The following is a 288358-nucleotide window of genomic DNA, read 5'->3' on the forward strand; positions in this document are numbered from 1 at the left end:
CTATGGATGATGTGCTGGACGAAACACAAGCCATTTCTACTCTGGGCTTACCATATTTACTCAGAATGAATGGGGAATATTTTTAACTAGTTGACAAAGAGTACTGCTTGGCAGTGTCAAAAACTTTGGTTGAGAGTGAAAATTAATAATAATGATGATGATGATGCCAGAAAACACAGTAATGTAGTTTTCTCCAGAAAGATTCAGTAGTGCAGAAGCAAAGATCATTTGACTTGGAGATTGACATGTTTAGTGTGTTTTGGGATCACAAGTAGAAGGCATCTGAGGGTACTAAAAAGTGTGAAAAAAATTCCTTAGCATTAGCTTCGGGGTGAGAGGCAAGGAAGTGAAGCCAGGAGAATAAAGAAAATAAGAAAATCATTCACGAATGGAGAGTATGTTGAAGCATAAGGCAATAATTAGAAGGAGGAACAAGATTTGAAAAGAAACGAGATCGGCTTTCAGATAACATTTCTGAGATGGCTGCATCAATATACTTCCAATTCCACATGCTGTTTTTACACAGCTGCCTGGACATTCCTCCATCAGGAGGTGGGCGTCTGTGTTTTCTCTCCTGGAAACGAAGCAGAACTTTGTAACTGCCTGGACCAATAGGATGCAGAGGGAGTGAGGCTGCATGATTTCAGAGGCAAACTCATGAAAGGCCATCACGGCTTCCATCTGACTCTCTCAGGACACGTGCAGCGGGAACCCGGAACTGGCATGTAAGAAGCCTGGCTATCCTGAAGTTACTCTTCTCAAGAGACCACGTGGAGAAACTACATAGGGACAAAATCTATGTTCAAGAAATCCCAGCTGTTCAAGGCTTCCCAATTCAGACTCCAGACAAGTGACAAAGAGGCTTCGAGAGCATCCCTTTGAAATGACAGTCTGACTGCAACCTCAAAGGAGTCCTGAGCCAGAACCACCCAGCCAAGCTATTCCCAACTCTTGAGCCACAGGAACAGTGAGAGACAGTAAATAATTATTGCTGTTTTAAGACACTAAGTTTTGGAGTGGTTTTTACATACCAATAGAAGAAATAATGAATTGGAAACATGAAGAAAAATGCCAGGTTATGAGAAAATGGGGGAAAATAAAAGGAGAGGAAACTAATACTCTGCAGAAAAAGAAAGTGCAGTGGCCTAAAGAGGAAAGTTTGCTCTGAGCATCTCAATGAACAAAGGACCACATGACATGGAAGCTTCGGGTTCAAATACCATTAATCCCAGGCTCTATTTGTAGTAATTCAACTATAGGGAAATATGAACTGGAAATGAATTTTGTATCAATGGAGAAGTTGCATTTATTTAGAAATCTATAATAGGAGGGGGAAAAAGCTGTTGGAAAACTTTTTTATGATGACTTCATTAATTAGACAAAGTCCTTTTCAGGAAGGAATTAAAGGAAAGTGAAGATAAGGTGATCTGGTTAAAATGATATATTAACAGTTCCAGTAAAAGCAACAGACAGATGTAGAATATGGAAGAGAAAGAAAAACTAGGAGTAATACCACAACATGGGAAGAGAAAGCTAGCTTCAGTAGGGTGCTTCTAATTTAGAGACAGTAGGGCTGTAAGAAACAGCCCCTTATATTATAGATGTGACCCAAAAAGTTATTTGATTTTTATTTGCAGTTAGGAAAAGTGCTTTAGGGTAGAAAAAAGATAATCTATTATCTCCAATATCTCCCCTTTGACCTCACATCCTTCTCCAGATACTGTCCCAATTCTCTGCTTCATTTTATAGTAAATTTCCTTGAAAGAGGAAATACCTATTACCAAATATTATTCTGCTTTCATTTTACCCTGAATCTATTCCATCTAGATTTTTGCCCCCAAAATACTCCTCTTATTATCATCACTTATGACCTTCACATTGCTAAATCAGTACTCTGTCCTCGTTTTACCTGAGTTATTGGTAGATGATTAAATACATATCTCAGAGATACTCTAGACTAATGGTCCCCAAACTTTTAGGCACCAGGGACCGGTTTCGTGGAAGACAATTTTTCCACGGACCAGGGCTGGGGGAGGGATGGTTCAGGCAGTAATGGGAGTGATGGGGAGTGGCAGATGAAGTGTCGCTGGCTCATCTGCCACTCACCTCCTGCTGTGCAGCCTGGTTCCTAACAGGCCGCGCACTGGTACCGCTCCACAGCCCAGGGGTTGGGGACCCCTGCCCTGGACCACAGCAACAAAGCAAATATCACAATAAAGCAAGTCACAAAATTTTTCTGGTTTTCCAGTGCATATAAAAGTTATGTTTACACTATATTGTAGTCTATGTGTGCAATAGCATTATGTTTAAATTGTACTCCAATAAAGATGTTAAAAAAAACTAATGTGCATACCTTAATTAAAAAATACTTTATTGCTTCAAAAAATGGTGTCCTAGGGAATAAGGAGATCCAGAGAGAGGCATGGTATATAAGGTGTATATGTATGTATGTAAAAAAACCTAAGAAATATAACCAAATATTTACGTGTTACCCATATGTAGTAGGATCATTGTGACTTTTTTTCTTGACATTTACAGTCAGAAAAAAATGACAGATACTATTAACATTTAAATTAAAAAAGTGTATACAAATATGATAGCAATGATGCTTTAAAGGTAATAAATAAAGTCAAACATTTAAAGAAAATATACCAAGAGATAAAATAGTGGTTATCTCTGTGTGATTTAAATAAAGATATTTTTATTTGTTGTTTTTCAAATGCTGTACACAAGTATCAAATCTTATAAAATGAAAAAAAATGTACCTTGCAAAGGAAAAGAAGGAAATTTAAACAGTATAAAAATGTCTCCACTGGCCTCAACAACTATTAAAAATAGTAGACCCTTGTATGTTATTGCCAGCCTTCTCTTTCATGGGGTGTCCAGAGCCTTTCTTCCATACTTCCCTGGGGGATTTGACCTTACAAAATCATCCAGTCTAATTCAGCAGAAAACATCTTCTATACTCAAGCATTCATCTCTGTAGAGGGCGATCTCTGCACAGCAGATGACCACATTTCAAAAACTAATAAGTCCTATCATAAAGGAAGAAAATATTAAATTTAAACATAAACATATGTTGAAGTCATCTGATAACAAGTGGTCCCTTCTTCATTTCATAATAAATTTACTGAACCAGCAGGCACATGACATTTTTCCCAGAATGATTAGAATGTGCAATAGGCTCTATTATTGATATGAAATGTGAAGCAGAGAGCAGATATGAAGTTAGGAAAAGGAAATTTGAAGAAATTAAGGATATTTGTCAACGGTTAGTCTTTATAGTTTTTAGAGGTGCCACAAATTCCTGAAAAATCAGACTCAACTAATAGAAGTTCCAGAACAGTTCGGAGTCAGATATAGAACTGCTGTCTTCAGATAGGAATATTAGCTGCTTTATAGATAAAACCTTGCATGGAATACATTTTTGTAGGAAAGGATGTGATTTGACCCTTATATTAGCTCAATTCTAAAAGATGTTCTACTATAAAAATGTATAAATTATCTGTGTCAAAGAAGAGGATATTATTAGAACATTATATAACTATAATGTTGTTTCCCAAGAGCTTGGAAGAAAGATTATTCTCCCAAAACTTAAAATAAAATGTCAACAAGATACAATGCTGGAGAGATGTTCAGTTTTGTTTCGAAGAGGTAGCACTGTGAGCCAGCTAGGATGCTTATGACTGAGGAGGTTAATTTACCCAAAAATAGCAAGAATGTGACATATACCTCATTATCATTAACAGTGATACACGGGGACTTTTCTAACTTGATGCCATTAAATATTAAGTCTATATAGATTTAATTATAGATCTAATACCCTTTAATCAAAATCTCTTTTCATCTGTTGGCTTTCCCCTGTTGACATGCTACACAAAGGAAATACAATGGCCAGAAGTTAGATTTCTTTTTATAAATAAAGCAATTGACAATATGATGAATATTTCCATTTCTCAGATCTTTTTTATTGTTAGTGAAGTCCTAAAGGATGGATCTAGTCTTGATCCCTTTAGACAAAGAGCCAGAACTTGTTCAACAATATCTCCCAAGGTGATGCTATCTGGTGGAGCTGTTTTGATCCTGTTGGGGACAGCCAGCCTGTCTTCCCTAATAACACGTGCGCATAGCTCATAGGAACTGTTGTTTCATTCTTTTTAAATTTAATTTTTATTTTATATTGGAGTATAATTGATTTACAATGTTGTGTTAGTTTCAGGTGTACAGCAAAGTGATTCAGTTATTCATATACATATATCAATTATTTTTCAGATTCTTTTCCCATATAGGTTATTACAGAATATTGAGTAGAGTTCCCTGTGCTATACAGTAGGCCCCTGTTGACTATTTTATATATAGTACTGTTGTTTCATGCTAATGTTTAACCTCTTCAATGGATAAAATTCTACCAATGGACACAATTATATTGTATTTAGAGCATTGAATTGTGAGTCAAGTGCCTGGGTACATGTTAACAACCAACACCAAGACACACAAACCAGAAGCATGGACTCCTCCTTGGTTCCTCCTTCCCATCCCTTCTGCATCTCAAATGGTCCCCACATCCTATAAGTTCCAAATCCTTAAATATTTTGGATCTACTGTATCCTCTCCATTGCCATTACTTTTTAGTTCAGGCCTTACCCACGTCTCTCCTAATCTACTGAAATAACCTCATAACCGGTAATTATCCTGTTTCCAAACCATCTTACATAGTATTGCTGAGGCAATGTTTCAAAATAGTAACCTGGTTGCTTCCTTTTTAAAACTCACTAGTGGCTTCCCTTTACCCTGTGAATAAATTCTGGTTTCCTTGGCAAGGCATAAAGGCTGCCTATCATTTGGTCATTTGTCTATTTCCCCACCCACCATGAGTTTCAGTGAAATTAGTTCACCTGAGTTCCCCCTGAGTATACCTCACAGGCCCATTTTTATGCTGTGTCTCAGCTTCTCCCCATCCTGTCCCCCGAGTCATGGCCACTTCCTACCAGTCTGTAAGTGAGGAGACCAGTTCACTGTGAGGAGATTAAGTACATCAGCAAGTTGACCTATTTTTTTCTTTTTTCTTTTCTCCTGAGACCCTCCAGGATCAGGCAAAGAGACTCTCTGATTTTTTCCCCCCAAATACTGGATAATGTCTTTCTTTATTACCAAGTGTCTTAGAGCGCTGTTTCCAGGCTTTATAGTTAAGGAACTCATCACTCTGTGTATGTGTGTGTTATATTACATATATTCTATATTCTACATATAGCCTCTTTCCAGAGCTCTCAATTTCAGGTTGACTCTAAATCTGAGACTGTTCAGATTTTTTTCTTTCCTCCAGATGTAAGCATCTTACAAAATTTTAAGTAGACAAATACAAATGCAAGGGTGTTTTTATTCCGGGGCAGGGTGGGAGGAGTCAAATGTCATTAAACACAAAGTAGTTGTCTTATGCTCCAAAAAGAAATGTCTTCTAATATATTGATTATTCGCTCATTTACTATGTTTTTATTTTGTTAACAAATTTTTCTTTCTTTCTTTATATGTAGTTTCTTCTGCACCCTGGTTTATCTGATCCATGAAACTAGGGACCATGCCTCAGTTTTATTTTTTCATAGAGCTCTATGTAGGCTTTTAGTAAGTGTTGGTTGGATAGAAATCATAGTGTTTTCTGCCCAGTGATGAGGCTCGAGGTCTAATGTATTTCATTTAACTGTCATGAGAATGGATTCTTTATGTGACAAAAAATTTGCAAACAGGTAAATGAGATAGGTGATTTTTGAACAGGCCTTCTGGAGTCTTTGGATGCCTCAATGACAGCTGTGGATGGCAATGCAAAGCCCCCTGACCAGAGCTTGAGGCTTGCCACCCAAATTTCAACCGGAGCAACTCTATTTTTTTCCTGATTCATTTACTTGAGAGCATTTATTCAAAACAGAATACATGTTAAAATCACATACCCATTATCACTGGAAACTACTGAAACTGATCTTTTTGTAATTTTCTCTCACCTCTAAAATATTCTGATTCAATTGCCAGTTTCCACTTCAGTAAATAATTGAGCTGAAGGTACTGTTTATTAATCTGGTGTGCCTATACATTTGCTTGGGGCAAAATTGTATTCTATTTTTACTAAACTCTAATTTAAAATTCAGTACTTCTTGTGCTGTATTGTCACAAAGAGAAATTATAGATATTTTTACATAATAGTGCATTAATGGAAAATATCTCAAATTAGTATCTATGGTCATCACTAAACTGAAATTACAGTCTTATTAGACCTGCCTGGATCTTGATATTTGCTCTCTTAATAAAGAAGCATATGTATCACTTTGTCCCAAGTGTGTTTAAAAATATTTTGATGAATATATTTCATAGGAGTAATTTTCTTTGTAATACCTTTTTTTACAAGCTTCATGCTTTTTTTTTTTTCATTTAGACTCATCAGTTGTTAATGTTTTGGGTTTTTTTGTTGTTGTTGCTTCTTTATTTTTTTATTTTATTTTTTTTTACATCTTTATTGGAGTATAATAGCTTTACAATGGTGTGTTAGTTTCTGCTTTATAACAAAGTGAATGTTATACATATACATATGTTCCCATATCTCTTCCCTCTTGCATCTCTCTCCCTCCCACCCTCCCTATCCCACCCCTCCAGGCGGTCACAAGGCACCGAGCTGATCGCCCTGTGCTATGCGGCTGCTTCCCACTAGCTATCTACCTTATGTTTGGTAGCGTATATATGTCCATGCCCCTCTCTCGCTTTGTCACATCTTACCCTTCCCACTCCCCATATCCTCAAGTCCATTCTCTAGTAGGTCTGTGTCTTTATTCCTGTCTTACCCCTAGATTTTCATGACATTTTTTTTTTCTTAGATTCCATATATATGTGTTAGCATACGGTATTTGTCTTTCTCTTTCTGACTTACTTCACTCTTTATGACAGACTCTAGGTCTATCCACCTCATTACAAATAGCTCAATTTCATTTCTTTTTATGGCTGAGTAATATTCCATTGTATATATGTGCCACATCTTCTTTATCCATTCATCCAATGATGGACACCCAGGTTGTTTCCATCTCCTGGCTATTGTAAATAGAGCTGCAATGAACATTTTGGTACATGACTCTTTTGGAATTATGGTTTTCTCAGGGCCTATGCCCAGTAGTGGGATTGTTGGGTCATATGGTAGTTCTATTTGTAGTTTTTTTAAGGAACCTCCATACTGTTCTCCATAGTGGCTGTACCAATTCACATTCCCACCAGCAGTGCAAGAGTGTTCCCTTTTCTCCACACCCTCTCCAACATTTATTGTTTCTAGATTTTTTGATGATGGCCATTCTGACTGGTGTGAGATGATATCTCATCGTAGTTTTGATTTGCATTTCTCTGAGCATTCTTTCATGTGTTTGTTGGCAGTCTGTATATCTTCTTTGGAGAAATGTCTCTTTAGGCCTTCTGCCCATTTTTGGATTGGGTTGTTTGTTTTTTTGTTATTGAGCTGCATGAGCTGCTTATAAATTTTGGAGATTAATCCTTTGTCAGTTGCTTCATTTGCAAATATTTTCTCCCATTCTGAGGGTTGTCTTTTGGTCTTGTTTAAGGTTTCCTTTGCGGTGCAAAAGCTTTTAAGTTTCATTAGGTCCCACTTGTTTATTTTTGTTTTTATTTCCATTTCTCTAGGAGGTGGGTCAAAAAGGATCTTGCTGTGATTTATGTCATAGAGTGTCCTGCCTATGTTTTCCTCTAAGAGTTTGATAGTTTCTGGCCTTACATTTAGGTCTTTAATCCATTTTGAGCTTATTTTTTGTATGGTGTTAGGGAGTGATCTAATCTTCATGCTTTTTTAAATTGTTTTTAATTTCATATTGGAGTATAGTTGATTTACAATGTTGTGTTAGTTTCAGGTGTACAGCAAAGTGATTCAATTATACATATATCTATACTTTTTCAGATTATTTTCCCATATTGGTTATTACAGAGTATTGAGTAGAATTCCATGTGCTATACAGCAGGTCCTTGTTGAAGTAATACCTTTTTTTAAAAAACAACTACCTTTAAAAATATTCTAAGGAGGGGCGGTCTATGGAGAAAGGAGATTGATGGCATAATAAAATGCTAAAAATCCCTGCTTTAGATGGTGACACAGCTGACAATTATTATTTTGAATTAAGCAGGAATATGACCACAGATGCTTTCTATACCTGTAAGCAATAGACCTCAGCAGCTGTACCTGTTTGGGAAAGATTAGAGCCATTCACCCTATGCCCTGCATTCAGTTCTGCATAGCACCACTCTCCAGAAAGTTATAACTAACCTTCCTTGAACAGGAAATAGTATTTTGGTATTCTTTTCTTTTGTTTCATCAGTTTATTTTACTTGTGGTAGCCCCACATAAATTCAACATTTATATGCTTTACTGAAAATGTTTTTGTTTTATTTTTTCCTACCCAGGATTCCTTCACATGTGGCTCCTAACACCACAATTTTCCTTGGTAATGCATCCCTCTCCCACCATCAGTTCTTGTGGGTTCAGTGGGGCCGCTTCCAAATGCCTCTATGATGCTGGGCACCAAGTGGGACCAGTTCCACTTGGCAAGATTGATGGGCATGGGGCCCATCTAGAACTGATGTGAACTCAATTCTGGAATACTAATGGGAAGAGCCCCACTTCCCACTCTGGCTTCTAAGAGAGAAGGATGCAGGCTGAGAGCTTGACATCATCTTCCATCAAGAGGAAAGAAGCTGCCTGTGAATGGAGCCGACAGTAGAAAGCAACTCAGATGCAGGATGGCAAGCCCTTCAGACCTCGAAGGTTTAAAACATGCAGGAAATCAGCTCTACCACTGGACTCTTCAACTAACAGAACCTCTTGGAGGAGGTCATCCAGGGGGTGTTACTGCAGTTTGATCTATGAGCTGGACCCAGGCAATTGGAAGATCCTTCCTGCCTCCTCTGTCCTCCGAATGTACGTTCTGTCCACTGTTCCCACAGTGGGGCTGTTCTGAAGGACTCAGCCTTGAGAGAGCTCTGTGTGGTTGAGACCATCTGGATGGAGCACATGACTGAACCCAGTTAAGGCCTCTCTATAAAATTTTAAGATTCTGGTGGGTGGTTGCGAATATCTAATTGTCTGTTGTTCACCCCAAACAAGTTCCTTGTATGTAAGTTCCTTTGCTTATTAAATCTGATACCTACCTATCCGGAGTGATCTGCCCCTTTGTTCAGACTCTCCTTGCCCTTTGTGTAAGGGACCAGTTTGCAAACCAACAGAGCCACCAAATCTTTCTTGAGCTTAAGCCATTTTTAGTCATCTTATATCAAAAAGAATAACTATCTCAACAAAATTTATAATATAAGCTTAGTGACTCAGTGCCTTTTAAAAGGAAATGATTAATTTTATGACATTATAATTATTGGTTAAATAATAACTAAGCCAGTGGGTACAATATAACTGCCGTTTGTTTATCTCTTGTAATATAAACCTCATATACATATTTAACATTTATAGCAACCATGGATACAGTCAGCCCATTTTACAGAGTAAATATAAATAACTTCTGATTGAAAGTCATTTACATACACCTACAGAGAAAAATAGTGTTATAATTTCAGTTTGTTGGACTCCAGAGTCTGTAATTTTCCATCATGCATTCTGAAAACAAAATACGCTATAACTTATTTTCTAGTGTAAATTAAATATGGACAAATGCAATCAACAACCCTCTCATTGTGTAACTTCGTACACACAAATGCTCCTCCCCCATCTCAAGATAGTTATCCGTGCCTGTCTTTTCCTAATTTCCTGTTATGCAGCATTTTTTTACTTCCTAAGCGTTCATTACAAAAATGTCTCAGGCTATTTTAAAAGTCGAAGCCTCAGGCTGTACCCAGGTGGATGATGTGTTCTAGATTCTGGTGAGGAAGAACACAGTCTAAGTAAGAGGAGATAAATACTGCTTGTCTAGTCCACTAAGGTTGTTATAACAATATACTGCAGACTGGGTAGCTTACAAATAACAGAAATTTATTTCTCACAGTTCCAGAGACTGGAAGTCCAAGATCAAGCTGCGAGCACAGTCACGGTCTCACGAGGACCCTCTTCCTAATTCATGGCTGACAACTTCTCACTGTGTCCTCACAAGGTGGAAGGAGCAAGGGACTTTCTGGAGTTTCTTTTTTTAAAACATTAATCCCACTCATGAGGGTTGTGCCTCGTGATTTAAGTAACCCCCAAATGCTCTACCTAATGCCATCTCCTCTGGGGTTTAGGATTTCAACATATGAATTTGGGGGGACACAGATCTTCAGATCATAGCAATGCCTCTCATTGAAGCTCAGAAAAATCGTGTCAAGTGGCAAATGTCGAGGAGTCATTTCGTACACATTGCCCTGTTTGAAGTGTTAGAGGAACTGTGGCTAGAGCAGCACAAGTTTTAGGCACACTGGGGCACCTGTAAAGAACATTTCTTGTTTGGAAAGATGAAGTACACTGTTTTGATCCTAGTGGAACTTGAATTCCCCATACATTTTCCTGGGCTTTGCTTATGCCTTTTCTCCTTTTTCCTATCCTCAAAGATATAAAATTGCCTGAATTATGCTAATTAATGAAGTAGAAACTGAGCATTCTCAAGTGTCTAGGAAAATTTTGAGTTATAGTTGGGAAGCTTGTACACAGTTTAACATTCTATTTGAATGGGGGAAAAACCCACCTTTTTCCTGATTGCACAGAGAATGTATCACTTCTTAGTATCTGGCTCTTGGGCTTTCCTGGAAGCATAATATCGGAGATCAGTACACTCAGAAGAGAATAATTGAATTTGGACCTATTTAGGAAAGTTCACAGCTCAGGAAAGATTGGTGAGGAAGTGGTGACAGGAAGCCGACTTGAATCAGTGATGTTTTTAGGAAGCAGGAGTACAAGCTGAAACCTTGTTGTGGATAGTTGCTGTTAAGAAGGTGGTTGGAAAAAGATATCTGCTTTTCTTCCAGGTGAACAGCCCCAAGTTGGCTACCATGATAGTTTTCATTTTCTTCGGTAAGTGAATTATGCTTCCGGTTTATCTGAATTCATAACACCAATTCTCAGTGAAACAAATGCTGTCTCCTGTCACTTAACTGTCAAGCTAACAAATGTTTATAATATAAAGTATTAATTGCAAATTTATACTTTAACATAGCTTCTTAATTTTGCAAAAATGTACACTTACTTTTACTCATTTATAGCTCTATAGAAAATGCACAATGTGAGAATTGCATTAACAGCTCAGGTTGTTTCTTTTTTATATATAGAATAATCTTTTTTATATATAGAATAATCCAATCACTTTAAGTAATTGATCAGTAATTGACATCTGTACTAGAGCCTTTTAGAAATGAAACCTTCCAGTACCTATTTACAAGTTATAAGATGACAAATTTTGAATTATTATCTATTTTTTTGGTATTAAATTGAAATTAGATTAATTTAAACCATTCAATTTCCCTGATTTTACGTGTTAATATTTAATAAGAAGGAGGCAGTTAGTAGAGTAACACAACATGACATCAAATGCTTCTTCACATTTCAGTCAATTTTTGTAACCTAGAGATAAAGTGTGAACTTATCTCTCTTGTCTTGGGTAGTGTGAATGCATTGTAAGATGTTAGTAAAAAATAATGTATACTTAAAGGTAGACTCTATGAAGACCTACTTGCTATATGTGTTATTGGAGAAGCTATTTATATTTTCATCAGCATGCAATAGAATCTACAAATTGCATTCAGAAAAAGGGATAGTTATAATTGTAGCTGAATATTAATAATTTACTCATTAAAACAAAGCCAGTGTATTTTCTGCTTACTCTCTGCCAATAGATATTGATGAATAAAGGCACACTTGAGGGCAAGAAAACAAAGAAGCTTATTTCAAATTATGTTGGAAGTCAAAATAAATCTAGTCAAAGAAAATAAAGGCAAGAAAGAAAAAATCATTTATATATTTTCAGGTTTGGGGGGGTTTAAGTAATTCTTATTCAAAATTTTGTTCCTTGCATTTATTGCTAATAATGTTTCCTTATTTCTATCATTTATAATAAGGAGAAATCTAGGAAACTTTAATTTTTGTAGATCAGGCAGCAATATAATGAAACACATAAAATAAATTACAACCTCATTATGGCCCCCATTGAAAAGGTAGTGATGGCCTCTTGTTTTCAACTTTCACTTCTAAATTAACCTAGACACTAGGTTGCATGAATAAGGGAAATCATACCTAACACTCTTAGGGTCAAAATTGTGCTATCTGATAGGTTTAATCAATATTTCCCATAGTGTGTGCTTCAGAATATTTGTTCAACATCATTTAAATAGGCTTTGCAATGCGGGAAAGTTCTGCAGCCAAAGAAATGTGAGACATAGTGAATTTTTAAAACAAAGCATTTAATAGCCTAATGAGTCTTATACATCTTTAAAGGGTGATAAAATGTGCAATATTCTCCATCTTATTTATTTTAAAATAGAACCTGTTTCTCACTTAGCATTTCAAGATGCTCCTTGAAAACTCCTGGCTTAAATACATGGCCAGAAATCATAGTCAGGAATGGATAAAATTCTGGAAAGCTGAAGTTATTTTGATTTTTCTGGGCCAAACCATTGAAGTGGTTTTCCTACTTGATTCAGTATTTCTTCCGAGTGGAAGGCATGGAAAATCACGTAAAACAATCAAGATGATTATTCAACCTAAAATTTTAAATATGAAAGAAAATAAAACACATTTGGGAAAGATAATATGTAGAATTCATTAATGATTATTGCACTGAGATACAAGTGAGGTTTGATGATATACCCAGGAGACCATCACCTATAAAAGCTTCCTGAGAGAAGTATTCACAAGATAATAGTGATCAATGAAAAATGAAACTCTAGTTGCTTATAAATTGACTTTCTGACATGAAATCCCTACTTCAGGATCTTTGGCAAGCTGGATTGAAGTAAGTAACCTTGGGCCAGAATAGAAGTGGCTCTTTCTCTTTCTCTAGGCTTGCTAACCTAGAACAGGAGCTTGGCTAGGTGAGGTTATCCGTGAACACATGAAAACACGGAAAGCTGATATGTCAATTTCCACTCTAGCCCTCAACAAGAAAAATGTGACCAAGTCACACGCATGGGCTTAATCTCCAAATACAGTGACTCAGCCAGTAATACATATGATCCAATCAGTTTTCATGGATTCTCCTTAGGAGAAGAGGTTTGGAAAGAGGTAAGTTTTTTTAAAAGAAGATGTTGTGGCTTTACTTGAAGCCTATAACTCTATGTTGTGACAAGTCGTTCATAATAGCATCATCTTTTTAAAAATTCAAATAAGTTGGCTCTGATTAAGACGTAGCTTGAGGTCTCTTGACTATAGTTAATACACTGTCTCTAGAACTCAATTGTAATTCCCATATTTTTCTATGGATTGATTAAGCAAGTGTCAGTTTGTATGCTTGCAGAATTAGTTTGAATAATTGGTACAATATACTAAATTAACATTGCTACTTCCTTGATATTTTAAAAAACTTGCTGGAATCTTTTCTCTTCTACCCAAAATAACTTGTAAATATCTGGAAGGTGTTATATTTATTGAATATTAAGAGTTATTTATATATAACTCATCCATAAAGAATGATTCAAGTTGGTTAAGTCAACATGCATTAACTGAATATGTATGATCCATCATTATGTTGATGATAGGGATGCGATCATGAATTAATGCCTGCTGAGTAAAACCCCAGAACCCAGTGGTAAAGACAAAAATAAATATACACTTTCATTATGGAGCAATAAATACTATAGTTGGGAAATTCCCAAGATTATAGTGAAACAGATGAGGGGTGTTGAATTCAATTTGAATGTAGGAAAACAGGTATTGAATTCAGGGAAATTTTCCCTTAAAATAGGTAGTTATTGTGTCGAGTCTTAAATGACAAAAAAAGGTTATTCCAGAGTAAAAAGAAAAGGGGTGACATACAGTAAATGCTCAGAGGTACAAGGCAGCATGAAGCATCTGAGAAACTATAAATGCTCGAGGACCTCCAGATTGCACATGATGAAGAATAGGAGAGTCATGCTAAGAGGAACCATCCAAAGGATGAAGCAGAGAAACAGCAGGACTAGAATGATACATGAGGCAGATTAGGGAGTGTAAAGAACCTACCTGAATAAGATAGAACTGGAGGCAGACTGACTAACTGGTGAGTTGGTCAAATATTCAAAATGAGAATCAATGAACTATACAAGAGTGGATATGGGAGAGTAAAACTGAGCACAGAAAAGGAGCCTATCATGAACCCAAGGTTCCCAGTGTGGGTGCCATGGTGAATGGTGAAATTGCTGATGAAGTAGGGTGGTCCAGCAGGGAGTGGTGATGAGCAGGACACTACTGATGATAATATTGTCTGGAAGTGTGTCTGGAACATTTAGGTGGAGAGAACATCATCTGTAACAGGAATACTGGAAAATAACAGGATTGAATTAGATATTTGAGAATCATCAGTCTAGATATTTTAGTTAAAACCATAAATATATGGAATTGTCCACAGAAAGGGTGTAAAATGAGAATAAGAAAAGTCTGAGGACAGAACCTAAGCTTCAAATATACTTTAATAGAAAAGTAAGAGGATCCTGGGAAGAATTCTAACTGTGGTCAGAAAATATTAAACGAATAAGTATCAAGAGAATTAGAAGAGAGGGTTGCCAAAAGAAAAGAGTTTCAAGAACAAAATGACAATGAAATGCCCAATGATAAAAGTAAGCAAGATGAAGTCTTAAAACTATTAAATTTGATGTTATGGAGACGATTGGAGCATTTTTTAAAGTAGTTTCAATGGAGCAATAGAAATAACAATAAATTATACATTGAGAAATGAATAGGCAGTAAGAAAGAAAGAGGGCAAATACAGACTTTTTATTTAAGAATCTTACATAAGAGAAACAGAGATCTGTAGCTAGAGGGGAGGTTAAGATCCATTCCAGATTTGTAATAATTTTATCACATTTCAGTTTTCATAATTCTGGTCTTGATCATTAATCACTTAGTTTTGAGGTAAATAACTGCCATACTGCTGTTGTTTTTGTTGTTCTTTTATTGTTGTTATTCAAGCTGTGGGGCTATGCTTGGTCAATGAGTCCACTTCCCAAACCATTGATTGCACATATTTAAGAGAACTCTGCCTAAGTGATGCAGATGGATGTAAACAAGCCTGGAGAATAATGGAAGGTGCCTGCAATGTGTCAGGTAAAACACGCTCTATACTAACATAAAAAGTTTAAAACACACTCAAATAATTTCTTTTTACAGAGATAAAAATAGAATTTGTTCTTTTCTTTCACTATCCTAGGAACTAAGTTTTTTCTCTAAATACCTTACTTAAACTTGGTATTCAAGTGATTTGCCTACAATTACTTATTAGTGAAATTAGATACAAAAGACTGTTCTTAAATTACTCAAGGGCCCTAATGCATTGACACTGCAGGCAACTTTATGCAGGATTTCAGATTATTATTTTACTTATCTCACTAATGTTACAATTATACACATGCCTCTCAGAAGCATGGCAACAATTTTTCAAATAAAATGTTCTTTTGCTTATATGTTACTATGTCAGGATAACATAGGAAGATAACATTGGTCATAATCAAACACATTATTTATTTGCATATACATAACGTGAGTTTTATATTTTTGCAACCTATACACTATTTTCCATTCCAACTGTGTCAAGAACAAGTTAAAACATATTTTTGCTTTTAACTAGTCCTACATTCCAAACATTTGAGAGGAGGCCCAATGAGTAGAGAATATGAAGATTGGAAAGTCACTGTCATTTGTTTAACAGAAAAAAAAAGTACTGACTATATCAAGTAACTGAATATATATTGAATGAGAGCATTATAGTAAGACTCCATTCACTAAAAATGATAAATGTATTATTTAAGGGGACATTGCCCTAATATTATTATGACATAACTTTTCAAAACACCTTATACTAACATAAAAAGTTTTATCAACTTGTATAATGAATATGATAAAATCGTAAAAACCCAATAAACTTTCTGGCATATTCAGTAAGAGAACTCCAAAGTGAAAAAATAAAAATATATTCTTTCATGACTCACTTTGCTACTCCAACCATTTCATGAAGAATAAATTCTGTACTGCTCACAACCCTTTCCTATCTGCCTGAGCTTCCTCTACCTCCCAAAAATGTAAGGTAGAGTGTGTTGGGTTAAGAGGCAACCACCCATAGTTCTAACAATGTCAACATTCACAATCTCCAACATCAGAGCTCCTGTCCAGCCACAAGATTTCAAGGAATTACATAGGATGTAGACAAGGAGCAAGATTTCCTTTTCTTCCCTGCCCTTGAAAGGAGTACATGCAATGTTCATATGCCAAAGAAAGTTATAGGTCTCTAATCCAACATTCTCATTACAGTTCAGGAAAATAATTTCAATTGCAAGTTTTCTCAAATAACATAATAATATTAAGATGAGAATAAAGGACAATGACAAAAAAAAGTCTGTTATTTGTTTTGATGATGAATCTCCTTGTTATATTTTATAAGGCAATTTAAAATATCACATTCAGCGTGTCATGAATTATAACATATTTATTGATTTCACTATACAAATAGCAAGTCATTTGCAGTGAATGGTAAATTTGCATAATTATACCATACATGAAGTTGAAATAGAAATATTCTCAAATACACAAATGAAATGTACTCAAGTAGTTTTATTCAGAAAACTGAGTAAAAGAAAATTGTTGGGTAGATGAATATGGCCTTTTAAATTAAAGCAGAACATGAAATATTGGTAATTATGAAAGATGCACTATTCAATAATATTAAGTGCTTTCTAAGAGTCAGGACCACATTTTTTCCCATGATAAATTTAGAGCCACTTGCTTGTCTCTTATTATTATCTTGGAATGACATGTAAATAAAATGAGATTAAGACCAAACAGCTAATACAATTGCTAAACTGACAAAATAGCTAAGATTACAGAGCATTCTGGTCACCTCGTGTAAGGGCAGCCTTGATTATTATTAAAGAGAAAAAGTTGGCATTCTAAGTGGGGACAAATCTCCTTTAAAATACAGAAAGTTTTATTCTATTTTAGAAAGTAAATATTGGTGGGGAAAACAGTAGGAATAGTTTTTGCTTGAAAAGTCAATTATATGGACATGCTGTAGCAACCTCAGATAATTTCACTCTAATAATGGATTACTAAAATTAATACGTTAAAAGCTTTGGGTAGGGGGAGGCTCTTTAAAGCTTTAATGTACCTTGGATAGGAGGCCTCAAAAATTATATTCAGATTAATATCTAGAGTGTTACATGTTTGACTGTGAAATCCAGGCAACCCCTGCCAGATGAAGGATTCATCCACCCGTAATTTAAGTATCTGGTCTTTAGCAGAAAGCAATTTCCAATTTAAAAATTGTCTCTGCTCTGATGACCTCTACTGTACCATTAAGAAATTGCTTGGAAAAAAATGCATCAACAAATCAGGTAATACATCGTTATATGAAACATTTACTGTCATTGAAAAGTACAATGTCAAAATGAACCACATCTATGTAATTTGATGAACTCTTGTTTTTTCTGGTTACTTGATTAATTCTTCATGTAATTAGGTTCTGTGAGCTGTAGATCTCAGTAAGTGCATGACATATTTCTGTAATTGCTAACCACAATTTTCAAGTTTCTTTCTATTATAATTCATTAGTATTATAGATTCACTCATTCAATACATATATTTGTGAGGCTCACTATGGCTTTGCACAAGACTTAAATGATAAAAGATAAATAAGATACCATTTCTGTTGGTAAAGAATACAGGGTCTCCTGAGGAAGACCAAAGTATAACCACTTACCCAGACTTATGCTTGCCTTTGGATAGGAGAACTTGATTATTTAATATGCGTTTATTTATTGTCTACTCAAAGTGCCAGCCTGATGGTGAAGTAGTGGTAATCAAGCTTGTTGACATGTGTCCTGAGCTTACAGAAAGATTTTCCAAGAGATACGTGGGATCCAATAGCCCTAATGTAATCAATTTCCATATCCTCAGTGTCCCTATGTATGTTCTCCGAAAAGTGGTCATCTTGGGAATGCACCTGTTTTCACAGAGTTCTCACCGCTTCTTTCAGAATCCTCCTTCCCCCACTTTATAAGAGAAAGGTTTACCTCTCATCCATCTTGAATGGTTTCATTGTCCAACCCCTCCAATAATTACTGGACAGTTTTCTGTTCCATAATTTTGCCTTTACCAGAATTGTATATAAATGGAATTATATAACATGTAGCCTTTTGAGCCAGTGTTCTTTTATTTAAAATAATATATTTGCGATTCATCAAAAAATTGTTCTCTTTTTTGATGAGTAGTATTCCATTGTATGGTTATTCCATAAATTGTTTATCCATTCACCACTGAAAGTCATTTACATTGTTTCCAGATTTTTAGAGATTATAAAGCTGTTATAAATAGTCACATATAAGATTTGTATGAATATAAGTTATTTCTCTTTGGTAAAAAAGTATTGGGTCATATAGTAAAGTGTATGTTTAACTTTATAAGGAGCTTTAATACTGTATTTCAGATATGAAGTCACCATAAATGTATGAAAGTTCCAGTTGCTCCACATTCTCAGAAGCACTCATGTTTTTTTTTTGCCATTCCAAAACATATTTAATGGTATCACACTGTAGTTTTAATTTGCACTTAAATAATAATAATGTTGATCATATTTTCATGTGCTTATGTGTCACCTCTATATATTATTTGGTAAAGTCTCTCTCCAAAAGTATGTAGTTTAGGTTCTATATTTAGGTCTATGATGCATTCTGAGTTAATTTTTTATATGGTGCAAGCTATGGGTCAGATGTATTCTTTTGCCATATGGATATCTAATTGTCCCACCACATTTGCTGAAGATATTTTCAACTTCACTTTTCTCAAAAGATCACTAGGTTGTATATTGCTAGCTCTACTTCCAGATTTTCTTTTCCATACCAATTACCTATATTTCTATACTTTTGCTAATATTCCACAGTCTTATTTATTGTAATTTCATGGGATATCTTGAAATAAAGTAGTGTAATTCCTTTAATTTTTTTCCTTTTAAGTAGTTGATTCAGCTAGTCTCCTTCTTTGTTATCCCATATAAATTTTACAATCAGCTTGTCAATGTCTACAGAAAAATCCTGCTGGTATTTTGATTTGGCTTACCTCAAAACTATAGATCAATTTGGATAGCACTGACATATTTACTATGTGAGTTTTCAAATCCATGAACGTGGTATATCTCTCCATGTATTTAGGACTTCTTTGATTTCTTTTATCAATATTTTGTACTTCTGAATATAACAGTTCTTACATTTTGTTAAGATTTACAGATATGCTTCATTTTTTTGATGCTGTTGTAAAGGGCACTTTATTTTACATTTTAATTTTCAATTGATCATAGCTAGTATACAGAAATACAATTGACATTTTATATGGACATTTTATAGTTCTAGGGGTTTTTGTTTGTTTTGTTTTTTGTAGAATCTATAGGATTTTCTACATAGATAGCCTTGTTATCTACGAATAGGGAATAAAGAGAGTTTTATTTTTCACTTTCCAATCTGTAAACCTTTATTTCTTATTCTTGCTCTATTGTTCTGAGTAGAACTTCCAGTATAATATTAAATAGGATTGTTTGGTGTGGCCATTTTTTGCCTTTTTACCTATCTTAGGAGGGATGCGTTCGGCTTTGCACAATAAAGAATGGCTTTTGCAGTAGGCTCTTTGCAGGTTCCCTTTATCAGGCTGAGGAAATTCCTTTCTATTTCTAGTTTGCTTAGATAATTTTTATCACGAATGGATAAGTAGATGTTAAATTTTGCAAATGCTTTTTCTGCCTCTATTGAAATGATCATATGTTTACTTCTTTAGTGGTATTTGGTAAATTTTATTGTTGATTTTTGAATGTTGGATACAGCCCTTCATTCTGAGGCTACATCCTGCTCAGTCATGATGTATTATTGTATTATTCTTTTTATATATTGTTGGATTAAATTTTCTAATATTTTGTTGAGGGTCTTAAATCTATGTTCATGATGCATATTGGCATGTTATTCTCTCTTCTTAGAAAGTATTTGTCTGATTTTGTTGTCTGGGTAATACTGTCTTCAAAATGAGTTAGGAAGTATTTTCTTCTCCTCTAAATTCTAGAATAATATAAAAAGAATTGGCGTTATTTTTTCCTTAAGTGTTTAATTCAATTTACCAATGAAGATATCTGTGCTGTTCTTCACTGGAAGGTTTTTAAATGTTCAGTGTGTTTGTTTCAAGGCTGTTCTATTTCTTCTTTTGTAGTTTGTCTTTCAATGAATTTGAAAGACATTTGTTGGATTTATGTTGAATTTTTACTTTTAGAGTTTCCATTTTACCCTTTCTTTTAGTTTCTATCACTCTGCTAAGTTGTTCCTAATATTCCCAAGTTGTCCTTTAAAAGTCTGACGAAGTTCAGGTGATGTCCTCAGTTTTGTTCAAGTACTGGATATTTGTGCCCTTCTTTCTCTCTCTTTCTGTGTCTCTGTATTTATCTCTCTGTCTCTGTCTTTTTTCTTTCAGTCTTTCTCTCTCAATTTTGCTCGACATTATTTCTTTTGCATTTGATTTGACTTGAAATTGATCCTCACGTTTTAGTTTCTTAAGATGAAATCTTATCAGCGATGTAAGCATCTCATTACATGAATTTCCTTCCAAGTGCTATTTTAGTCACATCTACTAATTTTAATATCTTGTGTTTTCATTTTTATTTATTTCAAAATATTTTCTTATTTCCCTTCTATTTTTTTTTTTTTTTTGCTGTACGCGGGTCTCTCACTGTTGTGGCCTCTTCCGTTGCAGAACACAGGCTCCGGACGCACAGGCTCAAAGGCCATGGCTCACGGGCCCAGCCGCTCCGTGGCATGTGGGATCTTCCCAGACCGGGGCACGAACCCATGTCCCCTGCATCGGCAGGCAGACTCTCAACCACAGTGCCACCAGGGAAGCCCCTGACTTTCTTTCTGATTCAAAGTTTATTCAGAATACTATTGTTTAATTTCCAAATATTTGAGGATTTCTTAGATATCTTTGTTAATCATCTAATTCCAATAACATTAGAGAACATATTTTGTATCGTCTCAATTCTTAATGAAAATGATAACTGCTAAATATCACCTATACAATGTGATACACGTGAGGTGATACACGTGAGATTATACACACACAATTACACACTTAAAGTTATACAAGAAGAAATAATGGAGACTTAGAAGACTTCATAGAAGAAATAACAGACTTGGGCTTTTTAGGGTGAACTGAACTCAATAGGGAGATGAAATAAAATGGATGTTCTAGACAGAGGAAGTAGAATGAAGCAGAAGACATTGGAGAGCAACACGTTCTTGGTAAAGCTGGACTATAGAACAGAGGAGTCTTAGGAGATACTGGAAAGAAACCAGATGTTAATAAGAAGGAGGAACTTATTAAACTTACATATCTTTCTAAGGAGATTAGACTTCAAACTGTTGTTTTGAGGAACTACTAATGCATTTTAAACAGAAGACTACAGAATCAGTATTTTGAAGGATATCGTTTGTTGGCAGTGGTGTAAAGGAGGGAATGGAGGCAGGGAAGGATGCAGGCCAGGGATATCAGTTAAAAAGCCATCAAAAGAGTTTGGGAGAGAGATGACTCATGCCTAAACTACCACACTGGTGCTGAGGACTGTAAGGATAAGAGATATTTAAGAAATATTTATAAATTACAATCAATAGTAATTGGTTTCCGTTGGATATGAGGAGTATGGAATGTTGTTAAATGTGTGGTAGAAGCTTCTGGCTTGGGACAAGGGTATTGCTGTACACGGAGACAGGACTGGGGACAGAAGTGGTGAGTTATATTTGGAGAGTTTGCATTGGGAGGGCACACTATGGCACATTCATGTTAGAAATGTTAATATTTTGTTTTACATTTCACATGATGAGTATATAGTTTAAAAAAAGCAATGATGGAGTGGACCTCATCTGGCTGGCATTTGGAAACATGGGTCTCACACTGAGGAGAGTATCCTAAAATGGACATATAGATTTGGGAGTCAATGGTTTGTAAGAAACAGGTACAAGAATGCAGGAGGATAAGACTGGCCAGGAAAAGATATGACGTGAGAATATAAGTATTTTGATAACAACGTTTTCAATCTAGTTGATGAAACCACAAGGAAGTTTTTAAAGACAGGGAAAGCAAAAACTGCAGGAAGAATTTTGAAGCCAGTGAACGAGAGAAAGACACAGAGGAAATAATCGACAATTATAAATGCAGAGAAGTCAAATAGGATAGAGACTAAAATGACATTAATTAGCTAATGAGTAGGTCTTTACTAGTTTTAGGTTGAAGTAGGCTGAAACAAAAGTGTATAGAAATACTAAAAATATTTATTGACTTTTGTTTCAAGATAGTAGGGCTAGTTCATTTATATCTCAATGGCCATTTCTATCAGACCAAGATGCTGGCAAAATATAGTTACCAGCCACAGGTACATACAAATTTAGAGCAGTTAAACTGAAATCAGTTCACATTTAAACCATTTTTTTCCATAATAAATACTTGTTAAATGCTATTCTGTTGTAATGTTGATAAGCCAGGAATATAGAAACCCTGTACAGAGGACCTGAATGATCTCACAAATGCACTTCATGATGGACCTGGCCTGATCATGGTGTTTACCCAGAGCATCAGCTGCTTGCTTATAATCTAGCTCAGAGTGGAAAAGGAAATGATAATTGAAATCTTATTATTTCATCCTATTCCAACTGTAGCATCCTCCACCAGCTCTTTGGTCATCACTCCAACAAGATACAATGCCTCTCTCCCTCTCTCTCTCTCTCTCTCTCTCTCTCCCTTGCATTCCCAAAACATTTCTCAACATATAACAGACGTGCACTTTTCTATTCTTTATTATAGATTGTAAACTTCTTGAGCAAATCAGCTTTGACATTTCTTCCTTTTTTTTCTTAATATGATAAATTTTCAACATACTGCCTGACACCTAGTAACTGATCAATAAATATATCATTTATTTTTAATCTTAAACACATTTTGAGCATCTAAATTATATACTCATTCATAAGATATTTATTATTCAGTTAATATGTGTAGATATCATATAAATGCTGGAGGATGGAAATAAAGATAGGTTAAGACAGTCCCTGCTCTTGGTTAGCTAAAAACATAGCAGAGTAAAACTGACATTTAGCCAGATTATTTCATTTAGCTTCGATTATTAAATATAAATATATATATAAATACTCATACATATATATGTACTGTAAAAGAGATTGACATTTAGACAGATTTACAGATTATTTGAAAATATATAATTACCAATATAATAGAACTAATTATATGAGGATGGCATTAATTCACATACATCCCATCCACACAAGCCTTGCATATGCTGGCCAAAAGGGGTAGGAGAGATGTTCTCTGTTCCAGTAGAGAAGCCTGATTTAAATAATTATAGCAATCCATGTGAGCTGTTGTTTGATAAATGTGCAAACCTTTATCACAGTGTGTGTCTCCAAACCCATGCAGTACAGAGGCTATACTCTGAACAGTGCTTCTAAGAATGCCCTGGCAGTTTTTAAGTAAACATTTTCATATCATGAAATAGATTATACTATCTTTATCTTGCATGAGGCATTTGTAAAAACTAAGGTATAAGAAAGTTCATTTAATAAACAAAAGAGAACAACCCTTTTTTTTTTTTTAAGAGAAGAATACCCCAGGGGAAAAAGTTACTTTGGGAAGAATGGTAGGGTCAAGGAAGTTTTCATTGTGGAGATCCACATGAAGGACCTCAGAGGAAGATGAGACATTTTAGAATTAGACAGTATACTTCTGAAAGCTTAGGTTAAGCAAGTAAGGATTCTTATATTGAGGTTGTTTTCCTTATCTTTTTTCTATAAAGTTTATATAATTATGTGCTTATTGGAACTCTCTAGTAGAACATGCATTCTCTATGAGGATATAACCCCCAAGGGGTGAAAATTGGTTCTTAGGGATGAGCAAAAAACCTCTCACTTATATATAAAGCATAGATATACATACAGTCCCTAAACAGATGCACGATATATCCGTGGAATTAAAATTTCACGAGGGGGTAAGGGAATTAGGAAAAAACTGTCTAAAAATGCTTCTTAAAGGGGAAATAATGAAAAACTGTGGAGAAACACTTTAGTATAGGTAAATTTCTAGGATAAAATGGAAATTCACAAAATTTTATAGAAGATAAATAATGGATTATAAGTATTTTAAGTTACACATGATTTCTACCAATCATTATCAAAATGTAATGAAAAGACGAAATAAATGAGGATAAAATATTAAATGAAATTGAGTATTATCATTATGTTTAGTTACATAAACTATAAATAATCAATACTTTTCTTTCAATTTTTTTAAGAAAATCAAGATCATTTGTAATGGCTCTCTTGCAATATATTTTTTCAATGGCTTTTGAAAGACAATAGATATTGGTATATTTATAAAAGATATGTCTATACACTTTTTAGAAAACATTAAAAGGTCATAATATTTAATTTTTAGTCATTTTTTATTTATAGAAGAATCAGCACTGTCCTCATATTTGGCTGCACAATCCAACATCACACAATGGCTCCATCAGAAAGATACGTCATTAATGACTGACAAAAAGAGCTACTGCGTCGTGGCAGCACGTATCTGCCAGGAATCTGAACATTGTGCTCTTTTGTATGAAAATTTTAAGAAAGCCTGTGGGAGGGAATCAGAGCAATGCAAAACCCTTGATGGAAGCTACCTGTGTGCAGCATTAAGAGAAAGTCTGAAAGAAACAATCTTGTGGAATTGTCAATGCAATGACCCTTCAGAAGCAAAATGCATTGAAATTTGGAAAAGCTTGTTTGAGGACATTTGTATACAGGATGCTCAGATGAATCCAGTTCCAGCCTTCAGTAAAGACAATGAAGATGAATTCAACCTAGACATTGTTTCAGGTCAGTATTCAAGGGAGGAATTTGGGAACCTTAAGTATAATCACAAATATGAGTTGACTAAAGACTTTGCTCTGCCATTTCTGCCTGTGTTTCTCTTAGACAATGAAAATTTAAAAACGTAATACTATGACTATGTCTAAAAGGGATTATGAAGAAAGACATAAATGCTAAAAGGTTTTAGAATAATGTGGATTTTATTCATTCATTGAACAAATACTTATGAGACATTGATAATGTGCTAAGTCTTAAGTCTGGTGCAGCAGGATCAAAACAACGACAACAAAACTGTCCTTCATTTAAGAAGCTTCCTATTTTTTAGGGGATTTAAAAAATTAAAGAAATAGATAATGTAGTAAGGTATGATGATTTATTTACTTAATAGATATTTCTTTGAGTGCCTACCATGTACTAGGCCATGTTCTAAGACCTGAGGAAAAAGCAGTAAGAAAAGCGAACAAAAATCACAAAAAATATTGCTCTCTAGGGCTTTACATTCTCAGTTGAGGAGTGTCTTGGTGAGTTTCCCTGGAAACAGACTCTGAGACAGAGGTTTGCATACAGAGTAGTACTGGACTGAGGGCTCAGGAACAAAATCTAGAAGTGAGAAAAACAGGATTAGGTGGAGGAAGAAATTGAAAGGCAAGACAATGACCACAACAAACAGTTGATTCCACAAGATGTTTGGCTCTGTAATGGCCTTTTAGAGATGTCGCCCATTGAGACACGGGAGCTGCTCCTTTGAGCCCCTCTCATGGACTAGCCCTTAGATAGGAGCTGTCCCCTAGAAAAGTCTGCCCCCTTCGATGTGGCAACTCCCTTTGGATGAGGCAATGCTGGAAAAGGACCAGCAGATGGGGAAATGAATACTGGGATCACCAAAAGGGGGGTCTTAGTAGTAGGCTGTAACATCCATTAAGAAGAAATTAATAGGATAAAAGATTTGAAGATGTATATTTTAAACAATATGAGTGCTACCAAAGGGGAAACATGGGAGGTGGGGAGCAATAAATTAGGATCTTGGGATTAACATACACACAGTACTATATATAAAATAGATAACCAACAAGGACCTATTGTATAGCACCTGGAATTCTACTCAATATTCTGTAATGGCCTATATGGGAAAAGAACCTGGAAAAGAATGAGTATATGTATATGTATAACTGAGTCACTTTGCTGTGCAGCAGAAACTAACACAACATTTTAAATCAACTATACTCCAATAGAATTTAAAAAAATAAAATTAAAAAAAAAACAGTATGAGTGCTAAGCAGAAAAATAATACAGGTAGGGGAAAAAAGAAGTCTGAGTTGTTGGTTTGTAATTTTAATAGGATGGCCAGAAAGTTGATCTGAAGAAATTAATGTTTGAGTAAAGATGGAAAGAGGCAAGGGAATGAGTCATGTGGGTATTTAGGGAAAGAACACTTCAGGCAGCAGAAACACAAGCTCAAGGTGAGCTGGGGATAGTCTGGAAGGTTGAGGAAAAGCAAAGAAGACACTAGAGGTAGAGTCGAGAGGGCAGGGGGAGAGATGCAGGAGATGAGGTCAGAAATAAAACAGGGGCAGGATCATGAAAGGCTTTGTAGGTCATTTCAAAACTTTTGGCTCATATTCTGAGTGTTACAGGAAACCACTGAAGGATTTGAGCCAAGGAAGTGTCATGGTCTGATCTACATCTTTAACAGGATAATTCTGTTTTTTGTGTTGACAACTAACTGAAGAGAAATAAGGCCCAAGTAGAAAGACCAGTTAGGAAACTTTTGTAATGATGGGTGATGGACCAGTGTGGACAGCTGTCAGATTCTCGATATGTTTTGGTGTGAATGGATCATATGGGGATGCAAGGGGAAAAAAGGAATCAACATTGACTCCAAGGTTTTTTGTCCTGAGTAGTTAGAAGGATGTGGTTGCCATTATTTTCATTGACTAACATGGGAACAACTACAGAAGATGAGGCTTTGGTGTGGACAGAGGAGAGGTCAGGAGTCAGTTTGGGACATGGTAAGTGAGAAATATTTGTTAGATATCCAAGTGAAGAAATCAAGTAGACAGTTCTAGGTATGGAATTGATATCTAAATTCATTGCATGACACATAGAAGTGAGATCTGTACTGTAGGTATAAAGTGGGGGTCATTCACTGATGGATCGCAAATGAGACCATGTCACTAAATGAGGTCAACAGAGAAATGCATGGTGTCTTGGACGAGAGTGGTAGCAGGGTGAAAAGATATCAGAGTCTGCATATATTTTGATATTAATGGATCAAGAAGCGGGAACAGTGTACGTTTTGTAATGTGTATGATCTTATAACGCAGATGGAGGTCTGGTGGGTGCATGTTTCTCTGTGTTCCCGTGACATACTGCCCTTTAGCTCCTTTTCAGCAATTAAGCTACTGTTTAAAATATTCTCCGGAAAATGTGTATATACCTATGTATGCACCATATATTAGGATTTAATGTGGATTAGGATTTAATGTGGATTAGGATTTAATGTGAATTAGGATTTAATGTGCAGAGAATTTATTATAATGTATTACTCATATTATATAAAATAGCATGGGTCCATAATAGAATTTGTTTCCCCATGGTAAAAGAATTGTTTTTTTGTTTTTGTAATAATTAGTCATATTGTGAGTGTATTAGTCTGCTTAGGCTGCCCTAGTTAAATACCAGAGGTTGGGTGACTTGAACAACAAAAATTAATTTTCTCATCATTCTGGAGGATGGAAGTTCCAGATCAAAGTCCAGCAGTGTGATTTTCTGGTGAGAGCTGTCTTCCTGGCTTCTAGATTTCCTGGCTCCTTGCCATGTACTCACAGGACATTTCCATGGGGTGTGTGTATGTGAAGAGGAAAGAGTGAAGAAACACACTAAGGTCTCTTCTTAAGAGGACACAAATCCTACCAGATCAGGGCCCCACTCTTAGGACCTCATTTAATCTTAATTACTTCCCTAGAGACACCATCTCCCAATACAGCCACACCAGGAGTTAGGGCTTCAACATATAAATTTTGGAAGGAGACAAAATTTAGTTCATAACAGTAAGTGAACTCAGTTTCTTGAATATGTTTTAGTCAGTGGCACAGCCATACCCAACAGTTCCAAAGCAGAGCTATTAACCTATCATAGAAGATCTAACCTAGACTTTTGTATGTTACAAAAGCTGTAGAACTCTCTGAAATTTGCTTATTGGGATTTCATTCAATATGGAATAGTAGCACAGAAGAAGGAACATCCCAGAAACACAGGAGAGTGTGTTTCAGAAGAGACAGTGATTCTTGAGCTGAGAATTAACCAGTAGAAAAATGAAAAACCATGTACAATGAGAACAGATGGAACAAGGAGTCTGGAAAGGCTGTGACACACCGGGAGGTAAAAAGAATTTTCTTATGATTGTACCATCATATATGTGCAGTAGATGGGCAGGCAGGGAGTTTGGACAGACAGCTCAAGTCAGGACAAATTGAAACATGAAGAGACACTTATGCCATAACAGAAGTCAGTATCTTAATAGCCAATGGCAAAAATTGAATTTTTGTTTTAAAATGTAATAATTCTATTCTATCACTTTATGCATATGTCTACTAGTGCTCCATCTATTTTATTTTGATTTTGTTTGTGTGTCTCTATTTCCTAATAGGTTTGACAATAGGGACTGCCGATTTGTCTTCAGTATGGCACCTGGTATATAGTAGGGACTCAACCAATGCTTCTTTTCTTTTTTTATAAAGTTGATCTTTGAAAGAAAGAACAATTAAATGAGATTTTTAAACGTCATTATTTTAATTGAAGTATAGCCAATCTCTGCTGTACAGCAAAGTGATTCAGTTACACACATATATACATTCTTTTTTAAAAATATTCTTTCCCAATATGGTTTATCACAGGATACTGAATATAGTTCCCTGTGCTATACAGTAGGAACTTGTTGCTTATCCATTCTAAATGTAACAGTTTGCATCTACCAACCACAAACTCCCGCTCCATCCCTCTCCCTCCCCTCTGGTGATCTAGTGGTTAGGATTCAGCTCTCTCAACCAATGCTTCTCAAATGAAATGTTTTAGCATTAGATGGTCACCAAGTTCACTTCCATCAATGAGAGTCTTCAATTCTGTACTTACAATTCCTAAAAACTCTGGGAGGCTAAGATAGAGGTGGAAATAGTCTTTAATTTGCTTTTCAATCTAATTAAGACTTTACTGGGAAGAGTTTTTTGGTTCAGACAATATTCCTTCTGTTCTTTCTCTCCAGACAGACTCTTTGTTTACTTCTGAGCACATGGCCTAGTCATTAGCATTTGTTTAAATCTTCCAGTAACTGGATACTCAGAGCAGGGCTGTTTAACTGACTTGAATGATATTTCAGGGGTTTATTTTTCTTCATCTGTACCTCACTAATTTTGTGTATCAAGGGTTAAATAAGGGTTACATGAGCTTATATGTACTTTTGCTTGATTATTCACTCATAAAGGTAGTCCACATTCTCCTATTAAATTTAGAACATTGTTCACTAACAAAATAGTCTCTTTGTTTTCCTTCTAGATAACATGAAAGAGGACAATAAATTCAAGTGGAATCTAACTACTCTTTCCTATCATGGTAATGTTTATAAATTGTTATTTTGATCTGCATTGTAAATACTGGACAATATAATTTAAAATGTAGTTACTAGGTTTCTTAAAGATATGTCATTACAAAATAAATTGTGTGGATATTTTTATCATTCTAATACTATGAAGTGCAACAAAATCAAATCAACTATACTCCAGTAAAATTTTAAATAAATAAATATAATTTAAAAAAAACAAAAAAAAGGCAACAAAATCATTGCATTTCTTCCACTCATGTGACATCTGTTTTGCCTATCCATCGTTTATTCATAGTTACGCTGAAGAATACTTTACAGTTAAAACCAAAGACTAGGTCTTAATTAAATTTCATAGATATTTTGATCACGTAAATTAAATTGAGGTCTTTTTGTGTATATGGATGTGTTGAGGGCGGGGCATTCACACATACCTGTGTTTTCCAGAATGTGAACATTTTTGTATGTTGGAATAGCTACAGCCTTTAGTCAAGATTTCCCCCACAAAAAAAAAGTGCAACAGAACAAGAACATTTTGATTCGGGCCACTGAACGCACCATTAGCTATATAGCTGAAATGCAATTTCTGAAGATTTACTGTTTACATTTGAGAAACCTGGGCTCAAGACTTTTTTTCTGCAGCTCAGTTTTGGCCCTACACACTTCCCATCACTTCTGGATCACAACACGTAGCCAGTGTAGATGAAAGACGATGCAAATAGTCCACTATTCAGGTCCCAGTAAGTTCATACTAACTCTAAGGGGGAAAAAAAGGAATGTTTGCCAAAAATAACACATGGGTACATCATTGTATTTTGCTCATGGACTTCTCACAGTGTTTTGCAGATTCTGCATGTACAGCTTTTTGTTTACTTTTCCACGACCTGGGCATATCATTGCTTTTAGGAATCAGAGGGATCAGGTCCTGTTTGGAAGTGGCGGAGGAGTGTGTGGCGGATGTGCTCTGTAACACACAGTTGGCCCTTTACCTGAAAGCTTGCTCAGCAAATGGAAACCTGTGTGATGTGAAACACTGCCAAGCAGCCATCCAGTTCTTCTACCAAAATATGCCTTTTAACACTGCCCAGATGTTGGCTTTTTGTGACTGTGCTCCTTCTGATGTACCTTGTCAGCAGTCCAGAGAAGCTCTTCACAGCAAGCCATGTGCAGTGAACAGAGTTCCAGCCCCAACTTGCCTCGATATAATTCACAGCTGCCAAAATGATGAATTATGCAGGTGAGTAAAAACACACATACCTTACTTTCTGATTTTGGCACCTTATTTGTTACAGTCTAGTCCCAACACTTGATCTCATTACATTAGCTGGAGTTCCCACCATCATTCAACATGATGTAAATAAAGCCAGACAATTCATAGTTTTGAATCCATAGTACATGTGTAGTATCCTTTTTGAAATTCAAATGCAGAATATGTTTTTGGAATAAAAGAAATTCAGTTTGTCAGGATTGGGTAGTCATGAAATAGCATTATTAAAATTTCATATTCAAGTGAGACTCATGAATTGCTTAATAGACCTGTCTTGTATGTCAATTTTATTATTGTTTTTTTGGGGTGTGATTATATAAGGCTGTTAAATGTCATAGAATTTTGACGAGGTGACTCTTTAAACTTCAAAATAAATATTTTGTGTCTTAGGCTGGAGATGAGGAAAGAGCTAGAGTTTGGATTTCCCCAACACACGTGTGCCATGGTGTCAGGAATGCACCCTTTTTCTCTTCCCAACCTCTCACCCTTAATTCTCTAGGCGATGATGTTAGTCATGTATTTGTTTATTCAAAAAATAATAACCAGGGGCTTCCCTGGTGGCGCAGTGGTTGAGAGTCCGCCTGCCGATGCAGGGGACATGGGTTCGTGCCCCGGTCCAGGAAGATCCCACATGCCGCAGAGCAGCTGGGCCCGTGAGCCATGGCCACTGGGCCTGCGCATCGGGAGCCTGTGCTCCGCAACGGGAGGGGCCACAACGGTGAGAGGCCCGCATATTGCAAAAAAAAAAAAAAAAATTACCAGGCACTTACTGCTATTTTAGGCATCAGGGTACAAGATACAAAAATTCCTGCCCTGTGGAGCACACACACACACACACACACACACACACACACACACACACGTGCAATAAGGGGAAATGTGAATGGGCAGAAAGAGTGAAAGAATTGCAATACAAATGGGGTGGCCCCAGTAGAGACATTTTATCAGAGTCGAATAAGTGAGAAAATGAGCTTGTCTCAGTAAATATCGGAAAGAAGAGATACCAAAAAAAGGACGAGCCAGTGCTGAGGAAGAAATGTGTGTGGCATGATCTCAGGCAAGGAGGGTAGAGTGCACAAGGGGAAGAGGAATAGAGAATGGATTTACTCAGAGAAATGAGAGCGGTACTGGGAGATTTTGAGCAGAGGTGTGAATGTTAAAATATCCACTCTGGCTGCTAGTTGAGACTAGACTTTACCTTTGCAGGTAACTCCTCCTGGAAACCATAAATTGAAACCAACAACTTGGTTTTCTCTACTCCTCACTGTGGTCTTCGTTAACACATTTCCTTATATATTCAAGGTGAATTGATCTTTTGTGTGGTAAGAAAGCCACAGTTAAGTGAGCCTCTTTGGACATGAGTCAGAAGATGGAGGAAAGAAAGAGGATACTGAATAAACTTGATGAATCAAAACTACCTGTAACATTGATATTATCACATTAAAGGAGCTTTATTTAACAACTAGCATTAATTGGGATGAAGCTTCTGCTTCTTCTTGGGATAATTATCCCAAGAAATTCATATTAATTTCTTTGCCCAGTACCTTCTATTAGGGACTATTTTATTTAATTGTATTTAAATGAATAAAACTCCATATATAGCAAATTCCTTTAAAGGTCAAAATAAACATTTAGTGTGGAGAAGTGGCTAGGTGTGATAGCTCAGGGCAAGATTTGTCACATTTGTCACCTTGCTTGAACCACTGGCAAATGAGATTTAATGACATCACCTCCTGAACGGGCTGATTCTTGGTGAACTGCTTTCCTTCCGCCTTTTAACTATCCTCACACCTTTACTGTCAGGCATTCCAACTTGCAAAGTAGCTGCAGATCTTGTAAACATTTGTCAAAAAAAGAGAACTGCTTCCCTATAGCACACATTCTGTAAGATAAAGGGTAAAGATCTCAGCAGAGTGCTAAACCATTTACTATTTTTTTTTTGCTTCAACTTATATAGAATGTCAAAGTTCTTAAGAAAGTTTTATTTGCGGATCTTTTCCTGCAAATGTTTATCAGTTATTTTAAGTTTTACTAATTATTTCTCTTGAATGAATAATAAAATTAATAATAAAAATATTTTTTACAATGAAATTAAAACTTTTCAAACTCATTTATATCTCAAAAATCCTTATTCAGTGTATTATTGTATTTCATTGATTCAAAGATGCAAAATTTTTGCACATTTTAATATCCCTAACATGTTTGGAATGCGTCTTAAGCTCAGTGACCAAAAACAAAAAGTATTAAATTAAAACAATAACAACTGCCAACAAGTGATTTTAGTTGTAATAAAATAATGGTATCTCCTGTAATCAATGAAATGTGGTAAAAACATTTGATTGTATTATTTTTCTCATATCACAAATAAAATATTACTGTCTATCATCTATCTTCACTAGCAGTGAAACCAAATAACATTTTACTCAGCCAGAGGACACTTTTTTTTTTAAGTAATCCCTGTAAAAATGCCAGATGTCGCCATGGACGGTACCAAGCTTTACCTGATTCCAGTGCCAGGGCCCTGGATATTCTACATCATTATCTTTGAGTTATTTGTATTCAATTTTCTCAGGATGATATATCTGAGTTTCCCTATCAAATACCATATTTTAATGTCGAGTGATGGGATCCGCTGCTACAATCCTTGAGAAGCCCTGTGATGGATTCTGAAGCACAAACTCTTGCATGAACCTCACTTTGGCATCAACACATCCTCAGACTGACTGATAGAGTTGGTGATTTTCCTCCACAAGGACACATGGGTTTCACAACCTCTCCAAAGTGCTTGGTGCAGGGTCTGGAACATGATATACTCTCAAAAGACTTCATCTCATTTACCTCTACTTTTGAATATCTGTACTTACTTAATTTTTATAATGTTTTAATATACAGATACATGTCTCTTCTTATGTAATTCCTGTTTTTTATATATTAGTTCAGGGAGTAAGGATTGTGTGTCTTTTTCTTTTCACCATGTGCAAATAGTCTCTGAATGAACACTTTATAGAGGTGATGGAAATATTATACAATATTAGTTGTCAAGATGAAAAGACAAATTCTATCATTTTCTCAAGCAGATTTTGCCTTAGGGAGATTTCCAGTATTTATATTAAATTATCCTTAATGTAATTCAGATGGAAAAAAAAATCGCCAAAGAAAAACAACTTCTTCAGTGAGAATGTTAAGACTTTATCATGGATCTTTCCTGCAGAAGCCCTTATACACGGGGCAAAGCAGAGCAATTGGATTTGAAAATACAACTTCTGTCCCTGTGCCCACTTACTCTTTTCATGATTGGTCTTGAAACTCCTCTGTTTATTTGAAAAGGCCAAAGAAGATGACATAAAGAACTAGTTTTTCAATTAATTTGCCCAATACAGATACACACTGGGAGGTGAGATTATATTTTGCCAATTACAAATGTTTAGGAATTTACAGGAAATTACAATACATTGTTTTTCCATATGTATGAACTCCAGAAAGTAGTGAAAAAAAGTAATTGCTTACAAGAAATTTTACCTACATTTTAAAAGCAAAACTCCACAATAGACATATTTAAGTGCCAAGGAATATTCACAAAGTATGACTATATATTAGGTCACAAAGGCAAATGTAATACATTCTGTGTGTAGAAATTACACAGACCATATTCTCTTACATTTTACAATATAACCAGAAACTTATAGCAAAACTAAAAACAAAATAATCAACTCTATTTTAAACCTTACTCTTTTAAATACTTAATGGTTCAAGTAATAAACCAGAATAAGAAATTTCAGTATATTGAGAAAATAAGGATAATGAAACAGCTACACAGCAAAACATTTCAAACATAAAACAAAATTTCTATATTTTGCCGCATTTAATTTTTTCAAATAATTTAGATAGTAAGTATACCAAAGTATTTTTAATAATATTTTAATTTTTAATTAAATATCCATCAGTTCATCATTTTTGCAAAATTTCACAACTACTTTTTTGAATGAAATAACTTTTATGAGGAGATAAATCATGCAACTTAAACTTTGTAAAACATATATTTAAGAAAGACTAAATGGCACCTGTCAACCTCATAGATGACAACAAATACTGCCAATGCTTACATCTAGATGACATCTTATATATAAAACCCTTAATTACATTAAAGGAACATATTTGTTCTTCTGGATTCAGAATTATATGCTCAAAAACTTTGTAGTATTTTATTAAATATAAATTTTAATATATTAATTATTTTTTACCACTGTATTTAAAAGCTGATTCCTTTAAGATGACTTAAAATACGAGATTATTGAAAATAATGTGATTTATGGATTTAAGCAGAGTAACATCATGAAAGCAAATAAGAGCAGGACAAATGACATGTACTCAGAGGGTTTTCATGCATGTTTGATGGTGACATATTCAAGACAGGGAAAAAAATAATTATACATGATAAATAGGAAGATTAATATTCTTGGTTCCACTAAGTAGATATTTTCTTACTGTGAAAGTTCCAAATATGAAATTATTGTACACTATCCAGATTTTATTCAATGCTAATACAGCAAGAATGATATATGTAGTCAGAAAAGTTATGAATGGATATGATTCTAATGGATTATCTCGACCATTAAATAAACTCATGTTTTGCTTTAAATTAGCTCATGCTGCCAGAGAACCTCAGAGCATTTTGTTAACTCTAATTAGTCTGACTAGAAATATTGAGAAAGAATACAGTACCTCCCATCCTGTGGGAAAACTCTCTGGAAAAGTCAAGAGACTTTTCTGAAATCACTTGGTGGGAGTCAATGGCCAAATGCTAGTCTCAAAACCACATTCTGCTTCAGAAATTATTGCTAATAAATCTCACAAGGAGTTCTTACTACAAATCATCGCCCAGTGAAATAAAATTAGTAATGAAGGAAGAGTCATCCAGGGAATCCGAAACTTAACCTCTGTCTTTCAACACAAAAGGAAAATAATTCACAAGTTTTCTTCTGCACTCTCTGTTGGGATGTTTAAATGTACAAACTTAGTTTTCAACTATGGTTATAAGCACCTAGAAGGCATTTTGCTTTATGTCAGTCTTTTGTTAGGTGAGGCAACACTACATGTTAGTGTGAAATAATATCATTCAGAGACTAATTCCATTTCCTGACTCTTTCTAGGAGGCGCTATAGAACATTCCAGGCAAAGTGCTGGCAGCATGTGATAAGAAAGTGCCATGAGGATGAGACCTGCATCAGTACCTTAAGCAAGCAAGACCTCACTTGCTCTGGAAGTAATGACTGCAAAGCAGCTTACATTGGTACCCTTGGAACAGTCCTTCAAATGCAGTGCACCTGTAGGACCATTACCCAAAGTGAAGAATCCTTGTGCAAGATTTTCCAGCATATGCTTCATAGAAAATCATGTTTCAGTAAGTTACCCAATTATGTATATATACATATATATACACACACACACATATATAATATATTTCTTGTTTTTGTCTATACAGCACAAAGTAGTAATCCAGCACAGAAAATTTGGTCACAAAGTCAACTCTATGTTTCTAATTTTAAAATTTATTTTCTGATTATGCTTTGCACATTTGCTATTTTACTCTTTTATCTGCAAGTGATACATGTTGTTAATTTATATGATTGATCACTCCTAGGTGTCACATTGATTTCAATATCAAGAGCCTAAAAGGCTTATCCTACCAGATAACAGAATGTAACAGGTATCTATTGCAAGTAACAAACCAACCCAAATCTTGGTGGCTTGAACTAATTATTTATTTCTTCACAATTCTTCTCACTGGGCTTGGCTCAGTTGGGTGGTTCTTCTGATGGTCTTGTTTGGGGTCTCTCATGAAGGTACAATCGTCTGGTGGTGAGACCAAGGCCAGTCTGTTCAGGTGTTGTTTAACAAGGACTGTTGGCTGGGATGGCGTGGTTCTCTTCCACATGACCTCTGCAGCAGTAGACCCTGGATCTTTCGTGGTGATGGCAGCATCCCTAGCAGCTAATCCCCAGTGAACAAGTACTTGTCAAGCATCTGCTTCTGCTATATTTGCTAGTGCCCCACTGGACAAAGCAAGTCACATGGCCAAGCTCATGGTCACGGTGAGAAGGATGTGCATATCCAAAGCTGGATTCATCAGGGGGTAGTTAACAATCTACTATAAGGCTGTCCCAACCTAAGTAAAACGTATTTACCCTTGGATTTAGTTATCTCCCCTTGGTCTTTAATATGTCTGCTAATCTACCTGTATGAGGGAATGGAAAACACATTTTCTAAAGTTATTATGTACAGTATTTTAGGGATAAGAAAACAGATTTAGGAATTTAAATAATTTATCTACAGTCTCAAAGGGAACAAGTGGTTGAGAGGGATTTGGCTATAAGTCTTCTAGGAAAAAGCCTAACAATGTGATCACACACTAATTCAAGACCTCTCCATCATCTACCTTCAAGGTTAATCCATGCAACTATGTGAGTCCCAAAACATCCCCGGCTCATAAGACCCTAGGTGTAACCAAACCACAAGCACCATTTCCAGGAAGGAATAACAGACATATACCATTTCATTGCAAAAAATCTTTATATTTATACAAATTTTGATAGATACATATCTGTATATATCTTTATATATATCTATCTAACTATAAGCAGATACACACATTTTTAAATTTTTGTTCTATTTTTCTTTAAAGATACTAAAGTGATACACATTAGCCAATATGATCAAAATTGTGATTTGTTATGTATTAGGTAATAAACATACGACTCAGAGTGTATGGTTTGATTCCAACAGGGCTCTCTGTGGAATTTCTATAATTAGCACTACAGACATATTTCAATTGAAATCATGATACAAAGAGGAAAATCGTATGATATTTGTTGAGTCATATTTTCTACATAATCTTCCTCTTTGATTAATACTAAGTGGCTAATTCTGTTGGAACTAAAGGTATTTGTAATGAATGGCTCATAACATTACAAAAGGAAATACCAAATAAAGTAACTTAAACCAACAACAATATATACAATTACACTATCATGATTATTTATAAGTGGTTTTTCCATATTAAGTGGTGTCCGGGAAAAAAAATGTAGCTTCTGCAAGTTAGTGGTAACCAATTCCTTGGGCATAAATTCCCTAAGAATGCCAGCGCAAGCAACCTAATTCTACTTCCAAACCGAGTTTTCTCCCATGTGTTTTCAATAATTCTTATGTTTTGCTTTCATTGTATTTGACTACCTATATAGAGCAAAAATACATATATATTCATGAAGAAACAGTAGAAATGGACACAAAACTCCATAAACATTGACATACTCTATAATGTTTCAGAAAAATAAAAATTCAAAATGATTCACTTTTCTTCACTCACTTTGGAAGACTAAACATGATGAGGTTTTCTCCTCAAACATTACTTACTAAAAGTAGGAATTTTAAGTGATGCGTTTATAGAATTAAAGGAACCTTAAAGGCCTTCTGTCAGGGTTCTGAGTACTTGAATTAATAGGAAAAGTTTCAGACAAAAACACAAATTAAATCCTTAGCCTGGCTAGTTCTAACAAACCCTCATCCCCTGCCCCATATACTTGGGAAGTGGTAGAACATGGAGATTTTTGAATGAACTCTAACCACTGCCTCTGACTTTTCACATCAGCCCAGCATGCTCACGCTTTATCAAAATGCACCTGTGTCTAACACATCATTGTTAATCAACTATACTCTAATATAAAATAAAAATTAAAAAATATTAGTGCATTTTATCAACCTCTCAAAAAAAAAACAGCTCTCATTACAGCTGGTTTCCAAAGCCCTTCACCTTCTGCTCATTTTACCTGAAAGGGGCAGAACTGAATAGAACAGAGAGGACAGTTGGAGAAAATTTTCCATTTGTCACTTTTGTTTGGCTTCAAGTCATTGCTTTTCAAACTCACTTGACCTCAGACCACAGTAAGCAATGCATTTGACATTAGATTTTTACATGCTGTGTCTTCTGTTTTTTAAAAATTATTATTCTATTCCATTATATTTTTTCAATGCTGACTACCTACTAAATTGACTTCATGACTCACTAATGTGCTGCTCTTGGAAGTTTGAAGAACACTTCCTTGAAACAAATCTGAAAGTCATCTACCTTGATGTATCCAAGTCAGAGTCTTATAATAATTATAAAAAATGAGAGAGTTGCTAGAAGGAGTGCTTATCTGGGGTCACATTCCTCATCTAACCTTAATCATTCCATGAGCTGGACAATATTATTTCTGCAGCTTTTCACATGGGAGATAAAGGCAGCTGAGAGGTGAGCTGGGTCACTTGGCTTCCATGTCCAGGATGCAGTGGATGCAGGATCCCAGCCCTGGCTGGTTGACTGCAGCCCACGGTGTTCTCCTGCCTGTAACACCATGAGGGCAACAAGCTTGTGTTGGTTCAGGATGCTCCACAGCCCTCTCAGGCAGAACCTCTTTGTTCTCATCTCAGATCTGAGCTTTGAAAACATATTGAAGAGCATGCCTCGGTTCCAGTCTGCAGGACCACATTTGGGCACTGAGCATCCTGAAGGTGCTGGGTATTTGGCCACCAACTTGCACTCACCTGCACAACTCTGCATCCACAGACTCACTTCTCTCTGGCATCTGGCAGCCCAGAGCAAATTGTTGGCAGTTAGAGCTGAGAGAGGCATGAGAGAAACGGAAGAGAAAAAAATTGGTTAAGACAGAGAGGACCACAGAAATGGAAAGAATTAAGAGATTGGTGTTGCCTTTCCCTGCTACACTGAAAAATTCAATCTATAGATGTGTGTGTACCACATGCTGACAGGAATATTCTCTTTTCTCCTGGTGCAAAGTTGTCTTTTTATGCCAACTGTAGACAAATCTCTTAAAGAGGTTTGGAAATAAACCCATTCTGCCCCTGAAGGCTCAGCTTCTTTTTGAAGAATTATTTTTAAAAAGAATAAATACATAAAAAGAGACTACCTATTTCTATTAAATCCTATAAGGAGCAGAAAACATTATAATTGGGATACAAGCTTAAACAAAATTTAAAGAATATAGAAACAAAAATAAGTTAAATTCTTCCCCCAATCTCATTCTCTAGAGAGAGCCAACGTTTACAAGATTGGTGTACCTTCTTTCTAACACTTTTTTTTTTTGCCTTGTAAGTATACGTACCTTATACGTTTTGTACACACTCAAACAGTGCCTCCCTCTCCCTTACACACACACACAGATATTTTTTAATGGAATCAAACTATACATCCTGCTCTACAGCTTCCTTTTTAATTTAAAAATATATGATGGACCCATTTGCAAGTTTGTACACATATGATGGCTTTATTCTTTTTAAAGGCTGCATAGTAACCTATATTTAGAGGACCAGCCTCTTCCCAATGTGTGTCTCTTTCTCATGATGGACTTCAAAGCCCTCTCCACTCAGCTGGAAAGAGGGTAAGACAGAATGCAGAAAGCAACATAGTCACAGAGGAGTATTTCATGGTTTGGTAGTGGAAGCCGTGTACGTCACCTACACCCACGTCCTGCTGACCATGACTCAACCACATGGTCACAGCTGTCTGCAGGAAAGGTGGGAAACTGTAGTACAGTTTTGAACCAGAAGAAAAGGCAACTGTGGTTATTAGTTGACAAGTAAGACTCTGCCACAATTCACCCAATGTCTATTTCACTCTTCTGTCTACAAAGAGAATGTACTTACCCTTTCCCCAAGGGAGATGTCCCAGTGTTTCCCAAATGTTCATCCAGCGACAGTCACTAGCTCAAAGACCTGGATCTTGGGTGATGTGCAATCCAGATGATGTAGCACCATGGAGTGGACAGGCAGCCCACGAACTAGAAAGAGCAGTTATTCCCTACCATCCCTCCAACACAAATAACACACACACAGACACACACACGCATGCATGCATGTTATAGGTATATTAACAGGGACAGCATAACATCAATAAAGACGCCCATTCAAAATAAGGTAAAAAGGGAGAGTTATAGCACCCAGTAATGAAATCCTGCCTGGTAGTCATTTGAAGCCTCTCTGACAGATACCTGGGAAGAACCACACTTAAGGCTCCCATTTTGCCCTCTGGAAGCTTTTTCCTTATCCACCATCCTCCACAGCTATATCTGCAGTAGGCTGGGGGAGAGGATGCCCTCCTTCTGGAACAGGAGCTCTCCTAGACCATATCCTGCTCACGAGTTTTGAGAAACTGTGAGTTGCTTTAACATTTAACAGTCACAGACTCTTTGCAAGCCAACCGGTGGCTTCCTTGGCAACATAATCTCTTAAAAATGTGTTAGGTTTCTAATATATTTGCTTTCAGTCAGTTCCATGTGCCAGTATCCACAATAAAAAAAGTGTTTTCTTGACTAGTTCCCAAGTCTGCCTTGTTGCCTGGCTTCTTCACCCCCATACCTCTCTCTCTAATGCAATGATTTAAGCTAATCTAAACAATGGACTTGAGTGAAAATGTATTCCCCTTAATCTGATTTTTGCTGCATAGCTGAGCCAATTTGTTTAACTCAGAAATACTGGGACTCTTATGACTGGACAATCTTGTTCAGTCGTATCTCTTACTATTTGGGACCTAAGACAGTCAGCTTTCATGTCATAGGGTCCTCATTTTAACCTCTCTGATCTCTGCTTGAAAACCAGCAAGTTTCTACCTGAGCTCATATCTTTATTGTAAAACTCTGTACAATGCAGTCAAGAGGAATCAACTCACACTATCGCTCCATCTCTTTCAAGTGTTCCTGTTCCTTTTGGGACCTTCCAAGGTGCTTTGAGAAATGCATCTCAGAACTGTCTTCATGGCAGAAGGACAGGAAAGACATCCTTTGGATTCTGTGTCCCATTTCTCAGGGGTGGCCCCATGAACCTTGATTCCCTGGAAATTGTGTATAGTACATACATAAATGCTGAGTGGAGCCTAATGTCCATCTCATGCTGCAGGGACAGAAAAGCACTGAGGAGGGAAGAAGGAGGTGTCCAGGGCCAGATCCAAGGGGAAGCACTGTCAGGTTGCATCTGCACAAAGATGGACTAGGCATTGGAGGAAGTATTTGATGGTAAGGAGCAAAGGCAAATCCATACCCAGAATACGTATAAATTCCAGCAGGAATGCATCACTGCCTTCTTCAGGGTGGAAGGGTTATGGTATCATCAGTCTGCCACCCACCTGCCAAACTGTGGGCTACATACAGGTTTCTGCTGTTGCTGGGCTGTTTGGCATTCAGCACTGGCAGAACTTTGATGGGCCGGCCTGAGGGAGAGGGAGTCCAACCTGTGGGGCCATGCACGGCTGCCATCCTTGCCACCACACGCTCAGTGCACAGGCATTGCGTGGCTGAAGAGGGCATGGTTGGCCTCCTCTGGGCAGGTCACCAGTTGACCTGGTTGTTGAAGGCCTACTCCATGGTGCATACTATCCGATCTGCCCACTTTGTGCTACTACCACAGGACCTTCCATATGCCTCTTCCCCTCATTCCCTTGTCTACAGTCTCTCAAGGACGCTCTTTCCATCTCTCTGATCAAGCAATCTACCACTGCCCACCAGTCTTAACTTCTATCCATGTCTGTCTCTGCAAAGTGGGCAATCAAGAGCACTGCTTATGCTCTCCCTTGGAGAGGATGTCCCCTCACCACTGGTCTCTCAGGCCACATCTAGGTGGGTCTGTGGTGTGACAGCTGTCCATTTAGTTAGCAATGATATCCTGTACTCACCTTTCTGGGAACCTTAATGAATTTCTTCATACCCAGCAGCATGTTAGGAGCTATATTTTAAATGGCAAATGGGCTCCTCCTACAGATGGTGGAGGCTTGCTCTAGAATCCAAGGGGTCTGTGCTGTACCTCTATTAGGGCTTGCCAGAGATGCCATATGCATCCAGAGAGCTTGAATGAGATTAAGTGTATAAACTGCCTGTTACATAGCAGATATTCTATACATTTTAATCACCGTGACTTTAAATACCATTGTTGTTTGGCACTGGATTCAGGACTGGACTATGAGGTTTCTTTATCTGATGTTTAACAAAGGCTATACCCATGTTTAGGCGTTTCTATATGAATGTTTCGCTAAAGACAGCTGGTTCCCCAACTCTGTTAGGATCAATCTTTTCATTATTAATAAAGAGCCTGATGATCACAAAGACAACCCACAAAGTACTGAGAAGATGGACGTGGAATTCTTGGCCCTCAAACCTGTTCATCCTTCAGAAATATCTAAAGGTTTGTTTAAAATATAGATATTTGACCCTAACCTCAATTATTCTAATTCAGTAGGCCTGAGGCAGAGCTCAGAAATCTGTATTAAAAAAAAAAAATCACCCAGGTGTTTCTGATTTTCAACCAAGTTTGGGAACCACTGCTTTAATCCACATGTGGGAAAAACCCAGGCACTGGCCGGAGAACCCAGAACCTCTTTTAGCTCACACCTCTCAGGGAATGAGAAACTCCTATGCACAGAAAGGCAAGACTGATACCATGCAGCTCTTAAGTTGGCCTGCTTCACCCCAGTGCCTAAAAACACAGTTGGCACACATTAGCTACTCAATAAACAGTGAGTGGATGGATGGATGGATGAATGAATCAACTCTATCTCTATGGCAGCACTGCCTTCTGAATACCGTTGTTCTTTTCCCTCCTTATTAGACCTCTCGTCATAATATAGCTTTCCTATTAAGAGCCTCACTCATTTGTGTTTCCACTTAGGCTGGAATTTTCAATTCAAATATTTGAGCAAAAGAATCAGGAATTAATAAGACTGGGCTGCTACTGCCCACTTTAATAAAAACATTTCGGGCTCCTTATATTTTCCAATACTTTTCCTCTTCACAGTTCTACTTTCGAAAAGTCTGAATAGTGGGAAACTCTTTTACAGTTGATTCTTGTGTGGTGTCAACACTGAAACAGGCAATTGGTTCTAACACATTTTTGCTCTTAAATGTGTGTTATCCCCTTAATGAACTCTAGGATACAGGAAGCCCTGTCTGTTAGTAACAAGGCTGAAAAAAGACAGTCTCCAATAGATTTACAAAACTACCTGGCTTCTGTGAAATATTCATATAAAAACTCCTAAACATGTGTATAGCCTTGTGAGAAACTTGGGAAAAGAGCCCTCAGATTAGTAAGTATTTCTACAACTTTATTTCTTCCTGTAGCCATACTTCTCACCCATCTGTCTACTGAGGTCTCGTCTTAGATATCAACATTGCCAATAAGACTGTCTTACTTATTTGTCTCCATTCAATGGATAGATTATTTATTTCACTGTTTCATCTTGGCTTACAATATTTCATCTGTCTATTCCCAGTGAAGGTCTTGATCTAAAAGTAACATTCCATTAATGAGCATTCTTATAGAAAGTCCTTTAAACACACCCGTTTAGGTATAGAAGTGCTTAATACATAGTTTTGTATATTTTTCCTAAACTGTATAACATTTTACCCTTACTTTCAGGAAAATAATTTAAAGACTGTGCAAAGTGGATTAATAGAGGCTCAAACTCACTTTTGTCAATTCTTGTTTTAATTTTTATTGTCATCTTGTCAGTGGCTGTTTGAGAAAGTAAGGTTATAGACTATAAATAAAACAGTGAGCGAAGTGAATTGTGAAAGACATTTCCATTGCAAAAATCTCTCTCTCTCTCTCTCTCCCCCTCATATGCTCACACATATGCACACAGACACACAACACACACACACACACACACACACATACCACCTTCTCTTATAGCCAATTCATATAGGTTGGTATTCCAGGAGCTTTATGTTAAGTTTTGGCTTTAAATAAATCACTTCATCTAGCCAAAACCACTGACTTTTTCTTGGTTCCCACACAAAACTCTAATTCAAGTCCAGTTTCCTTCAAATTCAGTCCAGGTGCTAAAAAAATCTCTTGGTTTTCCAAGGAACATTCAACGTAATTTCTCTACTCTGTATTCATATTTATAACATAGCCTCTAAATTGTCCAGTATTTTGTGTTTTCGGGATTAAAGTGGCTCCATGGTGAATTTGTAGTACATCCAATTCGTAGACACTCACTTATAAATGTATGTTTTCCTCTTAAAAATTATTCCTTTAGGAACCTGTTTTTCATTATTTGCAAACTCTTTAGAACTCTTTAGCGAACAGGCATGTGTGTTATAAGTTAGTAACATAAAGAATAATAAAAACAAATTAACCATTTCTTTAGAATGACTTAAGTTACCACCCAATGTAAAAAAAATCAGATCCATGGTAAACTCTGTAACTCTAGGCTTTTATGCTACTTAGAATTCTGGATATTTCTTTGGCTCTGGGCCTCAGAGGTAAATCAGTGCATTAAACCTTTATTAACTTTCAAACCTAAAATACACACAGAGCATTTTTCACTTCCCTTCTTCCTTGGCCCCAGCCTTGATTTTTTGGTTAAAAACCATGATCAACAACAATGCCTCTAATAGTCAGATCTCATGTTTGGAAGTGTTAATAGACCTTATTCTAGAGCCTAGTCTTAGAGAGGCAAAATGGCACCAGCATGCTGGGTTTGGATTATTTCTCCATCATTTACAGGATAAGTAACTGTGAACAAGTTACTCACTTTTGGCCTCAATTCCTTGTCTGTGAAATGGAAAATCAATGTTAACCCAGAATGTTGGTGCAAAGATTATATCAGTTAATTCATGTAAAGAAATATTCGTAACAATAGTAAAATTCAGCAAATATAAACTCTTACTATAGACTTTCAGGGATTTGGAAAATCACACAAATCAATAATTTTTGCATAACCATTATGATGTCACACAGATGGTGTGGGAAACAGACTAATTTCCAGAAGTTCTAAGGTGTCATATTTTCTCAGAATAAGTGACTTCTTAAATATATGTTTGAATGATTTTAGGTCAGATGATGAAGTTGGACATTTGATCTTAAACTTTAATGTGTATAAAAATTACATAGTTTCTAGTTAAAATGCAGATTCTGATTCAGTTGTTCTGGGTGAAGGCCTGAGATTGGCATTTCTAACAAGCTCCCAGGTGATGTTAATGCTGCTGGTCCAGGGATCACACTCTGAGTAGCATGGATCTAGACAATCTCTCAAAGACCTTTAAGGAAAAAAAAAAGTATAATTTAATAAATATCAAATAACTTACATATCTCGTAACCTGTCTGCTACTAAGAAACAGATCAACCTAATCAGCCTGGTATATTGTGTCAATCTAGTAATCAGTAGGCATCATAGTGTCATGAAAGATTCCAAGCAGATGTCCTTATCATTCCTAAAACTTTTATTGAGATAGTGGCTTAGAGCAGTGTTTCTCAAACTTTAACTGCAAGAGAATCACCTACGGTGCTTGTTAAACACATTGTTGGGTTCCAGCCCCAGAGTTTCTGATTAAGTAGTTCTGAGATGAAATTAGGGCATCAGATGTTGCAGATACAGCTTGTCTGGGTACCATACATCAAGAATGTCAACCAAGAAATGCTGAACGCTGCAAGTAACAAAAAGAGTTTGTTTGCAGTCTTAAGCATTGCAGTCTTGGAGGCACTGATTCGTGTAGCAACTCAAATGTGCTCTGAGGGAAATAGAAAATGGTCATGTTCATAAAGGCAACAGACAAAGATATCCCAGAGAAGTTACATAGGTTATTTTTACAGAACTATGGGTCGACATCGGCAGGCATTCAGCCACTCGCTGGTAGTAGATTGGCTGCTAAACTGTCATCTCTAGGGAGTAAAGAAGACAGGTTCCAGGTGGTCTCATGATGCCTGGGTCAAAGGTATGTTGCATTCAGGGCTGGATGTGTGTTTCACTTCCTTAATGGCCTTCCATCTCCACTTTAGGTCCCTTTGACGTAAGTGACTACATTTTGCTGTTCATGGTCCACAAGAACACTGGCTTGGAGTACTTATTGCATTGATTCTTTTCTGAAGTCAGCCAAAGTCTACCAATGTTTTCTTCCATGAGTCATCTATATAAGCATACACTATGTGCATTGGAGGAGCTTCAACACTGGTTGTTTTGAGATACTGTGACATTGTGATTTAGAATAAGCAATACATATAGCTGTCCCTCAGTATCTACAGGGGATTGGTTCCATCTAAAATCCATGGATGTTTGAGTTCCCTGCCTAAAATGGTGTATCAATAGTATTTGCATGTAACCTACACACATCCTCCCATATACTTTAAATCATCTCTAGATTATACTGTTCTGAAACAAATAGACTCAGATATTTCTTCCACAAAGATGGGTTTATTAGGGATCAGCAGAAAATTGAAACTTGGGGTCTACAATCACGGCAAGCCACATGCAAGTTCCCAAATGGGAAGGGAAGGAGAAGGTTTTTACAGAAGGGGAAAAGGAAGTCAGGAGGGCTGGAGTAAATAGATTCCATGGCTTTTCATTGTCTGAGTCCTTGCCAGGAAAGAAGGGGGGTCTTTCTTCTTGTGTGCCTCTGCTATTGTAATAGCGTGTTAGAACTCCCCATTCTGCTCTCCCAACTCTATTTAATTGAGTTTTTTGGTTTTTATTTTTTTTATTTTTTTACAATTACTTATAATACCTAACAATGTAAATGCTTTTGTAAGTAATTGTAAATACAATGGAAATGCTATGTAAAAAAATAGTACCAGCATGCATCAAATTCAAGTTTTGTTTTTTGGAATTTTCTGGAATGTTTCTCCAAATATTTTCAATCCTCAGATGTAGGACCCAAGATACAAGAGTTTGGTCTCTACTGTATTTGGTCTTCAAACTGGACTCTGCTCCTGGCACAGAACTCCTAAAACCCTACGATAAGAGCAATAAAGGTGTCCTTTGTTATGTTAATGAGGAGACTTTGGGAAAGCCCTTAGGTAATCTGAATAAGGGGCTGGTGGCCAGGGAGCCAACCAAGGGATTAGAGGGTTGGAACTTCCAGCACCACCCCCACAATCTCCAGGGAGGGGAGAGGGGCTGGAGGTTGAAATCACACCCATGATTTAACCAGTCAATGATTTAACCAGTCACGCTTATGCAGTGAGGCCTCCATAAAAACCCAAAAGGACAGAGTTTCTATAGTTTCCAGGTTGGTGAGCACATGGACGTGATGGAAAGCGATGCCTGGAGAGGGCTTGCAAGCTCCGAGCCCTTTCCCCACACTTTCCCCTATGCATCTCTTCCATCTGGCTGTTCCTGAATTATATCCTTTCATAATAATCCGGCAATCTAGTAACTAAAATGTGTCTCTGAGTTCTGTGAGGCACTCAGCAAATTAATTGAGCCCGAGGAAGAAGTCCCAGGAACCTCTCATTTATGGCTAGTGGGACAGAAGTACAAGTAACAATGTGGACTTGTGTGGGGCGGAGTCTTGTAGGACTTTTGGAATCTGACGCCATCTCTGGGTAGATGGTATCAGAATTGAGTTGAATACTATAACACCTCTCTGGTGACCCAAGAATTGCTTGTAGATGTGCAGATCGCCTGCCCATTGGAATTGGTTTCAGAACCAAAAAAAAAGAAAAGAAAAAAAATGCCATCCCTAGAATCATGATTCCTAAGTGTGTTTTAGTTTGCTTACCAAGCCAGTGGAACAAAAGATCTCATCACTTCCCATTTATCCCCATGCGATAAGATATCCCCAGAGTCAACAGCAAGAGGTGCTGGTTTTGATTAAAGAATGGTGAGGTGATGCCTGTTTCTTATTATGAATAAATTATTAATATACCCCAGATGTATTAGGACCAAGATTGTCATGTTATAAATATGAAAAAGCAAACATGGATCCCTGGAGGAAGTCTTGTTGGTCCCACAATTTCACTGTCCACAGTCATAACCACTGATGTGATGGATAAAAGTCATAAGTCAGAAAACCTCAGAACAGTGTCATCACTTGAGTTACTGCACACTACAGCCAATATTCAGAAAATAGTGCAGAATAGTGAGTGAAATTGTGCTTGGAGGTGAAGAGTAACCACGGGGAAGGGGGGGGATCAGCTGGATAAGGTTACTTGTTTGAAACTCCAAAATGAAACCTGAATGTATTTGAATAAGTCATATTTCCCACACTAACCTCTACACAGAAACATCTCAGGTTCCCTAAGCTCATTATCGAAAATTAGTCCTTGCCCCCGATGCCGAATGAGAGTAACAAGGACTAGGTTTTGAGGACAAAGGAAAGATAAATTTATTGATTCACCAGCAAATGAGGAGGGTAACAGACTAGTGTCTTGAAAACTACCTTCCTGCCTTCTGGGGAGAAAGCAGGAGTCTTAAAGGAAATTCTTGGGTTTCTATGGTTAAGATGAGAGAAACAAGCAAAACCAGCAAGAATGCCCACCCTTGTTAATCAGTAACAAAGAATGTAAGTTTTTGTTCCCAGCAACGGAGGGAGGGACGGGCAAAACAGTTTCATTTAGAAATCATCCATCAGTTTCATCCTTGTGACCTGTTACAAGTTCGCCCTAGATTTGCTCACCCTCCCAAGGAGAGCAGTGATTAAGTAAGACTCAGTTTCCAGGTTTGACTACGTGGGATGCTCGAACCTCTCTGATGGTGGCCTTGGGGCTGCCCTGGAAGGCACCATCTTTAGAATAGGGATGTGGAGTCTATAGATGAGGTTTTCCTGTGCATTTGGCTCTATTGACATCACTTGTTACAGAAAGCAATGGCTATCAGGTGTTGGTGCTCTCCAAGCACATTATCACCTGCCTCAAAGAAACTGCAGAAAGAATGACTGATGGCCAGAAGCAGATTCCTACAACAGGGTGTTAATATTGTCAGGATCTGGACCAATGCTTGAAAATAATCCTCCCATTTGACAAACTACAAAGAACATTTTAGTGGATATGTTTGCCAATTCACCTCAACAATGTGAAATAATAACATGGAGAAAACTGAAGTAATATAAGATACAATATCCTTAAGATGAAGGTTTAGGGAGAGGAATAGATTGAGAGTTTGGGATTGACATGTACACACTGCTATATTTAAATAGATAACCAACAAGAACCTACTGTATAGCACAGGGAACTCTTTTCAATATACTGTAATAACCTAAATGGGAAAAGAATTTGAAAAAGATTAGATATATGTATATGTATAACTGAATCACTTAGGCTGTACCTCTGAAACTAACACAACATTGTTAATCAACTATACTCCAATATAAAATAAAAATTTTAAAATAATTTAAAAGAAAGATGAAGGTTTAATAAACACCTAAAAATACTGCTTGCCAGTTTAAAGCTGTCCCCTGGCTATGGACACTAGTTTACTTATCTTTTATTTCCTTTGAGCCTTATGACCTTATTGAGGGCTTACTGTGTGTTCAACACTAGTCTGTTCATTTGATGTCTTGTTTAATTAATTTGTATAAGCAACAGATGAAGGAGATGCTTGCTCTTTCACCAAAGAAAAAGTTGGGGCACCCAGAAGTTAGTAACTTGCCCAAGGTTCCACAGAAGACAACAGAGGCAGAATTTAAACAAGGCAGTTTGGGGTACCAGAAATTGTGATTTTTAAACAACCATAATGTACTTCTCTCATGTAATGATGTGAAATTTATAATTGTCATTGATTATAAATGTTACATTTCCCAGGGAACATGTGTATAGAACAAAAGCATCCTTGAAAGTGTGTTTGCTGGAAAGGGAGTATGTTGTAATGTAAAGAACAAGAGCTTAGGAAACAAGTTTGATCCCTAATACCCTAAGTGGTATGGAGGAAATCAGTTATACTCACCCTAGACCTCAGGTTTCTCACAAATTAAATTTTGGTAACAGTTTAACAGAAATAGATGATCTTTGATATTAGATGTGCCCTGATATTCTTGGATTAGGTGACATGATATTTGAGGCCAGTACCTTTTTGGCAAACCTCCCTGCTGCCTATGTATAGGAACAGCTCTGGAGAGATTTTTTTTTTTAATGCCAAAAAGATGAGTAGTCTGCCAAGAATTTTCCTTCCTATGATTATACTAAAATCTTATGAAAGCATGTATCCTTTCTTGGAAAAAATGCTCATTCTTTCAGAGATCTAAGTTGAGATTTGGAGTAAAAGGGTTTTCCTCTAGTGTTGAATTACCTTTTATTGCTTTGTTTTCCAAATTCTAAATAGCTTTATAAATAATGTATCCCAGGCTTAGTAAAAAATCATCATACTATGTGTTTCTTTGTTTCTATTCCTTATATGTTTAAATCTATAAAATTGCATATTTTCAGTGAGGAAGGTGGTAATTTTCACTTAAGACACAGTCAAAATAGGATGTGAAACTTTTGCTATATACAAATCCAATAAGTTAGTCATTATTTGCCACTCTGACCAGGCACGTGTGTGTGTGAGTTTAAGTGAATGTGTGTGTGTTGGCTTTTGTGTTTGGAAGTACTTGTGTGGAGGGAATCATTAGCTGGTTTAATTGGGGTAATTTAAAATCAGGTTTCAGAGAGACACACAACTTCTCATCTCTGAAGATCTGACTAAGAGAGACATCAGACCTGTTTGTACCTTCCATTTTCATTGGCTAATGTTCCGATCAGATACTCTATGGAGTAACCTGGCAGATTTCTTTTAGGAACTTTCAAAATTCAAAACTCCCTTAAGGGAAGCGACATGGGGTAGGGGGGTTTTCCCTAAAGATGTAGCCCATTCCAGTGGAGACAAATGTTGGCTTGAGTTTCACCACTAGGTTTACTTGCATGCAAAAGTTCCCAATAAAATCCAGCTGGTTTAAATTTTGTCTGCAGACCTGAAAACCAGCAAATTTGGCTTGGCTTTTTATTTTGCAAAAAATGCTTCACACAGCTATAATCTGGAAATACTGAAGTGTCCAAACCCTCCACAGAAACAACAGAACAGCTGTCCCCTACCTTCACTTTTTCCCAGCTCTATCCTTAAAGGCTTAGGTGTTAAGGGAGGGGGAAAACTCTGCCACTGAGCATGATTCTATGAATCATCCATGACTACCTTTGTCGTTTGCTCTAAACCAAAAAGGAAAGATTAAAGAGTTGCCATTGATGAGTGAGACAACTCACATTTTGGCAGCACTAGAGAAGGAAGGAGCATTTAAGATCATGGAGGGAAATGAAACAACAAAACAATACTGTTACAATTTGAACAATCACAGACTCCAGTATGTGAAAGCACAGTGTTATCTTTTCCATTTTCCACCCTTATGTTTTCATTGGCTTCATATAATCCCCTTGTTGCCCATAATTGGGGATGGAGTTAGTGCCAGAGCTACATAAAACAAGCAGTCTTTCCTTTATACTTTCTGTGTATCATGATTGTGTATGTGAAGTCATAAAAATCATTTATTATGAGCATGTGTATTCCTGGCTTAAAGAGCCAAGTATTCTTGTGACAACAATATAATAGCATCAAATGTATTCCCATAAAACACCACATGTGGACACTTAATAGTTATTGCCCTGGCACCTACATGCTGGGATATCATCTTAAAGGAGGACTTCTTCAAAAAAACAAACGTTTGGTACTTACACAGATAAAATCCCCTAAGTGAGACAGGTTAGTAAGTGGTAAAGATTTAAGAATCCATTGATAATGACAATCTTTCATCTTCTGTTAGTGTCAGATTGTCTCAAACCATCTTCTCAAGTTCTTCTCATGGGTTCAAGAAGACCCTTTACAGAATTGCAAACATCAGTAAATATTCTTTCAATCTCAAAGTTGCAAGAATGCCCTAACACTACATTGGTATCTAGTACACATAATTCTTATTCTTCTCACCCATTACTCTTTGGAGAGCATTTACTGGGGGTTTGTGGTACAAATCACAGTAAACAAATTGGTTTTCAAACTAGGTAAAAGAGTGTGGAATGGATAAAAGCTGATTTGTTGGGCAGTGTGAGTGTTTGGTGATGTTTTTAAAGTGTGTGTCTGTGACAGAGATTATTCCCACTGTCTCTTGCATTTCTGCTGGCTTCCAGCTTAGGGTGGAATGGCTTCCTTTGGTTGCCACTGACACTGAACACTGGGTGTTCCCAATTTGCAATACACTCAGAGTTTGCTAGAACTCTGGGACTGATGTTTTACTCTTGCATTAGTACCTGGGTCAGCTGTTCAGACACTGTAGGCATATGGTAGGGACTTTCAAAGCAACTCAACTTCAGAAAGAGGCCAGAGCCCACTAGTCCCTGATGGTACATCTACTTCAAGTGGGAATCAAGGCAATCTGAAAGGAGGGAAGCCACATAAATCAGACTGCAGAGCTTTCTTTAAAGGGCACCTTATCTTAGGGATACACTGCTGTGTGTCCCTGAGGTCTATGTAAGAAGATGCTGTGGGTAATGTTTAAGTTTCCAGACCAGCCATTATTCCATACCTGCATCTCAAGTCTCTCACTCTTCCTAGTGTAGCAGACAGCCTGAAATGTACAATGGTATTTTGTTTGAAGTCCATATGGTAGTTATTACATTAAGAATGTACACTAAGCATATGTCTACAATCCTAATAGCTCATTCCAACACTTCTACATGGCTGCATCAACCCAGTTGATTTTTCTCACTGTTCTTTGGCCCAAACTTCCATTCCAACACCCCTCCTCTACAATGGAAATATTGTTGGTTTTAATTGTTTTTGTTCTTTTAATGCTGCCAGGTAGCTGAAAGGGAACTTGTGAGGTGGTAAGGTCTCTTACTGATCCAAATATAGTTATCTTCCATTGGTAAAACTGGCTTGGCAGTGACTATCCCTGTATCTGGCCATGCCCACCCATTCCTGATTTTTTTCAAAGCTGTGATCTATTAAAAAACATAATTCTCCAACCTCTTCCTCTCTTCCTCTCTAACAACTTCTATTCCACTAGCTCACAATAGTGTGATTTACAATATTATCTGTTTCTTTCACCTCCAAAACCGTGTGTTTTCTACTCTCTACCAACGGTTCTCTATCCTGACCATAACACTGAAAGCATCTAGAGAGATTTTGAAATTAAGAATGTCTAGTACTTTAATTCTCTCTTCTCTCTTGACCTATTAAATCAAAACCTATAGTGATAAGGCCAAGGAATCTAATTTTAAATGCTCCATAGTTAATACTTATATGCAACCACAATCAAAACATACTTTTCAAATTTAAAAAAATTGTAGGTTCTATGTGGACCCTCTGCAATATACTTTATATGTCTTGTCTCACTTAATCCTCACAACAAGTCAATAAATGTTATTATCCTCATCAAATAGAATAGGAAAGTGGGTACAGAAGGGTTTTTTTGTTTAAGTACCTCCAGTCACACATTTAACAAATTTTAGAGCAAGGACTTGAGTCTGTGGCTTGAAGCCAAAGGCTGGCCTCTTTCCACAATGCCATACTGCTCCTCACTATATTGTCTGTATTTACTGGTAGCCTCTCTTTATTTTCAATTCTCATTATGTCTTTGTGGGATTATTTAATGTGAAGAAACAGCTGGAAAATCCATATTAACAAAGTCCTACTATCTTGTGTTGTAATGCAAGTCAAAGGAGTTTAGGAATAAAAGTAATGGGGCCCTATTTAATTTGAGTATAATTTAATCCCAGTAGAGATAATGACATTGCATCTCATACTTATTTTTTAAGAATAAGGTGAACATGACATTAGTATTGGTACATGAAAGATAAGGAGAGACTGCATGACTATACATCCCATGGCCCCATATTTCCCCCCAAACAGAGAAAAGCATTCTCATCCCCAAAATGAAGACCATTCTTCAATGGTCTCACCACCTTTCTCCAAGTGCCCTCTCCTCCTTTCTCACCTTTCTTTAACCTTTTTTTCCCTTTTTTTTCTCCCTCTACCTACTATTCAATTGAGAGCTATAAGAGAGGAGAGAAGAAAAAGAGGTAATATTAATTAAGAAGCTACCATTTGTCAACAATTTTCATTTGTGGTACATTATTACCCCTGAATTAGTCAACTTTTGCAGGGTTAGGCAGTTACATACAATCTCCAAGCTTCAGTGATTTACAGACCCAAAGACTGATTTCTAGGTTATGCCACATGTAGGAAGCTCTGGGCTGACAGCTGAGGCTCTGCTCCCCATTTCTAGACTTAGGCTAAAGGCATGGCCACTCTTTGGAACATGACATTTTTGTGGTAGAAACAAAAACTAAGTGACGGAATCACTCAGACTTCTGCTTGAACATAACATACATCATTGCTGCTCACATATTTTTTTTTATAAATGTATTTATTTTTTATTTATTTATTTTTGGCTGCATTGGGTCTTTGTTGCTGTGCATGGGCTTTCTCTAGTTGCGGCGAGCGGGGGCTACTCTTCATTGCGGTGCGTGTGCTTCCCATTGTGGTGGCTTCTCGGGTTGCAGAGCACAGACTCTAGGCTCATGGGCTTCAGTAGCTGTGGCAAGCAGGCTCAGTAGTTGTGGCTCATGGGCTTTAGAGCACAGGCTCAGTAGTTGTGGCACACAGGCTTAGTTGCTCCACAGTATGTAGGATCTTCCCGGACCAGGGATCGAACCTGTGTCCCCTGCATTGGCAGGTGGATTCTCAAGGACTGTGCCACAAGGGAAGTCTCAACTGCTCACATTTTTGACTAACTCAAGTCAAGGTCAAGCCCAACGGCAGGGGGCAGTAAAACAGACTCTTCTCACGGAAGGTGGTTCTCTAAGCCACATGGCATTGGGTGGTAGGAGTTTAATTCATTACAGTGAAAGAGGAGTGGATCCTCCTAGAAAATAATACAATCTGGGGGGACGGATAAATTAAGAGTTTGGCATTAACAGATACACACTACTATATATAAAATGGAAAAACAACAAAACCCTACTGTATAGCAAAGGGAACTATATTCAGTATCTTGTAATAACCTATACTGGAAAAAATCTGGAAAAGAATATATACATATATGTATATATATATATATGACTGAATCACTTTGCTGTACACCTGAAACTAACACAACTTTGTAAATCAACTATACTTCAATCTTAAAAATAAATAAATGATACAATCTATCTCAACTCCCTTTCTACACGTGAGCAGCATGAGGCTCAGAGGTTAAACTAACTTGTCCAAGGCTACTGCAGCCAGTGGATGACTCAACTAAGATTGCGATGGAGTTCTGGTTCCAAAGCCAGGGTTCTTTGCTATGAACAGTCAAGTTGAAAAGTAGAGAGGTAAACGTGGCAGTTCTCCCCTCTATGACTCTTTCATCTTTCAAGCCAAATCTATTCTGATACATCGTGTTGTCTCAAGAACCTAAGGGTCATCTTTGATTTAACTTTGCATTTTTAATATCAAATAAAACTCTAAATTATATAATATTTTAAAATGATGTAATTTATTGAGCACTTATTTTGTACCAAGCACAGTTCCAAACTCTCTTTATATATTGTCACATTTAATTTTTAATTAAATTTTGTGGTTGGCATTATCCGATTTTAAATCTAAGGGAACAGAGGACCAGTAAGTTGCCTAAAATGACAGCTCGGTGGGGAGGCAGAATCCAGATCTGATTCTGATGCTTCTGCTACTCTGCTTTCTGATCATTCTGCTTTCCAACAGAAAGCTCTTTGTTTTAAATATGCCCTTACACTTCCTCTCTTCTCCACTCCAACTTCTCCCACCTATTTTTATTTTTCATCTTCCCATGCCTAAACTGCTGCTGTATCTTACTTATTAGACCTCCCCATCACGGATAGACTAATTCTCGAACTTTGACTTGATCTTGTTATTTCTGTGTGCTCTCCACTGCCCCTGCTTTCATCTCTCCCACATCTGAACGCCTTCATCCAATTTTCAAGGACACCCAAAATGTAAATCAACCTTATTTCCCACCATTCATCAAATGCGTACCTTTTCCCTAGGTGTCCCTTATCAATTCCCACTGCGCTTGAATCACATTATTCACCTTATGCAAAATTCCATTGAGAACTTCATGAGAACAGGGTCATGTACCATCCCACGAATGTATCCCATGTTGATCGTCATGGTGCTAGCTTTGAAGTAGGAAATAATTACTCAACTGGAAAATCTTTACTTGGGTCCACATATGCTGGTTTCTGTCCTATGGTCCTGTGGACATTTATAGGTGATTAGGTATAAATGATCCATGAACTCTTAGCTCTGCTGGAATGGCTCTCCAAAGTAGAGGGCAGATTCTAAATTCTCCATATCCCATGAGGACACGTTGAGAAATTGAAGAATAGTAGATTAACTATCAGCAAACCTGGAATTAATGTTGCATCACGCAAACCACTCCAAGAGGCAATAAGAGTAGTGTTTGGGAGGTCAGACATCTCTCAAACCACAGGGTGAAAATTTTTCTTGACTCCCAGGAGTAGAGAACAAGAGAAATTATGGTGTCAGGTGCTTGTGAATATGTGTGCTTAATAGAGGGAAGGATTATAAATTAGAGCCTACATTGATGGGCACAAAATATTGTTCGTATGGTGTTCTCTGAATTTCCATTGACTAAGTACAAATAAGAATCCTTAATAAATATTTATGCCCACCCAAATACATAAATATTTGCATCTAAGTCACATATGCCCCTGTTTTGCAAGATTTTTAAATGAATTCCCAGATATAACCCATGGAGAAAATAAATGTAGGTAAAGTATGTCCCCCTAGTATAGTATATACTTGCAGCAAAAAAGCACATAGTTTATTTTGTCTTACCTAGAATTTTACAAAGTTGTCTACTTATGGGCTCTTTGATTTTTCTAACACATAAAAGTATTCTGCAGAACTAGTGTTTCATGGAACAGCTTAGAAAACTCTGCCTCTTCTAACAAACCTGGACTTTACTATGTCTACCTGGAATCAGGTTTCTGAAATAGAAAATGACAGGTTTTACTTCAGCCATTTGGCCTCAGGAGATCTTTCTAAGGAAAGGGGACAAGGGAGAAAGGAAGGAAGGGAAAAGGGAAGGAGATAAAGAACCATAAAAGGAATCCCTTCTCTTATCCCTGTTTCCCTTCCCTTCACCCCCACCTATGCGTATTTCTTCTCATGGAAGTTCCCAAGAGCTCTGTTATTTTAATATTAATTTTAATATTATTTTTCACTCTCAAAAGTCTTGCAAACATAGGTATTACTAGTCTCATTGTACAAATGAGAAAACTGAAGCTCAGAGAAATTCTCAAAATTCTCCTCATCCGATGACCAAGATGCTTACTCTTCGCCCATCAATGAACAAACTTGACTGCTAGAATTAATCACCAGGTGAAATAGTTTCTTAACAGATTTTTTTTGATTGAGCAACAATATGCATGGCAGTTGGGACACTGAATTTACATTTTAAGAAGTGGTGATAATATGTGAAAAATATGTGATTAATGTGAAGACCCTTGGCTAATGTCAGTTAAAGATGAGAAAGAACTAAACATGATATAGTTATATATTTCAAAATGTATGTCACTGCACAGGGACAGATGTGTTATTTCAGACATGAAACTTGCTCATACACACTTTTTGGCCATCAGATAATTGCATGGGCATGGCATTGTGTCATCCATGTTATACTATAAATTAGATGGATATGATGTCTATTCTCAAGAAGGTTGCTGTCTAAGAAGAATTAACAGTATATCTCATACTTTGATATTCAACTTTTTGCTGAAGATTCGCAAATGTATGTGCATTGAAAAAATACTACAATTGTATACCTTTTTTCTCATTTTAAAACTCAGTAACTTACAACATTTTCTGAATCACCTCATCATTCCAAGTGACTATGAAGACTCTCCAAAAATGTATCTCTACCCTTTATTTTTTTCCCTAACTCTCTTTTTCTTGGTGTTTTCCATCAGTGTATGAAACAATTGTGTACACCTGCCAGGTAAATTCTTGTACGTTTCCAAAAGGGTAGACACTAGTGAATCATTCAGTTCCAAAGACATCAGAAAACTATCTGGACAATTAATGGTATTGTCACGTATACTTTTTCATTAAAAAAATTCTGTACGTTAAAAACCTCCAGACATGAAAACATAAACTTTTAAAATTAATAAAATATAGTGTAGATTATTCCCATTCTTAGCTTACATTTTTCTTATTACAAGACTTCCTATATAATTCAAGGTAAAAATTCAAGATCTCCTAGAATGTAATTCACAGTAAAAATTACTGTTCAATTTTGGGAACACATTTTTGTCTATTGAACTCATTCCAGATATAAGCAGATTTAAACCATGGGATTACTTCATATTTTTCATCTGAGACTCAGGTTATATTGATGTAGACATACATTACAGCAACAACAAAAAATAGTTACACTGCTGTTTTGTGTATTATTCTTTGTATGCCCTTTGCCTGGTGAATACTCTGGAAAGCTTTACATACGGCCCTAACTCTACGTCTGTAAAAACGGAAAATACTCATATTGATATCATAGTCTAAGATATCACCTTGAAAATTGCGGCATTCATTTTTTAAAATATTTCTGTTAAATATCAAAGTTAAAGTGGTTGATTTATTTGATCTGAAATTGAAAATGATGAACATATTTCAGAGGTGTGTGCAAGTTGAAAAATCCTACAGGTATACGTGAGGCATTTCAGATGCTTTAGTTATTAGATTTTATGTCTTCTATTGTGATTTTCATCAACAGAAAATTATATATATGTATATTATATATATAATCATGGAGATTTGTGATCAGATAATACTACTAAATGCTTCTTATTGTACAACACTATCAAATTCAACTGGTCCCTATTATTTTTCAAATCTATTTCCTAATCCATATGGCTGCCACATTAGAAAAACCTGAAAATGCTTTACATGCTTTTGTGGTCTCCACGACATTTTTAAAAATATATATTTGGTAGAAAATTTTGCTCCAAATTACATCTTCACTATTTATCAACTCTGTGATCTTGGACAAGACAGCTATTCTGAGTCTGAGTTTCTTTAAGTTGAGCTAATAATTCCTATGTGGCTAGTTGTTATAAAATTTAAACAGCGTTTGTCAAAGTGCCTTGTAAAGTATTAAGCACCATATACATGGAAGTAAAGCATTTTGTATGTTACATGAGTACATACATGCATCTCTCTCTGCCATTCTGTGTACATATATATGAATACATATATTCTGCCAGCATCATCATCATCACCTAGGAAGCTTTAAGAGATTCAGAATCTCTGCATTATCCCAGACCTACTGAATCAAAATTGGCATTTTAAGATAAACAGAAGATTCATATTAATGTTTGGAAAGCATTGCTCTGTGTGGTCTAGTGAGAGTGAGACCTCTCTCTCTCTCTCTCTCTATCTCTCTCCCCACAAACACACATATACATGTAGCAGCCAGAGAGCTAGGCAGTGATACCAACAAAGGAAAGTAGATTTATCATCTTGAGTGGATAAAAGAACAGCCTAGAATGCTACTTCCTATTTTAATTCGAACTGACCTTCAATAGTAATAGAAGGGCAAAAAGTATTAAACGGCTCATTCCTGGAATGGTGATGACAGTCCAGAATGAGGCAGAATGGAACACTGCACTGAAATTTTGACTAAAATAATCTAAGAAGTCCCATCCAATTTTGTAATTCTACCCTACATACACACTCGCGTATTTACAGATATATACCCTAACCACAAATATTCTATTCCTATTTTTGATCTATATCTTTAGATCTATTTTGTATGAGCCCAAAACTACAGATGACAGATTTTTCTCTTACTTTCAAGCTTCAAAACATGGCCTTCTAACACAATAATACTATATTGATAAAATCTAGTGTTAGTTTTCAGAAACAGTATAATTTGCATTCCAATTGCCATCTCAGTGACTATTTCATTATTTGCAGAAACTATTAAGAAAAACATAGAACATTTGAAATATTTTAGTAGTGCAGTTGAAACTCACCATAATCACCAAGCAAATCCATTAGACATGTGAACACCACTGTCATTCAACCACAGATAAAAGAGTGGTTACCAGGCTTGTCAACGCAGTCATTTACTAACACTGAGCTTTTGGCTCATGACAAAAGATCTAGGCAAATATTCTTGAAGGTATACTTATTCATTTACATGCTTTTTGGTTTTGTTTTGTTTTTGTTTTTGATATACAGAAAGCTGTACATATTTAATGCATGCAGCTTGATGAGTTTGAAGATAAGTATACACCGTGAAACCATCACCACAATCTATACCATAAGCATATCCATCACCTCCAAAGATTCCCTGCCATCCTCTATTATTATTTTGTGTGATAATGTAAATGATCAGGACCCTATGGGGCTTTCCTGGGACAGACCCCTCCCCCATACCCTCTGTTTTAGCTCCTAGCATCTGATGCACATTTCCTGAGTTTTTCAGATGCTTAAACCACGACCAAATGGAAGAAATTAACTACTTGATGATCATGAGCATGTAGCCTGAAACTTCTGATGCCTAAGGGTTGATAATGTTAACTTCCCAGTTACCTCAGTATCAACCAATCAGAGAATTGTGCATGAGCTGATCACATACCCTGCAACCCCTCCCCTCCCCTGGCCTTTAAAATGCTTTTCTGGAGCCCTGCAGGGAGTTCAGGGTAATTTGAGTATGAGCCACCCGTTTTCCTTGCTGGGCCCTGCAATAAAACTTTCTCTGCTCCAAACTCTGTTGTTTCAGTTTGTTTGGGCTCACTGTGTGTTGGGCACACAAACTTGCGTTTAGTAATAATTTGAGCACTTAACCTAAGATCTACCTTCTCAGAAAAATTGTAAGCGTATAATTCAGTATTGCTAATGATAGGCACTATGGTGTACAGTAGATTCCTAGACTCATTCGTCTTGCATCACTGAAACTTTATACCTGTTGACTAATAACTCCTAAGTGTCCGCTTCCCCCCAGCCCCTGGCAACCACAGTGTGTTTAGCCACAGTGGAAGAAAATAAACCTAAGACATGCTTTTATCTTCTTTGAAGTTTGTGAACTAAATAAAAGAATATGCCTCATTGATGCATACTATGACTGTTTAGGGAAAGCATATCATTTAGTTGGTTTAGTTTTTACTACATACATTTTAGTAAAAATGATGTTATATCCATGTTAGTTGTCTACACCTTGATTTATCGTATTACTAAAGTATTGGTTTTTCAAACTTGTAGATGCTGATATGTTTTCCCTTCTTCCCAGAAGCAATGCTCCTTAGATCCACTTCAGCAGGACGTTTTCATACACTGATGATCAAAAGAGTCCATGATACATGAAATCTCAATGCTGATCATTAGGTGAAACAATTCAAAACTCACCTCTAATTTACATACCTTCAGATGAGACATTATTGACAAAATTATGAATAAAACCGACCCTGGGATACCCAAGAAGATCATCCTTGAATTTTCATTCTCACTAAGATGTTGCCATGGTATTGATGCTCTTTTATTTAAACTTAGAAAGAAGACAATAGAATTTTAACTATGCCATGAGATGCATTAACGGGGGTAAATCAGGATTTTGGAATTAACATATACACACTATTATATATAAAATAGATAACCAACAAGGACCTACTGTATAGCACAGGGAACTATATTTAATATCTTTTAATAACCTATAATGGAAAAGAATCTGAAAAAGAATATATATATATAAAAAACTGAATCACTTTGCTGTACACTTGAAACTAACACAACATTGTAAATCAATTATACTTCCATTAAAAAAAGACAGCTACAAGAATATATTTTAAAAACTGTTCTATGAAAATGTTCATTTTCATCAAATTTTTCCTCCAATGAGACTCTTCTAGATTATGCTTTATTTAAATTTTAATTGAAGGTTTACAGATTTGCAGTTTGTGCTAAGTTTAATTTCTGTTTCACGAATTCTGACACTTATTTTTAAATCATTACTTTGTGTCTGATTTACCACATTTTTTGCAATGCATTTACCACTTCATATAAATTATACAAAGTAGAGGTTTGGTCTGCATCAGCTCTCAGCCACTGCTGTACAAGGCTTTTGGAAGGAAAAAGGAGAAATGATCCCATCTCTGAAGCTCATTTGGGGAGAATACTATATAAATTTGTTCTTACTGTAAGGTTGAAATTAATCTTGATTTCCTGTCAAATGTACAGGGATTTTACGATATAGTTCATAATAATGTTTAATTCCTCTAGGGTAGGAGTTAAGATAAACAAGTCACTGACAGTGTTTATCTATAAATATAGCAGATGGTGTGGGACTGAGGTTGATTATTAACTCTGCCGACTTTAATTTCATGGTTATAAAACACAGTAAATCTCACTGTTTATAAAAGGTGGGAAAGAATCTCCAATGGGCTTCAGTAGCCAAGAAACCTTCTGTAACATTAATCTCTCTAACTGATATTTGGTATCCTCCTAGGGTGCAATATTTAAGATTGTGGAGTGACTGCTAGTCACATTAAAATTTTCACTGGGATCATTAGCTAGCATTTCTGTCATTGATCTATTATAACTTTGTTAATGAGTTCCATGTGAGTGAAATTTAGTGAATGAGACAATTCTTTCTATGCCTTGCTAGGTGAATGTTTAACAATTACTTTAGGCAGTTATATATCTAAAAGATAGCCTAATTAATCAAAATCATACCTTTTTTCTTACACAAAGATGAATTGTAATACCTAACTAGGCAAGATGTACTGAATAATCAGCCAGTGTACATTATATACATTTACATTTAGGTAATGAATCTGCCTAAAATATCACAAAATGCCATAAAATTTAAAAAGAAACAAAATAATTTATTCTTAATATTCCAATTTATTTAAATGTAAGATTTGATTATGATCACTTACTTCACTAAAAATCTGTATGCTTAATTTGATTGAAATTAATTCTTCCCCCAAAAAGGACCACTGTTATAAAAATGGTATTATTTGAAATAGCTCGATTTTTCCATTCCAACTTTCTGGTGAATAACAGAATTATTTCATAACCACAAAAGTGAAAAAAAAATCATGACCTCTACCTCTATTGTTTTTACATTCAGAAGAGGTTGATTTTTCACTTCCCAAGAAGGTCAGACTTTTATAAATATAGGATAATCTGATATATGAGTTGGGGATTAAAACAATCTTGAACTAAAAATGTCTTAACTGTGTTGGAGGTCAGACTCCTTGAGAATAAGTTTTCAGTGACAAAATCCTCAGTTACTTTTCTAGCTCTTGTATTGGGCTGCTTCTCCTGGACCCACCCTGAGAGTTTTATTACTGATCTGAAACAGTCTGGCTCCTGTGCTTTCTACCAATTAGTCTCAGCACAGATCTCAAACCTTGACTTCCAAGGAGCTGGCTTCTGACAACATCAGCCCTGGGTGGAGAGAGGCTGAATGGAGCTGTTGGTAATATACCTTCTCATCTCCTTTCCTGTTCAGAGCCTCCTGTCACTCTTGTCATTGGATGCAATACCCTGCTATTTGATACACTCACTTCCACAAAAAACTATCCACTCAGACTTAGACTTCCAGGTCTCAAAATGCATGAAACATCTATAAAAGACAGCAAAGGCTCTCTCAAGTGGAGGCTTTGTCTGTTCCCCACCCCCTTTTTTTAAGTCTCAAAGCCCACCTGAACCAATTATCATCAAAGAAATTGATTATTGTGTTATTGGTATGTTTGGCATTCATATATGTATTGACTTGAATCAAAACTAGGGATGATTTCACTTCAAAGTTATCAATAAAGTCAACTAAAATAGTTCTATCAGTTAAGTCTACGGATTACATCTTCTTGTCTTATGAGTTGTGATGTGAGGGTGGAAATGTGTTTAGAAAAACATGGTCGAGAAGACAAGGGCCACAGAATGGAGGATCCCTTCGGTAAGGCAAAAATAGGTAAAAGCAATAGAAAGTGAAGGGGCTAAAAAAGGGAGACAGAATAGGGGAAATAACAAAACCGGATATTGAAGTGTCTAGGTAGAGAGGCAAACAGTGTGATTTGTTTAGGGAGTCTCCCTTACGTACTTTAAGAATTCATAAATACTGTGGGTCTTAGGGAAATGAGATATTGTTAAAAGCACATTCAAACAATCACTCTTGTAAAGAAGGACTCTTTTTCTGTATCACAATGGGTAGCCTTAAATTACTGTGCTTTTTTTTTTTCCTAGTCTATGTATAAGGTACAATGAGCTGTCTTATAAAATGTAATCATTTTCCTAGTCATGGTTTGGGGGAAAAAAAAAAGAAGAAAAACAACCACACAACTTCTATTATGAAATTATTTGATTAAAGGGTGAAAAAAAAGCTGTTAAAATTGAATAAAAGTACTCCCCGTTTCACACAAATCTATCATATCTTATTAAGATAATATCATAGAAATAAAAATTGTTGCCTTATAATACAAAGCAAATTACAACCCACAGGATAAAGATAATGCATGACTTTTAAATACTTTTATCTCATTTTCATTATTTTCTTTCAGATTATCTGACACTGCATAATGTCAAAGGCATTGCATTGCATAAAGGAAAACATGCAAAGGAAATAACTCTCAGCGGATTTCATTCCCCCTTCAATGGTCAGTGAAAAATCCATCCTCTAAAATATTTTTAGTATTTATTCTCTCTAAAAATCTAGTAATTAAAAAAAATCTTTTGTTTCTAGAAGTCATCTATGCTGTCATGTGCATGGCAGTCACCTGTGGAATTCTCCTCTTGGTGATGGTCAAACTGAGGTAACTGGATGCAAGCCAGAAGGGAAGGGCTAGAAAGGGGCCAGCCCTGTGAAAGCAATTTCACTATGGCAGAGCTTACCAGGGCCGAGAAGGAAAGCTTCTCCATTAAGACTTAGGAAACCATTCTTAATGTGGGATGGGCACATGAAAACGTTACTCTGTCTTCATACGTAAGGTAAATGTGATCACAGGGATTCTTTCATGTTGCATTTTATAAGCACATATGCATTGTTCTCCCAATGAAATGGCTCCCAATCATTCCCCTGGTTTTCCTATAAAATCCAGATTGAACTTTGCTGCATTCCTTAATCAGATCACTTACAGGATTAATCAGCTCATATAATGGACCTGCTGTGTACTTCATACACTTTATACTTAACTGAAAATTTACTCTTCACTCTAATTTCTTATATGCTAATGAGCTTTATTCATATTTTACCATGTAGTTATTAAATGAGACATGTAATGAGGCCTCACTGGGTATCCTTAGAAAGACGTATTACTATTGCTTGATGTTAATTCACTCTTTCCAAATCTTCTGTTTCCTTGGCTGCCTTCATTGTGAATGTGAGACCTCAGGTTAGAGAAACATCAACTTCTAGATTCCTACATGTCTAGGGTTTAAAATATTTCTACTTATATAACACTTACAAATAGATATAAAGTGGTGTTCAGTTGCTTAGTTTTAATTTTTAAAAAACCCTCATATTTAAATATCAATGCTGTTCATTTGCTTATTCATGATACAAATGTATACAAAATGGAATACAAATATTCCATCAAAGAGGTATAATTTGAGTATCATAAATGTTAATGAAGAAATATATATATTAAGTGTATATATACATATATATTATATACATACACATAAAATATACTTATCAGTAAGATTAGGCCTGAGGGCAGCAGAGGTGGTGGACATTTCTCTGATCTCATGACTCTCAGAGAAGAAGAGTCAGTAAACTTGATGATGCTTCTACACATATGGTTCCTCAGACTCCAAGGCTTTGATGACCAGACAGATCAAGTGCAAGATTTAGTGGGGAAGGTGTATGGTGGTACCAAGGAGTTGGGCACGTGATGAGTGTGTGCCCTGTCTACAGACATTCAAACTTACTTATTTTTAAAAGTAATCCCAGCTAAACATATTCCCTTGTTGGACCCAGCTCCTCTAACTGTTTAATTTAATGCTGACCAATATCAATACCAAACACACTGCTTCTCTCCAAGGCCTTAAAATTGTATTTGTATGAAAAGATATTCTTTGAGTTCCAAGATATAGTTTAAAGGCCAACAAATAAGAGTCAGTTTCAAGGGGGAAAAAGAGCATTTGGAATTTATTAAACGTTCCTTTATTTGGTTTAAAATATTTGCGAGCATGGTTCAGTTACTGGGCCTGCCTAGATATTCCATCACAGAGGTATTGTTTGAGAGAAGCACCAAAAACTTTCTAGCTTAGCAAAAATCTTAAAGGTTTTCAATCTTTATTTTTTAGTCACTCACTTAATGTATAAAGTTCACATCTGCCACCTTGGTTTTTTTACAGATTACTGTTGTGCCCCAGGTAGATGAGGCCTATATGGCTACTCAAAATTTCCTATATATCAGCTGTTATTTAACCTCCTTTCTTGCCCGCAGAGAAAGATATATTTCTTTACTGGATGACAATAGGAGTGTTATAGGCAAAAATCTTGAATTGACTCTAATATGTATTTAAAAGTAAATCATTCATATTATATATTATAATATTTTTATTAGTTATAATATCATATTGTAATGTATTATAATTATATTATACCATTATTATTATATTACATTTAGTTATCAATTATTTTCCACGCAATTTGAATTTGATCCTTACATGTAATCTGAAAGATCCAGACCCAGGGTTAAGAAATGACAAAAGTAAAAGCCATCATGGAAAGAAGGAACAAAACAAAACAGAAGCATCAGTAACAACAAAACCTGTGTTACTTCACATTGGAGATCAATAATACCTTCTTCATAAAGCAGGCTGCTTTCCACTCACCTGGTGGGCAAGTCTAATCCATGTGAATACCTTCTGCAGTAAAGATGAAGGATTTTGCATTTGCTCCATGTTATGCTACATTAAAACAGCCCTAAATCTTCAAAGAAATTTGCAGCAAAACCAATGATTAAAGTTTAAATATTTGAGAAAAAAGACTATTTTTCTTTTTGAAAATGGTTACTTGGAGATCATAGTTAAGTGCATGATAGTTAGAAAGACCATAGAATATTCTACTTTTGAAACTTTACATTCAAAAACTTAATTATCTTCCCCTCCAGGCATAGAATCCAACCAAAAAATAAGCACAGACACATTTTTTAAATCCTTAGAATAGCATACTGTTAACTTTTACTTTTACTTTTATATAGAACCTACAGAATATCAAGTCAAAACAAGAGACCCTTCACCAATCCAAATACCTGGAGGACTCATGATTCATTGAGAGTCACGAATAATTAACAATCACTTTCTTTAAAGCAAGTCTTTGTAGCCAGTCAGCGGAATATCCTATCCATTGTCAACAAAGAAAATGTTAGGATGGATTTAATGATACTGGATCATTAAGTATGTTCATGTAAGGTATAATAATTGGAATGATGTTAGATTTGTTTTTTCTTAGGAAAAATTCAAGTATAAATTTACAGTGGTATCTTTGGACACTAGTATAGAATTACAGAATTACCCTTGAAGGCAAAAAATAGTGTTATTCTAAGCTACACTCTGCGTGGTTTGTTTCATAGTAAATTTGAGTCCATATAAGAATAATTTGTTGTATCAAAATATAGCATTTTATAGTTAGCAGAGTATTTTCTGATCAGTTTTATAAATACCTATTAACTTGCCAAAAGGAAACTGCTAATAAAAATAACCAGTATATGTGTCATTTGTATATCCATTTCCAAATCATCAACTACATAATTAGCATTAACTTTAAGTTTCTAAATATATTTGATTAGATGATTAGTCTTAAAAATCGGAAGTGATATCTTTGGATTTTTGTAATTTGAATACTATTGAACTGTACTTTGTTAACTTGATGTTTTTATGTCATGTTCATAAAGATGTAAAGCAACTACACTGGCCAAAAAATCCATGTGCATTTCAATGATATATTTCATTTGTAAATTTAATTTTTTCCTATGCTAATTATTATGAACTTCTGCAATAATAAAGTAACATGATAATTGTTATTTTATATATTGTTACTATAATGTTACTTTTGGCCTGATTTGACATCAGAATATAAGTGTGAATAGAAAATTGTGGAAAAGATGTTTGTTAAGTTGTTGATACATATGTGCTTTTTAACTCTCTGCAATCACATTATACCCATTTCTAAGAACACACATGAGTTAGTTTTATCTGTAGTGACACAGAGACTCAAATATTCAAGAACAGGAACATATATTTAGTGACATATTTACAATTAAAGGTCAAACATTTTCTACCTGTTGGTATCAGATCTATTGCTCTTCACTATACTTCAGATCAAATTGTCTACATTAAATCAAATTTAAAGTTAACATATGGCTATGTTTACTTGGAGTAATGGAAAAGCCATCCTTTATCTTTTCAAACAGGGAAGAATAACTTGGTGAATCACAAAGCTCCCTCAAGGAGCTCTCCATATTCCAGTGGCTGCTAATTCTCTTAGTTATGTGAAGAGAATGTAGGTCTTTCCATTTCCAAGTCACTGCCATTTATTGCAGACATGCTAATGCCTAGGAAAAGAACTGTTCCCTAGAAAACAGAGGAACAAAGTCAAGTTGCTTTTAGAAATATGTTTGTGTTGAGCAGAAAAGGGGGGGATGGAGTGTGAAGTAATAACTAATAGTTAAAGAGATTAAGCAATTTCTCAAAGTCTCACACTAGTCAATATAAAAATTAGTAATTGAACACAGATATAGCAGATTTTAGAATCTTTTATCTTAATTCCTAAACTCTACTGCCAATCACTTATCCCAGCTGTAATTGTGTCATTTTTGTACACAAACAACCAGGAAATACCTGTTTTAAATATTCCTCTCTGTTGTACCATCTGTATCAACCTAGATAACATGTCTAGTAATTAGATGCTTTTACCTGTACTAAAATGTCTTAACTGAAAAGGAATACATAATATTTCGTATATCAAGAGGTCCAAAGCAGAACATCTCAAGGGTCGGTTGACTTAGCAGTTCAGTGATACCTCCCAGGACTCAAATTTTTCTTTTCCACCCTTTCATAGTCAATGAATGACTGGCACAAGTCAGACTTTATAAGAAGACATGGAAATATAGGAATTCAAATTGCCATAATTGATAGTCTAGTCCCTGAATCACCTGAAGAAAGGGTGAATTTCCAAGTAAAATCAGAGTTCTACTTAGCAAGGATAAACAGGAGAGGAATCTTGGGTAGATAGTCAACAGTTTCTGCTACAAAAGTCTAGACTATCTCCTTTGTAAATTAAATGATGTCTCTCATGACCTCAAACAAATAAACTGAACAGTTTGGGCTTAAGTTCTATTTTTCATTGGGCTCTTTGGAACTAAAGAGCCCAAACCTAAAACAGTGTTTCTCAGGTTGTCAAGGAGCTCAAGTTCTACCAATTCAGGATTCTTTTTCTATTCATTAACGAACACAATTCGTCTGGTAGAAAACAATATTGGTTGCTTTGTGTAGGCAAGAACATTTCATCTTCCAGTGAATCTTTTTCCAGAAACATGGAGATCATCCATTCGTTGGCAGGGGAAACACTTGAAGGCTGTACTACTGACCGTCAAGTTACAGGATCCAGTGAGTGATGAGGTAAACACTACTGCCTGGGTTTTTTGTGGGGACTGCCATCCAAGCAGAGGTGCACTTCAGAGGACTCATCTGTGTTGGGAACCTCTGCCTCAGTAGCACTAGAAAGTTTAAATAAATGTTTCCCAGATTAGTATTAGTAGACAATGTATTAGTAGACAATGTTTCCAGATATTAATAAAATAAAACATCAGGGGTCCCTGATGCCAAATAAGTGTACCATCAGGACAGAAGGGTCATGCTTAGAAGGTAAAGGTGAGATACAAGCTATGAAGAAAAACGTTGGGAAACAGAATTTCCACAAAGAGGAAATTCAGAAGTTATAGATGTTCTGCTAAGAGCAAGCTTCAGAGACACCTATTCTTTTGGGGTCATGCCATCAAAATTATTCTCTGCGAACAATAAGCAACTGGACTAAAACAGTAGAATTTAAAGGTATTCAATAGGAAAACAAAATTTGTTAATGCCCCTGATACCTCAATAGTAGAAGTCTTCCAATGTTTGAAGATCAGTTTTGAGGTATTTGGAAGAGCGAAAAGGTTGATGGGAATATGTTGTCTAGCATTTCATGTTTGTATTGAAACTTGTTAGAACTGGGGGCGGGCAAAGGGGGGTGTAGGAGTGAGGATGAGGAGTGAGCAGAAGGGGGAGTGCTCAGCATTATTGGCGGAAGTATTGAAATTCACGAGGATGGTTCATTGTACAAATTATAAGGTGTATTCCACCCATGATGGTAGTTCTTATTTCAAGTGTACAACTAGGTAATAAAGAAAACAAAACATCATTTTACACATTCATCTGGCTGTCTTACAAATACTGTAAATTTTTCATCACGGGTATTAATCATTTTCCATATTTTCTCCCTCCACTCCTGCCATCTTTCTTTCCTCTAATTTTTTCAAGTTTCATAAAGGACAGGAGGGAAACAACCTCAGGAAAGGAGAAATCAGTTAGCTGCAGAATACTGTAAAATAGCTAACAAAGAGGCACCGCCCATAAGAACATTTAGATCCACGCTTTTAGTCATTTCACATCCCATTCTCTTTCACAAATGCATTTCAAGTGAAATAACTTATAAAGTAACATAAGTACATTCCTTATCTCATAAGCCATCAGCCTGAAGACAATTAGACATCGAAGGTGATACCACCTCACACTTCTGAGAATGGCCATCATCAAAAAGAACAGAGGTGAGTGTTGGTGAGAGTGTGGAGAAAAGGGAACCCTCCTGCACTGTTGGTGGGAATGTAAATTGGTACAGCCTCTATGGAGAACAGTATGGAGGTTCCTAAAAAATTAAAAATAGATCTACCATATGATTCAGCAGTCCCACTCCTGGGTATATACCCAAATGATATGAAACCAGAATCATGAAGACATATCCACACTCCCATGTTCATTACAGCATTATTCACAGTAACCAAGATATGGAAACAGCCTAAGTGTCCGTCTATGGATGAATGGATAAAGAAGATACACACACACACACACACACACACACACACACACACACACACAGGAATATTATTAAGCCATAAGAAAAGGAGAATCCTGTCATTGGCAACAACACGGAGGGAACTTGAGGGCATTATGCTAAGTGAAATAAGTCAGACAGAGAAAGACAAACTCTGCATGATCTCACTGATATGTGGAATCAAAAAAAAGCTGAACTCATAGAAACAGAGGGTAGTGTGGTGGTTCCCAGGGGCTGGAGTCTGGACAAAATGGAGGGATGGTGGTCAAAGGGTACAAACTTCCAGCTATAAGATGAATAAGTTCTAGGCATATAATGTACAGCATGGTGACTGTAGTTAACAATTCTATATTTTATACTTGAAAGTTGTTAGGAGAGTAGATCAGAAGAAATGGTAATTATGTGAGGCGATGAAGGTGTTAATTAACCCTGGTGTGGCAATCATTTCTCAATATATAATTGAATCAAATCATCACATTGTACTTCTTAAATTTACCCAATGTTTCATGTCAATTATATCTCAATAAAGCTAGGGGAAAAAAAGAATTAATCTTGATTTCCAATCATGTCCAAAAATACATGTTTGAGTCTTTGAATCATTCAGTAGGAAAAAAGAGAAAGTAGAGAGAACTATTAGCAAATAACTTATATTTTTATATAAATATTCAGAAAATTGGTAAGAATAGCCAGATTTTGGTTATGGGACTACCAAACCTATGGACTAAGCATGAAGGGAACATTGTTAGTGTGGGTGTCTGATGTAATGCATGCAACCCATGTTTGGACAGGCAACACCTAGAGAAGTTGGCTTCTGCCAGTTGCATTTCAGCTTATTCATCTTCTTTGAGTGACTGGGAGGCAAAAGTATACAAAGAATAAAAATTATAAACTAAATATTTTAGGGGTTGAAGAAGACAAATAGTCCCTCTTATCTGTCAGGATACCATTTTATAAGGCCACATTCTCATCCTCTGCTGTTCAGAGTATATTGCTTGGGGATATCCTTTGTTATTAAGACTCTAAATTTACGATAGTGGCAGCTCTAATATTTTAATTGGTAACTGCCCTCACATAGGAACATATGAAAGAGGTCTGAGTAACCAAAGCAACTTTAAAAACAGGAAAGGATCCAAACATTATACTATTGCCTTACAACGTATTATAGCATGTATGTAACGGTAATGGATATTTACGTTTATTTATTCATGGTCTGGTCTCAGAAGCCTCTATTCCCCTGATGATGAGAAACATATCTTAAAGTTGCCAAGAAAGGTAACCAAAATGCTTATTCACCTGAACTCGGCCCTCTTGGAAAATGAATCAGCTATTTTAACTTTGAATTCCCAGTTCGAGGACATCTCACCTTTTTCTCTCCTCTCCCTCTCCAAGAGGGTATATTTATGAACGTAGCGTATGCTTAGGTATATGCGTGCTGCCTCCTGTATCTTTGCTGGTGTCTGCTGTGAGTGACTGTCCTGTCTGGTCTCTGGTCACACTGCAGCAGAGTCTGCTGAGGATGGCTGGTCCACCCTGCTACTTTGGGTACCGTGGTTCCTTGTCAAGGCTTTCAGTTTTGAGCCTCCCATATATGGCAGCTTTCTTCCTCTTAGGTTGGGCCTCTTCTGGCTCCCTAGAGAGGGTCTCTGCATTCTTGCATTCCTCTGAGGAGCAAAAGGGCCATCTACTTTCTTTGCACATGGCTATATTATGCACTATTTTGTTGAAGCTAATTTCAAATCTTTCCTTCAGTCATGGCTCCTGTCCTACTAGAGTTCCAGTGCCACGCAGATTTGGCAATATAATTAACGTACAACTTTGCTGAGAGGAAAGAAGTAAGGCCTCTTATGCTGGGATTTTCCCCAAACTTATATGGGTGTAAACATTGTTCCTCATTTCTACCCTGGTCCCTAACACCCAGTGAGATCCCCCATGGGTGGGATGGGATGGTGACGGGGTAAGGGGGGGAGTGGTGGTTAGGAAGGAGTTGGGGCAGGATCCCAAAGCTTAATCTCTCACCTATGCCTTTCTCTCTCCTCCATCTCTCCAAGGTCACCATCTAAAGTGGCCTTTTCTTGCCCTATGTCCTCCATATTTTTTATGCTATATCTTTTAGTGCAACTTTACGACTCAAGTTTACCAGAGGTGGATCATGATATATACAAGGACAGTTTTATCAATAGAACTTAGAAAATGCTACTCTCTTCACAAAGCCTGGCTTTCAATGCCATTGTTCCTTTAAGTACTTGAAAAGGCTAGATTTTAAGCTCCAACTGAACAATGACTCCTTTGTTCTAAGACTGTACACAGTCTTTTTCAGGAGTAATGGATACTTGTTGCTTTACTGGTTTTGGAGCTGTAGAGAATCATGATTCAAGGAAAATGAAAAAAAAATGTGATGGCTTAAGATTTTCCATTATGTTTCTATCACAGACATACAATGTTTCAACTAAAAACGAAAGTTATTAGAGAGGAAATAAAGACAAGGGAAATGAGAGGAAAAGAAATGAGGTGATGTGAGGAAATGAGAAGAGAAAAAGGGAAAAAAAGAGAACAAGGTGCCAGACGATTTGACAAATTGGTCCTGTTTCCCTCTTTTTCCATTTTCTGAATTATCTCTGCTCTGTTGCAGGCAGAAGACAAGAGGGTGCCTATTACAGGGGAGAACCCCGAATATAAAACCACCTATGAGATAATGCTTGCAGGTCTATTCAGATTAGGCCTTTGGAGGTTATAGTTTTGTAGATCACTGGAATTATCATCACCACAGGTCAATCAGAGAAGCCCCCAAATCAATTTCCCCACATTGGATTTAATTTGCTGGTCAAATGTAAAATATTTTTGTTAAAGTCCACAGGGCATAGTTGAGATTTCTGAACTAGAAGTAGTTTGATTCCCCTTAGGAACTGATTTACGTTTAAAGTACCCCTGGTTATACAAACTTTTATGATATTTTTATTTTCTAATATATATTTGAATTTGCCTTCATTATCTACTTTATTTATGATAATACTCCTAGTAATAAGTGTAGTAAACAGGATAGGCTGGGTTATCCTACAGTAACAAGCAATCATGAAATGTCAATGGATTACAATAACAAAGCTCAATACAGGGAAGCTCTGATGCCATAATGGGGAGGTCCAGGCTGACAAAGCAGTTTTTCTCCAGACTATTACCAGAGGTAAATTAGAGATTGTAACAAAGTACATGTTGGGTCTTAAACGTTCCATCAAGGATAATACCTGACATTTCCACTCACATTTCATTGGCCAAAACAAGTCATATGGCTGCCTGAGTCAGTGAAGTATAATCTTCCTCCAGAGAGGCCCAGGGAATATTTGGCGATAACAATACAGTCTATCAAAATAGGTAGCATTTATTTAAATAATTCTTTGGAACCTGGCATTTTTCTAAGACAGGCATTCTTCTAACCCTAACCCTAAACTTAACTTTAGACACTATTTTATACCAGTTCTTGTGGTGGACCTGGACGTGACAGCCAAGGGCTGAAAGTCAAGTAGGGGTGACTTAGACTAAATAATAATTAATATCAATTGAGGCAGCATTAAACATTTTGGCAACACATCCCTTTGCACTCTCATTACTTGGTATCCTGAATTTGACAGGAAAGCAACATGCAGATGTATTCATTTCAAGTTTACTATCAACAGAATGGTTGACTCTCAACGGAATGGTTGTATCTCCCCCAAACACATATACTGGAATCCTAAACTCCAGTGTGATGGTATTTGGAGGTGGAGCCTTTGGGAGGTCATTTAGGTCATGAGGGTGGAGTCCTCATGAGTGGGTTTAGTGCCCTTATAAAAGAGACCCCGAGAGATCCCTAGCTTTCTTTCCCCCATGGGAAGACAAGGCAAGAAGCCAGCAGATTGCAACCTGGAAGAGGGTTCTTACCAGAATCCAAACATGCCAGGACTCACATCTCACAATCCCAACCTCCAGAGCTGTGAGAAACAAATTTTTATTCTTTATACGTCAGCCAGTCTATGGTACTTTGTTGCAGCAGCCCAAACTGACTAAGATATATTATGATTAATTTATACTATATAATAGAAGGCAGGCATTTGGAGTCTTGTAGATAACTATTCATGACCAGGCAGGGATATGGAAATATTTTTTTATCAGAATTGAAAACTTATATCTTGAAGCTGACCATTTTTGAAGGCTTACAATTTTTTTTTTTAATTTCCTCATGAAATTTAAAAAGAGTTCTATTTAGTACTTAATAGATTACACAACAACATTCAAAAATAATTTCTCAGGTACTTATGAGTAAACATTAATGTAGAAAATATCTTTGTTAAAATTTCTTCCATTTCTTCTTATGAGAACTGAAATTATGTTATAATAGACTTCTTTTAAAGTCTATGAAAATAAGAAGTACTATAAATTTAACTTTACTATAATAAAAAGCCTTACATTTTCTGGTTTCCAGAATCTATAACCATACATTATGTTCATCCTTGAATATCCTGAAGCATACATACTAGGAAGTTTAGCATGAAAGAAACAGGTACTCAAGCTGGTGGATAACATAATTTTCATTTTCCTAATGTATACCAGAGTCTAAATTGCATCTTGCCTTCATTTGAAACCCAACCATTCAGTTTATGGTAAACTGACTTGATGGGAAGTTTATCTTAAGACTTATGTAATCTTTGCCCCTTGTGTATCATGATATTTGGGGGAATATATTTTCTGGGGATAACATATGGTGGAGAAATCTTTCAGGTTACCTCTTGTGACCCTGAGTTTGCCTTATGGGGGAAAAATATGCTTCCAATTAAAATTGTCCTATAGGGACACTATTCTTTATGAATTCAGAGTGAAGAATAGCTAAGGACTCCAGTCCGTGTTTGACAGCTGGTGCAAAGCACTTGAATCAATAAAACTGTTATTAATTCCATCCTAAGTACTTGCTATTGGTTCACCTTGACATGATTCTACAAAGAACTGCAGATTTGAAAACCTCTAATACAGGTTATTGTCCAGAATAAGGCCAGTGTTCCTGAAAAAGGCCAACATACAGACAAAAATATTATAACATCATATAAATAAAGAACTTCACAACAGCAGTTTGTGGTCACTGTTTAAGGTACTTTGAGGGTCACAAAGAAATTTAAAGACATATTTTATTTCCCTAAATGATACTTTTAGAAAACAAGACATAGAACTTTAACTTAAAGCTATGTAGACCAGGGCTTATAGAAGTTCTTATCAAATACATAAATTCACTTTGTGTCAAATGACAACCATTCTTTAATGGTCTCCTAGGTTGAACCCTGCATAATGCTAAGTCTACTAAACATTCTTCAAGTCAAGTAAAATCTAATTACGGGATAATTTATCCTTTTTTTTTCCTTACTGTTCCCATAGCATAGTCTTTCAAGTTCTTCCATATTTAGTTTATCATCCACAAAGCAGGACAACATAAAGCCTTGTTAATTATTCATCATTTCTCCTTCATGACACATCTCTAGTGTGTTACTATACCCTATTTGTTTTCTGGAACATATTTTACAATTTTACCCTCTGATTCATGACTGAGTATACAGATCCAAAGAGAAAATAATTTTCTCTTATGTTACTAGAGCCCCACATCTCCAGGAAAAAATCAACTTGACAGGCAATAATGGGGAAGGAGTTGATCATTCATTCCCTTCCTCCCATTACAAGAATATCAAGGTAATTTAAAAAATTTTTAAAGATATGGTTCTCACTCCAAGTGTTCCTTAACAGACAGTCAATAGGAGGAAAGATGCATCCGTCTCTTTTTTATATTTATTTAGACCTAAGGAATTGAGCATGGTTTGAGAAACATTTACTGGAATAATGAATGACATATCACATGGCAAAATTAATTCCTCTTAAGTAATTTAGCCCTTTTTAAATGTCTGTCTTCTTTTACCAAAAATATACATAGATGCAAAGAGTGATTGCTATGTCTTATCCATGAGCACCTGGGTGTGGAAGAAGTTTGAGGCTCTAAACATAACTCCCAAGTATCTGTCCATCTGAATTCCTGCATATTATAATTTCTGAGCTCTTTATCAACCAGCTGCGTCCACACACCCACATTCCCCCATTTTCCCCTGTGCTTCTGCCACACTGACATTCTTTGAGTTTCCCAGATGCATCCTTCCTTCCAAAGGGTCTTTACACATAATGTTCCCTCATGTTCTTTACACATAATGTTCCCTCAAAAGACATGAAATGGTCTTTTCCCTCCTCTTCTACTATTTAACAACTTAATTCTTTTTTCAGGTCTCATCTCTTGAATCATGTCCTACAGATGGAAATACTTGACAAGGTCATACCTCTACCATGCACGTTTAAAGATTAGTTTCTCGTTCATGGCACTTATTCCACATGTAATTGACACTTGATGATACTTTCTATGATCCCCACCATCAGACAGTTCCATAAGGGACCACTGGTCATTTTGCTCATTATTATATCCCAGGATCCTCTTTGGCCTGACTGATATAGTCAGTTGATTTCCCGGGATCCAGTCTCATGCATATCCATACAGAGAATTATGATTTTGTTTGGGGTGGAAATATACTCAAGTAAAATGCTTTAATTCCCTGACTTTAGCAGCTAAGCACAGTGATGTGACACAGTTCTGGCCAATGTCAATGAGTAAGTTAAAATTTTCCTGAGAAAAAGAGACAGATGCACCAAGTCTTTTATTGTCCATCCTTCTGGCCTTGAATGTGAATATAAAGACTGGAGCTACAGAAGCCATATTGGGACCATGAGGAAACCAGCATAAAATTGAAAAATAACCTGCTTTCATTGTGGTGAAGCAGGAGGATAGCATTACAGGGTGTAATGCTATATACTCACATAGATGGGATGGGCCTCCACCAAAACGAGTTCGGATGTGGAGACTAATGATGCCAAACACACCAAGAGGGTATGAAGAGATGTATTTCTCACATAGGGATTCTTTCTGAGAAGATCAGGGAAGATATTCAAGCAGGTCTGAAAATGGCTTGTGGAAGGAAGGGGTGAATGGCCCTGAGCTTTACTGTGCTGGGGAGTAGAGCCAAGGGGCGGGGTGGTTCCTGCACAGTTTGAAATTCCCTGCTGGTGATGGCATGGTTTGAACTTCCCCTCCAGCACCAATGGACAGAGCACCAGGGCTTTCTTAAGAGCTTGCCCAGATCTGGCACAGAAGGATAATGGGGTATGGGGGTACTTAAATGCTATCAGTGGTCACGCGTCAAAAATGGAGTCAGACATTTTATTATTTAAGGCGTTAGAAAAATAACTGCAACCATGTACCTCTGTATTCTCATTAGTCACAGAAACATACAAACCTAATTATACAGTAGGTGCTCAATAAATACTTATTATTTTTTTATTGAGGTATAATTGACATTTTAGTTTCAGTTGTACAACACAATGATTTAATATTTGTGTATATTACAAAATAGTTATCACAATAAATCTAGCTAATATCCATCACTATACATAATTACAATTTTTTTTCTTGTGATAAGGACTTTTAAGATCTAGTCTCAACAATTTTCAAATATGCAATACAGTATTATTAACTACTGTCACCATTCTGTACATTACATCCCTATGACTTACTTATTTTATAACTGGAAGTTTGTGACTTTTGACCCCCCTTTACCCATTCTGCCCACTCCCCATTCCCTGTCTCTGGCAACCACCAACTTGTTCTGTGTACTTATGAGCTTAATAATACTATATTATATACGTCAAAGTTGCTAAGAGAGTGGACTGTAAATGTTTTCATCACAAAAAAGTAATGGTAATTATGTGACATGGTGGAGGTATTAATTAACACCATGGTGGTGATCATTTTGTAATATATCAGTGCATCAGGTTACCTCATTGTACATCTTAAACTTACACTATGTTACATGTCAATTATATCTCAATAAAGTTGGGGGGGAAAGAAAGCAAGCTACCAAAGATAGGTGACTAGAAACAGAAATGCACCCAGGGCTAAACTTACAAAACCATGACTGAGGTTTTAAGTCCCATCCACCAATTTCATAGAAAAGGTTTTATTGAAATTCACTAGGTGGCTGCCATGTATATGTCAGTTATTCTTACAAAGTTACCAGAAGAAATTGGACTTTTATATTTTAAGCAAATGAATTTTAAAAAGAAAACTCCTGGGGTTCTTGTTGTAAGGTTTTTAGACAAAGTGAAGGAGTCATTTTCCAATGTTGTCTTATAGTGAGAAGATAGGAAGTTTTTATGGGGGGGGCGTACATTGTTTTTAGCAAAAATAAATCTGAAAATGGAAATATTTCCAAATAAACTATTTTCGGAAGGAAGGAAGGAAGGAACAAAGAAACAAAGAAAAAAGAAAGAGCCAGACACTGGTATTCCAATTTAATTGATTCCCCTCTACTTTGGAACATACACACATTCAGAATATGAATTTTATCAGCTGACTCCCAGATGATCCAGTTACATCTAGATGAAGCTCTTGGGGGAAAAAAGAAAAGCAGGTGGTGCTTCTCAGAAAGCTTCCGGAATATCTGCCCAACGATCCAATATATTAGCATCCATGTACAGATAGAGAGGGGCCACCGTGAAACTATCTGAGAGGCAGCTCTTCAGGATTCAGATGACTCAGGATAATGGTGTGGTTAGCCGTGACATGTTGTTGGTCTACTTTACCAATGATCTTAAAGAACTAGCTGTAGAAAGGAAAGTTCAGATGAAACAGTTACCAGAAGTTGTGAGATATTACCATTTGATTCCTAGAAGGGTATAAGCCCTTCCCTAAGCCACATAAGCTTGATACTGTGGCTCAGGTCAGAGGATGGATGGCTCCCATGGAACCAAAGAATAGTCTTTTTCAGCAAAGCTCACGACTTCATGATCGAAGCATATAGAATGATATTTTGTAGAACAAGGAGAAAAGAGAAGCCTGCCTAACTTGATAGCCCACCAAGGAAACACTGGCAGCTCCAAGGTGGCAATAGATACCAATCCAATCATGCAATCAAAAGAGTAGGAATAAATTCCTAAAGTTTGTGATATTTCTGTCTTTAGGTGATTCAGGATAAAGTTTGTGATATTTCTGTCTTTAGGTGATTCAGGATATGGAGACTAAGGCTGTTAAGATGTTCTTTAGACAGGGTTACTCAGCATAAGTCTCATAGTAAGTTCCTACAGTAACTACAGTCCCATGAAATACAGAAAAGTCAGCTCAGAAGGCATAGTTCAATGACGCAGTGTAAGAAGTGAAGCATGGAAATTTGGTGCCAATTTAAGATTACATGGTTCTGGGGTTTAATGGTGAGCTGTCTCTTTTGGGATCATGGCAGGCCTTTTAAGACAATGCACCCTTTTCATGGAACAGAATACAGGATGATCTTTTATGAGATCTTTTATGAGCCTCCATGAGGGTTAAACCACTCATAAGGGAGGAGGAGTTCCACTCCAGGGCAGTGCCCTAGAAAGGGGCAATAAAAATGATGATAGTTAACATTTATTGACCACTTATGGGCACTTTGCCAAACACTTGTAAGCATTATTTCATGAAATCCTTCCAACAGCTGTGTAAATAAGTGCCATTATTATCCAAGTTTTATATGTAAAGGAAGTGAGTTTTGAAGTGAGGTTTAAAGGGATTGGTAAATCGACTGAGGTTGCACAGCGGTTAAGTAATAGATCAGATGATGCCAAAGACAACTCAGGACAGATGGACGGGCAGTAAGTCCAGTACACCTCCTCTCTTTTGGGGTTGAGCATTTGGGTCAGTGTCTCCTTCTCACAATTGATGTGTATATTTTAATTTGCTGTTATAATAAGCTTGAGGGATACCACGTATAGAAAATTGGTGAAATCTGTCTCCGATCCAAGCATCCTGGAGAAATCCTGATGACAAGCCTGTTCAATTGGATCTTGCCAGGAAACAGAGTCAAGGGGAGGAAGGTGGCAGGGGATGTGACATTTGTGTCACATACTCCCCTTCTTCTTGTTTGAAATTAACTCATTTCTATTTGTATTTTTCCACCTAATCACCATGTAATAGATAGTTATTACTCCAGGCCCTAAGGAAGTAAGAATGTTAAACACAGCAAAGACCCTGCCCTCTTAGAGCGTGTATTTTCTTGGGGAAAGAAAGAAAATAAACAACTAAATAAACAAGTAGAGAGTTAAATAAACAAGTACAGAGTTAAATGAAACAAGTTGATGTGAGAGAAAGTAACTAAAGCCTTACTTTAGTTGGAGTTGTCTGGGAAGACTCACTAAGGAGGTGATATTTATGCTGTCAGGACCTGAGTGACCAGAAATCACAGCCAGGGAAGGAGCGTGACCCATGACTGGAAGAGAGAATAACCAGGTAAAGGACCTGCAATGGGTCCCAGGCTGACTTGTTCCAGGAGCAGAGAAAAGACAACAGGCTAGGACACAGCACACAAGGGGAAGTGCCACAAGGTACTTGGAATACATGGAGCTTCCAATACCTGTTAGATACCCGAGAGGAGGTGTCAAACTGGCAAGTGCTTCTCAAACTTTAATAAACATATGAGTCCTGCAAGGATCTTGTTAAAAATGCAGATGGTGATGCAGTCAGTCTGGAGTGGAGCCCCAGATTCTGCTTTTCCCAAAAGCTCCCAGGTGATGACAAACCTGCTGGCCACGGAACACATTTGGATGAGGGGGCGGGGTGTAAGCAATTTTGCACTTGTGAGTCTCTAGTTAAACACAATAGAGAGAAGAAGGAGACCAAACAATGAAAGAGATGGTAGGACCTGGGACCAAGGATGTAGTAGGACCCAGGGGAGAGCAGGGCCACAGAAATCAAGAAGTGCTTCAAGAGGGGAGAATGTGTGGAACACAGGTGTAAAGGTCGCATGAGGACCAGGAAGTGGACTTAGATTTAGCACATAACAGCCCCTGGAAAACTGTTACTGAGTAAGTTAACTTCCTTCTTTTTAAATTGAAGTATAGTTGATTTACAATATTGTTAGTTTCTGGTGTACAGCAAAGTGATTCAGTCATACGTATATATGTATATATCCATATTCTTTTTTTTCTATTCTTTCCCATTATAGGTTATTGTAAGACATTGAATATAGTTCCCTGTGCTATACAGTAAATCTTTGTTGCTTATTTATTTTACATATGGTAGTGTACATCTGTTAATCCCAAACTCCTAATTTATCCCCCCACACACACCTTTCCCCTTTGGTAACCATAAGTTTGTTTTCTATGTCTGTGAGTCTGTTTCTGTTTTTGTAAATAAGTTCATCTGTACTATTTTTTAGAGTACGTTAACCTCTAATACTGCTCTGGGTGGGTTTCACACATTACCATTCTTCTCAAGCCCTCACTCCACCCCCAGTTGTAATGCTCGCAGATCTCACTTCCTACCTTCCTGAAAAATATAGAGACCAATTAGCAAGATGGACTACTTTCCCCTTAAAACCTACACCTCTCACGTTTGAAACTTTTTCTATTTCCATCCATTCCTCCAGTTTCAGAGAACTTGGATACATCTCCTTCCTGAGAGGTGTGAGCTCTTCTGCCTTCAATTCTCCCACCCTGTCTCACCAGGATACGTGCTCCTACAGGGTTCTCTTTCCCCACCACCGCACGGATCCACTCAAGGTCACCCATAACCTTGGCTTGTGTATCCTAATGGTCTTTTCCGCACCTAAGTGGTTAAGGGAGGGGCACATGATGATGTTCTGCCCAGTGAAACAGGAGAGGAAGTTTGGGATGGGGTGGGGGAAACGCTCTTCATTGATTAAAAACAGGCATTCCAGAAGAAAAAGCCTTCAGCAGAGGCTGAGCCCTGTGGGAAGGGTGAAGCCCAGAAGTGCTACAACCATCTTGCAACTCCCAGGTGCAGGAGCCCGAAGGTGCCAACAGGGAAATGGGCAGAAACTCTTATCTTGTAACATAATTGAGTCACGAAGCTAAATGATGGTGGAAAAGCAATATTTCTGAGAAAACTGTTGCTGCTTAAGCCCATGGAGTTGAGGTTTTCTATTGCCTGCAGTTTAAAGCAGCCTAACTGGTGCTTCTACCAGAGCAGGAGATGCCTTCCACTGGAGCTGCTCACAGGCAGGACGTAAATACAGTTTCTCAACGCTCTCTTTCTCTCCCTCCCTCTCTCCCCACCGTCTCCTCCTCCTTCCATCCTGCATCCCTCCTCCCTGCCTTCCTCCCTAGCCCCCCCTTTCCTCCCGAGCTCTATACCTCCAAAACTATTCCGTTTTAACTTTTAGACCTGCCCCACACAAGCATAAAACTTCTATCTTCTAGTCCACAAAAGCACTTTGCAAACGATTATGGGTATTCACAGCAATTCTTCACATGCCTATTTAATACAGATTTCTGGAGGGTTCCCAGGCCTTATTTTATCTCTCCTTTACTGCTGTGATAGGGATATTGGTGGCTTACGTATTCAATGCTAAGTAATCTGTCACTTGCGTGTCTGGAGTTCATGCACATAAATAGAAATGAATAGCCATATAAGTGTAGCTAAAAGGGTATTTATTAAATGTTATAGTGATCAGAATAAATAACATAAAAGGGCATTCTGAATTTTCTCAGCAAGTCATAGGTAATTTCCATTTCTTTGCTTTATGAATTTCATGAATCCAGAATTTAGAAAATTTCTACGTTTTACAGTAGCCTTAAACGGCAGATGTCCTAAAAGTTTACTTCTATATGTATTTCATAATTGCTTTGCCATTCCTAAGCTTTCACCCAGGGCAAACCCTGGTGTGGGTTTATGTGTGGGTGGGTTGTTTGGGTAGGTCCTACAACAATTCCAAAGTTTCCCAGTTAGTGGAAACATAGCTTTGAGGGGATTCTGCCTATGGACTTCAGGCAGCTTTATTGATAATGTGATTTTTTTCCCCCAAAACCAGAAAAGAAACTCTCTTTAAGTTAGCAGAAGGGTTTAGACGGTTTGGGTGGAGAAAGGATAACAGAAACCTAAAACACAAACTTTTCCTGTGATGCGTGTGATTAGGAATCTTCCAGGTGTTCTGGGATATGAACTGGTAGACTGATGTGTGTGCCATGTAAGTGTGTGCTAGGCTGCACCTGGGGTTCTCACGACTTGCTCTGCCTTTTGGAGAGTCCGTGGTTTTTATTTCTAAACAACAAAGTCTTGCCTTTCACTGTTTCTATAAGAAGTTTGCATCAACTGATGCTTTGCCGAACATCTCAAAACTAAGAATTCCACAGTTGCATAAGAGAGAGGAAAAGTCAGTCTCCTCAGAAGATGGGTAGGTATCCTGCTGTGCACACTAGGGCACGTGTCCCACTCCTGCCCCCGGGTGCAGTGTCATGTTCTTCCTGAAAAGAGACGATGTAAGAGATCCACAAAGAGCTGCAATTTTGCTTGCTCTCTGCACTGACCCTGCCCCAGCACTAACCCAAATGCAAGGAGTCATTCAGTTCTGATGACAAGCTCCTGCTCTGTCACCCATCATGACCTGAGCGTTAGCCTTATCCGTAGGAACTTAGTTTTTGTCAATTTCCAATATGCTTCCCTTGTGATCCTTTTCTTATGATTGTGTATCTTTAAAGTTAATGTAGGTATAATCAGGACTTCTCTTATTTTCTTGAATTTATTTCTGTGGTTTTGATGAATATTTAACAGAAAGCTCACAATGCTCACTTTCATATTTCAAATTCTATTCAAATTTATTCAAAGATAAGATCACCCAGTATCGTTGGAGAAGTCTACATAAATAATAAAACTGACGATTCAGATCCACATGGAATAATACTGTCCCCATATGATCTGCATAGGTTACAGAAATGTTTCTTTCTTAACATAGCCGTCCTGTGCCTCTTCTCAACTTTGATATATTAATTTTTGCTATTTCTGGCAATGCTATTACAAAAGATAAAATTTCAGCCACTTCAACATTAAAAATAACCATAAAAAGTCAACCCCAAACAGATGTGATTTAATCAAAGTGAATCAATGGAAAGGTTGGTTTTTTTCATGAATTTTAATAACTGCCTTAATATTCTTAGGATCACAGTGACATTTCTTGGACAATTTGGAAGTGAGCTGAAAATGATAAAAGTACATGTATCACTCTATTCTCATCACTGCAACTTAGACATTGGGATGAAAGTTGTACCCCTTATTTCTCAATAGCCGAGTAACACGCTCCTGGTTTTCACTACAGCTGATGAGAGGGAAAGCAAGGTAAACTGGATGCATGTGACAAACATGGAAGGTAATATGTTTCCAGGGTGTGGCAACTTGTCACTGACCACAGCCTCTTGGAACAAGATAAAGCCACTGAAATAATTAACAGATGTTAGCATACTTGAAATATAAAAGTTCTATCGCTAAAAATTATGTAGGGTCAGATGGAGATTTGGCACTTGGTCCATAATTTAACTGACTTGGAAAATGGGAAGTTGAGATCCAGAGGCACATAACGTATAATATGGAGGCCACACACTTTGCACACCATGCAGGAGCTCATAAACTACTGATGATATGTACGCTGTGCTAAGCCAGCTTGATTAAGTATTAACACAGTTTTTGATACTTAGGGAAATCTGAAGTCAATTTTCACGTCAACTAAATTAAAAAGTTATTTCTATAAGAGCAAAAGAGTAGACTTTTCTCCAAGTTCAAAGCATGTCCACACATTTTATTATTTAGCCCCGGCTTGCAATTCACCTGATGACTGGTGTATCTTCCGGTCAATTTTTGTAATCTATCCAGCCTACTCTTTTTCAAAGTATCTCTTTTTTTCCCCCACTCTTGTCTATTACTTCACATTTCAGAACAAGTTGGCAGTAATGATTTTCAGATGAGTATCTGTAGCTGAAATGGAGCTTCTCAGCCTTAACTCACAAATGCATTCAAGTCAAGCGTTGAATGAGGCTTGTGCTACTTTAGAGTTTGTAGTTTTATTCACAGCTTTGCAGATGAAGTCACCAGCTTCCATCACTTTGTAAAGATTCACACCCTGGTGAGACAAAGATGACAGTGATACCAGGTGGGAAAGGGGGTTAAGGAGAAAGAAGACAAAACAGATTCCTTTTAATTGTATTAGTAGTTACTTAACCATTTAAAATTACTAAACAAAATGCTGTTCATTATTGATGGGGGGGTGGCATTTATCTCCGTGAATTATGTAGCTTTAGATTTTTCTGCTTTATTAAAACATATCTTGAATCTGACCCTAGTATAAAACCATAGGCTAGTCACACCTGAATAGCTCAGTGTAATTCATGCTGATATCTAAACTCTACAAAGGACAACAGTGGAACCAGAAAGACTCTACAAAATATCAGTGAAGGGCAATTAAAATGATAATCATTTGGAGGAGTTCAAAGATAAGGACTTAGGGGAAAAAAAAAACCCTCTTAGTGTATCTTAGGATATGAAGAAACAAACCTGATAAAGCTGTAAGAAATATGGGAAAGATGAATGTATAATTTTTAACCATGTTCAGAAACACTCTTACTGGCATGAAATTGAAGGAGGTAGTCCAATAAAATGAAGTAGTATTTAGTACACATCTGGAACTTGTTTGCCTGAGAGGCTGTACTGTTTGAAAGCATAAGTAGGATCAACAAAGGCTTTGGTAAATCCATGGATGACAGATCGACAGTTGAGTATGAAGGCCAAGTTCAAGGCAGGCTCGGCATCTTGGGCTTGGTGGAGCCAAAGATCACCATCGAGGTTTCCACCCTGCACCTGTGCTGTCACTGTGGGGGGGTGGGGGGGTGGGGGGTGGAACGGGGGCACAGTGTTAGGTGGATTAACCAGAGATTTGCCCCATGTAATATTTTGTAAGCTCCTATGTCCTCCCTCAACTCAGACTAGAAACAACAGGGACTTAAAATCAAACAGACTCAGGCTCCCTTGCTATTAAGGAGTAGTTTTTAAAATTTATGTAAGTTTGTCGTTTTCATAAAACAGACAAGTATAAATACTCATAGGGGCTTTTCATACAAGTGATCAAAAAGAGATCATCATTTTAATATAGGTAGTTACTTCTCTCTAGAAACTTTTAGGGCACTGTTTTGTTTGTAGTTTACTTCTGTTTAAAAATCATCAAAGGGCTTCCCTGGTGGTGCAGTGGTTGAGAGTCCACCTGCCGATGCAGGGGATACGGGTTCGTGCCCCGGTACGGGAGGATCCCACATGCCGCGGAGCAGCTAGGCCCGTGAGCCATGGCCGCTGAGCCTGCGCGTCCGGAGCCTGTGCTCCACAACGGGAGAGGCCACAACAGTGAGAGGCCCATGTACCGCAAAAAAAAAAAAAAAAAAATCATCAAAAATATTTTGTAAAATGACAGGTAAGTAATTTTCACTGTTTCTTTTTATTATGAAGTTGTTTTTAGGGTACTAACATGTGCTTTGGTTTTGTCATAGTAATGGTTTTGGGTGGAGTATCTGTTAGGCACATTTTGGTTTTACATCCTTAATCTAGTAATATGTAAATTTTGTAAATAATAAGCTACATGTGTGTCTTTCATTTCTGAATTACATCTAACAAAAGATAATAAGATTTTAGTCACCAGCATTCTTCTTTGCTTTCCAGTACCATTTATAGCAATTACGCAGTGGGATTGGTTGGTATCGTACTAAAGGATTCTGTTTCGGCCTTCCTCTACCGTTTTATTTAATGAACAGATACCTTTATGAAATAATGTTGCATTTATTCTTAAATCTTTTAGCACTTAAACCAGGTGTTTAAATACGTCTCATGTACTATGATCCATTTTGGGGTTTCAAGAACTTCTCGAAGAATATGGTTTCTGTCTTGAGGGTGCCTGTGGTCAAGCAGGCAATATGGAGCCCTAAACAGGAAATCCAGTACTTCCACTAAAGTCACTGAGGGAGAGAGATGCTCGGATGATCATGAGGGCAGAGCTGCAGGGTAGTCAACCCACTGAGGAAAAGGGTATGGAAACAAATGGAGGGGAGTGTGTCAGGGAAGGGTGCCAGGAAAGTAAATCCTAACCTGAGGTTTGTACGGACAGTATGAGTCCTTGAGAAGAAGTAAGAGGAATGAGGCACTGTCAGCAGAGAAGAGTACGAGACATCTGAAAAATACCATGGGATACATGGAAAGTAATGGGCCGACGTGACTGGAAAAGGGATAAAAGGTGTAGAACACAGCCTTGCTTTTCAGAAAATGGGAATCCACTGATGAGTACCCAAGTGGGAGCAAGGGATATTCATATTTGTATTTTAGAGAAAATCTTTTATGGTAGCAAGGAGGATGAATTTAAAGGCACTCTGGAGCCAGCAGACCAGTGTGGAGGATGAATATCCAGGAAAGAGATAAGAACTTGTGCTGATGTAGCTACAGCAAGGATAGTAAGGAAGGAACAAACAACCAAAATACTTTAGAAGTTGAAGCAGTAGCTCTTGGTAGTTGACTAGGCATGGGAGACATAGTGATACATGTTGTACAGAGAATCTTGTCTTGTTGGCTGATATCCAATGTAACAACTGTCCTTGAACTGTGAAATTCTTAGGAATGGAGACATGGCTTATTTGCATTTGGACCCGCATGGCCTGACACATATGAAGCAGAGTTCATATGTTGACTCAGCTGAGTTCAACCAAATCATTTAAATCTTCAAGAAAGGATTTCTATGAATTGGGAGTTTGGGATCAGCAGATGCAAACTATTATATACCGGGCAGATGAAACAACAAGGCCCTACTGTATAGCACAGGGAAATGTATTCAATATCCTGTGATAAACCATAATGGAAAAGAATATTAAAAAGAATATATATAGGGCTTCCCTGGTGGCGCAGTGGTTGAGAGTCCGCCTGCCGATGCAGGGGAGACGGGTTCGTGCCCCCGTACAGGAAGATACCACATGCCGCGGAGTGGCTGGGCCCGTGAGCCATGGCCGCTGAGCCTGCGCGTCCGGAGTCTGTGCTCCGTAACGGGAGAGGCCACAATAGTGAGAGGCCTGCGTACCGCAAACAAACAAACAAAACCCAGCTGTATAAGGTGCTATCTGCCAGGTGACCATATTCAATACTTTAATAAATTATCCAAAAGTCCAGTGTTTCATTAAATCTATTTAAAAAGAAAAAAAAAAGAATATATATATATATATATATATATATATATATATAAAACTGAATCACTTTGCTTTACAGTAGAAATTAACACAACATTGCAGGTCAACTATACTTCAATAAAATAAATTTTAAGAAAAGAAAGGATTTCTACTTCTGTCACGGTCATACATTTCTAATGGAAATGATGGAAAAAATCAGGCTACTTTGTAATAGCTATTTCTAACCAGAGAAGAGAGGCTCCTGGTGTTTAGTGCCAAGCGGTATCAGTCCTTCACTGAACATTATTGAGGGTCTCTAGGCAACAGGCACCTGTGAATCAGCTGTCATACTATATTTCTGCCTGCAGGGGGACCTAGACACAGAAAGAAGATGGTTCTACAACCTTGTGGTAGGTTCAGAGGAAGACACAAAGGTAGCCTGGAAACACGGAGGAGAGGAACCCAGCAGTGTGGGCCTCGGAAATCAGCAGGGAAATGCTAGAAGGTGCGTTTTTGAGGATGGTGGTGCCTCATTTTCCAGGTGAAATCGAGTATGGGCAGTAAGGCTGTTCCAAGGGGTGGTGAAAGCAGGAGCAAGGGGTGGAGGTGAGAAACCGAATGCGCAGGGAAGGAGACTGCAGACAAGCTGGCTGCTGCAGGAGCATTGCTCAGTAGAACGAGGGAAGAGGAGAGAGAGGAGAGATGGAGAGGACAATTCCATTCTGCAATCCAGGTGATGCTTTACATCTCAGAAAACATTTTGAACTTCTGATAATCTGTGAACAGTTTTTTGCCTTTTATGTTTTATCCTTAAAAAAAAGAAAATCTGCCTTAGAGACTGGTAGGCCGTCTTAACAAGCATGTGGCAAAACAAGGTACTAATTTTGGTGGGTTATTATAGAGCATGTGACTTTTTCAGGTAGCACTTGTAAAGAGAGTATTCTTGCTCACATGCTAAGTATTATTAAGCTCTGGTCCTACACTGGCCATTTTAAAAGTGCCCTGGGCTCTCTTTCAGAAGCCCTACTTGTCACCATGAGAAAATCAAGATCTTAGCTTTCCTCCAAGGAAAACAAAACAGCAAAAACAATAATCATAATAGCAAAGACAGGCTCAGATTTGCAAAGTGTGTGAAATCAAACTGGATACTAGATGAAAAAGGACTTTGGAGGTCATGAAGCACCATAAAAATGTGAAATGGTAGCATTATTGGTGATCTAACTATAGCAATAAGTTACTTTATAAAGCCCGCCCCAAGAATTTTTTATTGTATTTTCCCACTATGCATTTTAGCAAAGAGCAAAAGTGTAGTAAAACTTGAACTCAAAGTTGCTTCCCAAATCCAAGAAGCATTCCAATTTGAATCTGCAAGGAATGTATGAATATTAAAATATGCTAAATTTACTTACTGTCTTGACCCCCAGGCCATTAAGCATGTAGATCAAATCCTCAGTGGCTACGTTCCCAGAAGCACCTTTTGCATAAGGGCAACCACCTAATCCGGATACTGCAGAATCCACCACATTAATCCCCATCTGGAAAACAAACCCAAACACCCAAGGTTTGTCTCTTTATGGCATGTAAATTGTTGTATCTCTATTTAACCTGTTCCAAAGAGCAAATAAGGAAAATCTGAACCATGATTCCAACCTATTCACTTACCCACCTGCTGCTAGAATAGTCCCCGAGGTGCTAATTTCTTTTCTGACTAATCTCATCTTTTAGGCTAACAGACACTCTGCTAAGGATCTCGGGAATGAGAATAATCTTAGATCAAAATTGAAATGGTGTTTTCATTGATAACAGAACAAAGGTAGGGGACGAAGACTGAAGTAAGATAAATACACACATGGGGTGTATTTTCCAACCTAATTTTGAGCTTTAGTCTAAAAACCTTATATAACCAACAGGAAAGATTTCCAACATCCTGACTCAAAATCAAGGTGCCTTCGAAGACAGATGGGGGGGTGGGGGGGTGGAGAGCTGTCCTTATGTTTGAACTTGTATTTTGTGGGCTCAACGTATTCACTCAATTCATCCAATTTTTATTGAGCCATTACTTAATTTTGTGCACAAAACCCTGCTGTTTTGGGAGAAGTGAAGAGACATTTGAGAGGCAGGACATCCACCACTAACAATTGTAACAGCTCACATTTACTGGGTCCTCACTAAGTGCTGGATATTATTATTAATACCTCATGATACTAACTCACAATTCCCACACAAACCCAGGAGGTAGATACTCTTCCATCATCCCCAAATCACAGATGAAGAAACTCAAGTACAGAGGGATCACACATTTTGCCCAAGGTCACCTGTGTCTCCAGAGAATTCACATTCTGCTGTGATTTGTGGCCTCTGGAAACATGCAAGTTGGTTCATGTTATGAGTCTGGGGATATCCAAGGTGGAGATCTCTGTGGACTGGAAAAGTTGTGAAAGACGTGAGCACAAAAGGGTCTGAAAGGGACCCTGGGAATCAGATTTGAATAACATAAGAAGAGAGGCAAGCAGAGCAGCCCTCTCTGGAAAGGGACAATTGGGAAATCAGAAGCCATTAAGAGGCTAATCTGACTCTTCACTCCTGGACATTGAAGAAGAAGTAACATGACCTCATCTAAAATGAGAAGTGCTGGGAAACAGAGCCCTTGGCCAATCTGCTAGATCAGCAGTTCTCAGTCACAGAAGCAGAATCACAAATGGCTGTTACATCCCCAGAGTTTCTGATTCTGGAGGTCTGGGCTGGGCCCTGAGAATTTGAATTTTTAACAAGATCCCAGATGCTGTTCTCACTGCTGCTCTGAGGAATCACACTTTCTTTCTTTTTCCTTTACTTTTTTGATAAACTTTTTATTTTAGAATAGTTTTAAATTTTCAGAAAATTTGGGAAGAAAGTACACAGCATTTCCATACATTACACACAATTTCCCCTATTGTTCACATCTTACATCATTATGGTATATTTGTCACAACTAACGAACACATATAATATGTTATTATTAACTAAAGTCCACACATGATTCAGATTTCCTTAGTTTAGAAGCTAATGTCCTTTTCCTTTCCAGGAACTCATCCGGGTAGCACATTACATGTAGTTGTCTTATCTCCTGCTGTGGCTGTGACACCTTCTCAGACATTCTTTGTCCTCATTGACCTTGACAATTTCGAATTGTTACTTGTCATGTGTTTTGCACAATGTCTTTCAAGGTGGGTATGTCTGATGTTTTCTCGTGGTTAGACTGGAGTCCTGAAGTTTTGTGAGGAGAGCAACACAGGGGAAGTGCCAGTCTTAACACATCGTATCAAGGGTGCGTACTATATGGTTTACAACTGATGATGTTCACCTTGACCCCATGCCCCCTTTTCCATATGGCACTTTTTGGAAAAAAGTCACTATGTGCACACCTAAGGAGTGGAGAATACCTACCTAAATTATTTAGAAATTTCCCATATTAGAGATTTGTCTATTCTCCCATATTTATTTATTTCTTCAAATATTTGTTTATATCACTAGAGACTCATGGGTATTTATTTAGTACTTTGGGTTGTAATCCAATATTCCTTTATACGTCTTGTCACTCATGTTGTTTGAGATTTAGCTGTTGGGAGCTCTTCAGGTGGCTCCTATCTCCTTTGACATGCCAAGGGGGCTGAACATTTTTTTAATTGAAGTATAGTTGATTTACAATGTCATGTTAATTTCTGCTATACAGCAAAGTGATTCAGTTTCATATATATGTATATATATGTATATATATATATATATATATATATACACACACACACACACACACATTCTTTTTTATGTTCTTTTCCATTATGGTTCAAGGGGCTGCACAATTTTACTGTTCTGAATTTTCTCTGGTGAGAACTAGAATGTTTACCAAAGCTCCCAAGGGCAGAACCATAGTCCAAAAGCCATAGATGCCTTTGGGACTAATGCAAAGTTTACAGATATAATTGGTTTGCTTCTGTACCTCCATTTCTCCTCATTATACTACTCAACATGGGAAGGTGGCAATGGCTCTTCTTCCTTTATCACGACCTCTCTCAAAGCTCAATCATGTTTGGGTGTTAATAACTGACCAGCTAAAGTACTGGTCCATTTAGGACAGTCTACATTTGCAGTGAATCAAAATAGTAAGTTTAAAGAATTATGCTCTAGGAGTGAAATCTGTGGAATTGTCCAGTAGTTGGAAAAGACAAAGGTTCAGACACTGAGCTCATCTCTGGAAGTCTGCCAGGACATCAAATAGGCAGAGGCATTCTTCACCTATAGGTTAATATTTATCTATTCAGTAGAATTGAATCTATCACTGCAGGAGAAAGAGGTTTCAGTGGTTCTCAATCCTTACCAATTATAATCACCTGGGGACCTTTTAAAACTAACAGCCAAGTTTCTCCCCAGAATCTTTGTCTGGGAATGGGGTCAAGCATTGGTATCTCTTTAAAGCTCCCTCCGGTGATCTCTTCCCTCTGGTGATCTCTTGTGTAATTAAATGTGGGAACCCCTGAGGTAAGGTTCTCATCCCTCTCCGACTTTATCAACTGTGGGTACGAGTGAGCTATCATTTAGAGATGCTCTGTACCCTGAGGCAGCAAAGAGTTAATCAGGACAGATCAACTTTTCAAGAAAACCTGTTTTTGAAAGAACACCCCAAAAAGTATGAGGTAGTGAATGTCAGCAGTACCAGCGTGAGAGGTGAAAGATGGCTTCAGTCTACCACGAGGGCTTATGATTTTCTGTATGTGCATTAGACTTTGATAAACATCAATGACAAAAAGGAGGTGGTGTTGGAACTGAAGGTAAACAAGAAAACTTAAACTGGTAGGAAAATAACCTGGAACATTTTTTCTGTTGAGCAATTAACTAGTAATTAGTCTTAATTGCCAATATCCATTATCCTAGAAATTTCTATCAAAAAAGTACTTCCTAGGAATATTTCACAAATTCTAAGTAAATAATTAGGTAAGAAATAAAAACAAATAGATATATATGGGTGAGTGTATGTGTGTCACACATGAAACACACCCCTTATATATAGATTCATTACAGTATGTTTTATATGAATAAAAATTTGAAAACCAGCCAAATGTCTGTAATGGGGACTAATTTAAATTAATTAAGGTGTAGCTGTAAAATGGAATGATAAATGCTACGTAAATGCATAGTTAAGGGAAAGAAACAGATTACAGGACATTATAATGGTGTATGGAACCATAATCCCATTTTCTAAAAAAAAAAAGGTAGAATTTGGATGATATACCAAAATGCCAACAGCAGTGATCACTGGGTGTGTGACCCTAGGTAATTTATTTTATTTTAATTCTGTTTGTCTTGTTTTCTAATGGCCCCACAATGAATGTAATTACAAATATAATTAGAAAAAGAAAAAGAAAGGTTTCTACAAACTGTAGCCTGTCGTAGAATGACAGTAAATAAATGAAAATGAGAATAAATAAACCTACGACTGAGTTTATTGACCAACAGTTTATTTTGCAACTAACTGATCTTTCTAGGATTTAAGTGTGCAGGGCTAATCTGTGTGCATAATTTCGTAAAGGCAGATGTGATCTGGGTGAAAGCCTCCCTGGAAAATGGTCCTTCCCTCTTTCCTACCATCACATTTGCTCTGGAACAGATTATATTTCTGTGAGTGCTAGTCACAAATCAATTGAATCAATTCTAAGAGCAGTATGTGGATTTAAAATTTCAATAAGCAAATTTAAAGAGAGTTTATTAAAGTATACCTTAGCTGTGAAGGAGAATATTAAGATATGTGTTCCTATTAAAGTCTCTTTTCAAAAAAAAAATCACAGTACTTTAAAAATAGAACTTTCTACATAATATCCTCTCAATTCTGTCCTCTATCAAATGTGCAATTCTGTTCCCCAGAAATACATATCTTCTCAATGGATAGTGTTACCCATACACTAAGTTAGATAATGTTATTTTGGAACAAGCTGCTTTGTAAATTTCTAGTCATAGTCATCTAAGAAAATTTGATTTCACTGTGTATGTTTTCTTTACCTCGACTTCCCTATTCCATTAGAAACGGTGCATATTATGATGTAAACAAGTTCTTAACAGAGCAGGAAGAAAAACATTATTTCTTCTCTGTTGCTTATGGTAAATAGAGGAAACATGTTTTTACTTTGCTACTGAAATCATAGTATTATAGAAAATGCATTGCTATAATATCCTCATGTATTTGATAATAGTAGATGGGTTGCATAGCTTATTTTATCATGCAAGAGACTGCATTAAAAGATTAGTCTTAGATATTTCCTTTCCCATGTCTCCAAATCTAAAACACTGCTTTTCAGATGGTCAGATTCCTGGCGTCTGTGTGTGTGTGTGTGTGTGTGTGTGTGTGTGTAAACACACAAGCACAAATGGTTTTCTGCACCATACAGTATGTTGCAAAACAAAGCATTTGGGTTTTGTTTTGAAGGAACTATCTTCAGATTAATAACCACAAGATGGCGATGTAACACCAAAATCCACCAAGTTAAAGTCGAGCATTGAACTGCCACTGTGCTCCAACCCAGAAACAGCAATACGTAAATAGCTTTATATTATGCAAATAAATATTTTGTTACCTTTAAAATAAGGAAAATTTTACTAATGGTGTGTAGCACATCATCTGTGGTTCAATGTAATCAGTATATTTTTTATTATTCTTCTTCTGATTTGAACATGTTTATTGAGCATGTTCTATGGGCCAGGGACTTGGAATACATACAAAGCTCTGTAGCTCATGGAGATTAGTGTTAGAAATTAATATTACTATACATTTTGTCTGTCACTGAGAAATAGTTCACTATTGCCAAATGAGAAACGATTCTCTCTAGAACTCAGGGAGCTAATTCTCCCTAAAATGAAACAAATACGGAACTCAAAGGGTGGAGGTGACTTTGGCTTCCATTTCCCTCAAAGCTCACGACCAAAGCTATTAACACAGTGACCCAGGTTATGAAAAGCCTGGTGAGTGCGGTTATGGGCTCCATCTGCTTGAGCTCCCAGACGTGTACTTGGACTTAAGGCTGAGGAAAATGGATAAAATATGAGTGACCACTTCTTCTGGAAAATTGCAAATTAGCTGTGGATATAACACGAGCATTATCACTCCGTACTACAATCTCAGGTGAGCTATGAGGAGAGTTAACTTTGTTAATTTTACATAGTACTTGGATGCCCAGATCATGCTGATACAATAACTGAAAGTATCATCTCGACTCTTTCTCGTGCTGTAAGAACTTATTCTCCAAACAAAACTGAGGAATATGATAAGAAGAGGAGTCAAAGAAATCATTTTCCAAAACGTATAATCGTCCATATATGTCTGATTTCAAAATATTTAATGAAGTCTACAATTTTACGTATTGAAGTTAGTAAAGTATTAAGGAACATGTAGAAGAATTTTGACAATGTTATTTTTTGAAATGATGTCTACTTTTTTTGCCAAGACCAAATTTTTCTTTAGAAATCTGTAATAATGTTACATTTGAATTAAAATAACAAGTGAATCTCTGACAGGGAAATTACTCATTGTGGGGATTTAAGTTACTCATGAGGAAAAAGACAAATATTCATGTAGGATAAAATATTACAAATATACTCATTTTTCTAATATTTTTCCCTTCAACTTGTTCCTCACAGCTAATATTCCCTCCAACAGAGGATTGTAATTATCCACATGTGATGTGCTACTTCCCCAGCAGCCAGACCAGTGTCACTAGTGGGTCACAGCACTCTTTCCAGGGAGCCCAGATCTTGCTCTGAGATGCTACTCACCCAGAACTCTAAAGAATTACCATATATGGAGTTTTGGTACCAACTACTTGCCATTCATGTGTACTGTGAACATACCATGCTTTGTAAACCACAGATAGTGAACCATTGGCATGCATGAATAAAGCCCAGTGTTTTCATACACTGAAGTTATACACCAAAATTGGTATGTAAATCATGATACCTTGCTGTTGGGGGTGAGTAAGCTAACGTGATGGATTATTAACGCTTTCATAGACCATCTCTTGTCTTTGAAAAGGGTTTCCTGCACGTTTCACTCCTCCCTGCCTTACCACACGTAATGAGATAGATTATATTTGTACTTTCATGTAGTATATTTCAAACTGAGATAGAAATGGGAGTGTGTACATAGAAGGAAATAAGGAAATGGAAAAACATAAGAAAATTCTCAATTTCAGTAGACTGAGAAATAGTAAATACTATTAGTGAACATTGATTGAAGGCTTATTATATCACAGGTACTGCACCACATACTTCACATATGAGAAAACTCCACAAAATCATGGTAAGTGGGCAGTAGTTCATGCTCATCTACTGATGAGGAAACTGAGGCTTAGAGAAGGGAAGTGACGGGCCGTGCTTCACACAGTTAGCATGAGACAGAGTTTAACAGGTATAACATTTGTGTGCTACTGTTCAGTATTAATAGTTAACTGACTATGTGCTAATTAAATGCCAGCTGCATTACTAAACACTTTACACACCTGGTTGCATTTAATCCTTATAACAACTCCAGGGGGAAGGGTGTGAATTAGGAAGAGAGCCATTGACAAATCAAAAGACTTCATTTTCTGGAGACGTGGTACGTATATACAATGGAATACTATTCAGCCATAAAAAGAATGAAATAATGCCACTTGCAGCAACATGCATGGACCTACAGATTATCATACTAAGTGAAGTAAGTCAGAGAAAGCCAAATATCATATGATATTACTTACATGTGGAATCTAAACAATGATACAAATGAACTTATTTACAAAACAGAAACAGGCTCTCAGACTTCAATAGCAAACTTATGGTTACCAAAGAGGAAAAGTGGCGGGGGGGGTGGGGTATATTAGGAGTTTGGGATTAACATATACACACTACTATATATAAAATAGATAACCAACAAGGACCTACTGTATAGCACAGGGAACTCTGCTCAATATTCTGTAATAACCTACATGGGAAAAGAATCTGAAAAAGAATGGATATATGTATATGTATAACTGAATCACTTTGCTGTATACCTGAAACTAACACAATATTATAAATCAAGTATACTCTAATTTAAAATAAAAATTAAATTAAAATTTTAAAAGGAGACTGAAAACAACAACAACTCAATTTTCTCATCATACTTTCTTCAACTCTCTGAAAAAGTTTCTACACAACTCAACATTATCAAGAAATTGAGAAAGTAAAGGATTGTTGTCCCAATGGTTGTATTTCTAGGAAGCTAGCCCAAGAAAATAGCCAGAAATGTTAATATAGACTTATGTTCAAGGATGACTATTCTTTGTATTATTATTTGTAACAGTGAGAAAAAAGCCTGTAAATGAAATGTACAACAGTAGGGGAATAGTTAATAAGTTATGTAAGACAGTTATGAGACAATTAAATGGTTTTGAAGAATAAATAATGGTATGGAAAAATGCTGTTAAGAAAATGGAAGATAAAAGAGGAGAGTAACTATATTTGCTATAAGTCATTTGTATTTCCAGATTGTTAACAACTATCTGTAATAAATATATACCACTTGTAATTAGTACAAATGAGCCATATTAATAAATGTGTACCCTTCTTTCTCAATCATTTCCTTCTTCTGCCAGGACAACACCCCAAAGTACACTGGCTGACCTCAGGCTCTATTTTCTCATTTCCTGGGTTCAATCCAAACCCTACGGATGACTCCTCTCAGAATCATCTCCTCTTTTCTGTGTGTGAGTGGATATCACTGGCTCCCATGGGCACTCCTTCAGTTACCATCCATGCTCTCCAATCTACTGGCACAAAATAAAATACAGATTTCTGTGCCTTACCCAAAAATCTGAATTTTTTTCTTGTAAAGCCCAAGTATATGCAACTGTTTCAAACTCCAAGGTGACTTTTATGGATAATAAAGTTTGAAGATCTCTAAACTTTCAGTTTAGCGGTTCATCTGTAGCAGACAGTACTGGCTTTTCACCAAAAAAATCTGTCTCCTCTTCTTCTGGGACTCAGCTAGACAACATTACCTAACTGCCCTCTGTGTAGGTGAGGCTGCATGATGTGGGTTAGCCAATGGCATGAGAGCAAAGTGATGCAGGCCATTTCCAGAACAAGTCCTTTCAGAAACTACGTGTCTTCTTCCTTTTTAATAGTCAAATGCCCATGACAATGAGGCCTGAGGGAATGGTGTAGCCACAAAATGGAAAAAGCCAGGTCCCTGAGCGAACACCTGGAGGAAAGATGCCCGCTGCCAGGAACACGTGCAGTGGACCATCTAATGAGTGAGGAACAAACATCCCTGTGTTTGAGCCATTATTTATGTTGGGGGGTTCAGGGTCTGCTATATCAGCATACCCAAGTAGAACTAATACACTAACTGATATGGTTGGATTAAAATCTGCTAGCTATTTTCTATATGCTCTATTTGTTCTATGTTTTGTTTTTCTTCTTTTTCTATCTTTTGTTAATTGAGCATTTTTTATGACTCTATTTTATCTCTTCCTTAATATTTCTACCTCTTCTTTAAGTTGTTGAGTAGTTACCCTACGCTTTATACTATAACTTAATACAATTAAATTAATATTATTTAATTAATAATAGCCTACTTTCAAATATCTATGCCACATGGAGGGAAGGATCTTACAGTATTACATATAATATATTCTCAATTCCTTCCACCCATCCCTGGTGTTACTGTTTCCCTACCTTTTACTTTTACGTGTGTAAACTCACAATACCTTGCTACTTTTTTTCCTTTAGACAGTCGGTTATCTCTTAGAGCAATTAAAAATAAGAAAAAAGTAATTTCATCTTGATTTATTTCATTTCTGAGTTCTCTGAAGGAACTTGTCTAGAAAAGAAGAGCAGAGATTCAAATCCTGGTATTTAGTGAACACTCACTTTTTGGAATTAGGAGAAGGGAGATGAATTAGTGCAGGGGGAAGTTCAGTGTCATAGGACAGGGTAGAAATTTCCCTAAATATACCACAGTGACGAATGCTGAAGGTAGTTAAAGAAAATGAGACCAGAGAAAATTTATTGGATTCATGCCATTGACAAAGGTTGAAATGGGTCATTTCAGCAGAGATAGAACAGGAGTGAGGTGGCAATAGATTCAAAAACAAACAGAGAACCTACAGCCTTGTGCTTTCAGGATCAGTTTCAGGAGACAGACTTCTGCTTGAACCTGCTCTGCCACCTGTTAGCTGTGCGATCTGGAGGATGTTACTTTACCTCTCTGTTCCCCCAGCTGTAAAATGAATTTAATAGTACTGATTCACGGGCTTGTTCAGGATACAATGTGATGTTCCACGGAAAGCGCACATCCCATAGCTTGGTACATAACGTGTGAGAAGTCTTGGCTTTCACAAGCATATGACAAGGATATAGAGGCGGACGGAGGATGTGTGTGTGACAAATGAAGAAGAGAGTTGGGGCAGATTTCAGTGTGGAAGTATGCAAATGGAGAGACAGGTGAGTTGGCAGCCATGAAGGATAGGGTTCACTGAATGGGGGTAAAGAGTGAGGCTGCACTAGAGGAGAAAATTAGCCAAAAAAGCCTTAGGGAGGTGGGGATGAGTTTGAGGTTAGGGCAGAAACATAGAGCTGAGCCAGGAAATTAATAGATAAAACTGTGCCATGAGGTAGGGCAAAAGGAGAGGACAGACAGAGTGCCAGAGACTCTTAAAGGAACAGTGACCCCAAAGCTTCCAAGGAAAATCAACAGTCAATCTTCTCAGAAACACAGTAACTGAGTTCATCGGCTGAGAGTCCTGGAAAGAGTTGACCATCTCATTCCAGCTCCTCGTAGACCCAGCCTTATCCCGCTCCCATGATGCTCTCAACGTGTGCAGAAAAAGTGATGAATGGAGACAATGGTAACAAAGTGAGGGGGAAGAAAATGGGACACAGATGGATAACTAACACTGTGTAAATATTAAAGATTTTGCACCTATAAAGGTAGAAGTCACCATGTATTTTAGTCAAAATCCCTTATACGATTAATTGATTAGTGGATTGATTCTGGTTTAAAGGGAAGGAGCTAAGCCCCAGAGCTCTTAGGGGTTTCCCCAAAGTCGCAGAGGTCTTTGGTGGTGGAGACGGGTCTAGAATTCAGGCCTTTATGCTTCTGGAGTTGCACTGGTAGGAGATAAGTAATTTCCAGTTCCAAAATGGATGTTAGTGGGAGGCCTGCCTAATATTGTGAAAATATAACTAAATGTTCAGAAAAGAAAAAAGAACGTTAAGAGAGAAAAAAAAAAAAAGAATTGAAAACACAGTGGTGCTGACAAAGAACTAACAGCGTTATCAATACTCACAAACCAGACAGGGCTTGTGATAATGGAAAGATTACACCTTTTTATTTTCTTTTTTAAGTCAAAGCAGCAAGCAATATACATTAGCATCATGAGGTCAAGAACTTCATGCTACCTCACTCCATGATACCCTCAGTATACGGCATAATACCTAGAACAGAACAAGTTACTATTCAAATGTTTTTGAAAGTGTAATTGAACAAATTCAAATATTTTGAAGAACAATTGCAGGATCAAGGCCTGAGTGCAAGTATGACTACACATGGTGTGAACTGAACTTGATCTAATCCAACTGGAGACACAGAACGATGCTCTGAGGATAGCAAAATCAATGAGCCATGTCAGTGGATCACTACCTACTTTGCTCCCTAAACCTTCTTCTCTTGGAAATGCCATAAAGATAAGTTTATGGCACCTGCTTGTTTGTTTGCTCAGTGACTCTTTGTTAATCTTGGCGGCAGCTGTTGGAACCAAAATTGAGTCAATCACAGGCTCCTCCCCCAGAATGTGGCACAGAGACAAAGACAGATTCTGTCTTTCTAAGAGGTGAGATGTACAGCACATGAGCTATGGACAAGCAATTTTTTCCATGGGCGACAAGCAGCAGAGTAATTTGGTCTGTAGGAGGGGGTGGAATAAAACATTCGAATTAGAGAAATGCCACCTGAATTCCAGGCAGCTTTTTGGTCCTTCCTGAGATCCAGCTTCATTTCCTCCCCACCTCTGTTTTTTTGTTTTTGTTTTGTGTGTGTGTGTGTGTGTGTGTGTGTGTGTGTGTGTAGTCATCTTTATTAAGACATCTAGATTCTCATGGGCGTCTGCTTTTCTCTCATTAGAAAATCCACGGTTTATTTGAGAATGGTAAAAAGGGACACTATCTTAGTGTCATTAGGACAAGTTTTCACCTCATAGGAAACCTGAAAGGGGCTCTGGGCCTCCCAGGTCACCAGACTGCCTTAACAGACCTGCCCACACTCAAGTATCTTCTGGAATTCCTTATAAATTTCAATGGGCACCCAGGCAACAGAACATTCTATTACTCTGCTGGTTTTTAAGGTGCAGGTCCAGGGTTAAATATTGTGTCCAAGCTTAACATTTTAAAATTGTCCAGGTTTATTTTCCAAAAATAGTGTATTACTCACTTTACCAATCTCCGTACCAAATAAAGGACCCCAAAGCATTAAATGCTAACCACAAGGAAGTTCAGTGAGGCTCCTCTTCTCTCCCCAAATCAAATTATTTGGAATCCCAAGCAAATGCTAGTACCACAAATGCAAGGCAGTAGTCTTTCCCAAAAAGCCCCACCTTTGTTTCTGAAATAACATTTAATGAGAGCTGTGCCAAGTAAACCATGTAGTAATCCTAGGAAGTACATACTATTATTATCATCCTCATTTTATATGTTAGAAACTTGAGCCACAGAATGTTTACTATGACCACACATAGTGACACATATTGGCTAAGTGGTGAGAGCTGAGATTCAGAATCAAGTGGGAAGGCTTCCAAATCTCTGCTCTTTGCTTGTCTTGTTCCTTTAAGAGCTTTTCGTGACACACCCCTATATCCTCATAACACAGTCTCTTTTTTGCTTAAGGTAGCTTGAGTTGGCCACTGTTGCTTGGAAACAAAGAGTAGCAACTAACACATCATTAAATTAATGACCTGGCGGACCAGATATTCATAAATACAAAGAACTACAATGCAAAGTAGAGTGTGGTAGCTATTATGAAAATTATAAACGAAGCTGTCAGACACATCCGTGAGATGGTTTCTATATTTCATCATGAAGCAAGGTTGGGTGGGGTACGGTTAAAAGTTTGATGACTAGTTTGGCTCTGAATTGGGCCTTGAAGGATGTTGACAAGTGGGGGATGGTGATGGAAGGGATATTCTACGGGGAGGGAACAGCTTGAGAAAATACACAGATGATGAACAGGCCAAGGGTACACTGAGATTTTAATGAGACTTTTATTGTAGGGAGTGTTGGGGTGTGGATGGAGTACAGCTCCTAATCACGAGAGGCCTTGGATGCCTTTCTGTACGAGCTAAACTTTATTCTCTAGAAAATAAAGACCTACTTAAAGTTGATGAATAATCGTGCCATCATCAGCATTTTGTTTCAAGCAGATTTCGGTAGCAAGGGAGCAATAACTGAGAAGGATAAAAGGTTGAGAAATATCTAAGTAGAAACACTAGTCAGAAAATTAGTGCAACGCATCCAGTCAATGGTGGTGAGTATTTAAAGTGAAGCAAAAGTGTAAAAAAAAAAAAAAAGGGGTTTTGTTAAGGAATAAATTTGAGATAAATTTATGAGATAAAATGGTGTCTAAATAAATGAAGACTAATAGTAGATAACATACAAAGTAAAGTAAGTCAGAGAAAGACAAATATCATATGATATCACTCATATGTGGAATCTAAAAAGATGATACAAATAAACTTATTTACAAAACAGAAACAGACCCACAGACATAGAAAACAAACTATGGTTACCAAAGGGGAAAGGGGGGATAAATTAGGAGTTTGGGATTAGCAGATACACACGACTATATATAAAGTAAACAACAAGAACCTACTGTACAGCACAGGGAACTCTACTCAATATTTTGTAATACCCTATAAGGGAAAAGAATCTGAAAAAATATATATATATTCAGTTTTATATATATATATATATACACACATATATATATACATATATATATACACATATATATATACACACATATATATATATACGTATATACATATATATGAGGTGTCGTTAACAGAAGCCCTGTGATTTCTAGCTTAATAGCTAAGTGGAGGGTGCTCCATGAATGGGAATCATCAACTCTAGCGGAAGGTAGAAGCTGCTTTCTTGAAAATCATCATAGATAGAGAAAACTGGATATTTAATACATAATGTTTCTTAAAGCCTTCGTGATTGTTCCAAACTAACTTTAATTCCTTTTTAAATCTTTCATTACATACCCATTTCCACTTGCTTGTCTGCTTTGGGGATGATCTCATGGATTGGTAATGCTCAAACTCATGATTCAGTATTCTTATAACTCAAAGTATTGGTCTCCATGGGGCAGTAAAATAATTTTAAAAGATATAACCATGTGCTTTCTGGGACCCTGAGAAGAGTCCAAGGCTCCTCCTCTCTGCTGAGTACCAGGGATGTGGTTGTGGGTAATGTGTGACAGAAATCCCAGACACATTTAGAGGAGCCCCAGAACAGAAGGGACTGGTTCTGCTTCCAAAAGGGAGGGCTGGAGGGGGATTACAAGACTCAAGAATCTCCCATCCAGCTGTGGGATGCCAGGGCAGCAAAGGCTAAGTGAGGTGCCTGGCAAGTGGGACTCAAGGCAGCTGGAAAGACAATAGGGCACTCACGCCTGGCATAGAAAGCATACAACAATTTCTCGTTTTCCCCGGTGGGGCTGAGAGATCACTGGTGGGCAGGAAGGAACTAGGATCATGACCAGGAAGGTTCAGAGAATAGGCCAACATCCACAAACCATGGTCACAGTACCATCACAAGGACAAAGGATAAACAGGCTAGAGAACTCCATCTCAGGGCAACAAGGGAGGACTAAGATGCCATCAGACCAGGTGACCCTTGCCCCATGGCAGGATGATACTTCAGCTCCCATCAAACTTAGCTCTCCTGTAGGAACGAGAGGAAAATGTGTGCAGGAGAAACTTGAGACACTATTTTAAATAAGAAATGAGTGAGCTGATCAACAGTAAGCTGATGAATGTATTCAGCCATTTATTAGGAGATATTCACGTGGGGGCATTTAAATGGACGGATTCATTAAACTGGACATTGTCATATATTTACATGGATAATAGGGTTTAAAATATTTTATAATATTACGTCACTAAGTATTACCACCCACCTCTTTATTGTTCATTTTCAATAGCTCAAGTTCAACTTGATTTCTAAATGAGTTACCAAGGATCTTGCTTACGCTAGAGCCACCATGATCAAAATATCTCACAAGATAGTTATGGTAACAATGGTATTAATTTTTCTAAGCAGTGAATACAACTTGAAAAAAGAGAAAAAGCTGAGTACACATGAAATCAAGAATGGATTTCTCCCCAGTTAAAGCCAGTTATTCAAAAAGTTGAGAAAACAAAAGTAGGTATAATTACAGTTAAATATATAGGAGATGAAGGAGGTTTGGAGCCAACCAACATATCTGGAAAACATGATACAACTAGTGTTTGAGGCATTTGTGAGTATTTATCTTGGGTAAAAATTCAGAGGTAGATGACGGTTATAGTTACCTAGTTCAAGATCATTACATGGGCAAAAAAATAGACATATTCTGTATAATTCTAGAGGAAAATAGGCAGAGGTAGATTTTGGTTGATATGAGAAATAACTCTCTAGCCTTTCAAAGCTCCCCAAACTTAAATGAGCTCACTCTCAAAATAATGATCTCCCTGCCACTGAAGGTATTAAAAGACCATCTAAAGGTTGTAGAAGGAATCTCTTCTATGGTGGCTGAAGCTTATTGACTTTGATTTTTCCTAGGGTTTTATCCAATCCTAAGGCTTTCTACAAATGCATGTTGAATGTAGTTTGTTCAATAACATCTAATTCTGTCATACAGCTATAAACATAGCCAAATAAAAATAAAATTAAGGGCTTCTGCTATTGTAGTTGAGACAACACATCACTGCTGTAGGTCCGTTCCTTGGAACATATGACAGGAAAATTCTAAGCAAGACAGTGACTTCTTGGGAAGGCCACATGCCATAAGCCTCCAGATGGCATCCAACTGGGATGTCCAGTGCTAATAGCCAAGAAAAAGTCATATAAAACACAGTTTTAAAAGAAAAACACTTGTTGAAGATTCTCCTTAAAGGTGCCAAACCCACACATACTTGGTATTTGTGGCCAGGCTGCCAAATACCATAGACATATAAAAGCTTCCACATGACCTGTAACATATTTTAGGATTTTTTTAACTTTAATACTTCTAAGCACCTAAAATTCAATGCCACCATTCGTTAAGAATGAAAGTAGAAAAGCAGATGGAAATCTTGAGATCTGAGTCCAATTCAAAAGCTATTTCCCTCACTGGCAAGATAACATTCAGAGAAAAAAAAATCACTTATAAGATATACAGGAAAATATACCAAATATCAATCATGAAAAAAAAAAACCAAAACAGATTGGCCAAATATCTTCTCTGGGCAAGAATACAAGTTAGGCTTCTCAGCTTTCCCAACAGAACAAGAAAAGTGCCATCTGCACCTCTGTTCTCCAAAGGACACAGCCTTGTGCCAGTCAAGCTGTTTGCTCCCAGAGGTCTTGCTTGTCCATCGCTGTTGTGCATCTTATCACAGGGGACTGATCCCTGCAGGTTGCATCCCCAAGCTCCCATGTCTGCTGGACTCCTGCTGGGTTCAAACAGAAGGCTCCATTGAATGGAGAAGAATAGCATCCCCTCTCTGACTGCTTCAGGTGGTACCTCTGTGCTCCAAAGGCCCCTGATGACCATGGTTCCAACTCCCTCCTGGTGACTCTGGATGATGAGCTCCAGTAACACTGTCCTCTTCCTTTCTTTTCCTTTCCTCTTCCATTGTCCATCCAGCCTGGGGGCCTCAGTGTGGTGCCAGTGGTTGTCCCCTTGCTGTTGCTAATCTCAGGAGCGCCTCCTTAGAAGTGAGGCACCCAGGGAGCAAGATTTTAGGAGACACTCTCAGGGTTGGGCAGAACAAGGTCAGCACCTGAACATGAATGCCTCCTAAATTTTGTATCCTAGGTGCCTGGCTTGCCCTGCCCTAATCCAGGCCCTGCTTATCTCCGGGTTACCTCACTGTCTGCTGTTCAATTGTAGCTTTCTCCCTTTGCCCGTATAAACAATTCTCTATATTCCATTGCTTATATGTAGCCGGCTTTCTGGCTGGACCTTGACAAATTCTGGCATCCCTTTCATGGAGTTTAATCATGAATTTGCTTCTACCTAGCTTTTGTCAGAGGCATACTAAGAGAATATTAAGACACTTTAAGAGATATACGTCCATCCTTTTCTAAGTATTTCAGTTCTATCTTTATATCAGTCTAGCTCACCAGAAAGACAGATACCTGGATCTCATTAGCTCAGACTGCTGCAGAGACAGCTTCCCTGAATCCCATTTTAAGGTTATTCTCTTGTCTTTTATTGACAGTCAGTATAAAACATTAAAAAAATAGATGTCTTTCCCCACATTTATTCTAAAAACACCTGCTGAAGGTATTGTCCCCTAATTTTACTATATTGTATTATGTATTAATCAGGGTGACTACGTTGAAATGGGAAAAAAAGAGGGAACATTTTTGGGTTAAGTGGAAAGAGTTTGGTGGAGCTGATCTTGGGAAAAACTAGACCAAGGACCCCAACACTATTTTTCTTCCTTCCTCTCTCCCCTTCCCTTCCCTTCTCTTCCCTTCCCTTTTCCCCCTTTTTCTCTCCTTCTCTTTCTTTCTCTCTGTCTCTCTCTGTCCCTGTCTCTGTCTCTCTCCTCCCCTTTCATTTCTTTTCTCACTGTGTTGGCTATATTCTTTCACGTCTACTATGCCAAAAGTTACAGGATCTAATATAAGAAAAGTGAGCACTTTTTCATGAGCTCCAGACAGAAAATTCTTGGGAGAGGAAAATTTACTGACCTTCCTTGAGTCACATTTCCATCCCTGGACCAGTTACTGAAGCTGGTTCACACCCAGGAGGGGACGGGTTGTGGGTGGAAATGCTGTGATTTCTAGGCCCTCCCAAAGAACCCCATGGTTGGAGTGATGAGGGGATAGTTTCCTAGATGAAGGGAGATGTGGCTGTGAGCAGACCAAATAATAAATAGTCTCTAGATACCATTTTTTAGAAGCCATTCAACATCTTCCATTTAAAGTTCAATACTATAAAAAGTTTAATGAGTGTTAAGCTCTCATGCATCTCTTTTTGTCTTTGTTTTCAGGGGATTTAAAACATGATTTAATGCTTGGTAGTGACAACTGCTCACTCTATCACTCAGATATTTGCTGAGTTCCTACATTTTTCTGGGTGCCAGGTATACAGTAATGGAAAATAACACCTACAAAATCTGGGCTCTCGTGGAGCCAGCTGTGTGGTGGAGAAGGAAATCACCTGTGATGGTCAAACAACAAGAAGAATGCAGGAAAGCAAGGGCAGAGATACTCTTTCGGTCATTCTTTCCATGAACACTGTTCTGCTAAGAGGTATTTGAACAGAAACCTGCATGAAGCAGGAAAGTGAACTAAGAATTTATCGGAAATAATAGTGTTACAGTATTATAGTGTTTAATGAAAAATAAACAAGGTCAGAGCAGATGTCTTGAACAGGGAGGTTGCTGGTATGTTTAGAGAGTAGGAGGGGACCATTAAGACTGGAATAGAGGGACCCAGGGAGGCAACGTGAAAACATAACAGCAGACACGTGGCAGGGCCAGATGGTGTGGACTGATCTTCCATCTGGTCAGTATAATCAGTGTGTCCGTTTGGAGACCCATCAGCATTTTTTTCAATGATAGGAATAGAATAGAAAATGTCTTTGTGTGTTGAACTTTCTTATCTCAAAACTCTCTGCTGTTTGACAGGCCACAATGTGTTGAATTAGTAAACCACAACTGACAAGGGAGCATGTTCTGAGCCAAAGCTCATATGAAGTAATTGACAAATTCTTTGGGGTCATTTTTTTAATTATTTAATTAATTTATTTATTTTTGGCTGCGTTGGGTCTTTGTTGCTGTGCACGGGCTTTCTCTAGTTGCGGCGAGCGGGGGTTACTCTTCATTGTGGTGTGCAGGCTTCTCATTGCGGTGGCCTCTCTTGTTGTGGAGCACGGGCTCTAGGCATGCGGGCTTCAGTAGTTGTGGCTCATGGGCTACAGAGAGCAGGCTCAGTAGTTGTGGCCCTCAGGCTTAGCTGCTCCACGGCATGTGGGATCTTCCCGGACCAGGGATCGAACCCGTGTCACCTGCAGTGGCAGGTGGATTCTTAACCGCTGTGCCATAAGGGAAGTCCCATTGGGGTCATTTAAATGCTTTCTTGTCAAATAAAATATGTTTACTTGAACAAAAGTCTCCTGTATTGATTACAGAAGATTTGAGTTTCTCATTGGACTATATGAATTTCATAAATATCTACTAGTTGAACAAGTTCTAATTTTACAGGGAGACCTCCTCTGCTGTTAAAATTACTATGGAAGGATATAGCTCTTAGAAGCACATTCAGTTTTATGTAAGTCAAAGAATAAATCAGGAACTCAGCCACTATTGACTAATTATTTACTCTCAAAAGGCTTAGTGTGCCAATATATGTAAGATACAGTCTGACTGAAAAGACTTATGATCTAGTAGAAAATACATGATGTATAGGTGAATACTTAAAATAAAAGAGAGACTGTGAGAAGTACTAATTTAGGTCAATTAGGAAAAAGTTGTATGAGTTCAAGAAGGACGGAAATGATCTCAGGCTGGGTTAATCAGTTTTCATGGACGAAATGACATCTGAACTTGGCCTTGAGGAGTAGGATGATTCTACAGAGTATGGGGCTTGGGGAGCAGTCCTTAAAAAACAACTAAAAACAACACCAGTGACTAAACTCATTAATATCAGTCTCCTGTTTGCTAATGTTTAACGTTAGCCCTGACATAACTCTGGATCCCCCCTGTGTGTAGCACAGTCTGGGAGAATTATCCCAAATCAGTCACTATTTATTAAAACATATTTATTAAGTGATTTCTATGGACAACTCATCATGGGGGACACAAATAAAAGTAAGATGTGGTATTATAAATAATTCTAGATGCTTGATAGAATGGATTTTAAGATAGCATTATGATGTATGTCTGTCTTCTATATATAAGAATATATAGGGCTTCCCTGGTGGCGCAGTGGTTGAGAGTCCACCTGCCGATGCAGGGGACACGGGTTCGTGCCCTGGTCTGGGAAGATCCCACATGCCGCGGAGCGGCTGGGCCCGTGAGCCATGGCCGCTGAGCCTGCACGTCCGGAGCCTGTGCTCTGCAACGGGAGAGGCCACAACAGTGAGAGGCCCGCGTACCACAAAAAAAAAAAAAAAAAAAAAAAGAATATATATATCCGTATATATTCTTTTAAAATTTCAGTCTGCTACAGTATTGAATACGTTTAAGATAGCTATATATAAATATATGTAGAGACAGGCATATCTATATTAGCTATCTATGTGTGTGTGTGTATTTCAGCTACACCACGCAACAACTGTTTAATTTAGAAATTTTCACTTTCATTATGGCTAGTGTCTACAGGACGTCTGTAAGTACTATTGCATTTCTTTTTTTTTTTTTTTTTGCGGTACGCGGTCCTCTCACTGTTGTGGCCCCTCCCATTGCGGAGCACAGGCTCCGGACGCGCAGGCTTAGCGGCCATGGCTCATGGGCCCAGCTGCTCCGCTGCATGTGGGATCTTCCCGTACCGGGGCACGAACCCGTGTCCCCTGCATCGGCAGGCGGACTCTCAACCACTGAGCCACCAAGGAAGCCCACTATTGATTTCTTAATAGAAGTATGTCTGTTCTTGCTCAGTATTTCAGGCCAGTACCTAATCTTGTATCAATTACTCACATCACCTCACGTGTCTAGGAGGGATTTACATCAAAGTTTGTGAGCCATCTCACAGACGCATGCATGTTTCTCTAAGACACAGACGTATTAGAGGCTGTACAAGGAGGAACGCTTCCAGGCATCATATCTCACTAAGGATGAGAGAAATCCAAAACCTTACACAAAAAGAAGCACAGTACAATACAGTTATCTATGCAAAAAAGTGCTAGCTATTTACTTCAATATATGTAAAACCCCAAATACTATTTTCAAGTTGGTACTTAGCTCTAAACTGAATCATGCATGTATACAAATAATTCATTTTCACTTTACCACAGACAAATGCCAGACAACTGAAATTCATAGAAAACACTCAAGTCTAATTTTATTCAAGTTTTTGTCCCTTTCACCAACCACATATTTATAAACATGATTCAAAACCAGACAAGGTTTGATGGAATCCTGTGAAATTGTAATAAGGGAAGAACAAATCTGGCTCCATATTAGATCTGTTTCTTGTACTTGAACCTTTGCACTTTGTGGCCTGTGCTTAGTCATGCTGGCTCTGTACCTTATGTAAAAGAATGTTGCCTATAGCCTGAAATATACAGGATAGCCTGTTCTCAGGGCTCTGACTTTTAAGAGTCCATTCATATAGAGATAAAAAGTTGCAGAACAGAGAAAAACATTTGTCTTGTTGGAGGTTTGAGGAACATTGTGACCTGACCTATGTGGACAGCTGCAAGAACAAAGGATTCCGGCACCAAGAAGTTTGCAACAAGTAACCACACTTCTCCCTCACCTGGCCTTTAAAAATGCTTTGCTGATACCCTTTGAGGAGTTTTTTTGTTTTGTTTTGTTTTGTTTGTTTTAGGCAGGAGCCACCCATCTCCTTGCTTGGCCCTGCAATAAACCTTTCTCTGCTCCAAACTCTGATGTTTTGGTTTGTTTGGCCTCACTGTGAGTCAGGCATACAATAACTTGCTTTTGGTAACAAAGATGGCCTCTGATTTTGTTTTTAATTCTTCAGTAACTGGATATTTGACTTTAGAAAAGTCAATTATTAGCTATAATCACCATGCTGTGTAATGATTCCCAGAACTTGTTAATCTTGTAACTGGAAGTTTGTACCCTTTGATCAATACTCCCAATTTCCTCTACCCTCCCCCACCCCCCCCACAGCCCCTGGTAACCATCATTCTACTCCATTTCTCAGAGTTTGTCTTTTCTAGATTCCACAATTAAGTAACATCATACAATATTTATCTTTCTCTGACTTATCTCACTTAGCATAATGCTCTCAAGGTTCATTCAAGTTGTCACAAATGGCAGGATTTTCATCTTTCTCATGGCTAAATAGTATTCCATTTACACATACAAACACACATACACATGCATACTATCATCTGTTGATGGACACTTAGGTTGTTTCCATATCTTTTTTTTTGGCCACATGCCCAGTTTGTGGGATCTTAGTTCTCTGACCAGGGATTGAATCCGGGCTCCCTGCAGTGAAAGCACCAAGTCCTATCCATATCTTGACTATTGTGAATATTGCTACAATAAACATGCAACTGTAGGGGTGCAGGATTCTCTTTGAGATAGTGATTTCATTTCCCTCAAATGTACACCCAATCTTTTGCTAGATCATATAGTAGTTCCATTTTTAATTTTTTGAGAGTTTTCCATACTGTTGTCCATATGGGCTGCACAAATTTACAGTCCTGCCAACGGAGCACAAGGGTTCCCTTTTCTCTGCATCCTCTCCAACACTTGTTATATCTTGTCTTTTTGATGACAGTCATTCTAAAAGGTGTGAAGTTATACCTTATTATAGTTTTAATTTGCATTTTCATGATGATTAGTGAGGTACAGCCCCTTCTTTGGAAAAAAAATTATATTTAGTTCCTTTGCTCTTTTTAAAATTGAGTTGCTTTGTTTTTTGCTATTGAGTTGTGTGACTTCTTTACATATATTGGATATTAATCCCATATCAGCTAGATGATTTACAAATATTTTCTCCCATTCCATATTATCTTTTCATTTTGTTATTTCTTTTGCTCTGCACAAGATTTTTGGTTGATGTAGTCCCACTTATTTATTTTTGCTTTTGTAGCTTGTGCTTTTAGTGTCATAACCAGGAAATCACTGCCAAGACCAATGTGAAGGAGCATTTCCCCTATGTTTTCTTCTAACAGTTTTATGGTTTCAGGTACTATGTTTAAGAGTTTAATCCATTTCAAGTTACCTTTTGTGAGTGGTATAAATAAGGGTCCAATTTCATTCTTCTGCATGTGGTTATCCTGTTTTCCCAACATGATTTATTTAAGAAACTATCTTTTCTCCATTGAGTATTCTTGGCTCCTGTATCAAATGTTAGTTGACAGTATATGTGATGGTATAATTCTGGACTCTCATTTCTGTTCCATTGGTCTATGTGTCTATTTTTATGCCAGTATCATGCTATTTTGATTACTATAGTATAGTTTGAAATCAGGAAGCATGAAGCCTCCAGCTTTGTTCTTTCTAAGGATTGCTTTGGCCATTGGGGTCTTTGGTGCCTCCATAGAAATTTTAGATTTTTTTTTCTATTTCTGTAAAAAAATGCCACTGGAATCTTGATAGAGATTACATTGGATATACATTCTCCAGTTTAGGATCTTGGGAATGAAGAGGAGCAGGACTAGAGGTGAGGCTGGGGTTGCAGGCCGAGGGCAGCCTGCCACGGGTTTGGATCTACTTTGATGATTAAGGGTACCATGGGGTCACAGAAGACTAAGCAGAATACGAGTTCTTATGTCTAACAATGTACTTGATAAAGTAACAATGGATTCCGCTTCATGACTTGGGGATTATTTGAAAATGAATGACCCAAACTCATCTCACAGACACATGCACACACACATACACCCAACAAAGTAAAATAACAACCAGTCAAGTCTAGCCCCTAACAAAGAACAGTATCCTACAGAAGGTACTCAATAAATGTTGGATGAATCCCTTCAAGGAATACTGAAAAGTTCTTTCATAATGAAATATTGCCACACTCAAATACCCAACTAAATTTTAGACTCAGGGTTGATAGAAGAAGCCAAGTTTCCAGTGGAAAGGTGGAATTCTTGAGTGATGTTCCCAATTCCAGTATGAAGGTGAAGCTGACTGTTAGCTGAGGAATGGAGCCAGTAGGAAAGTTGAGAAAAGCTAACACTTCCAGTGCCTACTGGGGACCTATATCCATTTAATCCTCACCATCACTCACAAGTAAATACTATGAATACCCCAAATTTACAGATGAGAAAACATGGGGCATAGGAAAATAAAGTAATTTGCCCAAGTCAACATTGGAACCTAGACCTTAGACTCCAGAGGCCCTGCTTGCAACCTGTATGCTCCTCTCTCCCATTCAGGGGCGAAGATACCATACCATACCAACCAGAAAAAAACAATGAGTTGGCTTAGAAGCAATAGCTGTGCTTTATTACTTTAAATTAACTAATGAATTCATTTATGTATTTACACATTTATTTTAATGAGAGACCACACCAGATGTTTGAAAACAGGGAGAGCAAACCTCTTAAGTAGCATGGATTTAGTGGGAAATTCTGTAGACCTATATGTAGTTGTCCATATTTGCTTTATTCACTAATTCATTTTATGAGTTTCAATCCAGGCTTTTAGGATAATTTTTGTCACTGGAAAAAAATATATTAATGCTGAAAAGAGGGATTTAATGAAAGTAAAAAACTTGAAAAAAAAAAGACAAAAGACAGTGAAGAAAACAAATAAAAAACCTTGAAATAGCAGTTCAAAGTAAGGAAATGTGCTAGGTGAAGTGGGGAGTGGTAGGCAGCCCAAACCATCACGGAAGCTAAAGGGAGGAAAACCCAGTCCAAATCGTGGCTACAGTGTACTGCTGTTCTATATGGCTCATGCACACAACAAGATCGAGGCAGCTTCTACCCTCCACGGACCTTGAAGCCAGACATTTATACAGTGACCCTAAAAGTCACTTATTGATAACACGCAAATATATATGTAAAAATAGTTCTTTTGTTTTATTTCTTTGATTATTTGAAATATTTAATGCAATGGGAGGGAGGGAAGAAAAGAGGGAGTTCTTGATCAGGCGGGAGAGTGAGTGAGCAGAGGCAAAGGGGAGAGAGAGAGGAGAGGGGAGGGAGAGGACAAGAAGAAGAATGACTTGCTACTGTTCACTAATTTTCACCAGCCAAATGGAACACATGTAGAAGGGGACAAATTACAAAGCCCAAGTGTAAACACAGAATCCAGGAGGCTTCTTAAGCCATGGGCTTGATGCAGGTGGATATCCATCTTTTGGTCCATGTGGGAAGTGAAAATTCTATTCTTTATTCTAATGCCATTAAGTTATTTACAACTTGATCTGGAGGTTTCATATTTATCATCATGAAGTATCAAGCCAAATGTCCCTTCTTCGGGAACACCAAAGATTAACAGATTAGAATGTTTTCCACATGTCCATTTTTACTGTCAAGAGAGTTTTAAAGAAGTTTTCCAGCTTCCGCAACTAAGCCAGATGTCAGTGGGTCCCACGGTGAAACAAAATTGGCAGAGCAGCCTTCTCATGACCCCCGGGTTGTTTTATCAGGGATCAGTTTAACATCTAAGAGCCATTCTTTGCTGAAGACTGTAAAGTTTCTGGGGTCCAATCTGCCACAATTACAGAAATCTGCTGACTTGGTTGAACCTCTGAAACCCAGCAATTTTTCTTACAACCTTTCTCACACGGAGCTGTAACTGTTGTTTGTGTTGGCTCAAGAAAAGTAAAGGGTCTCATTTCCACTGTATGTTTCCGGTCTCTGGTTTCAGAAACATCCATAGAGAATATTTTACCAGCCACATTTTTTGTTGTGTAAACAAGCCCTGGTGATTTACCCTATTGGTCACTCCACTGTGTTGACCATAGGCTGAAAGATATCAGATGAACACTTTCTAAAATAACTGTAAAATAATATTTTTTATTTTAATTGATAGCTTTGGTTCAGAAAATCATGGCCAAAAACCCAAATGTGGTTATACTGATATATTTTTTATCTTTCACTTCTCATTTCTGTTATTGTTTTGTGTGTGTGTGTTGGGGGGGGACATTTTATTTTATTTACTTTTTTAATTTTTTAACATCTTTATTGGAGTGTAATTGCTTTACAGTGCTGTGTTAGTTTCTGCTGTATAGCAAAGTGAATCAGCTATACGTATACATATAACCCCATATCTCCTCCCTCTTGCGCCTCCCTTCCACCCTCCCCATCCCTCCCCTCTAGATGGTCACAAAGCACCGAGTTGATCTCCCTGTGCTATGCAGCTGCTTCACACTAGCTATCTATTTTACATTTGGTAGTGTATATATGTCAATGCTACTCTCTCACTTTGCCACATATATACAATGGAATATTACTCAGCCATAAAAAGAAACTAAATTGAGTTATTTGTAGTGAGGTGGATGGACCTAGAGTCTGTCATACAGAGTGAAGTAACTCATAAAGAGAAAAACAAATACTGTATGCTAACACATATATATGGAATCTAAAACAAAAGGGTTCTGAAGAACCTAGGGGCCAGACAGGAATAAAGAGAAGACGTAGAGAATGGACTTGAGGACATGGGGAGGGGGAAGGATAAGCATTTCTGATATGGTTGATGTAAAACGTGTATTTAAAGTAGACAGTTTAAAACATAATAAAATTAACCATACTTCTACTTATCACACAGTTTAAGAAATAGAGCATCACCAATCATTGTGAATCCCCCGTTAGCTCTCCTTGTTAGCATGTCTCCCACGGCCCACTCCCTCACAGAAAATTCTGCAAATCATTATTTTGTTTTTCTTTATAGTGTAACACTGTAATATGATTGCTAATTTTGTCTGTTTTTAAACTTTACATATCCAGAATATTACTTTATATATTATTCAATAATTTGCTTTTGTTCATGTGTTATTAAGTTTTGGAGATCAATTACGTGATCACACAGAGCTCTAGATATTACTTATCAGAGAATACTTCCAAGTAATTTGAGGTGGAAATTGGAACTGATTCAGTTTTTACAATTATGAACAATTTTGCTACAAACTGTCTTGTCATGTCTCCTGCTGTACACCTACAAGAGATTTTCTAAGTATATGTGAAGGAATGAACTACTGGATCACGGTATGCACATACTCAAAACTACTATAAAAAGTCAAACTTGTTCAAAAGTGGTTGTATAACCACATATTCTTACCAGCAGTCTGTGAGATTTTCTGTAAATCCACATTATTTCCAACACTCGATATTGTCTGACTTTTAAATTTTTGCTGATATACCAGCATAAAATGGGATCATGTATTTTAATTTGCATTTTTTCTGATTAATAACAACGTTAAATATATTTTATGGTTATTTGGTATTTGTGTTCCCTTTTATGCATAACGGTCCTTTGACCGTTTTCCTGTTACTTTCTTTCTTTCTTCCTTTCTCTTTGTTTCTTTCTTTCTCTTTCTTTCTTAAGGAAACTCTTTAAGTATAACATGCATAAGAGAAGAGCACAAATTTTAAGTATACAGAACAATGAATGACTTCACAAAGTGAAAACGCCACCCACATCAAAAAAGAGAATATTACCAACACAGGGCACCCCTCTCATGTCCCTCCCACATTATCTCATTCCCATCCTAACATCTATCACTATGGATTGGTTTTGCATGTTTTTGAATGTTATATAAATGTAATAGTTTAATATAGACTTTATCACATCTGGCTTCTCTTCAACATTTTTTTTTAATTTAACAATGTTGATTGTTAAATGCAGTGTTTTGTTAGTTTTCATAAATGATAAATATAGATACCACACTCTCTACGTAAATTCTCTTACTGATGTACATTTGAGTTGCTTCCAATTTGGGGCTATTACAAATAGTGGTAGTGTAAACATTCTTGAACATATCTTTCAGTGAATATGTGTACACATTTGTGTTGGTATATATTTACAAATAGAATTGCTGGGTTCTAAAATATGCATATGTTACAAAGTGGTGTACCAATTTAAACTCTCAAAGCATCACGTGAAAGTACCATCTGTTTCACATTCTTGCCAATACTTGGCAGCCTTGATAATTTTAGCAGTTCTTGTGGGTGTGTAGTGGTATCTTATTGTGGCTTTAACTGACATTTCTCTGATGAAGTTGAATACCTTTTCATGGCTTAATGGCCATTAGCATACCTTCTTTTGTGAAATGTCTCTTCAAGTCTTTTGTTCATTATTCTTTATTTTTTCATAGATTAGTAGGATTTCTGTATATGTTCAGTATACTACTGCTTTGTTAGATACATGAACGGCCAATATCTTTCCCCACATTGTAGCTTCTCTTTCCACTCTCATAATGGATCTCCTTGTTTTTTGTTTGTTTGTTTTTTGGCAAGGGGATTTTCTTCATTTGAGGAGGCACTGTTAGTTTTTGAGGCAAAGGACCCCAACGTACAACAGTACACGAAGGTCACAGCAGCCGTTCAGAATGCAATCCAGTGCTACTCGTGTCACCTATGAGAAAAAAAGAGCTACTACCCAGACATCACTGGATTGTTTTCCCAGGAGGGTAGATAGAATTGAATCCAGCAAGGAACCAGAACCTCTGCCATCAACGTCAGGCATGAGTAAAATTGCAGCTTGCCCATGGATCTCCTTGTTTTAATAAACTTTTTATTTTAGGGCAGTTTTAGATTTGCTGAAAAAAAATGTAAAGATAGTACAGGGAATTTTCATATTAACCACATCCAATTACCATATATAATTTCTCCTATTATCAACATCTTTCACTAGCATGTATTCTGCTGTCATTGGTATTCTACAAATATCAATTAGAACAAACTGATTGATAGCCTGTTCATATCAACTACTGTATCCTTACTGATTTTCTGCCATCTTGAGCTGTGAATTACTGCAAAAGGCATGTCTAGGTCTCCAACCATAATAATGAATTTATTCGTTGTTTGAGTTCTAATGGTTTTACCTCATAAATTCTGATGCTGTGCTGTTAAATGCATACACATTTACAGTTGTTATTTTTCCTGGATAATTATCTTTTCATCATTATGTAATGTACTTATTTATCCCTGATAATTTTTCTAGTTATAAAGTCAGCTTCGTCTGAAATGAATATTGCTACTCCAGCTTTCCTTTGATTGGTGTTAGCATAGTATGTATATATTTCTCTATTCCTTTACTTTTAGCACTTCCGAGTTTTCATGTTTAAGGTGGATTTCTTGTAGACAACAAATAGTTGGGTCTTTTATTCACTCTGACAATCTTTGTGTTCAAATTAGTATATTTATACTATCACATAATATGATACTAATCATATAAATGATTACAGTTGGATCACAGGTGGATTAATATTTTCTTTGTAAATAAAAATGTTTTGTAAATGTTTGTAAATGCATTCTATTAATTGCATTTTTTTCTATTTTTCTCCCTCTTTTTCATCATTCTCTGGTTTTAACTGAGCATTTTAAATGATTTTTATACTTCTTTTTAAAACAGAGTGTTTTCCCTAGAGTTTCCAATACACATTTCTAACTAGTTTAATTTCACCTTCAAATAATACTATACCATTTCATGCACAGTGCTGATACCTTATACAGAGTATTCCCACTTCCTCCTTCCCATCCTTTATAACATTATTATTCATTTCACGTATCCATATGCTAAAATTGACCTATATTTAGTAACTATTATTACTTAAACAAAAAGTTTCCTATTAAATGAATTAAGAATAATTAAAACAAGAGACTCTATTCTACCTTCATTTATTACATCTCTGATGCTCTTTCTTTCTTATGTAGATCTGATTTTCTGACGTATAATTTTCCTTTTCTATGATGAATGTCTTCAACATTTCTAGCAGGGCAAATCTGATGATGAAAGCCTTCGGTTTTTCTTTGTCTGAGAAAAGCATTTGTTTCTTTAGCACTTTTGAAAAGTAATTTTGTTGATTATACAATTCTAGGATGGTGGGGTTTTCTTTAAACACTTTAAATATTTCACTCCACTCTCCTGTTTTCTGATGAGAAATCCAATGTAATCCTTAGCTATGTTTCATTATATGCAAGATGTTTATTTTCTTCTCACTTGTTTCAAGATGTTCTCTTTGTCTTTGGTTTTTTGCAGTTTGAATATGATATGCATAGGTGTTGATATTTTTATATTTATCCTGTTTGGTGTCGTCTGAGCTTCCTGGATCTGTGGCATCAGTCATTAACTTTGGAATATCCTCAGCTATTATTGTTTCAAATGTTTCTTCTACTCTGTTCTCTTTTTCTTCTCCTGCTGGTATTCCAATGGCACATTTGTTATACATTTTAAAATCGTCCCACAGTTCTTGTATAGTCTGTTTTGATTTTTCACTGTTTTTTTTTCTCTTTGCATTTCCTTAGATCAAGTTTCTATTGACTTATCTTTAAGCTCCCTGACCTCTCCTTGGTCATGTGTAGCCTACTGCTGAGTTTATCAAAGGCATTCTTCGTTTCTGTTACAGTTACACTTTTTTAAAAATTTCTAACATTTCCTTTCAACTCTCTCTTAGAGGTTCCATCTCTCTGCTTGTATTTCCACCTCTTTTTTGTATGTTTCTACTTTTGCCATTAAAGACATTCATATATTACTCACAGTTAGTTTAGATTCCTTGTCGGAACATTCAAACAATCTCTAACCGAATTCTAACCGAATCTGGTCCTGATGCTTGCTTTGTCTCTTCAGGCTGTATTTTCTTCTTGGTCTGGGACCTGCCTTGTGATTTTTGTTGTTGTTGTTGTTGTTGAAAACCAGATATATTGTATCTGATGATAGGACCTAGGTAAATAGGCTGTGTAAGTGTGAGAGTTTGTCATTCTGACTAGGAGTTTGGCTGTGTTTAATGTTTGTTGTAGCTGTAACAGCCAGAGGGTTCAAATTTCTCTAGTGTCCTTGATTTTGCCTTCCCTCTTCACTGTGGGCTTCCCTAAGTGTATCTCCTCAAGGAGAGTCTGCATCTGCAGCTCTTTTATCTGTAAATCACTATATTGGGGACGTGTTGGCATGATGATAAGATGTAGGGGAAGGGAACCTTTCTATAATCTTATGAGTAAATCTCAGATGTTTAGTTGGCCTGTGTCTCAGGAGGTGACCTTCACATGTGCAGTTGATACCAAAATTTAATAATATATCTTCTTATGGACAGAAAATTCTAATTTTAATGTATCCTGTTATCAATATTTTCTATCATTAGCCCCTTATTATGTAACATGTAATAAATCTCTGCCTATACAAAATATTATCTCTCATGCTATTTTTTTCCTGACTTTGATTTACAATCCACCAGGACTTGATTTTGTGTACAATGTGAGGTAAGTGTTGACTGGATGAGCTGGATGTCGCCCTGGGCTCTTTTCCCACTGGAGGTACCACAGGCTCAGGGAAGACCTCACAGCATGGTACTGCATGGATCTGGAGAGGGCAATGCAACTGGCATGTATTTGTTCCTCATACCCTTCTAATGCAACCTGTCTTGATCTCCGTGGTAAACTGTGGGGTGGGGGGGGGTTGTGGGTGCTTTAGCCTTACCCCCATGATCTAGGATTCTCTCAGCACTGTCTTGTACACAAAGTTGTTGGCTGCCCTTCTTGTGATGGGGAGCAAACTCAAGAATGACCTATCTGGCCATCTTGATCATGTCACTTCCCTAAACTAATTCTGATTTAGGCTATTCTCTCATGGGACTGTACTAATTGAAAGATTTCATCCCACTTAGTTTCTTTTAATGAAAAATATATAAATTCAATATGTCGAGGGAGAAACCTTCCTCTAGAAATGTATTCTTCACTAGTATTTCTACCTAAATTTAAAACTTTGGAAGACCATGGATTTGAAATGCCCCCATGTCTCTCAATTTGTCTCTTTTTTTCCCCTTATCTTCTAACAGTGAATGGAACTCTGCATAACTTTAAGTGGCTTTGACATTCAATCAAGGAATCTCAGAGATCACAGAGTCAGTTCTCTGATCTTAGAGCTGAAGACACCAAAGTTATGGATGTAGGAGCCATCTTCACCCAGCTTGGACTTTGTATACGGATCACTTCCTGTGCAACAGGAAAGCTCTTTAGCAGCCTGTTCACATTCTCTATGGGGGTTTTTACTGTCAGTCAGCCTAGTATCTGCTGAAAAAAATTTGCCAATCCTGTTGTCCTTAATCACACGTATGAAACACATAGAAATGGCACCATTTTCCTTACATTATATTTGTACTTTAGTGCTGCATATATGTTTACATTCTAACATATGTCTGAAAGTATGGGGTGTGGCTTATTTGAAATATGGGGTCCTAATAAAATTTAAGCAGGCTGAATAAATTTCCTGAACCATTTTCATGGAATATGAAATTACAAGTCCCCTGCCACTCTCATCCTAACATTTTCATTTCTATAACTGCAAGTGATCCTCAGGCAATATTATCCTTTCTCTCCAGCTTTGATATAAATGCTCTTTTTTTTCACTTTTGTATTTTCAGAGCAGGTCAGTACAATGTAGAAACTCACTTGTAGACATTTAATGATTTTCTTTCCAAACTAAAGAAAAGAAAACACTACTTCAGTGTATGGAAGCCTGAACATTAAAAGGATATACAGAAAGATAATTACAAGTGTACTTTGTAGATACGTTCTACTCCTTGTAGAATGTATCTACTTTGTAGATAGATCTATTCTACAGTTTTTTTTTTAACATCTTTATTGGAGTATAATTGCTTTACAACGGTGTGTTAGTTTCTGCTTTATAACAAAGTGAATCAGTTATACATATACATATGTCCCCATATCTCTTCCCTTTTGCGTCTCCCTCCCTCCCACCGTCCCTATCCCACCCCTCTAGGTGGTCACGAAGCACCGAGCTGATCTCCCTGTGCTATGCAGCTGCTTCCCACTAGCTATCTATTTTACGTTTGGTAGTGTATACATGTCCATGCCACTCTCTCACTTTGTCACAGCTTACCCTTCCCCCTCCCCATATCAAGTCCATTCTCTAGTAGGTCTGTGTCTTTATTCCCGTCTTGCCCCTAAGTTCTTCATGACCTTTTTTTTTTTTCTTAGATTCCATATATATGTGTTAGCATACGGTATTTGTTTTTCTCTTTCTGACTTACTTCACTCTGTATGACAGACTCTAGTTCCACCCACCTCACTACAAATAACTCAATTTCGTTTCTCTTTATGGCTGAGTAATATTCCATTGTATATATGTGCCCCATCTTCTTTATCCATTCATCTGTTGATGGACAGCTTTTATTCACTTTAACTCAGCAGAGTTCAACAAAATTCATTTTAACCTCCATTGCCTAATCATTTAATCCAGAATTCCTCTACTTACTAAAGACCACCATCTCTATTTGAGTCCTGAATTACTAAGATGCCCCAAGTTCTGTTTACCAATTTACCATGACCTAATCCCACCACAACTATCTCCTCCTTCAATACTTAGATCATGTTTCTAAAACTCAAATGCTTGCAGGAGTAAACAAATAAGTGGGACACATGAAAATGAGATCTAAGAACTTAGAGCACACCCAGTCAGTCAGTGTGAGCTGGAGAGGCTGGCCCTATTTCAGGGGCTACTTGTACCTTAGTTCCAGCCTATTTTTGTCAAGCCAGAACATGAACACACTTTGATAACCAAGTTAGCACTTCATGAAAAGCCACAGCAAAGCAGGATTTTCGTGAGAATTCTTACCATTTAAGAAGGCAAACAATCAATGGCTTTATACCTATTATCTGTTTGTTTAACATTGTGCATCAAGATTGAAGGAAAAAACAATACACATATTTGCCATATTTCCTTACTAACGCTCTCTTTCTAATTGCACATTTCAAGTCAAATGGCCAAGAGGGTCTCCTTTTCCGCCTCCTCCTTACTGTTTCTCCCCTTTTTTGCTCAATGCACATATAAAATTTCCTTAAGGAAACAGTGGTTTCATTTTCACTTCTTCATAATTTAGTGATATCTTGCCACCTAGACCACACATGAACTCACTCACCTGGAATTTCAGACAAGAACACATTTCTTGTTTCCTGATATCGTGGTTTTAAATAAACACCATAACCACATTGGCAAACCTAGTAATATTTAAAAATCACAATTAACTTTAAATTAACATGGTTTCAGACACACTGGGAACTCTTAAACCTTGGGGAGTTCTGTGTTTTTATTTTTAAGCAAACAAGGCAACAATAAAGTACGATGAACTTCAGAAAGTTGCCTTTATCTCTTTAATGAAGTTGTCTCAGCAATCAAAAAGAATCCTCTTTCTTTTTAACAATTTTTTAGTAGATTTGCTATGGATAACACTGTTGGCCTTCTTACAGCTGACGTGGGTCCTAATTCTTTTCACTCTAAGGTCTGTTATCTATAAAGCCTTGTGTATTTTCAAGGGGAAATGTTCCAAAATGTCTATGTAGAAAAATAAATAAGATTTTTCTTTCCTTACAGAATAGAAACAGTATTCTTTTAATTTGGACCTTCAATGAAAACAGTGGGTTTTGGTTACTGCAGCGAATGTTTCCTTTAAGAATGTTTACTGAACTGCAAACATTTTACTAAGAAATGTGAGCTTTATTTAGTTATCTGTTGTTATTATGAGATCAAAGTAAAAGAATCTAATTCTCAGAGCATACTCTTCAAACCTCAACTTTTTTACCTCAGGAAATTGAGGTCATAAACATATTTTCCATATCCTGCAAGGAAAGTTTTTCCCCAAGAAATTGCTCAAGGTATTCAAACATTTACTATAAATAGATTTAAATGTTTTAAACACAACTAAATACAAGAATGCTCTGAGAAATTTGAAGAAGTACTATTGATTAATGAAGAAATGAGTCTTGATGAGACATAATTTCTGGAAGTTATGCTCACCACTATACCACCAACGTGAGACTTATAATTTCTGAATGAAGGGAGGAAGAAAGATTGATAGAACACAGGAAGAAGCATTTCAAAATCAGGAAGAAAAACAGTAGCACATATTACAATGATTCTTAACCAGGGAGGAAACCTAAATTCGTAGGCCTTCCACATACAGAAAATCACCAAATTTCATTTTTATACAAACAAAAACCTGGATAAAAGGAAAAGCCTGTCAATTTCTTGGATGGGGAGATGAAATTCTTAAGTCAATCCTCTCTAAATTAGTCTAGGTATTTAATAAAATGGATATTTGGGGGATGAAGTTTGGGACAAATTCAGTTTAAAATTCAATTAGATAAAGTTTATAAAAATTTAAACAGGTTTGATAAAATGACAAAAAAAGGGTCATGCGATACTAGATTTGAAATCTAACATAAAGCCATTTTAATTAAAAGTATGGTACTTACACGAATAAATGACCAAAGGGACAGGAAGAGGTAAGATAAACTGGGTTGGCATCCTTGTTCTACTACCTTTCAGATAAAGGGTTTTGGGCAACTGACCTAACCTTGGAAAGCCACAGTTGCCTCATGTAAAAAGTTATAGTTATAAAAAAATTACTTCATAGGATTGTTACAGGGACAAAATAAAATAATGCATGTAAAACATAGTTTAAAATTCAATAAGTATCAGCCAATGTTTTCACAGAATAGAAACTCTAGGGGTCAACTCAAGAATATAACAACATAGTATGTGTCATAACTGAATATTTTGTATCTCTGAGGAAAAAATAGGTTATGTAATGAAGGGATAGCAATGTGCTTATATAAAATATAGATTCTCATCTTGCATCATGAATAAAAATACAGTACAGTTGGATGAAAGACTTGATTATAAGAAATAAAGTCAAAGAAAAGATAGGTAATCAGTTTATATAAGTACTAAAGGTTTGAAGAACTCAAGGTCCTTCTCAGCAAAATTCCAAAGGCAGAAGCCATAAAGTGAAGACAGTATTATCAGTGTTGGTCCTCGTCTTCCTTTACCCAGCATTTCACACCGAGGATCACCTCCTCTTTGATAGACTTCTTCCTTTAGAGTCTTGCACTCAAGACTGTCTTGGCTTTCTCCTACCTCATGAGTCACTCTTTCTGTCTCCACAATATCCTGTTTTCTCTGATCTCTTAATGATCAATATTTGGTGCTCTATCCTTGGTCCTCTTTCTTCTCTATCATCTCATGCATTCCTTGGAATTAAATACTATATATACTCTGTTACTTCTAAATTCATATCTTTAGCAAAGACTTCTCACCCCAAATCAATTTTTATATAACCAACTGCCTACATGTAAGGGTAAGGGGAGGGGAGGGAGTTATAGGAATCATGAAGTGCAGTTTATGTAGCTCAATATGCTATCAAATATTAATACACTTTATGTATATACATACATACATACACACACACACACACACACACACACACACACATCAAAGAGGCAGACCTCAGAGATCCTGCAGATTTGGTTCCAGACTACCACAATAAAGCGAATATCATAATAACACAAGTCACATGAACTTTTTGGTTTCCCAGTATATATAAAAATGATGTTTACATTATACTGTAGCTATTAAGTATGCAATAGCACTATGTCTAAAAAAAAACAATGTATGTACATTAATTAAAAAATAATGCTGTTGCAAAAATGGCACCAATAGACTTGCTCAACACAGGATTGCCACAACACTTCAATTTGTTTAAAAAAAATCAAAATAAATAATAAAGCAAACACTAATAAATTGTGGTATGCCTATATACATATATATATATTCATATATATATGAATGAGAATGACCTATTTTGGTAGCTAATACTAATCTTCCTTCTGAGCTAGGATTATAAGTAATTAATTTTTCTTTATACTTATTTATATTTTCAAAATATTTGAACATCAACATTATTTTTTAGCCATTAAAAACCAACCAGTAGGAGGAGTGATGTCACTGTGATAACAACATAGGTCATTCCTGCCTTTGCTCACCCTTCCAAGAAGAACAACTAACAACTATTCATGGTCAAGACACCACTGTGAGAATCCTAGAACACAGGGATGAGGCTGAGCACCCCTGCACCACAGACACCAAGAGACCTCATTAGAAGGTAAGAGAAGTGGCTACACATTGATCACATTGCCTATCCCCCAGGCTGGAGCAGCATTATGCTGAGAGCTCCCTCCTGAGCCTATGACACCTCCAGTGGGAAAGAGAGCCCAGGGAAACATCCAGCCTCCACCCAGTGTTGTGGGTCGCTGTCTGGGAGCCCCTACTTTGAGTTCACTCCACAGGGATTTCAGAAGAATCTTCAGGGATCAACCACTGGGAATCTGACCATGACAGAGAAATTGGGTGGGAGGGCGGGGCTTGCAACAAGAGAACCTGGATCTTGGCAGCTCGAGTTCCTACCTGCAGAACCTAAGCAGTAGTGCCAGCCAGCAGTTTTGCTCAACTGCAGAAACCAAGTTCCTGTTGCAGTAGTTGCAGGGAAATGGATGGGTACAGGTCTGCCTAATTCAGGTCCTCAAATAATGACCTGAGTTTTGGTGGCTCTAAGAGCGTGATTTGCCCATTGCCAGGCAAGGTAGCTGAGTCACAGCCCAACAAGCTTCAGAGTGTGACTGAAGGACCTGACCAGAAGGGCTGGTGAGAACACTTGGAAGCTTCGTAGTCTGGCAACACTGGAGCCGAGAGGCAGGCAGGGAGTGCTGATCGTCCACAGAGCAGAGCTATTACTGGGCAGGGAGGTTTCCCCTGCTACACCCTGGCAGGGGAATTAATCCATAGCCTCACCCTTGCCATTTCTATTCAACATAGTGCTGGAAGTCCTTGCCAAAGTAATCAGGCAAGAAAAAGAAATAAAAGACATCAGAATTGGAAAGAAAGAAGATAAACCATCTCTATTTGCAAATAATATGATTTTATATATTGAAAATCCTAAAGACTCCACCAAAAAACTGTTAAATTAATTAACAAATTCAGTAAAGTTGCAGGATTCAAAATTAATGTGCAAAAAATCAGTAGCATTTCTGTACACTAACAACACATTATCTGAAAAAGAAATAAAGAGAATCATCCATTTAAAATAGTACCCAAAAAATACTTAGGAATAGGGTCTTCCCTGGTGGCACAGTGGTTGAGAGTCCGCCTGCCAATGCAGCGGACACGGGTTCGTGCCCTGGTCTGGGAAGATCCCACATGCTGTGGAGCGACTGGGCCCATGAGCCATGGCCGCTGAGCCTGTGCATCCAGAGCCTGTGCTCCGTAATGGGAGAAGCCACAACAGTGAGAGGCCCGCGTACCGCAAAAAAACAAAAAACAAAAAACAAAAAAAACTTAGGAATAAACTTAACGAGGAAGTGAAAAATCTTTACTCTGAAAACTACAAGACACTGATGAAAGAAATCTAAGGAGACACACATAAATGGACAGATTTCTCATGTTCACAGATTGGAAGAATTAATATTGTTAAAATACCAATACTACCAAAAGCTATCTATAGATTCAATCCAATCCCTACCAAGATTCCAATGATATTTTTTATAGAAGTAGAAAAAACAATCTTAAAATTTAAATGGAAACAAAAAAGCAAAAGCAATTCTTTGAAAGAAGAACAAAGCAGGGGATATCACAATTTCCTGATTTCAAGCTATACTATAAATGTATAGTAATCAAAACAGTATGGTACTGGCACAGAAACAAACAAATAGATCAATGGAACAGAATCAAGAGTCCCAAAATAAACCAAGTATATAAGTTCAACCAATATTTAACAAAGAACCCAAGAATACTCAATGGAGAAAAGACAGTCTTTTTTAATAAATGGCACAGGGATAACAGATATTCACAAGTAATAGAATTAAACAAGGCCCCTGTCTTAAATCATTCACAAAAGCTAACGCCAAATGAATTAAAGACTTAAATGTAAGATCTGAAAATGTGAAATTCCTAGAAGAAAAAGTAGAAAAAATGCTTCTTGACAAGGGTCTTGACATTGATATTTTTGGATATGACACATAAATATAGGCAACAAAATTAAATATGCACCCCAATGTTCATAGCAGCACTATTTACAACAGCCAGGACATGGAAGCACCTAAGTGCCCATCAACAGATGAATGGATAAAGAAGATGTGGGGTATATATACAATGAAACATTACTCAGCCATAAAAAAGAATGCAATTTGCAGCAACATGGATGGACTGAGAGATTATCATACTAAGTGAAGCAAGTCAGACAGAGAAAGACAAATATCATATGATAACAGAATCTAAAAAAAATTATATAAATGAACTTATTTACAAAATGGAAACAGACTCACAGATGTAGAAAACAAACTTATGGTTACCAAAAGGGAAAGGGCAGGGAAGGGATAAACTAGGAGTTTGGGATCAGCAGATAAACACCTCTGTACATAAAATAGATAAACAACAAGCACTTACGGTATAGCACAGGGAACTACATTCAATATCTTGCAATAACCTACAAAAAGAATCTGAAAAATAATATATATACATATATAGGTATAACTGAATCATGTTGTTGTATACAATATTGTAAATCAACCATACTTCAATAAAAAAATAAAATAAACAAGTGGGACTATATCAAACTAAAAAGCTTCTTCACAGCAAAAATAAAAAACGATCAAAAAAGTGAAAAACAAACCACCCACTTGGAAAAAGGATGTGCAGAGCATACATCTCGTAAGGGGTTAATATCCAAAATAAATTAAAAAGCTCATAAAACTCAATATCAAAAAAACCAAACACTCCAATTTAAAAAATGAGCAAAAGACCTGAATGGACATTTTTCCAAAGATGATACAAGAATGGTCAACAGGTAAATGAAAAAAAGCTCAATATCACTGGTCTTTAGGGAAATGCAAATAAAAATCACTATGAGATATCACTTCATGCATTTTAAAGTGGTTATCACCAAAAAGAAGGGATAACAAATGCTGGTGAGGATGTGGAGAAAAGGGAAAATTTGTGCACTGTTGGTGGGTTTGTAAACTGGCACAGATCCTAGACAAAACAGTACGTAGACTCCTCAAAAAATTAAAAATAGAATTACCATATAATCAAGGGATTCTAATTCTGAAAATATATCCAAAGGAAATGAAAAACTATCTTGAAAAGATATTTGTACCTCCATGTTCACTGCAGTATTATTTACAATAGTCAAGACATGGAAACAATCTAAGTGTCCATTGATGGATGAATGGATAAAGAAGATTATATATATATATGAATATATATATAATATTGTATTATATATTATATATACTATATAATGGAATAGTACATATAATATATAATATCATATATAATATTATATAATGGAGTATTATATATAATATTAAATAATATATAACATATTTATTATATATATTAATATATAATATATTAACATATATTTATATAAAACATATACAAATATAATGTAATATATAAATATATAATCTCGATTATATATTAATATATAATCATATATTATACATTATATATTACAATTAACATATTATATAATATTTAATAAATAATGTGACTATATACCACAGCAGTGGTGACTATAGTCATCATGTTGTACATTACATCCCTAGTACTTTATTTACCTTACTACTGGACGTTGGTACCTTTTGACCACCTTTCTGCAATTATACATGTAATATATATAATATATAACATTAATATATCATTAATATATTAATATAATTTAACTTTAATATATTATATTATATCACAGTATAATATTAATATAATATTAATAAAATATATTTTATACTATATAATATATGTTAGTGAAATATATATTATATAGTATATTTCATTTATACACTGTATATTATATATTATGTATTGTATATTATATATATTCTTATATTATAATATATTAAACATTACATATATTATTTATATTTCATCATATATAAAATATTGATTGTATTTAACAAAATATCAAATATTATGTGTAATATATAATATTATAAAATATAATTAATATATTAATATATGATTATTTTATATTAATATAATTATACAATATATTATTTATATAATATATTTATGTATTGCATTATATTGTATATAATATATACTATATATAAAACATTAATATTATATAATATATTATACATTATATAATATATTAATATTTATAACATATGATATAGGTATATTAATATATATTATCTTATATTATTATAATTATATAATATAATATATAATATGTAATATATTTTATATATTATATATATACGCACATGCACACTTGTTTTTGTCATTAGTGGTGAGCCTACAACCATGAATTGGTTACATTACAATAGGCCAAAAAAATAGTTATGAGAATAATACTTTATGTTCAATACAAAACTACCAATTTCAAGCCAATATTCTTAAGGAAAAAATCTGGGTCATGTTACATTAATGGGCAAGAGTATAAATATTCATAAAGTTTCCTTGTAAATAGATATTTTTGTGAGAGAAAAAAATAAGAAAAAAGAAACGTGAAACGATATTCAAAAAACAAAAAGCTTAATGTGTTCCTATACAAACAACAGAGCAAAACAGCAAGATTTCCAAATTAAAGGCGCATGTGTTAAGAAAGATGTGACAAGTACTTGATTGAAAATAAGGTATTGAAAACGAGATTAAAACAATCGGATGAGATATTTACAGAATGAATTAGAGAGGTGCTCAAAAAGGTAGTGAGTTCTGAAATTTCCACCTCTTACGTCAAAGGAAAAATCATATCATATCCTGGCCCTAATCCCCATCAACAATGATCAATTTTTGTAACATTTGCCTAACTGATCAGCATGGATTAATTGCCATGGGAGAGGCAGAGCCGTTTGGGGCATCTTCTTTCTCGGTGAGTTTCAGGCTTATGATCTAAGTGTGACTCACTACATAAAGATTAAATACTTTCATATTTAGCATATTAGAATCAAATTCACACGCATTATTTTAAAACACTGATTACTTGAATTCCTGTTTAAAATGCCATCTAGCTCAGAAGGAGTTTTTTTCTAACTGCCCCTTCTGTGTATATAGAAACAGATAAAAGCTATATTATCTCTGAAAAAAAACCTGACCGATTACCTATAGTCAAAATCAGAGAGAAGTTTATATTAATAAAAAGATGTTGGAGATAAACAAAATTATTCACGTTTTCCCATTTTTATCACTAATATAAGCAATCCAGCCACTTGCAAAAATAAAATAATAGAAAGGAAATTTTTTCACCTTTTCTTACTGACATTTATGGCTCAAAGCCCTGTTTTTAAGCACTCAAAAATTGGACGGTGTTAAACTTCTGCTGCACTCCCTGTTCTCTTTTATTTACTTATTTTTGTCTTAAAAGTAGTTTTTAAATACTTGATAGTATAGTTGATTTACAATATTGTGTTTACCTCTTTTATTTATTTTTTGATGATAACTTACACCTCATCCCACCTGAGAATATTTTCAACATAATACTGTCCTGGAGAAAGTTAATTGTGTAGCAAAAAGCAAACAAGCAAGAAAACAAACAAAAACAAAAATACTATTTCATACTCAAAAAGCTTCTGGAGGTACTGAGTTAAACTAAAACACTTTTCTCCACAGCAGGACTGCTCTGAGATTTTACATCTGAATCTAACATCTAAGACAGTGTCTGATAAAACGAATATTTGTTGAATAAATTAGTGATGCATTTTGTAAAACCTATGTAGGAGCATCCAGTTTTCAACTTTTTGTTTTCTTTCTTGCTTGCTGATTTCTATTTAGCTCTTTAATAGATGTTGAATAAATGAATAATATCTAATTCATGTATTTACAAATTTACACATTTGCAAAGCAATGCTTTATGCCTCTGGCTCCTTGAGTAATAAAGGTTAGAATATTATTGCTATTAGTATATCAGCAGTAGTAATAGTTTTAACTGTAATGACGGTAATAGTATGAAGTATCAACCAAATGCAGTCACCAAGACAAATGTTCTAGAAACTCTGCACCTCATCTCAGTTTTGTAAAATCTGAGGACATAGACATCATTGTACACATTCTATAGGTATAGAATTGAGAAGAGAATTTGGAATTCTAAAAATTTTCTTTGAGAACCTCAAAAACAAATTACATGAGGAAATTGTTTGGTAGCATTTAAATGTGGTTTAGCAAGAGTCAGTATAAAGAAATGAATGCTTTGTTGTAAAAATTAGGTAAATGATTTGGTTCTTCTAAAAGAGAATACTAAACATATGGAAAACATCATGAGGAAAGACACATTAGCTAAATGTCTATTAAGTGTAAGAGAAGAAAAAGGCACATGGTATTTCTTTAGGGGAAAGCTAAATATTGCCTGTTCTACTCTCTTTGCTACCAGTTAATGGGGTACTGTTACTTGTGATATTGGAACTCATTTTTGTTTTACTCTGTTTTTACCCAGTTATGAAGACTCAGATCATTTGAGTGAAGAAAAACAGAGACTGTGCAATTGTTTAGTGTTAAGTAGATTAAGTAATTTGTTCACTGGTGTTTTACTTAGGTACTTGGGAATATGCAAAAGGGTGAGACTCAATTTTTACGTAAAAAATTAAGACAAGTATATTGGGCCATGTACGTTTCTTCCATTACTGAAATGCTGTACGTTTTGTCACCTCATTTTCTTGCTCTTTTGGGTTTGGGTGGTTATAAATATCCCCCACTCAAATCTATAGTGTCAATTATTTCTCTATATTAAGGAATATCTGATAATTATGAATTCTTGACTCCCATACAACCATGTACTGCCCTATAAGTCATATGTTTAAGTAATAAAAAAAATACAATAAACCTGGGAACCCAAGAATGATCCTTCTATTACATTATTAGTATGTGCTTTCCAGACTGAGGGGGATGTTCCATTTATAACTCTCATTTGTTTCCTACCATCATGGCCAAGTTTCCACCTACTACATGTCTCCTTGCCATCATTTTAACTTCCAGTTTGGAGCACTGTAAACTGTTTCCTAACCCCTAAATTAAAACAAATGATATCCACTCCACATGCACCAGCAATCTGACTAGAAGCCACTTCAAAGATTCCATTTTAAAGAATGAAGTATGGCCACTGCTTCCTGAAGCCAGAGTTAGCCTAGTTCATAACCAAGTGGGATTTTCTCTAATTTCCCTTCTACTTAAACACTGGCAGGTTTGGTTTTTGTTTTTGTTTTTATTTTTTTCCTAAGACATTTTTTCTCCTCTGCTCAAGGTAATCCTGGTTATTTTGTTGTTGCTGCTGCTTTTATTGGGAAGGGCCCAGGAGGACTCTGCCTCACTCAGCGTTGCCAGGGACCAACCAGTACACATATGTCTGCAAAGACATTCCAAGACAATGCTCCGCTGTCTGTGTGAGCATACACCTCCCCAAACATTTACAGACTGTCTCAGCTACACACAGTTTCAAAGAGAGCAGAAGTGTATATTTTTTCTTACACTGGCACTGGCTTATCAAACTGGATGAAAGTGGATGAAACTGTTTGAAAATGGATGGCAGCAAACACAAACTCTACAACTCCAACGTTAAATTGCTCATTTAAACTGGCCACTCGGGCTGCATATTGCTTCTTACACAAGCTGCTCTTACCCTCTCCTCCACCCACTTACACTGCCACTACACGTCAAGGTCTGGGCAATGCAACACCACTACACTCCAAGTGCACTTTCCCAGGCCCCTCGCCTCCCTCCTGCCCTCCCACCTCACGTACATGCTTAGAGCTTGTGCACATAGTAAAAGAACAGAAAACACAATGACAGATACTTGTGGACACGTTTCCTGCTAACTTGTGCCAAAGAGCACAAGAGATGCCAAAGAGCAAAATATCCACCCTTCCCCTAACAGACATACACACACACATACACACCTAGACATACAGATACACATAGACACATAGACACCAATACACATATACATGTACACACACATGCATACGCACATATGCATATACACATATACACATGCACACACAGAGACACACACAGGCATACATACACACACAGAGAGACATAAACACACACACATACACATACACACATAGACACATACACACACACACACCCCAAATAATTCAGCTTAAATTGAAGATATGTTCCTTCTGAAAAGATTTATATTCTTCCTGACCATCTGTAGGTGCTACTAATTCACACCCATTTGAAAATAATTTGCCTGCTTGAGTCTTTCACATTCTGCAAGCAATGTGAATTTCAACCCTAAACTCACAACAGGGTCAACAAATAGTTATGACATATAAAGGGGGCTTGTCTATTTCTCCTTCACCCATAGCCAAGGTCATTAGAATAAATATCCTTGCTGCCTTCTACAGTTGCTAGGTGGTTTTTGCTGGTTCACCCTTTTTGACTGAAGGTGTGGTGTTTTTTTGCGGGGTGAGGGGACTCAGCCTTATACAGGTTCTGGCCTGTGCTCCCCATCTTGCTTGGGCCCAAGGTTCTTTCCTGTCCCCACCCCGTACTGCTGTTACAGTATGGATGGGCAAATGCCCCAGAATTGCAGTCCGCCTCTCTTTGTAAATGGAGACTCTGCAGTTCATCTAATTCAGAGAATGTTATAAAGCTCAGGTTCCCCTCTGAATACAATAGTCGTCTTTCAGCTCCTAGGACATGCTCTTCCCTCTCCAAGGCCTTTTGCCCGAGTGGTGTTTCATGTGCTTGAACATTCTTTTCACACGTTGATGCTCATACACACACACAAACGCATGCACGCACACACACACACACACACACACACACACACACACACACCCACCCCTTATTGAGGTTCCTTTCTTCTCTTCTTTATATCTGATTTTAAATCTTACTTTCTCAGACAGCCTTAACCGTCACAATCACAATGGGGTAACAGCAATATTTTGCAGTGGGGCATTTTCAACAGGCAGAAAGTTTCCAGAATCAGATCTTTGGGTTCCCAGAATGTGCACTATAGCCCTGGATCCCAAAACCCTAAACTCTCACTCATTATATAATAAATATGCTACATGAATAAAACATGACTCAAGTGTTACCGTCTAGAGGATATATCCATATGAGAAATGAGAGAGATGCACAGACACACACACACAGACACACACACAGACCTCTCCAGGAACTTGCTGGTGAGGAACACTTAATAAGTTACAGTTGCAGCTGAACACAGAATCCTGAAGTGATGCCTAGTTCTCTATTGTTTTAGAAACTAGAATAGAGAAGGAAAATTGTCAAAACGCCCCAAAGTCCATGGGATATCATTTTTTCTTCTAATTCAATACAATGTTCCTTGCCTGCTTCCAGAGGACAAATAAGGATTTGTGCACATATGTTACAAAGTCCAAATAAGCCCTTGTGGGGCTTGATATTCACAGGTTTTTTTAACTTCTTCCAAACAACTGTGCACTGCAGGATGATGACATTAAGCTTTATGTATTGATTTTCAGCCTCACCAAAAAGCTTTCAGACACTCTTATCTTTAGTTGTCAAAATCTTGGGTTCGAAGAACATCCAGTGAAACTATTTTTATCCGAGTTTAAGAAATAACATCAATTTAAAAATAAATACATTAAAATGCAATTTATATCTATTCCTTTCAATAAATACATTAAAAAGAACTAAGGTATCATTAGAATGTAATAAGCAACTCTTAATCCTCCAACTTTCTAGCTCTCTTGATTTTGATCAGAATATACTTGATAAAAACCAGGGGTTCTTTCAAAAGGATGCTCGCCAGCATCAAGAAGACATCTTGAACAAAATAGTCTGTATTTCAGCACACCTCCTCATCACAGAGCACCAAATTATCCAAAAGAGCGTAAGTTACATGATTACAACAGTACACGCTACTATCTCTGTGCTTTGCACTCCTCAAAAATGCCATCATTTTTCAATCTATCAACTTTTCAGGCTGAGAGCAAGTGGGAGTTGAAAAAAGCAGACATAGCTCTGAGAAGATTAATACTTTTAAAAAGAACAAATTCAGGGATTTTATCAAATCAAATGAAGAGTAATAAGAGACATCATTGCCCTGAAAAGCATGGGCAATTTACAAATATTTCCTGAGTGCACGTCATGTGTCAGGTACTGTTTAAATGTCTCTTGATTTTTAATCTAGCTTTTCTTCTGTCATGTCACACTTCCTCCCTTCTAGTTTTCTACCAACCAATTTACAGCTATTCAATGTTCTCCCTTCATTCTAAACCTAACCACAGCGTTCAAACAATGGCTCGATTAATGTATACTTCTACAATAACAATTTCTTACTGGGTCAGCATGTTAGGAAACTAGGAGAGAAGGCTTGGCATGGAGTCGGAAGCCCCAGTCTCTGGTCTCAACTTCAGCACTTTGTAGCTGTGTGATCTTGGGCAGGTCACGTAACCTCCAAATCCTGTTTCCTGATATGTAACAGGTTAATGTTATGTATACTGCAAAGGTTGCTGTGAGGGTAAAATGAAATAACGTACATGGAAGAGGTGAACAAAGGGCTTGGAACACTGTGGATGCCCAATAAGTATCAACACTTGAATCTCAAAAAAAAAATGTTATATTCATAGCAATTTATAAATATTGTCTCACTAAAGCTCTTAATATGTTTATATGGCAAATAAGTATACACACTTTTATACATACACACAAATAATACAAAATACCTGAAGGGCCGTAAGGATATTTGCTAAGGCTTGTCCGTATGTGTCATGACAGTGAACAGCAAGAGCCCTGGGTGGGATTTCTTTCATGACACTTTCCAACATCCTCTTCATGCTTCCTGGAGTTCCCACTCCAATTGTGTCTCCCAGGGAAATCTCGTAACAGCCCATGCCATACAATCTCTTAGACACCTATCAAGAAAAGTGACAAGCTAGTAAAACAATGGAAATGAACACACTCAAACCCTGTTGTTCCTTAGCAAACCTCATCTAGAAGTAAACATCACAACTAAGATAACTTGCATATCCATGGAAAATGTATATTTTAGTTTTCTAGTCCTTTTCCTTGCTCATTAAATCCCAAGCATTATATAAAACTTTGAATGACATTCCTGTAGTTATCTTTCTCTAATATTCAAGTTTGCCTCAGAATCGTATCTGTCTAAGTAGCTACATGTTAATTTATGAAAGTATAAGCTACAATTTCATTTATGGGAGGCTTATTTTCTCAGCCCTTTAATCAAACAGAAGCATCACAGATTTACTTTGGAACTAGTATTTCTCAAGGCGGTCAAGAGATGTCAATCAAGTAGCTTTGTAATCGGTACAGACACTTGATATTTTTGGCTTAAATTTTCTAGCTCATAAATAGATGCTCTTGAGTTTGGTAAACTTTGTGCTCCCTTCAAGCCAAATAACTAATGTTACTTTCAAAGAGCAATATGAATTTTAATGAAGGCAGCATGGTATGTTGACAAAGACATGGCTTCTGGAATCAGACAGGCCTGGATTGAAATCTCAGCGGTCACAAATGCTAGTCATGCGATACTAGGCAGAAGATTAACCTTTTGAAGCCTCAGCCCCTATTCTGTAAAATACAAACAATAAAACACCATTATTTAGCATGTTTTCTAAGCCTTACTAATTAATTTTTCAAAATCACAATAATAATGATGAAGTGAGTGTTGACATGTTTGGTTGTGAAAATGAGAATATATAAAAATCACTTTGTGCAAAATCAGACACATGGTCACCCCTTAACTGATGCCTTATGTGTGTCTTTGGTGCTTATTTTACATCAGGTGCTGCCCTGGGTGCTGGGATATGATGGGGATGCAGATGTTAAGGGTCCAGGCTCAAGGTATTATGGAATCTGGAGTCAAGTGAGGACAGACCCTAATCAATTCCACTCAGGAATGTGTAAACACAGCTAACATAATAATTTTGGAACAAAGAAACAGGATTCTAAGAGCATGTAGCAAAGGAAATTGACCTAGATCTGTCAAGCAGGAAGGGCCTCAGTGACAGCCTGAGATAAAGTCAGCATCAACTTGTCGAAGAGGTTGCGGAGGAAGGGTGTGAGAAGAACATTCAGGTGGAATTTCAGGTGGGTTAAATCACTGGTCGGGGAACTAGAATCCCCCATGCCACAGGGTGTGGCCAAAGAGAAAAAAAAAAAGGAAGGAAGGTCAGATGCAAAGGACAGATGTGACAAGAAAGCAAAAACCAAGGGGGAATGGGGCTCCATAAAGCTGGGGAGGAAGGCCCGGGGCAGAGCATACAAATAGTACACACAGCTTTGCAAACTGACCGGGTTTAGGATTTTGGTTGAGGTGTCTATCATAAGAGCAGTAGAAAGCCTTGACCAAATGTGGAGTAGTGGTGACATAATGGGATTTATGTTTCAGAAAGGCAGTATCAATACAACATCAAAAATAGTTTGAAGGGAGCTCAGAAGGGCTACCTAGTCCAGGTAGGAGACAATTATTGGATGGACACTTGGATAAAAAAAGCATAATACTGATTCTCCTCTTCTCCTTTATTTAAAAAGGTACATACATTCAACTGTTAAATATACAGGTCTTTGGAATAATATAGAAAGCATGTAGATGACTAACTGAATTTCTCTCTTCATTTCCATCTGTATGTTTTTGGCCTCACAAAGATAATTAATCACCTCAAAACTGTCTATTAAATGCTGGAATTTCTTAATGGCCACATAGAGAAGAATGATGCTTCCATTCAAGTGGCTGGAGGAAAATCCTAAGTGTGGGGTCAAGGCAATCCAAGGGCTACAAGAGTGCCAGGGATGCTGACTTAAGGAAGGGAAGTTTTCACATGGAAGAGGCTTGAACATGTTCGAGTATCAGTGGGAAGGGCTCTGCAGTTGCATATACAGGGGAGTAAGAGACAGGAAGGGCTAGAGGTTTCAACAGAGGGAACACAGTCTGCAAGAGTCATTTTGGAAAGGAGACAGGGAGTTGTTCCACACAGGGTAGTGTGGAACAGAAGACCAGTTAAGGTTGTTGGTCATGAATTCCTAATGCTTCCAATCTGCCTGTTCCAGGATTCTCTTCAGCAACACCCTGGACATTATGGAGCAGGAATGCAGAGCCTAAGACTGTGTGTGGTCTGTCCAGAGGTGGCACAAGCCAGAAGGAAGAAAAGCAAGGGGTGGGTGTATAGGCAGAGCTGGATTCAGGTTTTGTGGAGTCTGAAGTTATACTATTTTGGAAATGTTCTTTAAGAAAAGAATACATAAGGACTTCCCTGGGGGTGCAGTGGTTAAGAATCCACCTGCCAATTCAGGGGACACGGGTTCGATCCCTGGTCCAGGAAGATCCCACATGCCACGGAGCACCTAAGCCCGTGCACCACAACTACTGAGCCTGTGCTCTAGAGCCCGTGAGCCACAACTGCTGAGCCTGCGTGCTGCAGCTACTGAAGCCCGCGTACCTAGAGCCCGTGCTCTGCAACAAGAGAAGCCACTGCAATGAGAAGCCCGTGCACCGCAATGAAAAATAGCCCCCGCTCGCTGCAACTAGAGAAAGCCCATGCGCAGCAACAAAGACCCAACACAGCCAAAAAATAAATAAATAAAAATTTAAAAAAATAATAAAAACAGTAAACTGATTTTTAAAAAAGGGATATATAGTTGTGAATACAAATTAATAACAGAGCCTTAGAAGGGTCCCATGCCAGCGAAGGACTGAAAAATTTCAGCTTCATAAAGATGCAAACTATTATACATAGGATGCATAAACAACAAGGTCCTACTGTATAGCACAGGGAACTATATTCAATATCCTGTGATAAACCATATGGAAAAGAACATGAAAAAGAATACATATGTATAACTGAGTAACTTTGCTGTATAGCAGAAATTAAATGCAACATTGTAAATCAACTACACTTCAATAAAATTTTTTAAATATTTAAGTTTCATTATTTTATAGTATTGATATATCTGCCTCTGTGGGCAATTGTCTTGCTTAATTAATAGATGATGGTATATCTCTCACTGGAAACATCTGCAGTTCAAATGAATACACAAAACAGGAATTGCTTTAGCTAAACCGAAAGTTTATCCTGTCTAAAGTTCGATATTCTAACAATCCCATCTTCACTGCTTCAGCACCACATCCCTAAACTTATAAAAATCAACCTTAACAGCAGTGCACAAGAATATGCTATTTCATATACAAATGAGTTTCTGAGTCTAATATAATTTCAAAGACAAGCATTTTGTATTCATTGGTATCAATTAAGAAAAAGGAACAGGAAGTCAAAAATGAACTTCAATAAGTAGGTCCTTAATGACTATAATCAATTGCTGTAAAATTGCTCTGGAATAATAGCAACTTGAATCTCAGCAGAAAGGGCTATAGAATCTCAAAGGAACAAAAACACGGAAGCAGTATATACTCTGATACAAATGTCAAAATACGCAGGAGACAACAAAGGGACACTACCTGAGCAACCAAGGCAAAGTTTGAGTATACGTGCAAAAACCGCCCCAGAATTCTGATAGAAAGTAGAAAGGTTGCTCAATATGTTCTATTCACATAAAAACAAATCAGGTGTTTTTATTCCCTCAAACTTTGGACACCCATATGATAAGAATCAAATGTTAACTCTGGACAGTGATAGGCACTATCTAAGTCTTTAATGTTAAAATAAAACTATTATCTAAGTGATCAAATAAATGCCTCCCAGTCTATGGCTCTCCTTGGTCTAGTTGTGCAAATGCAATAAACATTAGGAAAAACAGCCCACTTTTTAAAACAGTACACATCATTTTACCATGAACCAGAAAACCAGGTGTATATCTTACTTCTGTTACTTTCTGCGGTGTGATGTTTCCTTCATATGGACAGCCCAGGGCACAGGATACATACCTAAATTTAAAATACAGAGCCATATAAATATGCATCTGGTGGATAAGCCATTTCCTAATTTCCATTTTATAAAAATGAAGAAATAACCAGAGTCATCAAGAAAATTTATTTTACTCTATTCCTTCATTATTATTCTCAGACCAAACAAAAACAATTGGGAACATTTTCAAGTTAACTCACATTTTAATTTTTCTAATAATTACAATTTGATATACGTTATTTGATGGCAGATGGGAATAAAACAAGTGTTTATCTCGTGAGGTTGCTTAAACTATAGCAATACGTGAACATTCAAAGCAGAAAATACCAGTGAAATATATTGTTTTATTTCAATAAGTATATACATTCAACTGTTAAATATCCAGGTCTTTGGAATCACATAGAAAGCATGTAGATGACAAACTGAATTTCTCTTTTCATTTCCATCTGGATGTTTTGGCCTCACGTAGATACAGTCATTAATCACCCCCAAACTCCCAGAACTGATCACAACCTCAAAGTTCACCTTGTTTATCTCTCATGGGTATACCTAAAAATCATCCCCAACAGAAGAGTGTCTAGTCTATGTTTAAAAGGCTCCAAATAAAGATATTCCATAAGCTTCTTCAACAATTTAATATAAAAAGTCAAGCCTTTCTTGCAAGGATGATGATACATTTCCATCTTAAAGTATGAAACTAGAAAAAAGCCTCTTTTAGCTATTTTCAGCTCAACACCAATCCCATTTTATTAAAGTCTTCTCAGAGATTTTACAACACTTGTATTAAAATAATGCACCATGTGTCTGATCATCAGGAATGAAGCAATTCACATGAGGGAGAGAGGGGTTGTGGGGAAGAAGGCTGGAAACCGTGTTCTTTGGGCCAGAATATGAAAGGCTTTAGATAGCAAGCCCTTGAATATCGTGCCATGGAGCTGAAACTTTGAGATCCCTGAAAATTATTTTGAGACATTCGTATGACAAGATCAGGTTTGCTTTCCAGAAATGTAACTCTTCATAAATTCTGGAAGTGGGTACCAAAGATGGAGGCAAAAACATGAGCAAAGATGATCCCATGTTTCCTTGATTGGATGTATATATATGTGTAACTGAATCACTTGGCTGTACAGCAGAAATTAACACATTATAAATCAACTATACCTCAATTTAAAAAACAATGCTGTCAATTGGAAGATACACTAATTTCACAACAGGTTTTGGGGTAAAAACATGAAATATAGAATCAATAATTCAATACATATTCATTGATCCTAAAGATATAACCAAATTTCAAAAGTATTAAAATGTGAATAAAAATTGGGTTTTGGAATTAAAATAACTAAGCAGTTCCATAAGCCAGGCAAGCAGTTATGAGGACAGAGAAGGAGAAAAAGAGGATAAAGTCAAGTAAAATTTGAAAGCCTATGCTGGACAGGAAACCCATCTCTCTGCTCTTTCAATCGCTATACTTTGAGCTTAATATTCAAATAATTTGTATAAATTTACTCAAGATATGCAGAAAAGAAAATGTTCTTATGTGAACATAGTACTGGAGAAGGTGGCAAGGGATGAAACAGGATTTTTTTTTTAACATCTTTATTGGAGTATAATTGCTTTACAATGGTGTGTTAGTTTCTGCTTTATCACAAAGTGAATCAGTTACACATATACATATGTTTCCATATCTCTTCCCTCTTGCATCTCCCTCCCTCCCACCCTCCCTTTCCCACCCTCCCTTTCCCACCCCTCTAAGTGGTCACAAAGCACCGAGCTGATCTCCCTGTGCTATGTGGCTGCTTCCCACTAGCTATCTATCGATTCAGGTACAATGATGATAATGTGTTGAAAAGAGAAGTACATTTACTCTGAACCCCAAATATCTAGATGTGATTAAAAAGAAAGTCCAAGCTATTCATTTACATGCAATCCCTCTAAATGCAAAAACAAAAACAAGCAAAAGAAACCCAACAAATGTAAGACAATATAAAACAAACAAACCTCTCTAGCATTCTCTTAACTGAAAAGTAACAACATGGCTATAGCTGCCCCTTTATGCCATGACCCTAACTCTCTCCATGTGCATTTTCACTCACTAGAGTTTTCCCTCTGAGTCCTTCCCTGGTCTATGGTTGGCCTGGTCTTCATTCTCCATTGCATGTTATCTTCATATGTTCTTCTCCACCCTTCTTTAACCTATTCACATGTGGGGCTACTTTCTGCAAAGTGAATGCAATAGTTCTTAACTGTGCTCATTAACTGTATTTTAACACTCGAAAACAGAGGTTGGCAAGCTAAGTCCCAGAGGCCAAATCCTGCTCATGGCTCTTTTGCAAATAAAAATTTTATTGGAACAAAGCCATGCCCATCTGTTTACCTATACTCCATGGATATTTTGCATTATAGCAGCAGAATAGTAGTTGCATCAAAGACCATCTGACCCACAAAACCTAAAATACCACTATCTGGCTCTTTACACAAAAAGCTTGCCAACCACTTGTAAAAAGTGAGGGATTTTTGTGAGTGTGAAATGGCCTCCCTCATGATGAGAATAGGCTACCACGTCTGCTTTGACTGGTGGCAGAAATCAGTTTCTAGACCTCTGCACTTCTCTGACAATCTATTACAATGCTTCTCAATCTTGACTGTACAGAATCACCTAGGGAGCTTAAAAAACAAAACAGACACTGGTGGGTAGGACACACTCCAAACCAATTAAATCAGAAACTCAGGGAATAGAATCTAACCACTAATTATTTTAAAATAATTTTCAAAGTTCCATTAAGTTGCCAAAATTGAAAACCACTCAACTATTAGCAATATTTCCTCACCTGGATTGTTAGATTGACACCCTTATGTAAAAGTGATGTTACACAGCCATGAGAGTATCTAATCTCAGGGATTTCCTCACTGCTACCCCACAGCATCTATCTTTGATTGGACCCACAGCATTCACGACATTTATCCATATTGAATTGGCTGGTGGTTGATTTCTTATAGACCTATTCCAAATAGTTTCTACTCTGCTGAAGCCCTGACCTGCAACCTCTCCATTTCTTTTTTCTTTTCATTCCTTCCTTCTGGCTCAATGTCCATTTTATTGAACTACAGCCTTTAGTAATTTTTTCAGCAAGGATAGACTTTTGCAGACTACTTTGCCAACAAATGGTTTTATTTCACTTTTATCAATGTATAATAGTTTGGCTAGGTATGGAACTCTAGGTTGACAGGTTTTTTTTTTTGCCATTTTGAACATATTATTTCACTATTTCTCATCTCAGTTTTTGCTGATGAGAATTTTTCTGTCTAATGATAATTCCTTTATTTTTATAGTAATTTTTTCTCTACTGCTTTAGGATTATCTGTTTATACCTAATATTCTACATTTTATAATGAGTATGTCAGGACTTGTTATACTTCCTCAATATTAACATTAATACTTTTGTTCTCTTCTAGAAAATCATCAAAGTACTAGTTCATCAAAATATCTATTTTCCCTGTTTTCTCCTTCTGGGAATTCTATTAGGCATTCTCTCTTAATTTCACTTTCAAAATTTCTATTATCTTTCTGTGTTTCATGATTGAAGTTTCCTCAAATTCTACTTCCAGACCACTAATCCTCTCTTCAACCGTAATCTGCTGTTCAATGCGATTATTGTTTTTATTTAACACATGTATTTTTCATTTCCATTTCTTTTCCTTAAATCTTCATTCTTTTTTCCATAAAGACCTGTCTTTTTATTATGTTCTTCCTTTGCCTTTATAAATAGGTTAAGCATTAATTTACAGTATCCTTTTCAAATTATTCTATGTCCTTCTTTACAGTGAAAATTCTCCTGCTTTTTCTTTTCCTTCTGCTTATTTTTCTTAGGATAGCTTGTTTCCTCATGTGGCCTGTAATTTTTACCATTAGTGTCTTTTCATGGTGATTTCAGTTTCTGTAGAAGGTCCTGAAGTGACAGTCCTGAGTTATTTTAATGTTCCTATAAAGGATATTTAATTTCCTTTTTCTCTTGCCTTGCAGACTTTACCAGTTCCCAGGCAAATGCCTACCTTCATTTCTCAATTTGGGTTTCCACAATACTCATATGTCATAAATCCACAACCCATAACACTGGCACATATTTCAGTGACTTTGCACTGGCAAGGAAGTGCTTCCAGGCTCCAAGAACACTCAGTTCCAAATCCAGTCTTAGAAGAACACCTATCTTTTCCCATATAGATTTTAAAATCCCATTTCCAAGCCACCAGGGATTATATCTGGAATAGATACCCCCGTGTGTTAGTGGCATCAGCCTGCATTCTTACCACACTTTCTTTGATGAAATCTGAGGACTTTCTTTTCTTTTCTGAGCTTGGCTATATGTTTTACAAGTTGTTATATTTATGTGTCTGTAATGGGAACAGAAAAGGGAGTCTCTGTATCAGCTCAGTCCCCTATAGTCTCTCTTCCAGGAACAAATTCCCAATATTCTTATGAACATTACAAATCGATTGCTTGACACATTCACATGGCATATAAAGCTCAATAGATCCAAAATGATGCTCATTCCTGTTTTCCCCACATTTGCCATTAAAAAAAAAAAAAAGATACAGTCATTTTCAGCCACTAAATCACTTGAAGTTCAGCTTTGAGAACACGTTCATTAACCAGCATTGGCTGGTTCTTCCCTCCAGGCTCTAGAGCATATGAGCTCTGCCAGCGCCAGCCCACATGGACAGAACAGTACCCAAGCCCCTCCCCAGGATGGTCACAGACGTCACCTAAGTGCCCTCCTTGCCTCTAGTCTCACACGACTCCCTCATTTGCACTCCAATATCTGTTGCCAAAATAATATTCCTAGAGCATATTTTTACACTCTGAAAATGCTTAATGGCTTGCCATTGTCTACTGAATAAACTTGATATTCAAATTCAGCAATTTGTGAAGCCTCATCTTTCTACCTCTCTTGCATTTCACGGCCTCAAAAGCTCTTATTACAGTAAATATAAACTTCTCCCTCTTACCCAAACATTTCTGGAGATTTCTCTTCACTATGCCTTTGCTCTTTGTAGATTTCCTACCCTGCCTGAGGAGGCCATCATTTCTGATTATGTTTCCACATTTTTACCCATTTTTAATGATTTCACTTTATTGATACCTCCATGAAGGCTTCTACAAATAACTCCAGAGAAATTTAATACAGTCTTAATTTGAACTTTCATAGGATTTATCTGCATGTCTCTTAAAGTACTTGGCTTTTTTGACCATATAATAATTATCTCTATACATATTACTTCCCCAGTCTGCTGGGAACTCTTGGAAGTTAGGCTTTTTTTTCATTTTCATTATTACACATAGCATCACAAGAGAGCACACTATATAAAACAATATTTCTTGAATGAATTAATGCAAAAATATGTTAGTAAAGATGTCATTTTAACCTTCTGAATAACTTCCTATGAAATTCCTAATCTTTACAATCAACGTATAGCCAGATTCAGGTTCTTAACATTCTAAATTCTGTAGTCAGAGATGACAGCACATATTTGGGAGTTCAGACTTGGAACCATGTTTTAAACATTACGTAGGATGACAGGGTAATACAGGAATCACCAACCATATTAAAGCCAATTGTACTAAAATTACAATAAACTCTGGATAGAAATGTGAGTTGTTTTATTTTTATTTGTGCTTGCTAAGGCCATTTATCAATATTATGCAAAATCATGATAAAAGATAAAACAGAAGCATTCAAGTTTTTAACAACTTTACCTAGCAGAACTGAATCATGAAAAATAACCTACAGTTAGGCCTTACTCAGGTCTACCTTCCCACAATTAGCCCATGTTCCTCAAACCACCCTGACATAAAGGAACCAAAAGACTGAGTAAAAGCCTTCAATAAATATCACAAACACTTGGAGTGTAGTCAACCACTGCTATCCTCAGAAGAGAAAAACAATGCCAAGGGTGATGAGATGAGATGACATGTAATGTCAATTAAAGGTAATTAAGACATTTAAATATAGGAACAAGTTTGATGAACCCATGAAGAATATATCAACCTACAAACAATATAAAATAGCATTCCATTATTAACAAGCCACTTATAAATAAAGTTGAGAGCCTATCATGCACCTATCTCTGTGGATGATATAAGAAATAATGACCTTCCCTTGGTCTCAAAAAGCAATTCTGCTAAAATTCTCCTTTTGTTCTAAAATGCAAATTTCACGAGAAATGACAAAACACATTCTTTGCTCAAAAGCTGTACGTGAAGGCTATTTAGATGTGACTTCACAAACACAACTTACACATATTAACTGTAGCTGGGTATGTGTTATCTGGCAGACAGCCGTGACAGAATAATATGTGAGGCTAAAATAAGTTGAACTCAAACAAAACATATGTACAAAAGAAAATAGTTTTAACAGATGTCTCACTATTAGAGTTTCATGTGCCATATTTTGGTAGATGATGATTTGAATTGCTCTTCCACACCAATGCAAAGGCCTCAGTTTAACAGTAGAAATTGGAAAGAAACTTTGACCAATAAACTGTCCACTTATAGGAAGATGGTGCCATATATGCAAGTGAGTTCCACTGGGATAGATTACCTGATGGAACACATTTGCTTCATCAATGAGAAACACTGCCTGCCAGTCACTGTGTATTTAAAACACTAAGCCCTAAACAAGGAGGCTCATTATCTTACTCAAGAAGGCTGCTATTTCAGGATCAGGATCCATAACGACATTTTGCATGAGGCACGGGAAGGATAGAAAATACATGTTCACACGACCTAGATGGTTTGGCTAACAAACAAGTAGGCTGCAAATTCTTGAAGAAACGTGTTGAGTTACAAATTCTCTCTCCAAGGGAAATCCAGTGAAAGCTGACCATTTTGAGAAAGAACACTGAGCCCTGGCTTCACAGCTGTTAGAAATGGTTGCCATTTTAAAGGTTAGAAATTATATAGGGTTAGGCAACCAGTCAAAAATAACTAAGCACAGGAAGAATTTCCTAACATTGAGGGTCTTTCCTCAAAGAAATTGGTCACTGATATAAATGATACAGAATTTTATTTTATTTTTATTTTATTCAGAGGCATTTAAAAACCGATTGGGTTTTCATTGGTTTTGTATAAGAAGAAAGTAGGTGATGAAGGTGACAGTAGGTGAAGAGCTATATAAAATATGCACCTTAGACTCGTTATGGTTCTATGAAACCCTGATTCCTTGTCTCCTCCAAAATATCTATTAATATTAATCACATTGCAATATTAATCATATTGCAAAACATTATCACATCCTAAAACTGTCTTTGTTTTTCCATACCTAAATGTTATCTGTGGCTGTCTATATTAGTTTAATCGCTAATTTGCTTTTTATTCTTCCTTCTCATTATTTTGTATGTCTACTTTTTCTGGGAATTTGAGAATAAATTCAGCATTGACAGTTCATGGTGAAATATTTTTGCAATTTGTATTTTTTTTAACAGTGGGTGAATAATTTTGTTTGGCTCCTAAAAATGTTATCAGTTGACTTCTTTCAACATTCAGTAGGCTCAGACTTTCAGGAAGTTAATCATGGATCAGATCATTCTAGGCCATTTTATAGAAGAGGCCTAAGATGTTATCATGTAAAAGCACATTGCTTCGATATGCATACCTGCTGACTTTGTGAATTTATAACATGTTTATAAGCATCTAATAATGAAATGAATAAGGCACCTTAGAGATAGTTTCCTTTCTAAATTAATATTTTCACAAGAAGAGTGAGCATGTGATTCTTGTGACATCATTAAAGAGAAGCTGATACTCACTTCAAACAAAAAGGAATAAAACCTGAATGCCTGAATTGGGGAATTGGGATTGACATGTATACACTGATGTGTATAAAATTGATGACTAATAAGGACCTGCTGTATAAAAAAATAAATAAACTTAAATTTAAAAATTAAACAACAAAAAAAAAAAGAAAAAAAAAACCTGAATGCCTTACATGATAGATGAGAACACTACTTCATATCAGAGGGATTTCAATTTTAAACAGATTTTGACAAACCAAGGGATAATTCTTTCAATAAATGCCATTGATAAAAAGAAAGAAAGTGATTAAATTTATAACAGGCTTCTATTTTTCTCTGTCTTTTTAATGTTTTAAAAATTAAACAAATAAGAGAAAAATAACCTACATTTTTTAAACATATGTGAAATACACATTAAAGAATGAAGTCCAAATTGTAGACATTTCATTGCTCTCTAACATACACTGTATGTGCAGCAGTAGTTAGCTGACTCTGCATTTTATGTCAATGATCTGGCACCATGTCTTTCCCCAATGTGTCCCATATGTTACATAAAGTTCAGAGCATGTATAAAAACGTGTACATAGGCATATGTATGTGTGTGTTTCTGGGAGGGGAGGAAACAAACAATAGCCTTCATAATTTTAATAAAAGCTGCTATTTAGAACATATGAAGCTTTACTGTTTTTACAGAAGCTTAAATGGCTTTAGTGAGCCTTTATAAAATGTGTCCTGCCTCATGGCCTTTAAATCTGACAGCAGCTGGAGATATACATTTTCTGGGTGATGGTCCATGTTGATGCAGCTGTTGCCATAGTAACACTGGCTGGAGCATCTACTTCAGATTCAACTAGTTGAGCATGGCTCTTTCCCTTAAATGAGTGCCAATGACCTATGACTTTTAATAATGAGTACCTACCATCTAGATTGCCAGTGAAAATAAAATCTAATTTAAACTCTGTAAAAGTTTGGGAGAGAAGATAATTTTCAACTGCACAAATAGTGAACTCATATCCATCCATCCGAACGCATAGTTCTAAAAATGACTAGCGTTTCAGAAAATCAAGGGCTTGTTCTCCAAAGGAAGGAAGTCTGCGTTGGAAAACATACATCTGTCTACAGTATAACTACAATAAGTCTCTGATGTACTTTCACTGATTTCATTTGGCTGTGGGTGAGTTCTCGTCCATCTGTACTTCTGTACTCTTCTTATCAAAGCCTGAAAAACTTCTTAGGTTGTAGCATGGTTAGAAGTTTCTTTATTGACAGGACAATATTAAATGTTCAGCAATCAGTATTAAAGGGGAGTTAGGGTTTCTATTAGCCTTATTAAGTTACCTATTCTATTTTATAAAAACTAAAATGATAAAATTTGTTATTATATAATTTTTTCACATCCATCTTTCAACATTTAAAAAAAAACACTTCCCATTTGAAGCATAAGCTTACATGTACCTGACTTCTTAGAGTTTTGTGTTTTTTCAACTTTCCAATGTGAATTACTTTACTCCACATTTAAACATAAATTGAAATAGAAGAAGAGCATCTTCATTTTTTCCTTTCCTTTAGAGGGAAGAGAGACAAAGCAACTTATGGATGTTTGAATTTAGAAACTTAAAGGACATCTCTCCTTTTTGATGGTGGTTATGTAACTTTTGCCTTAAGAACAGACATCCTTTATTTTCTGTCTATGGAAATACATTATCTTGGTTTTTAAACTTTCTTGCACGCCCTCTGAATGTTATGTATGCATGTCAGTTACAAAAATATCTTTATATATTTAAAAAGTCATGTTGGAAATTTATTAAGGAGAAAGGAAAAAGAAGTTAAAAAAAAAGGAAGCAAACCAACAAGATAGCTAACTATGGTGTAATCTAAGTCTACTTGCTCTCCAAATGACCTTGGTTGAATTCCAATCCTTTTCTAATCCAGTCACTCCAAATTGGATCCACTTGTCTTTCTCATTAATGACTGAATCTTTCTTGCCACTATGAACTTTGCTTACTTCAACCATAGGAAATACAACCGGCATCTAAGCCCAGTGACAGCACTCAGCCTTCTGTTACAAACACTATGCATTTTAATTTATGAAGATGATACGGCATGTTTATCATATCTCCATAATTATAAAAATAGAAAATTAGCTAATGTCTGAGAAACAACTTCTTTCTTAAGTAACAGCGAATTTATTATACATTTCACAGACATGGGCCTGAGTATAGAGCCTGTTTGCACTAGATGCTCCCCTGCTGTCCTGGAAGCAGACAAGAACCAAACCAGTTTCCTCTCTCTTCTCCTTCCCCAAATAATTTTGCTTTGGGGGTCACACAGAGAAAACCTGGAAGTCAGCTGTTGAGGGGAGGCTGAATGGGTGGAATGATGGGCCCAGCGCCCCAGTGCAGTTCTCAATTTTACATTTTACATAATCTATTGAATTTCTGTACAATATATTCTTTGAAGAAAAAGCATGTTCTTAAAAAAATTTAAAAATTTGGAAACCACATTAGATGATTCCTTTCCAAATGTTGCTATGAGTTCATAACAATCTATCCGTTTACACTAGGCTGAGATCCAAAAATGGCTGCATTTGGATAATTTGGAATTAATAAAATGAGCAACAATGTCAGTTGCGATGTTGGTCCCTCTGACCTCAAATGCATGACAACATAAGGGCTAGATACGCCCTCATAAATTATCAGCTGATATTAATGAGGTAGTTATAGTAATAAGTATATAATCATGGCCCTGATCACATAAGATCAGGGTATAAATAAGATACCCTATGTATATTATTATATGTCATAAAACAATGTCTAGATAGTTCATAAAGAGCTTTAACAATTGATGTTAATGAACTAAATAGAATTTGTGGGATTTCATAAGTACCCTCGTGTTGGAATATTCATGTGTCTTGCAGACTTAACGACCTCCTCAAACTTCTCCATACTTTCTTCAATAGCACAGTTAATATTCTTCTTGCTAAAGGGTTCAGAGGCAGCACCAAAAACGGAGATCTCAGTGGCTCCAGCAGCAACCTGAAAAATACAAATCAAAGGCCAAAGCTAGTAATTCCAAAAACATAAACAAGAGCAGCAGAAGCAATGTTAACTACTCTATAAAAGAATACTTGAATTCTTTAACATTCTGCTTAAAATTTTAAATTAGATTTTTCTCAACTTGCTGCATACACACTTTTGAAATGTAAAAATATTTTATGATAGCACAATAATTCCACAAACTACAACACTCATAAATCACAGAATATACAATGATGATGTTCCAATTTAATTTTGCCTTTCCTAAAAGTTATCCTCAGCAATATTTTAACCGTAATTATGGAAAATACTAGCACCACAATGAAATCTCTTGATATCTATGGAAAACTTTATTTTTACTTAATTATTAAAATTGAGGCTAGTAAATGCTTTCTGTTTTTCTTCTAATCTTACCATCCAACAGAAAAATATTTTTCCAAGTCATCATTTAGATTTTGCTCCAAATTTTCTCCCTATCTCTTAACCTCACTTCCACTGTTTCATACCTTGACTGTGACAACCAAACTCTTGCGTGTCTTAAGACCTTAATCCTCTTGCAAGTCTTCAAATCCAAAATGTCGACCTAATCAATTCTCCCTTTTGCCCCTTTGGCCATCTTCTCTCCTCCCTCCAGGCTTCCCAGTGCTTGTTTCCAACGTCAAGCCTCCTAGTTTTCCAGCTGGATTTTTAAGACTTTCTATTAATATATCTCTAGCACTGTGCCTAGATTCCCCTTTCTCTATGATACCCTATTAATACATTAAGAAAAAAAATTCTGTCATCTCTCCAACATTTTAAAAAAAATACTGGTTTCCACTCTTCCATCCAAAATAAATTTTTAACCTTTAAAATTAAAATTCTGTGGATAAACAAGTTCCTACTTATAGCACAGGGAGCTATATTCAGTACCTTATGATAAACCATAATGGAAAAGAATATTAAAAAAGAAAAGAGAATATTAAAAAAGAAAAGAATATTAAAAAAGAAAATTAAAAAAGAACGTATATATATATATATATATAACTGAATCACTTGGCTGTACAGCAGAAATAAACACAACATTGTAAATCAACTATACTTCACTTAAAAAAATTTTTTTTTAATTTAACTAAATTAAAGTACTATTTATTGAACACCTACTATATGCTGGTGTTGTATTTTGCATGCCCTATTTCTAATCCACAAACAATTTTGTAAATGACGTATTATTATGGCGATTTTATAGATGAGAAAACTGTGGCTCAAAGAGGCTAAAACACTAAGAGGAGGTCCCAAGGCTAGTAAAAGTTCTGGGGCCATGTTTCAAACACAGGCTTGCCTGACTCCCAAGCCAAAGTTTCTCCTATTACTTTCTATGCTACCCTGAGGGTGTACTCTCATATCTTTCTCAAGGTGGTTACATTCCCTACTTCTTTAGGACCGGATGACAGCAATATTTATAATTTCTTAAAATGTCTCTGTCTTTCTTTACAATGTGATAAAATTTGTATTAATTCAAATAAAAGTGGTTTCACAAGATACACTGATAGGTGATACACCAACTAGAACCCACAATTTCAACTTCATGCAACCCAGTCACAAATACAAAAATGAAAAATATCCATTAATACCAAAAATAGCTGCTGCTCAACTTTTACAATAAAGCCATGTAAGCATAACACCTCAAGCCTTTACTTAAAACTACACTGATTCTTCTAGTATGTGTAATTATGAAAGCTTCTCGGCATATAAATTCCCAAGGCACATAGGATTGGAAGAAACAAACTGGAAGACAAATAAGGAAAGTTGGTAGAGGCAATTCCAAAGATAGTGATTAGCACCATGTAGAGGGTGGGAACAACAGCAACCTCAGAAAAAGTGACAAAACTAATTACCCACTACAATAATATTAATAATTATAATGTTGTATTGGGAAATCTTTGTTATATTTTGTATTCCTTGTTTAAGTGGGGAGCACAAAATATACTTTCAAAAGAATTTCATCAAAATGGGTAATTGTATTTCTATGTTTTAATTCTTGAATGATTAGACTGGAAGAGCCATTATGTGGAGCATTTTAGTCCCAAAAATGCCACAAGGTCACTGATCTCCATGTACCTGTATTACGGGTATTAGTGATAGTATTTATGCAGGATAACAAGGGAGTCATATCACACCAATTTAACTTTGAAAAGATCTTTACAACAAGAAGCATATCAGTTTTAGAAAGATTAGTAGCACACTTACAGCACGGTGGAAACCCTGAAGATTAGGAGTAAGGACAGGATAGCGAATTCCTGGATATTGACGAATGCCCTTCATCACTTCAGTGTGATCTGCCATCTTAAATACACAATAGTTATATAGAGATATAGGACTTGGAATATTCTATCAATCATGTTTTTAGTTTTTCAGGAGGTTATAATAATACAGGCAATTATATTCTATCAATTCATGTTTGAAATAGCAAAGCCATGCCAGATAAGTAGTTCTCAATGTCATAAATACATAATAACCAGATCTGGGTGTAACGTCCTCACATAACAGGATCTGTTTAAGTGACTGATTACAGACAGTCAGGAATTCTGAACTCTGGTGTTTTCACTTGACTGATCTTTATTCTCTTCCTTTCATTTTATGGTCAAGACTCCAATACCCCTGATAGTGGGAAGAGTTTGAAAGGCCATATAGGCTGTGCATTTACCTTCCGCATGAAAATTTTACGTCCAAATAATTTTTAACATATGAAATTTTACAATATTTAGTAAAGTGTAAATTACACATATCCATTAGGAGAATTTAACAAGGTTGAGACCTTAGTATATTATTGGTTTTAGTTAGTAACAGTCATAATGCTTTACGTAGTTCTATCCTTGAGTTACTATTTGTTCTTATAACGTGAACAAATAAATACAATGGAGCACACAGCAGGAAACTTATCCTACAAAGACTTTATTTTGTATATTTTCTATGAATCTATTTAAAAAAAGCCAACTTTGAATTAAAATATCAAATTTACCAGTTTGCTACGAAGTCTATAATTTAGCCTCCTAGAGCAATAACTGATGATCAAATCCCATAATCATCACATAGAGAAATTACCATTGACATAACCATGAGCTTTGCATATTGAAGAATAATAAATTATGGCATGAACAATAAATATAAGGAATAATATATAAACAATGAAAAGTATACAAAATGAACATGGAGAAAGCTGTAAAAACATGCACCAAACCAAACTTTGTATCTTCAGTATGGGAATGGTTGAGGGAAGACTTGCTTTTTCTCTATATACTTTGACTTGTTAAAATAAGCATGTATTGTTTTTAATTTAAAAGGAAATAAAAGTAAATTAGAGTATAAATGCTTTTATTAGCATAGCTACACATATTTTTTTTAATGTGAAATGTTACAATACTTACTCTTACTGATCCATTAGTCTTATTGACTCTGAGTTAAATGCCCGTAGAATTCAATTTAATACTTTCAATGATTATTATTTGGAATAATTAAATGAAATTTTAAATACATTTTAAATTTAAAATTAAATACTTAAGATGCAAAAAAGCACTTCCCACTGACTGCCATCATGCCTTGTTGACATTTAAGCCTTCATGTTTCATTCAATCCAAACACATTTAATTCTGTCTAAAATGTGATTCTTGTTCACTTATTTCTTAGAGATCACAGCCACCACTGCCCACCCCATAGCTGCATCCTTCACAAAGACCATCCACCACAGACATCTACGATACATAAAAGCCAAAGCTTATTTTATTCTAAGCCTATTTCACTTTAACCCAGAGGTTTATTGAACATCAACTGTGTCCAAAGCCCTATGCTAGGCCCTGTGGGAAATATAAACACTGGAAAGTAACGTCCTTGCACTGAGCAATTTGCAATATAGTTGGGGAGATCAAAGAGATGCACTAGGAAAGTTAACAATTCAAAAAAATATACTGGTTGTGAACAAGAGCACAGTTTATAAGAGCTCAGAATGGGGAAAGGTTGGCAGGGCCAATACTAATCTAGGAACGTTTAAAAGAGTATATGGGATAAGAACTACAGTCCCTAATATGACATAATGACATTTTTTTAAAATGGCCACAGCAGTATTTCCAATCCCACATGTTCTTCCAAAACCTCACCGATCTCCATCAAGAAGTGGATCCTATTTATCATCCACTTGAACCTAGGCAGGCTTGTGACTGCTCCAACCAATAGAGCACAGCAAAAATAATGCCATGTGAATGATGAGGCTAGCTTATGAAAAAGGATAGAGCTTCTATATGGCTTTCTCCTTGGGGGGAGCCACCATGGGAAAGTCAGCTGATCTGCTCTGAGAAAAACTAGCTCCTGCAGAACAGCCACAGGAAGAGGCCCACATGGAGAGTCCCACGTGAAGAGGAGGTGAGCCCCCGGCCAACAGTCAACACTAATCCTAGCCCTAAACTTAACCCTAACCATAACCCTAACCCTAACCCTTAAACTTGTGATTGAAGGAGCTCCAGGTGATTCAGCCTGAGGCCCCAGACTCTGTGTACCAGAGACAACTTTGCTCCTGTACTCTGTTCAAATTCTGACCCTAAGATTTGATGAGCATGGCAAATGTTTATTGACACCACTAAATTCTCAGATAATTCATTACAAAGCCATAAAGGCTGAAACACTGAAAAATCAATAGGGTTGGAAAAGAGGAAGAGGTGGGTGTAGCAGTAGGAATACACTATCCAGCTAGAAAAGATTATTGGTAAACAATCAAGAAATAGATTATAAATTAAAACAGGGGGCCACACACTTTGATGTGTCTTGAGTTAGGTTCACATTATGCTAAAAATTTAGGATTTATTGTGAAGACAATAGACAGCCATGAAGAGTGGGTGCTGAATTAGCAAGGGAAGACTGGGATAGATGCAGTATTTTAGAACGATTAACTTGGGAGAGGTGCAGAGGGCAGTCAAGAGAAAAGAGAGGCAATTCTCAGGCAATGGTGAGGATGCAGCTTGTGACAGGTTCCACTGCACTGAAATGGCACTGGGAATGGAATTACCAGAGAAAAATTAATAGGACACAGTGGCTGGTAGTATAAGGAAGGTGACTTTACTCAGAAATGTAATCCTCACTCTTTTATAACTTCTTTTAAAAATAGTTAACATTTGTGCAGATTTCAACATAGTTCTTGATTATATATCCAGTTTGTGTCTGAGGCTAGAGTGTGAGCTCTGTCTCTCTGTCTCTGTCTCTCTGTGTGTCTCTCTCACACACATGTATATGCAAACATGCACTCATAAATTATCATAAAAAATTTAGAGCACTTATTCCTAATTTCAATCAGAAAGACAAGTAAAGTTACTGCTAGTTTTAGGACATTGTAATGAAATCTAAAACACTCTTACTAGAGAATAATGTTCATTGATATTACTAATACTTATGTCTAACTAAACACAGTATGTTTATTTATGAGACACATTTACATTAACATAACAGAAATCAATAAAGAGTGATTCTCAAACCAATATGCAGTTCGAGAATAAGGTGTGGCAGTGCATCACAGCATGAAGGAGACAAGACAAATTTTAATCTTCAAGAAATATAGGCCATATTAAACTGTAAGTGACTATTTCACTCTATATGTAGTTTAACAAAAATCTTGAATCGTTATGTAGAAACTTATGTAATTAAACTGTGACTTAATAGATATTTCAATCAGCAGAACTAGAAAATAAGCAGAGATGACAGTAACCAAATTCCCAGGTCATGAAAGCTAAACTTTGATAATCATTGAAATTAATGAAATTATGATAAATACATTAATTAGAATCCAACAAATCAGAACATTTTCCTTTTTAAAAACAGCCACACTATAATGAGGTCATTTAAGACATAATAGTATTCTGGCTAAATTTGGTCAATAAAGACAATTATGTAAAGAGCTTTAGGAAATCATGATAGGATATAATTTTATTACAGTGAATAAAGTAGAGCAGGTTTCAATTAAAGGTATAAAATCCTTGCTTTACTTTATTTTTTTACTCAGAGAGTTTATATTATACTTCAATCTTGATGTTATTTTAATGTCTAAAGTCTAACTATTAGTCAAACAATAATAGAACTATTCCTTTACAGTACTATTTTGACATCTTAACAAAATCTTTCTACATCTGGTTTGAATTAACATATTTTTAAGATTTTGCTGTAACTTTTCATTTGAGATCATAAAAATTCCCATTATTTGGTTAGTAACAGGATTTGCCATCATCTGGCCATGGTGTGGGAATGGCCATACCTACCTAGCCAATCAAACAGGCTATACCGTGGTGAATCAATTGTTCTAGGTATCCAGATTTTGATATGGATTCAAATAGTCACAATAATTGTGCAATAATTTGCAAGCATCTTAAAGATATGCAAAGCATCACAAAAATTAGAATGTAATTTTTAGAGCTTTTATTTAGAGCTTTTATTTTACTTGCTACTAACTCTATCATGGGGTGATTATATTTGGACACTCCACATTACACATATTTAGACATTTTACTAGTACTTTGTCATTATCTGAATATAATAATCTCTCCCAAATATTTATGCTTTCAATGTGTTCTCCAGACAACAGCAATGGCTAAAATACAGTTTAAGCATTGTTAAGTGCTCATCCGAATTCCCTGAGATTATTGGAATTTCAAAATAATGCATATGAGTATATATTTTACAAATAGACTATAAAATTTGTCATTGGTGGATACAAAAGCTAATTTTAAAATATCGTGAGACCTTAAAAATGGACTTTTTAAATGCCCTTCAATGTTTGAATATTGACTCATTTCAACATTTTATACACTTACAATATATCTAACATTATGGCATTAAAAAATGATGCAGAGGCAGTCCATATACATATAATACACAGGCTAGTGGTGGGAAATGTGTGTGTATGTGTGTGTGTGTACATACCAAAAATACAAAATAATACAAATGCCATGTGATCTGAAGTTCTATGAAGCAGGTAAGGAAGTATTTTTCTTTGCAACCTAAAGTAGAATAATGACAAATATTTAAGCTAACCCTTATCTAGGCCAAATGTAAATAACTCAGGGGCATGTTTTTTAAAGGAGCAAAATATTCATAGAGTTTAATGGAGTAAGACTATGCATAAAGTATGAAATTATTAAAAAATAGTCATAAAGCACAACTATTCATATATTATATATGCAAATATAATTTCTATGATAAATTATACTCTAGTATACTATAAAAGGAAAGGGTTTAATAAGCCCAAACTTAAAACATAATTGTTTATTAAAATTCTTCTGATAATTATGGAGATATTCTATAGAAATTAATTTTTAAATTCATACCCTTCTTTCATTTTCAAGTCCAATGAAATGAAAAGTAAAAGTATCTATACCCTTTACCTCTCTTCTGAATAACAGTTGATAGAGAAAACAAAATATTCATTGAGTAAATTTTGTTCAGTTCCAACTGAATATATGTTGTGTGAGACGTTCATTTAGAATCTAATCACTGATGAACATTTTTTTTTCCTTTTCCCAGAACAAGTATAATTACAAAGATATCACATTGTACAGGTCACTAAGTTCCAGAGGTGCATTTACCATAATTTTTTTTATGTGAAAGTCTCACACACGTGTATGACACATAAAACTTTTTCCTTTATGATTTTAACTCAGTAAGAGTGAGTCAATAAGGAGAATGCAAACTTCCTGAGAGGAGTTGAGTTGTTTTGCATCACCACAGAAATTATTCAACACTTTATGGTGGCTCTGGTGAGGCAACTGTATTGTGCGATGGAGTAGAATTACTCAGAGTTGAAGTTAGCACTGTTTTTAAATGGCAAATGTGTTTAGAGTAGAATCTAAAATCCAGGTAAGATACTCCATCTTTTTTTTTTTTTTTTTTTTGCGGTACGTGTGCCTCTCACTGTTGTTGCCTCTCCCGTTGTGGAGCACAGGCTCCAGACACGCAGGCTCAGCGGCCATGGCTCACGGGCCCAGCCGCTCCGCGGCATGTGGGATCTTCCCGGACTGGGACACGAACCCGTGTCCCCTGCATCGGCAAGCGGACTCTCAACCACTGCGCCACCAGGGAAGCCCTCTTCAAACATTTTTAACCACCATGAGAGGGACAGTTTCTGTAGAAGAAGAAGTAGACAGAGATGGAAAGGATGAGGAGAATCACCCAGTGAGTGGGGGAGAAGGGACGGGACCCTGTCTGACTGTAAAGCACACTCTCTAATTCCTCTTTGTTAAGCACATCCTCCATATTGTCTAAATATCTTCAAAAATCTCTAACTTTTATAAATTTTACTGAAACACATGACCAGGTGAGCACATTGCTAGGGCCCCATCCAGGGTCTTGGGAGGAAACTATACAAATATTTTGTGGTAATTTTTCTGTCTGTATCGTATATTGAGGTTCTAAATAAAGTCTCATCCAGGGTGAAAAAAGTTCCATTGATTAAAGAAAAATAATAACATTTCGGAGACTCCAAGCCTGGTTGAAATTTCCTACCTCGCTCTTAGTCATGTCATCAAGATAGTTAAGAATCTATCTGAAATAAAGATCTATGGTGTCTACAGTATCTCTTTTCCTTACCATTTGAGTTCAGTTTGGCATGTCTTACTCTTGGTATATCCATAATATTTCTGGGTATATGTATTTTTATAAAGTCTCTGCTAAATAAACCATCTTAAATTTTGCCAGGAAATAGATTTATCCTCATGGACCTATAACCCTCACTAATACACTGTGTTGAATAATTTTTTAAAAATATATTTGAAGGATTTTTTTACCCCACCATCACCCAGGACAGCATTCAGATCTCTTCAAAATGAGCAGACAATATCAGAAGGTGTTTGCATACTATCTCCACTGGCTAGATGATATCTCATTTATGGTAATACTTTTCCTTATGCAACAGGAAGGATGGATACAGGACGTGTCATTTCTTCAACACATGCCACAGATTACTATACAAATGTAAATAATGTGGTTTCAGAACCTATAACTCAAAACTCAATTTGAGCAGTAACTCCTCTTAAAGGTACACATTCGTAAATTCAGCCATGAGAAAAAAAATGGGACTAAGCACCCTTCCTGACAGCCATAAGTGAAAACGCTCTACCCAGCCATGAATAGCTTATAGCCTGGGTACTCCAACCCTGTCTCATTCACAGACTCTTTCCACAAACCCCATATATCTTAGCCTCAGTAGCACAGAGGAAATCTTGGTCTGCTTGACGAAGTAAGACAGTTTTAATAAATCACAGTCTTACAACAATAAACACAGGAAATCTCTGGAAAATTGAACATCTAGGTTTTTTTTTTTTTCTACCCAGTACCCTGTCTTGGCTGCCACTGCTAAAATGGTCTGACACCATACTCACAAAACTTCTTAAGTCCAGAAGCCTAAAAACTAATTTGGGCTGTGTATAATTTCCTGTGCTTCCTTATTCAACATTACCTTTGTGTTCTAAGGGCCTCTGTACCGCCCTCTATGGGAAGGAATGTGCAGGCTTCTCAGGAGTGACCCAAGCAAGTAGCATACATGACCCACACTCTTTTACTGTGAAACCTGCAAGCCATTTTCATCATAATCTATTAATGTCTACAAATATTCATTTTTAAATTATAAAATAAACGCAATCTACCCAATGGATTTGTGGGTTATACACTAGGAGACCAATGTTCCAGACAGAGAAACCAGAGTCATCTTATTCAATAACATTTCCCGTTTCCTAAGGCAAACATAACAAATATGCATTAGTGATTCTTTGTTCGGGTCAATGCCTTTGGTGACCACCCTCCTGGTCGTCCCATGTCAAAACAATCATGTTCCCAACATGACTCTGAAGTAGGGGCAAGAAGTCTCAAAGCTCCCAGTATAATTTTCTTTCCATTCAACTGTGTTGCCTCTCATATATCATGCCTTTGTGTTTGTTAATAACACTGTCAACAGTGTTATTTCTCATGCATGGGAGCAGAAGTGACTTTTAAAATACTGTGTCTAATTGTATTCATTCTCGATGACTGTAAATGGACTTTCCCCTCTATACTTACACTTCCTTCTGGAAGCCCCCCTGCCCACAGTGGAGAGCTGCGCTGGTGAGCAGAGGGGAAGCTTGGGAGGTTTGAGGCAGACCATCTCACTGGCAATAAGAGAGCGCTGTAGCAAAAAAGTTCTTGTTATGCTGGCAAGCAATGCAGTCACAATAGCCTGTAAGATCTAACTGCAATGATTTGACATCGTATGGCTCTGAAGAGCTCTGTCTGGCTAAGCACTACAGAAGACAAAACTTGAAAAGCCTGGACAGACAACCTCTTAAAGATAAACTGTTGAACATATTTGGATTCCTAGGTTCTATTTTATGACAACTCATTTACAGATATTCACTTGATTTTATAACCCCATTATATGAGTCAATTTTTTTTTAGTGATTTCATTCTTATTACCCATTTTAACTTTACAATTGGATCATTATACAGATATTGCTATCAACCACACATTATTCAATTTTTGATTACAAAAAAGAATTCAATGCAGTGTTTAACAGAGACACAATAAAAGCAGTGAATGGGTGAATAAATGAATGGAAAGAATCCAAGGCATAAAGGATGAAAATACTTTGCCAAATCATATCAGAAATAAGTAAGAGTCAGGTCTCAGATTTTCTGCCAGAAAATGTGTATGTTGTTATTTCTAACCAGATGCAATGATGTCACTGAAAGCTCAGGAAACCTACAACCTGGAGGACTTGTGAAGAAATAACTATTTTGGGACTACTAAGAAATATGTTTCTTACTATATACTATAAGCTGAATTCAATACATGATGCATCAGTCTTGACTAAGAACAGTGTTAAAATTTCTTGATAGTCCCACATCACAGCAGTACAAGGTCTGGAGTAAGTACTATTAATGCTCTCAAGTTGTTAGTGTGAATTTGCTTCAATATGTTGATATTTCAAAGAGTACTTAATTTAGTTTATAAAGCAAACAGGAATGTGAGTGCCTAGAACAATTAAAGCAGCTCAGTTTTAAACTCTGAACTTTTGCCTTTACAAATTTGAAGTTATCCAAGATATTTATAAAATGAACAGCATTCTTCAAAAGAATGTCCTATACATTGACGATGAACAAATAGCTAAAATTCATAGATGTTACAAAATATTCTATTATTCTAAAAATATAATTCCAATCAGCCTTTAATTTGATAAATTGGATATTCAGGATAAATGAATTTGGTTAAAAAATTTTAAGTATAAGAATGTAAATGTTTTATATTTACTCTAAGTGAATAATATACATTTGTATTCCTTTTATTTTATCAAATATGGAAGAAGTGAAATGTTAGCATATATAAGTCTCATTAATGTGTCAGTTTGAAATATAAAACTAACCTATTGCTTAATATTATTTTTGGAATGTAATGTTACTTCTAGCATTCAGATTTATCTAATTTCCAATGTTTACTATTCCATATGACTCCTAGAGAACTTTCCAGCAATTTAACCAGGCAATATTAGATCAGTGTGCGTGTAGTGTGTGTGTGTGTGTGTGTCTGTCTGTCTGTGTGTATATCTAAAAATTAGGAAAAAATACTTTATTTTTATTTTTAAAAATTAACTGGAATAATAATTCTTTATAAACATATCAACAAAACATGTCTTTTAAAACCATAATCAATTTTAAAATAATTAGTATATGTTTCATTTTCAGTGTTCAACGTACAAGGATCGTGAATTCTTAAAAACAAGTGATGCTTGGCATACTTAAAACTTACGATCAAAACAGTCCACATTTAATCTTAACACTTTAAACTTTAAACCTGGTTTTCACTAATGGCTGTGATTCTTCCCGTGAGAGTCATAACCGTGGCACCCAGGAAATACTTTAGTTCCTTGGAGTCTGGTCCACAGGACAAACTCTGCTTCTCTTAAAGTGGATTGCATGTTAAGTGGCTTAGTCAGGAGTTATATCAATGGAATTAGTTTATAGTAAAATAAGATTGACAAACTAATCAGCATAATGCAGAAAATGCCATTAAAAAGTTAGAATCAAGTCTTTCTGTGCCAAACTGTACTCTATTCAGCTTTTATGCAATTGTATTATATGCAAGACCTTTCAAACTGTCGCTGCATACTGATAATTCATGGTCCAATTTTAATATAATTTTAATCATATACAAAAATGGAATTTTCATATGATCAAAATGCCTTTGAAAGTTTCTTTCTTTCATGGGTAAACTTAGACAAAATTTGATAAGCACAATATAATTGAATAAAAATTGAGATAAAGTATTTTATTTGAACATTTTTGGTACATTTCATAAATCTAAGAACCAAAACAACAAATTTTTAGTCAAAATGTAATTGATCAGATTAAGCAATTAGAAAAGCAGTGCATGCTGAGCATAGTAAATCTTTGAGTAGAATCATAGTTTTTGGCCACATGGGGAAAAAAGTCTAAAAAAATATTGAATTATACCCTACGATGTGAAAAAAATAAGAAAATCTAACCAGTAGAATTGTGACATTATTGCTTTTCGTTATAAGCTTTGCTTTTTTCTTTGCACACAGAAGTGAAATTACATCTTAGGTCGAGAATGAGTTACTGTTGAATGCCAAGTAATATGTACAGTGCTAGCAACTCATTTTTTTTCCAATTTTGTTCCAAAGTATAACCTTAAACAAGTTCAAAAAGAAAAAACATGTAGTGCTCACCATCCTAATAAAAAGAAGAAAACATTTTCATATTTCCATGTTCTTTTCTGAGAGAGACAAAGGTGTTTTAAAAATCTGTGACTATGCTTTAGGCAATTTGCATGCCCTCTGTGACAACAGTAGCAATGACGTAATTGAAGGATGGAGCCACTTTAAAATATTGCATTTCATGTTAATCACTCAAATACCAACCTGACTCCCATGTGAGGCAACACAATTGTATATAGGGAGTGGATAGGAGTCTGGTAAACATTAGCAGCCCTGAGAGTACTAAAATATATATATATATTTTTGGAATTTGGGGGTTTCACAATGCAGAACCCGTGTTTCTATCAGCTGTATTTATTCTTTAATTATCAGTAAGAAAAAACACATGCAGAACTAGATTAATTACTAGATCATTTTAAAAAACATAAGTGTCACAGATTAGAAAAATGGCTCCAATGATATCTCCCCACCCATGTGCTCCTCTACAACGCCCCTCCCCAGTCAAGAGGTGGCATGGATCCCCTCCCTTTGAAACTGGGTGGCTTTGTAACTACATCAACTAATATGGTATGGAAAAGTGATGCTAGAAAATATATAAGGCTTGGCTATGAAAGGCATACCATGTTTGCTTGTCTCTTGCAACACTCACCTTTGCAATTCTAAATCACCATGTGATATCCTAACTAGCCTATCTGGGTGAAAGGACTCCTGTAACCCCACGAAATGGGAACTGCGGTCTTGTAAATTTCACCAGGCTCCTCTCTGGCCAATGGCAGAGGGCAACTCCTCTAGGATATAGGGGATGAGACTCGCAGAAGATGAAATTACCTTGCCAAGGACACTGTGCCTTATAAGCAAAAGAATTCCGGGGCTCTCCCCAAAAGCTCTCCACACCAGTTCTTCCACTTTCTCTCTCCTTCAGTCACGCTCACACACACACACACACACATACACACACACACACACACACACACTCAACATCTCTGCCAAATTACCCCCTTCCTTGCCTCTTCACACACCCATCCCCCTCAAAAAGAGCAGAACAAGAAAAAGAAGCCAGGGGGCGCTCAGGAGCAGAAGCTACTGTCTCCTGCACCTCATCCATGTAAATCTAAGTCTTAAACTTCAATCCAGTAAATGTGTTTTCATTACCGATAAAGCATTAATTGCATCACCACTAAAAGGAGGGCAAGGAGAAGTTTACACATTCCTTCCTGCTTACACTGTGCTTGGGCCATATTTTTAAGTGTTAGACTGATTGGTAAATAATTTTTACAGCCTTTTATGTATATTTCTTTCTACTTTACAGAGAAAATCTATTTCTGCCCCTTGCTGATGTGGCCAGACTTGGGACCCACCCATTCCAAAAGTTAAAAGTTAATGAGACAGAGAGCAAATATTTATAACTGAGACTTTGTATACGACAGACATAAACATACAGTGTCTTGTACTTTTCATGTATTCTTATTTTTAAATAAATGGTATTCACTTTAATCACTCATGTGAATGAACGTGTTTAAAACCAAATGGCTACATTAAAGATAATGGAAAACTCTAGCTCACCTTCAAAAATTATTGTATTTATAATGATTTAAAAGGCTCATTACTGAGAGCCACATTCCAAAGTTGCAGTAAACCCATCGAGTTTTTATAAACACATTTTCTTTCTACTCTTACTGCTGTTCGCTCCACTGAAGTGAGGGGCTATGTGGACTCATTTCAAATGTCCTTAGATTATATGTCACTCTAAGGAAACCCTTTTTCCAGATAAGTTGTAAAGAACATGTATTTTTTAATGGCAAGTATTTTATCATTTCTGGCCATTTAGATTATAGGTGTGGGATCCTGTTTTATATGGCACCCTGCTACTGTGGAACTTTTCTTTCAGCTGCTTTAGTTAGAAAAGCTGTTGCCAAACAAAACAGTAGGAGGGAAGCTGTAAAAACGTTTTGAAATGCTAAAAAAAGAAATAAGTGAGCAAGCAGCAATCTAAACATAAACCGGAGGACTCTTCCCATGACCCAGTTTAAGGGAAAGAAACAGAAGAAGATGCAGAGAATTAACAGAATACCAATTTCGAGCCACATTCAGGATCTTTAGAAGGATTAGAAATTATTCAGAAAATTACATGTAAGCTGGTGCACTAAAATCGTTCTGTCACAAATCTCAGACATTATTCTGAGCTAGACGAGCCTGGTGTCATGACATTTTCTCAAAAAATGAGAGGTCATAGAACCTGGAAAAGGATACGTTTATGTATAACTGAATCACTTTGCTGTCCACCTGAAAATAATACAACGTTGTAAATCAACAATACTTCAATAAAAAATAAATTAATTTTTTTTTAAAAATGAGAGGTTATAATATAAAAGTTCAAATTACCATTATAAGTTAGTTCTGTTGATTTAAGGCCTTTTTCGTTAGCAACAGAACAATGAAATTGGCAGTTACATAATGAGATAACCTCCAACCACAACAATAGAAAAGGCTCACTCACGCAAGCTCAGTGAAATCTAGAATCCAAACACCACTATAGAAAAACAAATTGTAAAACATGGGATGCTCTCAAGACTGTTCTTTGAAAAACCCTTGATGTGCTATGTAATATGTGACCAGTATAACTTTGGAAGTTCAGTTCGATATTATCTTTGATCCAGGCACACTGCTCTTTTACAGATATGTGATTTATTTAAAACACTCCTTTTTCTTTTTTTTTTTTTTGACTTGGAATGCATGTAACCAGATGAGTATTAAAAGTGAAATATATAACATATTCCTTAGTATTTGAAGGATGAGTACCTTTATTTTCTTTTTTTTCCGAGCCAATATTTAAACTAAACACATACTTCAATCTTTCAGAAAAAGGCTGTTTATCCCAGAGAAGGTAACTGACCTGCATGGAACCCGGAATAAGTCAGTCAGTTGTCTGTCGGTCAGGCATACGCTCAGATAACACTGATGAGCCCGGTTGGGGTCAGGTGCCCTGGACTCTGGGCATCCACAGACAGGGACCCATTCATGGGCTTTATTGCCCTAAACCCTCCCAGGCTGCAGGCTTCATTGCTGGGATTCCCAAGGTTCAAGGAGGTTAAGTCACTTACTCCAGCTCCAGACAGAGTGTAGACAGAACACAGAACAGAGGTACCTCTGCCCTGCCACAGCTGTCCTCACGAGCTTGTGAAGAATTCGGTCAGTTATTCAATAATACTTTGAGCCTAGACCGAGTTCATTACATCTCAATAGGTTAAGTCAATGAATCATGTTATTTTATAGTCCCATCAAATGTATCTACTTCCTGTGAGGCCAGAAGGCATTTTCCTATTACTGCTCACAGAGGGACGGCCTTCCCTTTGTTTTGTCCCTTTTTTCTTTTAAGTAGCTGTTCAAGGAGAAGAGTGGCTCTCTGCAAGGGGCTCTAGTCTCATCCTTTGAAATGTCCCAGGGTGTGTCCTAGATCAGACTGAAGAATAATCCATCAAACAATTCCAGTACTGTGGAATAAGAGAATTTCCTGAGCATCACTGTGGTAAAGAGGCTTATTTTGTAGGCAGCTTCACAAAACCATTGGGAAATAAAAGTATCTTGAAAAGGACTAGGAAAATATAAAATCTGAAATATAACTTTGGTTGGTCATCATTAATGTTACCTGTCCTCCTTCCTAAACTTTACTCTGAAATTACACCAGCATACCCAGTTTCTCTCCAACAATAATCAAATATGTGAAAATAGCATTAACTAAATCAAATAAAGAGGCAATGTCATGAAGACTTAAAGATGATAAAGGGTCTCACATGACAGCTAGTAAAATAATAATAGCTCACATTTTACAAAATGACAAGTCAAAGAAATATGTCTAGTCTCATCAAGCTGTTTGTGTCTTCCTAAGGAAAATATTTGTGGCCTTCGTTACACAAGACCAAATACATGATCAAAAAGTAAGAGTTACTTGTCCATGCCAGAGAATTGAGCCATGTTATTATGGTTTCAGGCTGATGGATTCATTATTCATGTCATGATATTTATTGAGCACCTACTTACTGCACCAAGCACTGGGGATACAAGTGATGAACAAGAGAGACACAGTCACTACCTCCATAACTCTCAGAGTCTAGGAAGCAGATCATCAGACAATATTTATAAAAAATATATAGGATTATATACAGTGGCAACTGGGATGAAGAAAAGTGATTGTTTTGAGGAGAAATCAAAGTAACCCTGATATTTGAACACTGACTCTGTGAAAAGTGATGTATTACTAATACCATTAATCCTTTTGTGGTTTCTGTTGTTTCCAACACCTTGTAATTAAAAGGGCTTTAATGTTTTAAGCCTTCTTACACCATCTTGCTATAACTGCAGGGCAGTGTAGAAACTGAGATGTACATAAATGAATATAGATAAAGTGCTGTACAGCTACAGAGTCAGGATGTAAGTAGGAACAAGAGGCAGTTTGGCTTGCCAGGAGCTTCTGCAAAAGGAAGTAGGGCCAGGTAAAGAGACCTTGAACCCCAGGCCAGGTTTCCAGACTTTTTTAACAGGGAGAAGGAAGGTTCTAAAGAACTGAGGTTGTGAGTTTGGGGAGGCTAGTATTTCTGGGAGATTATCTTAGAAGCAATAGGCAAAATACATAAGGAAGGGAGAAACAGTGCTTAGGAATATCATTGAAGGGACTATCTCAATAATTAGTCCATAAGTGTATGGATTACTAATACATCCATGGGATTGAGAAGAAGAGACTCAGGAATAGGCTCTCCTGAGGAGGAAGAATTTTTGTAACTGACCAGTAACTGGTCAGTAACTGACCAGATATAAAAGACTTTTGAGAATTCAAATTCAAGATTCCCTAAGGAACAGTTAGGCTATGAGCATAAAGTAGGATCAACAATGATGAGTCTGACTTTGAACCTGCTGAGTTTCAGGTGCTAATGGCACGTCCAGCTGAAACTTATCAGAGAGGACAGGACTGGAAATATAGAATTGTCATCCGCTCAGAAGCAACTTTTGATTTTGGAAGGGTTGGCAAAGAGGAAAGCACAGGCAGAGAAAATTACTAAAGAATCTCAAGGGAACCTTAAACTTGGTGGTGGGGAAATGATTGTCAGGGGTGACAAAAAGAGCAATGGAGGGGGATAAGTGAAGGAGGATTATAGAGGAAACCAAGGGAATCAGATGAAGAAGTAATCAGTGAAGTTAAGTGCTGGGCAGAGACTGAAAGATCCAAGGAATGAGAACAGGGTCCAAGGAATCCAGGGATCCAGGGAATGAGAATTGGATTGGGAAAGGAGTGGGGGGGTGTCACTGTTTGCTAATTATTAATCACGTTTCAAAGATCAGGGCCAAGTCTCAGAAGTGATGATTGCTGCCATATGCCAGACAACTCTGGATAAGGCTCTATCCTCTTGAAGAGGAGATTCTGGATGACTACCTTTGCCTTGTCTTTGATGAATACATATATTTTCATCAATATATATGAATATATATAACCCTCTAGCAAATATAAGCATTAAAAAAAAGAGAGCATGTCTACATTTCTCACTGCTTAAAATAGGATTATAATGGGGAAGGTATCAGGCAACACTCAGCATTACTTCCTTCTAACAGACAAAAAAGATAAATCACCTGGAGATAGTCAGATCACTCATAAAGTCAGTAAAATGGTAAATGGAGGACAGGACCCTAAACTGCTATTAAGAGTCTTAGCCTCTACTCATTATATCAGACCATACACTCTTGCAGGTTTAGGATGGAGTTCCAAATAACTTTTTTGTTTTTGTTTTTGTTTTTTGTTTTTGTGGTACGCGGGCCTCTCACTGTTGTGGCCTCTCCCATTGCGGAGCATGGGCTCCAGACGCGCAGGCTCAGCGGCCATGGCTCACGGGCCCAGCTGCTCCGCTGCATGTGGAATCTTCCCGGACCGGGGCACGAACCTGTGTCCCCTGCATCGGCAGACGGACTCTCAACCACTGAGCCACCAGGGAAGCCCCAAAATAACTTTTTAACAACTAAGTCCAAATAACTTTTTAGGACTTAATTTATATATTTCATTAAAGAGGTTTTTCTTTAATTGTATCTTAATGCATGGGCTAATAATTACTAATTTGCTATGCTGTTACAAAATATATCAGGCTAATATCACAATGTATATCACACTGTTCATTAAATCTTGTCAATGTTGAATTAAGAATCTAGTTAAGGAATTATGGATTTGCATACCTGTGGTATCCATCGGGAAGACACAAAGCTTGTCACTTCTATTACAGGCAAGCCAGTTTGGGAAAGTTGATTGATAAATTCAATTTTTATATCTGTAGGAACTATAATCTAAGAAAACATTAAGAATTATAAGTAATTTGCATAAATTATTTATTGAAGCATAAACAGAAAATTAATTCCTAACTGAAAGCAAATACTATTTAAGATTTATAAATTCACGTAGCAACTAAGAACAAATGTAGTCATCTAACATATGAAACCATATGTCTTCAGACTCAATAAATATTTAGATTTAGCATTTTTTAAAAATTGTGTAAAATTAATATCAAGTTACCTTTTCATTCTGCAATCCATCTCTAGGTCCAACTTCTACTATTTTCACATATTCAGGGAGTCCAGATGGCTGGGATGATTCCTAAAATGAAAAATACAAGGCAAGAAAAACAGATAACAGGTCATCAAACTTGTTTACTTGAAAAGTCAAACAATTTCACTTTGTTGGATTAAGTTCTCACCCTGGAAAGTTAAGAAAGGTAAGAAATTGATATAATGATATAATCCAAATACCAAGTTTATGTTATTAGCAACATGAGGTCATTTTTTTTTACAACCCAGTGATATTCAGTCTAATTATGATTAAAATCCAAAAGGTGAATTTCAAAGATAAAACTGCGGAGACTTACTCAGGATCTAAAGAGACAATGTGCTGAGTAATTCTATGCGTGATGATAAATGTACCATTGTTAGAGTTCATTAAGAAATTAGATCTTTGTATTAACAGACTTCTACCAGCCATAATCATCCAGATGCCATACCCTGAACTTGCCAAGTGTGAATTCAGTTTTCTGGCCTGTGTCAGAGAATAAGATGTGTTGTTTATTTCTTGTCTGTGTCACACAGCACAACCAGCACCTAAATGCAGCTTCCTAAAGGATAAACTCCCCCCAGGAGGACCTAATCCTTGATATTCTCCTCTGTTCCTAAACTAAGTATTATGGTCACATCATGTTTAGAAGGACACTAGTTTGAACCAGGAAAAATGGAAACTGACTTTCTCAACTTCATATTGCAGTTAAAATCAGCAGTAGGCTACATCTTTCCAGACTGGACAAACATAAGCTCCTGGTATCTCTGAGCCCAGTTAAGTGTGGGTAACCAATCATCAAGGTCTTCTAATGGATAGCTGATGGAACTGACCCAGATTAGCATGACCTGTACTTCAAAGTTATTTTTTTGTCTTGCCCTTCATAAAGGATGATGACTCTGGGCTGACCAGTTTGCATTGTCTCACTCTGTCCTTGTAATAATCACAGGCATACACCGATAAAGTGGCTATTTTGGATGCACAACCCAGTTTGTTTCCACCACACAGCACAATGCTCCCTGCCCTTTCTAGGGTCCATAGCTGTTACCTGGTTTTATTAGCATTCTGTGTTAATTAACTCAGCAAGGGAACCCAGATGATCCCTGTTACAATGTTTACATACCACCCTCCACAATTTCCACGAAATCAGGCAATTCAATAAGCAAAAATTAACTGAGAAGGAAAAGAATTCTCATCTCTGCATCTCCTGAGCAGGCCGTGATGCATGCAGTTGGGAGGGTGGAGGTTTGAGCGAGGACACATGGGGTCCCTCAGCTTTAGGCTCAGTTTTGGATGACAATCATGAAATCACGCCTTATTTACAGGGTGGCCATCATTTCAACCAGGCAATAAGATAGTGGGATGGCATGGGAAGGCAGAGTAAAAAAGAGAAGCTCATTCCTCTTTCTTATTACCTCCAGTCCTAAAATTGCAGGGATGAAAAAACAAAAACGAAACTAGGCAATCTTAAGCCATGTGGTCTCATTATCGCTGATTGTTTCCTGAGACTCATTTTCAACAGCAATTAGCTTGGAGTATACATGGATGAAGAATACTACTTTATTAAACAGCAGTGTTTAACCCCAAAAAAGGAACATAGTGTTTTTTAAGGTAATAACAATATGCTGAGTACAATTAAAGAGCTTGGGACCTTCCTTCGCATCACTGGTATAGCTGGCAGAAGTAACAATCTGAAGAAATTAAAGTGTAATCTCCCACTAATTATAGCCATTTAAGTCAAAGCAGAATATGTGCATACTTGATATTATTTTACATTTCTTCTTGAATCTAACACTCCCATTTTGTCTTCTAGTCATGGATCTGTATTCCCTCTATCTGAATACCCAAGAAATCAGAAAAAAGTTATAATGTGTTCAGTAGGTTCAAAGAGTAACAAGTTTCCCTTTAAACAGCATATAAATAAATATATAAATAAAGTCAATACATAATTGTTGAGTATGTGTGATGTGAGAGCCCTATCCTGGTATTTTCAGTGTCATTCTGGGCATTACTATCTCTGTATTGACGTTTCTAAGCAACTTCAGCTTTACATAAATAATGCAATGCCTACTGAGCAAATCCACCTAAATGTTGTAGAAGCACATAATTTTCAATGATGCAAAACTGATCTCATGATTTCTCTGCCTCATTCCTCTCCTCAGATATTCTCCCACCACCTATTATCCGATTCCATCTCTCTTACCACTTATATCTAATTGGTACCTAATTGGTATTTTTATTACTGGTTCTATTTTGGCATATACCCAACACCCAACACTTAGCTTGCACTTAGTAATTGTTTGTTGATTGTATTAGTGAATCTCTTTTGTCACTGTCTGTATTTAAATTGTCTTCCTTTTCTACTTAGTCTATTGCTGTAGCTTCCTAAGTATTCTCCCTAATTTTGTTTTTCCATGATTAAAATGCTTCAGAATGTACCAGTCACCTTTGGAGAGATCTATCAACCTAAGGTAAAAGATGATTCCTGACTAGCCTCTCACCTTCTACCACACTCTACTTCATGCATCCTGTGATTTTAGGCATGCTAAAGTCATGTCCTGCTCACTTTCACGACTGTAGACATGAAGTTGCTATTGGTTGGAAATAGCTTCTATCTGTGGGGAAAATTTTCCACCAAAACCATTTCTATTCTTCACAGACACAGGACTGGACCTCATTTCTCCCCTAAGAGTTACGTTTGAACAAGTTCCAGTTGATGGAACATCAACGTGAATGCTGTGTACCGCTTTTAGGCTTGGCCCATGAAAATATCCCATGCACATGCCTCAATGCTCTTTCCCCTCTAGCCAGCTTGATGCAGATGAGTATGGCCGACTTGGAAGCTGATAAAGACAAAAAAGAAAAAATTGAAGGAACCTACACCAGAATCACTGCTTTAATAAGAATTCCATGCCTATAAGAAACAATTATTTTGTCCCTCATAGAGATGAAAATAGATGTCAACTCTCTTACACCATTGAGGGTATAGGTATATCTTTTATAGCTCCTAATTGTGAAAAATTATGAAGGGTCTGAAATTTTACCCTACTTCCAAGCTAACAAGTGAGCCTGCCATGGATGCTGGTGGAAGGCACAAGACTCATTGGTCAGAGAAGGAAAAAGAGGCTTATCACTCACAGCAACAGCAGTAGCTAGAAAATCAGGATTTGTGCTGGTTCCCCAAGCCCCAACTCCCAGGAAAAAAAGAGGACCATACAATGCTTGCCCAGACAATGGGTTACATTACAGGAAAGGAACCCCAAGCACAGGAACCTTGAACCTTTGCTAATGGGCAGTACGCATATCGTTCCTTGGTGACATATACACTGTGTTTATCATGCTTGACCATGAGTATGCCTGCCTTTGATCTGAGAGAAAGACACTTCCCCTTGGCTCCAGAAGGAGACACTAGTTCTATCATTCAAAACTATTTTGCATTAAAAAAATCCTTGAAAAGAGAGTCTGGAACAAAGGTAATTATGCCTCTGCTTGCAAGAAATACAATAAACTTATGCAGAATTATTTCCCAATAATATCCACTCTTCATTTTTACACCATCCTGGTTTATGGCAAATTTTCCCACTAGTAAACCACTCCATTGGCCCCTCTGATTAACTAACAGTGGCTGGAACCAAATCTGCTCATTTTTATCTCAGAAAACATTTAATTAAGGCTACTCTCAACAGACCTTCAAGGAGCAGGAGAAGGCCAACTTGCAATATTGACTTCTGCCATGCCACTCCTCCCCAGGGTCCTGGATCCAGCCAGCGGAACGAATCCTATACTATAGTGGCCTCTGCATCAGAAGCTCAGCGTTGTTTACTTTGTGCCTATTTTATGATGGTGGATGTGTTACCATGTTCAATGCTATGATTTATCCAGGCAGCAACAGTGACAATATAGGTGATGGAGGCTTGATCCGCAGCGTGATTCCAGTGTGCCTCATCAGAGTATGGGCTTCAGATGATCCACCAGCAGCCATAATTTATTGCCATAATTCATAGCCTCCCCCAAAAGGTGTCTTTAACATCTTAGTCTACAGTTTCCCAAATGGCAGACAAATAAGCTAGGCCAATGACCCCAACCCAAGAGTCAATAAAAACATGGCAATGGCCTCAAGTTCTGTTGGGCAAGTAGAGCAATCACATCCCCTTTCAGTTCTGCATGGCGGCTGGAGAAGTTTTACAACTGCAGGAGCCCAGTGGTCATCATCAGATTTCAGTTCGGCCAAAACATCATCCAACCAGGCGAAGAAAAGCACCGTGAAGAGAAGGGCCCCCACTGAGCCGGTAGCTTTGTTCCAGGCAGTGGAACAGGCAACAGAGGGCAAGGGTTACTTTTTGTGGGTAAAGCTGAGATTGCACTGGGGACAGGCCAACCACTTTCTCAAATATACAATTTCCATTTGATTAGTGTGGCCTGTTGAAAATGTCCAACCTCGTTAGTCATTGACTCCAAGTTGACCCCCCAAAATGGAAATAGGGGCCAGAGAGTCACAACGGCCTCCCTAACTCAGGTGTCCAGTTTCAAAAAGAGCTCCAAGGCAAGCCAACAGCTGATTTTTAAAAGAGACTTGGATGGCTGTGTCATGGCAGTAAGGGATCCACAACCCCCCAAAGTGCCACCAGGTAGAGGCTGCCTGACTTTGACAGAAGCTCAAATTTGCAAAATCACCAGTCACAGAGACTTAGAGATCAAAGAGGTCAGGAGGATTTGGGGACCCCCAAAGTTATGTTCACTTCATTACATACAGCTCTTCCCATTGAGATGATACCCTCTGGCACTTATGGGACACAGAGTTACAATCACAACACACATCAGTTTTTACTATACATTCAGACATGCAAGCAACAACAGGCGAGTGTACTGGCCATGAAGGCCCCACCCACAAGGCTGCGTCAGGTCCCCTTTCCCACTGAGAACACTGCCAAACCCCATCAATTGAATCAGGGCTCCCACCCCCATGGGACTGATAGGATGGTGACTTGGATGGCTTTATCAGACAGAACCAGGAAGGTTAGAGTCCTTGCTCTCTCCACCATTCCCTAGCACACTCAGATGGATGACCTCCATGCACCAGTAATCATTTTTTTCCTTAAATAGCTGAAGGAGGAAGGTTGGGAAAGATGAGGGGATGCAGAAGGGAGCAATCAGCACAACAGCTGCCCACTGGCTCAATCCAATGAACTTGCAGTGTCTTTGGTCCACACAAAGCCCTGTATCAGGCAGCAAAAATCATCATTCCTGATGCCATCTATTTTAATCTTGGGAACCCCTGGCCTTAGCATCCATAGCTGTGTTGGTTTCCAGCAGGATCACTGGGTTTTTTCCCTCTGGCTGTCAAGGGCTAAACTTGTACATGCTCCATCGTCAAGATACCATCTCTTAAGTCTTCATCCAGTTACAATACAAGGACTAAGGGAGTCTTGCAAGGTAGCAAGGGTGACTCTGAAATTCATCTACAATTCTTTGGGTCCTTTCTCATTCTCTAGTGGGTTGCTTTTCAGCACCTTATACATAACCTGGGGCAGGAGTACCCCACATACTAGTCAATGACTCATCTATGGCTCCTCACATAGGAGTTTGTCCATCCCAGTGAAATCTCCCCAAAGTTTCTGTATAGCAGCCAAGACTCACAGCAGACCTTTTGCTGCCATCTCTAGTTGTATTAAGTTACGGAGGACAGACTGCTGGATGGGCTAAGAAGGTCCAGCTACTGTTATTCCTTTTTAGAAGCATTAATTATCCCATCCTATCTCCTCCCAACTCAATCAATCAAAGTTCTTATGATTCACCTGGCTTCTTCCAATAATGCTGGCCAAATTTCTTCCTTCTACAGTCCCAGTAGTTTTTTTTTTTCTTTTTTGGTACGCGAGCCTCTCACTGTTGTGGCCTTTCCCGTTGCGGAGCACAGGCTCCGGACGCGCAGACTCAACGGCCATGGCTCACGGGCCCAGCCGCTCCGCTGCATGTGGGATCTTCCCGGACCGGGGCACGAACCCGTGTCCCCTGCATTGGCAGGCGGACTCTCAACCACTGCACCACCAGGGAAGCCCAACTCCCAGTAATTATTGATGGACAGAGAGAAAAGAACCTTCAACCCACCCAGGACTCATCTTAGTGTTACTTTTCACGATGGATGGACCTGAGGCTGACCAGCAGATCTCCAAGGAAATTTCCCATCTCTGAGAAGAGTTAGGACAACCAGGGCACCACTCGGCCTTTGAACCTACTTCCCTGAAATCAGACAGCAACCATCTTTCCCAATTCCTCATCTTTAATAGACAATAAAGCAGAGGACCATTCGTTGCTCAGTTGACTAAAATCTGGGCAGCATGTTTGTTACCTGTACCCATGGACTTCCCTCAAATCCCTTTAACCACCTGAAAAGCCCTCATTCTTCCTTTTCCAGGAAGTGTCTCTCTCAACATTCCATCTTCATCAACAAAACTGTCAAACCTGTGAAGGGCTGAGATTTTATCCTACATACTAAGTAATAAGTAACCCTGCCACAGTGTTCTGGATGCTGGCAGAAGATATGCAACTCTTGAATCAGAGACAAGAGGCTTTACTACTCGCCTTAATAGCAGTAGCCAGAGCACCAACAGCTCTTGTACCAGTTCCCTGAGCATTGCAGGGACGGTGCTTGGGGAACCTGACCATTTCATAAGGGGCAACAAGCACGTCTGCCCTTTGCTTCGAAAGGACACCCTACTATCACCCAAGGCCATCTGCTACACAAACACCTTGAAAAGATATTTCCAAAGGAACTAGTAGAATATGCAGAAATGTGAGACACCCATGAAGAATCATTTCTCAACACTATGATTACCTTAATTACTGTCCTCAATCAAAATGCTTACTCATTAACCAAGATTCAATCTGTCATCTACTCAAGACTTTTCTGACCTCCCAATATAGAATTAAGTACAGTTGACCCTTGAACAACACAGGGGTTAAGGGCGTCAGCCCTCTGTGCAGTCAAAAATCTGTGTGTAACTTACAGTCAGCCTTCCATGTATACCCAACTCCCTCCCTTCCACAGTTCCTCCCTACCTGTGGTTCCACACCTGCAGATTCAACCAACCGCACATCCCATCAGGTAGCACTGCAGAATTTACTTTTGAAAAAAGCCCACATATAAGTGGAACCCCACAGTTCAGACCCTGTTGTTCAAGAGTCAACCATAGTTTCATTTCTATGACCCAATAACACTTTGTAGAGGCTTATTTTAAAATAAATCTGTAATTACTTCTTTGCCTGCCTGTTTTCCATTTTTCATTTTAAACTTTCAGGATGGACATATACTAAGCGCTTAATTAACACTGTTTGTTGAATGAATGAACAAATTCACATCTAAAATTTAGAAAAGCAAGGTTAACCTTTCATTTATATTGAATACTACACTTATTAGCCAGCATTATTATAGTTATTGGATATATGGAAATGATCCAACCACACAAAAAATCTCTGTCCATAACAAGATTACATTTTAGTGGCACAGTGATCTGTGTGTTACCTTCTGGGACGGGGGTCACTGGGGACGTGGCACTGTTCTTATACATTGCATATATAAGAGTTGATGAATGACTTATAAGTTCCAAGGAATTGCAATCTAGTTTGCAGAAGTGAGCACCATCATCCTTAAACAGGTTTTTGGTCTAAATTTATTCTTATGGCAATAAAATCCCTGTTACTGAGTTCACTTTATCCTGTTTAATGTGGAGTAGTGTATGATACTAGTGAACAACAAAAGGTGTATTATCCAGAATGAGGGTTTCAAAAAGCCAAGTTACATGGCTGAATGTATGCCCACATCTGGCATCAGATTTCTAATGGTTCACTTTCACAGGGCAACAACCAAAGCAATACTATCTTGCATTTATATGTTGCTTTATTATTCCAAAGCACTTTTCTATCTACATTTCATCTGTGGAGCTACTCTGTGGGGTAGGCAGACTGAAAGAGAGATTAAATGACTTTCTAAGGTTACCTAACTATGGTCCCTGGCTCCTATTCTAGTTTTCTTTAGGATGAGGTTAAATACATCACCAACTATTGAAAAAGCTTCGGTTGAAAAAGTAATAATGAACCATTCTTTCATGCAGAACATAAATGGGCTGCTTTAACACACATTTTTCAATCTTACATAAAATTAAATGGAAGGCATATTTTGATGGGAATTTCTCTGAAATCTTTAGGGTGTGTGTGTGTATGTTATTATATTATATATGTTTTCTATGTATTATATAATACATATACACATATGCATAGTTTCCCATAATGGGTGGCTTCTATATATATAATGGGTGGCTTCTATATATACAATCAACCCTCCAGGTGGTGACAGATATGATTCCTCATTATTCACTCTACAAGCACAACTTCTTTTTCCCTAGGAAAATGATACCATCCACAGTAGAAATTTCTAAACAGAATTTTATATGTTCTACTCATTCATTTCTTGAGGAGTAATTCTATGTGTAAAAAAAGTCTTTATGGATATTGAAATACCCTGTTTCATAGCCAGTATTCCCCTGGAGAACTGCTACAATGACCAAATGAAATGCTCCCACTACACAGATGAAATGTCTGAATCAGGAAACTGCATGATTTTCTTTTGAAATTAAATTGGACTTTTTAGGGGGCATTAGATTTCCACTTTTCCAAAAGAATCTCATTTTGCCATCTCATCTGACATATGCACATAGTGCATCTTGCAGTAATGGCAAACCATCCACATTGTGCTATTTGTTATTTCTTAGATATTAATTTATCTTTTAATGAAACATAGTCAGAAACACATAAAGCATTATCACAGGAACCTTGGTTCTCTGGAGCAGTCTAAAGATGGTTCTCTCCCTGGGTGCCTTTCTGGGATGAAGGGCTGAATCAACAAAGCTGATATCTGAAATCTTTCTTTCAGAATAGCTGTGCCCCAAGGTCAATTCAAAGGTAATCTCTGACAGTTTAAGAAGAATTTATTTGTAGCCAAGTGAAAATAAATTTATAATAGACGACTAAGTCAAACTCCATGAAGAACACATCTTATTTTCCTGAATCAAAAGGTAAAGGAAGGTATCCACTTACCTTTTAGCAATTATTGGACAGCCAGAAAGAAAATGTGCACTACTTCATTCCCAAATGCATTTGGTCAATGTTTTAACAGAGATTAAAAGCAAGTTCTAAAATGTGAACAGTCCTCTGTATGTATGTGTACTAATATTTGTTCTTGGCACCAGATGGAAAATTAGTACTGAATGTTAGTGTAGATATATAACACGATTAAATATGAATTCCCTCTGGAAATATATAAATTTTTTGAACACTTAAATAAATCAAGAGGAGTCACAATAAAGCATAAGAATATTATATAAGGGGCTTCTGTCATATATGGCAGATTGAAATGTAGTAGAATGATGGCAATATAAAATCACCCAAAATTATTTATTAAAATAAAAAATAAGGCTATTAACATCTGTGCCACATAATTCACTTCCTAATTAAATAAATTCCATTTTTAAACGTGTCGAGAAATAAATGTATACATATGTATTTAATAATCATCCATTAATTATTGTTTTAATACAAAAAAACTGCATTTTAAATAAGATAGTGTATGAGAGCTGAAAATAGAGAATATTAAAATAGATTTTGTAAACAGTTTACGAAATGCAGATAGTAATAGAATAAGAGAAACAAAAGTAAGATGAAGCACATGTAAGAAGAAACAAATTGAAGAAATCAAGAATAGCAATTTTTAATGAGAGAATTCAATAAACCATCCTATAGAAGCATTAACATAAACTTGAAAGTTCAAAAGAGAAAAACTTCCATGTATTGATAGAGCACAAGACCCCCGCATACCTAGTTATATTTCTTTAAATGGTGACTTTTATTGACATTATTTACTTTCAAGAAATACCATTATTTATTCCTTTATTCAAGGCAACTTAAGAATCGAAAAAAATAAACTATGGAAAAATCTATAGATTTTTCATGACTATTATCATTATTACTTAATTGAAGTTTAGGATAGTAATAAAAGTGTTAATTAGAAAATCAAAAGAAAATGTTTGACTTGAAATACTTTAAGTATGAAAAGTTTCCTTTTCCTCAAGGTCTTCACTAATAAAATTTTTATGAAACCACTAAGATTACTTTGCTTTTTGCAAACACAGAAGCAGTAAAATTGATTGAAAATATATGGATATTTTTGGAAAGGCTGAATCTCCGAGGATAAAATGCAGTATGTCATATAAGATACCAAGTTTCATCATGGAAGTATTTTTAGAATAAATTTCTGAAAACAGTGGTTTAAAATAAAAATGCAACTAACTATATTAAGCTAGTTATACAAGCAGCATGACCTTATAACCACAAAGGTAAAAAAAACACTACTGGGATATATAATTTTGTCAGAGTTTTAGAGTTTATACTCCCAAGTGGTACAGCAATGCTTCTGCTGGGGAAGCTTGGCTTATTATTTGGTTAGGAAGACACAATTCATTGTTCTAAATAGTTATTTAAATTTGGGTTGTTATTATTAACAACAAGCCATTATATTGCTTTACATGACTTTTTTTATTTATGCCATGTTGGTTGTATAACAATAACAAAACGGGAAATCATATCATAGATATACCATGAGTTTTCAGCTTTATAATGCTCTGCATTAATTTCAATAACCCTATTCAGCCATCCACAGAATCCATTCAGACTCTGAATAAAATTTTTCAGATCTTAATGAAGCCCCCTTCATCAAAACACTCCCCTACATAATATGTATTTTCTGATTGGCAAAAATCAATTGGAATGCATGAGTATTTGCATGGTTATATACACTAGCACCAAAACAGATGATCTAAATAATAAAGTGTGGTGTCTTACACCTCATGATGTTTAAACAGTTTTTGATATTTGATGAACTGTTGTGTGCTAAAGGTGGCAGAATAAGAGGTGGATGAGATACTACCATATGTTAGTGAAGATAGGTAAAGTCTGTATCTTTGGAAATTTTTATTTCTATTATTAATGGACGTTCTGTTCAGATACCCCTTTCAGGACTGAGACATTCCCAGAAGCCAGAGGTTTGGCAGCTGATGCCATTTCACTGAGCCCTGTGTCAGGAATTGCCCTCAACTAAAGAAATCCACCCTACCCCAAGTCATGTCCCCTCTCCATGATCATCTACCGAGTGGTTGACGCAGGGACATAATAGCCCAGCTCCTTTGCCTGAGGGAGTACAACTCACCTTAGGAGAGGCCTGCGGGATGGACCCAGGCCTCCCTCTGCTGGTCCTACAGCTCTTACTTCCCCACAGGTACCGAATCAAGGGCAACAACTTCCTGAATGCAAATCTTTATCCGAGGCTGTTTCCTGGGAACTAGACCTAAGGAAATTGGTGCCAGAAGTGAACGGACGAAGCAGTTTCTAAAATGGGATTTGGGAGCTACCTTGCTGGTTATTTTCAGTTGGCTCTCATCCATGAAGTAGTTTTGACATGAACACTCCCCGGAAACCTGCGGCAATGTTTAAAGATTATTAAAAGACGCACTACTGGGGGTAGTTTTGCCCCACAGAGGACATCTGGCAACGTCTGGAGACACGTTTGATTGTCAGAATCACTGGGCACTGCTGGCAACTAGCGGGTAGGGATCAGGGAATACCGATAGAACCGTTACAGTGCACAAGACTGGCCTCCAGAACAGAAGTATCCTGCCTGAAATGTCTCCAGATCCAGGCATGCTGATCTATACAATTGAAATAAACCAAGGATGTAGTTGACCAGTTAGCTGAGGTTAGCTGCCTCCATAAAAATTCCTTTGCCTGGTTTCCGTATCTGAGCCAATTTTCAGACCAAAACCCAACTGCCTGAAGAAAAAGCCAGATTCCCAGATCCTGTACTGCTACAGCAACTATTCACAGTAATCCATCTAATGCTCCCCAAAGGGGCCTACAGCCACCTACCTGAGTAAATGAACACTGCGTGAAGGCGATACCAAACATTACAGTCTCCTGCACACAGGGCCCAAGTTGACATTGATACTCGGGACCCAAAGTGTCATTATGCTCCCTTGTTAGAATGGGGAGTAGAGGGACCACATAATATATGGAGGCCTGGGCCCCTACGTCCCCATGGTCATTTCCAGTCCCTGAATATATAGTTGGAATAGACGTATTTGACAGTTGGAACATCCTGAACCATACATTCATTCCTTGACCTTATAAGACCTATCACGGGAGTTGTTTTTGTCATTATCATAAGGGCAAGTGGAAGCCTCTGAAAATGTTCATTCCTCCCATTCAGCCAAGACAGGATGGAAGGGAGGGAGGAAGGAAAAGGGGGCGGGGGAGGGGGAGGGGAAAAAAGAGAAGAAAAGAAAAAGAAAAAAGGAAAGGAAAGAAAAGAAAAAAGAAAAATAAAGGAGAAAAAGGAAAAAAGAAAAAAAAAAGCATTTTGTGAGATCTTGGAGAAATGGCAGAGATTATTGCCATCCTCAAGTATCTAAAGAAAAGGATGCAGAAGTGATGACCCCATCATAAATCCATTTATTTTTCCAGCTTTATTGAGGTTTAATTGTCAAAATTTTAAGACACTTAAAGTACATATTGTGATGATTTGCTATACTTATACATTGTGAAAGGATTTCCTCCATCAAGTTAACATCCATCACCTCATATATTTACTCACTTTTTTTGGTAAGAATATTTAAGTTCTACCCTCTTAGAAAATTTCCATTACATAACACAGTGTTGCCAACTACAGTCACCATGTTATACGTTACACATTAGATTTTCAGACAGTATTCATCTTATAACTGAAAGTTTCTATGCTTTACCAACCTCTCCTTATTTCCCCCACCCTCTAGCCCCTAGCAACCACTTTCCTGCTCTCTGATAAACCCCCTTTAATCACCAGTACAGTGGACTACCAAACTCAACCCCAATTGTAGCTTCTGTGCCAGTAGTGTTATCTTTGCAAAAACAAATTAACACTGCCTCAGGTACAGGTATGTAGCCACTGTTCGGGATAGTGCGTTGTTTTCTATAACTGATGGAAAGGAGACCATAAAGAATTTCCATTTGTTTGGGACAAACCGCATTAGACGTTTATATAATTTTCCCAGGGCTATAATAACTCTCCTACCATCTGGCATATTTCAAGGGGTCTAAACTATCTGGACATTCTGCAGAACATCACACCATTCCACGACATCAATGAAGAGTTAATCAAAATTCTAACAGTATGAAAGGCTACTCAGTGTGCATTAAGAAATTGTAAAAGTAATTCAGAGGTCTTTGGGGTTGTTTTTTACTGCAGGCATCCAAAAGCAAACAAAACAAAATAAAAATGACTGCAATACTCAATACAGAACTCAAAGCATCAAACAGCCTGATGAATACCATAGAAAACCCACCTCCATAGGACATTGTATTAGCCAAAAATGTCAGGCGTGAATATGACCACTCCTCCATTTCAGACTCAGAGTGGAAAAGAGTAAATCAAACATGGCAGTTTCTCACAATGGGTCCTGGTACGGGCTCCTGGCTTTGCAGTATAGCCATCTCCCGCAGTATCTCCGATCCAGGTACGTACCATAATTTAGATACTACTGTCCAGGTAGGGACCACTATCTAGCTCCAGACATCCACTATTATCAATGATTGAACCCAGCACCCAAGACAAAAATCTATTTGCCATCCCTGGTGTGATGGAAATGTTCTTCTCACCACTATGTACTTCCTTCACTCCTCTATGAAATGGAGATCATAATAGCTATAAAGAGTGTGGCAAAGCCAAGCTTAGTGCTGTACCTGTAATAGCCATTAGACTCATCAGAGGTACAGGCAATCATTTTTTGTTCATTGATTCACTCACTTAATTTTGATTGGACACTTAACATATGCAAGACCCTATGCTAGAACTTGGTCAAAGAAAAGAAAGTCCATTTTGGGATGGAGATCAAATTTAAAAAGCGTTACTCTAGTGAAGACATTCCTAAAATAAAGCCTTACTTACTCTAGTAGCTTTGTTTCTAACACCACTACTGAAGCAAATCTCAGAAGTCCCTTAAAAATGAAGGTGTAGTAAGCCAGCCAGAGTGGTGGCAAAAAAATCCTGGAGAAAAACCACCTGGCTCCACCTTGCCCTGATGCTCAGACCTGAGAAAATCACTGAATTACTTGTCCTCATTCTCCTCTGTTTAAAGTGGGAAGTTGACTCTCCTCTGAGCCAAATGGCACTTGGCCCTTTGTTCTGTGAAAATTAAATGAGGGTGTGAATGTAAAGCATTTCCCACAGTGCTTGGTGAGGGGTTAACACCCGATCCATGTTTATCTTTTGCCTTTCTTAAGGCTAATTTGAAGACAGAGAAAGTACTTCTAATATTTTGAAAGGTAGGATAGCTTAAAATTATTCCATTTAGCATTTTAAAATGGACCTACTTTGCTTAAAATGTGCAATGAAAGGATTCATGGTTGATAGCAGAGCAGATTACCTTATACAACCCGAATAATACGTGGAAATTACTCAAGGTCTTTGCAGCAAGGAGCTCCAAACACTTTGGAGACATTATCCCATTCTGGAGCCCGCCAACAATTTTCTCCACCTCCAGTGCGGACATCACCAGCTCCACCCATCCTGTTCCACTTGGCAATGTCAACCTCAGTTTGAACCTTTAAGAGGCAACAGAGGGGCACTCACTTCATCATGAGGGTAAATAAGTGTTCATATTCAAAACCTGGCAGCATGATGCCATAAACGAGCGTGGCGGTCACAGCTATTTACTTGTTGGAAATGTTTTTATGGAAAAAATACAAATTTAAAAGGCAAATTAAATACATGAATAATTCTGATTGGCATCACATCCTCAGAGGCAAGAGTACCCCAAAAGCCCTCTATCCTCTTCACAAGCTAGATTTTAATTTTTTCTTTCACCCCAGGGAGCTTCATTTCAACTTCAAAGAGTAGTTTGGGGGTATAGGAGATCTACATTTTTTTAAATGTAGATCTTTTTGTGCAATCAGAGCTGACAGATGGATGGTTAGACATTCATACCACAGCACAAAGTTTAAGTGGACCCACACCCTTGTGCAAAAGAGACTTCACAATGCCTAAAAGTAACTCAATTACTCATTTTGTCATTATTCTTGGAGGACACTGATTACTCTAAATGTCACTAAAGCTAATGGAATGGAAAAGCTTCTTGACCTCAAAATCTGTCAGAATTTTCAGAAACCATACCATTTGGGACATTCAAAATATGAAATAAACTGTGGAAAACTAAAGCAGTGGAGTGGGACTTTAGACAGTTTTGTAAAAGTTATGCCAAGGGAGGCATGGAGCCCAGGCAGGGGCCCTACTTGTTCAAGTCCAAGAGTACTTATGTCGAAACCTAAGACTAAAGTTAATTCTCCTGCAACCTGTCCCCCTGCAGGCTTCCCCATCTCAGTAGATGGCCTATCTTTTCTTTTAAACTGCTGCTATAGCCTGGATGTTTTTGTTTCCCCCACCCACCCCCGCAAATTCATATGTTGAAACCGAATCACCAATGAGATAGCAGGTGGAGGCAGAGCCTTGGGGAGGTGATTGGGTCATGAGAGTTGGAATCTCCATGACTGGGATTAATGGTCTTATACAAGAGACCCTGGAGAGCTCCTGCTCTACTTCTGCCATGTGAGGACTCAGTGCAAAGACTACTGTCTACCAACTAGAAAGCAGGACCTCACCAGACACCAAATCTACCAGCACCTTGATCTTGGACTTCCAGACTCTACAACTAGAAGAGATAAATTCCTGTGGTTTACAAGCTTCCCAGTCTATGGTGTTCTATGATAGTTGTCCCAACAGACTAAGATAATCCCTAATGCCAGCCTACACATGGACACAACCTGGACACCCCTCTTCTTCTTATACCCTTTATCAGATCAACAAGCAAACCATGTTCTATCTTCAAAATAATCACTTCTCCCCTGAATGACTGGGAGAGATTTATAGGTGGTCTGTCTGCTCCTCCCACTTTTTTTTTTCTTTTGGTAGCAGATGGACCTGCAGAGATTTAATCGATGTAGAAAACACAGGATTGTCACCAGAGTGGGTGGTAACACATGAGCTATCCCCAAAGTACATAGAACGATCCAAATAACAAAATGGGCATTCTTCAATGTGGTAGACTGATGCCTAAAAAGTATCTGAGGGGGTAACAAGCAAATTGGATCTTAGTTTCTTATTCCAGGACAAAGAAAGGAGGGGTGGGATGGTGGAGAGTTGGTTCTATGTCTGTCTGCATTCTTGACACCCACTCTCCAAGGCTCATTCTTTTAAAACAGAAATCCAATCACATCACTCCTCTGGTTCAGTACCCTCCATGACTTCCCATTTCCATTAAAGAAAAATCCCATCCTTACCTCCATGACATTGCACAGAACCCCTTTCCTGAGCTCCTGGCCCACCCCTCCTACACCCCAGCTCTGGCCACACTGAATTCATTGCTGCCCCTTGAACCCCTTGGCATTTTACACCACCCCCACTGGACTGTTCTTCCCCTGTACATCTCTGTATCTCATTTCCTTCAAGCATCTGGTCTCTGAAAAGTCTACATAATGTAATATGAAAAAAAATTCACAACAACAACACTCCTCTCCACTTTCTCACCCTTAATCTTTATAATGATTCTAGCATTCATCACCACCTAGCATGTTGTACACGTATCTGTTCATTTGTCTACTGTCTACCTTCTAACTCTTCCTATTAGACAAGCAGCCCCTTGAGGGTTCACTGCTGTATCCCAGTCATTAGAACACCTGGCATACACACCATGTTCAGTGAACACTTGTGGAATAAATAAACAGGTATGATTCATCCAACCAGAGTTCACATAAGTTATATTACAGCTTTAGAAACTAACAAAAATCCACTATCCATAGTGCTCCCAGAAACTCCGAGGAAGACAACTAGAATCACTATTTTGCACTCAAACTGTGCAAAGGAAGCCTTCAAAAACACTTGGATATCAAGCATTTAGAGAAGAGCTAACACCTATCCTTCTCAAACTCTTCCAAAATATAGCAGAGGGAGGAACACTCCCAAACTCATTCTACAAGGCCACCATCACCCTGATACCAAAACCAGACAAGGATGTCACAAAGAAAGAAAACTACAGGCCAATATCACTGATGAACATAGATGCAAAAATCCTCAACAAAATACTAGCAAACAGAACCCAACAGCACATTAAAAGAATCATACACCATGATCAAGTGGGGTTTATTCCAGGAATGCAAGGATTCTTCAATATACGCAAATCAATCAACGTGATACACCATATTAGCAAATTGAAGGAGAAAAACCATATGATCATGTCAATAGATGCAAAGAAAGCTTTTAATGAAATTCAACACCAATTTATGATAAAAACCCTCCAGAAAGTAGGCATAGAGGGAATTTTCCTCAACATAATAGAGGCCATATATGACAAACCTATAGCCAACATCGTCCTCAATGGTGAAAAACTGAAACCATTTCCACGAAGATCAAGAACAAGACAAGGTTGCCCACTCTCACCACTCTTATTCAACATAGTTTTGGAAGTTATAGCCACAGCGATCAGAGAAGAAAAGGAAATAAAAGGAATCGAAATCGGAAAAGAAGAAGTAAAGCTGTCACTGTTTGCAGATGACATGATACTATATGTAGAGAATCCTAAACATGCTACCAGAAAACTATTAGAGCTAATCAATGAATTTGGTAAAGTAGCAGGATACAAAATTCATGCACAGAAATCTCTTGCATTCCTATACACCAATGATGAGAAATCTGAAAGTGAAATCAAAGAAAACACTCCCATTTACGATTGCAACAAAAAGAATAAAATATCTAGGAATAAACCTACCTAAGGAGACAAAAGACCTGTAGGCAGAAAATTATAAGACACTGATGAAAGAAATTTAATATGATACAAATAGATGGAGAGATATACCATGTTCTTGGATTGGAAGAATCAGTATTGTGAGAATGACTATACTACCCAAAGTAATCTACAGATTCAATGCAATCCCTATCAAACTACCACTGGCATTTTTCACAGAACTAGAACAAAAAATTTCACAACTTGTATGGAAACACAAAAGACCCTGAATAGCCAAAACAATCTTGAGAACGAAAACAGGAGGAATCAGGCTCCCTGACTTCAGACTATACTACAAAGCTACAGTAATCAAGACGGTATGGTACTGGCACAGAAACAGAAAGATAGATCAATGGAACAGGATAGAAAACCCAGAGATAAACCCACGCATATATGGTCACCTTATCTTTGATAAAGGATGCAGGAATGTACAGTGGAGAAAGGACAGCTTCTTCAATAAGTGGTGCTGGGAAAACTTGACAGGTACATGTAAACGTATGAGATTAGAACACTCCCTAACACCATACACAAAAAAAAGCTCAAAATGGATTAAAGACATAAATGTAAGGCCAGAAACTGTCAAACTCTTAGAGGAAAACATAGGCAGAACACTCTATGACATAAATCACAGCAAGATCCGTTTTGACCCACCTCCTAGAGAAATGGAAATAAAAACAAAAATAAACAAATGGGACCGAATGAAACTTCAAAGCTTTTGCACAGTAAAGGGAACCATAAACAAGACCAAAAGACAACCCTCAGAATGGGAGAAAATATTTGCAAATGAAGCAACTGACAAAGGATTAATCCCCAAAATTTACAAGCAGCTCATGCAGCTCAATAACAAAAAAACAAACAACACAATCCAAAAATGCGCAGAAGACCTAAATAGACATTTCTCCAGAGAAGATATACAGATTGCCAACAAACACATGAAAGAATGCTCAACATCATTAATCATTAGAGAAATGCAAATCAAAACTACAATGAGATATCATCTCACACCGGTCTGAATGGCCATCATCAAAATATCTAGAAACAATAAATGCTGGAGAGGGTGTGGAGAAAAGGGAACACTCTTGCACTGCTGTTGGGAATGTGAATTGGTACAGCCACTATGGAGAACAGTATGGAGGTTCCTTAAAAAACTACGAATAGAGCTACCATATGACCCAGCAATCCCACTACTGGGCATATACCCTGAGAAAACCATAATTCCAAAAGAGTCATGTACCAAAATGTTCATTGCAGCTGTATGTACAATAGCCAGGTGATGGAAGCAACCTGAGTGTCCATCATCAGATGAATGGATAAAGAAGACGTGGCACATATATACAATGGAATATTACTCAGCGATAAAAAGAAACGAAATTGAGTTATTTGTAGTGAGGTGGATGGACCTAGAGTCTGTCATACAGAGTGAAGTAAGTCAGAAAGAGAAAGACAGATATGTATGCTAACACATATATATGGAATCTAAGAAAAAAAAAATGTCATGAAGAACCTAGGGGTAAGACCGGAATAAAGACACAGACCTACTAGAGAATGGACTTGAGGATATGGGGAGTGGGAAGGGTGAGCTGTGACAAAACGAGAGAGAGACATGGACATATATACACGACCAAACGTAAGGTAGATCGCTAGTGGGAAGCAGCCGCATAGCACAGGGAGATCAGCTCGGTGCTCTGTGACCACCTGGAGGGGTGGGATAGGGAGGGTGGGAGGGAAGGAGACGCAAGAGGGAAGAGATACGGGAACATATGTATATGTATAACTGATTCACTTTGTTATAAAGCAGAAACTAACACACCATTGTAAAGCAATTATACCCCAATAAAGATGAAAAAAAAAAAAAAAACACTTGGAAAGGGAGCTGCATGGGGTGAGGAACCTTCGACCAAAGAACAGTGGGCCAAACACCTGGACCACTGCTTTTCTAAAGTACAAAATATCCTGTGATTTAAAGGAATATCCATGTTTCTGCTGAACAGACTCCCTTAGGGCAGGGTGGGGTAGAGTAGATAGTCTCCATTGGCATTACTGACTCTGATATATTAAGGTAATGTATCAAAAGTCTTGACCCCTGGGCTTCCCTGGTGGCGCAGTGGTTGAGAGTCTGCCTGCCGATGCAGGAGACACGGGTTCGTGCCCCGGTCCAGGAAGATCCCACATGCCGTGGAGCGGCTGGGCCCGTGAGCCATGGCTGCTGAGGCTGTGCGTCCGGAGCCTGTGCTCTGCAACGGGAGAGGCCACAACAGTGAGAGGCCCGTGTACCGCAAAAAAAAAAAAAAAAAAAGGGTCTTGACCCTGAGGGTCCAAATACCTACCAGTGTGCCAAATCTCTGGGAGGTTCTCTAAATTGGAAGGAGAAGAGCTGTGATTGTAGTTATCAGTATCCACTTACTAAAGGCCCCATGGAATTCTGGGAGTAATGATGAGCTGAACTTTCTTTTGTCCATTCATTTGATGAGCTCTATAATATAGCAGTGAACAGAGCAGACAAAACACCCTTCATGGAGCCTACAGATTGCAGCCAAAAAAAAAAGAAGAAGGCGGAGTAAAGGTTTGGGGAGGGATAAATTAGGGGTTTGGAATTAACATATACACACTACTATATATAAAATATATAACCAACAAGGACTTAGAGTATAGCACAGGGAAATCTACTTGATATTTTGTAATAACCTACATGGGAAAATAATCTGAAAAAGCATGCATATATGTATATGTATAACTGAACCACTTTGCTGTACACCTGAAACTAACACAACATTGTAAATCAACCATACTCCAATATAAAATAAAAATTAAATTTAAAAAATTTAATTAAAATTAAATAAAGTAAAAAGGAAAATATATAGTGATAAGTATTATAAAGAAACCAAGGCAAAAGGGGAAGAGGAATTTGGGGGACAGGAGCCATGCTGCAATTTTCCATAAAAAGGTGTGCTTTGAGAAAAAAACTGAAGGAGGTGGGTGATGGGGATAGGTGCAAAGCTCTACAGATATCCTGGGAAAGAGCCTTCTAACAGCCAGTGCAATGTTCACTGAACTGATCATGGGAAGTGCATCTCATGTATTAACTGTTCTGGGAAGGCCTGGAAGAAGAGTAAGCAAGGTATAAAATAAAAAGATAAAGGGACCAGAAGTACAGAGAAGGCCCAGATAAAGACTCAGTCACAGGCTGATGGAAAAGGACTGGAGGGCTTTGGAGGAGAGGAATGATCTAAGGGACATTGTACTGGGCTTCTTCTGGCTGCCGTAATGAGAATAGGCTAAAGGAGGCCAGAGTGGAAACAAGGAGAGCAAAAATTATGTTACAGCAATAATCCAGGTGAGAGATGATGGCAGTGTGGATTAGGATGGTTTGGGTAGAGATGGAAGAGGAGACCCTGAGGGTTCAAGAACTTTTCACCGTGACAAACTCAGTCTTACTGGGCTGGGCAGGACAGGTGAGAACCTTATACCTGATTCTCCCTGGACGTTTGACAACGTAAAATTCAGATAAAGTCAGAATACTTACAAGAGGAAAATCCAGAGTCCAAAATATAAGAAAAAGAAAATTGTTAAGTATATTCAAAACTCTGCTTCTCCATGAAACTCCTTTCTAACTTCCCCCAGAATACTACTAAATATTTTCCTACAAGAAACTTTCTCACGTTTTACATAGTTAAATTCAATCATCCAAACAACACCAATATTTTGTTCTGTTTTACTCCCTAGCATCCAAAATTGAGAGTTCACCTGCATCTACTAATTGATACCAAATAGTCTTATATAAAGATGCATTTTTTTTTCCATTTACTAAGCTTGAAAGTACCATATGGCTGTGTTGAATCTTTTTCCCACTTTAGGGGATGCTCTCCAGAGCCAGGGCACACACATACTTGTGTCGCTCTTCCTATGACAGCTAATCCCAGGCCAGCCCCCAGCAACAAAGCCACATTCCAGGTTGCCTGGGGCATCTCCATCCTCCAGGACAGTATTTGTCATCAGCATCCCCAGCTCTGCATTTGGGGATTTCTAGATGGCTTCTCTCCACCGAGGGCTGCACTTGCTAACACACTGACCCCTCCCGGCCCCAACGCAGATTAAAACGTTATGTTGTGCTTCCTGAGAGGGCTCTGAGCCCAGCTGATGGGTTCGCTAATGGCTTTATTATACACGCCTTCCTTTCCAGGTGGTCAGTTTCATCTAGAGATGCTTTATCTCGAACCCCAGAAGTGGCTCTCGTGTTGGGGTTGTGAGCTGGCTGGTGAGGGGTGGTTTGAATTTCTGATCCTTCCTAAATCACATCATGTGTGTGTGTGTTCATTCCCTGTAAGCCAAAACCTTGCCCTGCTTAAATGTTCTCTGTATACTGGGGGTGTAGGGTGTTACTCAATAAATTATGTTGCCTGAATACAGTACAGCTGGTCTCCATACTGTACTTAACAGTGCTTCATATCCTTGAAGACTGTGCCTAATTCATTCCACAACCTTCTATTCTAAAGCTGAACAAGTGAACAACAGGACACTTAGATAAAAGTGTAACCTATTGGGGTCAGTCTAAATACCCCTGCCTCACCCAGGATTTGGTTGGTCCTCATTTAAAGAGACAGAGAACTAAGAAAAGGTCTGCAAAGCAATTAAAATAGCAGCTTACAGAAAGGGCGAGAGAGGATAAAAAGCACTGGGAGTATAAAAACTAACGGGCAATTTTCAAACTTACTATGTAAAGTGTTACCCTACAAAGACTAGTGTTTCTGTTGATTTTACTTAGCACAGGAATTAATTGAAACCATAGGTTGGGAATGAAGATGAAATTTTCTTAAAGTGAGGGCTGTTAAATACTCAAAAGGGTGATTGTTAGATAAATGCATTATCACTGTCTTAAAAGTAAGGTGGCCTCGGGACTTCCTTGGTGGCGCAGTGGTTAAGAATCCGCCTGCCAATGCAGGGGAAATGGGTTCGATCCCTGGTCTGGGGGAAGATCCCTCATGCCATGGAGCAACTAAGCCCACGCACCACAACTACTGAGCCTGTGCTCTAAAGCCTGCGAGCCATAACTACTGAACCCTTGTGCCACAACTACTGAAGCCCATGCGCCTAGAGCCCATGCTCTGCAAAAAGAGAAGCCACCCCAGTGAGAAGCACCCGCACCACAACAAAGAGTAACTCCCACTCGCTGCAACTAGAGAAAGCCCGCGCTCAGCAGCGAAGACCCAACACAGCCAAAATTAAAATTAAATTAAATTAAATTAATAAATAAAAGTAAGGTGGCCATACATCCCTTTTAATTTGAGGAGGTCTTGATTTACACCTGATGTCCAAGGGTAATTAATACTATTTAATATGCCTGTGTTTGGACCATTTTATGTGATCATCTCACTTAAATTACCCCTGTAAATTTACTTGGAAGAAATACAGGCTTAATATATTCCACATCCCTCCTCAACACACCAGAATGCACAGCTTTCACAGTAAAGATCAAGCTTCCTGTCCCCCACGGCATATAATTCTCATGTGACTACATGTGACTACAATGACAAAGAACAACCACAAATAAGCAAAGCCACCCCTCCCAGAACCCCTATATCTCAATACGTGTACAACCCCCAGAAACTAAGCCTTTTCCAGTCTCTGCTTCTATAGAGCATTTCTCTGGAAATGAGGGTAAGCTCCAGGCAATGTGAAAAAGGAGCCCTGTTCTCAGCCTTTCTTCCTCCAGAGCTGCTTCTTGACTCTTTTTAAAAATGTTCTTTCTATCCCTCAATAAGTCCACCATCCTCAGAATTATCCAAACTGCTGCTCCTTCCCAAATCTCATCAGAATTTGCCTGACCTGGTACTTAATCTGGCAGGACTATGATCCTGGTTATCTATCTATCAGGGCTACAAGGTGGAGATAGCCCTGAACAAATGTTGGGCAGGTTGGCATTCCCATCTCTTTCACCTACCAGTGGAACCAACCCTAAGACACACTTCAGCAGTCTGAGCTGCCTTAGGTTTTGACTTCTCAGGGCCACCTGATGAAATGACTGTCCTCAGGGAACACCAGTCTAAAGAGCCTGATACTCACCAGGACTGGACAGGAGGAGAAGCCAGAGAAGTATTTAAGTGGAATTCAATGGGACTTTTTGTTCCAAAGTTTTATTGAGAAGCAAATACTATATATTCAGCCCTCTTTTTAATTTTCCCAGTTAGTTTGTCCTTGAAAGTGCCCAATTAGATTTACACTTTCTTATCACCTAGAAAAAGAGCCTGCCTAGAGCTGTGACAGGAAGGTTAAGTCTCTCTGGTAGAGACTACCATGCACACACTCACATCCGGTGGAATCATTTGAGTGAGTTCTGGACAATGGGGCAAAGCAAAGTGTGTCACTTCACTCCAGAAGTGGTAAGAAGTAGATATGTCTTTTCCCTGGTCTCTCTCCCCCTCCTCTAAATGGCATAGAGCAGAGCAGTGCCACAAGAAGAAAGACTTTGGCTCACTGATGGCCAAATCACTCAACCTGGACTTGAGCAAGAAATCACCTGTGGTGATTTTGAGGCACAGAAAATGTGGAGTTGTGTGTTGCAGTGTTTACACATCCTGGCTAATGAAACCCATCTCTTAGATTTTGAGCCTTGAGTAGAAATGGAGTCTTGTGTCTGCTGAGTCTCCATACATTGAGATTAAAGGATCTTTAAATGATTTCAGGAAGGGATGACTGCGGGTAGAGCAAGGCACTCACTTCCATAACATTGCCTTCTCTTTCTCTCTAATATCTAACTCTTCCAGATGCTCAAGTATCTGGTATCAAGAAGAAAAACTTGTATTCAGTGGAAACTTGATTTTGTTTTTAAGGATAAACATGAGCCTTTGGGGGAGAAATAAACTGTCTTTCATCCCGTATCATCTAAACTGAAAAGAGAATTTTATTCATTCATTCATTTATTCCTTTATTCACTAATTCATGCATCCCTTTATTCACTAATTCATTCATCCCTTTATTCATTCATTCATTCCCCCCTTTATTCACTGAGTCATTCATTTGCAGTTGGGAGCGGGGAACTGTGAGTAGGCAAGAGGGAAGGGCAGGAAGAAGAGATTGTGTAAAACAGCTTAAAGCAACGCTGTCTTTACACATTATGAATGAGTTAGCACCAAACTGCTAAAGTAAAACCCCTGGCTTGATTAAAGCCTTGATTTCCACTTCCAAAACCCAGAGCTTTCTTAGGATTTTAAAGTAGGGCCAATATAATCAGAGTAAGACTGCAAAGGTGTAATAGCAGGATGTCTTTCCAACTCTAAGACGTGATTTCCAGTGGCTCGGAATAACGAGATTTCATCGCTGTCCTTTACTGTTCCAAAAAAACACATCCCAGTATGTTCTGTATTATGTGAATCTCGTGTTCTATTTCATGCGATATCTCTAAGCTGGTCTGTCCAAATTCCAATTCCAGCTTTTTCTAAGTTCTGCTGTGATCTACGGTTCATTCTGTTAAGTCTTTTCCATAATCCCTCCACTCCATATTACATATATACACCTTCAGTGCTCCTTCCCTCCCTCACACCCTAACACCTTCCCTTAATCGCCTCTTAATCATTTGCCTGAAAAGTAAACTGTCCAGCCACTTATTGTTTCCTTCCAGATGCTGCCGTGAAATGACTCCCCATGGACTTCCTGAATATTCCATCATGGTCAGTTGGCTGGGCAGACTGTGAGTGCAGCACTCCAAAGATTTTAAGCTCTTTCTTTCCAAGAAAACTCAGAGCTAACACCATTGTTTCCTCACAAAAACAGCTAACATCTGCAGACTGGAGCATCAAAACAAAAAAAATTGTGCATGGTTCTGCTAAAGTTGGATGCAAACTTTCTCGGCCACTTTAGGCAATAAATCAATGTTCTTCTTTTCAATTTCTATTGAAAAATAAATCACAGTGGCTGATTTTCAATTTCCCCTCAGAGGAATACTTAACAAACAGGTTACATGCAATGACTAATTAGTCTTTCTGCCTTCCATCTAAGCAAAGTCAGCTTCTATTTGGAAATCCTCTGCTCTATCTTAAGCCAACTTTTAAAAAATCTATATGAATTATCTAAGAAACAGACACAGACTCACAGACACAGAGAACAGACTTGTGGTTGCCAAGGGTGGGGGAAGGATGGATTAGGAGTTTGGGATTAGCAGATGCAAACTATTATATATAGAATGGATGGACAACAAGGTCCTACTGTATAGCACAGGGAACTATATTCAATATCCTGTGATAAGCCATAATGGAAAAGAATATGAAAAAGAATGTATATATGTGTATAACTGAATCACTTTGCTGTACGGCAGAAATTAATGCATTTTAAATCAACTCTACTTCAATAAATTTTGTTTAAAAATCTATATTATTATGCTTAAGTAACAGCCCATCACCATCAACTATAAAATCAATAAAATCCCTCTATCAATATAATGTTAAACTGATAAAATTAAAATTCCAATTGTTATATTAATACCCATTCTAATTCTGTACCTTGAATAGCACTTTCTAACTTCTTCCTTTCAAATGCCACTATTTTATTCCTAAGTGGAAATGATTTCTCTTTCCTCACTTGGACCATTCCAAGCTGGTCTTCTCAGCATACACTTGAGTCAAAAACGAATGAGATTATAAACCATAATACCAGATTCTCAAACAATTCTATAATATCTTTTTACAAAGTTCACAAATCCTTTAAACATGTTTTTATCCCTCTTTAAATGTACAGTAGTATTTTATAAATACCAATAACAGGAACATCTACGTATATTAGAGATCACTAAAAGAAACACATACACACACAGAAACTATTTTAATGCTGGGTAGTTTGAGAGAATGAAAGATGGTTGTTCAGAAAAGCCCTCAGGATCTGCTGCCCCTACCACCACGCCACCTGCCCTCAAGGTGTCTCCTTTTAGTCCTCGTGGAGGGAAGGGGCTGGGACCTCAAACCTTAGGTGGTTCGGTTAGCAGTAATAAGAGTCCAAAGTCACATACTACAAATCTAATAACTTAAAATGGTCATTTGAAAACTTATTTGAGATAATATATTGAAGTCTCAAGGACCCTCAAAGATGACAGCAGAACAGGCTAAGCAGTCAACTACAAGGCAGGCAGGACAAACAGAGCTGCATTGTGGAAGATTCTATCCTAATGAATGCCTTGTCCTACACGCCCACTTTTCAGGGGTTCCTCTCAGCTCTTATCATATCAATCTCATATACAATGTCCTCAACTACCCCAGGTCAGAATTTCCCCAAGTGCTCTAACTCCAAAATTTATGCTTTGATATATTCCCATTCACCCAACAGTAATAAATATATACTCATTTATATTCATAGACATAAACCTACATACTTGAAGACCTACATCCATGCACTTGCAGACATGTTTGGATATGGATGGTGTCTCTTTCATGCATAAGTTGATATATATATATATATATATATTTACAAGAACAAGTTCATGAGCCATAAATTTTTGCCTTCATGAAAATTAGAGCAACTAAAATTTATCAACACTTGAAAAGTATTCAAATTTTTAGCGAATAATAACTAATAAATTATAAACTAGTGTTCTAGGAAAATATTGATATATGCTGGCAGAGATGTTAAAGCCAAAATGGAAAAAATAAAACACACAGCCTCTAGACTGAATATGATTACACTCTGCCTCAACAGTAATACAACTAGCAAAACTGTATAAGAATCTGTTCAGTTTTTCTGACTTTCAATTCCTGTGAATTCTATGGTATATGAGATTTACATATTTTACTAATGATTAGGTACATATTCGATTTTTTCACACTTACTTTTCCTTCCTGGAAATTAATAAGATATCATTATGTTATAGCATGTCTCAGTTCAGTTTAATTATTTTAAACTCTCTAAAAGAGTTCTCAGAACAGACTTGTTGTTGCCAAGGGGGAGGGGGGTGGGGAAGGGATGGAGTGAGAGGTTGGGGTTAGCTGATGTAAGCTTTTATATATAAAATGGATAAACATGGATAAACAAAGCCCTACTGTATAGCACAGGGAACTATATTCAATATCCTGTGATAAACCATAATGAAAAGAATATTTAAAAAGACTGTATATATATGTATAACTGAATCACTTTGCTGCACAGCAGAAATTAACACATTGTAAATCAACTATACTTCAATAAAAAAATAAAAGAGTTCTCAGCATTCACTTTTTACTGTCCCTACTGTTCAACAGAAAATACCTCCAACAATACTATGAATCTGAAAACAGAAGATGGTTATTACATGTAGTTTGACTAGTTAAATCATGTGATACCAAGTTTTACATGTGGTTTCATTAAAACTATTGATAGCTAAATAGGAGTTCACACAAAATGAATGACAAGGATCGTCTTTGTCTTCTCCTTCCCAAGTTTGAGAAGGAGTTGCTGGTCTTCTTTCACACTTGCTTTTAGGAAAAAGAAAAGTGGCATCAACTATCCAGGGACTTGCAGCTTCCTCAGAGGTGGATGCTACAGCCTCCAAGCCTGAGCCCCCCTGGAACCAAGGCAGCCCCATGGAGAGGGGAAGGGACCACGGGAGCTCCTGACCCCTCACCAATCTGCACTCCCAGCCCAGGTTTGAGAAATGCTGAGCAGTAATGCAAGGATAGCAAAACTGCAGGAAAGAGCAGTGTGAGAGTGTTCAGTCCTAACTCATGTTCAGTCCTAACGTGCCTGGGTCTGGTTCCTGAGTTACTCAGGCTGAATTTCTCAAATGGAAGATACTGAAGTCCTTCTCCTGAGGGCACATTCTTGGCATTAGAACAACTGCTTTGACAAATGACAGAAAATTATCATTTTCTATGCTTCAAACAACCCATGTCTTATTAATAAAAATTTTTATTAACCTCACAAGTGTACTTCAGAACATGTTAGGTCACTGAGTTGTTTTCTGTTTTTGGTTTTGTTGCATTGTAATATGCCTTTTCTCTACACACTATGGCTTTGGATGGCCACTCAAAAAAAAAGAAAAAGAATAAAGATTCAACAGTTAAAGTGAATAGATTTTTCTGACAGAAGTTATCCAGGAACTTTCAATATGTATATGAAGTCTGCATACACAATATTTGGTATATAGGCAACAATACATTTTAAATAAATCTGACCTTTTTGATATGATGGTACTTGCTCATTTGACCTACTTACTAAAAAACTAAGAAAGGATGCATGTCTCAGAAATATACTGTAAAACTATTAACCTGAGCTCAGGAGAAAGAGAAGGCTGCTGGTAGATCAGAGTGAAAGGCGGAGATCATGAAAAGTCACAAAAGTCTTTGGAATCATCATAAAAAATCTGAATAACTTGTCTCTGAAGAAGAGTGATTTATTCAGGTCCATCCACCTGAGGCTTTAAATACTGGATCTCAAAATAAACTACAGTTCAAAGCTAAGCTATATCATCCTAAGCCATTTGTAACCAACTTCAGTGATAGATTAAGCTAGAACTTTACTAATATGCTAAAAAGAAAACACATTAAACAAATGAGTACAAAATAATTTTCCTGTAACTGAAGTTCCTACTGTTCAATTGACTGACATGATGTAGTGAAGAAATACAGGCTTTGGAACCTTACACAGATTCAAATCCAGTGCCTCTACCAGGTATTTGGCCTGGAGAAAGTAAATATGATTCATTCCCTTTCCTCATATTAAAAATGAAAATCACAGGACCTTCTTTGCAGGACTATAAGAGTTCAGAAAGTATGTAAATTCCTTAGCAAACTTTGTTGATAAAGAGAGGTTATTGTCCAAATGTCCACTGAAAGATGAATTGATAAAGAAGATGTGGCACATATATACAATGGAATATTACTTGGCCATAAAAAAGAATGAAATAATGTCATTCGCAGCAACATGGATGGACCTAGAGATTATCATACTAAGTGAAGTAAGTCTGATGGAGAAAGACAAATATCATATGATATCACTTACATGTGGAATCTAAAATATGACACGAATGAATCTACCTATGAAACAGAAACAGACTCACAGGCATAGAGAACAGACTTGTGGTTGCCAAGGGGGAAGGGGAGTGGGGGAAGGATGGAGTAGGAGGTTTGGATTAGCAGATGCAAGCTTTTACATATAGAATGGAGAAACAACAAGGTCCTACTATATAGCACAGGGAACTATATTCAATATCCTGTGATAAACCATTACAGAAAAGAATATAAAAAAAATATATGTATAACTGAATCTCTTTGCTGTACAGCAGAAATTAACATAACATTGTAAATCAAAAATAGTTCAATATCTATGTTTTCCTCTAAGAGTTTTATAGTGTCTGGCCTTACATTTAAGTCTTTAATCCATTTTGAGTTTATTTTTGTGTATGGTGTTAGGGAGTGTTCTAATTTCATACTTTTACATGTACCTGTCAAGTTTTCCCAGCACCACTTATTGAATAGGCTGTCTTTTCTCCACTGTATATTCTTGCCTCCTTTATCAAAGATAAGGTGACCATATGTGTGTGGGTTTATCTCTGGGCTTTCTATCCTGTTCCATTGATCTACCTTTCTGTTTTTGTGCCAGTACCATACTGTCTTGATTATTGTAGCTTTGTAGTATAGTCTGAAGTCAGGGAGCCTGATTCCTCCAGCTCCGTTTTTCATTCTCAAGATTGCTTTGGCTACTCGGGGTCTTTTGTGTTTCCATACAAATACCAAATGTAGGGTGGATAGCTAGTGGGAAGCAGCCGCATGGCACAGGGAGATCAGCTAGGTGGTTTGTGACCACCTAGAGGGGTGGGAGAGGGAGGGTGGGAGGGAGGGAGACGCAAGAGGGAAGAGATATGGGAACATATGTATATGTATAACTGATTCACTTTGTTGTAAAGCAGAAACTAACACACCATTATAAAACAATTATACTCCAATAAAGATGTTAAAAAATAAATAAATAAATTGATTAAAAAGTAAAAAGAAAAAGAATAGTTCAATAAAATATTTTTTTAAAAAAACAGTGTTTGGTGGTATCATCATCATCATCATATAATTTCCTAAACTCTTATTAATAATATTTATTAACAATTAGCATAATATTATGTCTCTCATATATTCTTAACTTTGTCCCATGCAATAAGCCAGTTGCAAACCTATTGCAATTATGCTAAAATAATACTCCTGCCCCTAAATAATAACCGGTTATCACTATGGCATTCCCATCTAAAGGTCAACATCTATATAATGCTTCGGAGAGCAAATAGATTTAAAAGATCCAGCTCTCTAGAGATGAGTATTTATGCAAGCTTCTGTTCCATCTCCTTTAGCTCAAGTTTTCCCTTCAACATTTTCTAGAGCATACATCCAGCAGAATTACAGTGAATTAAATATTAAAATCTTGTCATATGGGAATGGGAACTAAGTGACAGCAGACATTCACGAGTGAACCTCTGAATCACTCCATCTGTTTCTCCACCGGTTCTGCAAATGTCTTCTAAACCCACCCCTAAAATCTAGGCAAAGAGAATTCCAAATTGCCCTCAGCTTTTATGTGTGATCAGGTCCACAGCTTTCTGCAAAACGCAAGGTTTGAACGGTGACATAGAATTTAAAAATCAGAGAATCCTTGGTCCCTACGTAAAAATTCTCAAAAAGTAGAAATTTTGTCTAACTAAAATAAGATTCATATTTTGACTTCAAGATTCAGCTATGATCAGCTTCTATTTCACAGTGAAATAAATATAGATTGAGGAAAGAATTTAAAAAGTGGATGCCAAACTCTGCACATCCAGTGGGTTACAGACATACAAAAGTATTGGCAGAGAGCCCCTCCACTTCCTTCAAGATCCATCTGGAAGGAAACCCCAGAAGGAAAGATGTCTGACAGACATGTTCTCTTTGGGATTTCCTGCCTCCTTGTCTTCCAAGCTTCCTAGACCCCATCAGTCGTTAATAAAGTTCACCAAAAAGACTTTCTGAAAGGCTGATTTCACAGTGTGAAACTTATATTAAAGGCATTTTTCTCTAGTCGAAGTTTCCTTCCATCCGCATTTCCCTACTTCACAAATCCAAGAAAGCGTGAATTGGAAAGTTGCAAGCGTAAGGTGACATTTGATGTGCTATCAGTGGGATACTCAGCCCAAATGCTGAATCCAACACCAGAGACCATAGCTTACACACTGCAACAGAGAAGCTGCATCACCCTGAGGGTATCATTATACCCCTCGACGTCTCTACTCCTTCTCCTGTAAAATGGAGTTATGAGAAGATGCATATCATATGCTGTGTGGATTAACCTAATAAAAACCTAGATATTCAAAGTGAATGAAAAGCTAGATTTGAAGTTGGTTTTTCAGAGACAGTAGTCTGCCATCTTCTCGGTCTGCCAGCTTTCCGAACAAAGTCTTATTCCCTGCCTCAACACCTCGTCTCCGATTCATTGGCCTGTTGTGTGGTGAGCAGAGCGAGCTTGGACTCAGTAACGCACTTGGCTTAGCCAGCAGGAGGCTTGCTGCTCTTGGCTAGCCAGCTCGCGTCAGGGAATATTGGGGCAAGGCGCTAGCAGCTGCCAGGACAGTTTGTCCAGAGGACCTTCCCTTCAGAGTTCCCTGAAGCGGCACCAGCTACCCCAGCGCTTGGCGGTTGAGGCCAGGAACCGACCAACTTCCATTTGGGGCTACGAGTTGACGGACTCGATTTGATTCTGGAGGGAGACGGGGTTGCACTACAAGAAGCTCCTGGCTCACCCCTGGTTCCTGACCAACACGTGGCCAGAGAAATTGGGAAGAAGCCTCTGAAGAGGCTCTTGTGGCCTACCACTGAATGAAGCAGATCCTGACTCAGTATTTCAGTAGAGTGTTCCAGAAGCCCTCCTTGAGGAATGTACTAAAAAATCAGCTTCAGAAACCAAAATAACTAAACAGACATTGCAGTAAGAAATACTGTGCGCAACGCCGACCTCTGCCGCCGCAGGCTCGCCCCGCACTCCATACCCCTCGCTCCCCACCCCCCCGCCTGACTGAGCCAGAGCCCCCGAATCAGCGGCTCTTTTAATCCCGTCCTGTCTGAGCGAAAAACAGACGCCCTCCGGCGACCTACATGCAGAGGCGGGGCCAAATCCAAAGCTAAGCCCCTGGGAGCTGTGAGAACAAAGAAGAGAAAGGGAAATCTCTCCCAGCAGCCTCAGAAGCAGCGGACTAAAGCTCCACAATCAACTAGATGTACCTGCATCTGTGGAATACATGAATAGACAACGAGTCATCCCAAATTGAGGAGGTGGACTTTGAGAGCAAGATTTATGATTTTTTCCCCTTTTCCTCTTTTTGTGAGTGTGTATGTGTATGCTTCTGTGTGAGATTTTGTCAGTATAGCTTTGCTTCCACCATTTGTCCTAGGGTTCTATCCGTCCGTTTTTTTGTTGTTTTTTTTTTTAATTTTTTTGTAATAATTATTTTTTATTTTAATAACTTTATTTTACTTTATCTTCTTTCTTTCTTTCTTTTTCCTTCCTTCCCTCCTTCCTTCCTTCCTTCCTTCCTTCCTCCCTCCCTCCCTCCCTCCTTTCTTTCTTTCCTTCTTTTCTTCTTTCTTTCTTCCTTCCTTCCTTCCTTCCTTCCTTTCTTTCTTTCTTTCTTTCTTCCTACTGCTACTAATTCTTTCTCTCTACTTTTTCTCCCATTTATTCTGTGCCATGTGGATGAAAGGCTCTTGGTGCTGCAGCCAGGAGTGTGTACTGTGCCTCTGAGGTGGGAGAGCAACTTCAGGACACTGGTCAACAAGAGACCTCCCACCTCCACATAATATCAAATAGCAAAAATCTCCCAGAGATCTCCATCTCAATGCCAGCACCCAGCTTCACTCAATGACGAGCAAGCTACAGTGCTGGACACCCTATGCAAAACAACTAGCAAAACAGGAACACAACCCCACCCATTAGCACAGAGGCTGTCTAAAATCATAATAAGTCCATAGACACCCCAAAACACACCACCAGAGGTGGACCTGCCCACCAGAAAGCAAGATCCAGCCTCATCCACCAGAACACAGGCACTAGTCCCCTCCACCAGGAAGCCTACACAACCCACTGAACCAAACTTAGACACTGGGGACAGACACCAGAAACAACGGGAACTACAAACCTGCAGCCTGCAAAAAGGAGACCCCAAACACAGTAAGATAAGCAAAATGAGAAGACAGAAACACACACCGCAGATGAAGGAGCAAGATAAAAGCCCACCAGACCTAATAAATGAAGAGGAAATAGGCAGTCTACCTGAAAAAGAATTCAGAATAATGATAGTAAAGATGATCCAAAATCTTGGAAATAGAATAGACAAAATGCAAGAAACATTTAACAAGGACCTAGAAGAACTAAAGATGAAACACACAATGATGAACAACTCAATAAATGAAATTAAAAATACTCTAGATGGGATCAACAGCAGAATAACCGAGGCAGAAAACGGATAAGTGACCTGGAAGATAAAATAGTGGAAATAACTACTGCAGAGAAGAATAAAGAAAAAAGAATGAAAAGAACTGAGGACAGTCTCAGAGACCTCTGGGACAACATTAAACCCACCAACATTCGAATTATAGGGGTTCCAGAAGAAGAAGAGAAAAAGAAAGGGACTGAGAAAATATTTGAAGAGATTATAGTTGAAAACTTCCCTAATATGGGAAAGGAAATAGTTAACCAAGTCCAGGAAGCACAGAGAGTTCCATACAGGATAAAACCAAGGAGAAATATGCCAAGACACATATTAATCAAACTGTCAAAAATTAAATACAAAGAAAGCATATTAAAAGCAGCAAGGGAAAAACAACAAATAACATACAAGGGAATCCCCATAAGGTTAACAGTTGATCTTTCAACAGAAATTCTGCAAGCCAGAAAGGAGTGGTAGGACATATTTAAAGTGATGAAAGGGAAAAACCTACAACAAAGATTACTCTACCCAGCAAGGATCTCACTCAGATTAGACTGAGAAATTAAAACCTTTACAGATAAGCAAAAGTTAAAAGAATTCAGCACCACCAAATCAGCTTTACAACAAATGCTAAAGGAACTTCTCTATGCAGGAAACACAAGAGAAGGAAAAGACCTACAAAAACAAACCCAAAACAATTAAGAAAATGGTAATAGGAACATACATATCGATAATTACCTTAAATGTAAATGGACTAAATGCTCCCACCAAAAGACATAGACTGGCTGAATGGATACAAAAACAAGACCCGTACATATACTGTCTACAAGAGACCCACTTCAGACCTAGAGACACATACAGACTGAAAGTAAGGGGATGGAAAAAGATATTCCATGCAAATGGAAACCAAAAGAAAGCTGGAGTAGCAATTCTCATATCAGACAAAATAGACTTTAAAATAAAGACTATTACAAGAGACAAAGAAGGACACTACATAATGATCAAGGGATCGATCCAAGAAGAAGAACCAATCCAAGAAAAAGGTATAACAATTGTAAATATTTATGCACCCAACATAGGAGCACCTCAATACATAAGGCAGATACTAACAGCCATAAAAGGGGAAATTGACAGTAACACATTCATAGTAGGGGACTGTAACACCTCACTTTCACCAATGGACAGATCATCCAAAATGAAAATAAATAAGGAAACACAAGCTTTAAATGATACATTAAACAAGACGGACTTAATTGATATTTATAGGACACTCCATCCAGAAACAACAGAATACACATTTTTCTCAAGTGCTCATGGAACATTCTCCAGGATAGATCATATCTTGGGTCAAAAATCAAGCCTTGGTAAATTTAAGAAAATTGAAGTTGTATCAAGTATCTTTTCTGACCACAATGCTATAAGACTAGATATCAATGACAGGAAAAGATCTGTAAAAAATACAAACACATGGAGGTTAAACAGTACACTACTTACTAACGAAGTGATCACTGAAGAAATCAAAGAGGAAATTAAAAAACTCTAGAAACAAATGACAATGGAGACACGACGACCAAAATGTATGGGATGCAGCAAAAGCAGTTCTAAGAGGGAAGTTTATAGCAATACAAGCTCATCTTAAGAAACAGGAAACATCTCGAATAACCTTACACCTAAAGCAATTAGAGAGAGAAGAAAAAAAAAAAACCAAAGTTAGCAGAAGGAAAGAAATCATAAAAATCAGATCAGAAATAAATGAAAAAGAAATGAAGGAAACAATAGCAAAGATCAATAAAACTAAAAGCTGGTTCTTTGAGAAGACAAAAAAATTCGATAAAGCATTAGCCAGAATCATCAAGAAAAAAAGGGAGAAGACTCAAATCAAAAGAATTAGAAATGAAAAAGGAGAAGTAACAACTGACACTGCAGAAATACAAAAGATCATGAGAGATTACTACAAGCAACTCTATGCAAATAAAATGGACAACCTGGAAGAAATGGACAAATTCTTAGAAATGCACAACCTGCCAAGACTGAATCAGGAAGAAATAGAAAACATGAACAGACCAATAACAAGCACTGAAATTGAAACTGTGATTAAAAATCTTCCAACAAACAAAAGCCCAGGACCGGATGGCTTCACAGGTGAATTCTATCAAACATTTACAGAAGAGTGAACACCTATCCTTCTCAAACTCTTCCAAAATATAGCAGAGGCAGGAACACTCCCAAATTCATTCTACGAGGCCACCATCACCTTGATACCAAAACCAGACAAGGATGTCACAAAGAAAGAAAACTACAGGCCCATATCACTGATGAACATAGATGTAAAAATCCTCAACAAAATACTAGCAAACAGAATCCAAAAGCACATTAAAAGGATCATACTCCATGATCAAGTGGGGTTTATTCCAGGAATTCAAGGATTCTTCAATATACACAAATCAATCAATGTGATCAACCATATTAACAAATTGAAGGAGAAAAACCATATAGTCATCTCAATAGATGCAGAGAAAGCTTTCGACAAAATTCAACACGCATTTATGGTAAAAACCCTGCAGAAAGTAGGCATAGAGGGAACTTTCCTCAACATAATAAAGGCCATATATGACAAACCACAGCCAACATCATCCTCAATGGTGAAAAACTGAAAGCATTTCCACTAAGATCAGAAACAAGACAAGGTTGCCCACTCTCACCGCTCTTATTCAACATAGTTTTGGAAGTTTTAGTCACAGCAATCAGAGAAAAAAAGGAAATAAAAGGAATCGAAATCAGAAAAGAAGAAGGAAAGCTGTCACTGTTTGCAGATGACATGATACTATACATACAGAATCCTAAAAATGCTACCAAAAAACTACTAGAGCTAATCAATGAATTTGGTAAAGTAGCAGGATACAAAATTCATGCACAGAAATCTCTGGCATTCCTATACACTAATGATGAAAAATCTGAAAGTGAAATCAAAGAAAACACTCCCATTTACGATTGCAACAAAAAGAATAAAATATCTAGGAATAAACCTACCCAAGGAGACAAAAGACCTGTATGAAGAAAATTATAAGACAATGATGAAAGAAATTAAAGATGATACAAATAGATGGAAAGATATACCATGTTCTTGGATTGGAAGAATCAACATTGTGAAAATGACTCTACTACCCAAAGCAATCTACAGATTCAATGCAATACCTACCAAACTACCACTGGCATTTTTCACAGAACTAGAACAAAAAATTCCAAAATTTTTATGGAAACACAGAAGACCCCGAATAGCCAAAGCAATCTTTAGCACGAAAAATGGAGCTGGAGGAATCAGGCTCCCTGACTTCAGACTGTACTACAAAGCTACAGTAATCAAGACAGTATGGTACTGGCACAAAAACAGAAAGATAGATTAATGGAACAGGATAGAAAGCCCAGAGATAAACCCACACACATATGGTCACCTTATCTTTGAAAAAGGATGCAGGAATGTACAGTGGATAAAGGACAGCCTCTTCAGTAAGTGGTGCTGGGAAAACTTGACAGGTACATGTGAAAGTATGAGATTAGATCACTTGCTAACACCATACACAAAAATAAGCTCAAAATGGATTAAAGACGTAAATGTAAGGCCAGAAACTGTCAAACTCTTAGAGGAAAACATAGGCAGAACACTCTATGACATAAATCACAGCAAGATCCGTTTTGACCCACCTCCTAGAGAAATGGAAATAAAAACAAAAATAAACAAATGGGACCGAATGAAACTTCAAAGCTTTTGCACAGTAAAGGGAACCATAAACAAGACCAAAAGACAACCCTCAGAATGGGAGAAAATATTTGCAAATGAAGCAACTGACAAAGGATTAATCCCCAAAATTTACAAGCAGCTCATGCAGCTCAATAACAAAAAAACAAACAACACAATCCAAAAATGCGCAGAAGACCTAAATAGACATTTCTCCAAAGAAGATATACAGACTGCGAACAAACACATGAAAGAATGCTCAACATCATTAATCATTAGAGAAATGCAAATCAAAACTACAATGAGATATCATCTCACACCGGTCAGAATGGCCATCATCAAAATATCTAGAAACAATAAATGCTGGAGAGGGTGTGGAGAAAAGGGAACACTCTTGCACTGCTGTTGGGAATGTGAATTGGTACAGCCAATGGAGAACAGTATGGAGGTTCCTTAAAAAAACTACAAATAGAGCTACCATATGACCCAGCAATCCCACTACTGGGCATATACCCTGAGAAAACCATAATTCAAAAAGAGTCATGTACCAAAATGTTCATTGCAGCTCTATTTACAATAGCCCGGAGATGGAAACAACCTAAGTGTCCCTCATCGGATGAATGGATAAAGAAGATGTGGCACATATATACAATGGAATATTATTCAGCCATAAAAAGAAACAAAATTGAGCTATTTGTAATGAGGTGGATAGACCTAGAGTCTGTCATACAGAGTGAAGTAAGTCAGAAAGAGAAAGACAAATATCATATGCTAACACATATATATGGAATTTATGAAAAAAAAATGTCATGAAGTACCTAGGGGTAAGACAGGAGTAAAGACACAGACCTACTAGAGAATGGACTTGAGGATATGGGGAGTGGGAAGGGTGAGCTGTGACAAAGCGAGAGAGAGACATGGACATATATACACGACCAAACGTAAGGTAGATAGCTAGTGGGAAGAAGCCGCATAGCACAGGGAGATCAGCTCGGTGCTTTGAGACCGCCTGGAGGGGTGGGATAGGGAGAGTGGGAGGGAGGGAGACGCAAGAGGGAAGAGATACGGGAACATATGTATATGTATAACTGATTCACTTTGTTATAAAGCAGAACCTAGCACACCATTGTAAAGCAATTATACCCCAATAAAGATGTTAAAAAAACAAAAAAGCTAGATTCTACTTTTTTTTGACCTTTACAATGATAGCCGATAGCCATGAAAGAAAATAATAGACTTTCAAGTTTCCAAAATGAACACATGAATTTAAAAAACAGACATTCTATTCCAATACAAAAAATAAATAAGAGTGAAAGCTACTAATTCTTGTTTACAAAAATAATAGCTTTGATATAATTAAATACATATTTTTGCCATTTAGAAAGTCAATGAATGTGGCTTAAACCAGCTGAAGTTTACTCTATGAATGAATTTTTACTATATCCAAACTAATTTATTCTGCAAACATTTACCACGATCTAAGTACTTAAGTCTTCTGGATAACAGAAAAGGTAAATAAAACATAGTTTCGCTCCTTGAGAAGGCCTCAGTCTAGCACTGCAAATACTACATATTTACTAAAGAGATGTTTCCACCTACTCAACCATCTTTGGGAAGGAACTGGGCTTCAATGCAGAAAACAAACATGGGTCCACCAAGCAGTATTCAAGAACTGGGGTTGGTAGGGGCAGCAGTGAAGAACACAAAGAAATACTTATAAGAAAAAGTTTCACCACAAGTAAAAGGCGAGTATCCATCTTCAAATCAAGTATGAAAGTAATAATAAGGAAATTTTTAAAATTAGGGATCTTTAAATTATTATTTTTTGTAAAAGATTAGATATATGAAAAATAGATACATACTTAGATAGATACATTGATTGATTGATTGATGGATGACAGATAGATGATAGATGGATGATAGATAGATTGATTTATTGATGGATGGATGATGCATGAAAGATGATAGATAGATAAATAGGTAGATGACAGATGCGTGAAAGAAAGAAAGATAGATAGATGACAGATAGGTGATAGATAGATATAGTTAAGGCAATTTTTAACATTAGGGACCTTTAAATTATTTTTTTATGATAGACAGATGATAGATTGATGATAGATATATAGATTGATTGATAGATGGATGGATGATAGAGATAGATGATATATGGATGACAGATATGTAGTTGATGCAGCTACAGATTGATAAACACAGATACAGATACAGATTGTTATGTTATATTCACACACATATATATTTACCACATAGACTACAATCATCATCACTAACTCCCCCGGCCCTGAATTAGAATAAATGTACAGGCTTGTGTTTAACTGAATTGCAAGAAAGGATTGTGGGGGGTGGGGGTGAGGGGAAGTGGTCCAAATAAAAAGCAAAGCCAAGAAATGAGCTTTCAGAGGAACACAGCAATGAAGAATGAAAATGTGGCCTGAGCTGCACCCTTGGGACAGAATCTCCAGTGGTTCTACCTCCCATGTGACACTTGGCCCTCCTGCCCCACAGCATCCTCACCACCCGGCAAGCGCCAGGGCCAGGGTATAGCTCTTTCCCTCCCTGGAGCAGGTGGAGAAGTGTCACCTCCTCCTTTCTAGAGCATGATTGCAACTCACAGCTCCAGCCCCTTCATCACTACCTAGAAACAACAGGTTTCACTTAAGTTTTATATTTTTCAGAGAGCTTTTCCATTCTTGCTAATCTTGGCTTTTACATAAATTACATGAAAAAAAAAGTCCAAAATATGCCTCTAGGAACCTGAATAACTTTTAAAATCATCCTCCAGTAAAATTCAAGTAAAAATCAGTCAAATTTCAGAATGAATGTGTTTAGAAATAATATCTGGTGATCAATATTTAGTTTCTATGAGAAAAGAACATAAACATTGGCTCATACATATGGTTAGATCCAGGAGAAGAAATCCCCAAACACCTAAGCCTTCATTTAGGAATGAATTCTGATCACTATGAAAAGGAAGATGGTCCCAAAGGGAAAAATGGCAAACTCCTGGTAATTTAAAGACAACTTCCTGCCTGCAGAATGATTACGATTACACTGTTGGAAAATATGCCAATGTTTAGAAATGTCCTGGATGGTCTCATTAAAGCATCCCCATGTAATTGTCCGGTAAGGACCACAGAATCATATATCCACATGCACAGGAAGATAACCTGGGTGCCCGAGGTAGTTAAGTATATGAGTAAAGAGTACAAATCCTGTTTAAGGCATTCATATGTACTTATCTTTTAAGTGTAGTCTTGATCAAACAAAACATTTCCAGAGGTTAAATATGGCTCACCTGTGTAGCAGCAAATTTGCATCTCCTACTTAAACTAACAATTGTGAGACCAGGAAACTTGTTTTCTTGTGTTGCTTTTACTGTGAGGTCTTCAAGCAGGCTGGACAACACTTTCAAATCAGAATTTCTGCTAAAATGATATTCCCCACATATATGAGTTTGTACAATCTCTTTTAAATACCATCTGCTCCATAAAAGTGACCCATCAAGTTATGGGTCTGCACAGTCTAGCCCCTTGGTTGATGAGGGAAAATCAAAAGAAACAAAAATAAAAGCTAAACTTGGAAGAGGAAAATGAAGAAAGAAGAAAGGGTCAGGGAAAGTTACAGCCCAGGGTGAATAAGCAGAAAGGAAGCCAGAAGACTTGGAGGAGCTCAGAGCTAATGAAAAAAACAAGAACACAGGGCAGGGGGAGGAAAGGATGTGAAAGCCAGCTGGAAGGAAAGAAAGCAAGGAAGAGAGGAGCTAACAGAAATCCAAGGACAGAAAGTATTGGAGATGGGAGGGAACAGGAAATTTATTGGAAACCAAGTTGTTTTTCCTTATGCATCCAATGCAATTCTATTCCAGGCAGAACTCTAGTCTCACCTTCAAAGAGGAGAGAAGGGAAGTCAAAACTCATAGGAACCTTTCATGGGCTGGAGCCAGGAGCTCTCAGAAGACAGATTAGAGGAAACATGAGCCTACAGCTGACCCTTTGACAGAAGATACAGAGATGAAGGGGCAGCAGCATCACTCAGTCCAGCATTTCCCAAAAGGTAGGTGAAGCAAAAACAGTGAGAGCTGGGCTCCAACACAGAGCTACTGAATCTGAATTTCTAGCACATTTAATAAACACCTCCATTGACTCCTATCACCAGAAAGGTCAGGAAGCACTGGTATAGTGGTGAAAACTGGGAGCTCTGGAACCTCAGCTGACTGAATTCAATTCCTAGATCATCAACTACTGACCATGAACAAATTATTTAATGTTTCTGTATCCCAGCTACTAAACCTATAAAATGGATTGTTATGGGGACTGAGTTATGGCATGTAAAGCAGTTAGGCAGTGCCCAATGCATATTGAATATGAACCAGGAATGAATCAAGACAAAGCAAAAGATAGCATTGTAAAGAAAAGGTTAATAATAAGAAGAAAATATTTTTACCCACTTCAGGGCCATTAAATGGAAAGATCCGAAATAATCTCATATCAATAGAGATAAAATACTGTAAATTTAATCACTCATTGATTCATTCATTCATTTAACAAATTTTATTGACCTATGTCACACATAAGGAGGGAGTAAATAGCATACTGTTTCCCCAAAGCAAGATACTTAATTTAGGCAGCATATTAATTTTTATCTTAAAAAAATATCTTTCACAATTTTTACTTAGAGTGAAAATCATTATGTCAGTTTTTCTGTAAAATATTATTTTTCATGAAGCAGCCAATCTTTTAATTCAATTTTTGGACTTTAAATTGTTACTCTATACAAAGTTCAAGCTATAAGATGAATAAGTTCTAGGAATCTAAGGCACAGCATAGTGATTAACACTACAGTTAATAATATATTATATCCTTGAAAGCTGCTAAGAGAGTAAATCTTAAATGGTCTCAGCACAAAAAAGAAATGGTAATTATGTGATGTGATGCAGATGCTAGCCAATGCTATGGTGACAATCATTTTGCAATATATGAATGTATCAAATTTGTATACCTTAAACTTACACAATGTTATATGTCAATTATATCTCAATAAAGCTTGAAAAATAAATACACAAATTGTTACTGTCAACAGTTTGCATATTACCTGGAATGTAACCACTTCAAAAGCTTTGTAATATGGTAAATGAATATATTTTTTCAATTCCAATTATATTGCAAAATAGGTGTTCTTTTAATATTTCCCCTGTTATATTAGTAATTTTTTAACTAGCTTGTTCAGAACAAACTTCTCACAGAGAACCAGAAAATCTGGTGAAAATATTAGTGAAAAACACTTCTTTGATAGCCTTTGGAGTCTCCAAGGGAGGGTGTACTTCAGTGGCCAAGATACTCGCAGAAGAAAAACACAAAGGGGTGATACCAAAATTCAGCATGAACTTTCCTCTTGAGGCATTCGCCAATTCTATGCAATCAGGTGAGAAGCTGAGAAGAGCATCAGAGCTTCCAGGGGTCTTAGAAGTTGGAGAGGAAATATTTTTGAGTTCAGGTTCAACAAGGAGAAGACATTCTGGTAAACACTCTAGGCTTTTAGTTAGAACCCCTGGAGAGCAACAAAATAAAAGTAAGCGTGAATAGAAAAGACAAGCCCTCACAAATGAAGTAGGTCCAGCCTTGAATCAGCTAAACATCTGATTGGCTTAAGGTAAGCTACCCTTGCACCTATTGCCTGTTAGAAGCAAAAGATAATCAATCCTTCCTGCACCTCACACCCATCGGAATGGCTATTACCAAAATGACAAGAAATAAGTGTTGGTGAGGATGTGGAGAAAAGGGAACCCTTGTGCAATGGGAATGTAAATTGGTGCAGCCGCTATGGAAAACAGCATGAAGGTTCCTCAAAAAATTAAAAATAAAACTATCATATGATTCAGCAATTCTGCTTCTAGCTATTTATCCCAAGGAAAGGAAATCATTGTCTTGAACAGATATCTGCACCCCCATGTTCATTGCAGCACTCTTTGCAATAGCCAAGATGTGAAAACAACCCAAGTACCCATTGACAGATGAATGGATAAAGAAAATATGGTGTATAAATCTACACAAAGGCATATTATTCAGTCATAAAAAGAAGGAAATCATGCCATTTGCTACCTGATGGACCCTGAGGGTATTATGCTAAGCAAAATAAGTCACACAGAAAGAGACAAGTACTTATATGTGGAATCTTAAAAAAACAAAATTAGATACAGAGAACAGACTGGTCGTTGCCAGAGACAGGGTGTAGAGGGTGGGCAAAAGGGAGAGGGGGGAAGGTAATCATTTCTGGAGGACAGTATGACTCAGAGCCTCAAATTATGTCTATAACATTTTCATAACAGGTGTCTAACCTAAACTGAAAAATTAGTAGGCATTGCAAGAGGAAAGATACATGAAAGAGACCCACTGGAGATCTGAATATTGGAGTTACCAGACATGGAACTTAAAATAACTGATAAGTATTCAAGAATTCTTGATAAGATGGAGAATTGTGGCAGAGAGCTAAAAATTGGTTTTAAAAACCATATAGAAGTCCATTAATTCAAAAATATAACTAAAATTAAGAACTCACATTAAATCAGCAGCAAATTAGACAAAGCTAAAGAGGGTATTAGTGAAATGGAATAGGTGAGAAAAAATATTCAGACTGAACATGGTGAGAAACAAAAGATAAAAAAATACAAAAAATGAGTATATGAAATAAATGGGTCACAAGGAACATTCTAAGATTCTTCAAGCTATAGGTCCAAGTTGGGGGGTGGTTAAAAAAGAGACAGAAGCAATAGTTGAAGAGAATTGATTGAAAAATTTCCAAAACATATGGAAGCCAACAAGCATCAAGATCCAAGAAGTGCTATGAATCATTATCAGATATAAAGAAACTACCTGTAGACTCATCATAGTCATACTGTTGGAAACCAAAGATAACAAGAAGAGAATGAAAGATATATTATCATCAAAGAACTAAAAGTAAAACTAACAGCTGATTTCCCTCTGGTTTGTCTCTGGTTTCCATTTTATCTGTTGAGAAATCTGCATTTCGTACTGCTGTCATGTCATGTATTCTAATTCTTTATATGGAACATATATTTATACTCAATATTCATTATATTTATGCACATTGCACACGTATATACATAAATGTAATTCAAGCAAAGAAAAACTGAAAGAAATTATCACCACCAGATTTTTACTAAAGAAAGTATTAAAGCAAATATTTCTAGTTGAAGGGAAATAATTTCAGATGAAAGAATGGAGATGAAGAAAGCAATAAAGAGCAAAGGAAAGAGGAAATATGTGCATAGATATAAATGTATATTGACTATAAATACATATTACAAATATACCATATAGAAAATTAATATATACAACAACAATATAGAAAGCGAAGGCAGTAAAGGGAGTTAAATTATCATATTTTTAATAAGTTGCAATAGAACTAATTTATATAATGTTTTAGTAAGTCAAGGTTGTACGTTGACATCTTATAGGTAGCAACTACCAGTACCATAAAAACAGTACATAACTAACAAGCCAACCCAAGGGAAAAATGAATTTTAAAATTTACATAATTTCAAAATAAGTCATAAAAAAGAGAAACAGGGCAGTAAAGGACAAAAGAACACCTGAGACAAACAGAAAACAAACAGTGCAATGGTATTTTGGTTCCTTTCTGAAAATTCCTCCCCACTCACTCTAAGGTATTTTGTAAATGTACTAACAGCTTCAGAGTTGTAAACTGAAAAGCATATAGTTACTTTAATTTTTTAATTAAATTTAAGCAAAAATATTGTACATTCCAATTAAATTCAAGTGACGGTTTAACACTAAATACTTGGAATCATAATATTTGCTGACAGCAAATGTAACTTAAAGGATCAGGATATAATGTAAAATAACTATAAATTTAATCTCACAAAGTCTACAATTTTGTCTTTAAAAAACTAATATATTTTAAGTGTTGTTTATGATAGAATTTAGATCCTTAGGAATTTTATTGCTGTAACGGGGTATTAATACATGAAGATATTTAGCTACTGCTTAAGCAGCACTTGGAAATCAAAGAAGGACTACTTTACAGGGAACCTAAATTTTAATCCAAACTTTAAACCACGAGTTAAGCCAGCTTCATCATATCCATTTTAACAGAGACAAATATAGAAAATAAAACAGGCCCTAAGAGATAGCTTGAACCATAGAAGGATCAATTTTAACCTCCTGGTCTATTAAGGAAATCTGAAAAACCAATGCCATTAGTTACAAAAAAAAAAAAAAGAGAGGAAGAGAACTAAAGAATTTAATTAGTGGAGCTGTGGTAGTGCAAGCCTTTAATTCACATTGACCCATTTTATGTTTGGTAATAAATTGCTAAACTTCAAATGTGTATATTTGTACTTACACACACACAATATTTAATTTTATCTTAATAATATATTGGTAGCAGAAAAAGGGCTAGGTTTTGAATCTTTCTATTGACTAGCACAGTATTCTTTCAAAATAGAGCACTCTGTCTGTCCCAACTGCAGCCAAATTATTTCAAAACTTAGGGGTCCTGCCCATGATTCCCTCTGCCAGATTTAACAGTGGAGAAATAGTTAAGCTCTGTGAATCTTTTAACAGCTTCCAGAATCCATTTTCAACTCTTTCCCCATCAAAGTATGACTAGATTCTATAAAAAGATAACACACAACCCAAACGTCCATCTACATATGAATGGATAAAGAAGATGTGGTACATATATACAATGGAATATTACTCCACCATTAAAAAGAATGAAATAATGCCATTTGCAGCAACATGCATGGAACTACAGATTATCATACTAAGTGAAGTAAGTCAGAAAAAGACAAATATCACATGCTATCACTTGTATGTGGAATCTAAAAAAAAATGATACAAATGAACTTATTTACAAAACAGAAATAGACTCATAGGCATAGAAAATAATCTTACAGTTACCAAAGGGGAAATCAGGGTGAGAGATAAATTAGGAGCTTGGGATTAGCAAATACAATCTACTATATATAAAATAGATAAACAACAAGGTTTTATTGTATAGCACAGGGAACTATATTCAATATCTTTTAATAACCTAAATTGGAAAAGAATCTGAAAACGAATAGATACATATACATATGTGTATGTGTAACTGAATTGCTTTGCTGTACACTGGAAACTAACACACCATTATAAATCAACTATAGTTCAATAAAAAAAGGTAAAACACAAACAGTAATAATACCCATCTAACAGCACTAAGACCAAACTTTATTGACACCTGTCTTAATTCTCATCACTTTGGCATTCACATAACAAATAGTTAGCATTTTATTACAACGTGCTAATCATTGTTTTGGACCCTAAAAAGTGCTATGAAGGATTTCACATTCCGCATAAATCTGAGATGCTTATGCCCTAGAAGGAAAAACATCCATTCATTTGTTCATTCAACAAGTATTCATTGGCCATTAAAAACTAATCAGACATTTTGTTCATTGCTGAGGATTTTGTGGTGGAATTTTTCCTTACTTTTATGATACTTAGAGTCCGGTAGGGAATTAAACATAAAATGATCACAACAATAAATGTAAAATTCACATTATTTGTAATGAACAGTGCAAAGTAAGATAACAAGAAATGCTTGCCTTGAGAGTCTGGGAAAGATTTCATGAGGAAGCAACATTTGAGTTGAGAGCTCAAGGTTAGTTATTTGAAAAGAATCTTCCTAGCAGAGAGGAAAACAGGTAAAGATCATGTTTCCAGAGGAAAGAGGATTGGAAAACTCAAAAGAAGGACACAGTGGCAAGGATAAGAGGACATAGCTTAAGAGGATGCTGCAGAGAGATGCAATGAAGAGATCACCTGAGGCTTCCAAGAACACATTAAAGATTTTGCTTGCTATTCATTCCTAAAAGCAATGAGAATTCACAGAAGGTTGTGAAACGGGAGAATAGCATGATTCTGTGTAAAACAGAGAACTTCTCCCAACTAGCTGTAGAAACAATAGGTTGAAGGATCGCAAGAGTCTAGTAGTTCATTGGAGAGAGAATGCCACTTTAAAATTGATAGCAGCAGTAGAGTTGGAAAAACAGATGGATCTGTGAGAAATTCGAGGTAAAATTGCAGGACTTAGTGATACTTTGGTTATGGGGGAAAGAAGGAAAAGAGCTCTTGGTTTGTGCTTCCAGGGCTGAATGAATTGCAATGGCATACCCTGTGATAGGAAATTCTAGAGAATGTCTGGGGTTGGAAGGGGAAGAAGAACGTGATTCCAATTTTGCAAATGTTGGGTTTGAATTACTTTTGAGATACCCAGGTGATGATGTCAGGTGAGCAGGTGAACATCAGGACTGGAGCTTAAGAGAGAGATGGTAATATGAATCTGGAAGACATGGGTATACTAATAGTAAGAGGAACTGTGAGTGTGCATAAAAAGTCATGAGGAATCTGAAGATTTACCCCTGAGCCAGTCTAGTTCTAGCCTGAGGAACCAGAGAGGTAGGGCTTAAAGCAGCAACAATGTTGTTAAACACAAGCCAAAGAAGAAGGTAAATTTCAGAGTGCAGTGTCACTGCTGCTGTGTATTCAATAGGACATGTCCTAAAACATTACCATTTCACAACACTGGAACTAAAACAGAACTATGCATAAAATGCCATGAGAGCACAGAAAAAGGCTAGCAACTCTGGAAGGAGAAAAGGGTTGGTCAAAAGAAGTGATATTTAAGCTGTGTCTGAGGAATAAATAGGAGTTTCTCACTAAAGCAGTCCAGGGTTAAAACAGCAATATTTGGAGAAGGTATTGCTATTTCTCCAAAAAGGAACAAAAAGTCTTTATTAGGCTGATGAGTGTCCAAAAACCCTATTCCCCGCATTCCTAGATCAGTCATCCTAGTCATTTTCTTTCTTTTTTTCATCCTAGTCATTTTCAATTACCCTGTTTCCACATCCCTGCAAGGCAAAGTAGACATCCTCACCTAGCAGTCTAGCCTCTGTCATGTTCCCCAAAGCCCACAAAATTAGAATATGGGGGTCGCAGGAGAGAAAAATAATATTAACCCAGCAACAGAAGTCGTATAAAGTCTCAGACTTCGGGACTGGAAGGTAAGGATTCCTGATTCTGTAACAGAGTGAATATGAAGGTTATATTATCTTTATAATACAAAGATCAAATGAGAAGGCCGGAAAATTAAATAGAAGACAAGAGAACATACAGGAAGATAAAGAATTATTTTCCCTTTCTTGATTGTCAGCAACAGTCTTTGAGTCAGATGACCAGGGCCATCTTTTAAGTAATGAGGAGCAAAGTATCTTTTAGAGAATCCACAAACGCTGAACTCCAATCTGTAGAACTAAAATTACAATGCCACATATTGATACATTGAACTGAAAATACATTAACTATAAAACTATAGAAAAATGGATGCCTAATATTAGAATAGTTGATTTTAAAACACAAATTTAAATTATGCTTACCCACTAAAATATTATGCTTAATACAAATTATTATTTTGTACATAGATGAATCAGTAATAAACATTTTTGTATCCACCAAAATTCAAAAAAATAATAGCTAAACCCTGAGTCTCCCTCCCTTTTCCCACGTTTTCACATTCACTTAACAATTATCACTGTTATTCCTTTGTGAAACTTTAAATTTTAAGCTCTTTTAAGGGAAAAGTCTATTTCTTTATATAGATTTTCTTCATTTACTTGCCATTTCCGGTTGAGAGTGCATTAAATCGCAAGTATGTGGATACTATACTCACTTGCCTAATAATTGTCTTAAAATGGGCTTTCAGGAATCAACATGGGAATACATTTTGGACTGAAATCGCTGTTATTTACCGTTTTTCCCCAGCTTGTTCAAGTGTGTTGAAGCATAAATACATTAGGGATAATTAATGATATGACGGATGATTTCATCCCACCGTGTTTTCCCAACCTTCTGTGTTGGCTTTGTTCCTTTTTCCGCCTCATATTCTGACAAATTCGTCGTCTTTGTCACACAATAATCAGGAGAAAACCGAAAAGAAGGGCGCTATCCTCGGAGGAGTGCTGTATATTACGACTCATCCCTTCCAAGGGAAACACAGAGAAGGAACAGTTTCCTTTAGGCGACCTGCACGTGGCCAAGATAGGGATTTTAGTGGGTCTGAGCTGCAGGGGTGGGTCTGCAATTCACCCCAGAGAGATGATGGGAAACCTTTTAAGGGGTGAGGTTTGACATTACAGAACTGTCGCAGGAAGGGCCCAGGGTGAGAGACTACACAAGAAGGGGAGAGGAGGCCTGGGGGATGACGAAAGAGGGTGGGGACCCCCTGGGCCGCGAGGTGGTACCTGCGCGGGCTCGAACGCCCCTGCCACTGAATCCCCGATCCAGAGATGCTCCCGGAGAAGTTGTTGGTAGCTGAGGCAGTGCTTCACCGCGGATGGCACGTTCCCCATGGCCAGGTCCGGGGCGGCTGTAGGCGATGGGAGAGAGCGGGGAGGAGAGAGATGCGGGCCGGGCGCGCGCTGCGGTCCCGCGCCGGCCCCCGAGCGCGCCTTCCGCCTCCCGCGCGCGCTGAGCCCGGCCCCGCTCTGTGTACTGCAGCGGCGCCAAGCCGAGAGCGCCCAGAGCAGGGCGCGCGGGAGACACCTGCGCGCACGCGGGCCACCCGGAGCCGAAGCGCGGAGGAGATATTCCCAGCATGGCGCGCCTGCCGCTCTGCACCCAGCAAGTAGGGCTGATCGCATCTGCACACGCCCCACTCACCGGCTTCTCACCTGGTTCAGAATCCACAGGGAAGAAAGGGTTAGGTCTCCATCAAAGGAAGAGGGTCTGCGTTTTCTTGTCTGGCAGTTTGCTCATTCCCAGCCTTTGGCGTCCACTGTAGATGCGTCTGGCCTTGAACTCACTTGAGTTTATCTTCATGATAATAAACTTGACATACACACACAGATTTAAAAGATAACCAACAAGGACCTACTGTATAGCGCAGGGAACTCTGCTCAATATTCTGCAATAACCTAAATGGGAAAAGAACTTGAAAAAGAATAGATGCATGTATTCGTACAACTGAATCACTTTTCTATACACCTGAAACTAACACAACATTGCTAATAAACTATACTCCAATATAAAATAAAAATTTAAAAATAAAGACATCAGTCATATTGGCTTAAGGCCCACCCAAACAACCCTTCAAATCAGAAAATCAACCTTGACACAGCACTACCATCCAATCTACATACCCCATGCAAATTTTACCAACTGTATCAACAGTGTCCCATTTGCTCAAAAAAAATAGTTATATTTTTTAAAAGCTCGATTTTTAAATATTATGAGACAGGAAATATGCTCAATATTTTGTAATAACCTGTAAGGGAAATTTTATATATATATATATATATATATATATAAAACATAGAACACATGTATGTTATAACTTAGCCCATACATTTATACTACATATGCCAAGCTTCTGTTTTATTGTTTTCTTTGCTGTTTTTCTCTTTGCTTCTAATATTAAGGTTTTATATTTTGAATAAATGATGCAGATCCAAAGTCTTCATATGGAAGAATTTCTTTATGACCTTTCCTTTATTTCCTTGTTAGGGCCCCACCTTAGTTATTTCTGCAATGGTTTCTCTTTATATGAAATTATTATATCAGTTATATCAATCTATGGCATATGCTAAAATAAATTTCTTGGAGAGTTAAAAATATCTGAATCATTTTGCTGTACACCTGAAACTAGCACAACATTGTAAATCAGCTATACTTCAATTTTTTTTTACAATATATGAACAAAAAAATAAATAAATATTCTGAGGCAGTTTGCAAGGTTAGAACACTTATATACAACAGTCTAATAAAGAAGAAAAGATAGAAGGTGGTAAATTAGGGGAGATGTCACAGATAACTCAGTAAGTCAGTCAGTTGTCAGTAAATGGGTAGTACACGTTAAGCACTGAAATGGAGTTCAGTTGTTTAAAGACACGCAGGGCACAAAATTATTGAAGCAGCTAAAGTGATTCAAACTGAAAAGTGTAAACATATCCTTACATCATTAGAAGAGCACTAGTCTTGAGTGGGGAGGTGTTGGGAAGATGGTCCTGGAACAGACCACCTCCCTGCATCCCCCTCTTTCACAATCACACCTACATCTACCCACTCTAAAATTCTTCAGCTGAGTTCAGCACCTGCAATTGAACGGACATCAAGAATAGCCTTGTGCTGCCAAGTGGCATGGCCAGGGGTACCAGTCAGCCCCACTGGTTGCTGCAGCAAATATAAATTAGGAGCTGGCTGATACCTAGTCAACCAGCTCCTAATTACACATAAAAGGATTCACAGATTACTTTCTACATCATGGTATAAACACACTTAAGGAAATTAACACCCAGAATAAGCAAACCTTCATTCATACTTGTGAGGGTGGTGAGACTCCCACTGGTAATAGACGTAAAGCAGTTAAGGACAGAAAAAGACAAACAATGGGAGAGGGATCTTTTGGATCCTTAGTGCAACAGGACTGGAGAGGCAAAGAGGATGAAGTGATCTTATAGCTCTCATCGCTTTGATCAAGGAGAGTTAACTTGGAGAACATGATCTGAGCTGCCAAAGTGAGGTCATGCAACTCTTGGAAGCCTTTAAAACTCTCTAATGCACCAAAAATTCCAATTATTATTTATCTGAACATGACTATTTTAGAGGTATATATTCATAGGCCTAAATCTCTATGATAAGTTGTTCTCGGTAGAGCTCAACTGTTGTTCTTCCAACACAGTTGAAATGAAGCTTAGAGGTTGCATCAATACCTATTACCACTCTTCTCTCCTTTTTGTAATTCTATAACAGGGAACATGATATTTGAAAGAATTTGAAAGGGCCCAATTTGAACAACAGTAATTTAGCAAGGTAATTTTATCATGGAGTCAGTTGTTTAATTATTTGTCATCAGTCAGACAATTAATATTGAAATCTAAACTTTTGAAGAATATAACCTCTAAGATAAGCCAGATATTGTATGATTCTCTGCTGTTAAGAAAAAGAACACCCAGATATAAACTTTACTGCTTAATAGTTTTCTAAATGGGGAAGTTTAGAAAATTTCTTATCTCAGTTAGGGACTTCCCTGGTGGTCCAGTGGTAAAGAATCCACCTTCCAATGCAGGGGACGAGGGTTTGATCCCTGGCCGGGGAACTAAGATTCCCACATGCCGTAGGGCAATTAAGCCCACGCACCACAACTACTGAGCCTGAGCACCTCAACCAGAGAGCCCACGTGCCACAAACCACAGAGCCCACGCACTTTGGAACCTGCACGCTACAACTAGAGAGAAGTCCAAGCACTGCAAGTAGAGAGGAGCTCGCGTGACACAATGAAGAGCCCGCGCACTGCAACGAAAGATCCTGCATGCCACAACTAAGACCTGACACAGCCAAAAATATAAAATAAAATAAATAAAAAAAGAAAATTTCATATCTCAATTAGCTCACTATAGTAATACAGGTTTGTTTTTTTTTACAGAGAAACCTTATAAACATAAAAATATTGAATACAGTTTTATTTTCATGCATTTCATGTGGAAATTCTATAATATCAAAAATTTAAATTATGATTCCTGTAAATACCAAAACCGTTAGCAATAATAAGGACCAAATAAAGACTATCTTAAGAATGTTTAATCTCATATAAAAGGGAGTGAAAATAGATGCACTTTTGCTGGCCTGTAGTTTGATGTTAAATCTAATCATAAATGCTTAAAATTTATAAATTCAAAAAGCTTCAACTTATAAATTTGAATAATATTAGTGTACATATTTTCTGTTTTTATGATTAAAATGAAAATTCTCAATAGGTACCCCTGTTAGTGCAAACCTAGGAAGCTCTAGGTAAAATAAGAATATATATATATATATATTTCTTTTTTTTTCATATTCTTTTCCATTATGGTTTATCACAAGATATTGCATATAGTTCCCTGTGCTCTACAATAGAACCTTGTTGTTTATCTATTTTATATATAGTAGTTTGAATCTGCTAATTCCAAACTCCTAATTTATCCCCTCCTCCTTTCCCCTTTGGTAACCATAAATTTGTTATCTACGTCTGTGAGTCTGTTTCTGTTTTGTAAATAAGTTCATTTGTGTCATATTTTAGATTCCTCATGTAAGTGATATCATATGGTGTTTGTCTTTCTCTGCTTACTTCACTTTGTATGATCATCTCTAGGCCCATCCATGTTGCTGCAAATGACATGTTACATGCAAAATCATTCAAGTTTACCTGTCTCTCCTGAATTACTTGACTCCCTTCGCTCTTTAACCTCCTATCCCAAATCTCATCTGTCAACCAGGGAAGTTAGTTAACATCTTGGACCCACTGTCTCTTTCTGTTCTCCTATTGACTTGTCTCTGTGCCCCTTCTCTTGGAAGGCAACACCGTAGTGCAGTGGTGAAGCTTAAGTGCTGGTTTTAGATTCTCCGTGATGAGAGTCTGGCTCCACCCGTTGGCAAATGTGTGACCTTCACAAGTTCTTTAGCCACAGTTTCTTATCTGTAAGAGGGCAATGATAAAAGTTCCTACCCGACAGAGCTGTTACAAAGATGAAACGGGCTAGAATATGTAAAGTACTCAACACAGAGTCTCTGGCACACAGTAGACACCCAATGAATGTTAGCTATTATTACTACTGTAGCCTGGTTTTCTGCTTTATTTTGCATTCATAAATCTAACCTGTATAGCCTGAGACATTTTTGAAAATACATATCTGGTCAATACTTCTAAGATTAAAATCCTCAGAGACTTTGCAGAGAAATTGTTTCTTAAAATGATACACTTTTTCTTGATGAGACTCTTAGTTATCTTTCCAGTCTTAACTCCTGTCCATTTTCTAAACTCATCCTTCACTCCAGAAATATCAAATTATGTGTAATTTCCCAAGTTTTAGCCCCTTCCATGCTCTCAAATCATTCTAATCTTGTTCTTTATTATAGACACTTTGGGAAATACAGACGATGCATAAAGATAAATCACCCATCATTCTAATGCTAGAAATACTTTAATATATTTTCTTTTAGAGAAAAAAATAAATTAATATTTCCTATCTTTGCTTTTTATTCTGCCCTTTTCATTTAACATTGATTTAAATTCTTTAAAACTAGGATGCTAATGGCTATGCAATATTCATATATATATATAATATTTTCAATAATCTTTTAAAGTATAGCCTTTTACTTATCTTTGAAAGGGAAGATTGGTGGGTAGACTGTGACCTTGTGAATATTTGTATAAATAATTATGTAATTAATGTTCCAAAAATAACATGACTGTGGAAAACTTCCACTACCGTTGTATTTCTGTCAATTTCTATTTATATTTTTTACAAAGTTTTGCTTTAAGCATACAGTATTTCCTTGGTTGGAGATTTGCTTGTGTAAGTTTATCTCTGGTGATGTTTTTTTGTTGTTTTGTCTTTTGTTATGTGGGAGGAGTTCTATGGGAATCTCGTACGGATTATTGCAATACCCCTAAAGAATGGTTTTATGTTTGCTTGGCCAGAATTTCTAATGAGTTTGGTTTGACAGTTGTAGGATTTATTGTTTGCTAATATCTTAGCTTGGGGTACCACAGGATATTATGAATCTAAAACTTAAAACCGGCAAATTCCCTGGTGGTCCAGTGGTTAGGACTCCACGCTTTCATTGCCAAGGGCCCAGGTTCCATCCCTGGTCGGGGAAGTAAGATCCCGCAAGCTGCTCGGCATGGCCAAAAAATAAATAAATAAACTTAAAACCATACACAGTGTAACTTGGCTTCAGTTTTCTTGCAGGGATTTAATTTCTCACTCACAGACTTAGGTGAACTTTTTCCATCTCCCATACATGGAACCACCTTGGGAGACCCAGTGGTTCATGATCTTGGTTCCCGACTCTCAGATGACAATTGGTTTAGGAGGACCTTCCCATGTGATTAAAGCCCCAGCCTCTGGCTAACAGAAGCTGTGTCCTCTGGTGAGTTTCTTGGAAGTATTAAGCCCCTGAATATAAACTTGATATCAGTTTTTGAGGGGAAGGAGAGGTATATCTCACATCAGCTTAGTTCTCCATATTTATCAGAATTGTAACTTGAAAAATTTTCTGTGATTAGTGTTTGCACATACTTTTGAATACATTCTGGAATTCCTGTACCCTTTAGGAAAGAAAGGGTAGGAACCAAGAGGTGCTGAACTGAAGTGAGAACATTCAATTTATCTCAGAGGGCCTGAGGATCTTACAATATAGTTCTGACATCTTGACTAACTCACAAGAGAGAAAACTAGACAAAAACCACATTCTCCCATCCATCTCCTTATCTCTTTTCCATTTAAAATGACAGCAATAAATTATAGAATGGTTCATTGCTTATATCCTAAGCAAAGGTTCTCAAAAACGGTGGCAAGTCCTTGGGAAAGAAGGGTCCACTTACAATAGGTTATCATGTGAGTCCCTTTGGTCTCAAAGATGGGTATTTAAGGTTGTCTAAGAAAACAGGATGGATAGAATCAGAAACAAGTGAAAAAAATAAAAATTGTAATAGCAATAAATGCAAACCGGCATGTAGCCAAGGTACCTACCAGGCAGGAATCAAAGACACATATGGTAAGTCTCAAACAATGATGCCATAGAACTTTGGCAAGAATCATGAGAGTAATGTGCTCCAGCCTTAAACAATAAAAAGGAAAGAATGAAAACAACTTGGTTACCGATACTGGATGATACCTAAGGGGAAGCAAAGCTTTCATAATCTCAGTTTTATTGCTGAAAAATTTAGATAACTTCTCACAAGTGTTATGTCTGGCTGATCTAAATTGATGGAAGGATAACAGAGTGTTTAAAAACATTCTTGGCGTTTGGTCACTAAAATCAAAGTTCCATTAACAATAGCATCATTCTGAAATAACACATTCTTTCAAGAATAAGTAATGAAATCTATTTTACGAAAATAGCACTCCACCCCAGGTGATGGATACCTGGCATTGGATACAGAAATCAGAACAAAGCTGCAAACCACATTTCTCCAGATGTAGGAGTCTATTTATTCTTTCACAGATTCAAAAGGATCCAAACGCACTAGCTTTGCCAACTATATTGTAAAATAAAAGATATAGACGTTGACAGCTCATTAACTATTATTAGTTCATTAGATGGCTGCATTGCACCTAATTTTTGCCAATAGATACAAAAGCATCTTTTTATTACACTACCTACAAATTCAGACCCTATTTGAAAAGTTGTTTTATCAATCAGTGGTATATTCTGATGAGTTATAGTAAATGTGACCTTAACAGGTAATTTATATTAATTCTTACCCATGGACAGTATCATCCTTTGAATCTGTATCAATTACTATTGAATGAAAAACAAGTCATTATGAGTACAAAACAATTGATTACAAGTACAAAGCACTTGGTATTTTGCTTTGCACATAGTACGTGCTCAATAAACCTTAGCTTTCTATCTTTTTCCTCTTTACAAATCAAATCAATCAGTCCACTGTTAAGAAGGGATATATGATGTTGCCGCAATTAGAGGGAATCTGTTAAACCCAAATTTAATGATTTCTATAGAACATTAGTTTAATTCACTGAAGAAATTTTTGGTTTTTTTTAAATTTGATACTCAATAACTAATGGGAAAATAAATATGAACAGATAAATAAGATATGCCTTCTTGACTTTAAAGACCTCACATTCTAGTGGCAACATCTGAAAAAACTAATTATAAATATTAGATGTAGCAGATATATCTTCATCAGAGAAAAGTAAGAAATTAAATTCTACAGTTGTAAAATCGAGATAAGAAAACATTTACAGCAGAATTTTCATGTTCATCAAATGTTTATTGAATAATTAATTGCATAATAAATATAGGGCATTATAATACTGTGTGGAAGGTAATGATGAAGAAGGCAGTCTTTAACACAAAAAGTCTTCTAATTTAATAGTGAAATAGGATGTCACTCAAATATCTACAACAGAGCATCATGTTGATAAGTGCCAAGTGATAATATAAGTTGAGAACCATGGAAGCAAAGAGAGTAGACTCCAAGTTCAGTTAGGAAAATAAGAGAAGACATCAGGAAGGGGCACGTGTGAGGGGGTTGGGCAGACAGAGCCCATCATGGAGGAGGGAAGGGGAGGAGGGGAGAGATACATTAATATCAATTGATAAGAGGCTGCATTACCACCAAAAACTATCAAGATGTGTAAATAACTTTCAAATAAAAATCTTCATAAAATTACCAGATTTAATTTTTTGTCTGTGATTATTCCACTATGTATATTGTAAGTAAAACGATCATTTCCTATTTTGCCACAGATGAATATAAACACATAAATCCACCAGAAGTGCTAAAGAGCTAACTTTATTTATTTTGCAAGTCAGACTTTAATATACAGCTGTAGATTTTTAAAAATCATCCCTGTTTGTGTCTTTCTTGTTCTCCATGGGCAGGAACGGAAAGATCATAATTATTAAGTGAACAGACCTTTGAAGCACTTTGCTGGGTATTTTAACTCAGTGCATGAATTATCATCCCCATTTAACAGGTGAAGAAACCGAGGCTCAGAGACCTTGAACAACTACACTAAAGTATAAGAAGAAGTATAAGAAATGGACTCAAATTTGTGCCTGTCAAAGCCTTTGCTCTTTCTCTTTCATCTCATGTTTTTCAAGAATAGATAGTAAAAAGACATTGTTCACACACAATCGTGTTCCTCAGAACGTCTTTCAGACACAAAAACCCTTGCTCTTGGAAGAGGTTAAAATGTTTCTGAGGTTCTTTAGAGCTAGAACTTGAACTCAGGCTTGACTCTGCATTCCAGATTTCTACCGTATAGGGAAGAGCCAATCTCTTCCTTGAAACCCAGGGACCTTTTCAGGTTTGACAACATTAAAAGTACTGTCCATGGGACGATATAAGGTTAAAGAATTCTCTTAACAACTTCAGCAGCCATGCCTGTTCTGTCTTATTAGAGGGTTTAAGCCTCAGCCAGACGTCTTTTAAGAAAATTTGCGGAGGGCTACTTCATCTTGCTAACCATGGGTGGTGGTGAGATTTCTCTTTTTATGAGCCATTCAAGCCATGGACTTATTGTGGCTATAAGTTTATCAAAACATACACATGCCTGGTGGGAATTATGATTTTCGAGTTCCTGCTCACTTTTTTTCCTTTCCATTATTTTCTCTCTGTGACCTGGCCCGCTTATTAGTATATTTCCTCACATATCATATGTTTGTTTGCTTTCCCTGAAATAATTAAGTTTTACTCTACCACTTAAGGAAATTTTTCCATCATGGAAAAAGTAGTTGCCTTGACAACAGTTTCCCAGAGTTCTCTTGAGAGTCCAAATCTCTATAGAATTCACAATTGATTGGATAATGGAGGCCCTTTCTTACTAAAATGCCATCACTCCAACTACATTTTCATTAAAAATTATAAGGGCAGAAAGTCACAAGTGCTTTAATAACTGGCATTATTCAATGCCCTACATTTTTCTAGCCTCAAATCTCCACTAAATTCACAAATGCAAATGCATCAATATGAATCATATGAGCTTTCAAGGCAATAATCTACAGTTATTGTGTAATGAAATATTAATTTAGCAACTTTCAAAAACTCATATGTGATATTTGGATAACTTTTCACTCATTCATTTAACGTTCAAAATTAACTAAAATGTTATAAAGAAGCCTGGGGGTGGGGGGGTGACTGAACAGGAGCCCTCCGAGATTTTCCTCTTCCCAAGTTTTCCTTCAATGTCATCTCTTTCACCTTCTTAGTCTGTGTTGTAGGAACTCATTTGCTACCTTATTTACTTTATTATTTCCTCAGAAACTTTTTCCTACCCCATGATTATATATTCATGGAGATTTCTGATGCTTGGTAATTCATAGTTTGCTTAACAGAAGCTTAGAAGATAGAGGGTTAATGTTATGATTAATCAACATTATTTGCAACATTTTGAAAAGGTTCGTTGGCCTTTAAACTTCACCTTCAACAACAGAATAACTTAAATTGGTGTTTCTCAACCTCAGCCTTATCGATAATTGGGGCCTGATGAGTCTTGGTTGTGGGGTCTGTCCTGTGTCTTGTAGGAATTTTAGCAGAATCCCTGACCTCTACACAGTAGATGTCAGTAGTCTCCACCAAGTTGTGAAAACCAAAATTGCCTCCAGACTCTGCCAAATTTCCCCGGGAAGTAAAAGTCACCACTGGTTGAGAACCATGGGTTGAAATGATGAGGATGATAACCAAACCTTATCATGTGCCAGTAACTATTCTAAGTCTTTAACTGAACATTATCTAATTCACAGGAAATGTTCTGTGATTCCCATGTTACAGATGAGAGGGCTTGAGCTCAGAGAAGTTACTAAGTCACTTAGCATCATGTGGCTAGTGAGTAAGCCAGCTGGGATTCAAATTCAAGCAGTGCGACTTCGGAGCCTGTATTTTTAATTATCAGTCTACAGCTGCTTTTTGAAATAACACAAGCAAGAATGAAATCCATCAAAACATGGATCATTTTGGGTTTAAATTCTTTTCCATGATGTCCAACATTTAAACGTTGGAAAATAGACTTCCTGCAAATTCAAAAATCTCTCCAGATAAATAGGTTCCCTTATTCGCCTAGTCATGTTCACTGAGCTTGTGAAATTCTATCAAACGTGAGATTTCCCAGACAGAGAGTTAAAGCTCAGGTCAAGGAGTTAGAGTCCTTGGATCACATCCTGGCAAAACCATGGTCATGAGTATAAGACCCATGACTATCATAGAAATGCTTACATGTTTTATTACTTTATAGCATCATTCACGTAGTGAGGGTCTGTTTATGTTTATTATAATTAGTTTAGAAGAAAATAATTAAAATTACTTCATAGCATTTATCCTATGTCCCTTAGCATTCAAATATCATTTTATCTTATTTATTTATAGTATTTGTACTATGAATAATAGCCAGCAAGAATTAAATTTCTTTTTCCACTTCTCCATATTAACTGTGTGTGGCAGAGGTGCTATTTTCACACAAACGAAAAACTATCATACAGCATAATTTATAAAGGTTTAGCCTTTGAAGGTGTTTTCATAAAATGTGATTTCTCTCTTGCTCTAAAACCTTCTTTTAATTTGTTTCAGGCTGACTATAATTTGTTAAGAGGAATATAGTGTAATAAGCAAAGTTTTACATTTAATCAAGCACAATTAATTTATATAATGTTAAATAAATGGTATATATTATCTCCTTTCAAGCTTCTAGGAAAGTTGGTTGAAATAAAAATAATGACCTATACTTACATTTATTGATTGATTTCTCTGTGCCGTGCACTATCTTAACAGTTCTTCATGGGCTAACATTTAATCCTCATAACAAGCCCTTTTAGGTAGGTACATTGAATAACCCTATTTTGGAATGAAAAATTGGACCCACAGAGAGATTAAAGAGCTTGATCAAAATCAAATAGCTAGGAAACGTTTACCTGGTTTATAAACCCAAGTAGTTTGGCACCAAAATTTTGCTGGTATCACTTATGTATACTGACCTTCTAAAGTGGGGGAATTATCACCACATATAATATTATTCATCATTGTAGTAAGTAAATGAATTAAATTAGAAAATCTATCTTATACTGACACAGTAGGAAATACGTACTTGGTCTCTCAGTCTGTGAAATTCTTGGCAGTGGAGGGTTAGAACTCTATTTTATGATTAAATGAATGAATAACTGCAAAAATGGTTTTGAATCCAACGATTCTAACTTATTCCTTAGACATTTCACTTAATTTCCTTCTTCCCCTCTCATTAGCTCAAATATCTGGACGCTCCATGCCCTTCACACCATCTATGTCAGTGAGACGAAGTTTCTCAGTTTGCTTGGTTCAGTCCTGTGCTTTCCTTGTCCTGGTGTCCTTTACTATTTAGAATTTCCTGAATTTCTCATGTTTAACAAAAACTTTCATTTAACAATAGTATTAAAATAAACCAGAATGAGTTAAGTCAACCTCTTCTGTGTCCTTCCAGCTCCTGCCACAATCTCATCTTGCGGTGCCTGAGACATTTGTTCCGAGAATGGAGCTCTCACTTTAACATGTGGTTAAATCTGTAAGATGACCGGCCGCAAAGCTCTTTCTTTATTTGATCTTTTCCAGTTGCAACAGATAACTGCTATCTCCCTTCCAAGGACAGCATGTGGCGTGCCAGCTGATAAAATAAAACGTGCTTTGTGAGAAGCAGCTATGGACAGCTGATGCCCTCTGCTCTCGGATGATGATGATGAGTGAAGAAATCTGTCCATCTGTCTCTATTGGTCCCTTGTCCTTGGCAGTTAGTTAGTTGCCCCATAACCCCTTCTTTGTCTTGTGAGATGCCTGAAGCTGTCAGGATACTAATCATCTTGGTCAATGGGAAACAATGAAAATTATAGGCTAAGCACACATGAATTGTGTAAGGGAATGGAGGCTGGGCAGCTCTGCTACGGGGTATAATGAGTAGCGAACACTCTATATATTGTGGGAGTTTTAAAAAATTCATTGTGCAATGCAAATCTATAGTTGTTTACATTTATAGTTGTTTTATTTATACTAATACTTTTTATTTTGAAACAAAGTCTTTAGATAGCAATTGCATGAGAAAATAGAAATGTGCATTTAAAGTAGTAAGTGCTGAATTTCCATTTCTCAAGCAAGTTGACAATGCACTTGTAATTTGAACAAAATGTGTTTCACTATTTACCATCTTACCATGAGAATTGTACTGACCACATGAAAATCAGAAGACATAAATTGACAATACAAGCATCAGCATTTTAAGAAGACAATGCCCAAAGACAACATCTAAACACATGCAAGTGTAGAAGTGGAATATATATCAATCTATAAAGCATACTTTTTCATTTAGATAAATTACTATCAAAAATTAGTCCTGCCTATTTACATTCTTAGACTTTTTGGGGTGCGTGTGTGTGTGTGTGTGTGTGTGTGTGTGTGTGTATGCATGTGGATGGTAAAGAGAGGACTGTTAATATGTTCACTCCACGAGGAAAAGAACTTGTAAGATATGCCTTACATTATTACTTTGTCTTTGGAGACTTCAAATAGAAAATCAGATCAACTAATTACAACCAAAATTTGATTTTGTTTTCCATCTGACTCATGGAATCAAAGCTGTCAAAATTTATTCTACCAAGGTAAAAGATCTGTCTTTACTGTGAATGCTATTGTACGTTCAGTTAAAAGTTCAACGTTGAAAATACATTTTTTTCTTGCTGTGATAAAAAAAATAAAAATTTTGGTGGAGTACAACAGTATAGTAAAAGCAATGTTCTTTCTAAAGAACCTATGGAGAAAAAGTGTACTTGGAATTGGCTGAGAAGCCCAAATAATTCATGAATGTGGTCAAACTGGGGAAATATTCTACTAATCACGGTTGAAGATACAGATGTCAAAGTTTACATATATTAGGAAATATACCATTGGACCACAACTTTTTGCAATGAAGTGATGTTCAAAACAAAACAAAACACTGCAGCTTAACGATGTAACATTTCTTCTTCACTGATCATCTTTGATCTGATTTTTGAAAATTAGAGGCTTTGTGTACAACTCTGTAAACCAGTCTCAATCTCTAATATGTATAGAATATTTTTGTAAAAGATTCCTCTAAGTTGTGTTAGCATTTTGTTCAAAAAGATTTGGAAATCTTTAATACATATGTTCAATTAATGGAGTGGCCAAGACTTCAACTTTTGAAAATTTTAGTAAACAGCAACTATAGAAAATAAAGCTCACAAAGAGAATTCTTTAATATTTATCTTCACTACTTTAAGCTAAATGTTGAAATTTAAATGATATATAAAATTTAAATCCAAAATTGAATAACTGAGTTTTGTGATATCTTGAATTTGGGGAAGAATCTTCTGATAAAATTCTTATGTTTTCTTGCATAAATTTATATTCTGTGTGGGAATTAAATTAAATGAGAAGGTTTATACTTTCCCAACATGTAATTTGGAAAACATTCAACTAAATAGATATTGAATAAGATATTGATATTTATTTTGAAAGATATTGAATTTGAATAGAATAACAAACATTCATAGAGACGACTTGCTTGATGAGTTTTATCTTTCAAAATTTTTTGTCAGAACGAAAGTATTCTAAATGCAATTAAAAAGACATTACTTTATAATTAGTTGGGTTAAAATGTTTTAAAATTTGAATAAAACATACAAATTAGGAATACCTTGTATTTGGAAGATCTTATTCTGTGCTTGCCAGGCAGAAACTATAAAAATATTTTCTCTATTAAAAACATATTATGACCCATTGAGAAGAGTCCACTAAAGTGATAAAATTTCTATTTTATTAAACAAAATATATAACTTTGGAAAAGAATATAGAAATGTCATGGAAAATTTTGATGTTAAGTCTGTATTGAAAAAGCATACACATACACACATTTTGGAAAATATCAGTGATATGCTATTAGAGGAAGATGTGATTAACAAATGGATTAAGTTCATGAATAAATGTAGTTCTTAGATTTTTGTAAATGGTCAGGAAATTACTACAATGAAATCTGTTTAAAATATATGGGAGTATATTTTTATTTTTTTAAGAAAATTGAAAAGAATTTTTTGAAAAGCTATTTTATTGGTGAACAATATATTGGTCAATAAACAAATATAATTTTAATTACATTTATGCACTTTTCAAATTCAAAAGGGTCTCAGTTTGGACAATAAAATCATATGGGCTTTCTATATGATTAAAAACACAGCACAGGTGGGAACTTGCAGTACAATTGTATCAGTTTTCTGTCACTGTAACAAATTACCAGAAACTAAGCAGCTTAAAACAACACACGTTTATCACCTCACACCTCCATATGTCAGGAGTCTGGGCACAGCTTGACTGGGTCTTCTCCTCAGGGTCTCACAAGGCTGTAATCACAGTAAGTGGGCTGAATTCTAAACTGGGGGCTTGTCGGAGAAGAATCCACTTCCAATTTTATTTGGGTTGTTGGTAGAACCCATTTCTATGTAACCATATGATTACAAGTCCTGACGTTTGCTGGCTGAAGGTTGGAGGCTGTCCTCAGTTCCCAGAGACAACCCATAGTTCCTCGCCCAGTGGGCTTCTCCAACAGGGCTGAGGGCTTCAATGAACCCACAGGGGCATCTGCTCCAGTCTGCCAAGACAGCCCCTCAGACAGTGTAATACAACCGCAGCAACGATGTTCCATCACCTCGCCCTGTCAGTTAGAAGCCAGCCTCAGATTCTGCCCACACTCGCAGAAAGGGGATTACACAAAGGTATGATCCCAGGAAGTGGCATAATTGGGTGTCATCTTAGGGTTTGTTCATAACAAAGATGCTATTAGATATATCAAAATTAAAAAATGAATGTTCTGGTGTATGATTGCATATTACTTATAACATTGTGATGGTTTTAAAATATGTCCACAAGTTCTTTGACACCCCAACCCTGAGAGGTGGTGTCTACACCCCATTCCTGGACTCAGGACCAACCTGCGTTGACTCTTTTCTAACCCATAGAACCCTGAGGAAATGATGTGCTGTCACCTCTTAGGTTAGGTCAGAAAAGGTTACACAGTTTTCGCCTGATTCTCTTCAATCACGTGCTCTTTGGAGGACACACCCTTTCAGAACCCAGCCCTCATGCTCTAAGGACTCCCCATCACGTGGAGAGGCCATGGGTAGGTGCTCCAGTCAACAGATTCAGCCCAGATGCCAGAATGTGAGGGAAGAAACAATTTGGAAGTAAATCTCCAGGCCATAGCTGTTCAAGGCCACAGCCATCCCTAAGTGTTCCCAGCTGAGGCTCCCAACATTGTGGAGAAAAGAATATTTGTCCTCTCTGTGCCCTTTCCTAATTCCTGATTCACAGAATCCATAAACACAATAAAGTGGCTGTTGCTTATAGCTCTGGGTTCAAGGTGGTTTGTTGCACAGCAATAGTAACTGTAATAGAATATATATTGAGGACCGATGTACAATTTTTGACTAAACCATGAGGTCAGGAAATTCTGATATAACTCAAAATGTCTGGCAAAACTATTAATAAAAAAATAGTGAAAGTTTGGGAACCTCATAGATTTGCATTTTAAAATCCTTCCAAGTACATTTTCCCATATAAATTTAAATTACATACTTACTTTTTATTTGATTTTATTTGATTTTCATTGCTAATGACATTTATTGTTTTCTTTCTAATTTTACAGTAATACATGTTCATTGCAGACAATTAAAAATACATAAAAGCATAAAGTAAAAAGTCACAATCACCCATAATCCCCAACCCCTAGAGATAACCATGATTAGCATTTTGATACATTTCCTCCCAGTGTCTACATAATTTTTTTAAATCGAGGTAAAACTGACTTACATCACTGTTAGTTCCAGGTTACAACATAGTGATTCAATACCTCTACATATTACAAAATGATCACCATGATACGTCTATTACCATCTGTCACCATACAGAGATATTACAATATAATTGACTATATTCCCCATGCTGTACATTTCATCCCTGTGACTCATTTTTTGTTTTGTAGCTGGAAGTTTGTATATCCTAATCTCCCTCACATGTTTCAATTATCCCCAAACTCACCTTCTGTTAATCACCTATTTTTTCTCTGTATCTACATACATACATACTTAATACATTACATACGTACTTAAAATTTTTTCTTTCAAATCTGTTATCAACAATTAGTTAATGAAGCTTACATCACTAGAAGTTCGATTTTGCTTTAAACTATTGTCTGCCAAGTTAAGCATTTTACATTTAAAACAGCTGTGACAACTGTATTTAGTAAGTAGATATTGAAAATCAATGACAAATACTAAAATCCACATAGCCCATAACGAAAGCCAGTTGTTAACTTATCAACATGGAAAAATATTTAAATATTACCAACGAAATGAAAAATATATTAAAATAACATGTGATGTATAAAAAGTACAATGTTATGTGTGAAATGCAATGATTCTTGATCAGCGACACAATATGGGTATCATTTGCTTTTCCACCTTTCACTAGGGTTTTATTTCAAGGTCAAGTTGCAACATTTTGATGTTATGAATAATGCAAGATATTCCTTGGAACCTAACATAAGGAAGTAAAAATATTGTGATTTTTGGCTTTCATTACAAACCCCATGTCAACAAACTTAATAATAATTTAATAAAGAAATTCTGAAAAAAATCTTGGAATCATATGTACTTTTATTTTATAAATCCCAAAATATGATGCCTCTATGAGACTTCCCCTTTCTTCACAAGAGTACTAAAAACATATTAAAATAAAAGGTTAAATATGATTTACAGCAGCTTTCTATCTGTAAAGACATAGCTTCTTCCATAACAAAACAGTTCTTATGTAAGAATTAATCCCAGATTTTCAAAGCTGTGTTTGAAAAGAATACAGAAGTTGTTAAGAGGGAATTGAAATACAAGATATATTAAAAACTCATAAAAGGAAGAGTTTGTAAGAGCTCAGGGCTCATAGCCCAGAAAATTAAATGTCTGGATTCTGTGGAAGTCCAAAAAAACAAATCCCTCTACTTATTCCATTATCTTTGAGGAATGGTGGAATGGAACACCAGTGACAATGGCAAAATGAAGCAATTATGTTCAAAACCAAGAACTTAAAATATTAATTCCAGGTAAGATACTAACTGAAATTATAAATGGGACAATTTGTAAGTACAGAAAATGGAAATGGAAATCATGCCAGCACACTTTCACAAAAATAAGGCATTTTAAACTAAACACATTTTCTCTTTTTTTGCAGATTTACTAGCCCAGTAAGACAAGGAAATGGAGTTGAATATCTGAATATTTCATCTTAATAAGACAAAGCACACAAAGGAACATGATAACTAAAAACATATATTTGGGAAAATCTGTCATAAGAGAATGAGATGGATTGTGTGTGACTTCAAAGATTAAAATCTGGATCAGTGGGTGAAAATCAAGGTTCAATGTAATGAAGAGTAGGTTTCCCACAATAAGAGGATGGTCAGCTAACCTGCAGGTATCCAGGGCATATAAGGCATATAAGGCCTTCTCACTAGATGTGTTCAAATAAAGATGAAAAACAACCCCAAAACTAAAACAAAACAAAGTAAAACAAACAAACAAGAAAACCCAACTTTGCTGTAGAAGGGCCTATCGGTTATCCATGTCATTAGGCTTGCCTTGTGTCCTGTATATACAGAACATGTCCTGTATTTAATTATTTTGTTCTGTGTCCTGTACTAAATTTGGTTGGATACCTTAAAAGCCCTTTATTCAGATTTTGTCCAAAAATTACAAAACTATGACAGACCTATTTTTGTGCCACAGTATTGGTGCTTAAATCACTTAAATTGAGAACATTAGCTGAAAGCCATACCTCACAAATAAAGATCTGTACAATCTCTTATAGTTTTTCCTGCAGTTTTAGCTGAGGGGACTCAGAATTAATTAACTGTACTTATTTTTCATGTTCAAAGAAGGGGAAGAAAAGAACTTTGCTATGGGCAGAGTTATAAGTCATGTCAAGTAACCACCACTAAAGAGAGAGAACTTGGAATCTGTACACAATCTCTGATATCTTCCAGTCAACAACAGCCACACTTCTGAAAGGTAGTAAATGAATGAGAAATATGTACTTCTACTAGAAATATGTTCTTATTCCCAAATTGCAAGCAAATTTTCAAGGGCCTAGACAAAATCTGCAATAGTTTTTTTAAAAAGTTCTGATTCCATTTACTATTACAGAGATTATCAAAGATATAAATGTCTCACTTTATTCCTGCATAGACCAAGGCTGCAAGTAATCACAATGCAAAAAATTCTCCCTTTGCCCATGAAATATTTCTACTGTGAAAAATCTTACTTATAAGACTTGAGAAGCAGTAGAAAAATTTCCAGAGAATCTCTTATTAAGTTAGCAGTTAATGAGAAAAAAAAATGTACTGTTTTTGGGGGAGGCGATACAAATATAAATTTGTGAATGTTTGCTTGATGATATAGACAGTGTTTATTTGAAGTTGAAGCAAAGCATGAAAGGAAGATGTTGGCTGTCTTGCCCCTTTTCTAGTAATGCTCCCCAAGCATCATTGGATGTCCTTTCTATTGACATTGAAGTAATTGTTATAAAATTATTGTCTTACTTCAGTATTTGTCCTGTTCAAGATACAGGATTAAAGAATTTTTGTGATTATGCTAGCATTCAGCATTCTTTAATGTTCTTATAATCAAAACCCTAGGGGTCTCCTTATCACATGCACGTGAGAGAATCCTCAATTTACAAGAAACTCTGAAATGTGTTTTAATTCTGAAAAAAAGGCCCGCAAAATTCATACTGACATTTTTAATAATCCATTAAGTGAAGCCTAGAATATCTCTTTAATGATAGGATTTTGCAAATTGAAAGAAGAGCAAACCGTGTTATTGAAGTATCCCTCTGTTTATAGGAATGTGTTGACTATGTTAAAGAAAGAATTAATAAAAAATGTATCCTAAGTGTCAAGGCTATTCTCCAAAAAAAAATCAGTATCACTTAACAGGAAAATATTCTCAAAAAAATTAGTATCACTTAACAGAAAAATAAATTCTGAGTTGAAGGATATAATTGTTAAGGTAGTTGTCATGGCTATTTTTTGAAATGGATTTCATTCCTTAAAGAATTCAATTCTTGTACAAGGATGTTAGTAAATACTCTTCCAACATGAGAACATGAAATCATCATGTGTAGCACTGAAGAAGAAGGGAATAAAAATTGATAACAATGTCCTTTATTGTTAGTGGACAACATTTTAAAAAGTTGTTGATCAAAATATTCAGTGTCATCCTGAAGAATGGTAAAGCAAATTATGTCATTAAAAATAGTATTATGTGCTTCAAGGAATCACATTTGAAAATCAATTATCAGAATTGTTAACTTTACACAGTAAGTACTCAGTATATCAACTCATGCTAAAGTTGACTGTGCTTTCTCTTAAAGAATGTTCAATGGACCAAAGAATAAACGTTGGGTATGATGATTATAGAAGCTATGTTACAATGGAACTAAAACATAGACTGCAACTGCAAGGTATTTGATAGGCCAATTATGCAAAACAAGCAACTGTTCCATAGAGCCAAACCATCAGGGAAATATAGTTAAAGAAAGAAGTATATAATTTAGATACTTATAATTTATTGAAGATAAATAATTTTAGTATAGATATGCCCACACAAATTTTGTTTTATCTCAATGAAATATACATAGCTAATTAGAAATAATTCAAATTTAACTGGGCATCTATTATAGTATCTTTATTAGCTAAATCTGGCAACCAAATGACCACAGATAGCAAAATATCTGTACCACACACTTGTGAATGTGAATTGTGCTGTGAATTGTGAGTCTGCAGGTCAGTTGAAGGGCTCTGCTGATCTGGACCAGGCTTGGTTAATTTTAGGTGGGCTTCCTCCAGCATCTGTATTCACTTGATGGGAAAGTTAAGGGCTGACTGTTGGAGGACGGCCTCAATAATTTGTCTGGCTGTTTTCTAACTGTTGACTGGGGCTATTGGCGTGGCTGGGACATAAGACTCTTGTCATTCTGTAGGATAGCCCTGCCTTGTTCTCACAGCAGTTGGGAAAGTTTCCAAGAGAAACAATGGATGCATACAAGGCCTCTTAACTGACACACTATCAATTCCACGGCATTCTATTGGCCAAACAAAGTCCCAAGTTTAATCCAAATTCAGAGGGCAAAGATATAGACTTTACTCCTTGAAGCTACTGATTCACCCTGCAAAAGGCTTGACTATAGGAATGAATGGAGAATTGTGGCCATTATTGCAATATTTACCACTCAGGGATTCAAGTACTTGGGCTCTAAAATCTATTTTTTCTCTTGGTAGGTGAGCACACTTTCTAATTGTAAAATGTTCTTGATTAAAAGATGAATTGGATGTAAATTAATGCTTACGAAGACTGACTTGGCTATTAATCAGTGACTTTGACCAAATTTCATAATTAGTATGTTTTATAATGTTAATTTCTCAAATTAAAGGCTATGCAATATAAATATTTAAATCATAAGTAATATGATTTAAACTTAATAGGTTTTCCTACTTTTTAGCAATTATTTTCTTTTTTATAATTTTTAAATTTTATTTTATTTACTTTTTTATACAGCAGGTTCTTAGTAGTCATCAATTTTATACACATCACTGCATACATGTCAATCCCAATCACCCAATTCATCACACCACCACCACCACCACCCCGCCGTTTTACCCCCTTGTGTCCGTATGTTTGTTCTCTACATCTGTGTCTCAATTTCTGCCCTGTAACCCGGTTCATTTGTACTATTTTTGTCGGTTCCACATATATGCATTAATATACCATATTTGTTTTTCTCTTTCTGACTTACTTCACTCTGTATGACAGTCTCTTGATCCATCCACGTCTCAACAAAAGACCCAATTTCTTTCTTTTTTATGGCTGAGTAATATTCTATTGTATACATATATGTACCACATCTTCTTTATCCATTTGTTTGTCGATGGGCATTTAGGTTGCTTCCATGACCTGGCTATTGTAAATAGTGCTGCAATGAACATTGGGGAGCATGTGTCTTTTTGAACTATGGTTTACTCTAGGTATATGCCCAGTAGTGGGATTGCTGGATCATATGGTAATTCTATTTTTATTTTTTCACGGAACCTCCATACTGTTCTCCATAGTGGCTATATCAATTTACATTCCCACCAACAGTGCAAGAGGGTTCCCTTTTCTCCACACCCTCTCCAGCATTTATTGTTTGTAGATCTTCTGATGATGCTCATTCTAACTGGTGTGAGGTGATACCTCATTGTATTTTTGATTTGCATTTCTCTAATAATTAGTGATGTTGAGCAGCATTTCATGTACTTCTTGGCCATCTGTATGTCTTCTTTGGAGAAATATCTATTTAGGTCTTCTGCCCATTTTTGGATTGGGTTGTTTGTTTTTTTAATATTGAGCTGCATATGTTGTTTATATATTTTGGAGATTAATCCTTTGTCCATTGATTCATTTGCAATTATTTTCTCCCATTCTGAGGGTTGCTGTTTCGTCTTGTTTATGGTTTCCTTTGCTGTGCAAAAGATTTGAAGTTTCATTAGGTCCTATTTGTTTATTTTTGTTTTTATTTCCATTACTCTAGGAGGTGGATCAAAAAAGATATTGCTGTGATTTATGTCAAAGAGTGTTCTTCCTATGTTTTCCTCTAAGAGTTTTATAGTGTCTGGTCTTACATTTAGGTCTCTAATCCAGTTTGAGATTATTTTTGTGTATGGTGTTAGGGAGTGTTCTGATTTCATTCTTTTACATGTAACTGTCCAGTTTTCCCAACACCACTTATTGAAGAGATTGTCTTTTCTGCATTGTATATCCTTGCCTCCTTTGTCATAGCTTAGTTGACCATAGGTGCGTGGGTTTATCTCTGGGCTTTCTATCCTGTACCAGTGATCTATATTTCTGGTTTTGTGCCAGTACCATATTGTCTTGATTACTGTAGCTTTGTAGTATAGTCTGAAGTCAGGGAGTGTGATTCCTCCAGCTCCATTTTTTTCCCTCAAGACTGCTTTTGCTATTCAGGATCTTTTGTGTCTCCATACAGATATTAAGATTTTTGTTCTAGTTCCATAAAAAATGACATTGGTAATTTCATAGGGATTGCATTGAAACCATAGATTGCTTTGGATAGTAGAGTCATTTTCACAATATTGATTCTTCCAATCCAAGAACATGGTATATCTCTCCATCTGTTGGTATCATCTTTAATTTCTTTAATCAGTGTCTTATAATTTTCTGCATACAGGTCTTTTGTCTCCCTAGGTAGATTTATTCCAAGGTATTTTATTCTTTTTGTTGCAGTGGTAAATGAGAGTGTTTCCTTAATTTCTCTTTCAGATTTTTCATCATTAGTGTATAGGAATGCAAGAGATTTCTGTGCATTAATTTTGAATCTTGCAACTTTACCAAATTCATTGATTAGCTCTAGTAGTTTTGTGATGGCATCTTTAGGGTCCTTTATGTATAGTATCATGTCATCTGAAAACAGTGGCAGCTTTACTTCTTTTCCAACTTGTATTCCTTTGATTTCTTTTACTTCTCTGATTGCCATGGCTAGGACTTCCAAAACTATGTTGAATAATAGTGGTGAAAGTGGACATCCTTGTCTTGTTCCTGATCTTAGAGGAAATGCTTTCAGTTTTTCACCATTAAGAATGATGTTTGCTGTGGGTTTGTCATATATGGCCTTTATTATGTTGAGGTAGGTTCCCTCTATGCCCACTTTCTGGAGAGTTTTTTTCATAAGTGATTTTGAATTTTGTCAAAAGATTTTTCTGCATCTATTGAGATGATCATATGGATTTTATTCTTCCGTTTGTTAATATGGTGTATCACATTGATTGATTTGCGTATATTGAAGAATCCTTGCATCCTGGGATAAATCCCACTTGATCATGGTGTATGATCCTTTCAATGTGTTGTTGGATTCTGTTTGCTAGTATTAGTTGAGGATTTTTGCATCTATATTCATCAGTGATATTGGTCTGTAATTTTCTTCTTTTGTAGTATCTTTGTCTGGTTTTGGTATCAGGGTGATAGTGTCCTCGTAGAATGAGTTTGGGAGTGTTCCTTCCTCCACAATTTTTTGGAAGAGTTTGAGAAGGATGGACATTAGCTCTTCTCTAAATGTTTGATAGAAGTCTCCTGTGAAGCCATCTGGTCCTGGATTTTTGTTTGTTGGAAGACTTTTAATCACAGTTTCAATTTCATTGCTTATGATTGGTCTGTTAATATTTTCTATTTCTTCCTGGTTCAGTCTTGGAAGGTTATACCTTTCTAAAAATTTGTCCATTTCTTCCAGGTTGTCCATTTTATTGGCATAGAGTTACTTGTAGTAGTCTCTTAGGATGCTTTGTATTTCTGTGGTGTCTGTTGCAACTTCTTTTTCATTTCTAATTTTATTGATTTGAGTCCTCTCCCTCTTTTTCTTGATGAGTCTGGCTAATGGTTTATCAATTTTGTTTATCTTCTCAAAGAACCAGCTTTTAGTTTTATTTATCTTCGCTATTGTTTTCTTTGTTTCTATTTCATTTATTTCTGCTCCAGCCTTTATGATTTCTTTCTTCCTGCTAACTTTGGGTTCTGTTTGTTCTTCTTTCTCTAGTTCCTTTAGGTGTAAGATTAGACTGTTTATTTGAGATTTTTCTTGTTTCTTGAGGTAGGCTTGTATAGCTATAAACTTCCCTCTTAGAACTGCTTTTGCTGCATCCCATAGGTTTTGGATTGTCGTGTTTTCATTGTCATTTGTCTTCTTTTTGTATCCAGTCAGCAAGCCTGTGTCTTTTGGTTGGAGCATTTAATCCATTCACGTTTAAGGTAATTATCGATATGTATGTTCCTATGACCATTTTCTTAATTGTTTTGGGTTTGTTTTTGTAGGTCCTTTTGTTCTCTTGTGTTTCCCACTTAGAGAAGTTCCTTTTGCATTTGTTGTAGAGCTGGTTTGGTGGTGCTGCATTCTCTTAGCTTTTGCTTTTCTGTAAAACTTTTGATTTCTCCATCAACTCTGAATGAGATCCTTGCTGGGTAGAGTAATCTTGGTTGTAGGTTCTCCCCTTTCATCACTTTAAGTATATCATGCTGCTCCCTTCTGGCTTCTAGAGTTTCTGCTGAGAAATCAGCTGTTAACCTTGTGGGAGTTCCCTTGTATATTATTTGTCATTTTTCCCTTGCTGCTTTCAATAATTTTTATTTGTCTTTAATTTTTGCCAATTTGATTACTATGTGTCTCAGCATGTTTCTCCTTGGGTTTATCCTGTATGGGACTCTCTGTGCTTCCTGGACTTGGGTGGCTATTTCCTTTCCCATGTTAAGGAAGTTTTCGACTATAATCTCTCAAATATTTTCTTGATTCCTTTCTCTCTTCTCCTTCTGGGACCCCTATAATGCAAATGTTGTTGCATTTAATGTTGTCTCAGAGGTCTCTTAGGCTGTCTTCATTTCTTTCCATTCTTTTTTCTTTATTCTGTTCCGCAGCAGTGAATTCCACCATTCTGTCTTCTGGGTCACTTATCCATTCTTCTGCCTCAGTTATTCTGCTGTTGATTCCTTCTAGTGTAGTTTTTATCTCAGTTATTATATTGTTCATCTCTGTTTGTTTGTTATTTAATTCTTCTAGGTCTTTGTTAAACATTTCTTGCATCTTCTCAATCTTTGCCTCCATTCTTTTTCAGAGGTCCTGGATTATCTTCACTATCATTATTCTGAATTCTTTCTCTGGAAGGTTGCCTATCTCCACTTCATTTAGTTGTTTTTCTGGGGTTTTATCTCGTTCCTTCATCGGGTACATAGCCCTCTGCCTTTTCATCTTGTCTGTCTTTCTGTGAATGTGGATTTTGTCCACAGGCTGCAGGATTGTAGTTCTTTTTGTTTCTGCTGTCTGCCCTCTGGTGGATTAAGCTGTCTATGAGGCTTGTGCAAGTTTCCTGATGGGAGAGACTGGTGGTAGATAGAGTTGACTGTTTCTCTGGTGGGCACAGCTCAGTAAAACTTTAATCCGCTTGACTGCCCATGGGTGGGGCTGAGTTCCCTCCCTGTTGGTTGTTTGGCCTGAGGCAACCCAACACTTGAGACTACCTGAGCTCTTTGGTAGGGCTAATAGCAGACTCTGGGAGGGCTCACACCAAGGAGTACGTCCCAGAACTTCTGCTGCCATTGTCCTTGTCCCCACAGTGAGCCACAGCCACCCTCTGCCTCTGCAGGAGACCCTCCAACACTGGCAGGTAGGTCTGGTTCAGTCTCCTCTGGGGTCACTGCTGCTTCCCCTGGGTCCTGATGAGCACACTACTTTGTGTGTGCCCTCCAAGAGTGGAGTCTCTGTTTCCCCCTGTCCTGCTGAGGTCCTGCAATCCATTCCCACTGGACTTCAAAGTCTGATTCTCTAGGAATTCCTCCTCCTGTTACTGGACCCCCAGGTTGGGAAACCTGACATGGGGCTCAGAACCTTCACTCCAGTGTGTGGACTTCTGTGGTATAAGTGCTCTCCAGTCTGTGAGTCATCCACCCAACAGTTATGTGATTTGATTTTACTGTGATTTTGCCCATCCTACCATCTCATTGTGGCTGTTGTTCTTACAAGAGGGAGTGAGAGCACGTCCTTCTACTCCGCCATCTTGGCTCAGGGCACCTAGCAATTATTTTCTTATACTTTTTTCCAATCTAGACAAATGAAATCTATTCAATCCTACAGCTTTTCCCCTTATAGGCCTTTTCTTATAACCTCCATGAAAGCTTCTCTACTTTAAAATAGGATCAATATGAGTAATAATATCTTATTAATAAAATAGCTATGTTATCTCTTTAATTTTTTTATTTGGTTCTAGATCTCTTAGCTTGCTAAATAAAATATATGAAGATTACAATTTTAAAAATTCTTAGCCAAATAATGAAATCAGCAAAAAGTAAGTGTGTAGAGCTTAGAATAGTATAGAACTGGTATTTTATATTTGACTCTTTGGTACCAAAAGAAATTTCATAGATCTTTTAGTTTGAGAGCAATTGATTGAATGTTGTTTACATGCACACAGAAAAATCGATAAGTAAAACTATAAGAGAGAATAGGGTTTTTCCTCATTTGTTTTAAGAGTATTTCCATTCCCAGAGAGCCAAAAAATGTTTTACAACCTGTAATTATATTTCCTTTTAAATCACAATCTTTGATGATACATTTCCAAAATTCATACATTTTCTTGGCTCATTCGTATTTTCTTCCACAATTAAACACAGAATCAGTAAGATTAAGGCCATAATCATCCAAGTGGAACTAAAAGTTTGTAACTTCTTATGCATCTAATAATTTTGGGTATTGTTTCACTCATAAAATTTATGAGAATTCTGTTTCAATAAGTAATATCAGTCCTTTGGTATTTTTCATTCTTTCTACAAAAAAAGTAATAAAAATAATCGTATTCAACAATCGAACAAACAAATACTTACATACAGTTTAAGAAATGACACCAAGGAAGACAAATTTTTGGCATCACCGTATGATGAAACCAATTGGTAATGAGTCAGCTAATGTCTAAAGTACATTTTATCTAAAATTCAAACATATGAAAATTTAGCTATCTATATAATTTAATAGAATGCCATTTCATTTTAATGATTTTTTTTTCCTAAAACAATGGCTTTCGATATTTAGCTTGCATCAGAATCACCTGGAGGGCCTGTTAAGAAAAAGACTCACCCCAGAGTCTTTGGTTTAGTAGGTCTGGGGTGGTGCTTGAGAATTTGCCTTTTTTAACATGTTCACATATAATGACGATCCTGCAGGTTCAGGGACCAAAGTTTGAGAATTACTGATTTCAGAGGGACTTGAAGAAACAGGATAAAAATTATATAACTCATTATCCTTGAGTCTCCAGCCTACCACTTCTTTGGATCAATTACTCTATTTTCTAGGTACCTTAATCTAACTGGCTACCTCTCTGTGCTAATCTGAAAGCAGATGCTACAATTAAGGATGATATGACTAAGAAAAGTTTGAAATTTTTGTCATCTAGAACATTGATATCACATCCCTAACTTATTCTTAGTTGATAATTTCAGACATTTAGTAATGACTTTGAACTGCTTTATTTCAAGTTTATTTAGGTTATCATTTATTTTAGGTTTTATCTCTAGTTAATCTCCATATTGAAACATAAGATAGGGAGAAATTCGTGAATGAGCACCCTTGCTACCTGTGTTTGTCTACTCATATCTGGGTTTCTCATTGTTCCACTTGGGAGAGTTATAGCTTGCCATTTTAGCTGATAAAGCCTCTTGTGTTCATTCAACACAAGAATGTACAGATTCTGAACACTAAACTCTTCTCAGTGGTCTCAGTATTTGCTTCATTCACTTCATGATCTGGGGGACAGAAATGTCCATGCCACCAGCTTACTCAATTTTGTGTCTTCCTTCAGAAAAATTGGTGATTTCCTTCCTATGGCTCATTAACTTTAGTGTTTTATTACATCTCATCAGTCTGAAAGTTATTAGGTTACCTGCTTAAGCTGAAAAACCCAAAGTTATATAGCATATTTATGTTTCCCTAAATTTTATTTTTTTAAATCAGTAATTAATCTTGTATTTTATGATTTCTTCAACAAGAATGTTCTACTTTTTCTTAGTAGGGGCAAACAAAAGAGCAGAAGTATGAGAAGCATTCAACTAAAAGAAAAAACTTGATTTTATTCCATAAGTACATACAAATGTTATATTTATTCAATATCTATTTCCATAGAAAAGTTGTTTGTTGCAGTGTCTAGAGAGTTTGGTGGGGAGAAAGGTCATTCATAAAATTGTCTCCTCCAAAATTTTCTGCCCCTTTTTCCTTTTAAAGTAGAAGGAAGTCAAGTGCAGCAGAAAACTGGCCCTTTAGTGGCCGGCTCTACCACCAGTGAATGTTTTATCTGCAGAGGTCTTTGCCAAGTTTCCTACTGACAAAGAAGCCCTGAAATATGAACCTTTAAGTCAATTCCTCAGAAAACAAATATTACATATAAATTAGTTTGAGGAAAAGAAAATCACACACATTCTTTAACTTCCATAGTTATTTTGTAACAAAACAAAGCCCTTCTACCTCTGCCAAAGTATGTGACAAACACATAACCAGCCTTAAGACTGAATTTGTATTTCTAGATTAGTTTCAATTAACTTTTGTATTGTTCAAGTTATCTAAGTGTGTATGTCATAATTTTTAAACTACATTCTCAAAGATTATACATTTAGCTTCCTAAAACTTTCAAAGACAAAAGAAATTTTAAAATATTAGTGTAGAAACGCTGATACTTATACTAGGGAAACATATTATAAACATAATGGAAAGTCAACGGAATTTTCAAGGGCTACTGGCATATAAAGCTTGCAGTTTTAAGGTTTTTTTTTCTGGTTTTTAAATTAAAAATAAATGAAATGTTTTCCTTGAAAACATTCCAGTTGGCAGAAAACCTAAATATACAGAACAATTATTAGGAAGATAAAAGCTATGAAGACTTCACCCACTCTGAATGCAGGGACTTATAGTACTATTTTTAAATCACTCTTGGATGGAGTGGAAAGTTGGGATTAGCAGATGTAAGCTTTTATATACAGTATGGATAAACAACCAGGTCCTACTGTATAGCACAGAGAACTATATTCAATATCTTATGATAAACCATAATGGGAAAGAATATTAAAAAAATAATGTGTGCATATATATATATGTATAACTGAATCACTTTCCTATACAGTAGTAATTAACACAACATTGTAAATCAACTATACTTCAATAAAAAATAAATAAAAATAAAATCACTATTTTCATACAGTGGGCATTATATTACAGGTGCATTCTAAGCCTATTTACATGTATTAATTTTCAACAATCCTGGGTAAAAGTGACCATTAAAAAATGAGGAAAGTAAAGTCCATGGTCAGTTAGTCATAGATCATGTACTGTTGGTCATAGTATTTAATTTGTTGATATTTGAACCCATCATGTGCTGTGTATGTGATGGACAAGGAGATCTGCCATCCAGATTCTCCCAAAGAAGAATTTGTAGCCCCAGCTACTAGAAATGCAGTTGGCAGAAAGCCTTCAGCTGGCAGCGCCTGCAAAGATTATCTCAGCTGCAGGGATCTGCACCCTCCCCAGGGCGGCCTCTGTCCAGTGATTGATGGAGCAGGGGTAAAAGACTTGGTCATTCTCTCCAAGATGGGCCAACTCTGACTAGTCCTATTAGCTCCAGAGGCTGAGGTCAGGCATACATTTCAGCTTGACTATTCACTCAGTCCTTCCCCTCTCCCCTCCCTTCCCCAGATATTGATTCCAAGAACACTTCCTAATAAATTTCTTATGTGCTAAACTCCATCTCCGAATCTACTTCTCAGAGAACCTAACCTGGAACATTGTATCTGCCTAATAATGAAACATACTTGTCTACAATACACATTTCCAATTACTCTTTGTAGTGTTTCAGTAAACATCCTTGTACATATATGTGTAGGTATTGGTGAAACTTCATACTCAAATGGATATGATTTTTTAAATTTCATGGCTAATTTTGCTTCAGTTTAGTATTCCATAGCCTATCCTAAGGATTTATCATATTTTGATTGGCAAAAGTCACATTTTTTTTGAATTTTAGAAATTGAAGTATAGTTGACTTACAATATCATGTTAGTTTCAGCTGTACAGCACAGTGATTCAGATATATATATGTATGTATATATGTATGTATGTGTATACATATGTGTATATATATGTATATGTGTATGCGTATTCTTTTTCAGATTCTCTTTCCTTACAGGTTATTACAAAATATTGAGTATAGTTTGCTGTGCTACACAGTAGGTCCTTTTGGTTATCTATTTTATATATAGTAGTGTGTATCTGTTAATCCCAACCTCCTAACGCAATAGCTCTCTAAATCTCCCAACCAACTCCAACAGTAAATCTTTTAAGACAAATGATCTCCTTATCTATTCTCTGTGTCATCTTCTGCAGTAATGATTGAGCCACATCACCACTGCAGCAATTCGCAGAATCACCTCCCCAAGCCGCTGACTTAGAAATCCGTTCCAAATGTTGTACTATTATTTTTTTCATAAATCATTCCTAACTGTTTTATAAACCTTAGGATTAGGTTTTCATCAATATCATATGTGCTTTGCAATTTTCCTCCACCAAAATAACAATGCAGTACAACTTGTAAAGTTTACTTTTTTGAAATAGATGTAGTAGAAAGTCTTTATAATTTTCCTATTGGGTAGGTTGAAAAGATACACGTTATTGAAAGGCTAGTCATCCAATACAAAGATCATCCTTCTCTGTACTTCTGTTGCTGCCTTTTGAATATTTCATTTCTCTGTAAGGCCTCTGCTTCCTGGTTAGCTAAGAGAGCCTTAAAGGAAACAAGGAAGGAGAATTCAAGCTACTGAATGAAGTTCATTTCTCTAATCAAAGATTTGGTTGAAGGATATTACAATTTGAAAAAATATATAAAATTTGAGATGTCTAGGTGATTTTTTTATACATATAACATATCCCCATGATTGAGATAAATAACCCATTAAAGTTTTGTAGAAAAAAGGTTTTTTTAGGGCTTCCCTGGTGGCGCAGTGGTTGAGAGTCCACCTGCCGATGCAGGGGACGTGGGTTCGTGCCCTGGTCTGGGAAGATCCCACATGCCGCAGAGCGGCTGGGCCCGTGAGCCATGGCTGCTGAGCCTGCACGTCCAGAGCCTGTGCTCCGCAACGGGAGAGGCCACAACAGTGAGAGGCCCGCGTACCACAAAAAAAAAAAAAAAAAAAGATTTTTTTATACTTTATACCTCTAATGGACCACCCTACATTTAGAAAGAGAAACTAAGAACTATGTGTTTTCACAATCAGTTAATGGCAGAGGCACGATTTGAACCCAAATACCTGGATTCCTGGTCCAAAATTCTTTCATTAGTCAATCAGCATTTCATGGACTACCTACTCACAGTTCTTCATTTAATCTTCAGCACAGTGTAAACTAAGAGTTAAGCAAATTTTTCCAGGGATTTTTTGGCAGGTCTCCCCAAAAAAGGCTGATCTATATTTCTACATCAAAGTATGGGTATAAAGCTCTAGCACCTCAGCCAACTGGAGACACAGCAAAGGCCACCAGCACCAGAGCTCCCTGGGTGGGGTTCGCTGTGACTGTCACAACGCCTGACTTTTTCCTCTATTCACTCTTCTTTATATCTCCTTTTTCCACCTGTTGATCCCAAGAGCACTCTTTAACTTCAGCTAAACTACATCTCAAAACTCTACTTCTTTCAGAAGCCAACCTGCAAGACAGAAGATTCTTTGAAATTCTCTGATATTAAATATTTGTGAGATGAAGAGAAAGTAAGCCTTCCTGTTCCTCTAATTGTGATTTCTACTTTCATCTGAAAAACAATATTTTTTAAAAATGCTTTTTTTCTTTTAATGTAGCTAACTCTAGCCCCTCTTCCTGCTGGACCGAGATCATTTTCTATCTTCTTAGTAAATGTTAATTTACTTATTTTAGTAAGCATCTAGGATACAAATCTTGGCAGTCTCCCCAGTTTTCTCAATTATTACACAGAGTTGGTCTTATTCTAAACCATTTCCTTGGTCAACTGGAATCTATTGCCAGCAATTAACTTCTGACCTTCCTTCAAAAGTCTTAGAGTGTCTTTTGATATCCCTTTCATGGGATCCCACAGTTACATATATTATCTTTACAGACAGTCAACACCCTGCACTTGTCTCTGCCAGAGATAAATTCTAAGTTTACTGGTGAATAAGTCAGTGGTTCCAGAAAATTTGCGCATGTTTAGTTTCTCCCTTGCCCTGCTCCAGATTGAAACCCTGCTAACATCTATGTATTTCTGCTAGAGAATCAGATCATTTAGACAAAGGTACTGAGAACAGAAAAGAAGTTAGAAGAGCACTGAGCTAACTCATCTAAAGTTGATCTTAGGGCAGCCAAGAAGACCAGTCAGAAAAATTTCATCAGGGACTTCCTGGTGATGCAGTGGTTAAGAACCCGCACACCCAATGCAGGGGATCCGGGTTCCATCCCTGGTCAGGGAGCTAGATCCCACATGCATGTCGCAACTAAGAGTTCACATGCCGTAATGAAGGAGCCCATGAGCTGCAACAAAGGAACCTGTGAGCCACAACTAAGGAGCCTCCCTGCTGCAACTAAGACCTGGCACAACCAAATAAATAAATATTTTTTTAAAAAAAGAAAAATTGCATCAAAAGAAAGAGAAAATAAAAGCCCAATTCATTCTGGTAAGATAATGCCTCTTTACCTAATTTTTTTTTCATCCAATGCATGTGGGAAAATCAAAGAAAAATATCTGTCTTCCTTCCAGTCTCACCTAAAATAATTTATAAAACTCACACTGTGGAAGACCTAGAGTGTTATAAAATTTGTTTGAATAACAATTCTTAAAGTTGCATTTAAGGATATTGAAAAGTACTAATATTTCTGTTTTAGTGACCAAAAAGATGTTATATTCTGAAAAATAGTATGATTAAATACTAATATGACTTTAATATTGTATTTTTTCAAAATATACATATTTTCACCATGCTATTTTTCTATTTAATATTATATACAGCCTTATATGTGGAAATGTGTAGATGCATTATATAAATAAATTTCATTTAAAATGATTATATGCTGTGGATTGAATTGTGTCCCCTCAAAACTTATATGTTGAATCCATAACCCCCAATGTGATAGTATTTGGAGATGGGGCCCTTGGAAGGTAATTATGTCATGAGGAAGGATCTCTTGCATGGATCCCTCGTGATGATATTAGTGCCCTTATAAGAAGAGCAAAAGCCAACACACGCTCTCTCTCTTTCTCTCTCTCTCCCTCCCCACCATACACAAAGAATACAGGAATAAGGAAGAAGGTAGCTGTCTGATAACCAAGAAAAGGGCCTTTACCAAACACCAAATCTGCTGCCACCTTGAATTTGGACTTCCCAGCCTCCAGAACTGTGAGAAATAAAAGTTTGTTATTTAAGCTGCCCAGTCTATTATATATATATAGACTGGGCAGCTTAAATAACATATACACACATATATATGTGTGTATATACATATATACATACATATACATATATAAATTGTTTTTCAGATTCTTTTCCATTATAGGTTATTTCAAGATAGTGAATATAGTTCCCTGCACTATACAGTAGGTCCCTGTTACTTACCTATTTTATATGCAGTAGTGTGTATCTGTTAATCCCAAACTTCCAGTTTATCCCTCCTCTCCTTTGCCCTTTGGAAACCATAAGTTTGTTTCCTATGTCAGAAAAGACCCATTTTTGAACATGGAACTTCCTACTAGCTTTATAGGAGCTAATTCCTAACTAGGAAAAAATTAGACATCTTTCCAAAGAAGACATACAGATGGCAAAATAACACATGAAAAGATGCTCAACATTACTAATTATTAGAGAAATGCAAATCAAAACTACAATGAGGTGTCATATCACACCAGTCAGAATGGCCATCATCAAAAAATCTACAAACAAATAAATGCTGCAGAGGGTGAGGAGAAAAGGGAACCCTTCTATACTGTTGGTGGGAATGTAAATTGGTATAGCCAGCAATCCCATGCCTGGGCATATACCCAGAGAAAACCATAATTCCAAGAGATAAATGCACCCCAATGTTCATTGCAGCACTATTCACAATAGTCAGGACATGGAGGCAAGCTAAATGTCCAACAGCAGAAGAATGGATAAAGAAGATGTGGTACATATATGCAATAGAATATTACTCAGCCATAATAAAGAATAAAATGTCATTTGCAGCAATATGGATGGACCTACAGATTGTCATACTGAGTGAAGTAAGTCAGACACAGAAAGGTAAGTATCATATGTGGAATCTAAAACAAGGTACAAATGACCTTATTTACAAAACAGAAGTAGAGTCATGGATGTAGAAAACAAACTTATGGTTACCAGGAGATAAGGGGAGGAGCAATAAATTGGGAGATTGGGATTGACACATACACACTACTACATATAAAATAGATAATTAATAAGAACCTGCTGTGTAGCACAGGAACTCTACTCAGTATTCTGTAATGGCCTATATGGGGAAAGAATCTAAAAAAGAAAAAGGGCAGATATATGTATATGTATAACTGATTCACTTTGCTGTACACCCGAAACAAACACAACATTGTAAATCAACTATACTCCAATAAAAATTTAAAAAAAAACTAAAAGTCAAGAACAGTCTTAACTCTCATATGAAAGAAGCACTTAGAAAACTGAGACCAAAACAGATTTTTTTTTAAATTTCAGGAGGAAAACCCCAACCAGTAAAGACAAAAGAATAAAAGCTCATGAAAACTTATTTAATATTCTGGAGAGATAAGAGACCATATTTCACTATGTAACAAGAAACTATAGTTATAGAAACAGAATCTTTAACAACAATGACAAAAGTGCTATTGGAAATTTTAAATACAATAACAGAAATGAAAAATTGAATAGAAACATTGGAAGATAAACTGAGAAAATCCTCCAGAATCAAAGACAATAAAACAGGGAGAAAAAAATAGAAAGGAAAGGATAACAAAATTTGAGAATAAGTCTAAGAATTCGAGTATAAATAGTGTAAGAGACATTTAAGAAAGAGAAGACAGAAAAAATAGAGAAGAAATTTTCAGATAAATAATTCAAGAATTGTTTTAAAAGTTAGGAACATTAATATTCCAGATTACTGCACAATAGTTTAAAAAGGACTGATGTAGGGTATATGATTTTGAAAACTTACAACTCTAACAACAAATATCATAAAAGCTTACAGAGAGGAGAGGAAAGGGAAGAAGAGTTCATATGCAAACTACTTGGAGTGAGAACGTTATAGGACTGTTAGATAAGTAACTTTTAAGTTACCTTTTTAGTAATTTTAGTAATAAAAGTAACTTTTTCTTGTACTGGAGCAGAAGAAGCTAAAAACCATTGAAAGTTTAAAGGCACTGAAAACTAAACACATTGAAAATGCTGAAGGGAAATAATTCTCAACCAGAATTATACATCCAGTGAACCTGTATCCAATATGAAAAGGAGCTAATGACATTTCTCAGGCGTGCAAAATTTTGCAGTTTTGACTTCTCACTCAACTTTTCTCAGGAAATTACCAGAGGAGGTGTTTCCTCCAAAGAGAAGACAAAACCAGAAAAGGGGAAAACATGGATTCCTGGGATGATGGATCGATTACAGGATGACGGAGACCATCGGCAGCCCTCCGAAACAAGCCAGCAACACTGAGGTGGGAGGAGGGAGGATTCTAAGAGGGATGTCACAAAGAAGATAAAATTGATAGGATGCTGGATGCAAGAACTTTCATGCTTGTTTCCATGCACTCACGTATTATGAGGTTGAATATGCGTAGTACTTGTAGTGAAAAAATGTTTTGATGTAGAAGAATTGTGCATAAATGCATCAAATGAGTACTTCCTGTAAAACAGTATCTAAAAAATGTAATTTTGCTTTTTTTTTTTTTCTTTTGCGGTACGCGGGCCTCTCACTGTTGTGGCCTCTCCCGTTGCGGAGCACAGGCTCAGTGGCCATGGCCCACGGGCCCAGCCGCACCGCGGCACGTGGGAATTTCCCGTACTGGGACACGAACCCGTGTCCCCTGCATCGGCAGGTGGACCCTCAACCACTGTGCCACCAGGGAAGCCCTAATTTTGCTTTTAATATAAACTAAAAATTATATTTCTGCAGAGTTAATAAGGCAACTGATTCTAATGCCTTTTCACAGATTTCAAATTCAAACCAAAACTGAAAGAGTGGACGATTTCTGTAGGCTACCTAGACTTAAATTTGGTCAATTAAATACTTTTGATTCCTCCACAAACCAAGGAGTTAATGAATACCTTGTAATGAACTATTCACACCACTACAACTAAGAACAATTCCCCAAGGAAAGAAAAAATACGATAAAGACACTAAGATCATGGTTGTCTGCCCAAAGCCAAGATGCCAGTATAGAATCTTTCAGAAGTGTGCTGTCCAACAGATAGCCCACACCTGGCATTGGTACTCAGGACCCCTGCAGCACAGTGCATTTCCCATTAAGTCCCCTGATTCTAAGTGAGAACTAAAGGATGCTATTGTTAGAGCAATTGTCTCATACATTTAAAAATGTAAACTGGAAATAAAATAAAATACTTCATATGAAAAAACAGTAACAATTTATTGATTTCCTTTGTACCATTACTGGGTACCACCTCCACAACTGACTCTGGAGTGGATTCATGTGTTCTGAATACAACGTGATAAGTAAAGGAATACATTTTAAGTACAAATTAAGTTTGGTGTAATAATGTTTATACTCCCTGCTCTCTTATGTCAGGTCTGGTACTGACACTGTAGTTTAGAAATCCTGAAGAATAGCAAAGGAAAGGGCAGAACACTTCAAGGATATGTCTTATTCTATTAGCCTTACTTGTGTTCTCATACTCCTGCATTGAGAATAATCTCTGTGAATTCCTGTGTTTCCTAAGCATTGAGGTTTTTCTTTCTTTTTAAAAATTTTAACTGAGGCCAGGACTGAAATAGATCAATACATTAAGAAGCCTGCCCAATAAAGAAACAGTGAACGTCTAACGACATTTGAGCCAAGCTGAAGGATGCATTTAAAACAAAAAAAAGGTTAGAGGACCATTTTTACTTGCTTCACATTTCAACTTAGTAAAAATATACCATACGATGGCAATCCAAAGAAGAGTAAATAAAGTTCTAATCCAACATATGTAAGAATTTTTATACTGAGAGAAAATGGCGAATAACATAGCTAGTCATAATAAGCTAAATTAATCAGGGCATAACCACTGCGTCTTTATTAATTGAATGAACATATTTTAATATGTTTATGTTATATATGTAGTTTTTATTAACTAATAATTATTATCTATATTTAAATTTTAAATAAAGCTCTCTATAATATATGTAATTTATTAATTGAAATTTTATTTTTCTTGTGCATAAAATATCAAAAAAGCAAGCCTGACATTTTGGATCAAGCTAGCAGAATAGATTTCTTGTTCCATTTTAGATTTTTATGATAAAGTCATGTCAGTTTAAGTTTTTTGGTTGTACTAACTTTCTTTCTAAGGGATCTATTCAGCACATCAATTGAGAGACAGGTGAATTTTGTACATATTTACATGATAGCATATATCATATCACATGGGATGCTGAGGTCCTGAGCATGAGTAAAATACAGTAACAGGTACCATGTCTGGTAGGTAATCAATACATTTTGGTTTAGTAAAGGTATTATTGTATTCTTCCTTGGACTCTTCTAGAGATTTCTGGAATAGTTCATTCTCCTGTGAATTTTATTGACTGGCTGGGCAGACCACATGTCTATACATGAAGCAAAGAGGAAGCCACATAAAGCACAAAGCCCTCGCCATCTCTGAGAGGATCATGTAGAGTCCTGTTTGAATCTCTGTATTGCCAAGGATTTGCATTTGGGGGGTGTTAAATTTTATTACTCCACAAAAGACTGTAATGTGAATATAAAGCAAAGGACTAAGGTATCGGCCAGTTTGCTGACGAGTAAGTGACTCACTAGCCCACACCAGCCTCAAGCCTGTATGATTCAGAGGTCTGCCTCACCAAGTTACATGGAACAATTACATGGACTTTTGTGATCTTGCAAAGGTCAAAACCACCAATGTAAATATGAGAATGTCTATGGTCTGATATGTGGTTAAGTGTGCCCTTGAGTTACAGGAATCAAAAAAATGGGTAGGCCAAAATGAGTTTGTCTAGTCATTAATTGTTCATGGAAGAGAAATATGTAGCCTCAGAAGAAGGGTGCGTTTGAATAAGCAAAGAGAGAATTCCAAGTACATAAATGAGCATAATTTAGGAATAAAGGTCAAAATGAGAATGATGACCATGAAACAATGAAGAAGCCAATTGAATGCAAGTAGAAGGTAGATGTATGAAAAGATGGAAAATGAGGTCAGGAAACTATTGAGGAATGATATTATGCCAAAAAAAAAACCATTAAAGTTAATCTGAAAACTTCAACCTTCATACAGCAGGCTCAGGGAACAACTTGGTTTTTCAGCAAGATAAAGTGATGCAAAGAATAAATATAAAAAAAAAATAAAGTGATGCAAGCAAATAGTGTTTTTAGAAAAAGTAAGTCAATGTTGATGAGCAGAACAGACAAAAGAGATTACAATTTTATAGCAAGAATCATCATTGAAAAACTCTGAAAGGACTCATTAAACTATGGGCAATGAGAAGTGATGAGGAATGTAGAAATCTAAAAACATTAAAATTGTATTTTGGCCAAACTTTGGTGACTGGATTTCAGCAAGGAGAGATAAAAGTGCCAAAAAATTGTTTTTCTTCTAAGCCAGTTTCCTCAGGTGTTGAAAATATCTTCCAAAGAAATTTGCAAATCTCGAAACATCTAGCTTTGACAATTGCTTCAGCCTGCCTTTTAGCAAATATTACACTCAAATCAGTAATGTAGTCTCGTATATTATTACTGTCAACACTTTCACACTTATGAAAATTTTTAATTTTTTTGTCTAAAGTTTTACCATCACTTTTTTTTACCTGAAAGAAGGTGAAATGTTTGCTAAAAACAGCATTGAAGCCCCCTTGTCAAAGACAGAAAGCAAAGTTGATGTGTAATGAGTGAGACTCAGAACAGGGCATCCTGGATTAAGTGTCAACCAGCAGTTGAAAGTAGGGAGGCCATTAGCCAGATGACAGATATAATAAAATTGATAGATATATAGATATAGATTTTACTGAAAATGTGTGTGTGTGTGTGTGTGTGTGTGTGTGTCTGCTCAGTGTTTGCTGAAACATCTGTTTGGCTACAACAGCCAGCAACAGTAAAAGAAATAGGAAGGAAAGGGAGATAACAGAGTAGCTTTATGTCTGAAACCTCAGAATCCCTGAGTAAGGTTTTGCCACTTGACTTTAGCACTCTTTCCTCAAGGTTACTACTGAGAACCCAGCAGGAATTTAAGACAAAGAGGAATTGGAGAAATGACTTGGAACATCTTAATCCACGTAGCCAGAAGTGATCAATGACATTTCTAAAATAACTAAGATGATTCTGCCCAACATTCCTGCAGCCAAATGTCTGTGATAATGAAGGGAAACACATCACAGCTCCTTCCTAAGTAGATCACTCTGTTGAGACCTCTCCTGAATTCCAAAACCTTACTTGGTTGAAATAGTAGTAACCCTCATGACACTCCAAGTAAATTCACATCCATTTGTGGTACATAGTTCTTATCCTGGAAAAAGGAAGATATCTTGGAAGATCATTTTATTCCCTAGAATATGTTTTACTTCTCTTGCTCACCACCTAATGGGGCCTTTTGTGAATACAATCAAACACTGTTTAATATGAGGGTGGAAAATTGCATCACATGAAAGTAATTTGGAGATGACGATTTCTACATATTCTAAAAATAACTGAGACAGTTTATCATCTTTAAGGCACACATATCCTGAGTCTCCAAGTAAACAAACCTCCGAATGCAATAACTCAAACCCTCCCTAAGGGATAGTTAGATGTTCCTACAAACTGGAAATAAACTGACCTAGACAAAACACTTAAAACTATATCATCTGGATAGACAAAATGATCTGATTCTAATACATGTGTAGTCACATCATTCTGGAGAGCTGTAATTTACAGAAAAAAATTGTGTGCCCTGACAACAAAAATAGAAGAATTGAACTATATGTGGAACTTTTTTCCATGTAAATTTTCTCTTTCCATCCACGTGCAATAGAAAGCGAAACAGACAACTGAGACCTAGCTTTGAATTCACATAATTACACAGCTAAGGGAAACACTGACTAGGTAAAGGCCAGCCCATAACTTAGTCTGCAACATCAGAAATCAGAGAACTAGGCAAGTTCTCTAGAAGTTACATATGATGAAGAACAGATGTTCCAAGCCTAGCTAAGTGTCCTCGGTGAGAAACACTCCATTTTAGTGGAATATACTAGCTGAAAACAAGGAACTGAATTTCATATATATTTTATTTAATTTTCTGTGGTTGAATTGACAATCATATCAAATTACTAAGACTATGTACCTTCTTTCCAAAAATGCATACTAGCTGTCAGTTAGATGCCATTTTTACAGAAGGTCAATTTTCACTTTTGCTTACGTTTGTGGATAAGGTCCATCACGTTGAATTCTCTGCCAGGCATCAAAAGCAGTATTTCATCTTTACTCATCTCTAGGGGAACGTGGCAGGGGTAAAATAAAGGGGGCTCTAGTGCCAGGGCAGAAACTCTGAATGAAAAATTCTTTGTCTCAGTTTTTTGACCCTGAACACAGAGATACGGTGATGTGTCATAAAGAATGTGACCAGAGGAGCAGAGTTAAAGTTTTAGAGAATTGTTGTAGCCAAGAGAATGGAGCACAGAAGCTACTCTGGGAATCTGGCTTGTCTGCTAGCATTTCCTGCCATCTGACCCAGATGTTCAACTACTGGAGGCACCCAGAAGTTCTTCCACAGTGCACTGAACCACTGGATAGATCCAGACTCCACTCTGAAATGCTGAAACTGTAAATCTCATCATCAAGGGAAGCACTGGCTTTTAGGATGTGTTTTTCACCTTCAAAACCCATCAGTAATATGGCTCAGGATGTGTTACAGAACCTACTCACACGTTAATAAAACTGAGACCATCTCCAAGGGAGATATAAGCAAGGATTGGTCAAAAATATTCGAAATTAGAAATAGACATTTTGAGCATTTCTAAAAGGTTGTTGTATCGATAATATTCTATAAATATGAGGCATAGCAGACACATCAATCTTCAGATAGAGATCCGGATGGAATTCAGTAGAGATAGCAATAGAACTTTGAAGGATAATATGAAGAATGAGCCCAACTTATAGTAACACGTTCTCACTGAGAACTGACGGTCGAAGTTTCCTGGCTTTGCCTTTGGTAGCTCTCTTGAATTTCCATATGTCCTTCTTACTATAAATGCTTTGTTTCCAGTGTTACAGCTGGACTCACAACCTAAATCCTTTCAACTCAATTGCTGGTAAGCTAAATAGCTTATGGCATAGTGTAAGGATTCATATTTCTTAAGTTTAAGCAATGAGTTGTTGCCTGTGGGGATGTGTTAAACTAACATGTGAATAATATGCCTCTAGAGAGTTCAAACCAAGAGGTGCCTTGTATTCACACCAGGTCCCCCAGGTATTTTTCTCATAACAATTGCAGACCAAATAGTATCATTTAAAAATCTGTGCAATAGTAAAGAAAGAAAGTTTAGAGACCAAGGTGATGAACTGTTTAACAAATTTAATAAAAGGAAAAAAGTGCTCTATAAGAAGGTGGATGGAAGAGGGTTCCGGGCACCATTACTCATGTCTGACAGACTCCCTGGGGTGAGGGATGCTGTAAGGAGCCTCCTGCCGTGATACAAACTTTTAAAACCCCAATTCAATGGTCCCTCAAAAGTTGAAAGAAGTGTGATAATAAAATTACTTCTCCCACAAAAAACATATTTGAAAAGTGACTTTTAAAAAGTCAATTGAAAAATAAAAACAAAGAGATGATTCTCTTTTTGAAATATACACATTCAAGACATTTCTTCTCTTCTCTGAACATCTCTGTTAATACTCATTTAAATGTTTCAGCCAGAGAACTAGTAAATGATTATCTGAGTAGAGACGATATCTGATCATCTAGTTTTCTGTATTTCTCCTGGAATAATGAAGCACAGGATAAATATTAAAATGACACATATGCCCACTGGTCTTTCTTCTACAATTTGATGTGCACACATACATAAATGTACAACATTGTTGACAAAATTACCCAGTAGAGAATTGGGAGTAAACTATTTGTCACGACAGTGGGTTTGTGAGTTCAAGGCAAAGGGCAGTGAGAAGGTATACAGGGAAGATTGCCCAGTGGCTGCCCAAAGCATCATTTATTTTACCCATACTACAGCCAAATGTTGGAACTACAAAACTCAACTTCACGTGCTCTAAATGACTTTGCCTCTAGAATTCAATGCCTAAAGCTGATACAATTATGTCAACATTGCAATCTTGATCATTTTACTACAGTTTGGTTAGGAGTATAGAGTAGGACAAAGTGATACTAGAAATTAGAAATAAAGACATTTTAGAAACAGGAATTTCATCCCATTGAGAAAAAGTTTATCAATATTTGCCAAACTAACTTAAATGACAAAGAACAGTTCAATACCAGAAAAGTAAACCTCAAAACAAAACAACAAAGTAAAAAAAAAAGAAAAGTTCAATCTGAATTGAGTCCTGGATTTTTCATTTTCAACTGTTATTATCTTGAACTGTCATTATCATGAACTTCTTGAAAACTTTATTTCTTCATATGTAAAGTGTAGGTGGTAAGCCTGCCTAATCTACATGTTCTTCTACAAATGACAAGAAATAGGGCAAGGGAAAAATTTATTTTGATGTATCCCTGACCTTTTTTTTTTAGGTAGCCTAGTAGTTTTCAAAAGTATATACAGTAAAACAGATTGATTAAAGGGTTTAGGAAATTAAAATAAATGGAAAATAAGAACAGGAAAATAAAGCCAGGAGTATAATAAACACTAAATTTATACCATACAGTCCTAAATATTGTTAAAGATGAGCCACTATTCTAAATCTGTGTTTCCTAGCAGCCCAAGTGAACTCTGAAATGATAATATTTACATCTGAAAGATAAAGACTATTTTTTTCAGTTCATATGTAATTGCTCTGTAAATTCTAATTGTAATTAGTAATAATTATTTAAACTTTCTTTGCTTGTTTTCTTACTCATGAAATGCTAATTTTACCTACTGAAAGGATAGTTGAGTGATTGGATTAAATAATTCATGTGCCTGACATATAGTGCAATCTCACTAAATACTAGCGGTTATTACCACTAGCAACAACATTTTTTTTTTGAGTTTTTTTTTTTTAACATCTTTATTGGGGTATAATTGCTTTACAATGGTGTGTTAGTTTCTGCTTTATAACAAAGTGAATCAGTTATACATATACATATGTTCCCATATCTCTTCCCTCTTGCGTCTCCCTCCCTCCCACCCTCCCTATCCCACCCCTCCAGGTGGTCACAAAGCACCGAGCTGATCTCCCTGCGCTATGCGGCTGCTTCCCACTACCTATCTACCTTACCTTTGGTAGTGTATATATGTCTATGCCTCGCTCTCGCTTTGTCACAGCTCACCCTTCCCCCTCCCCATATCCTCAGGCCCGTTCCCTAGTAGGTCTGTGTCTTTATTCCTCTCTTACCCTTAGGTTCTTCATGACATTTTTTTTTCTTAAATTCCATATATATGTGTTAGCATACGGTATTTGTCTTTCTCTTTCTGACTTACTTCACTCTGTATGACAGACTCTAGGTCTATCCACCTCATTACAAATAGCTCAATTTCGTTTCTTTTTATGACTGAGTAATATTCCATTGTATATATGTGCCACGTCTTCTTTATCCATTCATCCAATGATGGGCACTTAGGTTACAACGACATTTTTATCACTGGCATGAGCACTACCATCACTACTTTTACTGATAACATTTTACTACCACTGATACTATTACTAGCAGGACAATGACTTAGTAGCAAACAATTAATTCATCTATTAGTTCATCTACTAGAATTTTCTGAGTAGAGAAATGACACAACTTGACTTAAACTTAGAAATATTACTCTGGTTTCTGTGGGATGAAAAAGAGTAGGAGGCAACTTGTAAGCGGGTTGAGGGAGAACAGTTAAAAGGCTGTTGCAATTGTAAATGACATTGTTTTCTTATTTCTTTTTCAAAGAGTTTACTGCAAGTGTATAAAATGCTACTGGTTTTTGTATTTTTGATTTTGTATTTATAACTTTACCAAATTTGCTTATTAGTTCTAACAGTTTTGTGTGTCTTTGTGTCTGGAGTCTTTAGGATTTTCTGTATATAATATCATGTCATCTGCAAGCAGAGACAATTTTACCTCTTCTTTTCTAATTTGGATGCTTTCTTTTTTCCTTGTCTAATTGCTCTGGCTAGGACTTCCACTATATGTTGAAGAGAAGAGGTGAGAGGGAACATCCTTGACTTGTTCCTGATCCTAGAGGAGAAGCTTTCAGCTTTTCACTGTTGAGTATGACTTAGGAGTAAATTTAACCAAGGAAGTGAAAGATCTATACACTGAAAACCATAAAACACTGATGAAAGAAATTTAAGAAGATACAAATACAGGGAAAAATATCCCATGTTTATGAATTGGAAGAATTCATATAGTAAAAATGTCCATAATACCCAAAGTGATCTGCAGATTCAATCCAATCCCTATCAAAATTCCAATGCCATTTTTTCAAAGAAATAGAAAAAAAATCCTAAAATTCATATGCAACCACAGAAGACTCCAAATAGCCAAAGATAATTTAAGCAAGAAGAACAAAGCTGGAGGGGTTACATTCCCTGTCTTCAAAATATATTACAAAGTTATAGTAATCAAAACAGTATCGTACTGGCATCAAAACACACATATAGACCAATGAAACGTAATAGAGAGCCCATAAATAAATAAATGCATGCATTTACAGTCAAGAAATCTGTAACAAGAGTGCCAAGAACATACAATAGGGAAATGGCAGTCTGTTCAACAGTGTTGGGAAAACTGGATATCAATATGCAGAAGAATGAACTGGAATCCTTATCTCATACCATTTATAAAAATCAACACAAAATGGATTAAAGACATAAGTGTAAGGCCTGAAACTATGAAACTAATTTCATAGTTTTCACTATGAAGAAAACAGGGAAAAATCTCCTTGACATTGGTCTGAGCAATGGCTTTTTGAATATGACCCCAGAAACACAGGCAACAAAAGAAAAAATGGACAAGTTGGATTGCATCAAACTAAAAGCCTTCTGCACAGCAAAGGAAATAATCGAGTTAAGAGCCAACCATGGAATGAAAGAAAATATGTGCAAACCATACATCTGATAAGAAGTTAATATCCAAAATAAACAAGGAACTTGAACGACTCAATAGCAAAACAAACAAACAAACAAAAAACAATTAAAAAATGGGCAGATGACTTGAATGGACATTTCTCAAAAAAAAAGACATACAAATGGCCAACACGTATATGAAAATCCCTCAATATCACTAATGATCACAGAAATGCAAATCAAAACTACAATGAGGTATCACCTTACACCTGTTAGAAGGACTATTACCCAAAAGACAAAAGATAACAAGTGTTGGGAAGGATGTGGAGAAAAGGAAATCCTTGTGCACTGTTGGTGGGAATATGAACTTGTACAGACATTATGGGAAAAAGTATAGATTTTTCTCAAAAAATTAAAAATAGAGCTACCATATAATCCAGCAATCCCACTTCTGGGTTTATATACAAAGGAAATAAAAATTTTGAAGAGATATTTGCATTCCCATGTATACTGTTGAATTATTCACACTAGCCAAGATATGGAAAAAGCCTAAGTCTCCATTAATAGATGAATAGAGGGATTCCCTTGTGGTGCGGTGGTTGAGAGTCCGCCTGCCGATGCAGGGGACACGGGTTCATGCCCCGGTCCGGGAAGATCCCACATGTCACGGAGTGGCTGGGCCTGTGAGCCATGGCCGCTAAGCCTGCGTGTCCGGAGCCTGTGCTCTCCAACGGGAGAGGCCACAACAGTGAGAGGCCCGCAAACCCAAAAAAAAAAAAAAATAGATGAATAGATAAAGAAAATGGCACATATATATACCATTTGTAATAATATGTAAAATAAAATATGTATTCATATAGTAGATTGAACTTGAGTGATACGAGGGGAAATGAAGAGAAGTGGAGAGATACAAGGAATATTTGGGAGAAATAATCTATCACTCACGGGAAGATATAGATGGTGAGAGAGAGCGTCATGTTAAGGGTTACTTCCATATTTCGGGCTTATGTAATTGACTGGTTGGAGATGTCATTCCTTGAGAGAGAGAATACGGAAAAAAAATAGAGAGTGGGAGCAGGGAAGGGCAAATGGCTATTTGTTAAATGAATAATGCAATAGAATTATATGATACACCTAACTGAAACAGTGTATGATTTCATTGGATATTGTCTCAATTACAGACTCAAAGACTCTCAGGGATGAAAACCTGTGAATCTATTCTCTCTTTCTCTCTCTCTCTCTGTCTCTCTGTCTGTCTCTCTTTCTCTCTCCTTCTCTCTAAGGGGGCAACCCAGTCTACAGAAGTAGAATCAGAAACATATGTCTTAGACGTCAAAGTGAATGCTAAAGAAAATAACTGGTGTAATTGCTTAATTGGTGGTTGGCAAGTAACTGAGAAGGGAAGGAAATGCAATTAGAAGCTGGTGATTTTCCATACCTTTCAGATATCTATCAAATTCTTTCTTCCTCTGTTCAAGAGGTGTACATGAAGTATAATTTTTCATTGACTGGTTTACTGATATATTTACATTTTTTACATTTTCTGGGATGTTGATTTTCTTATAAAACAGTGAATTTGCCTGAAGTTCCACAGCATGGATCTTCACTCTTCACTTTATGCTGTGTAGGTACCAGATAATCCTTCCTCAATACAGCTGAGAGGTAAATGACCCCACAGTACCCTCCAGGCATAAAGTTACCAAAGCATTTCTCAGAGATGTGGCAGTTTATAATGTAGCTGTAAGATCATATAGTTACTAATCTCTCTTTATAGTTTGGAAATATCACTCTCTGACCACATGACAGAGGGCTGCAGAATTCACAATTCATTTAATACACTACATTCACAGGGTATTATGGTACCAATGTCATAGAGGGGCAAAGCTACCTCAAAATAAATGCATCCGGGCTTCCCTGGTGGCGCAGTGGTTGAGAGTCCGCCTGCTGATGCAGGGGACACGGGTTCGTGCCCCAGTCCGGGAAGATCCCACATGCAGCGGAGCGGCTGGGCCCGTGAGCGATGGCCTCTGAGCCTGCGCGTCCGAAGCCTGTGCTCTGCAACGGGAGAGGCCACACAACAGTGAGAGGCCCGCGTACCGCAAAAAAAAAAAAAAAAGTAAATGCATCCTTTAGTGTTTTCATCCAGGCTAGACCCTCCCCCCAATTCAGGAAGGAGTCAATTGAACAGCTGGTTAGTGAACTGAATTCTCAATAATGCACCTGACATACCTGAATGACTAACAAATATTTAGTAAGTAGTTATGTAAGTTTAGTTACATAATTAACAAGTAGTTCGGCATTCTGTCTGCCGTTTCAGAAAGTCGGGGACAAAACCAGTGTACTTAATGCCTCTCACTTTGCTTTTACTTTTTTTCTATTTTTTAAATTTGCCCAGGTCCCTTCAGTTGCCTTCCTCCCCCTCGATCTGCTGAACAGTTTTGTCTTTGTTATGGTTGCGGCTTCTTCAAAATGAAACGCTAACTACAGCACTTCTCTGAAGTTTTTCCTATGCCCCTGCACAAGTGATATCACCAAAGGAAAGTGACTGATCCTTGTTCATCCATAGAGCCTTCTGCTGACACTTTGTAGGTGGCCCTCAATAAACACAAAGTGATCTAAGTACAGATGAACTCCCATTAATCATCTTTTGATGACTGGTTCAATTATCTCAAAATTCCATGTCCACTTGCACACACACACAAAAATAATAATAATAGAAAAACAAATAACCAATGGGGCAAAAATTTTGAACATATAAAATAGATAAAAGACTGATGTCCTTAAATAAGAAATGCTTCTATAAATCACAAAGAAAAAAGTCAGAGATCCGATTTTTTTAAATGGAGAAAGAATATAAATATACAGTTCATAGGAAAGGAAATACAGAGGGTTTTTAAATATCTTGGGAGATGTTCAACCACACTTGTAATTAATATTAGATCTTAAGAACTTATTTATTTAGACTTTGGGACTGACAAAGATAAAAGTTGGAGAACCACGTTAATACAAGTGTGGGGAAGTGACCATTGTCTTACATTGTTGGTGGGAGTGTAAACTGAAACAAAGTTCACAGAGGAAACCTGGGCAACATCTATCTAAACTAAAATTTTTAAAAAATCTTTGGACATAGCAATTCCACTTTTTAAAAATGTTATCCTATAGGCATAAATACAGGATATTCATTTTAGCATTGTTTGTGATAGCAAAATACTATAAACCAAAATGTTCATCAGTTGGGAATTTGATGGATGAATTATGGCATGTAGCCATTAAAAACAATAAGGCAATTGATAACTTGATTCTAAAACATGTCTCTAACCTGGAAAGCAACAGGTATAATAGTTATGTGGATGGCTACTATGTATTTTTGAAAGATGTATAACAATACTTACTTACCCATGTATTGACTGTCTTCAGATGGATACATGAAACAGTAACAGTGGTTACTTCTTGGAAAGGGCACTGGAGAATGGGGAGCAAAGGATGAGAGAGAAACTTACTTTTCAAATATCTACAGAGATGAATTACGTATGTGCAGATATGCATTAGTGAATATACTATCAAAGCTATGTCTATTAAGTAAAATGTTATATTTTTAAACAATCAACTGAAATATTTTGATTTAGCTATCTATTATGGCCAGGTAACAAATTACCCCCAAACTTGGAGCCTTAGAAGAATTAACTTTTATGTACAAATTTCTGTGAGTTAGGATCTGGATGAAGCTTAGGTGAATGCCTCTGGCTCAAGGTCTCTCATGAATCAGTACAAATTACTAGCCAGGATGTAGTCATCTCAAAACTTCATTAGCACTAAGGATTCACTTTCAAGCTCACTTATATCATAGTTGGCCGCCCTCAGTCCTTTTCTACGTTGACCTCTCCACACACATAGCAACTCCTCACCTACATAGCAGCTGGCCTCTCCCAGAGTGAGTGATCAGAGAGAGAGAGAGACCAAGAAAAAGCCATGATCCTTTAAATAAGCAAAACTTAGAAGTGTCACCCTATTCCTTCTACCATATACAATTCTTTAGAAGTGAGTGAATAAGTTTAGACCATACTCAAATGGAAGGGATTATACAAGAGTATGAATACAAGGAAATGGAAATCGTTCAGGCTGTTTAGGAGCTGCCTACTGCATGGTTTTACATCTCTATGTTAAGGGGATAGACGTGTATCTAAATCACGCAAGAAAATTTTAATTTTGCCTTCATGGGCAATCTTTCCGATGTTTTTGGTTTGATTTTTAGAAGCAAACTGTTATCTTCTTAAATAGAAACTGAAAAGTATGGTGGATAATAAGTTAGGTGATGTGATTTACTCCAAATAAGGTTGTGACTGTAAAGTAAGAATATACTCCCTGGTTGAGTCATTGATGTTTTCATTCATCACAGCAGCTACAAGGTAATTTTCAAGTACGCACATTTTCCTAATTAGGCTGTTCCTTTATGTTGTGGACAGGGAAATGGTAGTCAGATTACAGTTGACTGGGGAATATAAGATTTAGGAGGAGATTCCAGGGCAGAAACAAGGGGTTCCCCTTTCTTGCTAATTTCACTAGCACATGATCTGTCTGCTTCCCCCATGCAACAATTTTGCAGCTGGAGAAGTTGCTTTCTCATCCAAGTCAGCTCCAAACCCTTCCTTTTGTTCTTCTTGGGAAATCCTCTTGAGCTTTTAACTGGAATTAAAACATTACTGAAAAGTCATCTGTCTCAAATTTCAGCTGTGGTGCAAAAGATCGTCCTGTGAACTGATCTAGTTACAGGAGGAAGTTTTTGAAATCATTGTTAAAAATCCTCGATGTTACCTACTCTAAAATTTGGTAAATCAATGGAAAGTATCATTGAAATGTCTATTTTCCTGAGCTCTAGTTTATATTTTATAGCATAGGGAACTATAACTATATTCAATATTTTGGAATAATCTATAAGGGAAAAGAATCTGAAAAAAAATAGACATATATGTATGTATGGTTGAATCACTGTGCTGTACACCTGAAACTAACACAACATTGTAAGTGAATTATTCTTCAATAAAATTTTTTTTAATTATAAAGACAAAACAATGTAATACAGCCACTATGAAGTTGGACAAATCCGTAAATCCGAAACCTACAGGAAGGGCCACATGGCCCCACAATATCCATACAAGAATCTACTGCTCCCTTGGCAAGAACATACGCTTCTGACAATGACAGAACATAGAGAAGGGAACCCCTATGCTCATAAATTCTCAGCTCCCAAGCTTTCCCTCCACAGGAACACACTTTTGTAAACCCTCTTCTTTGGTTCTGAAACAATTAGAGACTCTGCAGCCCCAATTGTATGCTAAAAAGTAATGTAACCAACGTGACCCAGCCATGAAAATAATTTTTACAAATAGGGCCTAAGCCCAGCATTAACGAAACTTTGCAATATGCCAGAAATAGGATCCCATTTCAAGAATTAATCCACAGGGTCCTCAGTATTAAGTTAACCCTGTTCATGGAAAACCACATTTTATCCACTCAAAGTATCAGAAATCAGTGATCTTTCTGAAGTGCCTGAGTTAGTCAGGGGAGGTACTTTTTCTGAGTTAGTAAGGGGAGGCACTTTTTCTAAGACCTTAAGCAAAAACACATTCTTTTTTTCGCTTGTTGCCATGTGAAAGAAAAAAATAAAACCTACATGTTACATCTAATGTTACATGTTAAAGCTTAGTAAAGATTAGAGTTTTATTTTTTTATTATGGGAGACCAGGCCACAAATTATCACAGATTCATAGCAGGATTCATTAATTTTCTGTTAATATTTTCTAACAGAATATGAAGGACTCACACAGATATTCTTTCCAAAGCAATAAAATCTCAATTATCTTCTCTGAGCTATCATCTTAAACGTTTGATTTATACTGAAAGGAAATAAATCTTACTGCATGGGAGTCAGCCAGTTCAGAAAGCTGCACCAGTTAAACATTTCAAAATTTTGGAAACATTATTTGCCAAAGCTGCATGGAACACCCTTAAACAGACAGGGAGGAAGGACCAAAAGACATTGCAGTCGAGTCTCTTTTATCATAACATTAGCCACAGAAGCCAAAAAACATTCACAATATTTTTCAAAAGTTTGGACTTCTGTACATGATGTGCTTATACAGACTAGGTTATAATAATCGTGAGCTGAATTTCCATTGACCTTTGCCCTGACTTCTTAACTTTGAAGAGCCCTGTGACTTCTGTTTGAAGATAAGCATAAGGGTTTCCAGCAGAGATAGTCCAGATTCCAGCTACCTGCTAAGACCACAATATACAAGAAGATGGACCTGTTTAACATTTAGAAGCCTTTCAATTTATTTCTACTCACTTACTAAGAGTACATAATGAATCAAAAAATATCCACTTGTTGCAAACAGATACTTTCATTTTACTCGGCATTGAAGATTCTTTGAGTATCTTAGGAGATAAAATGAATACATTTTATTATCATATCAAAGAAAAAGCATTCATAATATTAAGCATAACTAAAATTTACTGAACATTTACTATGTACCAGGCTTTACATTGATCTCCATTCATCCTCTCAGTAATTCTATGAGCTTGGAACTGACATTATCACCCTCATTTTACAAATACAAAGCATGGGGGCAGAGAAGTTAACTTGCCCAAGATTGCTCAGCTATTGAGTAACAGGAGAGGGTACAAGGCAGGCTTTTTTCACTTCAAAGTCTGTGCTCTTAACCACTACACGTTAAGATGTAAATACTACAGAGGGCAAGAATCCAGTGTGTGTGTGTGTTTGTTTGTAGCACAGTCCTATAATGGAAACGTGACATTATGAATTCTTAAGCACAATAGTACCAGTATCTATATAATGTTTTTCTCATCAATCTATGGTCAATGTCACAATAAAAGCACTTAAAAATCCCAGTTAATTTCATTAAACCTTCTAGGTATACAAAACACATTAGTACTTTTATCAGCAAAATTGATTACACAGTGTTAGTAAATAAGGCAGGATCAAAATTTCTTTTGCTTTATACAATATATTCAAAATGCAGTAGACATTTATCACATTTCCTGGTTGCCCAACATGTTTTGAACATCCTCAGTGTGCCGAAGGGATTTCCCTCCATGAGGCAGTACGCATAGAACTCACTTCCATGGCCTTTTAGTGTTAAAAATACAGGCATGGGACTTGATTTGCACATAAAGGTGTGTGACATGATTTTCATAAATTAGATTCACCTATGAGAGGCTTGGATTTAGAATGAGTGGCTTGAGCAAGAAAACATTGGAGACGAAGATGAACACTGGTTTGGGTTCTGGATATGGAGATTGACTTCCTACTGACAGCAGTAGCCATTGTGGAAAACCCGAATTTCTGTTCCCTGCTAAGCTGTTCCCTGGTTAAGCAGGTTCTGTGACGGAATCAGCAGCATTGTCACTGGAGCATGGCCTCTAGACTCATTCTTCAACACTCCCAATTCCTTATGTTATCCAATAACCTAAAAACAAAAAACTGCCAGAGTCAACTCCCATCATTTATATTTAAGAACCCCAAGTTGGGGGTTCTGGGTCTGGGTGCAGTGGGAGTAAACACACGCCACCCTGTCTCCTTCCCTGAGAACAACTATAAAACCTGCACAGGTTGAATGTGCCACACTTGGAGGACTACGAAAAGTAGACACACCAGATGGGCAGAGGAAACGCCCTAGAATTCAGAGTATCACCAAACTTGTGGTGACTTGACCATTCCTTCCCTTCTCTTTGGAACCAAGTCAAGCCCTCCTGGACTCCTGCCTCCAGAACCCTGAGGTAATAAGTGAAGTTGATTGAAGCCACTAAGTTTGTGGTAATTTGTTATGAGCAATAGAAAAGTAATACAAGCACATAACTAAAGAGCTTTGACATAAAACCAAAACTGATGGAACTGAAAGGAGAATTAAAGATTTTAGTCTCTAGTTGAAGACTTTAACACTCCTCTCTCAGTAATAGATAGAACTAGTAGACAGAAAACCAGCAAAGATATGTAAGAACTTAACCTTGAGATTTGTCACTTATTTATTTTTAAATGGTAGAGGCTTTCAACTCAGTCCTTGGAGGAAGGAATAGATGGAGTCAGATACCCAGATTAAACTTCTGTTATATACACATCTGAGACTTGGGGATTTTTGTCATTTTTACTGCAATAACATCTAGCTTCTTTGGTCAATACAGTCTATCAAAGAGGTACTATTTAAATAATTACAAAATATTCATGTAATAAGATTCCATATGAACATTAGATAAATGAGAAAGCTCTCTGGATACTGATGTGGAATGATCTCTAAGATACATTGTTAGTTGAAAAAGATATGGTACAAAAGAAATTAAAAATCTGCTAGCAGGTAAGGACACGTGTTTGTGTGGATGTGTGCTTGTGATCAACCTGGGAGGGTGAGTGAATTGACGCTTTCGGGGGACAGAACTGGGTGCCGGGGAACAGAGTTGAGAGGGAGCTTTTCAATGTATACCCTTTTTGTGCTTTTTGAATCTTAAACCTTAATAATGTATTACCTTTTCAAAAACTAATCTTAATGTTTAAAAAATCCGTATTATCCTGATCGTGTTTAAAAATACTTTTATAGAAAAGAGAGGAGAGAGAAATAAACCAGTATACTATTTTGAAAATTTTCTGATGCCTTAAAATTTAGTCTGCATACTTTTCTATGTCCTCCATGTTGTCTAGAATAAATATAAAAAATAAATTTCATGAATTTAAGTTTTATAAAATAAAAGTGTACTTATTATGCTCAAATTCTTAGCCTAAAGAGTACACTTTAATTCCTTGTTTTGGCTTTCCAGATTTTGCATCATTTATACCTAATCTAACTTCCTAACCCACACTATTGGCTTCCTTACTAAGCCTCCAATTATAATCAAATGGAACCACTTCCTCTTTCCTTGAATACATCTTGCATTTTCTTGCCAAAGGGCTCAAATATACTGTTTCTCCTGAAAAACCCTGTTTCTTTCAGAGATTAAGAGTATGTAATAATGGAAAAGAATAACAAGGCCAAGTTGGGATGTAGACACTTTGAAACTGACATTCACTGACATGTCTTATTACTTAACATCAGGTTTAAACATAAGAAGGGCTATTCAAGAGTGCCTATACCTCACTAAAATTACTATTATGTAATTGTATAGTATTATAATAGTCTATAGATTTTATTCTTTATAGGAGCCTGTATCCCACTTGAATTTTCCATTTTGGGTTATTAATAATTAGCACTCCTGCATGCTAAATGTAAAATGATTGGTTTTGCCATAGGAACTATTTGACTCTAAGTATTACCCATTAGCATGGAAAACTGTGAGGCACACAAATATTGGAATTTTTTTTTTAAGTTCTGCTGGACTAAGATTTCCAATTTTCTCAAATAGATAATCATCATTGATGACTCAGTTTAGCCAGTGGATGACCCTAACAGTCTTCCTCAGAAGCTCTAGAAGAAGAAGCTTAGCAAAGTGGGCTCCAAGACCTCCACTGATATAAATACTAATATGCAAACTTTCTAGGGAGCCATTGTCCAAATAGAAAGTGTTTCTCTTGCCCACATGATTTCAGAGTCAGCTTGAAAGTCCAGAGTTTTCCAACTCTGTTGAGTGAGGCTCTGCCTCCTTGTAGCTCCTGTGTAAATGTCAAGGGAGACAGGAAACAGGGTTCCTCTCTACATGAGGAATCTAGCTATACTCAGCCTAAGTTTATTGTTTAGAAACAAAGTAGACATATTGTGGAGAGCCAGCCTCCAACTGTGAGCTTCATTGCGCCTGTATTAGTTGTTTTATATGGTTATTGTCTTCTTCCTGTGTTCTATGATTGTCGAACATAAAAAAACACTACCCACATAAAGACGAATGATGCAGTGTGACCAAAAAACGTTAAACCAAGACAGAAGTAATGCTTTAAAGAGCACAGGTGTAAATATACAGCTTGTGAGAAGATAGTAAACGACCATTAACAGATTTAAACAAGCAAATAAACAATAACAACAAAAATACAGGATTGGAAAGCAGTCATGTTAAAATATTCCTAAGGTCACTAATACATTACAACTAAAGTATGAGTAATGTGTAACAGAGAACTCTATGTCAGTGGTGATGTCACTCAGGGGATGATGATAATAATAAAAATAATAATAGAATTGCAGTGCTAGTGATAATACGTATTGTATGTTCATTGTGTGTCAGATATTTTACAAAGTATCAAATGTATCAGCCCACTTAATTCCCACAGCCACCCTGTGATATTGTGGTCAGCTTTGGTTTTGTCATTTTATAGATGAAGAGATTGAGGTTTAAAAATATTCAGTACTTCCATGTGTATCAGAGAGTTAATAAATGCCAAAGGTAAAACTCAAAACCCATGCTCTTAACTGCTGAAATATATATATATATAATATATGTATATATATACATATCTACATATACATACATGTATAGCATATATACAGTTAACATCTATGAATACAAATAGAATAAAAATAGATTCAGAAGTTTGAGAGTAAGGAGGGAAGAAAGAGATTGCTTCAAAAGTTACTCGCATTTTGCAATGTTTGTACATGAAAATGTGTAGATACATATCACCATTTTCAAATTATTCTCTAGATGTCATTATTTCTATATATTCTGACTCCAACAAGGACTTTAGTGAATTAGTAGGGTAACTTTTCAGGAAAACTGAGATAGTTCCATGACTTGTTCTGACCTCTACTTACAAATAAAATACCTAATCTGAGATAGAATGAATGATTTGAAAAATACTTAAATTAATCTAGGTCATAAGTCACAAGAAGAACTAATTTAAACGAAATGCAATACAAAATTACTAAATTGTGAAAAACAAGGAAAGAATCACATGGAATCTGTAAATGTAATGTACCATTCCTCTATGGTATTATCATAATTACTTGAAATGTTATGCAAATGAGCTAGGCAACCATACCTTTGTGATAAATGTGGTCTTTTTGAGACAACTCTTCTCAATTTGGGGCTCCCCACATGTGAGGCCATGGCAGTGTGACTCTAAGATCACATCCAACAATTTTAGTAAGAATAATAGGACCTATGAGGAAAATTAGGACTTGAGGGTTTCAAATGAACTGAAAAAGACAAAGTTAAGGAGGAAACAGTTATTGTAAGAGGATGATGTCCAACAGCTGTTCTCTTTTCCCAGTGAACGAGGAGGAAGAGGAGACAGGCTTCAATTATGACAAGAGAAATTTAGGTTTGACATCTGCTGAGCTGATATAATGACCCCATATTTTTTGAAGCTAAAAGAAAAAATCCATGAGTTAATGTTTGAAAATATTTTTAAACAATTTCATAAAAGACAAAAACTGAGTCACTCCAATACATTCTCCAGGAAAGAAACAAACATTTACTTGTGCCTAAGTAGTATTTTGTTTGTTGCATCATCTGATAGTATGCTAAATAAATATTTTTGATTAAAATACTTAAATGAAAAGTTCCATGTAAACATAGGCATAAGGTAGAACATAGTCATTAAAATTAGTATAGAATATACTAAAAACTCTTTACAGGGAGTTTCAAGAATAAATTTTATGTTTTAACACAGGCAAAAGAAAAAATGCAAACATTTTTATCTGGTCTATTCTTATTCTTTACAATTACACTGATACTAACACTACTAGTAATAATAAAAAGTTTTTCATTCTTGGAATAAATTATGAATCTTCTCAGGTGTCAGTGGCTATGTTCCAACTAAGGTATACAGGAATGTTTGTTTGTTTATTTGTTTTAAAGCTGTAATGACTAGCTATCTTATTGTAATTCTTGGGATTCTAGGTTCCTAAGGCATTTGAAAGATCAACAAAGTGAGTGAAATAACAAGCAGTTAATGAATTTAGGCAGGAGACATACACAGTGATAGTCACTGACATTCTTTTCTGTCTTGCATCAACCTTCTTGAAATCCTTAAGACTCCTTTAATAGATCTGACCTAATTATGGCATTCTTTGGGTGTGTGCATGTGCTCATTTTTATTATTTCTGCATGCAAAATAGGGGCTTCCCTGGTGGCGCAATAGATAAGAATCTGCCTGCCAATGCAGGGAACACGGTTCGATCCCTGGTCCAGGAAGATCCCACATGCCGCGGAGCAACTAAGCCCGTGCGCCAGAACTACTGAGCCTGCACTCTAGAGCCCGCGAGCCACACCTACTGAAGCCCACGCACCTAGAGCCCGTGCTCCACTGCAATGAGAAGCCCGTGCACAGCAACGAAGAGTAGCCCCCGCTCGCCGCAACGAGAGAAAGCCCGCGTGCAGCAACGAGGACGTGACACAGACAAAATTAAATAAATAAAATAGGAATGTTTTTATTTTATTGTTCATTTGAGAATTGATAGTTATGCAATTATTTCCATTTACATATCAAAGTCTCCAGCTCCTGTGCTACAGTCCCTCGGGTCAAGAACGGGATGCTTATAGCACCTTCGGCCAATTTTGCCTAAAGTTTGGTCTTGTGTGTTTAATTACTTCTACATATTTAAGGCATATGCTTTTTGAGAAGGCACACTACATATTTTTAGAATTTCATCACTCAAGGCCACAGCTGGTTAATACCAAACACCACTCATTTCCAAACTTTTAATGACCATCAAAGTACAATTCTGCATGTCAGAGAAACGATATTCTTATGCTCAGTTAAGGGACAACATAAAAACAGGCAAAGATAAACAAAAAATAAGGTGCTACACTGCAGCTACTATAAAGTACTGGCAATACAGAGGTGTAGCAAATGCTCTTTCAATTCTTTTCTTCTTCTTTTGTAAGAAAAGCAAAACAGTGTGAATATTCAAACAAGATGCCTTCCAAAATTTTGACACTAGTAAAAATCTGTAAATGCTAAGTTCATTAAATAGCCTTGCACTGGGGAAGTGCTGATGGCAACAGGGTAGCCTAAATGTCTGGCTTTTCCTCACCCCTTCTGCATGGCCCATTTCCAAACATTTCCTTCACTCACTCTACACATTTGCCCAAACTTAATAACGTCAGTGCAGGCCCAGCATGAGACCGAATGTGGAGACTAATCTTTATAGCACCTGAAATATCCAAAGTTATTATAATCCTCATACACTTTCTCTCAAAAAATGTTTCAGACAAACATGTGTACTAGAACTCTCCAGTTTGCAAAATGTTTAAGTTGTCCACTGTTTTCATGTAAGAACCACAAGTGAAAGCTTGTTTTTAAGAATATAAATAGTTTCTTAACAAAGGAAATCAAGAAACAATTTAAACTGCCTATATTGATTGAAATTAAGTTCATAAGAGATGGTTCCCATATGCAGGGAAAAATGTTATGTCTGCTTTTGTATTTGCTTAACACTTGGGGCTTATTTATGACTTCATATACTTGGACACAGTGGCAGTTAGCACATAGTTACCATGGTGGAGAGAGGTGGTATTATGGTAGATATAATCTGAGTGTTAGCAAATGTCATCTAATTGTTATTTCCTAGGCTTTATCAAGCCCAGATAACAGAAAAAGTCAATGATATGACTTTACAAAATATGTCCTGTATAATACTTTCACAGTCTGAGATATACTGTAAGGAGAAATTTACCCCTTTAAAACTCACACATCTAAACCCAAGACAGTTTTTCTTACAATACTAAAATCTACTAATACCTACTGGCTGCTATTTTATTTTATTTTATTTTATTTTATTTTATTTTATTTTATTTTATTTTTAACATCTTTATTGGAGTATAATTGCTTTACAATGGTGTGTTAGTTTCTGCTGTATAACAAAGTGAATCAGCTATACATATACATACATCCCCATATCTCCTCCCTCTTGCGTCTCCCTTCCACCCTTCCTATCCCACCCCTCTAGGTGGTCACAAAGCACCAAGCTGATCTCCCTGTGTTATGTGGCTGCTTCCCACTAGCTATCTATTTTACGTTTGGTAGTGTATATATGTCCATGCCACTCTCTCACTTCATCCCACCTTACACTTCCCCCCCCCATGTCCTCAAGTCCATCCTCTACGTCTGCGTCTTTATTCCTGTCCTGCCCCCAGGTTCTTCGGAACATTTTTTTCTTCTTTTTTTTAGATTCCATATATATGTGTTAGCATACTGTATCTGTTTTTCTCTTTCTGACTTACTTCACTCTGTATGATAGTCTCTAGGTCCACCCACCTCACTACAAATAACTCAATTTCGTTTCATTTTACGGCTGAGTAATATTCCATTGTATATATGTGACTGGCTGCTATTTTAGATTCGAAAGGATTTTTGAGATTTCTCTGATTGGGCATTCCGTTACAGTCATTCTTCAATTAAAATATGTCTTAAATGTGTCACAGAATGCTATAATCCTACTTCAGACTATCCCTGCTATCAAATGATTACATAAAGAGGTATTTATTTTGCCAAATAACCTAATCACATCTATTTACAGCTCAATCTTTAGTAATTGAGAGTAAGTGTGAAGCAACCTTCAAATGATAATATCACAGTGGCAATACTCTCTTTCCATGGCTGTTCACATACATCTTGTCTCATTCTCACATTTATCCCATAGGTAATGATAGGAAGCATATAGTTTAGGCATCTTGGCTGACTCAGTTCTTCCACCTGTCATGTGAAAGATCCTAATATTAGGGTCTGACAATGATGGTGATATTGATGATGATGGTGACTTATCTGCAGGCACCCAGTGAGACTGTGTCCTTGTACCACAGACTAGACTCAAGGACACACCCCAGCCCCCAGAATCTTCCTACAACGCCATGCTGAAAACACCTACATGGTATGTTAACAGCCAGAAAGCTACCTTATGTGAAGAATTATTAACCTCTCTGGGTCAGGACATCACCTCATGGATGGCTGGTATTTTGAAAGGCAAGAGCTATGGCTGAGATAATGTTACTGACATTATCCTGATGCACAGTGAGGCCAAACAAACCAAAACGTCTGAGTTTGGAGCAGAAAAATGTTTACGCAGGGCCATGCAAGGAGACAGCGGCTTGTGTTCAAAAACCCCTAACTCTCAGAAGGGTTTCAGCAAAGTCCTTTTAAAGGCAAGGTGAGGGAGGGGCATGGCTGGTTGTTACAAACTTTCTGGAGTCAGAATCCTTTGTTCTTGCAGCTGTCCCCATAAGTCAGGTCATGATATTCCTGTAAACCTCCAACAAGAGGAATGTTATACTCTGTTCTGCAACTTTTTATCTCTATATGAATGGACTCTTAAAGGTCAGAGCCCTGAGAACAGGCTATCCTGTATATTTCAGACTATAGGCAACATTCTTTTACAAAAGGTGCAGAGCCAGCATGACTAAACACAGGCAACAAAGCACAGGGTTAAAATAAATGGAACAGATCTAATATAAAACCAGATTTGTTTTTCCCTATTACAATAATATTAAGTAGGGATTTAAATATTTGGCATGGGCCAATATATTTACTCTGGAAGGGCCATTCCAGGTCTATCCTTGCCTTTCTCTTCTAAATCCTTTATCATTATTCTTCACCTAGATTAAAAATGGAGATATAGCTGCAAAGACTTTTGAATTTACCGAGGACAGGAAAAGACCAATGGCACAAGCTGTAGAGCCCCATTGCATATTATTATACACACCAGAAAAATGGCATGTGGAATAAAAGGAAACACAGGGGATAAATACAAAATTTATTTATGATTTATGGTCTTAAGGGGACCAACTAGAAGGACTAGAAGTGAAGGACTAGAAGTGAAGTAATAGTAAAACGGACCTGCATTGTCAGGTATAGAGCTTGTGACATCCGACCTGCCTAGTGATACTGAGCAAAAAAGAAGAGAAACCACAAAGAGAAGGTGGCTGTTTCGATGGGATGTGATCTCATTCACTGCCATTTAGTTTAAAAAAACACTAGTTTTCTATCATTTAGAAAAACAATCATCTTATTGACGTTTCAGTTTGTTCCTGTCCTTGGAAAGTACAGAGTCTGAAAAAAGACACAAGGCTTCGCCAGGATTCTCTGTATTAACTAGTTAGGAAACAAATGAGATGGGGGAAAAGGAGAAAAGGAAGAGAGTGGACAGATCCCCAACACATAAGTATTATTAAATATTTATTTGTATTTTGTATGATAAGTTGGGTGTAGTTTCTCCTATGAATACCCACATGCACAGTGCACACCCATGCATCTCACTCGCTGGGCTTAGGTGCCTCGTGTGTTCTCTACGGCATTGCTATTAGACTCTAATTGGCTCTGGGTCACATGGGCATCACGTTAACATGCAGGCTCTGATTTAGGAGGCTTGGGCTGCAATGAGGTACCCATGTTGCTTGTGCAGAGATCACACTGTGATTAACACTGCTTCTCACTCCACATTAGCTTAAAACTGAAGGTCTTAATAGCACCTGCTTTACTTTCACAGAATAGATTGTAATAAAGAGGTTACATATTTTCCCTTACTAAATTTCTAATGAGGACTTGTATCTCCAAAGACTAATTTCCCACTCTAAGCAGATAATAGCCAAAATGAAACATGCTATAATAAGGAGCAGTGCTGCAATATCTTCAAGATAGATATTAAGCAGGTGGTTTCATAATGAAATCTTCCAATAAAAATGGTGAAATAATGGAACTGAAGACTGTCTACCTACACACTCCAGGGTCTACAGAGTTGCAATTCTTTTCAAGTGAGTTTTAGCAGCAGTTGTCTTGTTTTTCAAATAAAACCCCTCATACCTCTGTAGTCAATATCCAAACATATGAAACAAATCAATGGGAAAGAGAATGCCTTTCTTTGGACGGTGTCCTTGTGTAATGATGCTAGAAAGGTGGTAAGTACCACTGGGAAAGTCCTCTGGTGTGAAAACAACTTTTCCAGGAAAAATGCCCTGTTGCATTAAACCAAGCCTGAAACTAGAGTCTCACACATAAAGCAAAACACAAATGAGTCTTTGCTCGTCAAGACTTGTTTTCAGCTCAATTAACTCTGTCCCTTTCAGTCCATTGACCACAATGCCAACAGTGATTTTGCTTAAAGATCACATTTATGATGTTGCTCTCCTGTCCAATAAAACCTTCAGTGCTTTCCACTGCTTTAGAAAAACTGCACGTTTTTATTAATACAATGCTCAAGGTTTGGAATTAAGCATGCCTTCTAATTTACCCTATGACAGAAATCTCTTGACTACCCTGTTTTACGTTCTCCAGCTCCAAAATAAGGACATGCAATTCAGCTGAAAGAAATTTATAAGAAACTATTTAATTCGATAAGGTTTTTTGGCAAAATGATTATTTGGTAAGAAATGAATCCCACAAAGTACTTCCTTTGAAACATCACTGAGAATTTTTATAATCTCTTTTGACTTTTTATTCAGCATTTTTGTTGGTTTTGAAAGATTTTATACTTGTTTGATTTTTTCAATTTCATTTTCATTCAAATATTATTGTTTTCCCTATTTATATTAGTCATATTAATTTAGTTTATAAATCAATATGTATGTGTATGTCAGAGTAATAAGATATATAACCTCAGTAGAAATAAAATAAAATGAAAATTTATACATGTTCAAAATATTAACTCATTATCAGAGCAGGTGCAATAAATTGAAAAATAGGAAAAAGAAGGAAGGGCTTGGATAAAATAATCCTTCTAAATAACAGATCCTTTGCTTTAATTTCTTTATTATGGGTTTATTGATTCCATTCAATTACTGTTGTCATTGCTGTTGTCCAAATTACTAATGTATAAAGTAAAATAAAATATCACAGTTCTACCATAAGTATAAGAAAATTGGCTGATACAAGAAGAATATTAAACAGTCATAAAACTATTCAAAGTCAACCATAATCTACACCTACTTTTATATACTTCCAAATATATTTCTATGCATCTATATATGAATTTATAAGATGGAAGGTGGCTTTGTCCCAGGCACTGTGTTCAATATTTTACTTATATAACCTCATAGAATCCTCACAGCAACTTTAAGGGTAGGTGTTATCCAAATCGTTCAAATGAAACAATTGAGGTTTAAGGATGTTGCAAATTATCCCACTGTGTTGTTAGGTCATAATTTGTTTAGCCAATTCTCTATCCTTGGAAATGTAATCTGTAAAGTGACAGTTTTACTTCTTTCCTTCCAATCTGGATACATTTTTATTTCTTTTTCTTGTCAGATTGCTATGGCTAGGACTTCTAATACTATGCTAGATAGAAGTGGTGAGAGTGGGCATCTTTGTCTTGTTCCTGATCTTAGAGGAAAAGCTATCACCTTTTCACCATTGAATATGATGTTAGCTGTGGGTTTGTCATAAACGGCCTTTATTATGTTGAGATATATTCCCTCTACACCAACTTTGATGAGAGTTTTTGTCATGAATGGATGTTGAATTATGTCAAATGCTTTTTCTGCATTTATTGAGATGATCATGTGGTTTTTATCCTTCCTTTTGTTAATGTGGTGTATCACATTGATTGATTTGAGGATATTGAATGATCCTGGCCTCCTGGAAATAAATCCCACTTAATCATGGAGTATGATCCTTCTTATATATGTTGTTAAATTCAATTTGCTAATATTTTAAAAATAATTCTTAATCCAAATAAATGTACAATCTGTTGAAAAATAAATGTGATTACTAAAAATATCATAGAGGGAGGAGTTTCAAGATGGTAGAAGAGGGCTTCCCTGGTGGCACAGTGGTTGAGAGTCTGCCTGCTGATGCAGGGGACACGGGTTCGTGCCCTGGTCCGGGAAGATCCCGCATGCCGCGGAGTGGCTGGGTCCGTGAGCCATGGCCGCTGAGCCTGCGTGTCCAGAGCCTGTGCTCTGCAATGGGAGAGGCCACAACAGTGAGAGGCCCGCGTACCACAAAAAAAAAAAAAAAAAGATAGAAGAGTAAGATGCAGACATCACCTTCCTCCCCACAAATACATCAGAAATACATCTACATGTGGAACAACTCCTACAGAAAACCTACTGAACACTGGCAGAAGACCTCAGACCTCCCAAAAGGCAAGAAATTCCCCACATACCTGGGTAGGGCAAACGAAGAAAGAAAAAACAGAGACCACGAATGGGATGGGACCTGCAAGAAATTCCCCATGTACCTGGGTAGGGCAAAAGAAAAGACAGAGACAAAGAATGGGATGGGACCTGCACCAGTGGATGGGAGCTGTAAAGGAGGAAAGGTTTCCACACGCTAGGAAGCCCCTTCGCAGGCGAAGACTGCGGGTGGCGGAGGGGCAAAGCTTCGGAGCCACAGAAAAGAGTGCAGCAACAGGGGTGTGGAGGGCAAAGCGGAGAGATTCCCGCACAGAGGATCGGTGCCAACCAGCACTCAGCAGCCCGAGAGGCTTGTCTGCTCACCCACTGGGACAGGTGGGGGCTGGGACCTGAGGCTTGGGATTCGGTCGGATCCCAGGGAGAGGACTGGGATTGGCTGCGTGAACACAGCCTGAAGGGGGCTAGTGCGCCACAGCTAGCTGGGAGGGAGTCTGGGAAAAACTCTGGAGACTTTTTCTAGTTGCCTTGTTACCTGGTGCACAAGAAGAGGGGATTCAGAGCACCACTTAAAGGAGCTCCAGAGACAGGCACGAGCAGCGGCTATCAGCGCAGACCCCAGAAAGGGGCATGAAATGCTAAGGACGCTGCTGCCGCCACCAAGAAGCCTGTGTGCGAGCACAGGTCACTATCCACACCTCCCCTCCCAGGAGCCTGTGCAGCCCGCCACTGCCAGGGTCCCGTGATCTAGGGACAATTTCCCCGGGACAACGCACAGCACACCTCAGCCTGGTGCAACATCACGCCGGCCTCTGCCACTGCAGGCTCGCCCCACATTCCATACCCTCCCTCGTGATCCAGCCTCATCCACCAAAACACAGGCAAGAGTCCCCTCCACCAGGAAGCCTACACAACCCACTGGAAAAACCTTAACCACTGGGAACAGACACCAAAAACAACAGAAACTAATAACCGGAAGCCTGCGAAAGAAGACCCCAAACACAGTAAGATAAGCAAAATGAGAAGACAGAGAAACACACAGCAGATGA

At 36.9% G+C, this 288358-nt stretch overlaps 2 protein-coding genes across 2 annotated transcripts; one reads left to right on the forward strand and one right to left on the reverse strand.

The window, feature by feature from the left end:
* Window positions 1-13126: 13126 nt before the first annotated feature.
* On the forward strand, window positions 13127-67972 carry GFRAL (GDNF family receptor alpha like). Its single transcript, XM_089919872.1, is given in 11 exon segments — window positions 13127-13222; window positions 15073-15238; window positions 17365-17517; window positions 24667-25077; window positions 29623-29679; window positions 30572-30902; window positions 36083-36333; window positions 65250-65345; window positions 65432-65501; window positions 67899-67920; window positions 67922-67972. Coding segments are annotated over 11 exon segments (1704 nt in total).
* Window positions 67973-85818: 17846 nt separating this feature from the next.
* Window positions 85819-223915, reverse strand: HMGCLL1 (3-hydroxy-3-methylglutaryl-CoA lyase like 1). Its single transcript, XM_022581539.2, has 9 exons — window positions 223036-223915; window positions 172628-172708; window positions 172294-172401; window positions 155597-155692; window positions 153222-153370; window positions 142504-142567; window positions 138393-138581; window positions 91249-91374; window positions 85819-86772 (listed from the first exon to the last, which is right to left on the reverse strand). The coding sequence occupies exons 1-9, from the start codon at window positions 223432-223434 to the stop codon at window positions 86671-86673; spliced, it is 1314 nt and encodes a 437-aa protein (XP_022437247.2). The 5' UTR covers window positions 223435-223915; the 3' UTR covers window positions 85819-86670.
* Window positions 223916-288358: the final 64443 nt, after the last annotated feature.

This window comes from Delphinapterus leucas, chromosome 10 (assembly GCF_059928025.1).
Source record: "Delphinapterus leucas isolate spDelLeu-1000000601 "Yukka" chromosome 10, BTC_Dleu_Yukka2, whole genome shotgun sequence".
Taxonomy (NCBI): Eukaryota; Metazoa; Chordata; class Mammalia; order Artiodactyla; family Monodontidae; genus Delphinapterus; species Delphinapterus leucas.

Coding starts and splice junctions, on each gene's coding strand:
- HMGCLL1 (XM_022581539.2), bottom strand. CDS start 223,434: ATGCGATCAGCCCTACTTGCTGGGTGCAGAGCGGCAGGCGCGCCATGC. Junction 142,568..153,221: donor ATGAATATTCCAACACGAGG/GTACTTATGAAA, acceptor TTTTAAATTTAG/GTATGTATCCTGTGCCCTGG. Junction 138,582..142,503: donor CACCGCAGAAAGTAACAGAA/GTAAGATATACA, acceptor TTTTCTTGATAG/GTGTCTAAGAGATTGTATGG.